The sequence below is a fragment of the Cavia porcellus genome, unplaced genomic scaffold, assembly GCF_034190915.1.
Source record: "Cavia porcellus strain 051 isolate PalLab524CR breed Dunkin Hartley unplaced genomic scaffold, mCavPor4.1 scaffold_1, whole genome shotgun sequence".
Classification (NCBI taxonomy): domain Eukaryota; kingdom Metazoa; phylum Chordata; class Mammalia; order Rodentia; family Caviidae; genus Cavia; species Cavia porcellus.
The window spans coordinates 156,325,165-156,566,366 of record NW_026947484.1 but is presented as its reverse complement, the minus strand read 5'-3'; the positions used below and the strand labels follow the sequence as shown (position 1 = coordinate 156,566,366).

Genomic DNA, 241,202 nt, shown 5'->3' with positions numbered 1-241,202 from the left:
ATAAGAAAAAAGATACCACCCATAATGTATGACAATGCTTTCTTGTTATTTGAAAGTTATATTTATTGGATATACCTTTTAGATACATTTATCCATAGATTTATATCATTCAACTTTTGGTATACACACAAAAGAACAAAAAAAATAAATTGTGGAGGTATTGCAAAGACATATCTGCATTTTTATATGCAGATTCAGGTTCTTCTGAACCACTGTCAACTCAGAAAATGCTACCTATCAGTCCACTCAGTACTGTCTTCTGTGCCATCAAGGTTTTTGGTAAAGATGCCTTTATTTATTTATTTATTTATTTATTTATTTATTTTTGAAGTAGGGTCTCACTATGTAGTTCAAGTTGACCTTGAACTCACTTTATAACCCAGGCTGTCCTGGAACTTTAAGCAATCCTCCTGCCTCAGCCTCCTGAGTGCTGGGATTACAGATATGCACCACTACGCCTGGCTCAAGCTGCCATTCTTTGAAAACTAAGGTGTATTACTTTTTAGAAATTAATTTACTCCAACTGAAAAAGCCTCTTTAGACTTCAATATAAGCTGCATTTTCTGAGTGTGCCTATTTCAGTATTACACAGATTTCTACCAGGCTATAGATACCTAACGCTTACTCTACAGGTTCTGATGCTAATACTTTAGTGTTCAACAAAATCAGTTTCATCTTTACCGTAATTATGTCCCTAAAAACTAGGTGACCTCAATTCATGTTTGGGCGAGGTTTCTGACAAAGTGATGTACTAATGTCACTGAAAAATAATTGGCAATTCATACAGTTTGTTAGATTTAAATGTGTGTGTCTCTGTGTGTTGTTGCTTTCTTTTTTCAAGGTGCTAGGCAGAAATTAAAAATACAGTGCAGCTTAATATTTATTGATGTATTTGCAGTTCTCAGTAAGTATGTATTTATCATTTGTGAAGTGCTCACTATGTTTCACCTAATAATGATTTTTATAATTCCTGCAGAATATATGGATTCTAGTTGGAATTGTGTTTGTTTGATAGATTTGTCAGTGTCCCTTACCTTGAGAGCTGCTATTTGGTGTTTAGTGTCTGTACACACATTACCGTACTTACCTGCAGAGGCAAACACAAGCACAACTATGACCAGGTCCACATAGGAGCAAGGTAGGATTTCACAACTATCGCCGTGCTACTAGTTATTGTAAAACACTATCAGTTATATAACACATTCTTACACAGTTGTTGAGGAGGAAAACAAAATTAAGAAATGTTTTTACCCGAAATGTATATTTTATTAAAAGCCTTTGGGGTAAAAAATGTCAAGTTACAGTTACATTCAATCCCTGCTTGTAGAGCATATTGTAAGGCAGGAAGTATTTTTGATAAGAAATGACTAAATTTTGTGATCATTGCAATTTTTCAGACTTTGATTTAGCCGCTCATAAAGAAACATACTTTTTCCTTCTCTAAATTTTATCATAAGTAAAAGGCCTGAATGTGTAAGCATGTAATTAAATAATTCCTCTTGAGTTGTAATTTTTATTTCATAAAGTTGCAGCATTTAAATAATACATTCGCGTTTATCAAGGACTGCTATTGCTTACAACTGATTGTACTCCATAAACTTATTAGTGAGCTAAAGATTAACAATGAAACAAGAAACACATGAATAAAACTTGAACATTTCATGTCTAAACAAAAAAAGTAAAGAAGTACTCCAAAACTCCCAAGTAAAACACTTTCAGTGGCAAAATTTGATGACAGTAATCGAAAATAATTTTAAAATTTGTGATAATCTATTCATCTGCTTGTAGTTCATACAGCTCATATTATATAAAGACTATCATATTCAACAGTAGAGCCCAAAATAAAATTTAGCCACCAAGAAATAATATATATGAATGTCTTGTATACAGGTATTAAGTATATTACACAAAAGCAGAAATACTCTTCACATGTAACACCCGCTTTACTTGAAAAATGCATAGCCTCATAATTGTGGCACCTCAATCATCCAGCAAAATAAAGCTGAAGAGAAAAAAATTATATTAATATGCTCAAAACTACCTAAAAATTTAGATGTTCTTTTTCTTCATTAAAACCATCTACACCAAAAACCAAACTAGTAAAGAAAAATCCATTAAATGTATTTAGTGTAAGAGAAATGAGTGTCTATCACTGTCATAACTGAAATTTTTGTACTTCTAAAATTTCGCATAAGCAAAGCCAGTTTCTATTAAGGTTGAATAGAGCTGCTATTGTTTCTACTTAATGAAGTTGTGTTAATACTGTATGATTGGAAAGTACCATTCTCATCCTTGCAGAGTTACTATGTGAGACACAATGAACCAAAGTTGCTGTGTGTAAAAGATGATCGTTTTGAGTCAGGTTAAAATTTGGAGTAAAGAAATAATAGAAATAGCTACTTCCTCCATCCAATAGAGATGTTTGGAGGATGAGAGGTGAAGGAGAAGGTGCCTATGTAGTAACTATTCTCACCTGCTATAAAGAGCCTTGATTGTTGGCATTTCTGCCTGAAGATGCTCATCCCCCAGGCATTGTTGCCCAAGCAAGTAGGTGATTGAAACTAACAGAGTCAATGTTCCCTTCTGGGGTCCTTGGACAAATAATTGCTCTTCTTGAAGCTTCTGGCTGCAGGGATTGCTTAGCCATACAAGATATAAATTACAGGTGTTCAGACTGCAATTCATTTCTGACTTCCGCAGACTCCACCTGGTAGCATCATTGCTCAGCTGTCTGTCTAGGATCCTTCAATTGTGCTTCAATTGATTGCTGAAACATCTGAACTCTGTATTCTTTGGGCACTATTTCATGATGTTTTTGACTGATAAGCTTTTGAATGTCCAGCCTTCTTTAAGGGTGTAGGAATCTTTTCTACAACCAACAATGTGTGGCTAAGTAATCTGCACATGTGAATTTCTGTTTTTTATTCAGTTGTGTGCCTTCTTTTCTCCCTATAGAACATTCATATGGTTCAAGTTACTTTTAATTTACTACCTTCTCATAGGAGAGTGTTGCACTGCCCAGGAAGGAATTAAAGCATTTACATCTTGAGGCAAGAATCTTTAAAAACAATTCTGTTGAAATGAAGTAAGTGTTCATTTCATTTGCAGGTTGAGAAATGCTGTAGTGCTCAATGAAGTTTTACATGATTGGTTTCTTTCCTATTATTTTTTGCCTTGGGGTTTGAGAAAGTAAATTATATCCACCAATATGCTGTTCTTTAGAGAAGTTTCAAACATTTTTAGTAAAACCTACATCTAGAAAACTGATCACACACACATACACACACAACAGCTACTGTAATGATCTAGTAAAAGCTTTAAATATACAGATACATTAACTTATTAAGTCACTGTATATCACTGGCTCCATTTTTAACAAAATTTAGTAAGAAAACGTCACTCAATGTAACTAGTTAGATTTAATAGAGCTTCTAGTTGCTATCCAGTCAAATCAAGAGCTGTTTGGAAAATTAGCCTGTGAATGGGCAGAGAAGGAGAAATTTAGCAAAATTCCTTTTTACTTATTACAACCATGGATGCTTTTAATACAGAAGTGTTTGCCATGAACTCCATAATCCAAGTAGCTATTTGGGAAGTTAGCTGTGTTTCTTGTACTTTAATCTAGAATATAAGCATGGTAATTTCCCATAACAAAAATAATAAAGTATGGTTTGCCATATTCCTTAGGAGAAAAGGCTATTTTTGTATATTTCATTGACAGTATTTTTGAAGTTGTCTTTGATACAATATGTACAACATTGAATCATAAATTTGGACTCATATTTGCCCCCTTTGTATCCATCCTACATGAAAAGTTTTTAAATATTTTCATTTGGGGAACTCATATCTTCTTTTTTTCCATCCTGCTGATCTTTACAATCTAGAAAAATAACAGATCATCTGCAAGTTGCTCAAATTAAAAACCTAGAAATCAGAAATGACGTTTCACATTCTTCCTTCCATTTTATCCAATTCTTCAGTGAATGTGACCTAAATTATAACCAAAATCTAATTACATCTCAACTCCCCAGGACCACTACAATTACCTAAACTAATGCAGCAACTTTTTCCAATCATATAATTTCTTCTTATATGTAGTAATAAACTCTCAGGCTTCTATAATTGTACATGAAGGCAAAGTTGTGGAAATAGTACAAAGAGAAAGTATTTTTAAAGATTGGCATTGAGTTGTACTGAGCATTAAGAGGAAAAGTATATTATGGCCATGTCATGCTTGCTTGTTCCACTTGCTCTGTTTTTATGTCTCACATTTCCTTGCTGAAGATTGTGTTGATGATTCATTCTACTATTCTACTTTTTGCTGGGAAGTTTTATGTGGTGAGAGTTTGCAATCACTTTTTCACATTTGGTTTTTTATCCATTTCCATAATTATTATGTGTAATGATATGTTAGCTGGAATTCTGTTTTCCTTTTAAATATAGACAACATTAGGTCAACCTCTAATCTGAATTTGTAGATATCAAAATTTCTTGCAAATGTCTGTGAAACTTAAGGAGACACTGTACCTTCATGCCCATCTTTAGCTGTGAACTTCCATTTCTGGTGAGTTCTTTGGGGTCTTGCTTACCATCTTGCAATTCTAAGTTAAGTGCCATTTTTTTTTATTATGTGAGTCTTACATTTTTCATCTTTCTTGCAACTATTGCATTATTCAGAGGAAAATACTCACACACATTGTGTGTACTGTGTAGAAAATTTTTCTGAATAACTGGGACTACAGAGAAAGCTGGTAAGAGAGAAAAAGTTTTATATCAGAACAATGCAGACATAATTTTGAATAATAGTTGTTCTTAGAAGTTCTTCACCATTCTCATCACTAAGAATTTCTCCACTGACTACTTTATTGTACCCCAAACTATCACTGGCAACTCTTTGTTTCCATTACCTGATTGCCCACTTTACATGTTGTTGGATTATCTATCTTTCAGCACCTGAGTTGTTCCCACTCTTAATAGATTGCACAGTTTTGCAGTCTCAATGCCTTGACGCAAACATTAGACTGCTCACACATCCAGACACATCAGAGTACTCAGCATAACCAAAATCCATTAGAAGATTTTACCCCAATAAAGGAGGAAAATGCAATGAAAAGCTATTCATCATTGATGTTAAGCCACATACCACATTTGCAACCCTTTTCTGGATAATAATATTTGCTGCTTATCATTGGGTAGTAATTCCTGTGGAGATTGAAGGACCTTACGTTGAACCTCAAAGATAATATGAATAGTAACATGAAAAGGGTGTTAGTGTGTTACAACTCTAAAAGCTTATCAACTGAGTTGGATGCAATTTTTGCCTCTGCTGTGATGTACAAATATACTATAAGGCTGTGTCATCTTTGTCTTTGCTGCTGTGATCTCTTACCTTCAGGAAAGCTACAGCTCAAATGTGAAGTAAGTATATTTTTCCAAACTATCATAATTTAATAATAGTACTGTATCCAATCTAACGTGGCAATTTCTTTGTAATGTTACATTCTTATGAACCAGGACATTACTGTAAATTCTTTCTCTATAATGCTCATTAGGAGACAAATATGTTGGTATTTTTCTAGTTAAGCAATGACAACAATAAAAAATCTTTCCTGACTCCATTTTCTTTAGCTATTACTTAATTTCTCCACTGGCTTTATACTAAAATCTGTAAAACAAATTGCCTTTCCTCTCATTCTCATCAACTCAATCCAAGCTTTTAGTCTCTCTTCCAACTCACAGCTCTACTAGATTTGTTCTGAAGATTCCAAGTGTTCTCCATTTTGGTAAATACAGAGCTTGTTTTCATTCACATCACCCTGCCCTTTCAGCAACCTTGTCTTAATTGATTGCCCTCTATTTGACATATATTATTTAGTTGGCTTCAGAACTAAGGGTTGGTTTCATAAAACTAGTCATTTTTTAAAGTCTCTTTAACTGATTCTTAATCATACTCTTTATGTCATTGGAAGGCAGAAAGTGTTAGTGTTTGTATTTGTTTTACATTCATTTCTTATATCCATTCTCAAATTATCTATGTGATATCACTTCTCAAATATGCAATTCTAATTATGAAAATGTAACTCAAAAATGTTAAAAACAGCTCTATAAATAGTGAAAATGAAGTGTTGAAATGTTACTTAATTCACTAACAAGGAAACCTGTAGAAAGAAATTGATTTAATATTGTTCCAGACCTTACAAGGAAGAAAACTTTTATGTGCTGTTACAAAAACTGTGTTCAGTGATACAGTGGATTGTTTTATGAGACAATAAACTCCTTAATACCAAGAGTTTAAGCAAAGTAACTGGTAGGCAATTGGCCAGGAGTTTTGCTAACAAGTCCCTATTTAGTTGAGAAGTAGGATTAGATAATGGCTTCAGATCCTATTTATATAGACAGCTAAGGCAGGCAACGATATTATAGGCAGTTAAAACTAAGCCCTCAAGAGAGCCTGGACAGAGCTAAAACACTTCTCAGTTGTGGCTGGAGACACATCTGTTGGAAATGAAGCTAAAAGATACAGATGAAATGACCAGACCTGTATACATCCTCAAAAGGCAAATGAAACACCAGTTCTGATGAATCCCTAGATAGATATTGGTCACCGACATGGGTGACCAGAAACTCCTGACTCATTATCTCTTAGGAAAAGTCTTTGTTCTTTCCATGCACCCTTGTTCTGTGACTTGTTTTCCCATTGGATCACAATTACCTAAGCAACTTTCCTGTGTCCTTGTTGGTTAATTATAGCAGTAACCCAGGTTGTACCCATCTGAGTACTGCTCTATATAATTTCCCTGTAAAGTGGAGTCCTTGAGGAACTAATTTGGACCCTCTCCTGCCTCTCAGGAGCTATATATATATATATATATATATATATATATATATATCTCAATAAATGTCTTCCAACTCTTAACCTCCATTGCTCATAGATCTAACAGTTTGGGAGTAATAATATTTCTCCAAGTATTACATGTTTGAGGGCTCTGATTTCACTTCTGTAGCACTATTTCCTGGAAAATGGAATCTGGACTGCATTTCAGAGTGTTAAGAATGCAGCGTAGTTCTCAAGGAGTGCCTTTGGCACTACACAAGGATGTCAAGCAGCAGGATTGAGAAGTCAAACTGGAATGCAAACCCCATGACAGACTTCACTGGCTGCTTTCACGAGGGCTGTGGTGCTAACATGACACCAAGTTGAACCTAAATGGCCAGGATTTTCATGGCACATCATTATTTGCTGTAAACACCTAGGGATGAAGTACCTAAGGCAAGATGACTGGGAATGAGAACAATAGCTGAGGTAACAAATCCTTCACAGAAGAAGGATCTGGTTCCTGCATCACAGTGTGCTCCAGAATTACTTTTTTTTTTTCCTTCTTCTTCTTCTTCTCCTCCTCCTCCTCCTCCTCCTCCTCCTCCTCCTCCTCCGCCTCCGCCTCCTCCTCCTCCTCCTCCTCCTCCTCCTCCTCCTCCTCCTCCTCCTCCTCCTCCTCCTCCTTCTTCTTCTTCTTCTTCTTCTTCTTTTTTTCTTTTTATCGATACCGGGGATCGAACTCACGACTGCCTGCTTGCAAGGCAGGTACTTACGCCGCTCTGTGCTCCAGAATTACTACTAATGTTCAACCCATTGTGAAGATTCTTTCTACATGACACTTTTAATAAAACATACATGTTCTAATTTAAGATGAACTATGATGACTTTCAAACTAATTGTATAGTATTGTACATTTTAAGTGGACTTAATCCATAATGAAAGAAGCTATGCTTAATAGATGTGCCAATCAGTAATTTACAGAAACATTTCTGAATGCTGTCACAAATCTACATGATAATCTCTATGGCCAGATTTTACTTTTAACAAACTGAACGAGCTAAAATATTCATAAATTCACATGAAGCCAGATGGCTTTCCACTGAGCATGCATTTGAATGATTTCTGTACGTTACTTATTTCAAGAAGTGCACAAATTATACGATCACCGTAACAGACTTCTAATTCATTTGTTTAAGAAAGCAACCAAAAAATAACAGGTGTCTATTGCTAAATAAATTCTGCATTGAATCTTAATTCCAAGTGTTTCTGAGAATTACATCAAAATCAATACAATTATTTTTATTAGTCTCTAATATATCAAAAGTCTGAAATAAACTCATCAATAAAAGTTGGAAAAGAAGAGGGCTGAGCTTTATCCATATATATATATATATTTTTTTTAATTTGCTTCAGTCTCCACAATTTCAAATGTGTAACACTGAAGCTATTAACCATTTTTATTAAATTGATCCATATTTTGGACAATATATTTTTTCTTTTCAGTGGAAATAATATAAAATTTGAAATGAAAACAATCATTAAAAAATTATCAGATTTTGGGAGACATGAAATGATAATTCATGATTTTTAAAAGTATTTTAATTCATGGAGTTTTCCTTTCATATCTGCTATGTATGTCTTTTAGAATTTCCTCTTATTTGGAAATTCATTTATCATTGACATTGATCTTTTTTTTTCTTCCTTGTTGTTAGTAAGCAGGGTTGTTTTGTAAACCATATCTAAAATCTCCACTTCTGAATTCACTGTGAGTCTGCTTGTGATGCCTGTTTTTCCTCTCATGTTAGCATGCTTTCTGGAGCGTTTGGTTAACTTTGATAGAATCTTGGTCACTGTCCTTGTTAAAATGTCATCTTCAGGTTTCCGGTCACCTAAGGGGATTGTACCCTCCTGCAAGGGCTTTGTATTTGTTGCTATCAGAATAAAGAAAAAGAAAAATGCCACCCCTTGAAAACAACTCAGACAAAATTTCTTTGAGAGTCTCAGGCCTTCCTGCCTCCACAGACTAAGCAGGTAATTCTGTGATGGGCAAATGGCCATCATTTCTTGGGAACTGTTACAGTCTATACATTGTGTCAACTTGGGAAGTCTAGAAGCTTAAGTGAGGGGCAGCTTTGTGTCTGGGGTCTAGAGAACAGGCCATTACTGTTCTAGGATATTGTTCACTTTGTCAGTTTGAATAGGTCAGAAGTTTAATTAAGTGATTCAGCAGGGGGCCAGGGTGCTTAGTTTGTAACATCCTCACCTTGTGCAAGAGGAGGGCAGGTGGATGGTGTGGGTGATACACCCATCCCAGGGAAGCAGCCTGCATACAATGTAAGGCAAATGAGGAGAGACCAGTTTTCACCTTTTGCCTGGACATTGTCTCCCAGCTTCTGACACAGACAGTTACGTTGCCGCCTAGAACTCTTCAGCCTTCATCATAGTCTTCAGCCTTCTGTTATAGATTCTTCAGTGTACCAGCATAGCTTCCTGGGCCTCCCAATATGGACGTGCGCGGGCCACCGCAGTGAGCTCCAGCCCTTGGGCTGGACCCTTCAGCTTCCAGCATGTGGACACCCACTGGATCCTAAGGTCGTGGAGTCTAATGGTTATGAAAACACTGAACTTATTAATGGAAAGAAGAAAGGGAGGAGATAAACACAGAAAATCCACAAACCTTGCAATCAAGGTTAGATAAATTACATGATAGCCCAGCACCTAATACTATATTAGGTACCTACTATAGAAATGATAGATCACATGAAGCATTTTATAAAACAAGTCAGAGAAGAGATAAGCAGACAAGATGTATGTTCAACATGCATTATTTGAAATAGGAAATTAAGATTCCTCCAAAGGACCTCATTTAAAGAGATAACCCCAACTACTGTTATCCCTCCTGACTTCAAATGATCAATATGTATTGCATATTACGTATATATTCAAGACTTTAATAAGTACTAAGGTTAATTCAAAGTTCTTCCAGTGTAAACAATATTAAGATAGTAAAATAAATTACAATAAATTGGATTTTGATGAACAAAAACAGTGTCTCCTCATAAATAATTTCCTAGTTCCTTTTCAATAAATAAAAATTCCACTAGAATCCAGGTGTTATGCATGTTGTGTTTCATGATAGAAATTAAGATTGGGCAAGGTATAATTTTGACTCGTGATAGTTTTACTTAACCATCAGCAGTATATATTGAACTATCTAGGACTGAATCAAAAGAAAACTGGAAAACAGAAACTTCCCAAATGAATCAATACAGTGCAAATGCTACCCAGGGGTTATTTCCTCTGAAACAAAGTTGTGTTAAATTTCAAAACATTAGCATTCACCTGTATATGTTATATGTTCTTTTAAAACGTATACACCTGGGAAATGTCTTTAATTATACATGGATAGTTACCGTTTGACTTTAGAAGAATTTTATTGCTGTTAACATTGAAATAAACATTGTAGGTGGCTTTTTAATGTTGAGGAAACACACCACATATGACACTGTATTGAAAAGCTAAAGAATGTGTTTATGTAGTTAACTACACTACATAATTTTTTCTCTCAAGGTAGAAAAATAATAATATCAACTACCAAAATATGTGTATAAATGCATATTTTAGAGCCATAATCAGACACTATGTAAGACAATACAACAATCTTTAGTTTTTCAGTGAATAAAATCAATGATAAGGTTTTACCTAAGCATAAGTGCAGGGTGATGTGGCAGAGGAAAGTTGCTCCTAGCATGGTGACAAGAAGAAAGCAGAGCTTCTGGCACCGACCTTGGGGAACACGTGCTGCCCTCAGATCTTGGTCTGTGCATCCGTGTGGTTCCTAGGTGACTCCAGCTGCCTGTGAGGAACACCATACTGCCCTGGGACCTTAGCATGTGCCCAGTGGATGCCTAGACCCAGGACATCTACTGGCTCCCAAGGGACACTCCCTACCTCCTGGACCTAATAACTGGTGTTGATCTTCATCTCCAACCTTTCTCCCAGAATCTGGGACTGTAGTGAGTTAACTGTGGTAGTTTGAAGGAAGATTTAGTAACTGTCTCACCTAAACAGAAGATCTCAGCAGGCTCCAGTCAGTGTGGTGAGTATGTCCCTAAAATAGAGGTGTTCAGTGGGTAAATAGGGCAGTAGGAAAGCTCCCTTCAACTAACTGTAAGACCTTGGTGAGTCTGAAAAGAGTGTACGTGACTCCTTCCTACACACACAGAACATCAGACGGTGAGGAGTGTGCCAATGACTCCCTCAACTTGGAAAAAATCAAAGGGCTTATGAGACACACAGGCAAACAATAGGGACATAATAGGGCCTCAGCTGACACAAACACTATAGACAGGGAGATTTGGAGACCTGGAATAACCTGAAGATAAAGTAATAGCAGGAACTAATAGTTGACCTACATCAATACTACTAGGCTTGTCAGCCCAGGAAGAGTATAGGTCTCACCCAACAGGCCCTGCAGTGGGAAGTCAGGTGACTGGCTTATCTCTTCATTGAGGGACCCAGCAATTGGAAAAACATCAAACTTACATTAAGACCCCAAGATACATACTACAAACAGTTGACACTAGCGGGATTGAAGGATCAAATATTAACTTGAAAGGGAAAATTGGGAAAACTAAAAGGCAAAATGAAATCTCAAATATCTAGTCCACCAGGAGCAAGTACAGAAGACACTGATATAGAGGAATTCAAAAGTAACATACTGGAAATCTCTGAGAAGATAGCAAGTGAAATTAAAAAAAAAAAAAAAAAACTCCATGAGGCTATAGAGGAGATAAAATTAGAAGTACTCTCCCATGTAAAGATACAAATAACAACCTTAGTAAAGGAGTTACTGAGCACAGCTAAAGAAGAAATAGAGAAAAAAGTACAGGAGCATGGGAAACTGATTGAAACCTTGAGTGAACAATATATAAAACAAGCAGAAATTATTCCTGGAGGCAAGTATTACTCTCATACCAAAACCAAAGAAAGACCCAACCAAAAAGGAGAACTATAGGCCAATGTCACTAATGAACATTGATGCAAAGATTCTCAATAAAATACTGGCAAATAGAATGCAGCAAATCATCAAGATTTTACATCACGACCAGGAATGCAGGGATGGCTTAACATACACAAATCAATAAATGTAATGCACCACATCAACAAATCCAAAAACAAAAACCACATAGTCATCTCAATAGATGCAGAAAAAGAACATATAAAGAATTGAAAATCATCAAGCCACCTAAGTTCAAAGACCCTCTCCAAAAATGGGCATCTAAGATGAACACACAGTTCTTGGATGAAGGTACACAAATGACAAATAGATACATGAAGAAATGTTCACCATCATTGGTCATTTGAGAAATGCAAATTAAAACGGCATCGAGATTTCTTCTCATTCCAGAAAGAATAGCTGCCATCAAGAAATCAACTGATGACAAATGTTGGCGAGGATGCGGCGGGTGGGGGGGACACTGCTCCACTGTAGGTGGGAGTATATACTGTTGCCGCCACTATGGAAATCAGTATGGAGATTTCTCAGAAGACTAGGATTGGAAGTTCCATTCCATGGATTAGTATCATATCCCCATGATTGCAAAATCCTCGCAAAATCCACACCTGTGAGTACAAGAGCTTTGGTGGGACATCTGGTTTTGTAACAATCTGATAATAGTGTTCTAATAGAATAATACATTAATGCAACAGCAATATTGCACATTTCATCTCATGTGTAATCTCAAAGGACTTGCAACAAGCAAAATTTTGTGTTCTTTATAGCATGGTGCCTCTGTTTAAAGCATTCATTTCCCTTGGTGCACCAAGAACTGAGATTTAATTTTCATATTTTTTGCACTCCTAGAAGTGCTGCTCCACAGGACTTTTATCCTCTTGTAATTATGGTTTTTCTTAGCTTTTCTAAGCTCTCTTGGTTCTGCTCTATTTTTCTTTTTGAAACATTTTCTCTTTCCTGTTCATATTTTCTACCATTGCTGCCACTTTATGTATAATTTCTCTATCATTAGATATTTATTGCTTTGCCTAACTTCACCTCATCAAATTTTAGTCTCAAAAACATTTTTCCAAGATGAAATTTAAATTACTCAGGTCCCATCAGTTTTGTTTAATTTGTTTTACTGTGTAGAGCAATAATAGAGATTTTAATGAACATCATCTTTGTCATTTCTCTGAATCCTCCGAAGTGACATAATGATCTAAATTATGTCCCAGCTATTAATTTATCATATAGTAGAGGTTCCTTTTCTCTAAGATTTTTAAAACTACAGAAGTGGAAAAACCTATTTTAAATCACACCATGTTCAAAATTTCACTTGTAGTCAATTTAACCCTTTAGTTTTCTTAATTTTTGTAGCACAATTTTGGAACCAGTCATTACACTCATGAAAAACTACGACAGAGAATGAGATTCTGAAATTAGGTTACAGGTATGGACTCGATATATTTCTAGTATGCACAACCTGTATCCAAATCTTGTTGGTTTTTAGATTTGTTCTGCTTATTCCAAATGCAAGATTCTCTGAACGATGGATTCTGACTTAGTTGATAATAAGTAGGAGGTGGTAATGTTTGTAAAGGTTCTCAGAAAAGTCTGATTTGTAAATGATTGCTAGGGCATCAAATACTTGGTGCAAATGACTAATGCCAGTGATACTAAATTATAGAAAGTCAATAAAAGATAGGTAAGTATTTGAAGTGGAGATGAAGAGATTATTTTTTTTGGAATTTGAAAATGCTATAGTTTAATCTGCAGAACTGACTGTGAATTCATCCCAATTCACTTCGCCTCTTTTCCAGACCTCAGCAATATTTCCTTTACCAAAGGGATGGATTCCACTCAATTAAGTTGTTTCAATTCAGTTGTTTGTTTCAGCTTGGTTAAATTCAATCTAAAAAACTAAATTTATTTCTGTAATTATCAGGCACTATCCTGGGTTGTACTGAATGCAAAAAATCCCATCCTTCAGGTGGCTCCCAATTAGCAGGACAATTATGATTATCATTCTGACTCTGAGAAGATTTAGGGGAAGATTTCACTAAAATAATGATAGTGATGTTTGTGCAGACTGCTTATTGGCTCTCGATAAAGTGAATACCTGGTCATATGGAAACATTTGATAAAGCTCTTCTGTTTCCTAATATTCAGCGCGTGGGGAAAAAAAAAAAAGACCAGCTGGTGGGATTTCTCCTGAAGTTAGGTAATTGACTTCCCAGTGGTTTGGGGAAATAGGACACTTGAGCAGATCCAGTAGCTTGTGGTTTTCTCTAGCACGAGAGACTGCCTCATTGGGCAATAGGGAAATAGTCACCGAATCAACAAGCACTGGGTCCCCCCAAAATCTACTCATCAAAATTAGCCGGATAAAAGCCACATATCTATGAATACTCAAGACAGCCACATATTATATAATCCCACTTTCTGAAACTTGAAATAATTTGTCTCTCACAGTAAATTAGTTTTTATCTTTACTTTGAGGGACCACAGTGAATCAATAACTAAAACTAAGTACAGTAAGACTAATTACTTTTTTTCTCTCCACCACCTATTTGTTTACTTGTTTGTTTTAGGAATGAGGAACTCCAGGGATGTGGATGTTATTTTCCCAGGAAAAATAATTAGCAATTAATTGAACTGTAATTATGGCACATTGTCACCCTTAGGAAAGGAAAAAGAAAACTAAAATAGTAAGGAATGAGAGCGGTCTAAGTGGTGAAGTTTATTTTATCTGAAACTTCTAATGCCTCAAAGACACAGGTTTTTATTTTTTGTTTTGTTTTGATTTGATTTGTTTTGTTTTTCCGGATTGGAGGCCAGGCTCACTAACTGTACCTTGTTACCAGCAATGATGTATTGCAATCGCCAGTTTGTCTGTCCCTGGCTCTCATGAACTCTATGGAGTCGTTGGTACAGTGCATGCTTAAATGAATAATGAATTAATCAGTGAAGAACTGAATTGATAACTGAAAAAAAATCCTAGCAATTCAGTAAAGAAAGTTTCAGCCAACAACACAGATATTATTCGTGTTCCTGTCGAAATCATATTTTACAATAAATTTCATGCAGACCCACCAACAAAGGAAAGTACTAGAAGGATTTCTTTTTTATGTCTGCCATTATGCTATATTGAAAACAAAGAGAAAAATATTGCTTTTTCATTTCATTTCATTTTCATTTGATAGTATACTATCAAATAGATCCTGAAAATACCTGCTTAAATTTCTATAATAGTCATTTCTTCACATTGAGGTTCATTATAATGTAGTCTTAACTCCTTTTTAAAAAAATGGCTATTACATCAATGGGTGTCCACATTCACGATGACAATTTATAATTCCAACAAATATGGTATAGATATTGTGGTGGAAAAGAAAATAAATTTGTTTCATGCGTAATCTTATTAATGGTACTAAGAAATATATAATTTAAAAGAAAATGAATAATTTTATAAACTTAATAATTAAACATTTTCAGAAGTGGTTTCTTTTAAATGACTTTTCTTATAAGTATTTTAATACTTATTTAAAAAGTGAAATATAAACCAATTAGTAATTCTTGTTTATCTTTATGTCTAAAGCAATGATTTTCATTGTTGTTTGTTAAACAGATGGAGATGTGTAAAAGTCTAGGCTTTTCTAATACTTTGAAAGGCATTAATAATAATCATACAGTAAAATAACCTAGATTTTAACTATGAATGAACTCATACTTCTATATGTGATAAGAATTATTCCTGGCTTATAGATCTGATTTCATCAAATACATGTTCTTTATAATTTCTTTATTGCAGCCATAAAGGTATAAGAGGTGCCAAAGTTAAAGTTTATCTTTTTGTCTTGAAAGCATTCTTTTAAATATTTATTAAGAAACCAGTATAAAATATGAATAGCAGATGCATAAGGGCAGATTGGGATAAATAAATCATATGATCTCAAAATAAAGCAATTCAGAAAGAATGTAAATAGGCACATTGAAGGAGTGTTAGACCAAATTTATTTCTGTGCAGAAATGCCCTGATAAATCAGTTGGGAAGATGAAGGCATTTAATGTTGGATTCTGGCAATTCAATAGAACCTGAAGCTTAGTCAATAAGGAATTATGAAGAAATAAGGCATTTACAAAGTCCACCCTGACATTTTTTGAATGGAAAAAAAAAACAAGTGTGAAAGAAACATAAAATACTATTAATCATATATTCTGTGTTATAGGCCTTTCCTTCTAAGTTATAAACTTTCCTTGAAACACTCAACTGATCTTGCTTGATCAAGGATTACTATTTGGGGAGCTTCACTTATTGTTTCATTTTTTTTTAGTTTTTTTTTTAATTTTTAAAATTAAAATTTTTAAAATTAATAACGTTCTTGTTATAGATGTTGTAAGTACAGAAAAATTAAGTAACAAGGACAGGTTCCATATTTCTTTCCCCTACAACATTTTATTTATTTTTAACATTTTACACTGGTGCAACACACTTGTTTTCATTAATGAACTGATACTAGTACAGTGTAATGTCCTGAAGTCCACAGCTCATGTTACTGTTGTAGGTTCTGCTATTAGAATATCATACTATTCATCCCTTTTTCTGGCAGCTCTATGATTTTGTCTTTTCCAAGACCATAGGCTTCTTTCTTGCAATATGCATTAAAATTTTTCTATGGGGCTGGGGATTTAGCTCAGCGGCATAAGCACCTGCCTTGCAAGCAGGCAGTCGTGAGTTCGATCCCTGGTACCGATAAAAAGGAAAAAGATAAAAAATTTTTTTCTATGAATTCATGATTTAATTGTTCCTTTATTTTAATACTGGGTAATATTCTGCTTTCTGAATAAATGTTTGTTTACCCAGTCATTTATGAAAGGACTGCTTGTTGTTTCCATTTTATCATGAATCACTTTTAGAATATAAGACTGTACTCACAAAGCCAAATCATGTACTGACTCAAGCAAAACCACAAGTAAAAACTGTTACAATTGGAAACAACTTGTTTTTTCTCCTTGTTCCACTTACTACTTTACACTTCCTAGAAACTTCACTTCCTAGAAACTGAAGTCCAAAAAACCTTCAGGGTCGTGAGCATCTCACTAGAAGGGATCTTAAGATAGTGCTTTTTGAAGAGTGCTCCAAGTAACATCCACATAGAAAGAGGGGCATTTGGTAAATTCAGATTCCTGAGTCCTGCTCTTTATCCACTGAATCACAATTTCTGGAGATGAAGTCCAATTCTGTTTCTTTTTCTCTTTTTTTAGTGCAAAGCTTACATGTACTTTGACTCACACTAAAGCTTGAGTAGACAGCCACTTGTAGTCATATTTTTAAAAATGTATGGCATAGCATGAGTTCTGCACTTCCAAAAATCTAGAGTTCGATCTAGATTAGTTGGGAAAGTCACATTAGAAAAATCTAATATTTATAGACATGTACTTAGTAGAGAGAAAATAATATTTCCTAATTCTATGTTTTTTCCTCTAAAATATTTTGGGAAAGAAAATCAGGAGTATCATCCTGGACTGTTTAATTGCTCTAGCCTTTTTGCTCCCTTCTGAAACTGCCCAGAATTATTTTATCCTCTTCAGTGCATAACATAGACTAATACTCTTACTAGGAGCTTATAGCTCTAACTTCATTAAACTAGGAAGTTGTTGCAGTTTAACTGTGGTTAATATTTTAGGTAATTATTGAGGCTCTCATTTTCTGAATCCCTGTGTTGCTAAACAACCATTTTTTTACAATACATTTTTACTGGAGAATTCATGAGTTGTTGATTGGATCTTCAAATTCACAGCAGAAATAATAGCTTCAAAAGCCTAAAGCAGTGCATCAAATTGTGTCCCACACAGAAAGTTGAAAACAAAGGAAGTCAGAGCTGGCTTTTCTTTTGCCTATAAAACTAAGTACATTCGAACATGCACCCTAGTGAAAGATCTGGGATGGACAAATAAAAGTGATCAAGAAAATAGGTGTAGATGTTCTTGGAAAGGTCTTGGAGTCCCTTCTCTTAATCCTGGCCCTCTGGACTCATGGTATAGAAACTCTGGTTTGCTGTAGGGAAACCTGAGACTAGAGAACTAGCTTTTTTTTTTTTTTTTTTTTTTGCAAGCTGTAGTGCTAAGAGACTGTAAATCTCATAGAGAATAAATCCAGAGTAGCATTAAGGAAGTTAGATTTCTGAGCTAATGGGTCAGAAAAGAGCATATTGTGGGAATGCAGTAACTTTCCAAATAGAGGGAATGGGATGTCATACAGTGCCAAGAAATACCTGATAAAACAGAAATGATCTGGCTTTCATAAAATGGAAATTAATAATATACAGACCAAGTGGACCAAATGCTTCTTCAGCAAAGCATACTGCTTTGCTGGCTACTGCTAACTGCGGCAGCCATGTCCTAGTAAGGACAGAGGAGGAGGTTAAAGCAGGCAGGGACAGAGCTGTCTAGGAACCCGAATATCTGTTTTTTGTATTGTTTCAGAGTAGAAATCTATTCCTTAAGAACTTAGATCACTTTTGCTGAAAACAATTAGGTGAGGGATCATCAATTTGTCTAAGCATTTGCACCTAAAACAGAGTTGTAACATTCAGCTGTAGTAAATATAAAATCTATACCTGTTAAAATAAAACCCTATCCTGTTGAGGTGAATGTTAAGGGTTGATATTTGTACTCTCTCAGTGTTATTAGATTATCTAGGAAAAATATGACAGATGATTTCCTTCCTGGGATTAATATATTCTGCATCATACTTTGAAGGTATGTATCTATATCCCTAGATAGATAAATACACACAAAAGAAATGTCCCATGAATAAATGAAAGGTGAATAAAAGAGGAATGTGAAACACATCAATAACAATGTAGAGCTTCAATGCTAGATTCAGATAGCCCCAGAACTGATTTCAGATTCCACTGCCTATTACTACCTCTGGATTTTCTCAGTTGTACTATAGGAATAATGTCTACTTTATGTGGTATGTATAAAGTAACAGTAACAAAATGTATAAGGTGCTAGTTCTTAAACTACTATCAAGCATTTGGCAAATTTCTAATCCTTTTACTATTAATTTTATTGTTATTATTTTGTGCATTGTTAGTTATAAAACTCAGTGTCTTATATTCTTATATATGACCCTTAGGTTCAGAATAATCAACCATAATAAACTAATCATGATCTATGTTGAGAATGTCTTCCTACAAATTTAATTTTGTAGGCAAAATCTACATTTGTGTCTACTAGTTACAAGCCTTAGCATATACATTTCTGTTATTTATTTTTATAGACAAATTCTATCACCAATCACCATTTTCCAACTGCCATTATTTTGCCTGAAAAAGGAATAGGATCCTGAAAAAAGATTTAAGATGCTTCAATATCTTTTTAGTGAATTGCAGATTTCACTGAATCAATTTCTAGAATACTATGTTAAATAAATCACCCATGGACATATGTATGGGTAAGTAATCAACTGATGAAAGCAAATAATTGTATTGAGACATTTATTTTCACACAGCTTTTTAAAACAGATTGATTAGTTCTTTTTATGATTTCACCCTTGAAAGCAAACACTGTTTTGTTCTTTATTGCTGTTGCATGACATTACTTTTGCCAGTTGGCTTATTTTTAGCCAGATTATGAAAGTAGTTTTCTGTTGGACTGTCACTGAGCTTGAACATGAAATCTGGTAACCTGAAGAACTGCTCTGAAGAACAGGAAAAATTTCTAACAAATGGGAAATTATAAATCTAGACAACCCAAACTTGTACTAGTAATACCTTTACTACTTTAACTGTAATATTGTTTGATTATAGTAATATATAAAAAATAACCAATTGGAATATGTGTTAATTTGTATGTGTGTAGGATGTCATATGAAAGTATTGGGAACATTATCTGAGCTCCTTTTCTCTGAAAGATCTTTATAGAAATCAGAACAAAAATATTATTTTAGTATATTGATATGCTGTAGAAAATTTTATAATACTACATTAAAATAATATAATATCTCAGTATCATGTCTTAAGTATCTAATATTTAATGCCTGAACCCTATCTAGCAACTAGAGAATGCTATAATTAAAATGCAATAAAATAAAATGAAATAAGCCAATGTATACTTCTATGTAAATATATTATCCAATATCAAATAGATTCTTAATTACTGCAATTGAATATGATTTCATTTTAATACAAGCATCTGCATTTTAGACTCTCAATCAGTAATTCAAATAAAGTATTGTAAAATCAAGAATAAAAAGCAGAGTTTTGATTACTTGTGTGTTCTGAATTTTGTTTTGTAAAATGCAAATCAATAATCTGTTTTGGTTTTCTAGTTAAGTAGAAAAAGAAAGTGACTCAAAGTTATTACAGTGGAAAAATTTGTGATGTGAGAATCAGAGAAAAAGTATTCAGAGAACTAAGACATATTTGGGTAAGGTTTCATATTTATTACTTATTCACATAGCTATCCTTCATACTCATCTTGTGTCTAGACGTGTCCATATGTGAATGTGTGTGTATATGTGTGAGAATGTATGTACATAAAATCCTTACATACAGTGAGCCACATTCTAAGCTTCAGAATGTCAGGTTTTCTCTCCTTGACCATGCCTATAGTAAACATGTCTCACTTCCTTATATACAAACATTACACCTAAACATATGACTGCATTCTCTCACCATGAAGGTTAAAATCTCTTTTAAATTTAAGACAGCCTTAAAATGGAAACTATTGCTGATCTGAATAATTTTCTCTGGAATGAGATAATTCTTATAACTTGTGCCAGCAACAAGCACCAAAACTTCTCCCCACGTAGGGCAGTGTACTGGGGGTGCTGTCCTTCGGACCATTGCTTTAAGACAAGTTTAACCAACCCTCAGTCTCTTTATATTGCACCTGAGGAAATGAATGTCATCCTGTACCTGAATCATCAAATAGCCACATGTAGCATTAGCTTCAGGCGTCCAGTGGGTTTTACTCCATAATGAGATTAAAAAATAATCTGGGAGCGCGACACAACCTTGGAAGACAAAAATAAATGTTTGGAAAAGAGGGACCATACCTTTATGTACACAAAGAGCCTTAGGGATAAATTGAATCTGACCTTGAGAAAGGAGGTGTGCTTTGGTGTAGCTAGCTAGCTTGCTGCCTGACTGTAGAAAAAATAGAAGGCACATAGGCCAATTTGGCATGGCCACTTTCAGCTTTGTCATTCGTATAATTTAGTAATGGCAAAGACTTCCTTCGGTTTTACTTAGAAAACAACTGTAAACAACGACCAAGTGGCATTATGCTTTAAAAAAGAAATATCAGATATAGGAAGTATATCAGTCTTAAATAACTGTCAAATAAATCACCCATGTATCCTAAACTTTATATGAAATATGATGTAGAATTAATAAGACCTTTACAAGAATCCAATTGATAGTTCAGTAAATAGCTGATTCTCTGCTTTGGCCCAAAATGATAAACTCAGACATTTTTGATGAGATTCAATAGGTATTCTACTTACGCATCATATTCAGGTAGAGGGGAATACCTGAAATTCCTGTGAAGATGTGACCAGGATTTTGTGGGTATATCCTTATATATGTATATATTTGTATATTTCTGGATATATATATATATATATATATATATACTTAATTATAAGCCCTCTAGAACTTATTGATTCAAATAAATTTGCTGAAGGAAATGGGAGTAAGTTGGGATTTTCAACTTCATGAAGTGTAAACCTCATTTAGTTATTATTTTTAATTTAAGAAGTATTGTCAAGGCTCACTTAAACTAGGAAATCTGTTTGGATATTAGGCTTACTAATAGTCTTAAGAGGGACACGTTTTTTTCTCTCTCTCATGCAAGTACCAGCTGCTTTAACAACTCCTACTATAGCTTATTTCTGCTAAATTCAGCAGCAAAGGTGACCTTTTCCTGATTAGTGCTGGAAGCTAAAGGCAGAGTTCAGTGTTAGGGCATTTAAAATCCAGAATTGGTTAAGTGACAGCTGTGCTCAAGCTTCTGTCAAAGAAACATCATATGTAAGATATTACTTAGTCCCTACCCTTATCTTGTTTGGCATATGTTGTTAGTTTTGGGGGATAACAAACTCAGGATAAGATATTGTGATTTGTGCAGATTATACAGTCAGGAAATAATGGATTGTGACTCACAAGACGTACATGACTCCACAGACAAAGCTCTTTTTACTATACCTGCTTCTTGCTGCAGGAATTCACAGTTTGGTCGAGGGGAGACTCATGTATATAAATAACTCTCGCAGAGAACAGGCTATAACAGATGCTAAATGGAAGACAAAATGACTGGGCTTTCAAATACAAAAAGAAGATTTCAGCCCTCAATTATCAATTTTTGTTTGTTTGCTTTTTGAGGCATGGTTTTGTTGTGTAGTTCAAGCTGCTGTTCAACTCCTTACATAGGCCAGGCTGGCCTTTATTTCACAGTGATGCTTCTGCCTCAGCCTCCTGAGCATTGGAATTACAGGTGTGCATCGTCACGACTGGGTGATTTATCAGTGTTTAAATGAATTAAAGATAAAAGGTATCTAGCCAGATGGATTAAGGCAATGGACATTTTATGAGAGGTGAGAAAAACAAGGTCCTATCCAAATTATGTCGAGTGTAACAGCTCTGCCGGTCAGTATAAGGCTTTTGCATTCATACAAATATCAAATTAAGTCCAGATTCTTACATAAACCTGTGTATGCTTAGATATATTTCTTAATCTCTTGAGCCTCACTTGCATTTTTGAAATAAAGTGAATAATAACTGTCTCTCAGGACACTTGCAAATGATGTAAAGTAAGTTCTAATTCAGAGGCCAACAGATCATAGCATTGAATAACTAGAGACTCCTATTATGCTGATTGATAGACTAAGTAAGCACAGCATGAAATAGAGATGACTTACTATGGAGTAGGAATAACAAACTCTAATTTATTAAAACTTAGGAAGTGAGAAGGTTAGATTAAAATGTTTTCATACAAAGAGAATACTTCAAACATTTAAAATATAAAATTCTGTAAGAATTCAAGATGATTCAAAAATCTGAAATACAGCTGTTAGTTGGAATTTGAAGGATTCTTAGACTAGAGTATTAAAAGGCTCATCAAAATGGACATTAAACTTCCAGAAAATAATGTTGGGGGCTTTGCAGAGAGGAAGACTAGCAGCCCGGTGTTGAAGCAGTGAAAGAAGGTACAGAAATTTCCTGTCAGCCAGAAGAAAGTTGATGATGAAGCTCAGGGGAAGGTTACCCACATACCAGTCATGGTTTTGTTTTGTTTTGTTTGTTTTTTGGTACTGGGGTCAAACTCAGGACCTCACACTTGCCAGGTAGGTGCTTGTGCTGCCCAGCTTAATCCCCGGCCTCTATGGTCATGTTTCTCAAATGCAGAGGACCTCCTAGGTTGGCACATCCTGCAGCATTTGCTAAAATTCATGATTCTATGATGCTGGCTTATGTCAAGTGAGTCAAAATCTGTGGTCATAACTTAGAAGAATTGGAATTGTTTGTGTACACACATATCGAGAGAGCAAAGAAACAGACCAAAGTGCAGTACTGTGCTTTGATTCCAGCAGTGCAGGGAACATCATCTGGAAAGAAAGTCAATGGCTTCTAGGGATAAATTCTAGGAGTCTTCTTTTCTTGGAATAAAGTGATGAGTGACCAGAAAGAAAAGAATAGTGTACTGAGAATATCAATTATCTTATTCACTGGTTGCTCCACCAAAATTTCAAGAGTGGTTAGGAAAATGAAACATAATATTGCATGAAAACATATTTTAATATCTAGGATCTCAACAAATATTAAAATTATTTCATTTTTATTCTTTTTATTATTTATCTAATGTAAAGAGAATGTCTATGATAATATTATGCTATATGATATCTAACTAGAGCTTTTCTCTTAAAATGTAGATGGCAAGAAAAATTATGCATATTGCTCAAAACTGTATATTGAACACAAGAAACACAAGTAGAGTGATAAAATTTTTAGATGGGAACCATCTAATAGGATTTTGGTGCAGCTGAAGAGATAAGAAGTATGAAACATAAATGACCTTGATGTTAAGAATGTGGGGAGAGACCCCTTGACCCTCTGGGGTGTGGCATTTTCCCTGAGTCTGGCTTTCTCTCCACCAGACACGTGATGTGGGGACATACATGTAGCTTAGGTTTGGGGTGGTGCGTAAGGGGCATTAGTGATGCACAGGTAGCCCATTGGTATTCATTTTGTGCCACAGGTAAATCCCTAGGGGTGGGAAGATAAGAGATCCTTGGTCCTGCCTCCCAGCTTTTTTCTGGCTACAGTGTCCCATGTGGGGCAAAAACCTTTCATTCCCATCTTCTGATTATTAGGAAAAAGGGTGAAGATTTTCTTTCTTTTATTGCTTCCTGCTGGAAGGGGGGGCACTGTACTGGGGTTTAGGAGAGTCAACGGGATGATGATTGGTGCCCATGTAGAAGCTGGTGTCAGGTGTTTTAAACAGGTGTTTTAGCCAGGACAACTTTATCACCAGTGAATGCCCGTATGTTAGACTGGAAAAAACAAAGAGACAAGGTGTTATGAGGAGGCATGGCACTATCATATTTAAGGATTCAGGTGAGGTAGAAGGAAAGGTGCCTTTGATTTGTATATGTCATTTTATCAGGACCACACTGAAGTAGAATCATTGCCATGGTAAGAATTCTGAAAAATAAGTGTGGGGTTAGGAGGAATGAAGTTATGAGAGGTGACTATTCCCCCATCTGAAAGGGTAAATTTAAGAGGGTAGGTAGGTAAGACTTGTCTCTGGTATGCATGATGTGGGAGTCTTTAGGAAATGTTGAGAGTCTTGCTGTAAAAAGGATAGGAAATTAGGAACCAAACTGGATAACAAAACATGATAGCCTGAGAGTTATGGCTGTCAGGCCTTCATGAAACAGAGACGGTTGGGCAACAGAAGATGAGATGACTACTCAGAATGATCAGATTTAGGGCTGGCAGGGCACCACTTAGCCTGAGTGATGTGAAACCAGGATGGCTGTGTAGCAACTTTGACTGCTGTTGAGGTTGTCAAGAAGACCAGGTATGGGTCGATCTAACTTGGTTGTAGTCCTTGGGATGATTTGCTGTAATAGGACTTTAGTAAGGATATCAGTAGTTTTCCTGGTTGTGGGAACGGCTTTTATGTATCCTGAAAAAGTATAAACAAAGATGAGAAGATAAAACTTATCTGTCAGTCTTGACCAGGGTTGTATCTGAGAAATTGGTGAATAGGAAAGAAAGGAGGTGCTATATATTCCTGAGGAGAGGTTTACTATTGATAACAGGTGTAAGCTGTTCAGGCCTCAGAGTGTCTGGGTCAGTCTGCATAAACACAAAGGAATAAAAAGCATTTTTAGGATTTAGGACTGTAAAGTGAATGGTAGAGGGAAAATCTCGTACCACTGGGTAGATTGGGAAGAAGCAGCCTGGAATCTATGTGGAATAGGCCCTGTCTGTTTTAGGCTGCATAGGTTGGCCATCAATACTCCCTATAGAAACTGAGGACTTAATATAGTGGCATGAAAGCTTACGAAGAACACTATACATGGCCTCTATGTCCACAAATATAGAGAATGTCTTACCTGAGACTTTTAGTGGGACTTGGGACTCTGAGAAGGACACCTTAATGGGGGCTGTTGACCCTGAGCCCTGTCAGTCTTCAGCAGCAAGTTCCTGTCAGTGATGAATCTGGCAGTATTCGCATTTCCTTTGAGGGCTAGAAGTTAGGATGCCTTACCCACTCTCTGGTGGCTAGGACAGTCCAGTAGCCCTGGGGTAAGGTCTCAAAGGAATGCCAGGATGGGGCATGCTCTTGCTCAATGTCCTTCTGCTGCAATGTCCTTCTGAGGCATGGTCCATGGAGGGGGGCTCAGACAGCTCCATTCTGTGTCAGTTTACCTGTCTCAGAACTCCAAGTGTCACTGCTATCTCTGTTGTTGAAAACACGAAAAGTCATATTAAGGTTTCCCTGTGCGGTTTGAGGGCCAAGTTTAGCCTTTTGTTTTGGGATCTGGTTCACAGTAGAAGGAAGGTATCTGTAGAGTTTAATTAAGTATGCAGGAGTCAAATACAATCAACAGGGTATTTATGATTTTAGTAATGGCTGCCCATAAGTTGGACAAGGTCCAGGGAATTTTAGGAACTGACATGTCATTTATGCATATATAAGTATCTCTTTTTTTTTTTTTTTTTTTTTTTTTTTTTTGGTCTTTTTCCTTTTTATCGGTACCGGGTATCAAACTCATGAACGTCTACTTGCTATTCTTTTTTTTTTTTAATTTTATTTAAGGAGAAAAGAAAAAAAACAGTGAAAGGGTACAAGTTATACAGATTTACAGAAGAAAAAAATGAACAGTAGGAAATCACTAGTTAATGGATTACATATTGCCATCTTACAAATAATTGTTCAAGTCACAAGATTAAAGCTTGTAGAGTGGACATTCCAACAATGATACTGCCAACAGTTCTGTTCAATGATCCAATAAAACTCTGTGAAATCATTTTCTATCTTATACACTTAAATATACATGCAGTTATATAGTTTAGAGCACTTTCTTTTCCTCTCTTTTGTACAATGACTATTACACATTTTGGGTTTCATTGCTCCCACGGTTCTTATTGCTTTTTTAGAAGAGAGTAAAACCAAATGTGACATAACAGAACAAAATCGGTCAAGTCAAAAGGGTGGACATAATAGATAATATAAAAACATAATACAAGGTGATCAACAGTGGTTACCATAATGCCTCCCGCTATCTCTAATAGAATTGCCTATATCATTAGTTATAATACAATTGAACAAAACAGTAAAGAACAAAACCAACAAAACCAAAACATTGGAGACATTGTAGGTCTTCAAAAATAGATAAAAGTTAACGAGAATGGGCGTTATAATGAATCTCATTATCTTCACAGCTGATGCCTAAACTTTCGAACCTGATACTATCCAGCAAAACAGAATAGGGGAACATCAGTCAAAAACAAGATGGTGAGAGTAATACAGGGCTTCAAATTGAGATAATAGAATGTCAAAGTGGGTTACTATATTATATCCTGCTATTTTTTCCCTTTAATTAAACGGATAAAAATAAAAAAGTAAATAATGGAGTAGAGATTGAGAAAAAAGAGGGCATAACAGCGAAACAGCGCAGATCAAAACATAACCATTTAAGCAGAATAGTGTTTAACCACCAGATAATTCAGACCCAAAAGTAGTTACCATATTGACTCTTTCCTTGAAGTCCTTGAGTACAACTTCGTATACTGTAGCATTAAGTATATCAAAACAATGTAAAACCATTTAAGAGAATGACAGCATTACAGAGTATTTAGAATCGACTAACAGAAAATGAACAACGGCCTCTGTATAATCTCCTTGTCTTTAAAAGGTTTTTGCTTATACTATCATACATAATAAAATCCAATAAGATACAACCTGTTTAGACCATTGGAGACAGAAGAACAAAAGCTAGATGAGACTTCAAAATAAGATGATACTAAATCAGTATTACCTATTAAGATGTCATTTTCTCCAAAATAGCTGTTCCTATCATCCAATCTTCTCTGTCTCATTTCTGTTGAGCTCTTTTTCTGTCAGTAGCTGTCAGTTTGTCTTCTTCATTTTGTTCTCTGCTCCATTTGTTGTGGCCTCCCCGCCACTATTTCTGGGTTCTTTGTATTTTTCTTTTTTTAGAATATCCTGCAATACTTTCTGTAGAGTTGAATTGGTGGTTGCAAATTCCCCCAGCTCCTCTTTATCCTGGAAGCACCTTGTTTTTCCATCAATTTCCAGGGACAGTTGTGCAGGATATCTCAATCTTGGCTGGAGATTATTATCTTTCAAAGCTTGAATTATTTCCCCCCACGCTCTTCATGATTTGATGGTTTTTGCAGAGAAATCTGCTGTAATTCTGATGGGTGTTCCCTTGTAAGTGGTCTGTTTCTTGTCTCTTACAGCTTTTAATATTCTGTTCTTGTATTGAATTTCTGGAATTTTTATTATTATATGCCTGGGTGTTTCTCTGTTTGGGTTGTAGGTGGCTGGGGTCCTGTATGCCTCATACATCTGAGTATCTTTACCTTTTGCTAAATTAGGAAAATTCTCCTGGATTATTTCTGTGAGTAGCTTTTGTAGTTCACTTGTTTGTGTCCCTACTTCTTCTTTTATGTTCTTAATCCTTAAATTATGGCTCCTCTTATCATCTTCTTGTCTTTGTATTATTGCTGTTTGTTTCTTTGTTATTTTTAAGAAGTTTTTCATTTCATTCTCCCATATTACAAGTCTGCCCTCCAGTTCAGATAGTCTGTCCTTAGTTTCTTTCAAGCTGTTATGCCAGTCTTGGATAGACTTCTTAATTTCTTGATAGTCCCTTTGAACCTGCTTCACGTACTCTATGCTTTCTCTGTTTTCTCCATCAAACAATTCTCCCCTCTTTTTCTGTTCTTCCATTCCACCATCTGTTTTTTCCTGGGTGGTGCTTAGCATTTCTCTAACTATTCTGCATACTTCTAGCTTCAGGTCGTTGATAACTTCATTCCTGAATTGGTCTATGAGGCTCTCTATATGGCGCTTAATGTCTATTGGTGCGGTGTCCGCTATTGCCTGTTTCTCAGATTTGGGGGCCGAGGAGCCTTTCTTGTTGCTGCCTTTTCCCATATTCTCTGTTCCTTATATATATGCAAGTTTACATAGGAGGCCCAGCTTCCCTGCCTGTCAGCCACAGCCTGATCGAATTGCGCTGGCTAGGTGTTCCCGCCCACCGCTGCGCACCAGGGAGTTACGGATGAGGCAGCCTATGCGGGAGTCGCCCCTCTGGGCCACCGTCAGGCTCTGGGATCTGGGTTGGGCTAGCCTACGGAGTCTGCCCGCAGCGTCACGCAGGCCAGGCACTTTTCACCAATCCCGTCCGAGAGGGGAATGTGTGGCTGGAGTCACCACTGCGCCCTGCTCCGGCAGGACTGCCCTAGCCCAGAAAGTCCTCCACTGGAGTCAAACTGTGGTAGAGTGTCAGTTTCTCTCACTCACCTCGCCACAAGTCAGTGCACACCTCCCTGTCCGTCCTGTTTTCGACTCCGTTCGCAGACTCCCGTTCCCAGAGCTTCTGCGCGTCTCTCATGAACGTCTACTTGCAAGGCAGGCACTTATGCTGCTGAGCTAAATCCCCAGCCCAAGTATCTCTTTATGTTATTAAAATGTCTAATGCTATTTGATTTTTGGAGGATGGCCTGTTTTATTAATTTTTACATTTTTATTTAGGATAGAGATCAGCTATGGTGTCATTTAACATTAGTTGACTACAGTTAATTATGGCTCGGTGGAGGGCTGAGGCAAGGCAGCAGGCTAGGAAAGGCGTAAGCCTGGCTTATGCCCCAGTGTTGGTCTTGTTGTTTTGCATCTTGTTTTTATAACCTTTTTTCTTGAAAAGATCTAGTGAGGTTTCCAGCAAAAGAAATCGAAAAGGAATTTATAATTACCTCTTAACTTTAGTTGTTAAACATCTAGAAGATTGATAACCGTGCAGTACAATATAGGCAGTAAGCTTAATATAGAACAGTAAATGGCTATCAACAATGAGCATTTTAACATTTGAACACCGAAGAAATTTGTGAAACATCTCTAAGCATATGTCTGATCTGAAAGAAAACATTTGATATGGCTGGAACACAAGAAAGAGGCAGCAGAAACAATCAAATTTTATATGTGAAAGCATGAATACACCATCAGATCAGCAACAATGAATTGTCTCAGTCATATGAACTTTAGTTGAGGTATCTCACATAAGGCTATGGAGATTCTTGAAGGCTTTAATTGATAAAGAAGGCTGGTAAAATTACCAGGTGGCCACTTCCACATTTATCAGTCAAAGTCTTGTCTATGGTCTTTTTATCCCGGTTTATTTAATTCAAATAAACCTTGATTAAATGATTTGAGAATATAAAAAGAGGCTGGTGTGGATCAAGAAATAGCATCTCTGAGCCACCAAGCTGCCAGTGTTCTGTGTTTGTGCTCAGAGTGGCACTTGTGCTTGGGGGTGGGGGCTGGGACTGCTCAGGAGAGGCATGCAGGGCACAGCTTGCAGGGCAGGGGTGGAACAAGGAGGGTGGGTGGAGCGCCCAGGGTGGGGGCAAAGCCCGCAGGGCAGGTGGGGTGGGGGGGATGTACGCAGAAAGAAGGTGCGGCGTGGCAAGGAACAGCAGGGACAAGGCAAGGGGAGCTGGGGCCAAGCATGGACCTGGGACTGGGAGGGCGCAGGGTGGGCGGAGCACCCAGGGTGGGGGGCAGTGAATGCAGAGTGCTGCGGTGGGGCACGGGGGAAGGCGGAGTGCACAGGGCACGGGTCGCTGGGCTACAGTGTCCCATGTGGGGCAAAAACTTTTCAGAGGATCATTCCTGTGAACCCAAAATTGTTTGTTTTTGCTGACAAATTTATTTTTTAGTAGATAATAATTCAATTCATTAAAACAGATTTCGTACTATGTAATGCACCATTGCTTTGTCAGCTCAATACACAATCCTCTTCACATAGATTTTGCCCATACAATAATAAAGGGCAACTATGATGCAAAACTTAGACCAAAAGAGCTCCATCTTTATCTTGCCTATGCAATTCGCAGAGCTTGGGAGTGAGAGATTGCAATGGGAAAGGAATGGAACAGAATGGAGTAGAATGGAATGGAATGGAACGGAATGGAATGGAATGGAATGCAATGGAATGGAAGGTTTCACAAAGTTGCTTTCACTCATATCTTTAAGCATTTACCGAAATAATAAATGAGAGCTAGAGATGAAAAAGAGGAGGCAAAAGGAGAAGGAAAGGTAAAAATGGTATGTTAGAGCTTCCTCTGATCTTTCTGTGAAGTGTAAAAAGTATAAGACCATGATTTTGGCTGTATCCACTTACAGATCTGTCTCCTCACTAGTATATGTGTTTGCTAAAGGTACCTCTCTGTCTTTAGCCTTGTTTGTGTTCATATTTATATATAGTAACTATTTATATAGTACTTTAAAGGAAAACCTAATAGTAATTTAGTGCCTACCATATATGAGACATGTTGCTAAGAATTTTTATATGACTTCACTCATATAACACTGATGATGTATATGCAAAGTGCTTTAGCATAGTGTTCGGTTCATGGTAAAAACTAAAAAAATATTAGTTAGAAAGCAACCACTATTGTTTATACTAACATAATGCAAAATTAGATATTATAATTGCCATTTTATTCCTGAAAAAAAGAGGCTGGTGAAAGTAAATTCACGTGGACCAAATTATGTAACTTGTGTATTTGAGCTACAGTTGTCTCCATCTTTCTTTGATTTCAAAATAGATGATCTTCCTGATCTTTGTTCTCAGCCTAGGAGGGGAAAAAAGAAATGGATTAGAATTATGTTTCAAAAAAATGTTTATTTTTAATATGCCACTATATTTTTTTATATGTGTGTGTTTGAGAACTTCCTGTGGAGTGGAGGCCAAATATACATTTCAAAAGCAACTAGTCAGGCAAAACCAGTTAAATTTCCATATTTCTAAAAACCATTTACATAGTTCTGCTTACAGGACTTTTAAAAGGCTTACAAATAAATAATTTTACTTCATTATATTTTACTACATAAAATGTTTTTAATCATTTTCCCAATCCTTCGTCAAATGTACTTTTTGTCTGTCTTAATATGAAATTCAACAATATAAGGAGATTTCAGAGCACTAATGATTTTCCAATGCCATCAAAATAGTGTAAAAAGAATCTTTTTCTCAAATTTAATCTATTTTGGCACTGAATACATATAGTTTGATCAATAATGATAATATCACGTTTTGAAATTAAGTTTATTAAGTATACAAAAATGGTCAAAAGAATATTATCATGCATGTGAAAGTACTCGTGGTAGTTAGAGGAAATGAAAACAGTGAAAAAAAGAGAAGATTTCTGATGATCACCTTCCTATTTATCCCCCTTTGCAACTTCCTCTAAGCCCACCTGCGTTCCACCATACTCATCCTCCAAATGAGAACTCTTCTAATGATCTCTTTCAGAACTGTAACCAACTGTGCAATATGGCTAATACAAAATGAGTGCTTCAAAACCATTGCAAGTTGACCTTATTTCAGAAGAGTGGAAAGATACTAAGTATAATACTGAGTAGAGAACTGTCTTCTTATAATTAAAATAGAATGAAAATATTATTTTCCATGTTTGAATATTGTGTTGTTCCAATTACCAATAAACAACAACAACACATCACAAACAACAAAAATACTTCAAATAAAATTCACATTAACCTAGGTCTGTTTCTCTAATTCTTCTCATGGTTGGTGAGGGAGAATTTCCCACTATTATTATCCTGCTGGATTGTCATTGTTTTCCTCCTCTGGCTCCTCTTCAGTCTCTTCCATTTGGGACACCCTCTCTTATCCCTCTCCCTATCCCTATTTTGAAAACAAAACAATATAAAAGTGAAAGTAATATTAATATTTAATAAGGCTCTTATAACAAACAGCAGCTGACAATTATAAAAGTCTTTTGAGTTCACACATATTTAAACCTCACAAAAATCATATATAAAGGTTTATTTTATAACATTTAGATATACTTTCTTGTCTACAATAATTCTCATCCCCACTAACTTCCTGTTGTATGAATGAATAAACGAAAACACTGCAAGTTGTAAATTTACAGATTTGAGTTGGTAGATCATGAACAAATATGTTTCTAGATACTTCTTGTGGAAGGGACATTAACTGGTTTTCTATTGCTTTGTGGGGAAAATCTACAAAGAACTTCATAAGAAGTTTCAACCAGCCACTTGAAATCTAAATAATCAATTTGGAAAACCAGACCATCTAAACAAATCTCTCTTTTTTCTACCTTCATGGCCTTTTCCTGTGTTTCACTGAATGTCTCAATTTCTAAAAAGTATCTTTTCTCTGAATATTTTGTGCAGCAATAAGTTATCTTTTGACCAACTGTTCAAATGATATATTTTAATAAGTTCCTACTGTGGTCATGTCAGATGTCTTCTTGAAAGGATGAGGTCATGAGAAAGAAGTTTAATTGGATCACAAAACTGCACATTTTTCTGGGTAAAAGGTAAAGGATATGAAAATGAGTTCATTATGCTACAAGAAAGAAAGTAACCTTTGGGTACAGAACTACCATTTTTAATCATTAAGGACAGACTTTACTATTAGAGATATATTCATAATAGTGACTTCCCTTTAATTAGGAATTTCATCCATGCCCCAGCAAGTGCTACGAACTCATTAGGATATGTTAAGTTAGTGTATGGCATGGCAGGTGATGAAAAGTGTAAGAGGAAATTAAAGAATAAATTGAGCTTAGGGTATTAAAATACATAAGTGACACTCGATCGGCAGTGAATTTGACACACCGTTATATTAGAAGAAGCAAAAGAAGAGAAAATGAAATTTTCCTCTTAGGAATGATTTCTTTAAAGTCTTGAATATTTTAATTGCATACATCAAAACAGAAACATTTGATTAGAACTCGATGGGAAATAGGGATTCAAATTTAGGGAGTAGCTCTTATTAAAAAAAATTTACATTCTCAGTATTAAAATTAAGCTAAAAAATTATACTATTAAAATCACACTTGACTCCCAAATACAGAAAAAGTCTATTCGCTGTTGATTCATTTTGTTGGTACTGGCAGAACACGCATGAGTCTAAGGAGGATAGAATTCAGAAGAGGAACAAAGGGGATCAGCACTGCTCCATTTTAAACAGCGAGCTCAGGAGGAAGGTATGCTGAGTCGATTACAGATAATCAGATTGCCTTCAGGGTACAGCAAATTGAGAAATAGCTATTGAATAAAAAGCCACCAATTATGTCCTTCATTTTATTTATGTTAAAACAGGCATTCATTCAGTGTTAATTTTTTAATATAGAAATCCCCATTGGTATCTTGTGTGTCTACTTATTGAGCACTTTCTTTGTTTCTTTTTCTTCCTTTTTAAAAACAAATCTTATAGAGTATCAGAGATCATAACTAATGCTACAGACAGTGGCAGTGCTCTATCTACTATATATATTCCTAGGACTATTGCATTTAAAGGAGTCAAGGAATAGTGAATAATTTATATGATACAGATTACTAAAACCAAGCCAAAATGAGCATTGAGAGCAGAACTGGGCCACTAAGTAGTGTCTAGTATCTGAAATGGTGCCTAGATTCCCATTCAGATAAGCAGTATGATTTTAGGACTCCAGGAGGATCAAAACCCTCTAGCAGAGTTCAAGACTCTAGGGGCTACAACATGGGATGCCACTGACTGGTCAGTATTTAGTTTTCAAACAAGGAAGGGGTTGGAGTGGACAAGCAGGAAACTGAACAGACCTTGGTAGTGGTTTAAGGACTTTTCCAAATAATAGGTTACATTTAATTTAGGAGAATTACCTTGTGTTGGTTTAGAAGAAGATGATCTCCCCATTACATTTCACTACAGGAGTGAAAGGCCTGCAGCTCTCTATTTGGTTCATTGGAGTTGGGGCCAGGTATCCTCAGCAGTGACCTTATCTTGTCCTTTGAGGCATTCCTTTGTTCTTGGGTCAGCCATGCACCAGCCATGCCCAGCCCTGCACCTGCATTCAATTTCCAGTTTCAAGGACTCCCAACAGTCTAGTAGATGATGTGTCCAACCTACTGCATAAATCATCGACATTAGGTCATGGAATGAGAGATATTTGAGTCTCCCTTCTCAAGTAAAGTTATTTTTATTTCAGTCTCCTTCTTTGGAATTTTTGATTTTTGTTTTTGGGTAGCTCCAGTGTTGAAAATAATTTTACATTTTATAGTATTTCTGAACTTGTATGACAACACTGTAATTCTGGTTACTGATTCTGAATTATTCACATATGCTAAATGTCCCAATAGCACCCTTTAAAATTCTTTTATTAATACATGTTTTTTTTTCTTTTTCTAATGCATGTTTTCTTTCATGCATTCGTAATCATCTTGGAGAGTGGTACATGTACATATCATCACTTGTTGATTGTTTTTAAAATCCTTTTCCTTTTCCTTCCCTCCCCCCACCTCCTTCTATTTCCCTATCTTTTTTGCTTTATTGTTGATATTATTAGATTATGATACAGCATAGAAGGTTTATATTTATGGAGGTTTTTAGGTTCCTCTTTATGGCATATCCTTTTTGCACTTACATCTCCTTCCCCTCTTCCATGTCCCAAGAACATATTCCCTTAGGTCACTCCCTTTTGCAGTAGATCCATCTCCTTACCCTATGCTACCCATTCTTTATTATTCTCTGGTTGGTTGTTTCTGTTTCTTAAAACTATGTCAAATCAGCAGTAAATATTTCTTAGAAGCTTAAGAATGACTCTGAGCATAGAATATTTATACCTATTAGTCAATTGTGAAAATCAGGAAAATTTCAAGTTATCAAATAAGGAAGTTCAAATTGGTATGAAAACGTGCTAAAATCCTTCCAAAGATGTATCCTTCAAAAAGTTCTGCATTCACAGACGTTTGCAATAGTAGTCATGATTTTACACCACTTATTTACCATGCACTGTAGCAAGTACTTGATTAGTTTCTCACAGGAATGCAATGTCATTATATATAATATTAATTATTTTATAACTGAAGAAATTGAGACTTCCACAGGTTAAATAACTTTCCCAAACTGGAAAATTAGTAGAAAAACTACTTAAAAGGAAGAGTTACAAAAGAATTTGAATTCAAGTCTAACTATAGGAACAATCTTTTAAGAGTTACCTAATCCACTGAAAGTATTAATTTTTACTTTGAAAACACTGAAACATAGTAAGTACTGCTATATCATATTGGAAATAAACATTGAAAACTAACTTCTGGAGAGTCTTGCTACACAGGTGCACCAGAGGTTTCTTTTTTCAATATTTGCCATGAATTTCATATGGTTAGACAATCCTTCCATGGGATGGAAAGAAAAAATAACGTTCCTTGTTTTCATTTTTAGGCTGCAGGTTGTATAGCTTTTATGTTTTCAGAGAGCTCTTTTCCCTCCTCACTACAAGATTTTATTATCTGTCCTGTGATCTTAGTTTGTGTTCATTTAAGGAATAATGGAATAACCAAGAACTGAGTGCCAAAGCAGCCCAGAGCTTCTGAACCACTGTTCATCAGCATCTTCGGTTACAAGTTTTCTTTCCCCTTGGATTTATAAACAGCAGTTGCCTACAAACATTATGCGGAAGATCTAGTCTACCTAGTTTGAGGAGCAGAGTTCAGATCCACAGACTAGCTGTATTATTCAAAGGCATAACCACAGGCCTCTGCAAACTGAGTACTTTTCCATTGTGGGAACCAGAGTGTCCTTTGCTAAGTCCTACCCAGATTGATTTCATCTAAACCACGTATATCACAGGTAGTCCAGAGGATATAGGAACCTGGCTTGGGCAAAGATCACACATGAGGCAGAACCTCATTATTTTGTGACATTATTGTACAAACCATGTAATACAGTGGCTGTGCCCCTTACTGTTAAGCTATTTCTAAGTAGACATTTGAAACAATAGCCTTTCATCAGATATAGTTTGTTGCAATCATTCCTGGAGGTAGGGAAATTGATGATGGAAGTGATAGGTTCACAGATGTCCTACCTTATAACATACTACCAGCATTTGTAAGCACCCTTCCAAAACAAGTCTATGTGTGTTCTTCAATGTGAGCAAGCATCTCTATGAACTTTGCTGTTGGGAAGCTGAACATAGAAGCAGAAAGCACAGGAGAAATATTCCCATATGTATAAAAATAACCACTGAACTTCCAATTGCTAATTAAAAATTTTTACTGAGGTCTTTCAATGTCTCCAGATTTAAAGAATTTCTCTTGTTAGCTGCGCTCTGGAGAATAGCCCTCTTTTTCCTTTTCTATTTTCAAATTCCAATAGCTTTTGATGTTCTTGACGGGGTGCCTTGATGATAATGTTCTGAATTTATAGTACCTTTCAAGTGTCAGTACTTTACAAATGATATGAGTCCTTGGCACACTCACCAAAGACCATGCTATCTCTCTAAAGCTGCTGGAGATCTAAATAGGTAGGAGGCAGCTTGAAATTGACCTGAGAGGCCAAGGATATGATCTCATTTCTACTGAAAAACACCCTGGGAGTACCAAGAACCTGAAGAGGTTGAGAGTGTTAGCTGAACATTCTTTTTAAAAAGCTACCTGTAGCTCTCTAGGGCCCTCCTGGGGCAATGTTCTTTGTTCAGACAAAGGCAAAGAATTCATTAATTCAATCTCTCCTCTTCTCACCTGGGACTGTATCACAGTACCTTTCCAGAGTTTAGACCTTCTTTAGCTATGAAATCTGACCTAGTCAGAGTACAAGAAAACTTTGCTCCAGGCAGAAGTTGTAATACATCTGGGTTATATGCCTTTCTACAATCTCTTTTCAAACACACAAAGTGTTATTCTTTCTTTCTCTCTTTTTCTCTCCCTCTCTTATTTGAAATTTGTTTTCACATATAAAATGCAAAAAATTTTAATGAGACAAATGAACCTATTTTTATATATCTGTGTTTCCTAATTATATATAATTTTTATTCACCAAGTTACCCTGCAAAGTTCAAATTACACAGAGGAAACAGAAACTGCATATGAAAACTCACTCTCTTGAACTTTTAACATCATTTTTTCTCCATTTTAATTGTAAAGGCAGGGGTTTCAAAACTCTTTAGGTACAGCCGAATTCTACAAAAATATTTTTATGATTTTATAGTAACCAAATCTCTTAAATAATTTCAAATGAAAATATGCTAATATACAGATTTTATGATCATCTGTAACATATTTTCACAGCTCTGATGAAACCCTCAGTAAAGTCAACTTAAATTACCTCACTGAAAGTGGACTTCCTCTACTGCATTTATGTTGCCTTTGCAGAAGGCAGTAATTGAAACTTTATACTTTTAAAATTGAAGATGCATATGCATGTGTTTATGGATAATTATGTGCATATGTATACACATGTGATCAGTGAGTTGAGTTAATAGACTCATTTTTCAATTTGTCTTTCCTCCTCCAACCCTAGTAAACCTCACTGGAGCAGTAATTTCCAGGCATATATTCCCATCCTTATAGCTCTGAATTGGTTTCACTGTGCTCCTATTTTAAACTCAGTATTTAGTTTGTTTGAAAATCAATAACCACTTTTCAGAATTGGATTTGCCAGTCAGGTAATAGGTTAAATCAAGAAGCCCTTAAAGAATCCTCTGAAATGTCTTTAAGTAGTTGCTAAACAATAGGCAGCAGGAGTATATGAAAAGTGACAAATGCCAAAGAAAAAACCTAAAAGTGAACATTGGTCAGAATGACAAGAGTTAATTTTGGCTTCCTTCTTATTTTATTTTTTTATGTATCCTTTGCATCTACTACAATGTGTGGGACTTAATAGCTCCTCAATGACTGTATTGGACTGACAAATAAATATTAAGCACTTATTTTGTTAATTCGAACTAAATTCTTTGAACTCAGCTTTAAACAGAATAGCAATGTATGGGTATCCACTACAATTGTATCCCTTAACCACTCCTTACATACTAATTAAACAAATTCTACTAAATAAATTATCTCTCCCTGATGTAAACATGCTGACCCAAAGTTGGCCAAATTTTCCATATTTTCTTGACCTCATCAGATCTATTGCTAGCATCCTGAGAAATCTTGTACAACTGTATTTTGATCTAAAAATTTTCAGTAAGATATTAAAATGAATTCACTCATGATTTTATATATTAAGCACTTACAGTGAGATAACTAAAAACTAACATTAGTACGCTAAAATATGTAGCATTAGTATAAAGTTTTACAAATGTAATGAAAGTGGTCATTTCTAAAATGAAACTGTCAATTAATAGAAAGTTATATACTGATGGTCTGTGAACAACAGCCTAACAGTTATATACATCTGTTCAGTATTTATTTTTAAGTCACAGATGCTACAATTGCTTAGTTCACTTCCAGAGTTTAGCCTTTATTTTTCTCTCTTAAACAAGAAGTCACATATTTGAACCCTTATGTTAGAAGGACTCTGCTCCTTTCCACTGACTAGGGACAGATTTATGGCCTTGCACCTAGCAGTTTACAAGGTGTGAGGCTGCCATTTTGCTTTTGGTGCTAATTCTCACAAGAACTCATATTTAAGTAAATATGATCATTATCAGGAGGTTATGTGTTCGGCTGGTGATTAGCCAGGATTTACAGCAAAGCCATTTGCTTCTCACCACAGAGCTCCTCCCCAGCAAAGTCTGAAGCTACCTTTTTCTCCTGAAAGTTTTTCTTGAAAGCTTCCTGAAGAACTCTTCAGTATCCTTCCTTTATTTCTCCCTTGCCTCAGTTGTTTCTTTTCACGGGGCCTTCGTTCTAACCAAATCTCGGTGTTGGGTCAAAACAATAAACATAAAACTGAATTGGAAGAACCAGGATATTCTGTGTTGGAACTGACCATGGACACTGTCATACATGTAAATTTATATAATTTGTAAATTATCTATTTATTTATTCATACTTTAGAATTAGTATTTATTTATACTTTAGAATTTATTATACTTTATAATTTATTTATACCACATGAATTATATGGAATCAATCTTCTATTTTTTAATCATAACAGTTTACTCTTATTCAGTACTTTTCATGAGTTAAACAGATCAGACTGAATTTAATACACACTATTGCTTGTAGTTATTAAAATAACTTTATGAAATATACATTAGAGATTATTTTACAGAAAAAGAAATGGAAGATTAAATTTAGAAATCTAATAATATTAGAATAAAGATTAGAATCTAATACAGTTGATTTGTAATTCCCAGACTCTCATCTCATTATTACATTGTGTACTTTGTTCTTCTTTAATTTCCTATGAGTCTGTGACAGGGTTTTATTTCACTTTTGTGTGTGCAGGTGTGTCTACGTGACTAGCTGGTTGCATCAGTCTTCCCTGTACCACATTCTTTCCCAATCCCAGTGAGTTTCCCATCATTCTCTTTCTCAGAAAAACCACACTTCCCCATGATTCAAATTCACGTACACTTGTAACTCCTAGTGCAACTACCTCAAACCTGATCTCTCTTCATACCCAATCAGTGCCTACACACTCTGGTTCTGTCTGAATGAGAGCCACAGTAAAGTGGTAAATTGTCTTTAATAACTGCTAATCATTCTGCTAAACTCACATAGAGGCTAAGTTTCATGTAAAAGAAATCCATCTGACACTGCTTTTCTCCCAAAAGTATACGAAGCCAAGGCTTTATGTGGAACTGTGAACTTTGAGTCTGACTGTCAAGGAGATACTTTCTGTATTAGTTCATTTTGCTAAACTCTAGCATAACAGAACACACAGATGTATTCTGAATGGTTTAGTGCTACAGTCTTTAGAGGAAAAATTTCTTCCAACTCTGTTTATCAAAATTAAATTTCTATTTTTAGAGCTCTCTTTGCTCAATTTCTTATGTTTGCTTGTATTTTACAGGAGGGTGCATGCCCTGTAACATTTTCATAGCACATTGAAATGCATGTAGATTCTAATGAAACTAAGCGGGCAAAAAAATCTTAAAAGCATTGACATAATGCCTGATTACTTTGCTTTTTCCTTAAAATATAAAAAAAATTAAATTCGCCATTCCACTTCAAATGCAAACTAATATAAAGCAGCTGTTCATACTGCCAGCGCAATGAACATAGTTGTAACTACTGTCTAGCTTATCACTGCAGTGAGCATCTAATTCATTTTGGACTCTAGTTCCCCTCCCCATAATTTTCTAGTAGGGTTTATTATTTAAAATTTTTAGAACATGTAAGAATTCCATAGGAGTGTTATATATTATCAATCTAGTTTCTCTAATTGTTTACATGCTCTCTCATTTTCATCCCATTTTTTTTTCTGAGTCATTTGAACATAAATTGAAGGCCTTGTTGGTGCTAAGCACTCTAATCTTTAATTCCTAAAACCAAGACAATTCACTTGTATAAGTCTAGTAGAATTATATAAACAGAAGATTTAGCACTTATGTGATACTACTATAATCTAACTTCTAAATTAAAATTTGATCAATTGTACTATAAATAGATTATTTTCTAATCTTGCATTCAATTCAGAGTTCTGCATAATGTTCTTATTTATTTTATTCATTTAACATGAAAAAGAATTTCAGTCTATTTTTTGCTTTCTAGATCTTAATATTTTTAATGCTTAAAAAGCTGACTTTTAAACATTTTTAAAAATAATTGTAATTGAACTGTAGTTTGCTCATAATAGCCAAAATAAATGATGTAAGTCTGATGTATTTTTGTTGGTCACTACTATAGGGAGTCATTGAAGCTGGAGATTGATCACATATGTGGGGTTAAAGCAAGCCCAGCTCTGAAAACACAGAGAGCCCATAACAAGCCACATAAATAAGCTGTCCAGCTCCAAGAAGGCAAAAGGCCCAAGCCAGCCAGGCAAACAAGTTGCTAGGCCACAGGGTTGTGACATTACCCTCCTGAGTGTATAAATAAATGTGCTGCAATGGTTGAGCAGTTCCTTCTCTCCAATCAGGAGAGAGGACTCCACCTGATGCCTGCTTTCATCTCTATTCTTTATTTTCTCATCCTGTCAGTGTCCTTCTCCACAGAAAAATCTAGAACTGGAGCTGGTTGCTACGCACATCGATAGTTCTTTAAACTGTACACCCTATCATGCTATAACCTCATATGACTGAGTCTTTTCAATAATTGCAGTGTCTTTGCTGTCTTTAGCAACAAGGAATCAGATGTTTAGTGTTTTAACACTACTAGGTGCTAGCCCTAAATTTTTTTGTTTCATTTTTGCTCACTGGATCTTTTATAGGGTTTAAATTTTTATCTACATGATAAAATTCACAATTTTAAGTGGGCAGTTGATAACACTTGAAAATGTGTATTGTCATTCACCCATCACCCCAGTCATGCCATGGTATTTCTGTCATCCTTAGAAGTCCCCTCTGCCATTTTGCAGTCAGCTCCTCCCACTTTTCCTTTATCTTTTCCTTTGTTTTGGAAATTATTATTAGTGATCACCTTAAATACCTTATTGTTGTCAACACATGGACAAGATCAGGATTTGTTTCTTTTGAATGCTTTTTTTTTTTTTTTTTTTTTTTTTTTGGTCAGCTTCAAATCAAATAGTCTTACTGCTTCTTCATCTATTAGTTTTTTAGCATGTGTTGACATAAATGGACTGTGTACCACTTCAAGTGGCATTTACTTAGTTTGGTTTGAGTTCTGGTATGCATCTACATTTTTGATGTATATATTTGATCTAGTCACTATTTGATTTTTTTTATTAGAAAAAGTCTACTTTTGTTTTAAACTTGGCCTCTTGCCATATTTATATTCCTCTCTTTTGAATATGGTCCTTACTATGCCTAAGATATGGCTTTGTAGGAACTCATTTGAACTGAAAAACTACTTGACTGAGTCTCTCCATTTTGGTTAACTGGAACCCACAAGTCTCCCAGTACCCATATCAGCACTTACCTTTGAGCTGTAAATTACATGACCTTTCTTAGATTTCACAGTCTCTGTGCCAAAGCTGCCCAACACAAAGGACTGTTGTCAATCTCCATGGAGATGTCGGGAGTCCTCTCTATGAAACTTTTCCTTCTCAGTTACCCCTGAACTGCAAATCATAACCATTTCATATTATCAGAATTACAATCTTCACACTTAGCCCAGTGAGACTGCCCTTTCTTTCATCTTTTGCTGTGTCAGGAGAGTATTCAGGTGGAAACTCAAGGCAATTATGGTTTACTGTGGAACCCACATTGTATCTTTCCCAAAGATCACAGCTCTTTTTTTTTCATGTGCTTTAGTGCCTACAAATACTTGCACCTTATTCTTAGTTCCATTTTGTAGTTCACTTGCCAGTCAAATAGTCCATGCAAGACTTTCTGTTATGCCAATGTATATTTTACATTGCTTCTAAAATGATCTATGTTAGGACAAAAATCCGTTTTGTCTGTATTATGTGAATTGTTTGTTTAAAACATTCTATTTACCCATTGCTGCTATATCAAAATCCAAATTCTTAATAAGAAATTCAAAATCTCTTAATGCATAATTTTACTGAAAACACTTCTCAAACTCTTATTTTCTGGAATTTTCCTTCCCTAATAGTTCTCAATTTAATGTATATGAGAATTGGGTGGTGATATTTAAAATAGATTATTTTCTCTCTTGTCAGTGTAATTTGGCACATGTATGGTATGCTGGAAATCTAAATTTTTAACAAAGAATTTAGGCAAATTTGATGCAAGCAATTTAAAACTACATACTATGGATCAATGTTCAGGTCTTACAACCCATATCAGGATTAGAGAATTAATTTAAACATATCTGTTGGCAGGAGATAGATGTCCCTGATCAAACAGAAGCAAATCCATACTCCCACAGCAAAGGGATAAGGTTGCCTGCAGAGGGAAAGGTGATGCCCTCACACTTTATACCAATGCAAATGCCAAGCCCTTCCAGAAACAGCCTCACAGGCACAGCCAGGAATCCGAGTATCTCCTAGTTCCGTCAAGTTGACATATGAAGTCAACCAGCAAAAGCAAAATGTACTTGTTAAAAAAAATCTAGTTTAATTTGAGTGTTTTTAGGCTACAGTTTTAAGAGTAGTTTTAGATTCATTATTTAAGCCAAGCAGTTTTACACTTCTCTGTTTTTGTAATGTCTTTGGCTAAAATAGTTTCTTTTCTTTTTCTTATACAAAATTATTACTTATTTGAAGCCAAAGTAAATTGAAACGTCTTAAGCCTTCTTGAATTTCCAAAAATATTTTATCATGCTCAATTTTGGTTTTCAAAAACTGCAAGTTTACTTTATCTTTTATTATAATACTTTTATTTGTTTATTTGCATATTTTACATGCTGCTCTGTGAACTTTGAATATTGTACTTTTCTTAATTTTTCAGTTGCAGAACCTATAATGATCAATGAGCACTATTAGAAATTAAATAAGTTGCATGTATACCTTCAAATACTTGAAATTTATTAACATGTATTCATAAGACTGTCAACTTAGAAACTAAAGTATTCATATTCAAATTTTAATTCTGAGACTTATATCTGTGTAGATTATACTTTCTCTCAACCCTTAATTGTCTCATCGGTGAAGTAGAATAAATCAAATTATTTTGTGGGGAATTTAGAGTTTTAAAAAGAATAAACATTTGCAACTTAGCCTAATAAATAGCCTATAGGAAACACAAGTTAAATACACAAAAATTATCATTGAATTTGAATTGAAAAATATTGATTGGAGAGTAAATATATCAGCTGTTGTCACAGGAAAACAACAAGAAATGTGTCATTTCTCCTGGATTATTTCACTATGAAGGGACAGGGTAAGTAATCTTAGTAATACCAAGCAATGGGCTCTATACTTAGATAAACCAATTCTGAGTGAGCTCATGCATAAAATTAACACCAAAATAAATGTATCAGAAATATTATATTTAAACAAAAATCATCCTTATAAACAGCTCAAACAAAATATGCTTTTTGGAAATAAGTCCATGTATCAAATAATTTTTGATAAGACTCAAATGTTTTGATGAATTTATTTCATATATGATTAGAGGCCAAATTTGGCTTTCAAAAAATCAGAGAATATTTGCTACTTCTTGGATTAGTAATTTATATGTGTATTTTCTTCACAGGAATTCTTTAAAGATTCCTGCCAGTTTTGTAAGAGTCAGGATATTTAAAGTTGGGTATTTAAATATATAAATTCAGTGAATTTGGTTTGCATAAACTGTCACGTATCTCCACATACTAAAATTAGAAATTTTTTTTAAAAATTGAGAGGTTACTCTCAGCCCTTCTGTAGGATGACAGATATTTATTTATTATACTTTGAGCAGTGTTAATACCCAGAGTGAGACACAAGCATTCAAGAGGAAAAAAGGATACTTCTATAACTTAGAAGATCTCAAATGAGGATGCAAATGAACAGAAGCCTATCAGGGCATCCAGTTTAATCTGACTCATATCTCTCACCCTATAAGCCACTTAATGGAATTTCTTTTGTGAATTAAAAGCAGCATTTTGATTAGTCAACTTTTTCTTGAGCATTTCAATGCTGAAAGCGTATATTGGCAGGAGATCGTCATTTAATCCATTATGCAATAAGACCTCATTCCAACCATTCAGAAGAAGTCATTTTATGTGTTTGTTACATATGGCAGGAGCATGGTAGGGGAAAAATCTAATGCAAATCTTTATCTGGCTGGCTCTCTAGCTCTAAGAGTTCTCTAGTTCTTTCTCTATAGAGCTCTGCCTATCATTGTATTCTTTCTGATTTCTTTTTTCATTTTTTACAAATATATTTGATTGAAAAGTTGAGACAATTTTTTTCAGCCATCTTAAAATCCAAGATCTAGAGCAAGTGTTTCCCAGCTTCAAACTGCTTGGTTATTTTTCCCAAAGTTCTTCAACCTTGCCACTACTGGGATTTTGGGTGGGATGATGTTTACTGTTGTCGTGGGTGACCATTTTATGTGTTATAAACTGTTTACCAACAGCTCTGTGCTCTTTTCTGTAAGTAGCAGTAGACAGTACCCTTATTCCCAATTACAATAACCAGAACTAGATCTGAGAAGTAAAATCACCTTTGGTTGAGAACCATTGATTTAGAGGAGAGATTAAAAGAGTCATTAACTTAAACTGATTTTTAAAAGTCCGAGTTGCTTTTTAAATATTTGTACAAATAAAATTTCTTGATTAAAAGCTGCATATTTCCCAAATGAGAATTTATGAAGAGAGTAGTAATGTCTTTTGAAGAAGAAGAAAAATAAAACTTCTAAAACGAAAATCTCATTTTGTGCATACTTAACTATCTTCTTTAGTTCATGGTAATTTTTAAATAGTGTTTAATACTGTGTCTCTAAGAAAGTACAAAATATTTATGCTCACAAATTAGAACAATCCTTAAGATGTGTGTATATATATATATTTCACATTTCTTAGTAAGTAAATGTTCCATAATTTCTTTCAAAATTGACATGTCCTATAAGGTGTTAACAGAAAAATACTAATTTATCCTTCAAATTTTACATGATGCCGCACTGTTCCCTGAAAAAAAAAAAAAAAACTTCTCTGTCCTCTGATGTTTGGGTTGAGTGTTTCTCCATGGTACTATTTTTAGTACTTACATATCTCATACTTAAATTATACTGTATCTGCTACTTACACTATACTTTCTTCCTGGGTTAATTATCTTGCTCTAAATTAGCAGTCACAATTGCATGTGTCTTTAGGGGGAAAAAAACAGGCAAAATAAATAAATAAATAAATAAATAAATAAATAAATAAATAAATGAATTAGACAATGTGTCTTATAGTTTTGGAGAATAATACTCAGAGTCCATGTTTTCGATATACAAGAGGACATGCTGGAAGCCACCCTAAGTCCCCTGTCACGTGGAGGGAGCAATCAACTTAGCTCCAGATAATCACTTTTATGTAAGACTGTAGATTAATATTGCCTCAAATTTCAGAGAATCATTAATTATGTGATATTAAATGCTTGTTATTAATCCACATTTTTATTTCTAAATACTCTCTATGATACATCTATTCTGCCTTGTGACCTATTCATCATCTGTGATGGTAACAATAAGTATCATAACTTCAGAATCTGATTTAAATTGCATATTTTTCTGTTCTGGGCCTGGTTGATGTCTGATAATAACTACGTGTTGCACAAAAGGATGAGAGCAGTTAGGAATCTATGGTAACTACAAAGAAGAAAACTGTATTAGACAAGATAATACCCTATTTTAATCATTAGATTGGAAATTAGAAAATTATCAGGCTTTTTAGGTCTACTTTACCGAATTTCTGGGGGCAAAAGTTACAAAACTGGGTCACAAATAAGTGGAGACAGAAAAATGGAAGCAATAAATACTGATTACTTTCCTAAAACAGCCAAGAATTGAGCAGTATCTGGGAGAGGGGCAGGTCATAGGCAGATTTCTGCAACAGCATTGTTAAAACTTTTTAAAGTTATTTGCCCATTTGGCTAACATAAAAATGTATAGTCTGCTTACATGTTCTTCATATTTTAAAATAATAATATATTGACAGTCAAAATAATTAAGGACATAATAACAGTCAGTATTTTTTCAAACACCATGTATGTGCATTCTTTCCATATCTCAGAGATTCTGATGACCTTCTCCCTGAGTAACCACTGTTGCACAAAAAGACTTTAGTAGACTCAAGTAGCATTTGGAACAACCTACCAGGAGCAAGAGATTATAGAAAACCAGGGAACAAAGGAAGGGTCATCAAAGTACAGAGAAAAAAAAAATAGGTCAAATGCAAATTTTGAGTTGTTATTCTGAAAAGAATGTGGGTACTCAGTCCAAGATGTGTACCTCTCTTTATTTTTTTCTGTTTTCAAGATTTCAAGGTAGTTATTTTTATCACAATGAAATCCTTTAAAATTGGTATCTTTTGTAAAAATAAAATCAGAACTTCTTCCATAAGAGTTGAATAGGTCTGCACCTTCCCGGTCGGTTTTTGTTTGTTTTTGCAACTGATGAATAGATCCTTTCATTGAGAATATATATACCACACAAAGCAGCTCTAGTCCATTAAATTTTAATGCCTGGAACTAAATTCAGTCCATTTCCTGCTAAATCCTTATATAGTATCATGTCCTAGAAAGTCATCATATACTTTGAAAATTTTTTAAAAAGTGTTTTTTTCTTTTTCTCAATGAAAACTAACTGTAACAGTCATTATGTTACATAAATTAGATTTACAAAGAAAAAACACCTTGAGTAATCCAATATAAAGTATATATTTATGTATTTCCATTCTCATTCACAAATTTGATTTTTGTCTCCATACCAAGTTCAGTTCTGCTTTCATTGATATGACACACAAGGAAAATTTAGAAGCAGATAGTGTATTTTGCAAAACAATTTATCCTAACTTTGAAATCTCAAAGATGAGGAAATTGAGGTATTTCAGATTCAATATCTCTTTGGCATAATAAATCAAGACATAATGTAAATACTCTTACAGAGGTAAATCAATCTTAGGAGTGACATATTCAAAAAAAGTGTAAACATATCCTGAAAGGCTCTTCAGTTTATAGTCATTTGCATATATAATGTGCTATCTGATCTCTACTACAACTTTCGAGATGTTACAGGCACTATACAACCCTCCAATTTTTATAGGTATGGAGTACATGGCAGAAGCTTAAGCATGTAAAGCAAATAACTGAATCATGTTGAAATAATGTAGTATATTAGGAAAAGCACAGTAGTTACCCAAAGTACAAGATATGGGGATGAAAATTTCTCCAGGCAATAGCACAAACCTTCCTTTTCCATGAACTCAGAGGCACTAATAGTATAACTAACTTGCATATTTTCTCCCTTTTCCCTTCTTCCTTTCCTCTTCCCCCAACCTAATTCCTTCTTCCTTTTTAACAATGTCTTCCCATTTTACAGTATGTTTCACATTTTAGACCTTATTTACTCTTTGAATTTCTTGTACCAGGGTGACTGTTGTACCTCAAAAACGAGACCTCAGAATGTTGTTCAAATCGAGGCAAGATGACCTTGAAGAAAAAGAAACGCTTTATTTTAGCAGGTATCCAGTGATGCAGGGAGAAGTGGAGACTGACAACCTCTGCATGCTGAGATAATGGGGGGCACAGCTTTCATTGGCCAAAACTGCAAAACAGGGTGGTGGTGGTTCACAAAACAGAGTAGGAGTCCAGGGAGTTTTACAAGGGACATTTGGAGCACAGTGATCTCAGAAAACGTGGTGTTGGGCTGCGCTGGGCTGAGGGCTAGGTGAAGAATGTTTCTATGATAAAAGGTGTGGGGAGGTACAAGGCTGGTGGTTGACTTATCTTCATGAGCCCAGCTAAGAAGAAACAAAAAAAAAGGGGATGAACAGCACATACAGAACAGGTACATGGCATGGAGTGATTTGTGGAAAATTACAAGTTATAACAGTGACCATATGATGTTTATATATCATATTGAATTATTTCATTTCATATTTATTTCATTTATGGCTATAGTCTCAAGCTGCATTCATTTACCTACAAAAGTTTCAAGTTTATCCTTCTTTATGGCTGAGAAATACTCGGTTGTATAAAAATACATCTTTTTATATTAATCTCCTATCATCTTATGAAATTTTTTTTCAATGAAATAAAAGTTTGGAGGAGTATTAATTAGAGTGTGTATAGGGCTTGCTAATAAGTGAGTGCTTGGTAGTTAATAAAAACAACAGTTCATACAGGATTAAAAAAAAAGCTGTTTTGAGGAATAAATCTTGCATTATTCATACTACTGAAGTATCACTAAGGTGCTCTAACACTTGAATGCTTAAACTTTCTCACTCATGAAAAGTCCTGCCATGACTGGGTGTAGTTTGAACATCCAAGATGTTGAAACCTTGGTCCCTTGTTGAAAGGTTAAGAGGTGGTAGCACCTTTACAGGTGGTGCCTAGTGGGGAGTTATTACTGGTTCCTCCTCTAGATTGTACTCTGGCTTCCTCACCCACAGTGCAATCTTTCCCTGCGTTGTGATGCTATCTTCTATGAGCTAGGCTGACTCTGGCATTATGTCCTTGGACCATTATGTCCAAGTTAAATAAACTTCTTTTCTTTACAAAATTATAAAGGAAAAAAAAAAGCACAGTGTTTAAAATCAGTAAAAGTAGGTGCAAACTCCAGTTTGGCTCAATTTAAAAGTAGAAACACATTTTATGATATGGAATGCCATTTCAATTCACTAACAGACTCTGAAGACAATTTAAAAACACAAGGGAATTATTTGAAAGTGACACCTTTGAAAGACAGGAAGAGGATGATTGATCAAGAGAGGCTGTCAGACCCCACTGGACACTTGATAAAATCTCTCTGTTGGGAGCTCCAGAGCAAACTTGCTTTGTAGAGGAGTGCTACTCAGGTCTTTTCTGACCTGACTTGATCACTGACAGGCTGCAACTCTTACTAAAAGAGTGATTATGGCTGTCATGCTCAGTGGCTCTTGAAATTGCTGAGGTCAGCTAGCCAGGGATGTCAGTGTCATACCTCTATGGCTTCCACACCTACAGCAATGCTCAGTGTTTCATAAAAAAAAAAAAAAAAATGGAAAATGGGATTACTTAACTTTAGATAGAATGTAATACATTGTATACACAATAACTGATCATAAAAGTTATGTGTCAACTACTGGGCTTAATAAATTGCAGCACTAAGTCAGAGCATGGACCGGGGAGAACCAAGAAGGCCCCTGAGCCCCTGCCTGTATGCCAGCCTTGAGCATGGGCCAGAGAGAACAAGGAAGGTAGCTATGTTCCTACCTGTGAACCAGCTGAAGCGCAAACCAAGGAGAACCTGAAAGAATCCTAAGCCCTGCTTGTGAGACAGCCTAAAAATAGGTAGTCTGAGCAAGTATTTGGAGGACAGCACTGTGCAATATGGTAACTATTGTAGATTTCCTACTGCCTTATCACTGTTTTGTTTCATTTTATTATTATTTTAGTCCCTTTAAAATAAAAAATACATAAAATATTTTAAAACATAAATTGCAGCTATATTTAAATTCATCTTCACAGAATTCCCATGATATTGAACCTTTTACTTTCGTTTTAGAGATACAAACCAACAAGAGGTCAAGAAACAATTGTAGGAAGTGGCCATCAGCTTGGCTTGCTTTACTGTGCCTTTACTGTACTGTAACTAGTCATATGAATAGGTATACTTGTATGTATATATGAAAGTCACAAATACATAATATTATTATATGATAATATTCCAGATTACTATAGTGTTACGTCTTTCCTTTATTTGCAACATTTTCTACTTTGAGATATTCTGGTTATATGTAAGGAGTTATGACACACTATTTCAAATATGTCTATGCAATATTTTTATTGTTTTTATAGATATTATATTCAAAAAGTCACACAGGTTATAGTGAAGTGTTTTGTTTTTTTCCCTCCTCCATAGTGCTAGAGCAGTAGAACACAGAATGATGCGGGTAATTCCATCAGTGAGGGGTTGGAGTCTTGCAGGAGGCCTCACTTGGTGCTGCCCAGATTGAGATGATAGTTTAGTCTGGGTCTAGCTCTGCCAATCGATTGGAAAGTCTTTACATGACAGACACCCTCTTCACTATCCTCTGCTTCCTTATCCTGGGCTTCTAGCATGGCGGCTCAGGTCTCAAGAGGAAGTTTTTCAACAAACTAAAAGGTAGCTCTGTGGTTTTTGTGACCCAGCCTTGGAAGAAACAGTCCACTTGGCTATATTTTATTGATGATATTCCACTGGGATTCAAGAAGGGACATACAAGTCATGTCTTAATGGGAAGAGTGGAAATGGTGCTTGCCATGATGTGAAATCACCAGAACATACTCTGTTTGCCTAGTCCAGACAGAATGAATGTTTAGACAGTGTAAAGACCTGCTTTATTTTTTATTCTGTTAAACACAATTGACACAGTGTTTTTTTGTTTGTTTGTTTGGTTTTGTTTTGTGTTAATGTCTAAAATGGTACTTAGGAATCGGAGATGTCTGACATGGAGGCTCTATCCTGTGGCTTTATTCACAGCATCACAGAGCTAACAAGAGGCAGGCTCTTAGACATAGGTTAAAGCTTTATGGTAAGTACAAGTTTGAAATTGTTTTGACTATGATATGATTCAGCTCTAAGTTTCCTCCAAAGTCTTATGTGTTCAAAAGTGAGGTGTTTGGAAGGTGATGGGGTCACAGGGTGCTATATTCATTCATGGATTCATCTACTGTTGCGGTCACATCTGAATGTGCTCTGAGGAGATCAGCCTGTTTGAGGAGGTGGTTCATGGGGTACATGAAAGGGGAGGATACCTAACTGTCCCTTGCCACTTCTTTCTCTGCTTCCTGTCTGCCATGGATTGAGCAGCCTTCTTCTGCCAACCCCTTCTACCATGCCACTTGTGCCCTGGAGCCAGCAAGTCATGGGATAAAACTTTTGAAACGGTGAAACAAATAAACCTCTCTGCCTTTACATTGCAGTGTCAGATATTTGTCCCATCAGTGAGGAAGCTAAGTAATCCACACTACACAATTTTATCTACTTCAATTCATTTCAGTCTATTTTACCATAAATGCTATTTCTAGAAGGATATAGACTACTTTTTTATATAAGCCTTATTCTTATATACACGGTTGTTCTTCTGTTTAAAAAGTATGAATATTTTATAGATGAATGTGTTACAGAAGGCTTCTGTATCCTACACTTTAGAGTGTTTTTATGCATCTTTCCAAATAATAATTCTGTAAAGATAGCTGGAGAGTGCATAGAGGAAAACCTTCCAGTTTTCCCAGAAAAATATTACCTGTGAAAGTCTTAAGGGCTCACCTTTTTTTTTTAAAGTGTCATTAGGTATTCATCCATTATCATAAATTACAAGAATACATAGAAACTTTATAATGTTCATCATTCAACTAATAATGTCTGTATTTTACATAAAAGACTTTTTCAGTAGGTATGGACTATATTGTTGACTTTAATTTTTTTCCCATTAAAACAAGATATTCTTATAAAGTAGAAATGTTTGGGGACTTGTTTAAATATAGAAATGTACATTATCTGGAGTTCGTTCTTGAGACTATTAAAGAATCAGTGAAATTTCTGTAAGGAGTTAGAAGAGAAACATGGTTTTGGAATCTAGTAGGCCTGGGTGTCTCTAGGAACAACACAAATTATGTAAGGTATGAGACATACTTAAATTCTTGGAAGCCAATTTCACCGTCTGTAAAATAGGAACAATAACACTTTTTACTGATAGGTTATTGATGAATACTACATACGATGATACAGACAAAACTTTCTGAGTGAGACTTGAGCCATAACAACATTTTATAAGTTGTAATGGTTGTTTTGTTATTACTGTCTTTTAGCACCATTTGGTAAAGTAATAGCTCTGTGTTGATAGTATTCAGTAATGTGAAATCGATACCAATCCAAGGTCACAATTGAGAAATTCAGCCAAAGTATGTAACAATAACTCTAACTTTTAACTAAAGCATTTGTACTTTTTCTTGAATCTACAAAGGTTGACTAAGTAGGATAAAAGATAGAGACACGTTGAAAGAATGAATGTGTGTTAATTAGCATTTACCTGGACAATAGATGTTTCATACTTTTCCTCTTTTACGTATAATTTATTTTAATTTGTCCTAACATTGATTGTCACAGGTAGACTATTGATTAACAAATACTTATTTAGTGAAAGAATATCTTTCTACTGATTTAGATGAGTGTTTTGTATGTTAAAAATATAGACCACTTGTGACATTTGTATGTTGTGACCATTTCTACAATTTGTCGCTTCTAATATTGTGCTGTTCAACACTCAATTTGCTCAAATATAGATGGCACATGCTTATAATACATTACTCAGAAGGCTGAAACAAGATGATTGCAAATTTGAGACTAGCACAAGAAGCTAATTGACAGCCTGTTTCAAACTGAAAACAACACCAATAGCAAAAGAGATTAGGGATAGAGTTGAGAGTTCAGTTGTAGAACACTTGTTATTTAGTTTCCAGCACCTATTAGGAAAAAATTCACTTAATGGTTAAAAAGACATTTAATATTTTCTGTATTTAAATTCCTGCACATCTGTATTAGTTAGATTTCCCTGCCTGACATTCATGACATAAAGGAACAAGGATTCACTCTTTTTGTAGAGGTTCAGCCCATGGTTAATTGAGTCGGAAGCAGAAGTGTCACAGTAGTGGGACATGGTAGAGGAAAGTGGTTCAACTTCTGACTGCCAGAAGATGAGAGAAAGAAAGACATCAGAAAGGAATGGGCAAGGGATCAGGGATCATCCTCAAGGTCAGGTCAGCCTGGCCCTCCAGACACACACAGAAATGTGCTTCCCTAATTTCTTAGATGGTTTACAGGTCAATAAGGTTGACTGGATTAACCACTGTATCAGCGGGAAACATATTTAGCAAGGTATCTATCTCAGTCAGTACGCCTGTGTGTATTCCACAGAACTCAAAATTAAACGTTACTGGTGAAGTCAGAGTTAAGTCCTGTAATCTGTTTTCTCCAAAGAAGGAATTCATCCCTAGAAGACTATTGCTAGCTGAATAAATTGGCATTGCTTAATCTCTGATACTGATGGCATTCTGTTTTAGTCCTTTGATTGTTTCCATGGCTAACTAATGAAGGAAAAGGAGTCAAATTGTAGAAAGGAGAAAAACAAAGAGAAACTAGATGATGAAATCAAATTACTATATTGTTTTGAAGTTTCAACTGACGACTCTGTTGAGCCTGGCTTCGGACTCAATTCCTAAGCATACACTTTTAAGAGACAGACAAGAAAGCAGAAAAGAGAGTACAAAAGGGAAATCAGAAATATATGGGTTTAGGAAAGTGAAGACATATGAATTTCAAAAAGAAAGAGATGACTCAACTCTAGAGAGGAGTATGGTGATTGTAAGGAAAGACTTTGGATTTGATAAATAGGAGCTTATGATATGAATCTGAAAAGGTAGTTTTGGGAGATGGTGAGACATAAAACTTTGGGTGGGTGAAGCAGTCATGGTGATATTTATTGCTAACTGAAGACAAGAAAGGAAGGAAAAAAGGAAGGATGGAAGGAAGGAAGAATGGAAGGAAGGAAGGAAGGAAGGAAGGAAGGAAGGAAGGAAATGTGAAAAAGTAAGGAAGGAAAAATGTAAGAAAGGAAGGAAAGAAATAAGGCTGACTTAATAAAGAGTGGTATAAGAAAAGCAAAAGTTCGGGGCTGGGGATTTAGCTCAGCGCATAAGCACCTGCCTTGCAAGCAGGCAATTGTGAGTTCGATTCCTGGTACCGATAAAAAGATAAAAAATAAATAAAAAGCAAGGTTCAACATATAACGGTTGTGCTGAACTCAGCTGAGTGAGACTGGGTATACACCTGACTAAAGTGAGACTTGAGTTTACCCGACTAAAGATTACTACGGAGATGTGATCATCTATAACATTTTGAAATCTTAGAAAATAAAGGCAAAGATAAATATAATATTAACTTGTCATCAGTAGGGGGAAAAGTGTGTTTTAAAAGATGGAGAGAATACAAGTTTTAAGCCAAGAGAGCCAATGAGTAAAGCTGAAAATACAATATCTACTCAACTTTTGTGGTAGGGTAGGTAGGTGAAGTGAAAATTTAACTTTTTTGTTCAAAGCTCTTTACTAAGTTTTTTTTTTTTAATTTAACAACTTGTCTAGCTCTTTATCTTTGGCAACATTAGGAAATCGACTGTTATATTTTTAAATAATGCTTATGTAACTCATTATACATGGCAAATGACTCAACTCCAAAAGACCAAATAATAATAATCTATGTAACTCATAAATGTGACAGAATCTCCTCTGGATATTTTAAATTTTGGCATTTGGTGGATCGATGAACTATGCGTTAAAGAGATTTCAGTTGAATTCTTATTTCACGGAGAAGGCTAAACATTTTGTTCTAATCTAGGGGTTTCCTTAAATACATTACCCTCACATAAACCTCTTGAGTGTGAGTGTTCTGACCTATTAAAATTAGTCAAATTAAGAAAAACACTTGATGCATTATGTTTAGATACCATGAGATTATGAAAAGACTGACCTTCCTGAACTACCATGGATAGACAGGTGAGCTACAGTTTACCCAATACTTGGCTTATACTCTCTTCTCAAAAGGAGCATTTCATCTTAATATTTAAAACAATAAATTAACCTCTTTTCTAGTCAATTTTAGTTGCTGGAGCAAACATTTATTAGATTGATCTACATGTAAGATTGACTTCAGTTGGCCAGAATCTCTGCGAAGTTAGAAATTCCTTGTACTTTTCAAGGTCAAGTGGTAGAGGACTGATGGGCTCTGCACAGCTACATCATTTGGTTCTGCAACTCACCCATCTGCGAGGTCCTCTCCACTGTCTAACGTGCTCTTTTTGCCAGAAGTCACACTTAGGTTTTCCCCGAGCACCTAAACTAGCTGACAGTCAGGAATCAATATATCCTGCTGCATGGTTTTGCAACCTACTGTTAGTGGAAAAGCACCGCTGAAAATGTGTTTCCTGATAGGACAGCACAGAATTGATCACTTCTCTGCTTCACAGTGGTACACTGGCCTCACTGCCCTCCACATTGCTGTCATGGCTGGTCACCTGGAGGTAAGTCATGCTCTTATCACTCATGAAAACAAAGGTTACCTAGCTCTGGGTTCCTCTCAACCCAGAGGAACTTTTTAAATGCTGATTTTTCAGATTTGATGTGTTGGTTTACTTTTGTAGCCGCTGAACAAAGTAATTTTTTGGCAATAAATTTAGCTATATCAGTGTGCTTTGGATAGTTCTGTTCATATTATAAAAATGTAGTCAAACATCAATTTCTATAAAAATGGCCAGATAGGAGGCTTTGTAGCAGTAATTAAAGCATAGGTTTTGGAATCAAGCAGCTCAGTTTTCAAAATTTGCCAGACTAACTTTCTGTCTTCTTCATTTGGGAAACAGTATTAGTGGGAGGGGATTGTGCCAGTTGTAGAACACTTGCTAGCATCTTGAGGCTCTGGGTTGGAGCCTTAGAAACTAGCTGTAGACTTATTCTAATAAGGAATTTGAGCAGTCTGTATAAAGCACTCTGAAAACTGCTTCATACAGGGTAAAGGCTAAATGAAAGATCTCTTACTCATCCCTCATGAAAATGTTTACTGAACACCAGTTATGTCCCAGATGCTCCGATAGTGGGAGGGGTCAGCACACTGGGCCACATCTCTAGTTCTGTGGACTTTCGTTGTGAAGAACAAGACAGCCAATAAAAGAAAATGTTACATAATGTTATATAGCAAATAGCGCTATAAAGCTCTTTACCATGATTTTTAAAAATTTTCATTAAATGAAAAACAGAGAAATGAGAAGTAGCTACTATGTTAAGTAAGCTGAGACTGAAGGTCTCTGAAAGAAGGTGATATTAGAGCAAAGACCATAATGAAATTAAAATGCTAGCCATACAAAAGGAGAGGAGATTATTTTAAGTTTAATAGCACAGTCAAAGGCTCTGAGGCATGAAAACGCTCAATGCATCGAGGCATATGACTGAGCTAGTTAGTGTAATACAGAGCTAGAGTCAGAGTGGTAGAGAAGTCAGGTGGGCGATTGAAAACCAGATCAGAAAGTGTTTCAAAGGTCATGGGAAGGTCTCTGTAAACTCTTTTAACTATAATTATCAAGGGGTTAATTTTACACATACTACTAGAAAATTATTGGTTAATCTTAAAAATCCTAATAAAATAGCTTTTATTGTCAAAGCTGTGATAAATATAAAATCAAAGCTCTTGTAACATAACTGACTTTCAAGAGCCATTGAGAAAAAGAGCTACATCGGGATCCTACTCTTCTACTCAAGATTTTATCATTTTCACACTTTATCAATAGTGGTAACAATGTATAGCTCAGTAATGTAATAAACAAGACATCTTACATCTTCATTATTACAGGCTTTTTTTTTTTTTGCAAGTTGTCATATTGTAAATTAAACTTTGCCTTTTTCACTAACACAAATCGCCACCAACTGTGACAAAATAGCTTCTTCTAAAACCATAAACAAAATCTATAAAATGTGACATATTTCTCTTAAGAGTGTCATTTCAAAGGGCTCTTGCAGTCAATAAATATTAAAATATCATATTGAAAGCAAAACTGTTTCCTTCATGATATTTTTAGTTTTTACTATATCACTTTTATTTCTCAGAAAATAAATCTTCTTGATGCAATTCATTGTGAATATAAGTATTACTCAGGAGAAAAGGGAAAACCCCATTAGTCTTACTTAAATACAACAGTTTTCCCACAAAAAAGAAACAGTTGAGGGCAGCAATAAATTAAATGGAGTAGTAAACATTAAGAAATCTGAGTGAAAGAGTTGGCCACCTAAACACTAAGTTCCTGAAACACCCTTTACCATTTAATGCGGGGGGGGGGGCACTGAAGACTTTTTTCAAAGTCAAATCCTTGTCTTTGTATAATGCTGAGCTGATTACATTTGTAAATGATAGGATTAACAGTGGGGTCAAATGCCAGGTGGTTAAGAAGTTCTCATTATCTCCTCTTCAGATAGCTCTGTTTTCTTGCTTTACAAACCATAGTACAGAATGAAGTATTGTTCTGATTCTAGCAGTCTAAGGACAACTTGACCCGCTGATTTATGAGACTTGGTGAATCTCTAACACTGTATAAAACAGGTTGAGAAGCATTAAGCTTTGGATACATGGTATATAACTAAGGTACTGACCAGGTAATGAATGAAACAGTATCCAAAGCAACTCTCTATGTCATCATGTTCAAAATTTAAAACTTGCTTTCAAAACCATTAATTATGATATATATTCAATATATTAATTGAGTCCGCATAGAGGAAAAATCAGCTCTGGACATGTAGATTTTCTGATGACATCCAATTTTTCCTGTGGAAATAAATGGTTATTAATCAGGCAGTAGTCTCCTCTGATCAGTGCTTTCTCTTCCTGAAATTTAAGCTGCCCACTGTCAACTGTAGTCTGAAAATATTAAATGGAAATCCTTATATATAATTAATTTATAAATTCTATTTTTTTTTTTTTTTTGGTATTGAACTCACAACCTTGCACTTGCCAGGAAGGTGCTCATAACACAGCTAAAACCCTGGCCTCCAATTTATAAATTCTAAATAAATTTTATCAAAATATATTGTTATTTTTCTAGTTTCTCATTTTTCTTATTAATTTCCTGTGCTTAATTTATAAATTAAACTTGATCATAGGTATTTTTAATGTTTTATTGTACCAGTGCTTTATTTATTCAATGAAGAGCTTAAACAAGAAACATCTTTGTAGCTCTGCAAGCTTTTTCCAGAACCTCATAGAACATACATGCTAATAGAGTTATTCTTCAAACGCTCTGGTATCTTTCCAACATCTTTTATTTTAATTTCAAAGGAAAAAAACAATAAAGTGATGGTACAAAATTTCAAAACAAGATTGTAGGAAAGTTAACAATGGTTAGTACGTTGCATATAGTTATCTTCAAAGCAGTTGTTCATATTACAAAACATAGGCATGAAAAATAGATTTTCGATCAAACAATAGCAATTAGTAGTATTACTGTATTAACTTATGTTTATTCATATACACATATATGTGTGTGTATATATATGTATATATATATATATACACACACATATAAAACTAAGTTATATATGTATATAATTTAGTTTTCCTTTTTCCTTCCTTGTTTCTGCTTTCCCCCATCCCAGTTTTTCTTTTCTTTGAACAGTTTCTTCTCATTTCACACTATCTATTGAACATGTTGGATCTTATTTACTCTTTCAGCTCCTTACACGATGGACATACCACAATGCTCACACATGTGAGTCTGATTTATTTCACCTATGAGTGTTATACACAGGAACAGTACATATTCGTGCTATCAGGTATCTCCTGTGGATCTAGGACTGCTCTGTGAAGTATACTGTATAGAAGTTTGGACTTAATGTAAGTTCTGGGAAATTATATCTAGAGAGACAGCATTTGATGCCATAGCAGTAGTTGAAAAGTTGCACCTTGATTACAGTGGACTGCCCAAGAACTGGGCTCTGAAATATCCACAGGGCTTCGTGGTTTTGCTGAATAGATATCTAAAGAGACAAGGATGGATTAGGCAAAGGAGTAAAAGCAAAATTAGGATATTGTAGTATAACAACAATTAAGATAGTTTCCAGAGTGGAAGGATTCTAACAAAAGGTGCAGGGAGGCAGAGTATGGTAGGGTAAAATACACAGACAGCATTTCCTTCCTACCTGAACCAAAAATTCAGGTGCTGCTTCTCCTGCCTGCTTTTCCTGTCCTGGCTGGAAGGGACATTGGCAGTTGGCATGTGGGAGTTCCCTTTCATTATTAGTCCCTCTCTTTTATTGCCCACTTTTCTCTGAGCAACAATAGAGGACTGTAAGCCTGACAGGCTTCTTTGTCTCTACATATCAAACTCAGACCTTCCATTAGCGTCTGGAGTGTTTGTCCTCCCATAATTGTGAATTCTATTAAACAGTTTTATCATAAAATTTACATTGACTAGGCAGCTGTCTCCTTCAATAATAGAACAGAACATGTGCTGCAGATTCCTAGACGTGCTGACTACAATTTTGAGACTCAAATTGGAATTTACTATGCTTTGGGAAGGAGGAAAACCATGGTTGTCTGAGGCTTTAATACTTCTGATTTATCCATCTGTAGTAAATGTGCATATACTGCTTTATCAAAGGGCTGAGATTCATTTATCAATCAAGGAACATACATTAAACCCTCTTCTCCACGTTGGGTCTTGGGGTAGGCATGCGTCATGCTCTGTCTGACATGGAAAATAAAAAAAAAAAGGTGCTCAAATTGGGCGATACTTTTTCTCCTGTGACATAGTTACTGGTAAACTCAGGGATCAGTGAGGAAAATAAGGAAAATGAATGACTAACGTAAGGCTTAAATGAGTAACGTGGGGCATTCAGACAATAAGCAAGTGGTGAGATGAAATTCAACCCCGTCCATCACACTTTCACTCTATAGTTTTGTAAATAAAAAAATAGTTGGTGCCCTGTCAAGTGGCTCTTGTATCTTATTACTGAAACAAGCCTTACACTCACAAGACTTACACACAGAAAAATTTAGGAAACCAAAAAGGTTGATAGGTTACACTGTAACTTCAGGCATTGCTCATATACAATTTAAACATTAACTGATTCAAATATCACTCTAATTGATACTTATGTATAGTGCTGGAATCTATGGAGATAAACTACATACCTGACCTCAGAGACCAGGACATAGCTCAGCGGTACACTCTTGGATGGCAAGGGCAAGGTCACGAGTTTGATTCCTGGTACCAAATAAATAAATAAATAAATAAATGCATGAGTACAGACAATATACGCACAAACGTACATGCACACACACACACACACACACACACACACACACACACACACATATATACGAAGAGTGTATGATACTTTATATTTTATCATGAAACTCTGCAAAAAGTTGTCAGCTGATGTTTTATGCAATAGTTTCTGCAGTTACCAGGAGATAAATCAATTATCTGTATCTGTAGACAACTATTTCACAGCAGCAAACAAAAAGTTTGTAGGAGCCAGATAACACAATATACAGTGCGCAGAGGTCGTAAGGTATTTCATTTTTCACAGAAAGGCATAGTTTCGTATTCACCTTGTGAGAGTATTATTTTCATAGGTAAATTTACTCCATTCTACCTTCTCCAATTTTCAGATTTTAAACATTCATCTAAGTACTACTTCAGAAATGCTTCCTAGTTATTTTGAAATTTATTTCTGATTTCAAGGAAGTGCTATTGATGTTGTTCCAGTTCATTCTTAACTAAATCATCTAAATGTTTCAGTGGAGAGTTTTGTTTACCAGAAAGCTTCTAACTCTACATTCTTTCTTTTAAATGGCTTCAGTTTTTTTCCCCCAGAGACTCAAAGAAGTGAATGCGTAGGATTATAAAATGTAGTTTCTCTCTTATTCTTCTAGAGTTGAGGTGCTCATGAATTTCATGACAAAGGCATGCCAGGTCTGTCACCAATCTTGTGGACCTGCAATGTTAACTTCATTTGAAATCAGAATAGCAAAACTCAGTAACCATTAACACCTGAAGGGATGATGTTGTCCTGAACATGTTAATTGGCCTCATTCAAGATTTTCTTATATTTCTCAGATAACAAAAACTGAAAAACAGAGAAAATAAGTAACTTGTCTGAGACGGCAGACCTAATAATCCGTAGAACCGGGGCTCACATGCTGCCTGTTATCAGAAGCCCCTCTCACACTGTCCTCCCAATTGAAACAACAACCTCTCAACACAGCTTGAAGAAAGTTAAGCCTTGGGCATGGAGGATCTAAGGAAAACATTCTATGTGTTTAGATCCAAACTGAGTCAAAAACCAAGGGCAGTAAGCTATTCCCGTGCTCCCTAGTGTGGATCCCATTCCTGTGGGCTGTTCCTTAGCTCTAATAATTATTTCTGCATTACATTTTTAACAGCGTCATTGCCAGAAAACTTACCACAGTATTCATTCCTTTCAAGTGGAATTCAATGGCTTTAGTATTATAATCTAATTTTAGAAGAATTTTGTCATTTAGAAACTGCATATCTGTTAGTAGTCAGCCCTACCATCCTTACAGCTCTGACCTAAATGACTATTAATTTGCTTGCCATGTCTGCAGCTGTACAGATTCCAGACATTGCATTTTGTGAGAGATTTCTTTTACTTGTGTAATGTTTCCAAGGTTCATCCATGTTCAGCTGGGTTAGTTTATTTCAGAATCATGTTTTAACTACATTTTGTGTTTCAAAGTACTGAAACGTATGTGCTTAATTGCTAATGTAATTACTGTTCTTGTTTTCTACTATTCTTCTATTTTCATGATAAACTGATGTTGGAAGGAAAGTTTGAGATCTTCAGATGGCACCTGTAGTCACGAGCATGTGCCAGTTCGGTTGTCCGGCTAGGAATATTTCTACCCAAGAAAGAAGCTAAGTAGGCCCTCTTCCTTAATTGGCATGCTGTTTTGTACATGGATCCTAGGCAAGGTACCTGCTAAAGATGATCAATCCCTCATTGGATTCTTAGTATACCTTTGTGATCACTTCCTGAGACTCAAGGAAAGATCTTTATATTTAAAATCTGAGTCATTTGTTCATACTCTGCTGCTTTGCTAAGTGAAGTATGATCCATTGACAGCACAATAGGATCAGCAGTGTACTCTGTAGAAAACAGATCCTCAGCTCCTACTCTGACTTACCAAAGACTTAGCAATTTAACATACTTACCAAGTGATTCATATACATATTCAAAAACACAGGTCACCACCCTTGGCATTAGGAAATCTTAGATTCAATTAGATTTATAGAGATAACTTAAGGGGAAGGTTGTGTGTATCAATGAGTAGAAAGAAGAAAGAGGTACCTTTCATTTGCTTTACAATTTTACCTTTGTCTGACATTGATTTGGTTGTTTTAGTAACTATTAAAGCAATACTCAGGGTTCATTCCAGAACCAAGGATCATAATCACTTACTGAATATAGTTCATGCCTTGTATCTGATACGTAGTAGGCACTGTATGCATGTTATCTTCTTTCTGAAGTATAAAGTTTCATATATGAAGAAAATGCTATGAAGCTGCAATAAGTAGAACATCAACATTTAAAAATTGCCTAAGGAGTAAGTTAACATTACTCCAAAGAAGACACACAAGTGGACACAAGGAACAGGAAAAAATATTCATTAATCATTAAGGAAGAATTAATATCATACTCATGTGTATCATAATCAGTAGGCTGTACTATGGTATGTTACTCAACACTGAAAGGTGCCTATAGGTGCTAGCATGGGAATGGGCTTTTAAATGGCATTGGTTACAGAGTGCTTCAATGCAAACAGGAGAGAAGTGGGACTGTCTGCCATTGCACACCCACGAGGGCTCATGTTTCTGTGTGGAACTGGGTAAACAGTTACCTGGATTTCACATGTTGATAATTATTAAGGAAAGAATCTATATATTTTTCTCAGTGTGATTTTATACTTTTACAGTATGTATGCCTATTTTCCTTTACATAAAATGTTTTTATTACCATTTTAAATTAATATTGCATATAGGGAAATTGAGCCTTTTTAAAGTATTTGATCTATAATTAATCTTTTGTATTCCTTCATCCTATGAACTATTTTTATGTTCAAGTTTCTTAATGAATTCTATGAATTAATGAGTCTTTGAGTATTGCAGACTTAGGCTTTGCCATATTTATTACACATTATTGGTTACCTTTTCTTATATTCTAATAAACATTTTCATTTTTATAAAGCCAGAATTGTCAGTTGTTTAGTCTGTGATCTATACTTTGATTAGAGCTCTTATTTTGGTATAGTCTAATTGTTTTGGTTCTTTTAATACACTCAAGATATTAGTTCTAGATATTAGTCTAGATATTGGTTACTTTTCTATCATTATTGAGACAAAATACCTAATACCAAAATTAAGGAAGGAAAGGTTTATTTTGCTCACAGTTTTGTGGAGGTTTCAGTTCATAATCAGATGGTTCCAAAGCAGGGTGGCACAGCACAGGGGCAACAATTCCTGGTGGCAGAAGACAGCAAAAGCAACAAAAGCAGAAGAGGGAATGAGCAAGCCTCTTTTCCTCCTTTATATTCTACATAGATCAACACCACCATTACCATCACTACCACCACCCCATCTTCCTCCACCCCCAGCAAATGTAGCACTCACAAAGTTCCCTTGCCCTCCTCTTGCACAGGATGAGGATGTTTGCAATGTCAGGATTTTGGCTCCCTGCTCAGTTGTTCAGTTAACTTTGTAAACTTCTCAAGTTGACACAATGTATCAACCATAATTGTCATATAACTTGAAATGTAGGGTTGTGATGCTTCCTGTTTTGGTCTTGTGCCCTAGGACTGTTTTTATTATTTTGTGTCTGTTATTGTTACATATGAATTTTAGGGTTGTTTTCTAAAATTCTGTAAGGAGTGTCATTCATATTTTTGTTGGAATTATATTAAATCTGTATGTCAGTCTTTGGACGTATGGCTGTTTTTACTGTATAAATTCTGTCTATCCAGGATGAAAGTGTTTATTTACATTTCTTATGTCTTCTTTAATCTCCTTTTCAGAATACTGCAGTTTTCATCATAAAGGTCTTTCACTTCCTTGGTTATGTTAATACTGAAGTATTTAATTTTTGTGGATGCTGTTGTGAATAGTACTGTTTTCCTAATTTCTTTCTCAATGAGTATATTTTTCATGCTAAGGAATGCTAATGAATTTTGTTTTGATATTGTATCTTGCTACATTGCTAAACTTTGTTATTACTGCTAGGACAACACTGGTGGAAGTTGGGGGGTCTTCAATGTAGAGGATCATGGCTTTTGGAACTAATGATAATTTGAATTCTTCCTTTCCTGTAAATATTACATTTTTTAAATCTTACCTAATTGCTCTATCTAATGTTTTTAAGTACTGTAGGGAACAAGGGTGTTGATAGTGAATATCTTTTTCTGTTTTCCCCATTTAATTTGAGATTGGCAATAGATTTGTTATAAATAGATTTCATTGGATTGATATAATGTTCTTTTATACTTTGCTCTTCAGAGTTTTTGTAATAAATGTATCCTGGATTTTTTTCAAAGGCATTTTCAGCATCTGTTCAGATGATCATATGATTTGTATCCTTGCTTATGCTTATATTACACTGTTAAATTTTCACATGTTAACTAATGCCATTATCCATGTGTTTATGAGGTTAAGCCTGTTTGATTATAATGTATAATCTGTTTTGCTTTTCGTTTGCTGGTATCTAGTTGAATTTAATTTGTATAGTATTGATTTGTTGCTTTCCTTTTGCTGGTATGTAGTTGAAGATTTTTGTGTCTATGTTCACTATAAAGATTGGTCTATACTTCCCTTTTTTTGTTATCTTTTTGTCTGATTTTGAAATTAGGTTAATTCTAACTTTCAGGAAGAACTTTGGCAGTACTACTTTGGTTTCACTTTTAGTGAAGAGTTTGAGGAGTATTAACTTTAGATTTTCCCTTGTAGAAGTCCTTGTAGAGTTCAGTGATGAATTCATTGGAACCTTGATTTTTTTCATAAATGTTTTCTGTTATTGCTGCCTCAATTTCATTGCCTGTTACTAGATTATACAGGGTTTTTAAATCTTGGTTCAGTGTTTGTAATTCATATGTGTCTAGGAATCTAATCATTGCTTATGAATTCTCCATTTTATCAAAGCACTGGTTTTCCAAATACTTTCAATAATCTTTTGGATTTCAGAGATCCATTTTGATTTTACCATTTCCATTTCTAACTGCATTTATCTGGATCTTTCCTGTTTTTCATAAGACTTGAAAAGTTTTCTAGATTTCTTTTTATTCTTTCAAAGAAGTATCTCTCTAATTCATTGCATTGGTCTTTTTTTCTCAATTTCATTGGTCTCCACTCTTATCTCCACCCTTATACTAGCTTTGGACTTGGATTTTTCTTGTTTTTATAGGACCTTTGGAGGCATCATTATGTTATTTATTTGGGCGCCCTCTATTTTTTTTTGGATATGGATGTTCATAGCTGCTAACTTCCCTCTTAGGAATGCTTTTATATCTCTTGTAAGTTCTGGTATGTTGTACTGGCATTATCATTTGATTCTGGGAACTGTCTAATTTCTTCCTCGATTCCTTCTGTGACCCACTGATTATTCAAGATTATGTTATTTAATTTCTCTGCACCAGCCTAATTTCTGTGGTTCATTTTGCTATTGATTTTTAGTGAAGCTATACTTTTACTGTATAATCTCAAATAAGTAAGATGCAATTTAGGAGCACTGCATGTTCTGTGGCTTTCAAAAGTAGTTTTCTAATAAGCAGAAACAAGAACTCTGTGTCCCCCATTACTGAATGTGACCCATATTGAAGAATACTTTTGATTAAAGGTAGAGAGGCAGTCTTTTAGTGTCTAGGCTCTTGGTCTGGAGATTGAGACAAGGTAAAAGACTGTGTCTGGTAATCAGTTATCTTACAGTTTCGGAGGCAATGCTTTAAGCGTGAATCAATGTTAAGGAGTGGTGTAAAAGCATCAGCTTAAATGTCATTTTTTTTTTTTTTTAACTCAAGACTTTTGCCATAGACTGTATTGGGTATAGTAAAACATTAAGTATTGTTTATGGGGTAAGGTAGAAAGACACAAGCAAGAAAAAAATTAGGTACTAATAAAAATTCAAATGAGATGTTCATCAGCTGGATGCCCTGGAAAATGATGAAAGAAACATTATCTGAGAAATTATATTCAATGATTATTGTTAATCAAATCAACTTGAAATCAGACATCCCTTTCTAATCATTGAGTGCATCGAGTTGCTTTGCCTATGTGTATCAACTCATCTCTGTAATAAGTTTGTTACCAATACCCTGGGTCATTAATAGACAGACAGATAGATGATAGATAGATAGATAGATAGATAGATAGATAGATAGATAGATATAACGTTTTGCAATGTGTTGACTAAGCAGAAATAATGTGTATTATATATTTATAGCTGTTTATAAGAATTAACTATATTCTCAAACATCTACACTTAACTTCATGTTTTCCTGTTATATTTTCTACCAGGAACTTGACATTTGAGTTAAGACTCAAGGTTTTTATAGCTTGCTCCAGTGGCATCTTCAGAGTTGCAGAACTTCCAAGTTTCAGGTTTCACAGGAGCAAAAAGTTCTTTCTCTCAATTAGGAAGATGCTAGAAGGTCAGTGTTACCTGCCTGACCACTAAGTACAGTAGTAACAGAGACAGGTGGGAGTTACTTTATCTCAGGTATGATTCAGTCTAGTGTTTAGGGAGTTAATCATCAAATATTTTTAACATTTGATCTTTTCCTATGAACACTGTATGAATTATTCTTATTGATAGCTACCTTTAATGTATCTCCAAAGACTATTTAGAAACTTATTGAGGTTAGAGTTGAGGGAGACAGAGTCTAGAGCTACGTGACTCCTTGCAGCTGCTGCCTTCTCATCCTCCTCACAGCATCTCTTCTGGGATATTCCTCAAGGACCCTTGGCACGTCTGCCTCTTATTTCTTGTTTTTGTACAACTGTGTATCAGACCAGTATAGTTATTATAAGTCAAGGAATTTTTAAGGGAATCAAACAAAGCCTTTCAGTTGTTCTAAGAAGCAATTCACCATAACACCTTGTAGCATCTTTAACCCTGTCACCCAGTAATTTTTTCTGCATACTAAAGCAGATTATAGGCTACTAACTCACTTTACTGAAGGCTGAGCTCCCCAATCATCACTTTGGTTCTCCACATCTAGGAATTCTAGGAATTGGAGAACTATTCACATAATTCCTTTGTGAAAGGTATACATTGAGCTATCCAGGAGAGTTGGGAAAAATTTCAAATTAAGTAGGATAAATGATAATAAATGTCAAACTTTTATCCAGAAATATCAAGGATATTAATGTTCTTAGCATTTACACTGTCAATATCCTCCTAAGCTCACTGGAATAATACCCTGACTCTTATGGTGTGTGCACCAGTCATTTTGTGTGTACTTCATTGTAATAACTCCTAAAAGTCTGTTAGTCTTGATAAGCCTAAAACTCACCTACCAAGGAACTCAGAAGTGATGATGCAGTTTTCTTACATTTGCAGCTGCAAGCCTGAAAAGCTTCATTTTGCAAAGCACACTCTAAATGAACTGCCACCCATCAAAACGTTCTGTGTTTTTGTCATAGTATAGACTCTTTCTTGCTTGTTTCTATCATCTATATTTAAAGCTGAACTAAAAGGGCACTTTTATCAAGCTTCTGAGTTTCTCTACCAGAAGTGTTTCCATTGTCTAAACAACAAGAACATTTTAGCTTTACTTTTCAATTGGTGTGTAACATTGCTTAGCTTATAAGCATGGCTTTATTTGATCATTTTATTACACCTTTTTTAATATAAGAACTGCATGTTAAAAATCTTCATAGTTTTAAGGGGTTCCAGGAATGTGTCTTTGCATGTTAGATTTTTAATAAATGTTTTCTGAGTAACTAAAACTATGATTATTTGACTGTTTCAGAAATTATACAGGATGAGGAAGAAATTATTTCTCATTTCCATAAAGGCAGAAGATATTATAATGATACCTTCAAGACAATAGCTTACAGAATCACAAGCAATTTTCATGAATAGCTCCATACAAATTAGTCTCATAAAAGCTATAAAATAAAAATAAATATCAGTCCATATAAAAAATTAAATGGCATTCAAGATGGCAGAATAGTAGTTTTAGTGTTGTTCTTTCACAGAAATAATAATTTGGGCAACTATTCACACATGCACACATACACATACACTCCTTCACTAGAGCTAAGCATTCTAAAAGAGAGTACAATAATTGAACCAAAAAAAGAAATAAGAAAAATCACATTGAAGAAATTAAGAAGAGCAGTTTTATATGGGAGGGGAAGTTACCCTTTTTGTAAGCCCAGTTAGTGCAGTGTACACAGAGCTACTCTTCCTGATGAAGAGGACAATAAAGAGAGTCCCCAAATTCTCCACAGTCCCAGCACCTGGCCTTCCCAGTAACTCCAAGAATAATGTTAAATTCTGTGGCTCTGGTTCCAGCATTTTCCCATACCAGGCTGCCACTCTATGGACTTGTGGCTTGAGATCTACCCTCATACCAGGCCAGCCCTAAAAGAATGAAGTTTCAGACAAATTCTCTTCTCTAAACCTACTGCTACTCTAGTCCCACTCCACTTCCAGGATGTATGCTGTAAGGCCAAGTTTCATGCTACCTTCACTCATTTGACTTCTAGGCTAAACCCAGAGAGAGGCCAGCTGCTCTGGTCCAACCCTCAAAGCCAACCTTGGCAGCTACTAGTTCTAGACCCTTCTCTCTAGATTAGAAACCAAGCTTGCTCATGTGGACTGCAGGCCTAAACCAACACCAATGGACCAAGATTCAGGCCTGTCTCAAGAACTAGAAACCAGGCTGGCCACATAAAACTAAGGGGGAGATCAGGACAAGTCCATTCAGTCACTGATCTCAGAAGTAGGCCAAGAGGTGTGCCTCTAAAATCACCCAGCGACTCTGTCAGAACCTCTAGACATGTTGACTTGTAAAGAACTTTCCTTGCTAAAGCCAACTTATAAAGAATAGAAGTGGAACTATTTTTGAATGCACAGATGCCAATGTAAGTCCACAAGGATTACAAATGATTAGGAAAACGTAACACTTTCAAAGTAACAAACTAGAACTCTGATAGCTAATAATATGAAGAAATTAAAACCTAAAAACTGCCTGATGAAGAATTCAAAGTGATTACCCTAAATGAGCTCAGTGAACTACAGGAGAAGACAGATGCACAACTTTAAAGTTCATGGAAATAATAAATGATTGCAGTGAGTTATCCAGCAAAGCTCAAAAACCATAAACAAGAACCAGACAGAAATACTGGAGGTAAAGAACACCGTGACTGAAGTAAAATAATTTTACTAAGAGCTTCTACTGCAGGCTTTGTCAAACACAGAAGGAAGAACTGTCAAACTCAAAGTTTATTAGAAATTACCCAGCCAATTGTGGGGAGGAGTAGGGAAATCCATGGGACTTTGGTGCATCACCAAGAAACCAACGTATCCATTGTGGAAGTTCAAAAAGAAACCAAAAAATGAAAAAAAGAAAGAAGGAGGAGGAGGAGGAAAAAAGAAGAAGGAAGAGGAGGAGGAGGAAAGATCATTTAAAGGAGTAATCACAGGAAACTTTAAATCTAAAGAGAATGTACTGAGAAGCCACAAAGCTTAATGAACCCTAAGTTGGTTGCATATGAAGAGATACTGACCATGTCATATTGTAAGCAAATTTTCAAAAGTGAAGGGCAAATAATTTTGAAAGTAGCTTGATGCTGTGGCACAGGCCTGTAATTCCAGCACTCAGGAGATTGAGCCAAGAGTATCGCTATGAGTTTGAGGCCAGGTTGGGCTACATAATCAAGTTCAAGGCCAGTCTGGACTATATAGTGTGACTCTGTTTCAAAAAAGAAAGAAAGAAAGAAAAGAAAAAAGAAAATAAAAGATAAAGATAAAGAAACTTGAAAGCAGCAACAGAAAAGCAACTTAACAAATATAAGGAAAGTCTTACAAGATAGCTTTCTTTTTTCAAAGATTCCAAGAACACACAATGAGACAAAGACAGTCTCTTTAATACAATATTGAAAACGTTGATATTTACATGCAAAAAGGTGAAACTGGAGGCTTACCTCACAATAAATGAAATAATTCAAAATGGATTCAAGACTTAAAGTTAATATCTAAATTTGTAAACTTACTACAATAACCATAGGCAAATACCTTCCTAGTAATATTCTGGGCAGTGATTCTTTGTATTTAACTCCCAAATTATAAGAAACAAAAGCAAAAGTAAATAGAATTGCATCAAATCAAAAAGCTACTACACAGCAAAGGAAACAATCAACAGAATGAAATGACAGCTTACCAAGTGAGAAAAACCATATATTTGACAAGAAGTCAATATTCAAAATACATAAAAAACTCAACAAAAAGCCATCAAATAACCCAATTTAAAAATAAGCAAAGGACCTAAATATACATTGCTTCGAAAATATACATAAATAGAAAATAAGTATAAGAAAAATACTTAATGACACTAATAATCAAGAAAAACAAATCAAAACCAAAAATGGTGACATCACCTCAAATTTATTAGAATAGATAATTGCCAAAAAGATAAATGTGAACAAGTGGTGACAAAGATGTTGAGAAAAGTGGAATTTATACACTGCTCATTGCAATGTAAATTCACACAACCATTATGGAAAATGATATGAAATTCTACCCCAAAATTTAAAGAATAAGATTTCCTTCTGACTCAGCAATCCTGCTTGCAATTATATATCCAAAGGAAGTGAAATCAGTATGTCCAAGAAACCCATGCACCGCCATGTTAATTTCAGTATTATTCACGGCAACCAAGATCTGTAATCAAACTGATTACAGATCAGTAATCAAATTTCCATTAATTAATGGATAAAGAAATTAATTTTATATACATACAGTAAAATATAAAACTAAGGGGGAGATTGGGACAAGCACAAGGATGGAGAAGAAATAATTAAAGTAGGTTATATGCATGATAACCTGACAAAAGTTGAATAACTTGCAAAATCTACTCATCTTCATAATTAATATGTACTAGAAAGTAAGAGGAGAAAAGACAATCATAGGACAAAAGGAAAGGACATTTATTTTTTTAATTAAATTTTACAGATGTAATTACTGCTTCTCTGTATTACCCTGCATGGCCACATCCAAACTCCTTTCTCTTAATTTTCAAAGTTTTTATGATCTTACTCTAGGAAACATAATTCTAGCTTTGCTTATTCATTTAGCAATATGCTTGATGTCATGCCTGGACTTTGGAACAACCTCGAATAAAGTTCAAGCTTCATTGTCTACCAACCAAGTGACCACAGTCTCTTGTGTCACAGTCTCTTGTGTCTCTTAATGTTCACAATGATATAATGTGTCCTCTCTGACTTCCTAGTCCAGCTACCTGACTGACAGGAACTCAGTGAAGAACAAATGAACTAATCTATGTAAAGCAATGCAATGTCTGACACAGATCACCTATGCAGTAACTGTTGACCACTGTTATTTTAACAAGTACATTAAAAATTGAGTTTGATGATGAAAAAATATCCTGTGACTTACAATGGCACAAATGCACCTGGTACTTACTACACTGAATAAAATCAACACGATTCACAAACATAAATATTGTGTGATATCACCCATATATGGGATTTAAAAAGAGTTGAAAACATAGAAACAAAGAATAGAATGGTGGTTAGCAGAGGTTTAGAGTAGAAAAATGGGGAATTTGGGTAAAAGGATAAAAAATTTCAATTATGTATGATGAAATTTATGGAGAAATTTATGCATAAAATACTATGTTACTTAGGTGAAATTTGCTAAAAGAGTAAACCTTAAATATTCTCACCATAAAAAGTTAAATATATAAGGGTCTGGAATACAGCTCAGTGGTGCAGCAACTGCCTGGTAAGTGCAAGGTCCTGAGTTTGATTCCAAGTACCAAAAAAAGGTAAAATATACCAGATGATGAGTCTGAAAATTATATTGACTGTGGTAATAATTTAACAATTTGTGTCTATGTGACATGTTGTACACAAAACATATACATATATATGGGTAATTTTTATTTGTCAATCATATCTTGTAAAAATGGAAAAGTTTTTTTTTTAAATATAGATCAAAATAAAATCACATATAAGAGAATGGCAAAAGACAGATGTGTTTAGGATAAGGGAGTAAGTATGATTGCCTTTCCATCCTCTCTATATGTTGTATTTGAATAGAAAAAAAGAATATGAATTGAAATAATTTATTTTGTTAATTTAATAAAAATGGCCCAAAAGCAGCAAACGTAATCTTTGGATAAAGGAATATAAGAAAAAGTAAACTAGAAAATTACTTTTCACAATCAACCTTGTAGAGCCATTTTAAACTGTTCCAAGTATGGCTATCTGCTGCTTTGATAAAAGTAAAAATATTTAAAAATGGTGACCAAGTTTATCTTTAGACTTTTATGTTGAAAACCTGCTTATTTGCCATTCCTCATTTCTATATGTTCAACAGGTTTGAAATATAAAGGAGGACTTTGTTTAACAATAACATTTGACCCTAATAAAAGAAAGTAGCAAGGTATAAATTTATCCTCCTCTGCAAAATAAGAGGTCCAGCACACCCACGGGAGACATCACCAGTCTTTCAGGTCCGCATGTATCTCCCTGTGACTTGACTGAACTTCTCTAATCTCCATTCCAATCAATAATGTTGTCTCCAATTTAACATGAGAATTGTGCACTCTGGCATAAAATCAGTTAGGGACTCTCAGCCCTGTGCTATCACAGAGAGCTCAGCATTGATAGTTTGTGATCCATTTGTGAACTGTCAAGATAAATAAAGATCTTCAGATTATTTATACCTGCCTCTACCTCATATTTAGAGAATTACTCTCAATCTGCTCTCTCTCCAACTTGAATTTATGTCTTTTACTCTAACAGGTTACCAAACAGAATTCAAAAGTTGCATGTCAACAGCAAGCAAAAGGATTTAGATATACTATTCCAAAGGGATCATCACTTGGCTAAGAAAGGGTACTCCATAAAAAATGTAATTATCAGGGTTCCTTCAAACTCTAGTCATACAGCTCTGAAACTGTAATGATTTATAGTAAAAGACTGGATTTCTGTAGCTATTTAATTTTTTAATTAATTGCTTAATATTTTTATATACATCCCCAGAAAAGTAGAAATCTCTTGAACATCAAGCCAGTTTAAACAATCTATAAGTATCTATCCTATGTGACAAAATACATTAGGCACGGAGTTACAGGAATAGATAGGGGACTTTTTAAGAATTCATTTCTTTTTGTTGTTTTACATTTCATCTTGCAAGACATGCAGACTGAATTTTCACTGGATCTTAGAGAATAGTTGGAATTTTTTTTAGGTTATTAGTTTACTGAGCCTTTAAAATTTTTCTCTGAAGTCATCATAGGTTTTCCCTCTTTGAGACAGTTTCTTCTCTATTTCTTTGTTTTTTTCTTTTTTTTTTAAATTTTATTTAAGGAGAAAAAGAGAAAAAAAACAGAAAAAGAGTACAAGTTATACAGAAAAAAAAACAGTAGGAAATCACTAATGGATTACATATTGTCATCTTAGACATATTTGTTCAAGTTACAAAATTAAAGCATATAAAGTGGACATTCAAACAGTGAGACTGCAAACAGTTGTGTTCAATGATCCAACAAAACTCAATAATATCATTGTCTATCTTATACACTTAAATATACATGCAGTTATATCATTTAGAGCACTTTCTTTTCCTCTCTTTTGTACAATGACTATTACACATTTTGGGTTTTATTGCTCCCACAGGTCTTATTACTTTTTTTTGGAAGAGAGTAAAACCAAATGTGACATAACAGAACAGAGTCAGTTAAATCAAAAGGGTGGACATAATAGATAATGTAAAAACATAATACAAGGTGATCAACAGTGGTTACCATAATGCCTCCCGCTATCTCAAATAGAATTGCCTATATCATCAGTTATAATAAAATTGAACAAAACAGTAAAGAATGAAACCAACAAAACCAAAACATTGGAGACATTACAGGTCTTCAAAAGTATATAATAGTCAGCCAGAATGGGCGTCATAATGAATCCCACTATCTTCACAGCTGTTGCCTAAACTTTCAAACCTGGTACTATCAAGCAAAACAGAATAGAGGTACATCAGTCAAAACAAGATGGTGAGAGCAATACAGGGCTTCAAATCAAGTTAATAGAAAATCAAAGTGGGTTACTATAATATATCCTGCTTTTTAAAATTTATTTTTCCTTTAATTAAAAGGATAAAAATAAAAAAGTAAATAATAAAATGGAGATTGAGATAAAAGAGGGCACAACAACTAAACAGTGTAGATCAAAACATAACCATTTAAGCAAGATAGTATTTCTAATACCTAATGTACGTTTTGGACCTTATTACTCATTCAGCTTCTCACACTATTGAGACAATATGATGTTTACACACGTCAGTCTGATTTATTTCACTTATGAGCATGGTCTCACTTTGCATTCATAATGATTAAAGGAAAAAATATATATGTATAAACATGATAGTTAATATCTATTAGCGAGTATCTTTTAGTTCATTGAAAAGAAAGGTTTGTGCTAATATTGTTTGGACAATATTTCAAGCCTATGTCTTATACTCTGAACAACTATTATAACAATACACAAAGAGTTAGTTATTGTTACTTTCCTACTAGCCTGTTCTGAAACTCTATTTTATTGCTATTTTTAGTTTTTTCTCTTTAAATTTCTCTAAATTTGCATAATATTTTAATTGAACAAAAGGCAGTATAGGTATATGCATAATGAATTTACCTTTAAAGTACTGCTCTCAAAATTGTGATGAATACTTTTTGAAATTTAGATCTTAAATTTTTACAACTCTTTCTAGCTGGCAACACTGTCTTGTGGTTTATTTTATGGAAATAAGAGATTTGTTAATGGGGATGATCATGAAAAATAAATAAATAAAAATCTAAATGCTCATTTTTGTAAAGTTGATTAAACAACACAAAGATACAATGAGATACAATGTCATAAAATATGTCACTGTTTTGACATAAAAAAGCAACTTATAAGGAATTTGTGAAACAGATGTTATTTAAACTTTATTGTTACACTGAAGTTTATTTCTTTTTTTAGTTTGTCTTATTACCAGAATGAATAAATTTTCTAAAATATTTAGATATAATAACTGACTACAAGTGACACCCAATTATTTTTACCTGAGGGCAACTCCTATTTATATTTTGCTTAATACTTTTAGTTTTTTATATGTACTTTTTCTCAAAAGTAGGATGACAATAAATACTTCAGTTGTACCATCCTTTTCTTATTCAATAATATTTTACTCAGCTTTCATGTGTGAAGCACATTCTTATGGATGATTTAATTGAAAAAGCATCACACATACAGAAGATACACTTATTTTATTCCTGTATGTGAGAGAGAACCTAAAAAAATAACTGAGGTGGATACATACCAGCCTCCAATGTATGGAGGAGCTCCATGTAACCTAGGTTTATGTCTGTCTTCTTCACTTAAAGAAATTATCTGCCTCAATGTCTCTGTTATTCTCTCTTGTCTCTAATTTATCTTTACAAGTCCTTTACTTTCCCCACTACTAAGTGTATGTGTTTCTCTGTATAACTACATGTTGTTTCTGTTCTTGTACATTATCACTGAAATCAAATATGTATTCTTTTTTTTTTCTCTCTCTCTTTTATCGGTACCAGGGATCGAACTCATGACTGCCTGCTTGCAAGGCAGGCGCTTATGCGGCTGAGCTAAATCCCCAGCCCCAAATATGTATTCTTGACTTGTTATTGTTTATTGTGATTTGTTTGTGACTGACTGCTTACGTAGTTGAACATTTTCCACATATCACTTTTGCAGTTTCCTCTTTTCATGAAATGTCTTCTGTTTTCCAATTGAATTTTTCTACTGAATTAGTTAATATTAGTTGATTATAGGGCTTTAATATATTAAGGAGAAATAATAGTCAATATGTGGTTATATGGTGTTTTTCATGTTCTGGGAGAACTATTTTAATTTACAAAGGGAACGTGCTTCGATTATTACTAGTTTCATTTTAAATAAATTTGGAAACTGAGTCACAGAAAGGTTAGTTGCATGATACTCAAAGTGATAATAAGTGACATAGATTCAATGGGTTTTGGCATTACTGAAACTCTAACCTCTTAGAACAAAGTAGAAGCTTTTCTTTTTCCTATTCCCTGAGAAATTTTATCAGACAGGTATTATTTCCTCCCTAAATATTAAGTGATAATGATGAATTTATGCAGCATGCAAGTTTTCTTTGTGGGAAGGCTTTACACTGTGGTTTTTATTTCCTCAGTAGATGTGGGGGAGAGTGGTTCGGAGGATGAACGTAGGCATCCCTGGCTGGCGGGCACACTCTCTCCATCTCTCCTCCTCTGAGCTTTGCAGCATCATTCTCATCCTCTGAATTTTCCCGGGTGGAAGGATTCAGAGCATAACAAACAGGAAAAAACGAACTCGTGTTTTAGGCAGTTGTTATTTCACCCAAATCTGCAAACGTAATGAAATGAGTTTGTTTACAGTTTTAATCTCTTTACTCTCCCCAGGTTCTGTAGAATGCTCCTTTTTCTGTATGGTTTTCTTTTTTGTTATAATATTGCTTATTTGTGCCTTCTCAATATTTTTTCTTAGTCCCCTTGGCGGATGTATGAGAATTTTACTTACAGTTTTAAAAGTGTTTTTTCTGTATTATGTATGTTTTCAAGTTCACTGTTTTCTGCTATTTACTGTGTACTTTTTACTTTAGATGAGGAGGATGTAACTTGTCATTTTTTCCCCAAAGTTTTGGAAATGAGTAAGTGGCTTGTTGCTTTTTCAACTTGTTTTCCTCTAAAAATCTGCATGTAATCCTGTAGTTTTTCCTCCAAACATAGCGTTCATGGTCTATTTTTCATAAATATCCAGTCTTTCACTTCACAGTATTTTCTACTTTTCATCATGATTTCTTCTTTGTCTCAGGAATCACTTACTTTTTTACACCCTGGTTTTCAAACGTTTGGGAAGTTTCCCGGAATTTTTTCTATATTGATTTCTAGCATAATACCAGTGTGATCAGAAATTACCGTTTATGTATGGCAACCTTTTGAATTGCACTGAGGCTTGCCTTATGTCTTAGCATATGGTCAGTTTGGGCAAATGTTCTCTTCACCTTGAAACGTGTGTGCATTCTTTAGTTGCTCTTGTTTTCAATTAGGTAATTTTTGTCAATCACATTTTTTAGATTGTCACTAAGCTTACTCTTTTGAATATTTGTTCTGTCAGTTAATAGAACAGTAATACAGCTTAAGCATTCTAGCCTACCTACTGATAAACGTGTTTTTATTTTTGTCAATAATTACTTACATATTTTGAGACTATTTAGTGAGGTAATGTTGCTTAGAATTGCTTTATCTTTTACATGGAATAAATTTTAAAAATGCACATTCCTCTATCGTTAGTGATCCTCCTTGCTTTAATGATACCCGGGTCACTATACTAATCTTCATTTTGTAGTATTTGCTTTCTTTTCTGTAGAACCTTTTATTCCTAAAATTTGAGTATTTTTATAAAGTATATCTTTTGTAAACAGTAGCTCATTTTAATTTTCATGCAGATTAATAATACTTAATCTGTTTATACTTGATTTAATGGATATATTTACATTTAAATATAATGCCTTATAATTTGATTTTTTGTTTCATGTAGTTTCTTTTTTTCATCTTCTGATTGGAATAATTTTATTATCTCCTGAGTGATTCCTTAAATTTACATTCTTTGTTCATTAAAAATCTCACATAAATTATTAAAATATAATTAAATCTGCTACTTTCCCAACACTAAAAGAACTTTTGCACATTTTACTAAGTCTCTCATTTTTAATTTTGTCATAATTTAATTATTGATATATTATTACAAAATCTTTTTATAAAAAAGCTACAAGTCATTATTATTTTTGAGGCAATGAATATTTATTTAACTTCAAATATACAGTTATCTTTTTCTTAACTATTTATTTTATCCTGTATATCTGTGAATCTCTGGAATCATTTTACTTTTATGTGAAGAATTTTCTTTGATATATTCATCAATATTACTTTTAGTCCATATCTGTTGGAGATACATTCTTTCTTCTTGCACATTGGAAAAAAATATTTTTCACTAATTTTGAAGAGCATTTTTACTGGTTATTCAGTGCTAGTTGGACAGGAGTTTTGTTATGTTTTCAGACACTATTTTATTTTCTTGTAGATTCTGTTGTTTATGTCACTCAATAAATCATTAATTTTATTCATCCTTTGATGATAATGTATCTTTAACAAAATGTATCTTTAAAACTTTTGTTGGTTTTGTCAGTTTTATTTTGTTGTTCCTACAGAAGATTTTCTTTGTTTGGGATACTTCAAATTGTTAACATTAGCTGAATGTGTCTTGCTGTGTTTCATCAGTTTGTAAGAATGCTGAGAGACTGTCAACGCAAATATTGTCTTCTGATCTTTTCCTTCTTCTCTCAACACTTGAATTACAAAACCGCTAGAATACTGTGGTACCAGTATCTTTTCTGTATGTTCTCTCTATTTCATTGTTGGTCAATACTGTCCAATAGAAATTTCTCAGATCACGGACACTGCACTGGTCCAGTTGGTAGAGCCTTTTCATTCTCTCCGAATGTGCAGGTTAAGCTCAAGTGTAGCTAGTGTGCTGTGGAATGAATGCTATGTTCCCTAGCAGCACTTGAACCCCTAATCTCCGATATGGCAGTGTTTAGAGACTGGATATCTAGGAGCTAACTCTATACTCATTGTGAGATTTGATCCCTTTCAGAAGAGATAGGAGGTGGCTCTCTGTCTGTCTCTGTCTGTTGCTGGCTCTGTCTCTGTCCCCACCCCTGTCCCCCTTTTATTTGTCATTTGATAAAACCATGAAAAAGACTTTCACCAAACCCAGACCTTGCCAGCACCTTAATCTTGTACTTCTTAGCCTCCACTGTGTGTATCAATCATATTTTTTTATATCTGTTCATCTGTGGGTGAATACTTACATCATTTCAGTATATTACAGATCGTGAATAATTTTGCAATGAACATGGTGGAAAAGTTATCATTTTCAGTATATTACTGTCATGGTTTATGTTTGTGTCCCCCAGGCCTCATGAGTTTGCATTGTTCATTTGTGATGGTTCATTGTATAGTGCTTGGATTGATGGTGTCAGTGGTCCACCCACATAGGGGTGGAGCCAGGATGTGATGTAATGGCAGGAAGAAGGTATGTTTTTCTCTTTGCTGGTTTGAGTTTGCTGCTGGTGGCCGCCATGAACTGTAGCCCAGTCATGCCTGCCTGTCTTGGAGCCAACTGAGTGTGGACTGAAACCTCCAAAAACTGTAAGAAATAAACCTTTCCTTTCCCAACTTTGGGCTTCAGGTATTTTGTCTCAGCGACGAGCATAAAGTAACTAAGACAATTACTTAAATTCACTTTGTCTTGGGTTTGCTCCTAGCATATTGGGATTGTCATATCTCTTGTAATATGCCTTGGTGCCACAAGAGTTTGTGTTTTAATAAATAAGTTAGAAGCTGCATGGAATCTTATGACCTAGCTTTGAAAGTCATATAGCATCACTTCCGCTGAATTCTGTTAGCTAAAACCATCATAAGCTCACCCATTTTCATTAACTCTACTTCTTAATGAGTAAGCATCAAAGAAGTTGCCACTGTGTTTTAAGCCTCCATAGTCTGTTATTTGGGAATATATGTATTTTTTTTATCAGTACCGGGGATGGAACTCACAACTGCCTGCTTGCAAGGCAGGCACTTATGCCCCTGAGCTAAATCCCCAGCCCCTGGGAATATATTATTAACCTGGATTGATAAGCAAAATATATCAATGCCTTCCAAATTACATCCAGAAACCTCATTCTATTATTATATCATGCATATATTCCAGGATCTTATCAAATCAATCAGACTCAAGTGAGTGTGAGGCATCTTGAGTTTGCTTCCTCCGTTATGAGTTGTTTCAATTTGATCCTTTTTAAACTAATGACACAAGTTACCAGCCACCTACATTCTTGGGGTACCTGGTGGAAAAGGTGTATGTGATAAGAACAGGCATTCTTACTTGAAAGGTAGAAAATTGAGACATACAGCCAGTGACCTGACCTTGCTACTCTAAAGACTCGAATGCACCTTCTAGTCTAGGACAAATAGTAATGGATGACTGCAATGAGTTATCAGATCTCTTAGTAACTTTTCCAAGGGTTGCTTATGAATTCGGAAGTAAAACACTAAATATGTCTGAAAGTGTCTGTGTATGTTTAAGTACATATATTTGTAGAACAACAAATCTCCAAAACAAAACAAAGAAACAAACAAAAAAACTGGAGGATCTACATTAGTGCTAAAGCCTTGGATTGAATGCGCAGTAGGAGCCTCTCAAATTATCATGCTATTCTTTGTGCTAATTTTTAGATCATTCAATTTCGGAAGTTAGATTATCTGAATTTTATAGATACCATAAATCAAGAATAAATCTGGTTTGAGGGATCTGGCTAAGTCATCATATTGCAATTTCTTCTGCTTTTAAATGCTCAGTGCAAAGGGGATTGAGAAATGGAGGGAAAAAAGTAGGTGGGAAGAGGATTACAAAAAGAACAAGCTGGGTTATATGCATGTATCTACTCTGAAAGAGCAATCTAATCTAAATTTCACGTACAGCAAACACGGACTCATAAAAGAACTCCTGATTATATAATTTTATGCTTTTCAAGTTTAGGATGAAATACGGAGGCGTAGTTCTCACTTGTACAGAACACATTTCCCTGCCCCTTATGTGAAAGACACCAGAAAACATTATCTAAGATCAATTACTAATTGATATCTCATTGCTAATTAGTACCCATTAAATGTTTTAGTTGTTTTAATTCTGAAGGAATCAGAAACTGTCCGTCTTGTCTTGGTTTATAAAAGAGCATCAATGTCTCTAACAGGGCCATAAATAACATAGCAATTGACAGATTTATTTTTGATCTCTGTTTAATTTCAGCTTGTTTTGGAATATAGGAAAAGTGGTGAAAGAAAACTGACAGCTTTGAAGAGATATATGATCTGAAACGCTGTCCTACATCACTCATTGTGAATTAAGACTTGATGTTATTCTTCCTGAATTACACCAGAGGTGGAAAGAGACAGAGTGAGGTCCTGCACTTCAGAAAGGAAAAAAACAGCAATAAAAAGCCTCATGAATCATTGATTTCATGAAACATGTCACATTATTTGCCAACACAAGTGGTGTAGTCTCTCACTGAGCTGTGCTGACTGATGCAGGCGATGTGTTTGGCGGCCTGTGGTAGCCAGCTTTTGCATCTTTATGACAAAATGTTGAGGTTTATTTTTACTTAGATAATTAATAAATATATATCAATAAAATCCTCTTCATCTTGTTGCTTTGGTGTCAGCTCAGTATTGTACAAACTTACATATGAAATAAGTAGCCCCTAGTGATTTTTAAGTACTTTTTGTCAGAGTAGATTTCCTTAGTAACAGTATATTGTTGAACAAACTGCTGTGAAGTAAAATATAAAAAACGATTAAGCTTCCTGTCTATGATAACAGCTTTTACGGAGTGTTTCATTGAGTGTTATCAGTATAGCAGGTATTCTCTAAGAAGTTTACATTGATTATCTCTTTATTTTCTCAAAATAAGTACACAAGATTTGTGGTATCATTATCCTCATTTTATAGTTGAGGAGATGAACTCACCCTATTCAAGGTGGAGGAAATGACTTAAATCAGAGAGGCCAGGCACGTCGTGGTGTAGATAGAGTCACCCTAGCAACATTTCGTGACTGGATCTTGAGATTTAACTTAAAGGGGTGTGGAGAAATAATCCTAGAGATGCAGGCAGTAGTTCTTCTAGGAGAGACTCTTCTGTCTTCTTATAGTGTCAAAAGTCAACATTTGTTAGAGTATTTTAACTGAAAATTGAATTGTGGAACATTATAAATGTGTCGAGTTAAAATAAATACATGAAATACAAATTCAAATTTCATTTCTTTTCCTTCACATTCAAAATGTCGTACAACCTTTCTATGTATTTACTTCCATTTTGAACTTTCTCTTTTCATTGTAAAACTATTTTGCCTTCTGAGGAGTATGAACTGTAGGCAGCACACTGAGCATCTTGGGGACATTGTAGGAATCATAAATATTCTTGAAAAGATTTTTACTTTTATACCAGAAGTGTATTGGGTCTAGATCATGAGTCACAAGACTTGTTTTTGTGTGACAAATTGACTTTAACAGACCAAGATCTATATCTCACAGAAGCATGTAATTCAGTGTATTTAAATCACTATATCGAAATCTCTGCTTTCAAAGGATACTTTAAACACCTATGTCACTCTAATCAATCAGCGTTAGTCACTATTCCTGAGTGAAACTCTCTGAGTGGAATCATGGAATTCTCCTTCCAGTATTAGAGCTGAGATGAGAAGCACACAGATGTTCTGTCAGAGGGCAAAGTGGAAGTCAGCACAAAGTGTGAAGAAGAACATAAAACGCTAAGATTTCATGCCCAAAGCTTTGGTGCTATAAGCTTAGTGAACGCTATTCTCCCACAAAAAGTTGGCATATGACTGAACATGATTATTTACATTTCTGTCATAGTTTGTAGCTAGCATACCAATGGCTTCTTTGTGTTTGGTTCAGAGACAGTTATGAGGTAGTATAATCTACCAGTTAAAAATGTAGTTTCTTGGCCTGGAGTAGTGGCACACACCTGTAATCCCAGCACACAGAGGGCTGAAGGGGGAGGACTGTTTTGAGTTCCAGGCCAGTCTTCACCTCACAGTGAGACCCTGTCTCAAAACAAACAAACCAGCAAACAAAAGAGTGTAGCTGTACTCTGGAGGTAAACAAATGTAGGTCTAAATCCCAGCTTTACTGTTTTCTATCAGCTGGTTTGGTGTGGAGGTAATGTAATTGCTTTATCTCTAACTCTAATCTTTTTATCTCGCATAGGAAACATACTAACAGGATTTGCTCTTTATATTTTGTGAGGGATAAACGTATTTTGTCTTGTTTTATTTTGTTTTACTGTTTTTTTGAGACAGGGTCTCATTTTATAGTAAAGCCTGGTCTTGAAGTCACTATGATCCCCAGGCTGTTCATAAACTGATAGCAGCAATCCTTCTGCCTCAACTTCTAAAGTATTGGGATTATTGATGTGTGCCGTTACACATGCTTATGGAGGATAAATGTAACCAAAGACCCTGGCATTGTGTTCTATGGGTTCTGTTCCCCCTATTAAGCATAAACATGTCAAAACAGTATCTATATGTATGTATATTTATATCTATTCTATATGTATATCTATATAGATATGGACATCTATATACTACATGTACATATTTATCTCTTATCTGTGTTAGGAAAAATGATATAGAAAATCAGGAGGAAAGTAGACAATTCTTGAAAAGGTAAGAGCAGAAAAGAGATTGATAGCAGCACTCATATTAAAAAGTCACATAAAGGACATAATAGCAGGAGGATTGAAATTCATAGATAAATCATAAGCCACCACCAGAGACTCAAATGGAGAAGACTGACCCACTGGGTCCTAGGAAATGAAGCCTCTGGACAGCTGTTGGGTGACAAAGCAGCTCCCCCAAATCTGTGCCCTTTACTTTTTCCTGGATAGTCACAAAAATTGTATTTCCTCGTCTTACAGTAGGTTTGGTCTGATGACTGAATACTCAATGAAAGAAAAGTGTACAACTTCCAAATATGGGCCTGCAAAAGACCTACACTTGTTTTCCATGCACTTTTCCTGCTTGTTTCACTGGAATAAAGCCAGTTCTCTAAGAAACCTCGAAAATCATGAGCATTCCTGAGCCTTCTAAATGACCATATGGAGAAGGCTACAGAACAAACCTTGTACGTACTGACTATTGGTAGATGAGCGAGAAATGTTACTTCTACTGCATTTGAGACAACAAATTCGTGAGACTGCTTATTATAGCAACTAGTGCTACCCTAATAAAGTTACTAATTATATTGGTATCATAATAAGATATTCAAAAGTAACAGTAAATTATAGTCAGACAGTAGTCTGATATCCATTCTCATGAGTCTTTTATAAGAAGAGGGGCCATGAGAAAAGGAATTCCAGATCAAAAGAAGGTGAGGACTATTGCTGAATTGTATTTAAATAAGATTATCAAGTTACACATTGCTGCCTAGGCAGGATGAGAGTAAGTACTGTCCAAGAGTCACATTAAAGTATAACCAGCACCTTCAAAGCATACTGTAGAACTCACTGAAAGTCAACTCACACAGACACTGAGGATCAGGATTCTTTTCAGAACATACTATAGGGTGGTCACCTGTGAAGGAAGGGGAGAAAGCAGGACTGAGCTGGGGAGAAGCTGCCTTGTGATGCAGTCTTGCCAAAAGCTCGGACCATCCCATGGAGATCTCTGAGCTTGGTATAGCCCTGGAGACTTTTGCAACTTGCTAGGAGGGGGCTGCACAAAATCTAGTCATTGAGTCCTGTCTTTTTCCTGGAAAAGTCACATCACTTTGGCAAGGTAGAGGCCAGGCAGTCCCCAGAGAGGGCAGACATGGGAGTTTTGCTATCAGCTGGTAGTCCTGCAGTGTTCTTACACCTTGGGAAATATACTCATCACATACTGCAAAGGCCACTTTTCTAAGGTAATAAACTCCCACATTTAGTTGGTTATCTGGTGAAAAAAGGAAAAATGAGAACTCACTAAAATTATACATCATAGTTCACTAGTTATATTAATTTAGCATTGGCATACTTGTTCTTTAAATGTAAATCCTCGGATATTGTTTTGTTGCTTATAAACTTCTAATGGATAAGCTATGGTGCATTGTTTTAGTTTTTTTTTTTTTTTTAATAAAGTAAAAACCTAAAGATCCATGCTAAACAATCTGACTACACAATCTTGGTACATATTTTCTAAATTTGTCTTCTACAATTATCTAATTAAGCATAATTTTAGAGAACTGTTTATTTCTACCTACATTAGTTTTCATTAACGTATATAAATCACACAAATAGACTAGTAAGTCTAACTAGCATTTTCAAAACATGCAAAATTAGAAGAAAAATGATACATCCTCCCACATTTCTTTGGGAAGGAACATGACACAGACACTTATGAGCCCCAAATAAGAGGAAGAATTCTAGAAATCTGTCTACTCCCTGAAAATATGCATCCATGTAAGATACAAACCAGTCTGTGTTGTGCTATCTAAGCAGTGTGTCCTTTCAGAGTTAGGTAAGTGAGCTTCTGCTGGGGCGTTTACTGTAGTGAGCCCAGCTTGCTTCTAAGGAGCTTGTCAAAGGTTTATAGCTTCAAGGGAAGTCCTTTCCTTCCTGATTGGCCCACAGGGGTTTGCATGTATCCTTGGTGAATTTCATAACATAGCATTCTTATTCACTTCCTTTCTTCATGGTATTCACATGGTGAGTAACCATGTGCAGTAACTCCTGCCACCTTCCTGTGCAGTCCTCTTGGTGCTTACAGAGAGACTAAGGCTAAACTTGAGACACCTTTAAGGTCCTTTGGTTCCCAGTGAAATATTTCTTCTTTTCAGGAGAAAGAATTCAACTTGTAGATTAACTTATTCTCAGATACATGCATTTTAAAATATTTTTACCATTATTCTCCAGGTGAAAAGCATTGCCTCTGAACTATATTTAGCAATATGCTAAACTTAGAGCCGTTTAACATTTGAAAATCCTGTTTTTAGTCATTATTCTTTACAAATGCGGAGCAATTTAGGAGTTACAGTGGGTTGTGCTATGACTCCATTCTCATAAGCAGGCCTGTACATTTAGAACTTGTAGGCTTCTAGGTGTTGGGGAAAAAAATCTGTCATATACAATGGAGGTTTTTAAAAATTATTATCACTTAATCAGTTGCCTCCTTATTGAAAAAGTCATTAGTCCAATTATAGTATATTAGTCCTCTTGGTTCTAGTGAACTAGGCTAAAATATATTATACCTTTTTCCCCCTCACAAATAGCTAGAAATATATTAGCACAAAATAATCCAATACCTGAAACATGACCTAAGTAGGCACAAACCTGTCTTCCCACAGGAAACTCTTTGGGCATATTTTCTCAATGTATCAAGAACAGCTCATAGTTTTAAGTGTAATTAGGAAATGTCTATTATCTGAACAAAATGTGAGGTCTTCTTGCTCCGACATTTTATCACCTACGCGGGAGTGAGTCCTTGCCACAGATCTGAGAAAGAACTTTTGTTCTTTTTCTTTGAGCATTATAAAGCTGTTTACAATGAAAAATGCCATGGTGCATAAAGACCTTTGCTAAATAACTCACATCATATATTTTATGTAGGTTTCTCTTATGAACGAATTTGCAAACTTTGCAGGATTCTGGCCTAATCGTGAGTAATTAAATATAAACTCTGAATCCTTGGATCAGCCATCTCTGACCTTATAAAATTAACAGCCTTTAAAGTTGACACACTGTGTGATTTCTGTTGTGTACTGAATGTATTTAGAGTCTCTGAGTTCCTTGTTTCCTCTCTGTTTTAAAAGATGAATACCTTCTCTTTGGTACCTGATCTTATACTTTTTTTTTGTTGAGAGTTACATATTCATTTATTTTTTTTTAAATTGATGAAGCATATGATCATAGAAAGTCAAAAGAAAAGTGCAGAGAAAATGTAACTCCTCTCTCTTGGAGATTGTTAAAAATAATACCATGATTATTGATCACTTGTGAAATTCAGTATCTTGAAAAATCTGCCAGTGGCTGGAAGTTCTGTCAGCTTCACAGTGATCCTCCTTTGGGAGACACATCTAACAGTAGAGAGCATGAATTGTTTGGATCCATGACAATGCATTTCTAGAAGACACAGGGTATGTCACAACATGTGTGCATGGAACTGCATCAAAGATAAGGACAAGTAAAACAGAAAAAAAAAAAAAAAAAGAAAGAAAGAAGTTTCTTCTAATGAGGTTTATGACTGTCCTGGCTGTTGTAGTCTTACTGGAAGCTAGTGAAGTTTTGCACATTTTAAATCCAAATAGACATGACAGAGAAAAGAATTAAGATATTTAATGAGGAAAGATTAGAATAAGATGTTTATTCCTGACTATTCTGAGCTGTATGCTAAGTGGCAAAATTTCCAAGCTAACCTTCATGAAATGGTTCCTGGGCTATTTCTTTCTTCATCACCGTCTTGATAGAGTAGAGAAGAGACCAGATATCTGCATATTGAGAGGGAGGAAGGAACATTTGTGAAGGATTTCATTTAATCAAATCTTTCATGAATTATTATGCCATCTCATTTAATCCTGACACGATTTTATTGAAGACAAAACTGAGCTCAAAGAGATTAGCTGATTAATACCAAATCATATATCTATTAAGTTTCTGATTCAAAAACCCTAAAAATGTCTCTTCAAAGACTGACTTTTTAACAAAAGTCCTCTGTTCTCCAAGACAGGGGAGCTTTGGTAACATTGTCTCAGGGTAGCTAACAAAAGGAAGTCCTTGTTTGTTTGTTTTTTTCTGTCCAGTTTCCCTTAGCATCTGTACGGATACCAAATCTTTGCAGTGCTTTCTGTAAAAAGGCATGGTTATTGCCTTATTCTCCTAGACTTTAATCAACTTTAGAAAGAATTCCTAATAGAGTAGAGTGCTACATAAATAGCTGTACTATACTGCTTATGGAATAATAACAATGGAAAGAAAAAGTATGCATGCTTGGCAAAAATGCAGTTTTTTAAAAAAATGTTTTCTATACTGTGGTTGAATTTGAGGATGTTGAACTCACAACTTTCAAAATTTTAAATTTGACTTTTAAAAGATTTATTCATGACTTCTCACTGTTAAATATTTTGAGTATTATATTTTTTCTATCTTTTTAACTATGCTCCTGGTGAAGACTTCAAATATTAAATTGAGTATTTTTCTGAGAAACTAGGGGGAAAAAACAAGCCTACCCCCCAAAAAAACTTGTTTTTTAAAACTCTTTAGATAAGAATAATTGATTCTGATTAGTACTGAAAGCATTTTTATACTTAGTATCAAAGAAAATTTTATTAAGATGTTTACAACAAAGGAAATGTCTTTCTTTGCATTTGTTTTGATCTCATTTGTTTTTATGTCATTTGTTTCAGCTGCTGTCGAGGGACTTCAAGACTTATCACACTAACTACTACTACTTCTTTATTCAGAAAATTTTACATTATTTTTCTACTGAAAGACTAGACAAGTCAGTTTACTTCTTGTCTGGACTAGCCACATCCTTTCAAGCAGAACCCCTTGTTAAAAATCAAAGTAGTTTCATGACAGTGAGAGCAGAGCATCAAACTAATCACAGGGTCATTCTCCTCATGAGGATCTATGCCAAGGTCTAGGTCTCACACCATGACGTTTCATGAAAAAGTCTAAACATTTTTTTAGCCAAAAATTACTAAAATCACAAAGAGCATTCAAAAATGTGTGTATATGTGTGCATATATGTGTATAAATCTTTTTTTAAAATTTTACTTTAAAGGAAATAAAACCAAACAAAACACAGTAAAGCGAATTAGAACACAACAATACAAGTGATACAGGACATCAATAATACTTGTATGGTTATTTTTTCCTTACTTTGATTAAAATTTTTGTAAATAACAGTGTTTATTTGAATAATAGTGGTAAGTCAGCACCATTTGGCTGACGGGCAGGAGAACACGAAGCCAACAAGAAGCTAAGTTCCCCTGTGAGTGGGTGCCATGCACTGGCTGCTAGGGGCAGAACCAGACGCCAGCCCCTTCTGGTGTGCAGGCTGGGAAACAAGAAAAAACCAATGCCCTCCATCCTTTGTAAGTAATTACTGACCCAGAAAATTACAGGCCATGTTGATATCTAGTGAGGCAAAATACAAGTTAATGCTTGTAGTGTTTAGTGTTTCACTGACTTGCAGGTCTAGAGCCAGTAGTGTGACCATCTATTCAGAGGATAACAATATGCAGTGTACCAACTATGAGGATCTCCTGAAGGTGGTAGCCGCGGTCGATTTCCTATTATCTTGCGTTGAAGTTCTGTGTCATTTTGATTGTTTTGTTGGGTTGGGTTTCATTCTGTTTTGTCTTGTTTGATTTTATGATATCCAATGAGATGGACAACTATTTCAAAGATAACAAGATATGGTAGCTATTTTAGATAGAATATTTTCTTGTTTTGAAGTCCTTTATTACATTCACTGTTTTGATTTTATTGGTTCTATTCTGTTCTGTCTTGTTTGATTTTTACTATGTCTAAAGTTAGGGTCAGCTATTTTGAAGACAACAAGAGGCATTATGTAACAATTGTTGATATCCTATCATCTTTTTTTGAAGTTATGTATATGTTACACTGTTTTGTTTTGTTTGATTTGTGCTGTTTTATTTTGCTTCGTTTTATTCTCTTTAAAATTAAAATTCCAATAAATAAATAAAAGTGATAAAACTCCATAAGTTTTTTTTTTAATTTAAAGAAATAAAGGGAAAAAATAAAATTGAAAAACAGGTAGAATAATACAGAATTTAAAAATAACATTAAGAAATTGCCAGTTGATACATTACATTTTGTCATCTGAGAAATAGTTGTTCAAGTTACAAAATCAAAGCATAAAATGTGGACAGACGCTCAAACATTGGCAGTGTAAGTTTTGTTTGTTTGTTTATTTATTTGTTTTGCTAGATCTTGAAACAATGACTTGGATTATTCATAGTTTATCGTTGAAAATTAGACCAAAGGGAGTAAAACAGTTTGAAAATTCGTTTTAAGTTTCTAAGTTGCCATTTGTATCAACATGAAATGATCACACATAAATTCTACTAAACCTCCATGAATTGTGACCAAATTATAAGCATATTGAAATACATTCCTGAAATTCATGACTGAAAAACAAACTCAACTAACTGCACCCTGGGATATGAGTGATGCTAGTCATTTAGTATTTGATTTGTATATGAATTGTTCTAGGATTTGCTTAATAATGAGAATTTGTCAAATAGTAAAAGAAAATGCATATCATCAATTTATACATCAAGACACTTACAGGAGAAAAAGTAATCAGAAAACAGTGAAAATCCATTACTAATCTAACTTACATTCTATTCCTAAAAATGGTGTTTAAAACTGTTTCACACTTTCAGCCCAGTGAAAGTCTCCTAGAGAATGACTAGTACATTTAATGCATGTTTCAAATGTATGAACTATTGCCAAATAATAAAATGATCATTGTATATTCCAGGCAACCAATTAATGGATTCCTTTGCACAATAAAGTGCCAGAAAGCTTTTAACATGGACTAAAACTAGATCTGGTATATTCTGTAGGTCTGGTTCTCTGTGTTTATGAAAAATAAAATTAAAATTGAGTCTTCATTTTTTTCTCTTTTAATTGGATTTGTAAAAAATAACAAGCTGGCTTGCCCCATTATTATTGCTTTCCTAGAGGCAATTCTGAGGCTATGATTATAAATAAACTTCTATTATCAAGTTTTATTTCCCAAAAGACAGGGGGAAAAAAATTCATCACTGATTCTCCCTTGTGTGAATTTCATAGTTTCTGGCAATGTGTAAACCTTAAGAGTTCACGTTCCCCATTTAGACTTTATAAAACTTATCTTGGCTTTTTAGAAGTTTTCTTTTGTGTTCTACAGATTTTTCTTCAAGGAAATTTATATCATAGGTGATATAAGAATTGACGAGGGAATAGCAAATCAAGTCAGTAAACATTTACTGAGCACATACACAGACATGGAAGAGTCGAGATAAAAATGGAAATAAGTATAAAATACAGCTTTAAATGTCATCTAGAAGCTTGTAATCCATTAAATAAAAAGTTGTAACAGTAATATACATTTAGTTTTTCTTTCATTTAATTATTAAACATGTATCAATTGAACCCCCAAAAGATTCTAAAGATCTGTGTTCTACATTATTAATGTAATAGTGAGCACAATTTTATGCACTTCCCAGCTTCACAGAGCCTAAAGTCTAGTGCAAAAGGCAGGCAATCAGATCATCAAATGAGTGAATTCTTCCCTTTTGTAAAGCCTATGCGGAAGGTGACCATGGTGCAGCATGTGAAAGGAGGTCACTTGGTCTCCTTTCTTCTGCCTTTTCTCCTTTAACCTGTTCTGACCTGGTAGCCAGGGTGACATTTAATGTTCAGAGCAGAAGTATGCATTGCCTCCCTAATTTTAATCCCCATTCTTTTCTTATTTATTCCTTTCAACTGTAAGTTCTTCAAATATGCCATGCACACTGCAACCTCATGAGTGTTCACATTGCTTTTCTCAGCACCTCGACTGCTCCCCAGGCAATGATTGCACTTTCTTACCTTCCTAAGGCCTGGTTGTGTATAGGTCTCCCAATGGTGTCTTCCAGGATTGTACTACCTTAAACTGAAACATAATCTCACGTTCTCTCTAATCTCTTCTCTCATCATTTTCCTTTATCATTGATTATGATAATACTGTATATCGTTCATTTACTTTGTTTTGCTGTTTTTTGTCCCTGCTAAAATATAAACTCCAACAAGACAGACTGCTATGTGTTTCCTTTCTGTTATTTTCAGTGCTAGCATGGAGCCATAGGTCATAGGACAGAAGCACCATTAGTATTTGCTTGAGAGAATGTCAGGGAGATTGAAAGAGAATCTCTGGGGGTTCAACAACTTGGTTTAGAACTCAACTACCTAATAGCTATTCATCACATAAAGAGGAAGAAATAAGAGTGATAGCAGTAACCAATAGCAATGGTTAACTTTAGTGTTTACTATGTTAAGTGGCTTGTGTTTATTAAATCTTTTTTTTTTTCATTTTCTTTTTTGTCTTTTTCATTTTTATCGGTACCAGAGATCGAACTCACGGCTGCCTGCTTGCAAGGCAGGCGCTTATGCCGCTGAGCTAAATCCCCAGCCCCTATGTTTATTAAATCTTAAGCCTTTAACCAACCATATCAAATAGCTATAATTATTATAGTCACTTTCCAGAAAAGCTGAGACCTAGACTGAGCTTTCTAAAAGAGACGATAATGTATGTAAAAACTTTCTAAACAGAATACCCTGAGGAGATATCGAAAGAGGCCACATGATTGGAGCTGAGATACCTGGGAATGTGGGGGCCCAGATAACCAGGTGACTATGGTAGAGAAGTCACACTATTCTGATTCTTTAATATACTTCATGGTTGTCATTCAGGAGTAATTACTTAAATCTCCTCATACTCTCAAGAGTTCTCTGAGTTAGATGACAAAATTAACAAATCCTGCCTCTCTTTGCAACTAAAGTGTAAGTGTTAAGAAGTAGTGATGTGATCAAGTCCCCTTCTTAGAAAACAACTCTGCCTGCGGGATAAAAAATAAACTGAATAGGTGTGAATGTGCACAGAGAGCTTTGCTAGGAGACGGTGATCTGTAGTGTTTGTCTGGCTATAGGTTATAGCAATAAAGATGAGACAAGAATAGATTTGCAAAACATGAAGATGGTCAAATCAATTAATGTGAAAATGGGTTACACACTATGAGGTGTGTAGCAAAAGATAGTGCCACAATAACTCCTAGGTTTCTGATTTGAGCAATTGAATAAAGGATTTTCAGCTCATTATGAAAGGGAATCATGGAAGAAGACCATGCATGTGTATGTATGCAGAATGGGGGACTGAAGATGTGAGTATCAGTGAGTGTGAAAATTTAAAATGGTAGTTGCATGATAAATTATTAATGAAGTATCTAGTCTATGAATAGTGTTCCTGTATCAGTTCTGTTGCAATGAAAATGTCTGTGTATTTCCTTGTATTTACATATGCTTTTATTGCTCTTGCGCAAAATGAGTAGAATAAGTAGATAATGTGATAGATTTATGTATAATTTATCAAGAAATTGACAAAGTATTTCCAAAGTGATTTTACATTCCCATGAACAGTGCATAAGAGTTAAGTTTATCCACTTCCTCATTAACACTTGGTATGTTCAGTCTTCAGTTTAACCTTCTTCAGAGGTCTTCAATGGCATTTCATTGTGGTGTCAATTTGTGTTTCCGTAATGACCAGTGAATTCACCATCTTTTCTTCTGCTTACTTGCCTTCTGTATAGCTTCTTTGCTTATCTCTAATGGAGTATCTGTTTAAATATTTTGATAACAATATTTTGATTAAAGTATTTTATTTCATTCTTGTGTTAAGAAGATATATTTGCTGATTCTAAATGAATGGACTTTTCTTTTAGTATTTTAAAGCAATTATCACACTATCTTCTCATTTGCATTATTTATGACAAGGATTTTGCTAGCATTATTTTTCCCCTTGAGAATATGTGCTTATTTTAATTACTTAAAAGATTTTGTTTTTATTAACAAACGTGGGCAACTTGATGATGACATGGTGGTGCTGTATGTTTTTCTTATGTCACTTGTTCAGGACTTTTTGAAATCCTTTCATCAATGTATTTATATTGTTTATATACTTTGGAAAAACTGGCAATCTTATTTCTCTGTTTTTTCTATCTCCTCTCTAATTATATTGATATTAACAGTTTTAGTGTTGCCCACACTTTTAGTAAGATGCTTTATTTTTAAAATTTCTCTTTTCTCACTACATTATATTTTATGTGGTATATATTGCTATATTTTTAAGTTTAGTAATATTTCTTTCTATAGTGTGTAATATACTGTCAATTCAATATAATATACTTTTAAATATTTCATTTCAAGAAATCTGATTCTGGTCTTTATCATATTTTTATACATTACTTAACTTTCTAAGCATATATAAAATAGTCTTAGTAACGGTTTTATTATCTTGTTTAAAATTTCTAACATTTACATTGGTTCTGGGTAAGATTTCATTGATGATCTTTTCTCTTCATTGTAAGTCATTTTTCTTGCTTCTTGTAGACTTTGCAAATCTTATGTTGTTGCTGTTTTCTAATCTCTATAACTTTTCACCTATAAATATTTTTAAATCACTCTCTGTGCTCACTTCTGCTGAGTTACAGTGAACTTTTATGAAAGTCATTTCATCCCTGTAGGTCTAGATTTAAAAATTCCTCTGGTGGCAGTGAAGCAGTACTTAGTATAGAGTTAATTACCTATAAGTATCTTTTGAGTACTTCACCCAGTGCTCCATGAATCATAAAATTTTCAGTTCCTGGTCGTGGGATTTGCATTATCCCTGGACATGTTTGAACACTGAGTATGTCACCGTTAATCCATTGTATAGGTCTTTCCCAGGTAGTTTTCTCACACATGCACAGGCTGATCATTGCTCAGGGGTATCACTCATAGAATCCTCTGCTTATCTCTGAAGTGTGAATTTCTTATTCCTGGCACTGTATTGTGAACTGATGCCAGCTTAGGGTTCTCTATACTCTTAACTATGACTTCTCAACTGGGAAAACTTTCAGGGTCCATTTGCCTTTCCTACTGCTGTATCATGGCCTGGAAACTCATGACAACAAACTTGGGCAATTGTAAAGCTTATTGTTTGTTTCTGTCTCTTGTGGTTGTTTTCCTCCATTGCCCAATGATCCACTTAATGTGTTAAAATTATTTAATATACTTTGCCTATTTGGGGACTGATTTAAGTAAGCATAATCTAGACCTGTTACTCCATACTGACTTCAAGAGGAAGTGTCTATGGAACATGTTTGAAATGCAGATTTGTGGAATATAAAGATGAGGCAGGGTATCTGTAATGAATTATTTGAATAACCTCTTGGTAACCATGAGGTTATCAAGAAATTTAATCCCTTATTATTCTAGTCTGTTTTGTTGCATCTGAATACTGAAAACTGAATTTATTTTAAAAATATAAATTTATTTTAGCTCATGGTTCTAGGTGCTGGGATGTCTAATACCAAGGGGCTGGCACCTGATAAGGGATATCTTGCTGCTGCTGCTCCCTGACATAATGGTGGGTATCACATGGCAATGCAAAGCTAACTAACTTGGTTCCATCTTCCTCTTCTTCTAGAGCCATTATTTGTATGATAGGAGCCCAAACCGTATGACCACATGTTACCCTAATTATGGTTTTAAAACACTATGCCTCATGGCATTATAACTTTGGAGAGTAAGCTTGCAACACAGGAATTACAGGGAAAATACCCAAACCACACTACTTGTGTAAATAATTAGTTTAATGATCTAGAGATCTAAAAAGATTTCAGAAGAGTTATCTTTGAATCTTTGAACTATCTTTTAAGAAATGATAGATTTTGGCAGTCCACATGCTCTGTTGTAGGCACCAGTGGTCCATCAAGTGTATTTGATTGATCTTTCTTTATCTACTTAGAAAATTCCTACTTCAGCCTTGGGTTTATAACCCTTCTTTTGCTTTCTCTGTCTTCCCCAGAGGGAATTCAGAACTTACATATTCTTTTGTTACTGTATCCCATATATAAAATGCATAAATACCTTGAATCATGATCTTTTTTTTTGTTTCTTCTACTAACCTTATAATGTTTTTGAACAATCAACTTGCCTTTCATCCCCTAACCAATGCTTAGAATACCAATGTGTTCAAAATATTTGCTAATTTGAGCTAATGTTTCTCTTTAATATTTGTAAGTATGAAACAGGCAAGAATTTCAATGTAAATGTCAGTGCTGACTTATACATTTTCCATAATGGCTTGAGAAGCAAAGTAGTGTGTGGTCCATCTATTGCTACCTTAAAAATTGCAAAACTTTGTGGCTTTTGAAAAGTTTATTGTCTTGCAGGTTTTGTAGGTCAAGGGTATTAGGGTGTCTAACCAGTGTCCTCTGACTTAGGGGCTATGAGCATCTCAGAGAGTGCTAGAGAGAGAACCCACTTCCTTGACTACTCTTGTGAATGTGGGCCAGCTTGGCCTCCTCTCTGGCTGCTTTCTTGGGTGCCAATGCTCCCATGTGGTCCTAACCATAGGATAGTTCACAGTGAACATCTGACTTGCTTTAGGGCAGGCAAGGGACAGTTCAAGAAGGTGCAAGTAAGTTGAAATCACAATGATTTTTTTCATCTAATGTGATATTCCATAATCTTTACCACAATTTAGTCACTGAAAATGAGTCATGTCAAGCAATACTCAAAGAACTACTTTGCCTCAGGGACAGCCTATATCACTTATATTTCATCAAAGACACTAAAAATACACAAAGACATGGATTGATGGGGAAACTGTGTTATGTCTAAAAGACATGGAGTCCCCACCCCAGGAAATTTAGCATGATATCCTCCTTTTGACCCCATCTTTGCCTCGGTTCGAGGAAGGCCAAGTAAATAGGTATGATGGTAATTATATTCTTCAAAAACAACTGTTTCTGTGGAATAATCATTTCCGAATCCACTGTCTGGGTTTCTAGGCTTCCAGTAGTTCCCTGGAGGTAACACAATGAACACCAAAGGTTTACTGGGCTCCTGGCTCTACCACCAGTTGCCATCCAAGCCAATTATGGCACAATTCTTATTTGGAGTCCTGAGTTAATTGAATAAAAGTTTTAAAACTATTTGAAATTTAAAAAACCTAGAATCCTAGATTTTTGTTTTGTTTTTGTTTTTGTTCTTTGGGTGTAGCAGTATAACACAGCACAATGTTTAAACACGTGAACTCCGGATGGCATCAAGTTTGCCGGTTTGTTTGCATCTACATTATACCATGTAATGAGATACAGATGCCTGGGGTTGAATTCCAGTTATGTGTTGTCTTTTTGTGTTTCTAAAACCAGGAATACTCAGACAGATTGATACTGTGCTTCTTTCTACTCTCATTAAAGTCTTTTTTTATTTTAAAGAGAATAAAACAAAAGAGAACAGAGCAAAGCAAATCAGAACAAAACAATGCAAGCAACACAGCATTTCACAAGACAACCAAATATCAACAGTAGCTACTGTAATGTCTCTTTTCTTTGAAATAGTTCAACATTCCAATATGTCCACATTTATTTGATTTTTATCATGGTTTAACATGAACAATGGAATGGTTATTACATTCACCACCATCACACCTATTGTTTTCAGTGCTGATAGGTCTTTGACTAAAAGACATCAACTCTATATTGTAATAAACTCCTTGATTTGATTTAATTGATTTTTATACCTGTAACATCAATATATAATCAGTTGTCTCATAATCAGTTAAAACATTTTTGTAACTGTAGATGTACAGTTTCATTGTGCCACTTATTCTAAGGTTTTTGCAAACCAATATTTTCAATTTTCTAGTTAAATTAAGAACCTGCAGGGTATAAGTGATTACTCACACCTGTTGTCCTGAAGTGACTTAAAGTAATATCTCACAGCTCATCAATTTTCTAGTTTTAGTTAGTAAAGAAACTCCAACAGAAGAACACTAAATATTTCCAACATGTACTTGTAATGGTACTAACCCTTCAACCTGAGACTTCCTTGTTCATGTTAAGTTTTGTTTTTGTTTTAGGCTCCCACTGCTACAAATGTATTAACCATTGATCTCTCTCTCTCTCTCTCTCTCTCTCTCTCTCTCTGTCTCTCTCTCTCTCTCTCTGTCTCTGTCTCTGTCTCTGTCTCTCTCTTTCTCTTTCTCTCTCGACAGAGTGAAAGAAGTCTTCTTAACTTTATCTAAGGGGCAAAATCTGTATATGTTCCTTCTTATGTTCTACTAATTGATACCAATTTGTCTTTTGGATGTAATTTTGAAGCTAAATTTTTAAGTGAAGGCAAATCACTTTTGTTTTGAAAATACTATAGCAAATGAGCTTCATTTGAGAAAATAGAGGAACAGGTGCCTTGGGTTGGGGAAAGAAAGGCATGAGAAAACTGGTTGTTAGGTAGCACTTAAATTCCTCTGCTCTAGGGTGCTGAGGAGGTGTGCAGTAGAGAATGCCATGTCATTGGGAGGGAGTCTAATTGGGACTCCAATTTCCAAGCCTCAACTATTGCTATATAGTGAAAACTGTGGGGTCTGTGGCAAGCTCTTTAAGTAAATCTCAAAAGAAAAAAATGCAGTTTTTGAAATGCATAGAATATTATGTGTTCCTCGCAGTAAACAGGGAAAACCTGAGTTCTGAGCCAGGGATTTTAAAATAAAACCTTCACATAAGAAAATGATGAGGACAGTATGCATGTGGGGAATCCACACAGCAGGATGACGATGAACTGGGAGGTTCAGGAAAGTTTGCCCCTCTTGTTTTAAAAACAAATATCTGTCCTTCAGGCTGTCTTGATGGGCATACCTTTGGTCTGTTCTTCCCCATTAGATGATTCATTTCTTTCCTTTTCTAGTTCCTTTCTTCCCACAGTATAGCCATAAAAGCCTTGTCTTACTTTAGTGTAATTATACTATTTCTGTTTCAGTTACTATTCCTATAAATGGTACCACTGCAGTCTTCAGTCTTGTATTCATCCTGCTTCTTTTCACTGTCCCCATCCTCTTGATTTTCTTATATTCTCATCATTTCCTGAGATGCATTGTTAAGTTTAAATAATAAAAAGAGTTTTTTTAATACACATAAAGTGTGTGTTTGTATGCATGTGTGTGTATGTGTGTGTGTGAGTGTGTGTGTGTGTATGTGTGTGTAAGCTTTATTTTCACAACTTAAAAATATGGAGCTTCTCTTTAATTTCTTTGACAATATTATTTGTGGAGTTATTCACTGAATAATTTTAAAGACAAATTTAATTTTAACCTGAGATAACAAGAGAGAGATCTAGAAGAGCAGCTCATTTCTGTGACAGCCTGATGAAACTATTTTCTAGTAGATTTTGTACTCAAGTACTTAATTAGAGCTATGTCAGGTAAAAAAAAAAGCTATTACAAAAACATTCAGCCAGTGTGATAAGTGAGAAACTCTGTAACTACGTGATATAGATAGTTCTAACCTAATGTAACAAATGTCATAACATGACTATATATATACTTTTGAATATATACTTTTTTATTTTGAAGAGAATAAGACCAAACAAAACGAAACAGAATAGAACCAATCAAAACAAAACAGTGAACGTGATACAGTACTTCAAAACAAGACAATAGGAAATCAACAATAGCTACCATAATGCCTCTTGTTATCTTCAAAGTATCTGCCTATACCATCAGATATAATAAAATCAAAGAAAACAAAATAGAATAAAATCATTCAAAACAAAACAACAAAAGCAATATAGGGCTTCAAAACAAGATAATAGGAAATCAGCAATGGCTACCATAATATATTTTGTTATCTTTGAAATAGGCATCTATACCACCCGGTAAAATAAAATCAAACAAAACAAAACAGGATAAATGGAATAAGCCTTCCATACAAATGGCCAAGCCACAACTGGTTGCTTAATTGAAAATGGACTTGATTTTTGTTCATTAGTATGGAAATGTGAGAATCATGTTGAAATATTAAAGGAGTGGTCATCTCAATGGAAACATCTCATGCTGCTGGATAAGAGCATGACAAATTCCATGAGCAATTGTAAGAAACCAGGTAAGGCAAGAAATTCCCTGGAGACACACCACCATAGGTGAATTTCATGAAATGGACAGTTTTATTTCCACTCTAATCTGTCATTATGGGCATCTTTTTTCATGATCATCATATCTTGATAATTCATCTTTATTTTTTTCCACCCTATTCCTCCCCTGTGCTGTCATAATGCGTCTACTGTCTTAATATTTCTAAAATCCATCTCGTGTCTCCAGGCCACTACTACTACCTCAGCTCATTTTACAGTCTCCACACGAGAGTGGCTGTAATCTCCAACCAGCTGCCTATCGGGGTCCAGATATTTGGTCATAGGTGTCAACAGTGCTCCTTTTATGTGATACTTCTATATCTTAGCAGATAGTTTAGTGCCTAAGTGTCTGGACCATGCCCTGTGTTTCTTTCAAAGGAAAATTGTTCATATCTGCAGGTCTTACTGTGACTCTTATCTGACCTATGTCCAGTTTATTTTAACCAAAATAGCTGCACATATATTGTAAAACCAAATATTGAGTTCAGTCATCCAAGTATTATAATTCTTTTTTCTAATTTTACTGACATTCCAAAAGGTTATATTTGTAATCCCATTGAAATGTCATTGGATCCTAGCAAGATAATTCCAATCTACTACCAACCAATGCAACCCACGATGAGAGTAAAAACACCAAGACATATTCCAAGTTAAGGGCAGCCAAGGGGTGCTAAGTCTAATCCCCATAAGGACATATGGACAAAGGCCTTGATCCTAGGCCTCTCCCAGCATTTATTATCTTGTGAAGAAGGGGAGTGGCTCAAGGATGAGTGATAGTCAGGATGGTGAGAATTACATGAGTACCTTGAGCTGGCTGGCCAGGTGCAAGACGGGCATCTCTGTAAATTGCAGAAATAAAGATATGCAGAAGGATGAATTTACATAATCCAATTAAAGTAGCAATGGAATTTTGGGGGGGGGGTTACAAAGAGAAGGAAATACTCTAGCCAGCTTTTTACATATCAGTATAAGGAAATATGTCTCCAAATAATCAAAATCATAGTAATTGTTTTGGATTCAAAGGGAATCACTGGAGTTGTCCTTCACACTCATACTGGTAAAAAAAAAAAAAAAAAAATATATATATATATATATATATATTAATTTCAATTTCTTGGTCCTATGGAACATAGAGGGGGAAACTAAGAAGAGAAACACACAAAATACCAGAATCAATAACTTACCTACAGACCCAAGAGAAGATGGACAGTATGTTCCACAGGACTGATGGCAGCCATTTGGGATACACATGCTTGACCAGGAAGTGAGGATGGCTGACCAAAGCATACACTGGGAGCCAGGGTGTTACTCCAGCAACACTTTCATTGGGAAAATTCTCACTCTAGTTTTTGAAGCCAGCAGGGCTGGTTGTGGAGCCATGCTGTTACTGAGAGATGGTCACCGGCACATACCTGCTGCTTAGATTATGTGGGGTGCAAGTAGCAAAGAGCAGATTCAAATGGTTTTATCTACCTGTTCTGTAGGAAAAATATCACTAGAAGGCGGGTATATCTGGAAGGCAGCTGGGTCAACCTCACTGAGGGACTGGCCATCAGAGAATTAGAAACTGTGTCAAAGGTGAATACAGCACGCTTAGTGTGGTAAAGTTTGACTTACATCTGAAATCAACTCGAAGGCCACATAAAGTTATAAGGATTCACTGCAGGTCAAAGAGCATGCACTAGAATGGATAATTAGCAGAGCTCTGATGTCATTGTTGGGGTAAGTTTCCAGAGTGATGTGATCTAAAGCCAGATTGTAGTGGGGAGGGAGTGGATAGGGGTGAGGCAATGTGACTGACAACTCCTAAGAGAAGATGGGAAAGTTTAGGAAAGCGAGCAATAGTTCAAAGGGATGATGACTGAAAACTGGTTATCAAATGTTGGGATTGGAAATAACTGGAAAAATATCAAATCAAATTCAACTTCTATATTGATACCTTTGGCGTTATTTCAGAAGGATGAAGTATAGGCTTTGGGAAACATATTTTTAGTAAAAGACAAAAGATGTATTCGATCTGAAGAGAAACCAGAGTATAAAAGCTGCTCTTTTTCTTTTTGGAAATGAAAGGGTTTAAATGATCCTACCTCAGTGTTGTCCTGATAAAATGACATGTCTAAATCAAAGACACCTTTCCTTCTACCTCACCTGGGTCCTTAAATATGACAGTGCCATGTCTCCTCATAACATCTTGTCTCTTTGTTTTTTCAGTCTAACTTACGTACATTCACCAGTGAAGTTGTCCTGACTAAAACACCTGACACCAGCTTCTACCTGGGCATCAACCATCATCCCGTCAACTCCCCTAGACCCCAGTACAGCGCCCTCAGCCAGCAGGAAGTAAAGAGAAAAATCTTCGCCCCTTTTTATAATAATCATAAGACGGGATATGAAAGGGTTTTGGCCCAGGCCGGATACTGTAGCCGGTAAAGCCAGAAAGCTCCTATCTCCCCCACCCTTAGGAATTACCTCTGGCGCCAAACTAAGACCAATGGGCTACCTGTGCATCCCTAATGCCCCTTAGGTTCCACCCCAGGCCGAGGCTACTTATGTGCCTCACTCCACATGTTCCACGGAGAGATCACCGGCCCTGGGGTAGAGATGCCATGGCCCAGGGGGTAGGGGGTGTCACTCCCCGCATTCCCAAAATAAAGGTTATTTATATTTCATACTTCTTATCTTTTCAGCCGCTGCCGGTCCTCCTCCTCCCCCCACAGTTCTATCAGGAAAGATTGTTAATTATAGGTTTTCCTTTAAATAGAAATAAATATCATCACAATGTAAGTTCATTATCCTTCTCTCCCTTCTACTTTTCTTTGTGTGTCTCTTATCTGAATAAAAAGTTAGATACAAGACTGCCAAAGTGAATACTGTGGCTTTAAACTATACAATTTACAGAAAGTGTTGTTAGAAGTGTGAATTTGAACAAGACTCCAAGAAAAAATAAGAAATGAAACACCATCTAAGTAAAGAAAAGTTTAATTTCAATGTGTGTGTATTTATTGCAAGTTTCCTAGGTGAAAAATGCAATATTTGATTTTGGCAATTTCAACTGAGATTGATAGTAATTATATTTCTTCTAGAATTTGCTTCATCCTACTTTGTCTTCCACAAGGCATTTATCTCCTCTCTATAATCATAATTTCTGTCTCATTTCTTCCCAGACTTCCCTGAGATAAAAGATAAAAGGAACCAACTCAAATAAATTAGAAACTGTTTAGCAAACACAAACAGTAAGGGCTTTTGTTAATTTTAGAATCTTTGTGATTCTGAATGACTGGCTAGCAGGATTAACTTCTGGTACCTCAGGTGAAAATTTCTTTTACCGGAAGTTAAAACTTTCATTTCTTGTTGAGACAACTTTAGAACACAAAATATCTTACAATTGTATTTAGTAGTGTTTTTTCTACAGTTATAATTAATGGAAAGACCATGTTGGGAGGATAATACAGACATTCTAAAACAGAAGTGATCAATATAATTAAATATTTTCAGGTTTTCATGGAGAACATGCTTGATCATAACACTAAGTAGGTAGCAGGCAGAGAGAGAGAGAGAGAGAGAGAGAGAGAGAGAGAGAGAGAGAGAGAGAGGAAGCCGTGTAGCAAGAAAAAGCAGAATATGAAAGTGAGTGTTAACAACCTTGAGACTGAAGGAGATTCACTTAGTTTCAGAAGTCAACTGGTAAGTAAAAATATCTGCAAAGGGCAATTCTTTTCGTGACTGCATTACTATCCAAATGAAGAACTTTGTTCTATTTTCTGTGCTTTTAAAACAACCACCCAGTGGAAAGCACTGTGTAATACATATCCTTCTTGCAGTGAAAGGTATTGTTTCCAGTTTATATTTAAATCTCTGTTCATTAATAATGATGTATATGTCAGTCACACAAATCTGTGTATGATATTGTTCATACCCTTCTTGTATTTAAAGCATGTGTTGATATCTTTTCTGTGATAAGACTTGTTCCTACATCACAATTTCCGTAGTAGTTTTATACTGCAGTTCAAGGAAAAAACCAAGACCATATAACGTCTCAAACATTTTGAAACAGTAGAATGTATACACTGTAATGAACTTAATGAGATAATGTATCTATGATTCCAGTCACTATTCCTGGCATGGAGAAAGCTCGTAAAGATCACCAAAGGTTAATTTGAAATAAATGCTCAATAGTTTGTTGAATTGAATTATTTAAAGTTTCTCTCATAGAATGGAGTCTTAGTTATTTGTTTAAATTCTCTTATGCTCAATGATAGACATATCTGTCTCATCTTCAACTTACTAGAAGTATAGTCCTTTCCAATTCTTTGATGACTGTGAATATCGCATGTCTATCATAGCTGTGAGTAAAGTGGATTCGTTCTGTGACTTCTTAGGGAATCCTGTAGAAGAAATAGTGTGAAGCTGATAACAAACTTTTCTCACAGTAGGGGAAACATGACTGAAATGACTCAACGGATATGGCTTTCAATCTAAAATGTCATACGAGTACACTTCTGTTAGCCTGCAGAGCAAAAGAATTTATAGATCAAATATACCATAGTGTCATAATGATAATGGGAGTTACTGCTCCATACTGACTCCAAAAACACAATAATGAATAAAAGCATTGTATTTATATAAGATCAGATGTTTCCAATTCACAATGCTCTCAATGGTTAAGTATTTCTTGAAATTTAAAATAAACTCTAAAAATTCTACAGTTCAATAATGATTCTGTGTAGTTTCATTAAAACTTACACTTGACAGTTTCTCAGAAGACCAACACTTCATAATTAACGAATATTCAGCCAAAAGGTTGACCTTCTGAGTAACTGGGTAAGTGCAAACTTAGGAGGAAAAAAATTACTTTTGACTATTTATCGAAGCCTCAGCTTCATTATCTTTTAGGACAGTGCCTGAAAAATTTTCTCTATATGTTAACATTTAGGAATCCTTTTCACAGTAAAAATCCATGCTATCTATTTTATTCTGTGCCATATTTAAAAGAAGAGAAATTTAAAAAGCTTCATCTACCTTGATCGTTAGTGACCTCTTTTCAAGCTTCCCGAAACTGAATTCCCACATGTGTGAAGCCTCAGATACCAGACGATTGATCAAAATGGTTCTGGCATTCATTTTCAAGCTGCATCTATAGAGTCTAGAGACTAGTGGCTTTCTTTTGTTTTGGAATGAGTCAGTTGGTTCATAATTTAAAGGTTTGTATTAATGAGACCCTCCCACAGAACAGCCTGATGGAACAAACTTTAAAATTAAACAGGCCTGCATTTAAATTCCAGTTACTCCTCTTGCTAGCTGATTGACCACAAATATGTTACCCTGCCCACCCAAGACTTGGTTCCTTCACCTTTAGAGTGGGAGAGAGGTACCTATCTCTGTATGTTTTGGCATTGTACAAGAGAGACACGTACTGCTGATACACTCAGTCCAGTGTCTAATACTTAATTTCTTTCTGTAAGTATTAATTATAGTCATTTCAACTTTTACTAAGAAAACAAGCTCACTGTATATACTACATACAATTTATTATTAATCTTCCATATCTAAATATAAGTAGACTGGTTGTTTAGAGAATGTACTGGGCCCTGAATAAAAGCTTATATTTTTGGACCTACTAATAATTTTAGATGTTACAAAACAATTCCTATTTCTTTTGGTAGGACAATTAAAGTTAATTCTATTCCTGTCCTACTGATTGAGTAATTATGAGAATAAGCATGTAACATAGCAGTGTTAGCCTATATATATGTAGTTAATATTTAGAGATTGATAGTAAATATTAATATTAGTAAATGCGTTCATATTTAGTAGATGAGGAAGTGTGGTAAAGAAGTGAGAAAGCTATTTCAAACCATGGAAAAGTGCTCAAATAATACTTAAGGTGAGAAACTTGAGACTCACTTCCCTGGTGATAGTCACTTGCCCTATAGCATTAAGAAACTGTCTGATCCCTCTGATTCTCAATTTCTTCCGCTTTAAAATGTAGAGCAGGGGATCATGCTTCTGGTCTTGCTCTAGTTTGGAAAGCTATCATTCATACGAGTATGGAAAATTGACTCAGGAAGTTAGTTCTTCACAGAAACAGAAAGTCCCCTGAGTTCGTACATCACATCTTCCTCTCTTCTCCAACAGACTTTTGAAAGATTTCTCAAATGTATAATATTCGCCACCTGAAGAATAGTGCATTAGGGAAGCCCTCATTGAATATGAACACACACGCAGAAAACTATCCAATCTTTGTACAGGAAAAAGGGACTTAATGATAAGTGCTTTGGTGAAGAAACTTGGAGAGGTGACACATTTATTGTGAGGGATAGCAGAATATGCCACTGGAGAATATGCCACTTAGGCGTACTGCATAATGTTTGTGAAAGAAAATTGAGAAGAGACAGATATGAGAAAATGCTCTGAGCCAATATTGATCAAGAGAAGAATGGAAATTTGTAAAAGTGTCCCTCTTCCCTTCGCTACCAAGAATTGATAGAGGTTAATCATCCACCAGAGACAACCAGGGGCCCTTACCAACCCAGAGAAGCCCCATGGGAATTACATAACAAACTAGGAAAACTAATCCTTGTTGCTCATTAATTTTTTATATTTATTCACTGTCCCACAGGTTGATCCCTTCACAGCTCAGAATCCTTTTTGTTCATCTTTTTACTTTTCTATTTAACTCGCTGAACTTTTTAAAGATGCTGTATAAGCACAAGTCACAACCACTACTTTGAGTTACTTATTACTGATATATATGAGTATAATATTCATGTTAATATATTTTCTCCTATTCATCTGTCTTTGCTAAGCTACTTTTTAGGGCTTAGACAGTAAACTTAAAATAGGTAAGAGAAAAATTCTTTTCTTCTCCCTAAAATTGCTAGCCTATGGCTTTCTATGAAGACAGCTAGCCAACAGTTCCCAGTAGTGTATGCCACTTACTAGCTCCTTTCTTTGTGCACTCAACAAACATTTCTTTATTAGTATCTGCATGTAACATGCTACAGTGCTATATAAAGATGATCTATTCTATACTTGTCTTCAATTTGCTCTTTATTAAGGATAAGAGATGTGTACAAATAGAAAAATATTCTAAATGGCACCAATGAAATCTGTATGAGATTTTTGCAGAAGATTTAATTTAAGCCAAGAAAATGGCAATAAAGGGAGGCAAACAAGAAATTTTGGAGGCAGTGACATTTTAACAAAGGCTAAAATATTTTTATTTCAACAAAGGAAATTTCTGTAGTGAACGTATTATATACACAGCCACAAATGAATAGGAAACTGGATGCTGATCCGCCTACAGATTTGGGAAATACATTTAAAAGTATACCATCAGATTGAGGAGCCTTAGATGTCTTACAAAGGGTCTTCGTCCCCATAGATTTAAGCAAGATATTGGAAGTTTTGGGGAAGGAAGATGGAATAAATTTGTGTTTTAAGATGGAATTTCTGATTAAGAGTTATACACGGTGGTGCATAAAATAAACTTTGATGAGCAGATGACCCAAATGAGGCTCCTAACCAAGGTATTTTCCTTGGCCAGGCTGCTGTTACTCCAACATGGAGGAAATGTCAATGCTCAGGACACTGTTCAGTTCCACTCCATTGCACATGGCAATGTATAACAGGCCCAGTTAAATCTGATAGCAAGGCCTGAAGCCTTAGGGACCGCTCGAGTGTGCTAGGCTTTTTCTTGAATTCTTATCTTCAAAGAAAGATATTTAAAATATTATTTGTTTTGCAATATTTCCACCAGCTCTAGTTTTGGGGACCCTTATACACCATATAAACATTGTAACTGACAGACTATCAGTGTCGAAAGAAGGGAATAGAATACATTGGTAAGCATGCAGTCATGGAATCAGGCAACCAGAATTTGAAGAACTCCTACCTAGCTTTATGATTATGTATAGATTATATAAACTCTCTGATCTCTCTATTTCTGCACCTTTCAGGAATGCTATTGTGATGGGATATAAGTCAAATGTTTGGGCAATGCTTAATATATGTCACTGCAATAATACTACTCACAAACTCAACAAAACAAACCACAAAGAGCCTTCCTGCAGCTCTCTGACCAAAGGTACTGTTTAGAACCTTTATTTTTCTCTTTGTTACAGTCATGGGATGTTGTAGGCTGATTGCTCTGAAATAGATTTACATTCTAATTTCTGGAAGTTGTGAATGTCACTTTCATAGATGCTATGCAAATGTGATCAAGTTAAATATTTTGAGATTGGGAGATTTTCTGAGATTATATGTTAGAGCTGATGATATTCAACAGTCCTTATATGAGAAATGGGAAATGTGATGACAGAAAAGGGCTACAAGCTAAGAAACACGGGGAATTTGTACAAATGAAATAAAGGAATAGAAGGTTCCAAAAGAAACACAATATTTCATTATCATATTGTTTACTAATTTTGCCACAGTTCTGAAATGATCTGTTACATGCCCCTTCTTACCAAATGTTACATACAAGGTTCAGGTCAGATAGCATGCAAGAGACAGAGAGCTAATAAGTAAAAGAGCTAGAATATGTACTCAAATCTTTCCAAGACTAAAGCCCAGTTCATTCAGTTGTGCTAAAGCACTCTTTCTGATTTCTATTCAGTCACTGAAACAAATCATAGAATCCAGCCAGTTTGCTCAAGTGGCAACATCAGAATCAAATGTGTTTTAACTCCAAACTTCATTGATTTTTAACTTTCAAATATTGAAAGTCTACATTTTTCTTTACCACTTTTGAACATTGCTTTTGAGTTATTCTTAGTAAACTGGAAAGAACTAAATAAAATACAAATATAAATGAAGTTGAATAAGCAAAGATCACGCATCTTTGGCCATCCCATTTTCATTCTTCTCAATTTCATCTTCCTCAGGTAATTCAGTTTTGGAGAAATACGCTTTTAACTTCCTGGTTGTCCTAAGAATTCCAATATTCTTTTGTGCCTGCGCTGTTCTCATCCATGTGCCTTTTTTGCTCGGTTTTCAGGCATAGGCTGGGTGTCTCAGACCAGAGGAGCATGGTCTAAGCTAGGAGTGGTTACTCATTTCACTGATGGGCTTCTCAGAGTACACGGGAGGCCTGGGCACTGGAAATGGATTTGACAGTTTGAAGTCCAAAAGTGCAAGTGACGGAAAAATTCCCCACTTCTCTGACTTCAGGCATAGACAAAGACAATGAACGCAGCTTGTAGAATCATCTTCTTTGGTAATTAACCTCACAACCCAGCAAAAAATGAATCAGAGCCTCTACTCATGATGGGTGGAAACTAAATTTGTTTACTTTCCCTGCAAACACAGTCACAGTCCTACCAAATTATGCTAACATATGGATGGCCCTTTTATGATAAGGACCTCACTTTCTGTGTGGGAAGGCAGCACATAAATAATTTATGGAGGCTATTGTCACTTGCTAAAATATGCTGACAAGTAAAATGGTACATTCGCTATATAAATGTGCCTAATGTGCCATGTTCTTTGCCTTTTGTTTATTTACTTATTTTTAAGTGGAAGAATAGGTGTGCGCACCAATAGCAATGTTTTCTAGGTGTATAAAATCATGCTTAATAGACAGTCGATTTTAGGGACAGTTCAAATCTGTCCATTATAAAGTTATATAATCAGATTTTATAGAGCATGTGTAAGTGGAAATGTTTGCTTAGGAGAGCAAGGTTCTTGAGACTAAACTTCCACCATTCTGAGTCTCATGAATTAAATTTTGACCTATCCATTAACCGACAAAGTAATGAAATGCATATGCTGCTTGTAGAACCTAGAATTGAGTGCTAAGCACTTTTCTGAGTGCTTTATATGGAATGACTTCTTTGATTCCTAGTATATTGCTATGCATTTGCATGGTTATCATTTCCACTTGTGAGGTTTCGGGGTGTTAATTTGTTCAAGGTGACATAGTTAATAAACAGAAGCCTGATTCTGCCTGCTTCTAGAATTCTTGCTCTTAACTTTCTACATTCAGTAGGAAATTGATCATCTTCACTGTAACCCGTCTGGGTAATGCTTTGCCTAGAATTTCTATAAATACCTGTCATTGTAACCTGTCGTGTTCTTGAGAAGTTCCTAACCAATACATGTTTATTTGTTGATTGAAATGTCAACATAGTTCTACTGCTTGAATTCATTTTTGTGTTGACACTTCAGTGGCCAGGACAATTGAGGGGCCTTCCTTACCTGTTATTTTAATGACACACATATTGCAAGTCACCTCAATATCACTGAGGTGATGCTTGAAATTTTCAGGGGATGTAATGAGGTTTAGAGAAACAATTGGTTAAGTACCTAACTACACATGTAAATGACTCAGTGGAATCTCATTAATTATATAAAACAACCCTAGAAAGGCAGGGCTGAATGCTTTAACACTTCACGCCCTCTGTCCTTTTGGACAGGAGCCGCTAGCCAGCTGGGGGAAATGCAGACCTACTGTGACTATCTCTTCTTCATGCATTCAAAAGAAGGATGCAGATCTCCAGTATAAAGACAATCAGCACCGGCCCGTGCATGGAGCTGCAGCGCACATCAAGAACCAGATAAGCTGTCCATGGTTCTGGCTAGATTGAAAAAGATTATTCAAGAGAATTATTTATGTACAACAATGACCTATGTTATAGAATTGACAAGATTTGATATCAAAGAAAATAAATGGCACGCATAGGTTTTCAAAGCAGAAAACTATAGAGATTTTTCTTTTTTAACTCTTTCAATATATTGTCAGAATTGGTTTACTCCTCAGAATAATTATGAAACAGAAATAGTAAATAATAATATCTCAGTTTATGAAAGTATAAAAACACTTAGAGAACATGTTCTGTATGTTATACTCTTTCACTAAATTAGCTCATTTGATTTGCATGATATCCTCTGAGTTGTCTTATTAGTCTTTTATCTAATGATGACACTTAGATTGAGATTAGCTGGCCAGTTTTCTTAAGGTTACACAGCTAATACAAATCAGATTATTAATTTCAGGAGTTTCTCACTTTGGACCTCAATTCAATCCTATACCAGGCTGCTTCTCAATTGAAACTAGGTTCAATTCCTAGTAGTGAGGAAAGAAATTCTTAAGTATAATAGTGTTGGCAGCAGGTATCAACGGTTGCTGAGACAAAACTCTCCTTCTGTTACCACTCCATGCCACATACTTTTCCTTTGTGCGTATCTGTGGTTTTATTCCATCATTCAGCCTTTTCTTAGAAGTTACGTTTAAGAAAGACATTCCTAGTCTCTGTCCAGTGTTTTAGATTTTAATCGGACCAAGCCACTCAGAGTAAACATTTCCCCTTGCACAGGCATTGAACTAGAAAGTTGCAAATTTCCTGATCTAAGCCAAAGTGATATGAGAGATGGATCCTGAAGAGGATTTTAGGAATAAATAGCTAGGTTTATAAAAAGACGTCCTGTTTTACCAAAGGTAGATTTAACGCAGTCAGCTCTATTCTGGGGACTTTGTTTTGTTGTTTCACTGTCTTGCTACCATTTGGGAAGTTATCCAATTTGTTAAGCATGGCAAAATAGAATGATGGGAGGTAGCTACATTCTCACTGTTACTAAGCAGTCTATAGTCTATCCTAAACTTGCAATTGGAATTTCTGTTTTTTTTTTTTTTTTTCCATGGCAGTTGCACTAAAGTTTTCTATTGATTTAAGGGTGGAAAGAACCTAAGAGAATGTCCTAATGATATATATTCTCTACTGCCAGAAGCTTTGTATTATTGTTTTTACATTTTGACATTAATTTAAAATAAATGGATCCTTTAGGTAATCCACTCCTTTGGAGACTTGGTGCCAATGTGAATGTAAGTGGCAAAGTTGGAGATAGGCCTCTCCATCTGGCACCTGCAAAAGGGTTTTTTAAACATTGCAAAACTCCCGCTGGAAGACCAGAGTAGAGCAGATGGTAAGAGTGTGTTTACAAGACCTTTGCTATTTGTGTGTGTGTGTGTGTGTTATTTTCTTTACTTACTAGAGAATAACCTTGAAATTGACTAATCCTACTTTCATGTACTCATTTGTTCCACAATTACCATTTTAAAATATATTCATTAAGCCTACATGAGGGTCTTTCTTTACTCAATTCAGCTCAATTCTCATAGCAAGTTAAAGGAGTTTTAGTAGGGGAATTTGTCCCACTGCTATTATGCATTGGTCATTTTTAATTGAGGTATAATTTCTATGCATACTTATATTTTAAGTATGCACCTGGATAAAGATTTACTTATCAAAGTTACCCAGATCAAAATACAGAACATTTCATCCTCTGGAATGCTCCTATATTTCTTTATCTCATTAAATATCCTTTTCCATCAATGATAATCAATATTCTGGCTTCTATAGATTAGTTTTGTCTGTTCTTCAAATTCATATGATTTTGTGACTGATTTTTTTGCTCAACAGCTTAACTCTGGTGCACCTATATTATGGCTTCAATCACAGTTTGCGTTGTATATTGCTGAAAATTGCCTGGGTATGCCACAATCTGTGTGTCAGCCTTCCTCCTTGTATGTATATTAAGGTTTCTAGTGTTCCTGGGTGTGGTGATGCATCTTGTCATCCCAAAACTCTGGGAGACTGAGGCAGGATGATTACAAGTTTGAGCTCCACCAGGGAAATTTAGCAACTTACTGAGATCCTGTCTCAAAACCAAAAATAATAATAATAATAATAATAATAATAATAATAATTAAAAAATAAAATATTTGAAGGAGTTGGGGGTGTATCAATATGAAGGCTCTGTCTTCAGTCTCCTGTATTTGCAAAAAATAAAAATAAAAATAAATTTCTAGTATTTTGCTACTAAAAATACAGTTATCAACATCATTCATATCTGAGTCCCCTGTGAACATGTGCATTTATCTCCCTTGAGTACATGTATAAAAATAGAACTGCCAGACCAAAAGCCATGCATATACAGGAGCTGCAGGAAGTTTCAGGTATTATCCAAAGAGTCTGTACTGTTTTTTAGCTTTTCAGCAGTGTATCTGAGTTCTAGTTCCTTCTCACAGCCTTCCTCTAATTTGATACTAGATTAGTATAATTTTAATGGAGAATAATTTGAGTATGGTAAGTATGGAGGCAAAAAAGCTTCAGAACACTTAGAAGAACTTGAGACACCATTACTAGAATAGATTTTCTATTCCCTTTGCATTTTTACAGTTATAAAATGAATTTTAGAAATTTGATTAAAAGTATAGTCCTAGAGAATTATTCTTCCTCACAAACTTTATTTTTCTGACACAGATTCACTGAGGGTACAATCTTGTCATTAAATTCTCTCAGGCATATCCAACCTTCTTCCCGTGACCCTCTAGAGACCTAATTAAGAGCCCAGCTTTAAGAGATGCTGGCCTTTGCAAGAGGAATGATACACATTTCCAAAATGACATCGTCCTCAAACCTGTAGAAATGCCAGCTCCTTAGTCCAAAATTCAGATTAATATTTAGTTAATAAAAAATTACTATATTCGTCTACTCATAAGAATTGCACCAGTGCTGCTAAAGAAGACTGAGGCAAAGGACGAGGGTGATTTCCATTTTCAGTGTCAGAGAGAGAAATCACTCTGCAAAATCTGAAGGCATAGTTTGCATTGTTTTTTATAAGTCAATGTGAAATAACTCAAGCATCTACTCTCCAGCACTGTCATAAACAATGTGCTGTAAACACAGAGGAATGCTGCTCCCTTGACCTTATCTAAGCAGTCTCTTTTGTTCTCTTAGTTTACAATAGGCAGAGGGACACCTGTGTGAATGCTGAACACATAACTGTGTCTTTGAAAAGGCCTCACTCTTCCAAGGGGTCAAGAACTGCATCACTTTTTCCTTTTATTATCAACGCCAACCTCAGTGTTTTATTCTTCTGCACAACTCCAAAGCTCAGTAATGTCAAAATGAGTGCCATTTATGATCAGCATATATCCAGGATCAAAGAACTCTTCTGCAAAAGGCATTAAAGTGTGTACTACACCTGTACTTCCCTTACAGATCAGCATCATGCGATATAACTTTTAATATTTTCTTTCTGACTCACACAAGTACTACATGCCTCCTATTCAATTACTTAAAAAAGCAAGAGACCGCATGATTCAGACTTTCAAGTATTTTTATTTCTTTCTAATACACACTTGATACTGTAAGTGCATTTTTGCACTTCAAACAATGGGAAAAAATAAATAGTAAGATCTACAACGCTGATGGACACAATACAAGGCATATTATCAGTTATTTCACTTAATCCCAAAGTGCGGCTAAGCCTCAAGATGATTTATTTTAAATCTAGATTTTGCCTGTGGTAAATGGACATAAGAAGAAGATTAAATGTATCACCCCCCAAAGCAGCACAATTTGAAATCTGGTATTTATAGGTGTATCCATGGTAACAGATGCCACAAATGAGAATAAATTCAGGTTGCAAAATTGTCCCAAATGTGATTCTAAAAGCACACTCTTCAGTTCAGCATGTTTAAAAATGTGACCTATTCTGGAAGGTATGTTTTAATTTCAGTCTACTTCCTTGTCTCTCTCAGGGCAATGATAAAGGAGAAATGCAATACCTAATGAATAAATTTTAAAAGACCAAAATATTGCTGGGCTGCTTTAAAAAATGCTGATATAGTCTTCAAAACTGATCATCTAAATGAAGTTGTAAACAGAAAAATCTTGTATTGAAAACTTACTAATTCTTGTCATTTCAATGAAAAATGCTATAATTCTTTTAAACAGCAGTCCTTTAACATGAAACATGCTATTACAGAAATCCACAAAAACCTTGCTAGCACACTCCCAGTAGATGAGTGGTTTTGTTATTACTATTGTTTTCATTTTTTTTCTTCAACCTTGTTGGGGTCTTACATGTTTTTAAAGTTCATTTAAAGCCAGATTGTGGTGGTACATGCTTGTAATTCCAGCACTTGGGAGGCTGAGGCAGGTGGTTTGCTATGAGTTCTAGGCCACCCAGGCTGCAAAGTGATTTCAAACCCGGTCTCAATTGCATAGCGAGACCCTGTCTCAAAAAAGAAAACCCAAACAAACAAATAAACAAACAAAAATAAAATTCATTTAAGACACATTTGGAATTTATTTTAAAAAGCCTCTCGGATTTGCAGACATTGCTGTTTTAATCTGGAAATTTTTATCTTGAAGTTCAAAATCAGAAATGAAGAAAAAGAAGCTTTTGTGTTTCTACTCATTCAAGAAATTCTTTTAGAAGACACTACTGAACATATATTCTCTTCAAGAGGAAGACAGAAACTAAATATTTTTCTAAGCTTATTTGAGTATGTTCTTTTGTTTGAAGGTGTCCTTTAAGTCTCTTGATAGGATATTGTCAGAGTACATAGAATATCATTCATACATTCATAACCATTGAAGTAAAGTACAATGATATTTGTCTATTTAATCTTTGTTAATGGCTCAAAAATCATAAATAGACAATTAACGCAAAACACAGAACCTCTTGTTTCTGACCCCTGATTTATCCAACTTCGTTTCTTCAGTTCGTAGTTACATCTCCTTTGATAGGAAGAAATTCTGAAGCCCTGCAGGTAATCCACCAAGTAGATAACCTACCTTGAGGTTTATTGATTGTATTGAAGACCAAGAATGTTAGCGGGACTGGGGATGAGCAAAAGCAAATTATTAATTAACAGAAGGTTGAAGTACATTCTGCCCCACAATTTCTCTCCTGGCTCTTCATGAGCCCCTCCGAGTCCCCTCGATGCACTGCATACAGACTGTGCTCAGGCATTGACCCATGCCATTGACTGTTGCTGGCTTCCAACAAGAGGTGAACAAAGGAAAATATCATAAAAAGTAAGAAAATCAAAAGAACCAGAAACGTTCTTCTGAAAGAAAGGTGCTTTTCTGAGCTATTCATTAATAAAAAAAGATTCAAAGATTTTTCAATAACAGCCTCAGGAGGAAATGTTCAGGGACTTTGTTGAAGATTTCCCTTTGGCGTAAGATCTTGCAGAACAAAAAAAAAAAAAAAAAAAAGAGAGAGAGAGAGAGAGAGAGAGAGAGAGAGAGAGAGAGAGAGAGAGAAAAGTCAGTAAATATCACAGCCACAAGGTCTAAATCAATGTCTGTTAATCGTTACATGATGATTAGACAAGTAGTAGTAATAAATTATGTATAATTTTAAGTTCTTTTTCTTCCTGTTATTATTTTTGAAAGAAAAAAATTCTTTTTTTTTTTCTCTTGGTTCTTTGGGCTCTACAAAGTAATCCAATAATAAGTAAACTTTGACAAAGAAATAGCTAGAAAACAGTAATGCAAGAATTTTATTGTTAAAATATTTGTATGAAGCCAGGTTCCAGGCTGAATAATTGTTTATTTATTATTACTTCAGTGCTGTAATCATTGACTAGCTAAACTGTAAGTTATTCAATGGTATGAACACTGAGCATATACAGTTTATTGGTCTTTGTTTTATCACTTATACATTTTTATCTTGCAATGAGATACATTGTATTTTGGGGTTGGAGATTTTATGCAGTTTTGGTGGGTCTCTAATTACAGAGGATCCAGTAGATGTTTCTTCTGTTGATTAGGATCCTATTTTACTGGGCAATTTTAGATGCAAGCCATTTGCATGTTTTTGAAGTTACAGATACCTTAATTGCATAATAGGCATTTAACAAACTTCTAAGAAGGAAAATAATAAATATTTAACTTTATTAAATATATCTAGGTGACAGATGCTAGGTGCCTTATCATCATGGGGCCCCTAAATATCTAAGCATCTTGCAACAATGATGTTCCTATACCCATCATTTCTGATAAGACGTTGCCACCTTTAAAGCCAGCATAGTGGTGACACATACTAATCATCTGATACTGAGGAACCAGAGTACCTCAGTCACTTGATTCTCAAAAATCAGAAACTAACTCTTGACAATTTAAACACAGAAGGAAAATGTTTAAGCCTATGGTCTCTAGGTGCATCCATTTACTTATAAAGGTCTCAAGTTGATCCTTCTTTATGGCTGAGCAAAATGAAATAAATCAGACACGTGCAAATATGTCATTGTTTTTCCAGTGTGAGAAGATGAAAGTGTGACTAGGAACCAAATGTATAATAGATATTGGGAAACAGGAAAGAAAGATTCAAATGGGAAGGGGTATTGGGGGGAGAGGGAGGGAACAGAAGGAAAAGGAAAATAAATGAAAACTCAAATGGAAGTAAAGCTTTTGTAAATAAGAAGGGAAAGAGGCAGAAGGAAGGAGAGAGGAATGGGGGAAAATAATAATCTGCTTGTGTTCCATATGATGGGTGTGATCATTATTATGCCCAAACTATATCAATAAACTTTACAATTAAAAACAGGAATATGCTAAAGGCTATCAAGTAGCACCCAGAATCTTCGCAGCAGCAAGATAGAAAGCCAGATTTAAATACTCACAGAGACAAACAACACCCAGAGTCATGACCCCAACAGGTATTTTGAAGACACAAAGCCAGCCCTGCAAGGCACCTATGAATTTTATGCTTCAGGAACCAACAGTATATGACAGTGACTTTGTGATGGGAATTGCAACAATTGGAAACCAAATGACACTACTGCCACCACTACCACATGACTAGGTTGGGTTACACCCTGGTTTTGGTTAGTGGTGTTTGATCATCTACAAATACCATTGATGCCGCAGTGTTTTGATTGGAGATGACAAATATCCAAAGCAAGGCACTGTTGAGAGCAAAAGAATTATTACAGGATAACACGTTCTAGACGGTCACCACCTGCCATTCTTTTGTCCTAATGGCAAAAGAGTCTTGGAAAACAAATTTTCTGCTTCTGTGATACAACACGATCTTGGCTTCTCACTAGCACCTGCAGTGCAGAGTATGCCCCAGATTACCGTTAGAGGTCAAGTGCGGTGATATAAACAGAAGAACAACTACCTGATACCTGAGGAAACAACTGAATTTTAAAGAATCTGTTGAAGGCAACACGATTCATGAGGTTAGCCTTCTCTAACACATTTTTTCCCCTCTGTATCATGTAGTACATTGTTGAAATGTTCATCAGAACCTCCTCCATAGTGCTGAAAATACACAGACACTCCCAGGTTACTGGGAGTAACCATCACCTCCTCAATTAAAATCTCTGGGTTCAGTGCTTTCATCAGGATCTGAAATTCTTAACACTGCATCGGAGGAAAATAATTAACTTGAAAGGGGGTACTTATGGAAATAAGGCTGCAACTATCTTTTGAAAAGTTATTGATTTTCTGAATTACCCGGCAAGGTAGATTGGATTGTATGAATTCCACTGAACTTATGGATCTAAAAGAGAGCTTATTTTATGTAAAAATAGGCAGTAGAGCAGAATTACAACTTTTTAAATTGGTTGCCCATAGTTTCCTCTATTATCATCACTAATGGCCTATTTCCAAGAGTCTTTTAGGCATTTATGAAAAGTTCATGACACTATAGACATGACAGTTGAAAACACTGGGTTCCAGATAATGTATCTTTTGCTTTCTTTCAGATGATAGTGAACGCTCAGGATAAGGAGCTTTGGCCATCACAAGCTAGAGAAGTATCTGCTCCACAGTGACTTGGACGTTCAGCCTCATGTTGTTAATCTCTATGGAGACACTCCTTTGCACCTGTGAGTACTACATAAAGCTCCGCAGGCCCTGCAGCTAAGCCTTACATGCCCTCTTAGCAAAGTGTTTTCTTTAAATCTAGAGCAAGCTACAATGGCAAATTTGAAGTCGCTAAGGAGATTGTTCAAATAACTGGAGCAGAGTTTGACTAAAGAAACTATCTTTAGCTTTTCACAGGTGTGTATATATATATATATATATGTATATTTATGTGTACTAGCCACTAAACTCAGCTGACATGCTACAGCCCCTCAAGTTGTATACACAAAGCAAAAACAAACAGTGGCAGATGTTGCAATCAGGGAGCAATAGCAGAGGTAGCGCAGGGGACATGGAGCTCAGGCTAGCTGCATGGACAGAAAAGGTAGAGTCAGATGCTGCAGTCAGCACAACAGATGGGGCTGTAGCCAGATGCTGTGTTCCTGGCTGCCAACACAAAGACAGGGCTGATGTTGCCAAGGCAACTGAGGTATCCACATCTGTAAGCCTATCGCCTCTATTCCTCCTCGCTTTGTGGAAAGCTGCCAGAAGAGGCTGTGCCCATAATCTTCCTAGGAGAAGAATCTCATTAACAGAATTCATCAGCATTAAATGTGACTCATATTTTTTTCTTTCCTACTTAAAGCTTACTTGCAAATGTGTCCACCTATCTACGACATCCATCTGTTGGGCTACAAACACCTAGTGAAGATGACCATTGTGATAGCTGAGAAGTGGGAGCTCTTTTCTAGGAACCTATTAGAGTCCTTTACAGTGTGCCTGCAAAAGCACCCTGAAAGTTCAGCCGAGATTGGGAAAGTCGAAACCAAAGGAAAAAGATTAAAAGAGAAAACATTCCTAATAACTACAACTCAGAGCCACAGCACTCCCTAGCTGTCCAAAGGAAGGTGAATGATTTATAAAAGTTAGAGCCTACATGCTTACTGGATCACTATTTTATTATAAAGATAAAAGCATAGTAATTTTGATTTAGTAAATCTTGAAGGCAACATCATTTACTTACATATTACATATTTCATAACTGGTTTGCAAGCTTTGGAAGATATTTGTGATTCAATTGTTTATATATTTGTGTTGCAACGGTAAATAAACAGAATCGAGGACACCCATTTCTTCAGACTAAAGTGAGCTTCCACATCAAGCATGAACCTATCAAATTTCATTTGATGTTACACTTTTTTCTTAAATCAACCAAAGGAAAGTGACAAAAGGAAGTTAAATCCCATTAGCTATATCCACTATCTCACTGAATCCTCACAAAAAAAACCCATAATGTTGGGGAAAACTGAATTCTTCCTTATGGCTAGAAAATAATGTAGTAAACTCTAAGTCATATTCTTTGTATATATCTTGATGTTCTCATACCTAAATATTTTGCTTCTTTCCACATATTTGGTGACATAACAGATTCAAGGACTCTTCAGATCATACTCTCAGTAAAGGCATCAGCGGGATCTGTCCCTGGCAGAACTGATATGTACGCTCGCTGGTATTCTCCCTCCTGGCAGGTCCTGCCTGTTGTGGCTGCCACCTCAGGCTAGCCTTCAAATCATTTTGCTACTCCATGCACATGAACTGGAACCAACTGTGCTCACAAGGTGACTGTCACCTCCAGAAAGTTGTCTATATGATATTTGTGAAGTGACTTAAAAGTATAACCCTGGCTATTTTATTTTCTACAGGGCTGTGGCTGCAAGGAATAACAGAGTCTTATTTTCATATACATAAATATACATATAGCCACATGTACCTGTGTAAACACACATACAGGTATATATTCAGAACTCATCATTTCTATATGTAGTCACTTAGAAAAGAAACAATGAAACAATTCAGTGAATGGATTATTAGCTGGGTAGGTTACAGGCCATATTTTTCATGAAAAAGTTGATGTTGATATGATACATTGCACTGACAGAGTGGTTTTTCAGTCACTCAGTTACTCAGAAAAGATCTATTAGGGATGAACCTGCTTTATGTTAATGTTGGCAAAAACATTAAGAAAACAGAATTCCCTTACTTCTATTGTAGAGTAGGAAGGTGAACTGAGGTGACCCTTACCAGACACAGTATAACAAGGGCCATAAAACTGAACTGAAAAAGAAGCAGATTGGAAATGACTACTGTCTTTAATTCATGAGAAGATTTCAGAGAGCAAGAGGTCAAGTGTGTGAGAGCTGAGTGGCAGTTCATTACAGACAAATAAGAAATAGTAAGACCCGGTGAATGATCTCTTGGAATCAAGTTTCTGCACCTTTCCTGTACCATAGCCAAGGGGGGCCCTGCAGTAGCCAACTTCTCTAGTCACCCAAATACCTCACAGCTCTCTGGAGTTTCGAAGTAAAGTATTGTTACTATACTAGTTGTAGCAAAAGCAGAAGTATGAAAGAAACAGCAGGAAAAAAGAAATTTATGAGAACAGTCAAAAAAATATCCATTATCTGTTAAGAAGTATGATTTACTTCCCTTATGGAAAATCTTTTTAAATTTAAGCTTATTTTCAATAAATATGAGAAATCAAAACTTTAATTAGTTTCAACAAATCTAGTTTAAAATTTATCTCTAAATACTTTATTTCCTTTGGGTCCCAAAATATGTTGATCCTTCCTTCCAACTGAAAAGATCCAGTAATGAAACTCTTCTACAGATTGTAATGTGACCCCACACACATTAACCCACTTGACATTTTAGCAGACACAATATAACAATGTAACAAATAGGGAAGGTATTACCTATCATTAGGTTCTACAGGTGTTAAAACTATAACTTGACAGTTCAGAGAACATGCTCAAGGTCCTCAGGCTACAGTGTGGAAAAGCTCTGGATTTTGAACCCACAAACAGTACTCCCTTAGTAAAATGATAGCTCAGGGAGCCTTCAAGAAAGTCTTTAGAGAAACAGTAGATAGTTTGTATAGGGAATAATTTTATACTTTGGTTTAAATTTGAGAAAAAAATCTCTCAATACTCATTTGATCATCCTGCAGAGTACTTCCTAGGTTAAAGAAGACCTAATATGACAGAAAACACTTGGTAAAAATACTAGAAATTTGACACAACTGTTAAAATCTTCAGGATTTTATCACTGTGTATTCACATTTTATTTAACACCTGTTTTAGAAGGTGATGGAACCTAGGGCATTTGGCCTGAATTATATATCTGGGCATTTTGTGTGTTTGTTTGTTTTTGAATTTGAAGCGGGATCTCAGTAAGTCACTAAGTTGTCACCTTGGTGGACTCAAATCTGTCAACTTCTTACCTCAGCCTCCAAAGTGATAGGATTATAGCTGTATATCTCTATGTTCAATTTTACTTAGCTTTTGGGACTTCATTTGTTTGTTTTCCATTACTTCCTTTTCTCCACCCCTTTTCCCCTCCCTTCTGTGTCTTTTTGCTCTTTTGTATAAACATCAGCATCTAGAGTAGCTGGAATGAAAGCTATATTAGTTTCCAAGTCTGTCATAGCAAAACACCAGAGGCTGGGCTGCTTACAAAATAAACATTTATTCTCTCACATTTCTGGAGTGTACAAAGTTCAAGATGTGGGTAAATCTGACTTGCTCTGATGTCTTGCTCTTTGGTCTGATGATGGCCACCTTCTCGCTGTGGCTTCACAAGGCCACCCCTCTTGTGTGTCAGGGATACTGTCTTGACTTACAAGGGCAGCAATGTCATTGGATTTAGACTTCAACCTACTGGTCCCACTTTAACTTAATCACCTCTTTATGGACAGTACCCCTGGATGCAGTCATATTCTTAAGTTAGTGGAGTTTAACCTTCAACACATGAATTTGGGAGGACACACAGAACAGTCCATAGCAAAGGACTATGAGTCTTTATTTTTATTCTTTTACAGTGCTTGTGACTACAGCAAACACACTGATCTGGTTAAATTTCTTGGTCAGAATGTGGTAAATACCAATCACCCAGGAAGCGGTGGGCACACATGGGTGAGAGGGTGGTGAAAAGATCACTGGCTCCTGATGCTTGTCAATGTTCAAGAGCTTTGATGTGCCAAGAAAAAAAATTAAGGATTTTGAGAGTGTTCAACCTGATTTATCAGATTTTTTTTTAATCAGTCACGATCTCACGCTTGCCAGGCAGGAATTGTGCCTCTGAACTATATCCCTGACTCAAGAAGTTCTTTATAAACTAACATCATATAGAATGATGGTGAATGATGATAACATAGTGTGGAGTTTGGGGGGTCAGTTTCAGTGTTCTGTTAAATATTTACCATCAGTGCACCCTCTTATGGCCTAGACTGGGGCGAACTGAATGTGCGACCCTGCTGTTGATTTGGTTATTAAGAAAAATTCTGCTTGGCACTTTTTTCTTGTGTAAAAATTCTAGCATTTGTGCTTGGTAATTACTGGAAGTGGTGAAATCCTAGAAATTTTTATATAAGATTAAAATAGAATACTTCATTTGCTTAAGATACTATCTTATTGTCTCAATTAAAAATAATTCACTATCAATTTGATATTAATCATTGCTTTCCATCTCTGGAAACTACACTGGTATATGGTTCTGATGAAAATCAAAGTGTGGTTTTCTTGTTTCATCCCTTTACTGTGGTTCTATTTTAGGATTACACTCTGTTTGCTACTGTGGCCACATTCACCTGGCTCGATTCCTACTGGATAATGGAGCTGATGTGAATCTGCTTGCTTGTGATCTCAGCAGGTCTAGGGGCAAAAAAATGAGCAGACATGTTTGATGTGGTCTTATGAAAAAGGTAAAGTTTTAATCATTGCATTTCTATAGTGACACATTGAACTATGTGCAAAGATTATGTCAATGCATGAATAATTCCTTTGCTTGTGTGATTCATACACTCCCACTTCCTCTGTAGATTGTATATGAATCTCTGAAGCTTTAGATCAAAGACTTCAAGAGACCATCATTAGGAAAGCAGCTCTGGGGCTAGTGAGCAGAAGGCAGTCTCAGTATCGGCACATTGAGAAGGGACTGAATGGACTATTGTGTATCAAGGTACTAGAGAGCCAAACTTCTGATAGGTGATGGTAGTAGAGCAGAGTTAGATTGTCACTAACTCTCTGAAAGGAGAATTTAGTGTGGAGTATTTGTTTATCAGGAAAATGACAATCATTATGCTAAAAAAAATGGTAAGGGATCCAAGATTAGTGCTTAAGTGTGGATACGTTGGGCTCAGAGTGGTGAGTACTCCGGCTCTGCTGTGAAGATACCCAGGGTTAAATCAAGCTGTGTTCTTGGACCTTGTGCAAGTTACTGAGTCTGGCTGAGTTCTTGCCTCTCCATCTGACAAGCACAGTTAACAACAGCTTCTACTTCACAAGACTGTAGCTTAGGAGAGGTAATACGTGCAAATTGCTTAGATCAGTGGCTGGCATAAAAAATCCTACTTATTAACTGGTATTTTAGTCTTGATAGCTAGCAGTGGTAGTAGTATTAGGTCAGAAATAAAGATGACTGGTAGCAAATTCTTCATTTCAAGAAAGAGTACTGCAGAAATTCTCAGGATAAACGGCATCTTTGTCATTGGTATTGTGTTGTATTGTGCTTCCTGGGTGAGATCAACATACATACTTCTAAGTTTAGGTTATTTTTTTCAGGGGACCAGGAACACTATATATTGCCACTGAAATTATAAACATATAACTGAATGTTACCCTGCATCAAACTTTTCAGAGTTATTTTCATTGTTATGTTAACTTTTGACCACTACTCTGCTTTTTGGAAGTTTATGTAAAGAAATATATCTCTCTTTCTTGATACTAGAAACCTAAAATGTCACACTGAAAAATATAGCAGGTAAACTGAAAGATTTCTCAGGCTATCAAGTTGATCTAAAATGTTTCTGCCTGAGTTTAATAAATGGAAGTGGGCAGCTCGTATAATTATAGAGAGAGGAGAAGGAAAAACATACAGCTCAGAAAAGTGCTGGTGAAAAATACTGGGAACTATTTTAATAAAGATGAGCAAACAGACATGGTATAGCAGATCAGAATTACAGACAGGTTTATGATATATTTTTACTTTTTTACTTGGGTGTTATATAGATGCAAAGTCACACACTTTTGCACATAACTATAAGACTCAGTGAATTTTTACAAATTAAAGCCACCCCCTACCCAGATGATAAAAGTGTATAGAACCATTTAGTAGGAGTCTTACTTATATTGTCATCCAAACTGTCTGCCTAAGGAAGGTTCTAATTGCTTTTATTTCTTTCCGTCCTTTATGTCAAGTGAATACTATGGAAGGTATCATTTTGTGGCTGGTTTTTTTGGTCAGCAATTTGTGAGACCATCTGAAGTAAGTTGTATGCCATTCATTCTTATTGCTGCATAGTGCAATTTTGTTTTGTGTTTGCTACAGTAGATCAAAATTTATGCATTCTATCCATAGGAACTTGGAAAGTTTTCAGCTGGACAATTCCAATTTGAAACTTGCACAATTAGTTAATTTTCAAATTGTTAAGAATACTATAGGAATATTTACATGCCCGCTTCTCTTTCGATGGACACCTGAATGCATTTCTGTTAAATATAATCGTCTTCTACTTTGCATCACAATAATTCTAAGTAGCTCTATATTTTAATTATCAGTTGGAAGAAAATCTCAAATATCCTGGAGCTTTGGCAGGCTCCAAATTCTTCTTACTCAACACATTGCATTTATCTGGGAGATTCTCGGACAGCATCCCTGAGAAATGTGAGTTTCAGAGTCAGACTGTTTGCGAAGCTTTAGCCTTCCGGAAGGCAGCTCAGAAGTTGCTGTTGCAGCTCTCTCTTCACAGGGGTTGACATTGTTTGTTTTTAGCTGATGGAGAGTGATAGTTGAAAACTAGTTTTCTTTACTTTCTTGTGGAATTCCACATTTTAAAGCAATGAATCATTGTACCAAGTCCCTAAGGTTTCTTCTTAAAAAACAACAAAAATCTTTTACTTTATAGGAGTTGCCCACTGATCTTTTCAACATATGCAGTATTTGTCACCTTTGTTTGTTCAACTCCTGTGCTGGGAATTAGTGTTGAATTGCATTATTATTATGCATGTTAACAAACTGAATGTTAGTACTCAGGAGACAGATGGATATTTTGCATATGTTCTGGGGCCGAGCAAGTCAAACTGGGAAAATTATATTCTTGCAATTTTTTCTCGCTAGAGAAATGCCACACTGTTTTCATGTGTGAAGACAGAACTGAAATGGCCTTGTTGATGCTGTCAACACCATGCAATGTCCGTGTTCTTTGAATTAAAAAAATGCCATTCTTTTCTTGCGGAGAGGGAGTTACCAAATTAATAAACATGGCTTAGTAAAATGTTTCTTAAATAATTTGGAAATGAAGCTGAGAAAGCACTAAAGTTCTCCTTAGAGTTCTCTCTTTATATAATGGAGATGTTTGAGAGATAGTGCCACTGTGGTTTATCGGCTACCTTAGCCCACCTCAAGAAGCAGCTAGAGGGAAGATGCAGGACCAGAGTCTATGTGAAAGCAGCACTTTGGGCCTGCTTAGTTCGAGTAGCTCATCTTTGTCTGCCCTCTTTAACAGGAAACTGAGGAGCCTTCTCAGCGTGTATCTCTGAGCAAGCCTCAGAGACTTCTACCTGTGGCTAACCTTCTTTCTGCTGTTCTGAGTTTGCACATCCAGGAGGGCTCTGGAGTTCTGCAAAAGTTTTCTTCTTACTTTTAGAACAATTTCAAAAAAGAGTTTGCCCACCAACACTTTCTATTTACATAGCCCTTTTAGCCTAAGGTGGTCAAAACCAATCTTGAAAATAGTTTTCCTAGTGACCTTGATACTACACAGAAGCCTACTGGTTAAGCTTCAATATTTCTCCGCTAGACTTCTTAGCACTCCAATTTTACAGTATTTAGAGTTTTTCTCCTCCCTTCTCTCGTTTTTTACTATTCCATTTGAGAGTGTAGCGATAGCTGTCTCACTCACTTGGATTTGTTCTGCCCTTTCCCTGGGGTACAAAGGACTTGTATGAATCAATTTAAATTGGCCAGAAGAAATAGCCAGCAGCCTGCTTATGTTCAAATCCTCTGCCCTAATCACCAGTATGGAAAACCCATTGAAAAGACCTACACGTAATCTTACATCCATTGCATTAAAGATGAAACTGCCGAATTGAAAAGATCTCAGCCAATTAGAATTGAACACAGAGCTCAATAGTGTGTCTGGCAGTTAGATTTGAAAAGGCTGCCTTTGACAAAGAAAAGTGCTCTTTATGTCAGGCTGTTTAGGGTCAGAAAATAACCCAAACTAGAAAGAGAACTCAAAAATTCCCATTTGCTTCAGTTCTGCCACCAGTTAAAGTAATTTCCAGAGGCTTCTATCCCAATATCTAATTATCCAGAATACAGTATTTGTATACAGCAGAAGAGCTCTAATTCATAGTGACAAGGAGCTGGAGTCAGAGAATTAGTGAGTAAGTGAGCAAAAACAATAAAAATCAGGCTCCTGTGCCATGATATATGCCTTGTTTATTTCTTTTGACAAGTGTAGTATGCTGTGAATTATTTATAGTAAACGTACTATAGTGTATTCTCTAAAAGTAATGAAATCGTGCAGTCATGAGTTCCTACAGATTTTAGCCAGTAAACGGTAATACTAGGTGAAGGTGAGGGAAGAATAGAAAAAGTAGTTTCATCAAATTATTGATAAACTTTCACTAATGGATCATAAATTTCCATGTTAATCTTTTATCTATTTGGAGTTCAGTTAATCATAGTGAACCTAGTTAAGTGTGTCCAACAGAATTGGAAATGAGGTATGGAAAGGGTTAAACAAAATATGTAAATGGTATGTCAAATCCATGCAGGACTTTTTTTGGTACAATGAATTACCTCTCTATGTATTAAATGCAAATGAAAATAGTAACCCTCCTTAGAATGGGAACAATTTTTATTGTTCCAGTGTAAGGAAGATAACTTGCGAATTTTTGCACTATAATAGCTACAAGAATCTTTATGCTTAGAATGGATAGTAGAAGATAATTTACATACATTAAGAAGTTATTTTGCATGCATTTATATTTTAATTGTCAAATTAACCCTGGAACTTGGTATTACATTTCTACTATGAAGACTTCCAGGTTTAAAACTGTTGGATCTCACCTGCCAAGCAAAAGCAGGCAGCAGACTTCCATCCTGCTGCAGAGCCAAAGCTTTCTTTACTACCACACTCTAGAGTCAGAGAGATCTAAGCCAAATTTTCATTCTTATTACTTAACAACTGTGAGCAACTTACTAATCCTCTCTGTCCTCACCCCTTGTTTTAAAATGAGGAAATTAATAACCACTTTACACAGTTCTGATGATAATTAAAGATAAGAGGTAAATGCTTAGAACATAACAGATTCTCAACAAAAACAGTGAATAGCTATTATTGTTAAGTGCTGAACAAAGGTTCATTGATGTGTGCATAACTCCCAAATCCCATGATCTGTCTAATGTATAGTATCCTTTAGCATACAATAAGAAGTAATGATCTATCAGGATGGTGGCATTCTCTATGAGCCAATTAATGAAGACTTTATACTCCTGCCAAATACCACTGGACAAAATCGACAAACAGAGAAGCAAACAGGAGTGTGGTTTTGCTATACCCCTACTTTTTTTTTTTTTTTTTTGTACCAGGGATCAAACTCATGACCTCGTGCTTACTAGGCAGGTGCTTATGCCGCTGAGCTAAATCTCCAGTCCCTAGCTTCCTATTTTTTGCTTATGTCTCAAGTTATGGTATTGATTTTAAAAGCCAAAGACTGAAGCAAAATCATGAAGATTTTGAAAATTGCTATTCAAAATATGAAAGTAATTCAGGAGCACCATTCTAATATTTGTAGATGCCTGCAAAATGTGAAATAATATTTTAAAATTTCTGTATTTTAAAATTGCAGGGCTTTCACTACAGCAGAGTTTTTCCTCACAAAGAGTTTCAGATCACTTTACCAAATGGCTCCTAGATTCCCTTACATAGATATCTAAGAAATGTGTACGTCTCAGAATTTATCTTAACATTCTTTTGTCCTGATTAGTTTGTTTCTCCTATCCTTTATTCGAGTATCATTTAACAGCATTCTCATTCACTTTACATCTAATTTATAAATCTGAAACAATACTGGACTACCTTTCTTCTCTTACCTTCTCCCACAGCAACACACACACACACACACACACACACACACACACACAACACACACACACACACAACACATCCATATGCAGTCAGTCAAAAGGTTTATTTTGCTTTGTAAGTAAATTTAGAATCCATCTTTTCTTATTTATTTTCAGTCCAATTATTTTAATTCAATACCTTATCATCTTTCCCCTGCTCCATTTTAGTAGCCTGATAGCTATGATTTTGTTTAATGGGTTGGTGGTTTTAGTCTTCAGCACCTTTTGCATTTCTTTTTCCACACAGTCTGAGAGATGCATTCGAGGTGCAAATAAGGCTGTATCATCTCCCATCTTAAAATCCTTCATGACACATTATCGCCTGGGAGAAAAATGCCAGCTCGTTGCAGCACACAAGGACGACCTCACGCAGAGTCCCTGTCTCACCGGGGTGGCCCTACCTGACACAGCCATCCTCACTGCACTGTGTCCCCAGCCTTCCCACAGTGGGGGCTCTGTGTCATGCTCATTCTAGACATTAACTCAGCAATCTCTGCAAATAACCCTGTCGGGCAGTGTCCTTAGCTGTGATGATAATAAAGCTCCTTCATCCCATGATCCATCTTCGCAAGTCTTTTCTTATACAGTCTTCTATATCTCTGCACTCTGCTCCTTCCGGTCCCACTCTTTAAATTCCTCTTTCTGCTTAGCCTTCAAGACCGAGTATACTACGGACCCTCTTCCCTGACATCCCAGTTTAACATGCAAATTCTTCCTTATGCTCTACTGCATGACGTGTACATCTTTATCTCTGTGTTTATCATTTTATCCTGAAACACCCTTTCCCCATCAAATTGTAAGCTTATTGTGAACAGGCATTTGGCTTATTAATCCTTGTCTTTCAGAAATTTGAATTCTATAGATGACTCCTAACGGATGCTCAATATTTACTTGTTGAAATAAAATAAAAAGAAAGCAGAGAGTTTAGATATAATGTGCTATTCGCTATTCTACTAAATGACATCCGGTGATTTAATGTTCTCCAGAATACTAATTGACGCTATTCTACTGCCTATGTGGTTATGTCTATGAATATCATAAGTTTATTATTAATTTCACAATGTTGGTCTTCAAAGAAATGGACAAAAGATTTTAAAGAATGTTTTAAAACCCGTATTTTTATACATTGGCATAGTGTCTCCCTGGCCTTAGGAAGTTTATACTTTTAGTTGAACAGGCAGGACAAAAGTGAAAAAATAAACAGAAAATACAAAATAGCAAGTGCTACTGATAAAGCAAAAAGGAAATATAGTGCTGAGTGAAAAACTGAAGAACACTATCTAAGATAAAGTATTCATGGAAAATGTGAGTGGAGAAGGCCCCTCACAGATGTGTGGTCAATATTTTTTAAAGCAAAGTAAAACAGAATAAGAAGAAGACAGAAAGAAGAACAGTGAAATAATTTATTTGTGCAGTCTTGGCAAAAGCATACTACTTGTTGATATGTCCAGGTGAAATACTGGTAGCACTCTGCTTTGGGTTTGGTAATTAAAGAGTAGGGACAATGGATCAAAGGGGACATGAGTTCCCTCTTTGTAGTGTAAAATTATGAGGCCTTTCAGATTGAAGTCAGAAAAACATGTGGCGAACCAGGGGTTCTTCTGGTTTTCATCTAACTGTTAGTGCGGGGAGGCAAGGTCAGAACTGGCAGCATGATGATACCAGAGAAGGGCGAACAGTGGAAGTCACTTGCCGACCTCCCTGTTCAGTGCTGCTGGAAAGTGAGTGTTTAGCATGATAGAAAGGGAAGATGTTAAAATATCTAGCAAAGTCTCATCTGTATCATTGCTGTAAAAGTTTTCTTTTTTCAATTGGGTATAAAGCAAGGTCCATGCTGTGCCTTCAATGACTTTGGCACGTGGGACATAGGAGGTGAATAAAATGCCTTGGCTGTCAGACCTCCCAAAGTCACAAAATCAATGAGACGATGTTAGTACCAGTGTCATCTCTCTTTAATCTCTTGATCTGTTTCTTGTAATGATGCTCATAGCAAGGGACGAGCATTAGTTTTCATTATTTCTAAGCTGAAATGAGGAAGACGGAAGAAACTTCACAGAGAAATAAAAACTGTACTTCTTAAACAACTGTGAAACCTTTGCTGGGTACATGATCATCATAGAGATACTAAACTGTGTTTATTATATCTTTTGGAGGTACTTGTGACCTTAAAAACTCAGATTTTGAGGTAACTCCAAGTTGGAAGTAAAAGGTTTGAAAGGGAAATACAACAAATGTAAGCAGTGAAGGAACACAAGATGACAAATTAAAGGAAGGCGTGAATCTGAGGAACACACATAGGGGAGCAAGAAATGAAAGAGACTTCCAGCTGGCAGAGCAATCACATTTGCCAAAACCTTCAGGTGCTCTAGTGAATAATACTCTGAAAGTGCAAATCATTATGATAACTGCATTAGGCTAATAACATAGCAACCTCTTACTTGGGTAAAATACTTGGATGTAGATAGCACGTTTTTAGACATAGGAAAACATTTTATTTAATTAGCGGAAGTTTGATTATCTTTGGGCATGTTCCATTAGTAAGCCTTGGTTATCTGAGTGTCTCCTTTATCAGGAATTTGGCTTAACAAGTCCATTTATTGAGTTCCATCAAAGCACTTTCCTGCTTAACTCCTTGTGGCCAAGGGTAGGGAATCTGGGCTTGGTGATTTTCAGGTGGTTTTGCACTTCTTTTGGTGGCTTGTCAGAGCAGCTCTAGTGAGGAAACATTTCCCATATATGGGTGCTTTTGCACACAGTTAGCAGGAGGTGGAAAATCAGGCTGTGGTGCCTTGCAGAGCTGAAGGGGCCCCTTGGCATTTCCCTGGCAACCTCTCTCTTATCATCAGCCAGAACCCAGGCACTCATTAGGCTCCTGATGAAAAGCATCCCAAAGAAAATGCCAGCAAGCTGTGCCACTGTGCTGGCAAGAAATTAAAACTGCTCAGAGCAATTGGAGCCCAGAGAGCCTCTGCTAAGAAAGGTAACATTGAGGCTCTGACGGCCAAGTCATAAGGCCTTCAGGACTCAGGAGGCAGCTTTCTGCCTGGCTGAGAAAATCACAGGGCTCCCTCCTCAGTCAGCCAGAGTTAATTCCCAGGCAGGGCTGAGACAGGCAGGGAGGTGGACTCCGAGATAAACTTTGTTGTACTTGCATAACTGCTAAGCATTTGGGTGTTTTCTTTGCCCTGAAGAAACCACTTCTGGAAAATTCTGAAATAAGACAAAGTTTTTCTTTCATTTCATTTATCTTTTGCTACAGGGAATCGACCTTCAGACCTCATGCTTGCCAGCCAGGTGCTGTGCTGCTGAGTTATATCCTCTGCCCAAAGTTTTATTTTAATGTTTTGTATTTTGTGGTTTATTTTTCTGGCTCAAGCAACAACAATAACAAGAAAAACAAAGATTCCAAATCCACTATAGGTGGAATTATTGTCGAGCGGGACACAGGTGAAAGGATAGCTTAATTCCAAAGAGTGTTTTTGTTGTTATTGTTGTCGTTGTTAATCTCACTACTTTTATGCTTACTACTTTTATGGCCATCAGACAAGGAAGAGGAATTGCTCATTAAAAGCACCACCCACACATAATCAAGGGACAAGAATATCTTCATCCAGCTGAGTGCGGTAGACAAGTGACATTCCCTCTAAGAAAGATGTCAGAGATCTGTCCCCTGGCACTCGTGGATATACTACCTTACATAGCAAAGATGGAAGGTTGCTAAACAGCTGACCCCTTAGAGAGGTTATTCTGGATTATCCTCCTGAGCTTCCTAAAGTGACAGAGGTCCTTGATGTGAAAAGTGGCAGAGATAGAGGTCATAGTCATATGAAGAGGACTCAGCAAGCATTGCTTGCTTTCAAGCTTAGGGGAGTGCTACATGCCTGGAAATATACCCAGGGAGTGAGCATGGTAACTAAAAGATGGAAAAGGTAAAGAATTGGGCTCCCAAAAGGAACACAACCATGATGTCACTATGATTATAGCCTAGAGAGAGTCATGTTAGTATTCTGACCTTCAGAACTATAAGATAATAAACTTTAATTTTTTTAAGTCACTAAGTTTGTGATAATTAAGAAAAACAGCAATGGAAAATGAATTCACTGATATTGAGATGAATTATCTGAAATTCTAAAGAAGGAGATTGCAAGTTCGTTTATAATTCTTGAGGCAAAAATATAAGGCAAGAAGGCAGTGAGATGATTCCAAAGGTGGATTTACATGTTAGAAGTATAAGGCGCGTTATATATGTTATTTTCCACATCATTAATCTTCCAAGGATCTACCATCCTTTTAATCTATAGATGGATTTTTTTTAGAAAGTAAAACAAATCATATCTTTTCCTAGTTAAGTGCTCCAGTAGTAAAAAGCTCCAATAGTTCCCCATCTGACTTACAGTAAAATCCAACCTCCTCATCCTAACCTTTAATGCTCAACATCACTAGTATCCAAAGTATGGGCTGCCGGCCAGCGTTCCCAGGGGTCTTGTTAGCAAGGGGATGCCCAAGCCCTCCTATACACCGGTTCCATCGGACTCTCTGGGGATGGGCTCAGGAATCTGTGCTTTGTCTTGTGTCCCCAGTGATGCTTATTCACACGGAAGAGTCTGAGAAGCACTGTTGCATGTGCTGTACACTTACTTACATCTGCAGCCACATTGTGCCCCAGACCCTTGTTTGCCATTCTCCAGTCACAGTGGCCTTCTGTCTCACTTACCCTGGAATTTTACAGCATCTATGAGCTCTGTGTATTTGCTTCTCCCCTTAGAAGTCTGTCTGTCATTCAGATCTTGAGGTTTCCTGAATTGTGGGTACACAACAATCCAAAGAAAAAGTGCCAATGGGACTGGTCCCTATTATCCTACCATAACCTATGCCAACAAAATGAGAAAAAGAGAGATGACTCAGTTATGAATAGAAAGCTAAAGGTGATTCTTGGACTTGGATGCCTAGTTTAATTATTACTTATGAAGTGCATAGTTGATATGTAAGTTTTGTTAAAATTTGATCAACTGTAATGACAGAGCTATATATTTCTTAAATAATCTGGTATTGGGATTTTTGAACCTTTTAGTTGTCTTAAATACGATGAGGTAGCTTTGCTATCTCATGAACTCGTCTAAACTTTTCATTTGATTTATACCTGATAAGCAAGCACCACTGCTAGCATATCCCCTGTACTTTAGTGTGATATACTAAAGCGGTATTAATCTTCGTGATTAATAAGCACTTCTGCTTTTTCTAAGGGTTACCATTTGTACAAAGGTACCATTGCAATTCATGCTTTTCTTGGTAAAGTCACAAAGCTGGGTTTTCTTTTTATAACTTAACTTCAGTAGGTATTTTTATCATGAATGCATAACAGTATTAAAATTTAATGCTATTGAAAATCAATGATTTACTCAGGGGGACATTTAGCATTTTTAGGAAAAAGAAAAAAAATAAGTCCCTACTGCAATTAGCCTCTAAATGGTGATGGTATTATATAAGCGAAATGTACTTCTTAGTCATATAACACCCCAGGAGGGGCATTTCTGGTCAGTTAAGAGCTTTTTGCAGCCCCTAAGAATACTGGGAAACCTACAGCATGTGTGCCACAGTGGGCTGTTAGCATCACTGAGAGCTCTAAAAGGTTTGCCATCACTGCCATGGGGCCACAGAATGTTTTGCTTTCAGCCAGTAGACGGGAGACTACAGAAGTTTCCCCTGTCTCCTAAAGCCCAGGTGGGAAAATGGTATTATCTATGTTTATATTCTCTTTGGAAAGTATGCTGCAAAGTCACAATCGGATGCAAGGTAGTAGTGAAATGGGGTTCATGAATGGGTAGCCTTTCTCAGGAATCAAATCACCCCGTGAAAGAAGAGTAGGATTGTCCATGAGCAGCCAGCTGTTTCCACCGCAGGGACTCCTGTAACTCATCTCAGTGCCATGTCACACAGGAATTGTCAACCAAAGGTAATACTTGCAGCATGTGTCTCTACTTCTTAATGTATGGACTTTTCACACTTTTAATTATGCATTTGCTATGTATACTGTTATAAATTTTGGTATTTATTTAGAAATCGTCATTGTTCACATTCTTATAATTACTTGTTCAACTCTGTTGCAAATTTCTCAAGTGTAAGGCCATTTCCTAGGTTCACTGTATCAACAGTGCCTACCGTTGGTGGCTGTGTAAATATTTCATATACAGTTAAATCTTAATAAATTATTTTGGATAAATGAATGAAAGTACTAAATTTCTGGTGCAGTATATGATCTCTTAAGATATATCCTCTATGATAAACCAATTCCAGTTACTTTTTGGACTGGAATTGTTGAATAAATCAAGCCAAAATTAAGATTCTTTGTTGTTTTGTCTTTTTGTCAGGGATGTAATACCACTGTTACACTCTTGAAGCTTTAGGAGAGCTCTCAGGATGAATGCCCTGTAGTGAGTATCAGCCTGGAGGAGGTACCCACTGGTATGTTCACTTTTCATGGCTGTGATGCACTGTGCCTACAGGTGATCTGTGTTGTTGTTTTTATCATTCTAGAGCTAGGGATTAGGACATCGCTATGCCACACTGAGCTTTTTTTTTTTTTTTTTATGGGTACCAGGAATCGGACTCACGACTGTGCGCTTGCAAAGCAGGCGCTTATGCCGCTGAGCTAAATCCCAGCCCCTACTGGGCTCATTTTCTAACCTCAAGAAGCCTTCCCTTAAACTATTTTCTACCTCCCCAATCAGTAATCCTTCAAGTTTTACATCCCCTGTTCAGGGAGTGCACAAGGCTGGGCAAGGCCTGGGTAAGCTTAGAACACTCATTTTCCATTTCAGTAACCTATCAGGGCAGGACAGAAATATTCAGATCAAGACACAAATTACATCTTATGTAATTTGGATTTTTCTTCATTCTTATTTAAAGCAGTTTTTAAATAAACATTTGGGCAGTTTCAATAGCTTGAGAAAAATTTGGGCATTATACTACAGTTTTCCTTGGTCTTATTATATATATATATATATATTATATATATATTTGTATGTATATATACATACAAATATATACAGTTTATATACTATATATATATACAGTTTACATACTGTGAATATATATACAGTTTATATATACTGTATATATACAGAAAACTATACATATATGATGTTCAATGTTTAAATAAAAAATAATTGCTATATTGAATTCTATTATATAATTTGATTTCTGGAAAGCTCCTGTGTGTCTGTTCAATCCCTTTGAGGAGGATTAAAAGCATGACAAAAGGTACTTATTAGTGGAAGAGTTGTTACATTTTATTAAGATAATTTTGTCTAAATGTGATAACTTTCTAGCCTGTTTTATATATTACAAATGACCGCTATCTTATAAACATAATTAATATTACTTACTGACTATGCTGATAATTAGCAGTATCTTTTATGACCTTTTGGTTCACAAAGATATAGTTGTGAAAATTTCAAATGAGAAAGATCAAATTTTTATAACTGTTTTAGAGCTTTATATTTTACTAGAATATTCATTAGAAATATTAGTATTTTAGAGGAATTGGAAATGGATTTGCTTGGAAAAGTATTTGAAGCAAGTCGTTTTCTCAAAAAAACACTGTGAATAAATAATATTTTGTGAATTTTTAAAAATGTAACACTGTATGTTGAAATTAAATACCACTCGACCAGGAAAGTATAAAATAAGATTTTAAGTTTATATTTCACTACCTGGAATTTGAAATTTTTAAAGACTATTTTGTATGTGTACTCAGGATGACTTAAATGATTGTTTCCTGGCATCTCATTGGCATTCCACAGAGGTTCAGTTTGTCAATATTTGACTTAGCCCATTGATACCGGCTAAGGGACTGATCAGATAAGAGCCCTTATCGCCATGTCTACAACTGTGCTGCAGGTCTGGTGTCATACACACCGGTTAATGATCAGATCAGGAGTAAAACCGTAGCCCTGATAACAAAGGGTGAGCACCTGAGACAGAAGATAAACATGCTTTTAATGCAGGGGACAAGGATCCTTCGCGATAAGGTTTTAGTGTCCCCAAGTAGTCAATTGCAGTAAGAAAATTAAGTGTCACCAGGGAATCATGATTTTGGTTAAGTGTATATGTTTGTGTGTTTTCATCTGCATGTGTACTTTCTATGATAAAACAAAGTGAAAATTTATGTTTGCAGAGAAGGCAGGTGTTCTCTTAAGGGCTGGATTGCCTTTACATTTTCATCTTCAGCTGTCAGAAAAGGAGTTTCATGAGATTATCAGCTCAGGTGACCTAAAACACCATAGGTCTGTTTTAGTTTCGTGCTCTCAAGATCATATGTGTGCTGATATTAATAGTTTTAGGTTCTTTTGGGAATGTATATAAAGGATGATGCAGAAATAAGGTAGTTGCCATAAAGCTGTAAGCAAGCATACTGAAAACATTAGCATCCAGGTGGAGCTGTGACCTTTGAGAAGCAAACATGTGGCTGACCCTTTGTTTGCAATCATCTGTTGATGGGAGTTTCCTGTTGCTGCCATTTCCAGTTACTGATCAAGGTCACACCTACTGCTCTAGGTCAGCTGTGGGTTTATGTGAGAGGTGTCCACCCTCTGCCAGCTCAGTCATTCCTGTGCAATTCAGTCTGTGGGTGCTTGCTTAAACGATTCAGCCAGTTTGCCACTATCACTCAGTATATCTCAGGAGGTTCTCTGCTCACCCTTCTTCATGAGTAGAAGAGGTGCGAACTCTTGCACTGACATACCCTTGGAATCACCTTGACGCCTTCTTTGAGGCTTTCTGATTGGATAAGCCTTTACCTTCATAACCCTCTGAGAGTCAGGGAATGTGGTATCTTAAATATGGCCAAGAATTTATGCCTAATTATTTTATGTAAAGCAATGAAAATGCTTTCTTGATTTTAGAACAGTAAGCCCTTTGAAGATAAATTAATGAGCTTGAAATTGGCAACTAAAGCTTATAATATTTAGGCTAAATTGGACACCCCAATATCACAGAAGTATGTAGGGCCAGTATGAAATAATTATCAAGAGGCAGAGTGTTTATTTATTTATTGATGCTGGGAATCAAACTTATGACCTCATGCTTGCCAGGCAGGTACTGTGTTGCTGAGCCATAGCCTGGACTAGAGCATTTATAAAATTTAAAAAGGAATAGTCTTACATGAGCCTAATTTGAATTTATTTCCTACATCTAGGTTTACAATAACTAGAATGTGATTTCCTTCAGTAGTTGAACTAGATTCCACTTTACATCATTAAAGAGAACTTATATGTAATTCTAAGTAAATTCAAAAAGTAGATATAATAGTTTAAGCAAAAGATATATCAAAGTTAACCTATAGTTAAGCATTTTCTGATGTATGAAGTCTCTGTTCTCAGATCTGTTGGATTTTTACCTTAACTTCAACAAAGAGAACTCAGGATGAAATTGCACAGATTAAAAAAAATAATCACATGAAACCTTTGATTGCTTTAAAATATATGGTATTAATTTTAACCATTTCATCTCCATTAAATCTATTTTTACTCTCTAGTGTTCTTGATTTGCAGTCTAAGTTAAGTAGATGTTGCCAAAGGTATAGAGTACCTTCACGACTCAGTCCAGGCAATTATACACCATGATTTGAACATTATTTTCTTCTAAATAATGAACTTATAGTTATATAACTGACTGGGAATCTCAGATTCAACCAGGAAACATTTTAGATTTATTGCACACACTGTTTTATTCCCCACTCTTTCGGTAGCGGAATAGGCCACCATAAACCTAAGTGATAGAAAATTTTGCCTTTAGATCTTTACAGAAGTAGAAAACTATATAACCATTTCTTAGAGCTCTTCCAAACCCATGAAAAAGAGATAGCTGTAAAATTCACCAGCTAAGTACACTCAGTGTTTCTACCAATGACCAACAAGTGGTCCCATAAACGTATAATGGAGCTAAGTGAAGCTGTGGCCTCTTTGAAACAAAGCGATGTATTACTTACATGTTACAGTGATGCTAATGTAAACAAACTTACTGTATCAATCTGTGGCTGCTTATTTCATAAGTCAGATTGGTCTTCATAAACAACTTACATGACTTTTTCATGATGGTTAACAAGGTTCCTAGAGACCTTGTAAATAGTACTTCATATAAACCTCAGAATTCTGTAACAGTACTGTTATGGCTTAAGTGGCCCCCCAACACCCCATGCAGTCATGGATGTGGCTGAGTCTAGCATTTGTGATGTGTTGGTTGTCTAACACTGGCATTGGTGGTGTGACTGCTACACCTACCAAAGGGTGGAGTTGGCAAACAACATAGGGGAGGGAAGGAGGTGTGCTTTCCCCCTTTTGCCCTTATCCCCATTTCCCCCTTTTGCCCTTTTGCTCTTGCTATTTTGGTCATACTGATATGAACGGCTACCTCTCAGCTACACCACCCTGCCTTGGAACCAGCTAAGTATGAACTGAAACCTCCAAAAGCTGTAAGCTAAATAATCCTTTCCTTGCTTCATTTGGGCATCCAGTATTTTGTCTCAAGAACAAGAAGAAAGTAACCAAGACAAGTACATATTAATGGACTTATTCTATTCAGTCATTTGCTCAACAGCTATCTGGATATCTTCTGTGTTTAAAGCTTTACACCTGACACCATAGTGTAACTACGTACAAGAAGCAGAGAAACACACTTACCTAAATATTTGTATTGTATAAAATGTTAGAAAAGAGATGTCAGAAAAGAGAGTGAAACTTTCTATACATTTTAGGAAGAATATTAATTACTTCTGAAAAGCTGAGAGACAAATTCATGGAAAAGGTCATATATTAGCTTAATCTTGAATGACGTAAAAATTCAGGAGAGCATCTAGGCTTCAGGAATGCCTTAATAAAAGCAATAGAGATTAGAAAGTTAAAAGCATCTACTGGAATAATGAATAACGACATTTTAATGTACAAAATACATTTAATAAATCAGATTTTTGGGTAGGAACTATAGAAAATAGAATAAAAACAGAGATTCATGTGTGCTGGGCTAAGTTTGCATACTTTGAATGCTAGAGGAGACACTGAGGATGTTTGAGCAGGAAATCACAATTCTGAAGCTTCATTACGGAAAGATTAATCTAGTGACTCATAAAAGACCAACTTGAATGGAAAAAATCAAGAACCTGGTGAGGCAGCTGTTGCTGGAGACTAGATGAGAAGTAATTAAAAGCAGAATTTCCCACTAGTGGCAGGCATAAATGAGAGAAAATCAGACACAGGAGCGGTAAAATCTTAAGTACTGGATAAATAATAAGGGACTCAGTCTACGATGTTTAGTGATTTTTAAGTAAAAGTCATTTCAGTATCACCTATTAGCTTTTCCACTTTAACTCTCTTCTCAAAACAAATATTTATGTTGATAAATATATTTCTGTTTGAAGTTTAATAATAATATATAGATGGTAAAGAAGCATAATACAACCTTATAATTTTAAATTTGAGGATTATTACTTTGCCATCCCAGCCAACTCTGCATGTCACATTGAAGCAAATGAGAGATCATTGCCATTTCATCTCTCTGTCCTTCTTTATTTGTGGAGTGACTATAGGTATATCCTGTTGTCCTCTTATTTCAAGTTGTTAACATCATTCATGCAACAAAATCCAGAACGCGAAGGTGGATTAAAAGTAAAAATAGGATATTTATTATGAAATAGATACAGGTTTATATTTACCATTTTTGCTATCTCTAGTCTAACCTGAATTCTAAAATTGCACCAAAAATTCTTAAGACATGGGTGCCTTCAATATATAGAGTCTGAACTGCTGAATCTGCTGTATTCAGTGTGAACTATTTTTTTAAATACTCTTTAATCAGATAACAATGTTAGACATTCAGTTTTTCAGATGAGTGCAAGCACAACAATATATATGGCTCAAAAAGCATGGGTCCTACCCCCAGAGAGCTTCCTGTAATCTAGACGGGTATACAGGTTGTATATCCAGGGAAAAACTACATTTCCACTTTAGGTAGAGAATGATTAAAGGCCAAAATGATTAAATAGCAACTTTCAAAGGATTTCATGTAAGTAAAAGATCAAAGTGGAGTGGAATGCTTCCTGGAGGATACAGAGCTAAATCTAGACTTTGAAGAATGGGCGTGAATCTTTCCTCATTCTTTTCACAACACATTAACCCTCGCTTTTCCACTGTTCTTCGAAAGTCTCACGGATGCTTTCATGTTAGAGTATAAGAATCTCCAGCACTCATCTGTCTCTGTACTGACACCATCTCTTGACATTTTTGGTTCTCCCATGTTTCACAAAGGCAAGGCTTCAAGATCAAAGCTCTGCCCTCATCTGTCCTTTCCGTAGCTGAGTGTACTGCCCACAGAACATGCTTCATCAGTGTATGTTTAGCACAATCAAATCATTGGGAAGCTCCCAGGAATGTCAGTCTAGGAAACACTGGCCCGGCTGGTGCAAGCATGGGTCATGGTGTGTGGAGTCTGACAAATTTACCTAGCACCTTGAATAATTCTAAAGAAAAGGGGCTATGGGGGGGGGCATTGATCAGCCCTCAGAAAGGGGACACTTCTGTCTTTGAGTCTAGAGTTGTTAAATTACATGAGTAAAAGGAAAGAACCTTACTTTCCTCCCTGGAAAGCACAACTTCTCTGAGGCTTATTACTGTACAGTTCTAAAAGTTAATTTTTGCCTTTAGTGTATCCTAGGAGAAGTTCAAGGGTGAGTAAGGAAGCAGTTCCTTCAGTGATCAAGAGACTAATGATAATATCTACCATCTACTTAGCACTAGCAGAGTGAAAGGAGTCCTGCTAAGATTCATTTAATCTAACTATAACTCTGTGCTAGACTTATTATCTCCATTTTACAGGAAAATACAGATTTGAAGGGCAAACTCTTACCGTGCCTTTTCACACTGTATTAAGCTATTACAACAACAAAACTTGGACCAAAGAGAGATGTGGAAGAGGAAGGAGGCTGTTAGTCTTGGATGGGCTCCAATAACAGTTACCAAACTTGATCTCTATTCTTCTATCGTTAGGAGGCTCAATTCCAAGCCTTTCTCATCGCATCTCATGCTTCTGTGTGCTGCTTTATTTCTCCTTCCAAACCCCATGTTGTGCTGGTGAGGAGCAGAACATGTAGATGTGATTTATTTGACCCAGAGTTGAAATGTTTTTAAAATGTAGCTTCAAGCAGAAATGCACTAATTTACTGTGTACCCTATCACCTACCAACCTGCACCTAGCCCAATTTATGCACTCATGTTGTGATCCTTGAACTTAGAAATCATGGTTTACAGCTGTAGTCTTTTAAAACTTTTTAACTTACTACCAGAAATTGCCTTCATTTTCTTGGGCAAATACATTTTCCGAATTGTTTGACATTGAACGGAAACATCACTGCAAGTACATAGGGATCAAGTGGATCTCTCTGGATGAGCCCATAGTGTCTCCTTAACAGCTCCATAACAAATGAAGCAGCGTCCTCTCCTTTACAAAGCAGCCATGATACTCCAGTGAGAGACAGACAGGAAAACCCAGTGTAAGCTGTGAAGCAGTACACAAAGGTCAGTTTAGCATTCTGCACCCCTCATTTGTTCTGTAATATGGCAGCAAGTTGGAAAAGATTCCACAATATCCTGATGCACACAAGTACTTGGTTTTATAAAACACAGCTAATTAGTTAGATCTGAGGAGTCACTGCTTATCTTTTAGTGTATTTTGGTCAATATAAAGAAAAATAATTAGAAATAATTTAAAAAACAACAAGCGTTACAAAGATGAATGGCAGATAATTAAAATAACAAATCTTATCCAGGGCTAGAAGAATCTTAATTTTTAAGATGGCATTCAGCTAAATTAGTGAATATTTTAAGAAATATCCAAGAAAAAATACTGATAGAAAATATTAATAGTTTTTAGGTTGACATATCCACTTGCCATTCAATTGAATATAAAATATAAAACCATGCACTTAGAAAAACACAACAATCAAGCAAAATAACGTATTTATTGCTTTTCCAATTACTTATTAGGTACATTGTAGTTACTGGTTTGTATAAGATTATACTGTCTTACCCTCAGCCACTCCTTTCACTTGTAATTTTTCTAATAAATGATTATATGGGAAGAACTTGGCACCTACTGGCAAAAACCATTTTGAAAAGACTTTAGATACCCACATACAGACCAATGAGCTGATTATATTACAGTATTTACTGATATCCTGCAAAAGAAGCCATTGAAATATCTGTGAACTCCTTGATAGTACTGTTTTTGTGATTCTGTAGTGTAAAACTAGTCACCACAGGGGCCTTTAAAGTTTTGCAATTATTTTTGTTCATTTTCATTTTAAATGTAAATAAGTTAATATAAAATAGTTCTTGAATGTTCCATAAGTTCCAGGATCTATACTATCTATCCTCTGAGATATAGGTCAGAATAACATACTATATTTTCCTGATCATATGATTATATGGGGGCCTTATTTAAGAAAAAGTAGATTCAAAAACCTCATTCTTTGAATGAATTGATTCAGAATATCTTAGGTTGGGATTGAGAATCTATAATTTTAAAACAAGATTGCCAAGTAATGTTTATCATCAAGCAAAAAGAAGATATGATTTGGACAGTAGTTCTCAGTTCTGACTACACAGAGTCTCCAACAGAGCTAACAAAAACTCTTCATGTTGGTTAAATCAGAATTTGTAGACCTGAGACTTGGACATCATGTTTTGAGAGAAACCACTTGAGGTGATTCCATAAGGTAGCTATGCCTGAGAATCGTCGTCTTGTCTGAGCTAATTAGTCATTTCAGCCATTTTCCACAGAATTCTATCCTTCTATGGTACAAGACTGGAGTGAAATTATTGAGGAATCAAATAACATTGTAATTCTAAATGTTCTGAAAATCACTGTCTTAAGTGAAATATAGTCACTCATTCATCCATCCATTAATGCAGAAGTCAGAGATGTGTAGCTCATTGTATGTATGACACAGAGGAGTCTCAATAATCATGTTTCCCTGCAAGTCATGAAATCAATATTAAGTGTTTTCGATCCCAGAGTACTCTTGGTTTTTGAAAAATTTTGTCTGTTGAGAATACCTGACCTGAAATTCAGACTACTCCAAAATTCAAAACACCTTGAGCTCAGGTCCACATAGCAGATTTTACACCATTTCAGACATGGAATTTCTGGATTAGAGATGGTCAACTTGTAATAAATAGGTACCCATAGCCAGAGAAAGAGACATAGAAACACATACACATGTATTATACATCAAGGCATATGAATACAAACTGGCACATTTCCATATTTTTGTTGGGCTTCCAATTTTTTGAAACTAAACTTCTAAGGGAATTAAATGCCATAGAAAGTGGGTTGAGGGATGCTTTTCAATTTTCTCCAGACATGGGAAAAACTACTACCACTTGGGATATACAGAAGTTAATTCATTGTGTACAATGGGATGTCTTAAATATTAGTACCCCAGAGCTTCAGCACTGCCTATAACTCCACAATTATAATCTTCATATATTCAAATGAATATTTTTACAAGAGGTCAGTTGCAATCACTGTCACTACTGCTTGAGTAATGTTGGAGGCAGTCCCTACATGAGATGGCTGAAAATGAGTCTTTAATACATGACTTCCAGCATCTATAATGAGACAAAAATATATTGTGCATGAGATGTCTTAGGGGCCAGACACTAGATTGGCATCCCTTTCTTGCAGTCACATCTCTTGGCTAGAGCTTAGTCATAGGAATACTCCTGACTTTATGGGATGCTGAGAACCATAAGCTAGATGTGTACTCAAAAGAGTTAGAAATTAGTTTTGGCAGGCAGCCAGCACAATATGCCATATGGGCCCTTATTACATTGGAGATAGCAGGTAGCAGGTTTGGGATAATGGTAATCAAGAAGACTGGTCTAATGTTGCATGAATCACTGCACTAGAGTTGTATTTATTATTTGCATACTAAATAGTTTTTAGTTTATAAACACATCTTCACAATTTATGAAATAATATAATTAATTGAGAAATGTAGTGAAAACTACTTAATGAGGCATATAATATATGAATTACTATCAAAATAAGTCTTTTTCATTTTTGTTAGTAAAGTTAAATGTAGCAAAATCATTTTAAGAGTATGAGAATAGTGTCCTTGAATCAAATTATGGTTCAAGAAGAAAAAATTAGGTACCTATATTTGATATAATAGTAACATGAATGTGTTGTATACATTCAAAACCCAAATTTACAACACACTCACATACAGTTTTCTTGCATTAAAACACAAACAGCCTATAATCATTATATTCAGGAAGCCTTGTTTTACCACATCCGGAAGAAAGAATTTCCTAAGTAGTTAGTGCTAGAAATTATTCCTGCAAAAGAGCTTCAAGTGTTAATATTCAATCATAATTTCCATCTCCAAGTCTGACATGCTCTGTGTCCATTTGAAGTCAGTCTGTTTGTCCGTAGCTCAAGGAATATCCAGAAGAAGTGAGTATCCTCTGAGTCTCAAGTTTCTTCCATTATTAAAGCAAAGTGCCATCAAACTCAGGCTGATTTTCTCCCAGTTCATTCACTCCTGCCTCCTCACTTAATTCTCAGTTTGAGGATCATCTGTGTTCTAAACTTTCATAGCACTTGCAGTTTAGTTAAGTTTGTTTTTCCTAGTCTAGCATTCTACTATTCTGTGGTCCTGAGTTGTTCTTTTTGTATCCTGGCAGAAATGGCTAAAATTTCCTCCCAGGGGCAGTTAAAATGTTCTTCCTTTATCAGCTACTTCCATTAGATCATCTCATTTAATTTTGGCTACATTCACTAATTCTAAAATTAGTGTGCTTACTTAACACCTCATTAAGTAAATTCCCTTAGACACATACTCCCTTTAAATTAAAATAGTTGTATTTAAATCAAGGAAAAAACTCTTTGACTTCTCCCACATTATCATATTGCTTGCACAAACCTGGTCAAATCCCTTCTCTTTGGTGGAGGCTTCCATTATAATCATTTCCCTGGGTGGATTCCTGAATCTCAGCTCATGGAGGTGAGTTCCAAGAAACTATGTAATGTAGAAACACTCAACAAGATTTTGTGTGAGTTCAAATAAATATATGTGTACAAAAGAATCCAGAGCGCTGGAAATCAGAAACAATTTGGCCAAAAATAGAAATTCTCTGGTGCCAAGATCCATTTTCATTTGATGTAAAAATCCAGTGTTTTTTTGCAATGAAAGAGTCACTGCTGCTTCTTTCCTTAATATGTCAGAGTCATAACACTAAGAATTCCACCTGAGTCCAACAGTGCTTTCCCTCTCACTGTGTCCCTTTCCTTGCTCGGGCTGGATGCACAGGTGCAGAAGTGACTGCCCTGGTGAGCCCCATCTGAGACTTTTCCAGTGTTTCCTTTGATTGGTGAGGAACTCACTGGCCTATGACTTACTGGTGTCACTGGTTCTTTCCAGTGTCACTTTCCAATCTTTGGAGATACGACCTGTATAAAGCTGGCTTTTGAAAATGTCAGCAAAACCTTTCTCTAGCTTGTCCTCATTTCTTTCTGCTCTCATTTCTTGGGGCAGGCACCCTGATCACCCTCTTGGTACCTTGTTAATTTCCTGAACAGTTCACCTTCCAATAATAACATTAATGCAGGCTTGTAGCACCTGTGCCTTCTTTCTCCATCATTTTCAACCCTGTCTCACTGAGATTCATTTAAGTTGTACATTCTCAAGATTCTGAAGTTTCAGTGCAACTTGGGTAGGGACCCAGAGTCAGAATTGCTAGCTAATAAGTAAGAAATGGTCTTAAGAGGTGGATATTTCTTTCCTGCAGATGAAATCTCTTGTACCTAGCTATAAATTGAATTTGGCCCAGGAAAACACACAGACAATTGTAAACAGTCTTGCTTCTTTGAATATTTTCTATTTCTAAATCTCTATCAGCCTTCAGAGAATGCAACATTCCAAAAAGTATTTGTTTTCTCTGACTTGAATCGTAGCATGGGTATACCTGGGGATCTGTGTTGGTAGAAATCCACACTACTGAATGGTCAGAGAAGAAATGAGTCAAGAGCACAGATCTGAAGCCACTTTCACACTAGAACCCCAACCCTGCCATATATTACTTGATTCTTGGGAAATTTGCTTAACATACCACTTATGGTAATAATTATACCTGCCTTATTGTATTTAAATGAGACAATACAATTCTTTTCCTTTATTGTCCTAAAAGAATATTCTACTGGTTTATACTTTTGGATGTCCAGCTTAATTTACTGAACTAAATCTTGCTAAGGGACTGTCTTTCCGTTTGAATCTACTGTCACAGCTTTGCTTATAGTATCCTTCCAGGATAGACTTATCAAAATGTGGGAGGTAACTGGATTGTTTGTAGATTTTTTTTTCTGTGATACAGGACAGGAGAATTCAAAACATGTAACTGCCTTTCTAGAAACTTCTCAACCCTGCACAGTTTGAACATGTACCAGAGACTCAGCATCCAGTAGATAGAATCAGAGCTGAAACAGAAGCTAAATAAAATGTAGCAAAGAGTTAGCAAAGTTATTTGATTATTCAAAATCCTTAGTGATTCTTCAATACTTTCATTCATAAAACTTAAGCATGCAGGTTTTTTTTTTTTTTTTTTTTGCACTAAGGAGACTGGGATAGGGGAAAGGAAAGAAGGAAGAAAAGATTATGTGTGTGTGTGTGTGTGTGTGTGTGTGTGTGTGTGTGTGTATACATGCCTGTATGTATATATAAGATAGATAACTATATTACTGATCTCTGTTGGTTCATCCAACTGAACAGTTCATGCTTTCATTGTTTGGTCATTTGATCATTTTTTTTGGTGCCTAAAACTTGTAACCTGCACAACTACTTCTAAGATAATAATATACAACACATTAATTAGTGTTAATTTCTCATTTTTGAAATTCTGCATCATTTCTATTTTTTCTGTTTTGCTTTTAAAATAAAATATATTTATTTTCAATATTAAATAAATAATGTCAAAAAAACTTAAGCCTGCAATATAAACAGCAGTTCTTCAATTATTCAGCAGTCTTTTGGTGACAGATACAATGGTAAAGAAGGGGAAGTATGTACAGAAACACCTTCTAGATCTCAAAACTTTAAATGGGGAGACCTTATTTTTACAGTGGGTGTGTGAGGTATCTCTGTGGCCGGTCTCTCTCCTTCCCTCTGTCCACTTAGCTCACTCCGCAACTCAACCAGCACTATAGGAAGCAGGGGGGAATGTTTTTTCAAGAGTTACACTGAAAAGACTGCTTCCTGACTTCCCTCCAAAATAAGAGTAAAGGAAGAGTTTCTCCCATTCCTCCTTCTTGAGTGCCACGCCACAATCGCTGTGTTTCACTTCTCTCCCTCTTCTTTCTATGTCACCATGGTTATGCTATTCTATTCTTATTTTGTGACCCAGATTCCTCATTTGCAAAATGGAGATAATGATGTCCATGTCCGCACACTTACAGAAGATACTTTTGTGATCAAGCGTGGTCCCAGGCCAACCATAAATAAAGGACTTTAGAGAAAGAGTCTGCCAAAGAAATTTGTATAAAATTAATATTAATCACATTCAGCAGAAGAGCCAGAGTCTCAGACGACAATTAACTTTGCGTACCAGCTGCAGAGTCAGTACTATTTACAGAGTCGTCTGGATTATCTGTTTCCAATTGACAGTGAAAGCTTTTGTGGTGACTAAATGGTGCAGGAAACAACATACTCCATTTCTGAAAAGCTCAATCTTGCCTTGGCCAGTGTGAAGAAAAGAGCTGTACATACGCCTCACGAATGATTAGAATCCTAATCTTGGGGCGGGGGAGGAGATGGCCTTTGTGTTCATTACATTTCAAGCCTTGAACGTGAAAAGCGGTATTCTGGACACTAAGTCCTCATCTAATGGTTTTAACACCGATGAAAAGCGTGCGGACTGCCACAGATGAAAGAGCCGCTGGACACTGACGAACTCTGCCTTCTTTTCACCTGGGAGGGAAATTCCCTTTCTCTAAATTCTTAAAAATATCAGTCGGTTTTCATTAAATCTATTCAGAGTGAAGGGTCAAGGATCTTGAGTGATCTTTTTCTTTGGGAATGGAACACATTTTAATAGACTTTCTCCTGTCTATGGTCTGGGAAGATTTTGCCTCACATGGGCTCCTGAATTGCTGAGAATTGTAAGGAGAAGATAGATTTTAGACTTCTTTTAATTCCTTCTCTTTCATTTCTTTTTTTCTCATTCCGTACAAAGAATAAAAAAGATATTCCATGTCATTGGCTTTGGAGACAAGGGTAGCCTTCCTGGAAGACACTGAGCTCTGTAGGCATCCCAAAGTTCTTATTTGTTTGTTTGCTTGCTTCCTAAAGATGAAGAGGAAAACCATTATTTACCAAATTTGTTCTTCAGCACTGCAAGCAGTAGAGAGAAAACAGGAACTGTGTTGTTTTAATATTTGGCTTTCTAATTTGAACTCCACTATAACCTCTATCTGAAAAAATATATTTAGGGTACTTTTTTGTGTGTGGTGCTGGATATTTTTAATAGTGTGTATTTGTGTTACCTACTTTTTACATTCCCAGTGGGGAGTTGTAACATGTATGTAACACATCTTAATTCCTTTTTATACCCCTTTCCCTTCCTTCTTTCCCTCTCTTGGTCCCCTTCCCACGTAAGAAACATTTATCTTCCTACTTCCTATCATCTAACTTTTATTTTCTTCTTTTTTCCAAAATAATTTTGGATTTCTCGAATAAGAAGAACCAGACAATATTTCAGTTTGTGTCTCTGATTTATTTCACTATGGTCTCAAAGTCCATCCGTTTTCCATGTTGTCCTGCCTCCCTCCTTTCTACCCCAGTGCTTCCTCCAGGAAGCTCTCCCACATGTCTGCCCTTTCTTATCTCAGAAAAGCCCATTCCAATTGCTCTTGCACTGGAGCTTACTCCCCCAGTACACACTAAGCTGATCAGTGCAAGAGCTGTGAATTTTGAAACAGTTAATTCTTAAGAGTTAGTCACGTGTTTGGCCCCTAAAACAAAACAAAAAGTTAAAAAATATAAGAATAATATCTATTAATGTACCTTTGGGCCGGACAATGAATGTGATGTTTTCCAGGTTTTATCTAATGAAAGCCTCATAACTCTATATAGTAGCATTTATAAATAGGTAATGACAAAAAGGCTTAAAGAGACAAATCACTAAATGACTCAGCTGGTTAATGACAGGTGTGTTGTTTTACATATTGTCATAGAGTAGAAGTTTAGGGATAACAGTCATTGACATCCACAAAACAGAAACACTCAGACCAAATAAGAACGCAATGTACAAGGATGTCTTATGAAAGGAACCTTACTTTATTGAATTCATAGCAAAAATCAGAAAGTAGCTCTCACTTAGTATGGAATAGTTCTTCTGCGTTTAATAGATGAAACTTGTCTTTTGCTCAGGTAGGACTAACACTCCCAAGTGACTAGCCTGGTTGCTTTATATATAAATAATTATTCCATGCAAATTACTAAAGCCTATCAAAACATGAGACAACAATCAGTTCTTGGCTCTGATTCTCTTAACTTACTCATGTGAAAAGTTAAACAAACTTTTTGTAATATAGACATGACCTGAGACTATCTAATGATTCACAAGAAAAATACAAATGCCTGGAATTCTGGTGATATTTAGTCAGTACTGACCATGTAGATTTGAACCAATGCTTACTTTTTAAAAATCAATTGATTTCCTTTTCTCACAGGCAACATTTTTATCTTCTAACCTGCAGCATTTCTATGCCTGACTGGAATATTTTTGCATTTGATTAATGTTTTCATTTGACTTTCAATGAGGTCTCAAAGCAGTGTGGCTTGTCACAGTCAAATTATTTAAATATTCCTCTGAAAAGGAATATGGGAACTAAAATCAGGTTCATGTGAACCTGAAAAAAACAGTGGCAACATTTCTTGAAATTATTATATTTTTATGTTTAAATTAATCATTTCAAAATTTTATTTTATGTTGATGCTCAGTGTCTTAAATACAGTGATTGTCGAATGCCTTAGTGGAAAAGTTTTAATTTTTCCTGACCAGGAATTACACCTTTCTTTTCTCAATGAGAATTTGTATTCCTCCTTTAAATATTCTTTGTGCTTTCAACAGCACAAATAATATGCCTTCTGCTTATAGTAATACAAATTTGCTTTGGTTTCTTTAATACAAATACCCAAGCCATCATTTTTATTTCTAGGTTAACCTTTACAATTGATTAGAGTTATCTCAATTATTGATTTATGTATAGTCAGCATTTTCTGTCTTCTTTCAACTTAAGTCATGCGAAAGAAAGCATATGTAAATGGATGCATACTGCATTTTTCTTTCAATATCCTTTTCTTCAGTGCTGGGGATAGAACTTGGAATATTCACGTTAAGGAATTCAACTACTGAGCTATAACACAAGTGTGTGTATGTATACATGTACATAGGGCTGAGAGGAGGGAACTGCACCAAACAAATTCTTTCTGCACAACAGAAATATTTTGTGTTTTGAGATCATAGTTGCAATTGCAATATACATTTCTTATAAAATCCATCAAATTACAATTTTCTAAAATACACCAAATGCTTCTCTCTCACACGGATAAGTTAATCATTCTAATACATCTAGTAAATATATAAAAACAAAATTCTTAAAAGGAGGGGTGAAAAGAAAAATGAATGGACACATTTCTAATCATGAATAAAAGGTATTCGTCCTTAATAAAACCTTAAAGAGAAACAATCATTTGCTAAATAATCTCACTGAGGATATCAGAACCAATTCCAGCTAAAGTAGAAGAATCAACACAACTGAATTGGAAGAAGATAGATTTGCTCAGATGCCATCAATGAAAACAAATCTGTACCACACTAATGTCAAGACAGATCTCTGCAAATGTTATCATTCAGTCAAAGCCTGTAGACACTGACAGGAAAGGAGATGAGAGATCTTCTTAAAGATAGCATTTGCCTTCTGTCCATTCCTGAAGATTCTAGTCTGATTCCAAGGATGTTCAATACCAGCTTCTTCTATTCTTAGCCAAACATGAAAGACATTGTACAACAAAGCAGTCTCAGAGTATTTACACAACACCCAAAAACACTGATTAAATACATTATATTCACATATGCATATTTACTGAAAATCAGTGAACCCAGAAGCATTCAGTTTATTAAAAGCAATGTATTGCTAGATATACAGCATTAAAATATGAGACAGGTAGAAGCTGCTAGAAAATCTCTTTCCTTTTATAAAATGTCGACTGTGAAAGAGTGTATCTATGAGAACTAAAATGTATAATGCTACGACATAGAAAATATTAGCTTCTAATCGAGATCATGAAAGCCAGATTATAGAAACAGCATCACTCATGTAAAAAAGATAAACTCAGACTTCCCTAAAAATTACAACTGTGAGACATTCTCACATAGTCCTAACAAATAAAAATATATACATCAAATAGCTAAGCAGTGAAAATATTTTTATTTGCATTATAATCAAAGGTAAATTTAGCCCAAATTCAGATAACTGAATTGGACAATTCAAACGTAGTTAACAGAAGCAAATTTGTAATGAGAGTATTAAAGCTTCAAAAATAACACCCTAATTATAATAAACTGAAGCTTCTTTTTTTAAAATTTATTTTTAATAAGAAAAGAACAGAAAAAAGAGTAGAAATAATATGGAATTTCAAAAAATAAGAAAATAATAGTATATTACATATTGTTATCTTAGAAGTAGTTGTTCAAGTTACAAAATCTATGCTTATAAACGAACAATCAAACAATGACAGCACAAACTATTCTTTTTGATGAACTAACATAGAATTAGTAGTATGATTATCTATATTGCACATTAAAACCCACACACAGCTATATGTGTATACATACAAGTTTTCCTTTCCTTTTGAGCAGTTTCTTCACTTTCATTATTATAATATCTATTGCACATTTTGGGTCTTATTATTCTTTCATATTATTATTATTATTTATACTAGGGAGATCATATGATATTTACAAATATGACTGATTTATTTCACCTATGAGTATAGCTTCAAGTTGCCTTCATTTATCTCTAAAACCCTCAAGATCATTTTTATTTATAGTTGAGTCATATTTCATTGCATAAAAATGTCACCTCTTTCATACATTCTGCAGTTGATGGGCATTTTGGTTGTTTCCAAGATTTACCTATTACAAATTGTGCTACTGTAAACATGGGTGTACATATATTGCGTGACATGACATTTTCTGTTTTTCTGAGAAAATACCCATGAGGGGAATAGCTGGACTGAGTGGGACCTCCAATACTAGTTTTTTGAGGAATCTCCATACTGATTTCCACAGTGACCACATCAACCTATACTCCAACCAACAGTGGAGAAGTGTTCCTTTTTCCCTACAGCCCTGCCAACATCTGTTATTGGTTGATTTCTTGATGACAGCTATTCTTTCTGGAGTGAGATGGAATCTCAATGTTGTTTTAATTTGCACTTCTCAAATGACCAGTGAGGGTGAGCATTTCATGTACTTATTTCTCTTTTGTATATCTTCATCTGAGAAATGCATATTCATCTCAGATGCCCATTTTGGGGATACTTCTTTGAATTTGGGGTCTTGATATTTTTTAATTCTTTATATGTTGTGGATGTAAGTCTTTTGTATGAGGCATTGCTAGCTATAATTCTTTCCCATTCTGTGAGTTTTCTTTCTGCATAGTTGGAGATTTCTTTTGAAATGCAAAAACATTTTAATAAAATGAGATCCCACTTGACCCTTTGAAGTACTTCCTGTGCAGATTTCATTTTGTTCATGAACTCTTTGCCTTCCCCTATGTCTTCGAGATTTCTGCTCACATTGTCTTCCAGTAGATTTAGTGTTTCTATTTTAATATTTAGATCTTTGATCAATTTTGACTCTAGTTTAGTGCATGGTGATAGACATGACTTTAGTTTCAGTCTTCAGCAGGTGGAAAGAAATTTTCCCATCACCATTTATTGAAGAGGTGATCCTTCTTCAGTGAGCATGTTTAGCCCCTTTATCAAATATAAGGTGGCTGGGTGTCTTTGTAGTTGTGTTTGCATCTTCTAATATATTCCATTGCTCTTCAGGTCTATTTCTTTGTCAGTATCATGCTGATTTTATCACTGCAGCTTTGCAGTATAATTTCAAATCAGGGGTTGAGTTACTTCCTGCCTTGTTTTGTTGTTGAGAATTGCCATTGCTATTCAAGGTCTCTCCTGCTTAGAAAATGTATTTAGGAATGTTTTCTCTAGATCTGTGAGGTATACTAATGGTATTTTGATTGGGATTGCATTAAATCTGTATAATAGTTTGGGGAATATGGTCATTTTCACAATGTTGGTTCTTCCTAACCAAGAACAAGGGATATCCTTCCATTTTCTAACATCCTCTTAAATCTCCTTTTTCTCAGTAGTATAACTTTCAGCATGTAGTTCTTTTACATTCTTTGTTGATTCCTAAGTATTTCATTTTTGTGAATGCTATTGTGAAAGGTATTATTTCCATAATTTCTCTCTCAGTGAATTTGTTGTTTATGTATAGGAATGCTATTGATTTTTGAGAGCTGACTTTGTATCCAGCTGTGCTGCTGAATTTATTACTTCTAGTAGTCTTTTGATGGAGTTTTTAGGATCTTCTATGTAGAGTACCATATCATCTTCAAATAGTGATAATTTAGCTTCTTTCTTTCCTATCCTTTTTTTACTTTTCTCTCTTGCCCAATTGCTCTGGCTGTTTCTAGGACTATATTGAATAAGAGGGGTGATGGTAGACAATCTTGTCTTGTTTCTGATTTTAGAGTGAAAGCTTTGATTTGTGTCCATTAAGTGTAAGCTGGCTGTTTAGCTTGTTAGAGATGGCCTTTATCATATTGAGGTATATACCATCTATTCCAAATTTCCATAGGGTTTTTACGATGAACAAGTGTTGGACTTTACCAAGAGCTTTTTCTGTATCTATTGAGATGATCATGTGATTTTTGTCTTTGACTCCCTTGATGTGGTATATTACATTTATTGATTTGCACATGTTAAACAATACCTGCATTCCTGGAATAAATCCCTCTTGTTCATGATGCATAATTTTCTTGATGATTGATGCATTCTATTTGCCAGTATTTTATTGAGAATCTTTGCATCAGAGTTCATTAGGGATATTGGCCTAAAGTTCTCCTTTTTGTTTGGGTCTTTCTCTGATTTTGATCTCAAATAATACTTTCCTCCAGGAATGAGTAAGGAAGATTGCTTCCCTTTCAATTTTATTGAAGAGTTTGAGGAGGATTGGCATTAAATCTTCTCTAAATTTCTTGTATAATTCACCTATGAATCCATCAGAACCTGGGCTTTTCTTTATCGGTAAGTTTTTAATCATGTTTTCAATTCCAGTAGCTGATATTGAGTTATTGAAGTTGTTGTATCTTTGAGTCAGCTTTGGTAATAAATACATTTCTAGAAATCTGTTCATTTCCTCTGTGTTTTCTACCCTTTGTGAATAAAGATTTTCAAAGTAGATATTCATGATCTTCTGAATTTCCTAGGTTCTGTAGTAGTTTCCTTCTTTTCAGTCCTTATTGCATCAATTTGAGGTTTTTCTGTTTCTGTTTGTCTTTTTTATTTTATTTTATCTTTTTGAGACATGGTCTCTCTATGCAGTTCAGGCTGGCCTTGAGCTCACTTTGTAGCCTAGGCTAGTCTTGAACTCACAATGATTCTCCTGCCTTAGCTTTCCAAATGCTGGGATTACAGATGTGAGCCACCACGCCCAACTTCTTTGTTTCTCTTCAAAAAGTTGGCTAGAGGTTTATCAATTTTGTTTATTCTTTCAAAGAAACAACCTTTCAATTAATTAATTAGTTCTTTGTATTGTTTTCTTAGTCTTGATTGCATCAGTTTCTGCTCTCATCTTTATAATTTCCTCTTTTCTGAGCTTTGAGTTTTATTGCTCTTCTTTTTCTAGAAGCTTGAGGTGCAGCATAAGCTGTTTATTTGTGCTTGTGCTGCTTTCTTGATACCATAATTTATTGCTATATATTTACCTCTTAGGACCATTTCATTGTGTCCAGCAGGTTTTGGTATGTTGTATCTACATTTTCATTGAATTGGAGGTATTGCTTAAGTTCTTTAATTTCACCTGTAACCCATTGATTGTTCACGAGGTTGGTATTTAATTTCCACGTATTTATGCAGGTTTTGCAATTTCTTTTGCCATTGACTTCTAATTTCAGTGCACTATGGTCAGATAAAATTCATGGGATAATTTAAATCCTTTTAAATTTACTGAATAATGTTCTATGGCCTAATATATGGTCTATTTTGGAAAATATCCCATGCATAGCTGAGAAGAATGTGTATTCTGAAGTGATTGGGTTGAACATTCTGTAAAAGTCTACTAAGTCCATTTGTTCACAAGTTTGACTGAGTTCTGTTATTTCTTTGCTGACTTTTTGTCTAGTTGTTCTATCTCTTTGGAATATGGGGATTAAGGTCTGTAATACAACTGTGTTGTTGATTTTTTGATTTTTCATGTCTATTAGTATTTGTCTTATATAGGTGAGTGCCCCTAAATTTTGTGTATCTGTGTATATGATTGTTAGCTCTTCCTCTTGAATTATTCCCCTGATAAGTATGTAATGACCTTCTTTATCTATTTTTATCATTTTTGGTTTGAAGTTCACATTGTCTGCAAACAGAATAGCTACTCCTGCTTTTTTCTGGGTTCCTGTTGCATGGAATATTGTTTTCCATCCTTTGGCTTTTCATCTATGAGTTTTCTTTTGAGTCAGATATATTTCTTGTGTGCAGCATATTGTGGGATCCTGCTTCTTGATCCATTCTGTCAGCCTATTTCTTTTAATAGGTGAATTGAGATCATTTACATTGATGGATGTAACTGATATGTAATGGCTCAACTTTGTCATGTTAATTTCCAGTTGTTGGTTTTCTGTTTTTCCTTCTTGTTTAATTGCTTACCCTGTCTGGTGGTTTCTTTCTGTTGTTCTTCTGGGAATTGTAGTCATTTTTATCTCTCTCTAATATATCTTTCAGTACTCTTTCTAAGGTTGGTTTGGTAGACATGAAGTTTTTCAATTGTCCTTTATCATGGAAGTATCTTATTTCTCCGTTAAATTTCAAAGAGTTTTGCAGGGTGCATCAATCTGTGTTGAAAGTTGTTCTCTTTCAGAGTTTGAAGTACTTCACTCCAAGCTCATCTTAACTTGAGAGTTTGTGTTGAAAAGTCTTCCATGATTCTCATGAGGTTTTCTTGATAAGCGAGTTGTGTCTTGTCTCTTAACAGCTTTTAGTATTCTGTTTTTATGCTGTATGTCTAGGATATTAATTGTTATATGTCTGGGTGTAGACTTATTTTGGTTATGACTTGTTGGTGTTCTATATGCCTCAATTATCTGTATATTAGATACTTTCCCCATGTTTGGGAAACTTTCCACTATTCCTTCTATGATTAGTTTTTTTATGTCATCTGCATTGACTCCTGCATCTTCATCGATGCCTATCAATCTTATATTGTTTCTCTTTGCATCATCTTGAAGCCGTTGAATTGTCATTTCCTGCTACCTCATTATTTTTAAAAGTTCTTTCCTTTCATGATCACTAGCTTTGATCCCATCCTCAAGATCTGAAATTCTGTCCTCATCTTCATTCAAGCGGTTTTGCCAGCTTTCAATAGAATTTTTTATTTCTTGAATATCTCTTTGAATTTGTTTCATGCATTCTAATTGTTTTCTGAATTGTTCATTCAAGGCTTCCATCATTTTCTCATGCTGTGTACTTTCTTTTAATCTATGTCTTCTCTCACTATGCTGAGCAGCTCCTTTATCAAGGTTGTGATTTCTTTCTTCACATGAGAAATTATTTCTAATCTAATTTACTCTATAGCACCATGTACTTGTTACTTTGACTTTGTGCATATTATCTTTTCAGAAATTTCAGGTATGACATTTAATGTCCTTTCAATGTCTGATGTTCTTGTTCCTGGTGGACTGGATGTCTGAGATTACATTTTGCTTTTTCGTTTTGTTATTTTAACCTCTTAGGCTAATATTTGGTCTTTCAATCCCACTAGTCTCAACTGTCACTAGTGTGTATCTTAGGATATTACTGTGTGGCTGATATTTGTCCAATTGCCAGGTCCCACACTGAAGGGGAGGGCCAGCCACTTGAATTCCTCCTGCAAGACCTGTTAGGTGAGTGCTATATTCTTCCTGGTCTGACCAGCCTAGGAGTATTGATGTAAGTCAACCCTTAGTTTCTGATGTTATTATGGCTTCAGGTTATTGGAGGCTTCCAGATCTACCTGGCTATAGTGTTCATCTCAGCTAAGACCCTACTGTATCATTGTGTGTCTCATAGCCCTTTTGTTTTCTCTGGGTTGGGGGAGACCTTATCAGCATTCTTCTCCACCCACCTCATATTCTCTGTATGAAAGAAGGACTCACCCATACTCTTGCCAGGCTCACTAAAGTCCTACAGCTGAAGGGGGTGACTTTGCTACTGCTCTTGTTTACCCATTGAGGTCTTCTATTTGAGAAGAAAAGTCACCACACTGTTGGAAGCCTGCTGAGATCTTCTGTGTGGATAAGGGGTTGCTCCCATCAGCCCAGCAAGTCTTCCATCAGTCTCCCATCAGCCCAGCAAGCTTCTGCAGGTGATGAAAGGGGTCACTGATTGTCAGTGGACTGCTGTGGTCTTTTGTAGGGGAGAAGGATGACCTACAATCCATCCACATCTGTCCCAGGTCCAGAGGGTGGAAGAGAAGGGGCCGTTGATGATCAGTGGCCATGCCATGTCTGGAGGAGTGACGAGAAAGGACAACCAATGATCCCATGACTGGCTGTGGTCTGGGGGATGGGCAGGAGGGGCAGCTGATGATTTGTGGCTGCCTAGGTTCAGGGTGGATGAGGAGGAGACATAGATGGTCATCTGCAGCCATCTCAGGTCCAGGGAGGTGAGGAGGAGAGGCAGCCCATGATCCTACAACTGTCCTCCATCTAGAGGGTGAGGAGGAGGGGCAACAGATGACCTGCAGCTGTTCCAGGTTCAGGGGGCAAAGAGGAGGGACAGCCTATGATCCCATGACTGCCACCCCTGAAACTTCCTTTGATGAGCATGACTCAGAAAGGCGTACCTCAGAAGGGATACATTTGGGTAGTGGTTTATTTATTTTGTTATTCTCAGCTGACTATTATGTGACTTTATGTGTTGTCAGTTCAAGGAAGGTATAACCAGTTCAGAGAATCAGGATTTTTAAAAAAATTTTTATTTTAAAGAGATAAAAACAGGAAAATCAAGAAGCAAACAAAATCCAGCAGCAACAACAAAAGCAAAATGACAACAACAATGATAAGAACAGTATCAGTATAGAATTTAAAACTAAGATGATAGAAATTTAACAATGGTTTTTATACTGCATATTATATTCAAAATAGTTTCTCAGTTTACCAGATATAGGCATGCAAAATTGATGAAATAAAATTTCCCTTTAAGCAGTTTTTTCCTTTTCACTATATCTAATGTATCTTTTGAATTTTATTTATTCTTTCAGTTTCTTGCACTATCGAGACAATACACTGTTTACACATGCAAGTTTGATTTATTTCACTCATGAGTATGGTTTCTAGTTGCATCCATTTACATAGTCAATTGTTCTTTGTGGCTGAGTAGTATCCCATTGTATACAAATACCTCATCATTTTTTATCCATTCCTCAGTTGATAGGCATTTGGGTTGTTTCCAAGATCTAGCTATTACAAATTGTGCAGCTATAAACATGGATGCATATATGTCACTAAAGAATGATGTTTTCAGTTCTTCTGGGAAAATACCCAAGAGATGAATAGCTGAATTGAATGAAATATCTAATCCTAGTTTTTTGAGAAATCTCCACACTGATTTCCACAGAAGTTCTACAAGTTTACACTCCTACAACAATAGAGAGGTGTTCCTTTTTCCCCACCGCCCTGCCACCATTTGTTATTGGTTGATGTCTTGATGTTAGCCTTTCTGGCTGGAAGAGATGATGTCTCAGTGTTGTTTTAATTTGCATTTCTTGAATGACCAATGAAGTTGAACATTTTTTCCATAAATTTATTTGCCATTTCTATTTCTTCATCCGAGAACTGTGTATTCATCTCAGATGCCCATTTTTTGGTTGTATCTTTGAATTTGTGGGTCCTGATTTTTTCAATGCTTTATACAGACAAATGACTTTGGCTAGACAGAAGTCATTTGTCTGAGGAACAGTTGGCAAAAGGCTTTTCCCAATCCATGGGTTTTCTTTTGGCTCTGTTGGTGATTTCTTTCAAAGCACAAAAACTTTTTAATAAGATGACATCCCAGTTGTTGACTCTTTGAAGTACTTCCCATGCAATTTGTTTTTTTGTTCATGAGCTCTCTGCCTACTTCTACATCTTCAAGATATCTACTTACGTTGCTTGCCAGTATATTTGGTATTTCTGCCTTAATATTTAGATCTTTGATCAATTTTGACTTTAGTGAATGGTGATAGGCATGAGTCTACTTTAAGCCTCTGACATGTAGAAAACCAGTTTTTCCAACACAACTCTTATTAAAGAGGGTTTCTTTCAATGAACATGTTTGGCCCCTTGGTCAAAGATTAAGTGGCTGAGTGTGTTTGTGGTTGTGTTTGTGTCTTCTATTTTGTTCCACTGATCCTCAGGTCTATTTTTTTTTTTTTGCCAGTACCATCTGATTTTATTATAGTTACTTTGTAGTATGATGTCAAGTCTCAGAATTGTGATGTCTATTGCCTTGCATCTTTGTTGCTCAGGATTGCCTTTGCTTTTCTAGGTCTCTTCTGTTCCAGATGAATTTTAGGAATGTTTTCTCTAGATCTGTGAGGTATGATAAAGGTATTTAAATTGGAATTGCATTAAATAGAACAGTTTCAGGAGTAGGGCCATTTTCACAATATTGGTTCTTCCCAACCAAGAGCAAGGGATATCTTTCCGTTTTATAATACCCTCTTCAATCTCCTTTATTACAGAAGCATACTTTTCAGCATATAGGTCTTTTACATTCTTTGATAAGTTGATCCTAAGTATTTTTATTTCACAGCTTGAAACATTTCATTCCAAGCTCTTCTGCCTTGAGAGTTTGTACTGCGATCATTATCATGATGGGCTTTCCTTTTGGGGTGTCTGTTTCTTTTATTTAACAACTCTTTGCTGAATTTCTAGGATCTTGATTATTATCTCTCTGGGTGTAGATTTACTTTGGCTATTGCTCCTTAGGGGAGAACCAGAATTTTATTGGAAATGTTTAACTTTCTATAGGCAGGATATGCATAATGCATTATTTGCATGCATTCTTCAAATTTGATCAATACACTTAATGGAAAATTTTTACTCCAAAACAAACCACTGGAGTTATCTGGCTCCAAAATTTACCTTTGTTTTACTTGTCTCAGTAATTGTTGATTACAAACACTACCTTACACGTGTTTTTCATTTAGCTTCACACTTTTCAGAAAATTTTAAGGGAAAGCATGTGAGTTTTAATATGTAAAGCAGTCTATGGTGACAACTAAAGTAACATATTGTAGATCAAAGGAAAAATTCAAGGAAATAAAAAATCAAGTAAGTTAAAAGTTCTTATTGTAATCATCTGATTAGTAAGTGCTGTGAAAGACATGATTTGGTTAATGCAAAAGTACACAAATTTATATAAAAAAGGTTGATTTAGAGGCTGATTTATTGTTAGGATTTGTGAAGAAAGTACCATCAGGATTTTTCAAATTGAAATATTTCTCTCAAAAGCTGTGCTTTTCTTGCCTATACAAGCTTTTAGCACCATTTTCTTATATCGACTATTGTCATGAGTTTTGCCCAACAATACAAGAACTGAGAATGATGGTGGAAGTGTTAAAGACAGTGGTAGACTACAAGAAATTTAAAGTAAAATAAAAGGTAACCTGTAACCTGTTCCAAGTCATGGAAGAAAGACTATCAACTTTGAAGTCAGAGAGACTAACATACAATTCTAGTACTGTCATAATCTAACGCTGCAGTGGTTGGCCAGTTTTTTCTAAATATCAGTTTCTTTACTTATAAATTAGGAATTACATCTAACTCATAAAGTTTATTTTTAAAAGTTCTCAGTGTGTAGCATAGTAGATACTCAGCAAGTGTTAGTTCTTGCTCTTCTTACTTTTAAATAGTTGTGGAAATAACTTATTTTCTTGTAAATTTTTCAGGTTCCAACTCATCTTTTCTTCAAATAAGATTTTCAAAAAACATCTCTAAACAAGAATACTTAGTAATTCTTTCTATCTTCCATTGTTTCACTTAATATTCTTCCTCCCAATCATCAAACTGTGGTTATTTAACTCCACTAACTATCCTGAGGAGGAGAAAGGGGAGTAAAAATAGAGTGAAATGTATAGAAGTGATAGCTGTGTAGAGAATAAATACAATAATCAACTTCCCTCTCCACTTCTGCAGCACTGGATTTTGCCTTAACTCAGCTATCTGAGATATGGTAAAGTAAGACAGAAGCATTGGTCATTAATTGACAGATGAATAACCAAGAATTACACTATTGTACTCTGAATAGTTTTTAACTTAGCAATGAGACATGGTTCTCATGTTTGGATGTTTTCAGGGCTCTGACACAGAGCCCTGTTTTATTATTTTGTTTGACGCCTTGAAAATAACTCTATTATGGCTTGGAATTAGATGTCCTCTAAAGCCTAATGTGGTTGTAGGGGGGGACTTTTTGGAGGTGACTGGAGTTAGGGTGTGTAATGCTGTGATCAGGGTTATGATTTTGGGATTGATTCATGATACAACTCTAAGCTTCATGGTGCCCCACTTTGGATGGGAGAGCTATCCACCCTAAGGGCGGGTAAGCTGGATAAGTTATGAGGTATAGAAGTAGAGTTGGTTGTCACTTATTATTTGTTGTTTTTGCTATCTTCTGCCCGTCATGAGCTGTTTCTTCTCTGTGATGACCCTCATGTTATCCCACTTACACTTGGAGCCAGCCAATTATGAATTGAAATCTCTAAAAACTGTGAGTCAAAATAAACCTTTCAGTTTCAGTGTCAAGTATTTTGTTTCATCAACAAGAAAAGTTAAGTAAGACAAAATCTTCAAACCACAGAATCCCATTCTAAACTCCCTCACTGTCTTGAGGACCTACTCCCAGGAAGTTCCACTTATTTCCAGGATTCAAATGAGATAATAACTGAGAAGTCCAGGAGAACACGGGACCTGCTGTTTGTTTTTCATTAACTTTATTGATAAAGTTTAAATATACATAATGACCACATTTGTCATGGAAAATTTGTACCCATATATGATATAATTTGATTGTTTTTTTCCTACCTCCCTCCACCCTTATTCCTTTCCTTATTTACAAGAACTTTGTTTCTATTTTTTTTCCTTTTTTTCTCATTTTTTGCCTTCCTTCATTTCCCCCTCTCCCTTCCCTACTTCTCCTTCCCATTTGAATATTTTATTCGAATTTCACTATATCTATTATACATTTTGGCTTTGATTTACATTTACAATTTCTCACATCAGCAAGAACATGTGCTATTTACATGGCTCTTCTGATGTTGTGGGATGGAACACTGTAGACATCTACTAAATCCATCTGTTCACAGATTTGGTTCAGTTCTGATATTTCTTTTTTGATTTTTTTGTCAAAAAATGTATCTTCTTGTAACAGTTGAGTATTAATATCCCCCATTATGATTGTGGTAATGCTTATTTGATTTTTCATGACCGTTAGTATTTGTTTTGTATAGCTGAATGCACTTTTATTTAGTGCATATGTATTTATGACTGTCATCTCTTCTTGGAATTTTCCCTTAACAAGTACGTAGTGACCTCTTTATCTCTTTTTATCAGTCTTGGCTTAAACTCACATTATCTGCAAATTGAATAGCTACCTCTGCTTTTTGCTGGGTTCCTGTCATGTGGAATGTTTTTTCCATCCTTTGACTTTCAGTCTATGAATTCTTTTTTGCAGTAAATGTTCCTTGTATACATCATATTGTTAGATCTTATCTCTTCATGCATTCTGCCAATCTATTTCTTTTGATTGGTGAATCTAAACCATTTACAATGAGGGTTATAACTTATATGCATTGGTTTATTCTTGTCAAATTATTTTACTGCTATTGGTTGCCTTTCTTTCCCCTCTGGTTTAATCACTTACCATACCTATTGGCTTCATTTTATTTGGTGTTCTTAGAATTGTGGTCTGCGTTATATCTTTCTAGAATATCTTTCAGAACTCTTTGTAGAGATGGTTTTGAGGTTATGAATTTCTCCAGTTTTTCCTTGTCATGGAAGTATTTTATTTCTCTATTAATTCTGACAGATGATTTTGCAGAGTATATCAATTTGAGTTGGATGTTGTTTTCTTTCAGGACTTGGAATACTTCATTCCTTCCTCTCTTTGATTTAAAGTTTTATCTTGAGAAGTCTGCTGTGATTCTGATGGGCTTTCCTTTATAGGTGATTTGTTTCTTTTCTCTAACAGCTTTATTGTACTGTTCTTGAATTTTGATTATTTTATGCCTTGGTGTAGATTCAGTTTGCTTATGAGTAATTGGAGTTCTATAAGCCTCATTTATCTGTATGTTGAATTCTTTTTCCCTGTTTGGAATGTTTTCTGCGATTACTTCTGTGAACAGGTTTTCCATTTGAGTTTTACTGATTCCTCCTTTTTTGTTGATTTCAATCAAACTTACGTTGTTCTTTGCATCATCAGGCAGCTATTGGATTGCTTTTTCATGATCCTTTGCTATTTTTAAGAGGTCTTTCTTTTTGTGATTGCTAACCACAATCCTATCCTCTAGGCCTGGTAGTCTGTCTTCATTTTTTGTTCTGTCAGTTTTATAAACTTTCAGTGGAATTTTTAATCTCTGGGATATCTGTTTGAATCTGATTTGTGCATTCTGTTTCTTTCCTATGTTGAGCATTCACAGTTTCCATCATTTTCTTATGCTCTTTTATTTTTTTAAATCTTTGCTTACCCTAGATTTTTTTGGAAAATACTGCATTATGACATTATGGTCATCATATCTTTTTTTTTTAACCTGAGAGATTAGTTATTCTCTAGTTTCCTCTCTAGTCTTATACATCTTTCTCTAGTTTTTATTTTTTTAACTTTTGCTGCTATCATTGCAGAAAAGTCTGATGAGTGGTTTCTGATTTCCTCTGTGTCATTGTCTCTTGGATTTGTCCTGGGTGGGCTGGAGGGATTGCATTTTGCTTCTGTGTCTTATAATTTTCTATTTTTTCAATTTTGTTTTATTTTCTGTGTTGATGCTTGTAAATTTCTTACACTAACTAGCTTTATCATTAATATCAACATTTCTCTGGGAAATATCTGTTCCTAAGAGAAGTTTACTAGGTGTAGGTGATTTCTGGTTTTTATAGCTGTTACAAGATTCTACCTTCCCAGTTAATTAAGAATGAGATGTTTCTATTTGACTCAGCACTCGGTACTTTGGTACTTGGCTATGGTGATAGTTATTACCTCTGAAAATCAGAGTATTTTTATGCAAAACAAAACAACTGATTACAACAGGTATCATATCTTGGGTAACTTAGTACAGTAACAGTTGCATCAAGAATAACCTAGAAACTGACAAACTGAGGTAATTATTACTTTGGTATCTTTATCCATAAGAGCAATTTCTATGGTTGTACAGTAAAATCCAACATAACCCAGAACTTGTATGCAGTGAGTTTCCCCTGAGTGGCATGATTTTACTGTGCTGGGAAAATTTAAGAAGGATGGAGAATAAAACAGAGATGTAATTGAAGAGGAATACAGTAGAAGAAAGATTGGAAGACAAAGTTTGATCACACAAACTTTGAAGAATTAAAAAAGAAGGCAGAAGAAAGAGGATGAAGGAGGAAGTAAAAGGTTATTGAAATGGACCAAAACAACTAGAGACAGTGTTCACTTACATGAAAATATCTTAAATTCAAGATATATTACTGAGAAAAAAAATAAGATGAATAGAACAGAGTAAAAATAAAGATGACAACCTAAAAAAGGAAAAGAATAGGTTGTGTGTCTCTGGGTCCCATTCACATTCTCTGTGGCTCCCTCAGATTGAGATTTTCCAGTTCCCATACACTTGGCTCCACCTGCTCCTTGCAGAGCCTTCTCTAGTCCACCCCCACTGCCACGTGTCTGTCCTCTCTGTCACTTGTTGCAGGGTGGGGTGTGGTAGGGTGCTAAGAGCTGACTCTCTGCTCCTCCTGCCACTTTCCTGTCACTTTCAGGGACAGTGGGTCCCACTTTGATCTCCTCTGCCATGGTGGGAGTGCCAGCCTCCCACTCATTGCTGTGCTGCTGGGAAAGGTCACTTAAATTCTCTCAAGCAACTGGTTGCAGGGTAGTAGGGCCTGTGCTCTTCTACTCACTACCTTCCCCGCTGCTGCCACCAGAACATTGCCCCGCATGCTGTGGTCCTGAGCCTTAGGACCCTGTTTCTGCCACCTCTTTGGGCATAGCTTAAGGCTGCTGGATCTAATTGGACCTCCTTTCCCACTGGGGTGTGCCTGGGTTGTTTAAATCCTAGCATCTGTGTCCCTATCTCAAGCCACTGGTCACAGGACAGGAAGGGTTGAGGGCTGCCTGCACTGGGGTCCCTAACTTTGTTGTTACTAGGGATTCTAGTCAATCACTAGACAAAAACCAAAACAAAACAAAGCACCAAAAACAAAAACTTACTGCCTTTTGGGGAAGGAGCTGCGCTGACAAAATTTGTTGCCAGGCTGCTGTGTCCTCTATGTGGAGAAAGGCAAAAGAAGCAAGGGACCTTGTATTGACCACACTTTGGCCATCCATTAGTTTCTTGGAGACTTCAGAGTGTGCTGATCCGTGCTTAGCACACAGGCAGCAGTGCAGTGAGCAGCTATGCAGGCTGGATCACCATTTTTATACAGTTGTATGTCTATGTTTTCTTTGATCTACAAGACTTTTATTTCATATTGATTTTGGATGGATGTCCCTCACTTTCCTCCAGTTACCTGTTTTTGATGGATTTTGTCTGAATAGCTCTGACATGCCCCCTCCTTTATTCAGGTGTATAGAACCCAAAACCCAGGAGTTACTATTCTTGCCAATAATTTTGTTTCCAGCCAATACAAAACATTATCCCAGAAGTACTCAAACCATTAACATTAATTGATTCCACAGGGAAAGTATGTCCTTCCTCGTAATTAGTAAGACAGTGGATCACAGATGGTAATAAACATACGATAATTTTCAACACTAAAATTATGGCTTGGTGTAGGATCATTTGCCATAGTTTCAGAGAAGGAGAGTATGGTAGTAAGGCCAAAATTAACATGGGTTTGTACTCAGGCAGTAGCAATGAGAATGCAAAGGAATATAAGAGTTATTGATTTATGGTAGACATGAAGTCGACTGGATCTCATAACTGATCCACAATGAGAATGAGAAGAAAGATTTGAAAGATTAAGATTTTAGCCAAGGAGCTAAGGAAAGGGTTATGCATACATTAGGATTCACATGAAGATTCTGAAACTGATGTCAACAATTTTATAATTGAAATGTTAGTGAATAGTCATTTTTATTTTGCAGAAAATTGTAAGGGTTACTTGGAAATTTCTGGACTGTTACCTTCCTTTGGAAGCATGCTCTGAACCATTGGTCTTGTTAGGGCAGGTTAAGTGCTTCCCTTCAGTGCTTCTATGGCACTGACTTCAATCTCAGCACTTAATTTCATTTTCTGGAACTGCCTTTTTCATGCTGTCATGATTGGACTGTAGAATTGGCAAGGGCAGAGAACTTAACCATTGTGATTACCTTTGTGACACTAAGCATGGAGCAGGATAAAGATATATGGTCAAAATCCTTTGATGTCTTTGGGAATGTCAGACATCTAGATGAACATTTAAAAACAGTATAGTTATGGCTATGGAATTTATAAAGGTTACTCTTTTTCAGAATCTGGTTAAAATCTTCATTGAGGTAAGAGTTGAAATGCTTAGGGGAAAATCACACAGATAAAGTGTAAAGCGAATAATTTTAGAAAGGAAAAGATGTCAGGAACCTCAAAAACTCCAGGACACCTCGGAAGAAAATGATGACACTAAAGACCCTTGAAAGACGGTGGACAGTGAAAAATTCTGGCAGAACAAAAGTAGAGGACACTTACTATTCTTTCAGAGCAAGATGAGTTTAAGAAGAATGTATACAAACTTTCTAAATGATTCCTATAAACCGCTGAATTATATAATTCAGTGTTTTCCTAAGGTTTTTCTTTGGGTTTCTCGTTAAGTGAGATATGGTATGGAAAAGACTCTCAGATAAAAGGAGATTGGGTAAGGCTCAGTATTAATACGCATTTTTAAAGATTCAGAAAATACACTGGAAATTCTATAGCAATTGTTTAATGTCAGTGAAACATTTCACCAATTTTTTGACAGCTTCCAACTTGCCTACTTGCATACCAGAGAAAATATTCTGTGGAATTTATTTAGAGATCTACTGCTTTGATTGGGTGACAAGAAGCAGGTTTTCCTTCTCTAATTATTAAAGGTGTGCTAGTGGATATTGTCTGTCAATAATCCTAAAATCCTCGCAATTTAGATGACGCTTTGGAAGTGATATACTCTTCAGGTTCCATCCCAGTGCATCTTGCAGTAGCAGTAATATAATCTGCTGGCATCCTTTATTGTAGCGACACTTACTGTATACCAGACACTGTTCTCGCTGCTGAAGATGTGTGATTAAACAAGAAGACAAAAGTCTTTCGTCTCATGAAGCACACAAGGCAAAAGTGGGGTAGGAGGAGCCAGACAATGAAATAAATAATGCAGTCATTAAAATGCTATAAAATGATCAGAGGGAAGGAACTGATTCTAACTATTGGCTATAGAAGGCTTCTCTGAGAAAGCGATATTTGGCTCAAATCTATATAATATGAGGAGTGCCAGAGTCATAAAAGTGTGGGTGGGAGATGATTCCAGGGAAATAATAAATCACCCAGTGAAAAGTGCCTAAGTAAGAATGAAAAATGACAAGAATGATGGATAAGTGTGTTCAAAACAGGGAGAGTATTTTGAGGGGGATTAATAGTAATATGTCTTACTGTAGTAATTTTTATTTAACTACACAGCATATATTTTCATCACTGTGTGGTGTGTGTGTGTGTGTGTGTGTGTGTGTGTGTGTGTGTGTGTGTAGAAAGAAGATCAGACTAACTGATGCATACTGGATCCTGAAGGAGGCATAGATAGAACACAGAAAGGAAGTTTAGCAAAAGCTAGTTAATTTATGGTCTTATGGGCAATTTTGTAGTAGAAACCTTTCTTTAAACAGGATAGTAAGCAACATAGATATTTAAAGAAGAATGAAATATGATGTCTTTTTATTCATTCAACATATATTTATTCAGTATATGCTTTTTGCCAATGTAGACATTTCAATTACCAAATGGATCCTGACTCTATAAAAAATATATTTACCAAATAGATATTGACTCTGTAGAGTATATTTTATATATTGATATTTTAACAAAGAATGTTCTGAATGTATTGTAGAGAATAGATTAATATTACAAAATTGTGAAGGGCTGGGTATCCATGTTAAAGATTACAGTGAACTGATCTAGATCGATGGTGGTAGGGAAGAAGAAAAATCAATAAAGTTTTTTTCAGATAGAGTCTACCAGGTTGCTGAAGGACACATAAGTAGATGAATGAGAGGGAACTTTCCAGACACTGATGACATATTTCTGCTATCAATTAGGAAACAGAGCTTTGGAAACCAGAACCAGGAGATCTTTTGTGGTCATTTTTAATAGAAGTCACCTGTTAGATATTTAAGAAGAAGCAACTGTAAATGCAAATCTAGAGCTTTTAAAGTGATTATAAACTGCGATGTCAGCTTAAGGGTCTCGGCAAACAGATGGTGTGGAGTAGATAAGATCATTTGTGGAGACAGGAAAGATGAAGAGGCTCTAAGAGAGGGTCTGTGTGTTACCAAAGAAGACTGAGAAGGCCTCCAAAGACATAGAAAGGAAGCAGGGGAGGGAGGGTTCCAATGAATAAGGAGTGTCCCAGTGTGGTGACTATCACAGAGAATTCAAAGACAATGAGGGCAAAGTGGTGACCACTGCACTTGTCAAGATTCTAGTCATTGGGTGGATACCTTGGCAGGAGTAGTTTCTATCAAGTGGGAAAGATCTATCATAACAAATGTTACCAGTCCACAGTGCCTATCAGCTTCCAACTAATGCTTCCCCTATATCACCTTTAATTATAATTAATTTATGAATTAATTTTCAAGAAACTGAGGTACAGGACATCACATGATCTGCTTCATGATCTACTGACAGAGCTAGAATCTGAACGCAGCCTGCCTGACATTAGCATCTGATTTTTTACGGTATCTCTGCAACCCAATATCTTTGCAGCACAATTAAAGGAAGGGGAGACAGAAAATAGCAAACAGAAAATTTTCGAGAAGTTTTAAAGCCATAATAAACTAAGAAAGTGGCTTCTTAGAGGAGGCGACAGGTCAGCAAGAGATTTTTGATGGGAGCTACTATAGCGCGTGCACACCGTGGAATAACATGGTACAGAGGAAACTTTGATGGCTCAGGATAGAAGGATCTAATTATGTCAGCGACGCCCTTGCACTTGGTATGGGCCTGGAAGAGGTAGGGCTGAATTCCAACAAATTACTCAAACCCTGTAAGTGACAGAAGTGGGATTTAAATTCCCCATCGGGGCTGCGGATTAGTGCTCAGGTCACTAGACCGTGCTTTCTCACCACCGGTCTACTCTACTGAAAGACCTCTGCTCCCAGGGTCCACCAGGAGCCTCTACTGCTTTAGATACAGAAGCCCCTGATTCAATTTCTTGCTGGAATGGATTCTTCACAAATATGGATAATCCTCCATTTCATGTTTACTCACTTGGTTGACTTGCTGTTTTCCACGCTTCCCACAACAGACTGTGCAGTTTCTATTTTCTGAGACATTCGAATAAATGTGAGTCGATATTATGACCGAGTACCTCCTGAAATGAGTAATTTTCCCCCTTTATCACTTTTGAAACAAATGGATGAATTGCAAAGGAGCTACACTAATGAAATGTTTAATTTGAGGTTTCAATTTTGCAAATGTTAGGAAGCATAATTAAGGTTCAGACAATACGTAAGTGCGTTCTGGAATGCAAAATAAACTATTTTTTCATCTGGCATTTTGGGAACGTTTTCTGCTTAAACCCAAACATTTTGCAGATGTCTTATGTTCCACAAGCACTCCAGGTACTGTTAAGGGACAGGGGACACAGTCCTTATGGTAGTGACAAATAAATAATGAGTACAGCTCTCACTGTAACAATTAGCAGGAAACAGAGTGCTAGGCACTGTGTGCTGGTTTTATATGTCTTTTGTTCTCCTAATGAAAGGCAACTTTCGTCCATTTCATTCTGGTGTCTCATATCATTAAAAGAGTGGAGAAAGAAAGGAATAAGTAGGTTAGATAGAGATATAGGCAGGTGATCAAGGCTTCTGGACAAAGTGGAGGTCACAGAAAGTATTTGAAAGCTTAAGTAAAAACATCAAATAATTTGCAAGCATTTTCTCTGAATCATGATACCATTTAATTTTTCAATGAAATAAAAGTAATTTATACCAAGCAAACCTGGTGCACCCATAACATGAAAGAGGGAAATTGCTGAAAATATCCCTATTTTAGATGGTGAAAGAAAGGATACTTAATTTACCAGAAATGATTATTTCTTTAGCACAGTGATGAGATCCACTTTTCTCAGCATCGTTTATTGAAGAGACTGTCTTTCCTCCAATGTGCTGTTGGTTCGTTTGTGGAGAATCTGTTGGCTCTGGACACAGGTTTTTATTCTGATCTCTATTCTGTTCCATTGGTCCATGTGTATGTTTTTAAGTCAATATCATGGTATTTTGATTACTGTGGCTCTGTGGTTGTGTTGAAATCAAGAGTTGTGTCTTATAAAATTTCTAATGGGTGTATGGAAGGTTGCTAATGTTGACATTGTATACTACTACTTTATTAAATTCATTTATCCATTCTGATAGTCTTTAGATGAAGTCCTTAGGTTTTTCTACGTAGAGAACAATATCCTCTGCAAAGAGGAATCATTTGTGACACCCCTTCCTATTTATATAATTTTTGGTCTTGATTCTATTATTGTGAACATCCTTGTCTTGTTCCTGATCTTAGAGGAAATGTGTTTAGCTTTCCTCCACTCAATATGATGTTGACTGTGGGGTTTCACATGTAGATTTTTTGCTTTTTTGCACAGCTTTTCTGGAGAGCACTGTGGAAGTTTCTCAGAAAAAAAGTAGATCTGCCATATGCTTCAACTGGCCCACTTCTTACTCTTTAATCAGAGGGAGACCTAAAGGCTATGAAATAAGCATACCAGGGGAACCTCTTGCTTGTGTTTATCACAACACTGTTCATGATAGCTAAGCTGCAGGACCTGCCTAGGGTCCATTAACAATGAAAGTATAAAAATGTGTTATACACACACAATGAAACATTTTCAGCCAATGTGATTGAGTGTATTTGGCACTTAATCTAAAGTGATGCAGGAGAGATAAGAAGGAGACAAAGTAGGAATAGGCCTTTAATGAGGACATGGGAGAGTTTTATAGGAATTCAGTGGCTCTTAGAACAAAGAAGTGGCACTACTTTTATCAGTTTGGGCTGAGTAGGAGTTTTGGAGGTGGGAAAATGACATATTAACTGCTGATTTGAAGGAGCATCTGCCTGTGCAAAACAGGAGACAGATTTACTGGGACCTGAGGGTGGAGGCTTGCTGGGGGGTGGAGTCTTCAGATCTGAGAGAGCCAGCACATGTGCAGAAAGGAGGTGGGAGGTTTATCTCTGAAATGAGAACACAGAAGTTACTCTTGGAGAAAGAAGTTGTTTCTCTGGATCTGGTACCAAGTTGGGCAGATGTCATATTACAGATAGCTAAGGCCAAGGCTAGCAGAACCTATCACAATGTAATCCTGTAATTTTCAGGAAAAAAAATGTCAAAACAAGAGGTCATTATGTTAAGTGCAATAAATCAATCACAAAATGAAAGTACTGAGTAGTGTCTCCTCTCCTCTCTTTCTCTCTTCCTCACTCCTCTTTTTCATTCTCCTTCTTTTCTTTCCTATCTGGAAGCTTAAAAAGAAGCCAATCTAAAACTATATTGTGGAGTGGGGGGTGTTGAATTTGATCGATGGACACTGTCTGTATGTATGGAAAGATCACCCTGAACCCCATTAATATGCAAAATATATGGGAAAACACAAATTTCCAAAAAAAGTCAATAAATATATGCTCCAGTGAATATGACTATAGATTCACAGCTGCACTAGATATTTGAAATCAGTGGTGGCACATATTTTGAATATGACAGTGCCTCTTGGTATTAAAATGTAACCTGGCCCCAAAGGAAACTATGGTACTTTCAGAATTCATTTAGTAAAAGAATGAACAACCACACTAGCCTAAATTCAGTATGATTTACAAACAATTTTTCTGTATTTTATTCATCAATATAATATTTCATATATTTGATAAACAGCAGTATGCATATAGGCTTATGGCTTATATATGTTTAACATGGAATTTATACAAAATCATAATTTAACTTCAGATGGCTAAAGCATACTGGATAAATTTTTAAATTGCAAATGACAGAAAACTGAAACTTGTTGAAGCATAACACAAAATAATTTTCACTTGTGTTACATAAAAATTCAGAAATAGATGTCATTTAAACATGGCTAGACTTAGGATTTAAAATCATGTAATCAAAATATGTTCTCCCTCCATCTCTAAGCCTTTTTTCTTATGAGTTTTATTAGTGTTGAATTTCTTCTTACTCTCCACGTTGAAGCTGTTCTTGCACAGAAAGAGGTCCTCTGTTACCATCATATGCCCTAGAATTGTGTATCTTTGGCATGATTGCCATAACTTTGGCTTAATCAGTGTTTCTACAGGAATCATCCTAGAGATAGGTAAGTGTGATTTCTCATTAGCCAAGCAATTCAGGAACCACTCCAGGAATCCTAGGTCTGCATTGTCTTGGCTACTTTTCTCATTGCTGGGACAAAATACCCAACACCCAAATGAAGGAAGAAAAGATTCACTTAGCTCACTATTTGGGGAGGCTTCAGTCCATAATCAGGTGGCTCTAAAGCAGGGTGGCATGGCATAGGGGCAACACTTCAAGGCAGCAGCCAGAGTAAAAAGCGAAAACAAACCTCTTCCTCCCTTATACTGTACACAGGGCACTCCTGCTCCTTCAGGGTAGGTGTAGCACTCACAAAATCTCCCTGCTATCCTTTGCCCAAGAGGAAGATATTTATAAAGTAAGAACTCTGGCTCCCTGCTGAGTCTCTCAGTTAAACTTCTGAACTTCTCAAGTTGACACAGTGTATCAACCATAACAGCAGGAACCTGACCAACTACAAGTGAAGAAAGAGGCCTCTAAGAAAATCTCATTCAGTGTGAGTGTATACTGAACTAACAAAAGTATCAATTTTGCAACTGTGAAGTCCTCACACAGGAACTCCAGTGCCATGGAACTTACCTGGCTCTAGCTGAACATCATTGCTGAAAAAACAATACAATGAAAAACATGTGTCCTTACCTTATATTTTGGCTTTCATTTGCTTATTCACTTATTTGGGAAGAATTAATTATGTTCTGTAATTTGCTTTATATTAGAGGTTCCAAGTCAATTAAGACATAGTTATTATTTAATGAGCTCTAAACCTAGTAAAAAGGCAATATTGCCTATTAATAATCCAAATGTTGCAAAAGTACAGAGGAAAATATAATTCACTTCATACAAAGAATGGGAAACTCTTCATGGGCATAGTAACACCTGAGCTAAGGTTTGAAAGAGAATTTCTGGCCAGTATTTTTTAAAAAGTCAGATATAAATGACTGGAATATGACAACTTACTGTCATGCTGAATTTGGAGATTTTCACTCATACCCCTGTTTGAGTTAAGGGAAGAAGGTACGTAAGGATTAGAAGGGAAAACTCAGTGCTAAGAAATACCACAGGGAGAAGCACCACTAGGGTGGGCAAAGCCAAGAATTAAAGCTGTAATCTCCAGATTTAGAAGAAAAGTCCTACACAACATTCTAGGTCACTGTTTGATCACGTACTCTTTTCAGAGCTATATAGCAGGAGATAAATCAGTTAAACAAATTATCACCTTTTGGTGGAAGAGGGAGCAAAGGGAGGAAAGCAAGCTTACTGAATGAAGTGTACAGCAAAACCATTTTAATCTCTTGGCTTATAAGGAGAGAAGAAAAGGAAACGTCAGGCAGTTTTAAGTGATTATTTTGCAATCAAAGAGGCAACTGACCTTGTTAGCACTTAGAAGTGGAAGGTCAGGAATATTGGAAAGTTTTAAACTCTCAGATTCAAGAGTCACTGTTTCATTGTTTAAAGTGAAAAATGATGGTCAGTCTACTCCTAAAAATCTGTGTTCAGGTAGCTATTCTGTACTGGCAGAGGGTTTAAATAAGTGAGCGTAGCATTGCATATAAACATAGCTTTAAAAGAGACAGAGAAAGATGTCTGCATTGATCAACTTTTTGTCTCTGTGACCAATACCTAACCTGTACAACTTAGAGGAAGAATTTGTTGTTAAGCTCACAGTGACAGAAGTTTCCATCCATGGTTGGCTGACTCTGAGGCTGAAGCATCACTGTGGATGATGTAGAGGAGCAAAGATAAAAACCTTCGCCATGCCTTTCCTAACTTTTTCCTTTCCTCTCCTCTCCTTTCTTTTCCTTTCCTTTCCGTTCCGTTCCACACCATTCCGTTTCTTTTCTTTTCTTTCTTGGTGCCAGGAATCAAACTCAGGACCTTGTGCTTGCCAGCTGGACACTGTATCACTGAGCTATACAATGTCTTTTTACAAAATTAGTTGAATCCATATGAACATACACAATTAATGTAGTGTTTGCAATACTTTTTTAAGTAATAGCAACCCTAAGATGGTTCATTGTGATGAGCTAAAAATAAGATTTTTAAAATTTATTCACAGCAGAAAGAAATAACTTTTCAAAATTTTATTTACTGCTTTTGATACTTAGCTATATAATTCAGCCCACTGTCATTGACAAGCGGTATTGAATCTTTAATAACACTATCAGTGAAAGTCACATGCCTGTCTATATTTTCTAACTAAAAGGGAAACATGTGTATAGCTTACTATCATTTGGTAACTTAGACTCTTCAGTTACAAAGAAGCTAAATAATCCATATACATGTGAACAGTATAGAAAAATCATTTAATGAGTTACAGAGGGAAGTATTTTCAAAGTACTGTGCTAATTTTGCCAGAGAGGCAATTTCTCAAATATAATTCACTCATATGAAGGTTAAGAGAGATAATAACAGACTAAAACACAGGAAATAACAAAAGAAATAAGATGTCAAATGTGATCAGATCCATCTTTGCCATTCCAAGCTTTAGATCACTGGTAATATTTTCATCTAGACAGGAGCTCAATAAAAGGAAAGAACCCAGTTTCATAGGAATAATACAATGCTTTTATTTGTAATATAGAAATTGATCAAGTTAAAGTAATCTGAAAGTTCCCGTCATTCATACTTTAGTTTACTTTTTTGATTTTTAACAATTATAGTTTTTTCCTTTAAACAGAATTATCAAAGAGGCAGCATGTGTTTGTGCACACCTGGAATCATAGCCTCAGCAGGCTGAGGCAGGAGGATCACCTTGAGTTCAAGGCCAGCTTGGCCACATAGTGAGTTCAAAGCTAGCCTGAGCTACAAAGCAAGACTTCGTCTTGAGAAAAAAATAAAAAAGAATCACCCAAGTGAAAACACCACTGAGTCAACGTATCTGACTTCTCTCATCTATGAATTTTGGAAGTAATTTTATGTCTTTAAATAGACTTTTACTCAACAAAATAATTTGTATCATTCTTTCATAGGGAGGTTTTATCTGTAATTACCAAAGAAAGGAATTCTCAAGACACATTCTCTTTTCTGTGATTTTAACTTGTCAACATAGTTTCAGATTCAGTTTGCATTTTTTTTGAATTTTCTTATTTCTGAAATAACATTTGTTTCTCTTCTCTTTGGCTTTATCACCAATCCTTGAACATCTGATTACTAACTTAATTAGACATCATACCTAAAGTACTAGTCAATAGGCATTTGATCCATAAATTCAACTAATGACAAATTATCAGAGAGGAATAACACTTTGCTGACTGGAGGTACCAAAATATCAACATGAAAAATGAAAATACGTCAGCATCTTTGTTTATACAATGCCAAATATTGTATTTGGGGGAACTCCTAGGTAATTGATTGGATTTTCATACTTATATGAATTTGGCACCACATGTCAGTCCCATGGAAACTGTGCTCCTTGTTAAGAGTTCTTGTACACAGTTAATGAGAAACCTTGTCGGAAGACTTGGCTGGAGTCCATGCTAATCACATTACCATGGATAATGAAGAGTAAGCTGAGTGTTTGTGTCTGGAGTTCTGTTTCTCATGCTTCATTTGACCTACGTCTTGGCTTCATTACCACCATTTGAGGAAGGAACAGAAGTTTCTTTGGTCTTCTTTCTATGTTATTTGTTTACTAATGTTTCTCGGTCAAGAGCCTGGCCCCCACCCTGATAAAATTCTGTTTGAGCAAAGTTGATAATTTCATACTTTAGATTTGCATGAATATAAATTGCAATATGGAAATGCATCTCATCTAGGAATTATAGATAAAGTACACCAAAATCACCTGGAAAGCTTTCAAGAAATCTGAGTTCTTACGCTCTTCTGTCTCTTGTATCATCATAGGTATGAGAATCTGAATTTCTCTCATACACATATTTGTTTAGAACAGTCACTGTAGAATAAACCAAATGATGTAGTATGCTTCTCTGTTCGTCAAAGTCAGTTGAACATTAATCTGAAATTTTTACATTTAAACATTGAGTTTCTGCTCACATAATCACCTTCACATTCATATTGTTGCATTAGTTTTTTTCTTGCTTTGAAATATATTACCACAATTTTTTTCTTTTTTTATTTTATTTAAAAGGAAAAAGAGAAAAAACAAAACAAAACAAAGCAGTGTAAGGGTACAAGTAATACAGAACTACAAAAAAAAAAAAAAAAACAGTAAGAAATCACCAGTTAATAGATTACACATTATCATCTTAGAGATAGTTGCTCAAGTCACAGTATCAAAGCATACAAAGTGAACATTCAAACAGTGAGACTGCAAACAGTTGTGTTCAATGATCCAACCAAAAACATTAATATGGTCAGCTATTTAACACACCTAAACACACTTGCAGTTGTATCCCTTAGAGCACTTTCTTTCCCTCTCCTTTTTACAACAAAATTTACACATTTTGGGTTTTATTACTCCTTAGTTCTTATTACTTTTTTTTTGGAAGAGAATAAAGTCAAATATGGCAAAACAAAGCTGTCAGTCAAAACCAAGGATAGACATAGTACATGATGTAAGAACAGAGTACAAGGTTATCAACAATGGTTACCATAATGTCTCTTGTTTCTTTAAAAAGAATTGTCTATCTCATTAGGTATTATAAAGTTGAACAAAACAGTAGAGAACAAGACCAATAAAACTTAAACATTGTAAACATTACAGGACTTCAAAGGAGACAATAGTCATACCAGAATGGGCATCTTAGTGAATCTTATTGCCTTCAAAGTAGTTGCCTGTACCCCCAAACTTGATACTATCATACAGAATGGAACAGAGTCTAATCAGTCAAAACAAGAGAGTGGGAGTATTACAGGACTTCAAAACAAGTTAATAGGAAATAAAAAAGTTACTATAATATATCCTGCTAATTTTTTAAATTTTTCCCCTTAATTATAATAAAAAATAACTAAATAATTTTTAATGAATAAGGGAGAGATTGTGATAAAAGAGGACATAACAACATAACAATACAGGTCAAAGTATGACTGTTTCAGCAACCTAGTGCTTCACCACCAAATAACCCGATTTAATAGTAGTTACCATAGTGTCTGTCTTTTTCTTTGAAATATTTGAATATAACTTCATATACTATAGCTTCAAATATTTCCATATCAAGAAGCCCAGAATAAAGCCTTTCCAATTAATAAGTGAAAACTTTATAAGGCTTCAAGGCCACATAATGGGGAATCATGATTACCACATACTTTTATATATTTGAATCGTTACTTACATTAGGGAAACTATTCAATATTCACACATGTGAGATTGATTTATTTCACTTATGAGTATGGTCTCAAGCTGCGCCCATTTATTGATAAATATCTCATTGTGATCCTTCTTTATAGCTGACTAATACTCCATTGTATAGAAATACCACAACTTTTCTATCCATTCCTCAGTTGATGGACACCTGGGTTGTTTCCAAGATCTGGCTATTAACAAATTGTGCTATTATAAACATAGGTGCACATATATCACTGTGGTATGATGCTTTCAGTTCTTCTGGGAATATGCCTAGAAGTGGAATGGCTGGAATAAATGGGACTTCCAATCCCAGCTTTTTGAGAAATCTCCAGACTGACCTCGACAGTGGTTGTACCAGTCTACACTCCCACCAACAGTGTAGGAGAGTTCCTTTTTCCCCACAGCCTCTCCAGCATTTGTTGTTGTTGGTTTTCTTGATCCTGGCCATTCTTTCAGGAGTGAGATGGTATCTCAGTGTGGTTTTAATTTGCATTTCTCTAATGACCAATGATGATGAACATTTTTTCATGTATTTATTTGCCATTTGTATTTCTTCATCTGAGAAGTGCGTATTCATCTCAGATGCCCATTTTTGGATTGGATCTTTGAATTTTGGGGGTCTGAGTTTTTTTAATTCTTTATGTTTTAGACAAGAGTCCCTTGTCTGAGAGAGAGTTCATTAAAATCTTTTCCCAGTTTTTGGGTTTTCTTTTCACTATGCTGGAGATTTCTTTTGACATGCAGAAACTTTTTAATAAGAAGTGGTCCCAGTTATTGATTCTGGGAAGTATTTCCCATGCAGTTTGAGTCCTGTTCATGAATTCTCTACCTACTCCTATGTCTTCAAGGTTTCTACCCAATTTGACTTAGATTTAGTGTTTCTGTTTTAATATTCAAATCTTTGACCCATTTAGATTTTAATTTAGTACATGGTGATAGAGATGGGTCTACCTTTAGTTTTCGGCAAATGGAAAGCTAGTTTTTCCAGCACCATTTATTAAAGAGACTGTCATTCTTCCAGTGAACCTGCTTGGCTCCTTTATCAAAGATAAGGTGGTCGGGTATGTTTGTAGCTGTTGTTGTATCTTCTAATCTATTCCATTGATCTTACCACAATTTTAACAGCTTTAAACAATATGAATTATTTATTACTTTGCTCTTATAACAAATCTGGACCAATTGAGCTCTTCTTGGGAGCCCTAGGAGGCCTTGATTTCCAAATTCATTCAGGTTGGTGGCAGAATCCATTTCTGTGGCTGTGAGACTGTAGTCCCATGCTCTTGATGGATGCTGAAGATTCCTCAGAAGTCTTGGTGTTAAAGAAGTGGTCCACAGGATGGAAGGGCTTGGATGTAGATCCTTTAATGGTTTCTAGTGTGAGTTTGTTAGATCACTGGGGCTGTGCTCAAGAGGAGTAGAGGGACCCCTCTTGCCCTCTCTCCCTGCTCTTATTGGGAATGTGAGCACTTGTGCTGATATATCCTCCCCCTGCCTCTACTGGCTGTTGCTTTCACCATGGCTGAGCAAATGTAGGACCAACACCTTTGAATCTCCAAAATGGTGAACTAAATAAAGCTTTTCTCTTTGTAAATTAGCTTCCTTTGGTTATTCCATTATAGTACAGGGATCTGACTAATGGATCTCTGTTTCCTTGCTGGCCCTGATTTTCACTAGAGCTGTTACCAGTTCTTGCACGTGGGCTCCTGATCTCAGAGCTAACAAAGTGCTCAGAAACCTTCTCATGTTTGCAAGCTTTGACTTTTTTGCTACAAATTTTCTACAGTTGTTTGAGAAAGCTCTGTGTTTTTAGGAGCTTTGGTGATTACACTGAGTCCTCTGAGATTATCCAGAATAATCTTCTAGTTTAAAGTCTGTGCCCTAAATGCTGTCTATAAAGACTTTCATTTGTGTATTTAAAATATTTTTTGTTATATACAAGTAAAATATTCACAGATATCACTGGGGAGCTGTTCTGCCTTCCCAATTCATCTTAAGGCTTTTGTGTGCTAAAATAAACAGAAATCACAGCGAAGTTTTAATGGCTTACTCCTTCTACCACTGTCATTGTGGAATTTCTCAGTTTCTGCCTTAGCACAACACAAACTCTAGAAACAGCTTATCTTAGACTATTTAAAGACTTTTTCTGGTCTTCTTTCTCCTTCTCCCCTTTTATGTCAGTCCATTTATCAGAGCTGGGGTCTTTGCTCTCTGTGAAAATGCAGTTTTATCAAAGCTTCCCAGTAAAATAAATTAGTTGTCAGTATGATCTTGTTTTCCACTAAGGAACACACAAGACTGGCACACATATTTGAGACCATGATGTCCCTTGGAAGCCAGAGTTTGTGGGAAAATCAGTTAAGATTGTTCTCTAATTTTTCTCATGTCATCTCCACTGATAGTATCACATGATAAATAATTCAACTATAGATAATGAGGTTAATATATACTAAAAGTCTTCAGGGCTTATAAGACAGGGAAATTGCTATTTACTCTAAACTCCTTGGAATATGTAATTCTATAAAATCAGTTATTATACATTTTATGCTTCTCTGCTTTTTATCAGAAATCTCTGTGACAGTAGACACACAGAGCCATGATTCTGATATCTGTCATATAAAGGAAATATTATGAGAGTTAGCTGCAGAATATTTTTAAAAGCATTAAGTTTTATAAAATTGTGTTTAGGGAATTATTTTTAGGTCACATGATTACAGATTTGTATTTGGCATAACTACATGTGTTACTGTTGTTTTGCTTTATCTAGAAAAACACATAAGTAGAATTCAGGCTTGAGTTTTTCTGTCTTTCCCAAGCTTACACACTTTTTTTTTTTTCATTTTAAAGTATGTGGATAGTCATGTGCTATTTTCTTTCTGTGTTAGAGAAAAAAATGGAAGCATAGACCAAAATTCATAGTAATTTAGAATAATTCAGCAAGGAAAAAAGCCTCTTCTGTTTTTATAGATCTTTTTGACTGATTTTTTTAATTTTAATTTCTAAAAGAAGAAGAAGAAGAAGAAGAAGAAGAAGAAGAAGAAGAAGAAGAAGAAGAAGAAGAAGAAGAAGAAGAAGAAGAAGAAGAAGAAGAAGAAGTGGAAGAAGGTTTTCTTTGTAAGCCCAGACTCTGTGGTGTCAGAGACTGGAAGAATATTTAAGATCTCCAGCTGGTAAAAATACTATTCCTGCAATAAAATAGTGCTACGCTCTGTAGAGACTGTCATAGGACTCAGTCAAGGAGGATGCCATTTGATACATAATAGCTTCTAGGTCTGGCTTTTAGTGCAAAGGAGACAGTTGGTCTGTAACCTCTGCCTCCTTTCTGAATTATAAATTGTGCAGCAAGGTGCAAAACAGAACTTCTTCTTAGGTCTCAGCACAAGATGACGCAGGTTCTGCCTTCTGAAGATCTCCCACAAGACAATATGGGGAGATACTCTATGATGCCCACATAAAAATAAAGATAGGGTTTTAGCAGTATAGTATAACAGCCACCAATTTTTCCTGCAGGTCCTGAAGGCAAAATCCCAGGTTATCACCAGTTTTTCCTCTCTCAGTTCCATCAAGTCACACATTTTCAACCTTTGCAATGGTAAATCTGACCTACTACAGCAGCCGCTGCTTACCACAGCCCCTTACAATAATCCTTTTCCTCTTAGAAACCCCCAATCCCCCCAAAATGCTCCTAAACCATGTGATAGAGGGATGCTTTTCTCTATCATCACATGTACACTAGACAGGTATGAGAGACCCCTGGAAAATGCTCAGCCTTGCTTCCTCCCACAAAATTCTATAGGTTGTGTGTGGAAACATGAATTCCAAGGTGCTAATTTTCAAGTAGGGATAGGCTTCTGTGTGAAGTGCTGGCTCTATGATGAGCCTTAGTGATCACTAAGGCTCCTTTACCTCTACTACTGGACTAGACCAGGCCACTGTATGTTATTCAGTTTTTCTTTTTCTGTAATACAAATTAATATTTCTGCCTTCACAATCGTCCTCTGAATAATAAGTGCAGATATATTTCTAAATTGCCTTTTATCTTGCCTCTTATAAAATAAATGTTAGCTTTTTTCCTGCTATTCTTTCTTGATCTCTTTTGTGTTTGTGTCCTGTTTTTTCACCCTTGCTTTCTCTGTAGGCAATCTAAGTGTACGTGACTCATTTCCTCCTTCCATAAATCAAGTTCCAAGTTGATCATCAGTTACTCAAGTTAGTCACGAGTCATAGGCCCAGAATGTTAAACTCTTTTTCAGAGTGTAATGTTCTTTAATTTAAAGAAAAAATTGCTAATTCTAATCCAAATATAAACATACTGTTGTATTTTTTAAGTGCTTCAGGATAAATTTAATTTAACATTTGCCTTGATGATTTGATATCTAAGTTTTATGTAAGATCTTTTATGTTATTGGACCTCTTTTTTTAAAAAAAAATCTATTTAATCTCACCACATATACTTGTGTAGAAGACTTCATTCAAGAGAAATAACACTCATCAAATGCCCTGAATAGGCAGAAAAACAAAGGTCTTTTACCCATATTAGCTACTCCAGCACGTAGCATTATGCTGATCTTGCAATTTGGGATTTATAAGTATATTATTCATTACTCATTTAATCTTCTTAGCAGCTCTTTAAGATATTTGGGAAAGGGGCTGGTGATTTAGCTCAGCGGCATAAGCACCTGCCTTGCAAGCGCACAGTTGTGAGTTTGATCCCTGTACAAAAAAAAAAAAAAAAAAAAAACATGGTAAGATACCTGGAAAAGAAGCTTTTATCCTTGATTTGCACAGTGAAAATTGAGGCCAGAGGAGTCAGGTTGATTTCCCAGGGTCAGGTGGGTACGAGGAATATACTATTGGTCAGTATTCAAGCTTGACGAAAGATAGAGCCTGGCTCCTCACCACTATGATGTGAACCTATCCAAATCTCCTTGCTAAATGTGCAGCTCTGTTTGCTTTAATCCATGTTGCCACTGTATCTTCATTATTTTTTAAATAGGCATAGGAGCTCTTTACTGGTTTGCTGTGGTTTGAAGCTCAGAACATGACCTTTCAACCAGATACTGTGACAAGCAAACTACCTATTTCATATTCCTGATTGTATTTGTGCATAAATTATAGTGCAGCTTACATTTTTAAAATTGTTATTTCATTAACATTTTGATAGCTTAACAACATCACTGTGAAAGCCAGTGGCAGAGGTTATACCAAGATTCCAACTAGTTTAATGACTATTAGAAACGCTAAGAAACAAAGTCTAAAGAAATACTTAAACCCGTGACTTGTAAATATGCTATGAATGTAGTTGAACAAGAGCAATTTATAATATGAATTAGAGAACAATTTGTTTAGAATAATTCTTGACTGATAAATACAAAAATGAAATGCTACATGGCTAATTAATTCAGATAAAGTATATAACACCCAGGATCCTAATCTCAGTTAAGGCAGTTCTTTGTAGTTTCAGATTTCTATTACAGAAACTCAAATAAAAATATGAAATAACTAGAAACTTTCAATTTCTTACTTTAAAAATAGTGATCCTATATCTTCCCAGCGAGGTTACTTTCCCTGAAATCACACTGCTAGTTAATGGTAAACAGAGAGGCGCACTCATGTAATCTGTCTGTGACTCTTAAACTAGCATTTTCCTCCTAACTGCAGGACCCTTTGTCATGGTTGTCAAAAACACAAGAAAAATAAATGTGTATCTCATGGGAAATAGAAAACCATACTTAATTTTTAATAAAATAGGAAAGTTCTCATTTTATTTGCTTTTTACCATTCATCTGAAGTTATCCTGCCATTCTTTTGCCAACTTGGTTTCAAACTTTGTCTAGTCTTTCCTGAAGTGCTCACCAGATGCAAAATGAGCAAAGAAAAACTAGAATGAATTTGGCATCTAAGAAGTGTATTTTAAAAAAAGAAAGAAAAGAAAAGCCTGGCATTCCTTCTCACATACAGTAGTATAATAGCCAAGATGATGAGATAACTGTCTGAAGCCAGTAGAGATTTTGAATTGAGATTTATTCTGTGCAGACCTAACTACGCTCTTATAACTTTCTCCAAATCAGTAGTGTCTTATGAGTGATCACAGCCTGAGACTGGCTTTGAACGATCTCACCCAGAATTTCAAACAGAACGATTTCTTTCAGTGCTCCCTCATGTCCTGTGGCGATTAAGAGCTTGTTGAAAAGAAAAGGTTTCTCTCCTTGACAGATGGCGGGTTATTGTGGAAGGTATTTTTTTTGTCTTTGTGTAGTTGTACCTTAAATTGTACATTGCATGCTAACTTTCAGGACTGGGAGAGTACTAATGGCCTTCCGTGTTTCAATTTCATACCATAAAATTGAAGTTGCTGGCAAAATGCATAGCATCGCTAACTATCAGCTTCTGGGCTTTTTACGATCTCTTAGGTTTTTATATTTGAAGATTTTTCAATAAAAGATAATAGTGTGACCGTTCCATTAGATAATAAGCATAGCCGTAAGGCTCCTGAACAGGTAAGTTTCTATTTAAATGCTAATTATTATCATTATAAACCATTTGGGAAGCAACTAAGTGTGAATTCCCTGAGATAAAACCTTTCTATCTAAAAAGAAGGGAAAATAATTGTGGACAAATTTTGTTGACTCTTGTAGGTATCAACCTTGAGGTAGAATCCTCAATTAGAAAATTTCTTGGTACAAATGTAGTCAAGAGGAGTCTAATGGGTAGATCAAATAGGTAGCAAAGTGTAAGATATGTTCGAGAAAAGATATATTCTCAGCATAGGCACAAGCTCGCCTCTTGTCCAGAAATAATAGTCTTAAAACCTGGGACTTCTATGTGAAATTCTAATTCATCTTTTTCATTAAACCTTCCTTGATTGAATTTTTACTTCTTTCACTGAGGAAAGAGAAATGTGGATAAAAATAATGACTTCTCTGTAAAAGTTAATAAATAGAAGCATATAACTACTCAAAAGAAAGAAGAGAAGAGCATAAGAGATACCAATAAACAAGATTTAACAACAAAATATCAGGGGAGTGAGCATTCGAGAAGAAGAAGAAATAGAGAACGTAGATTTGAATCTCTCTTTGAAAGGTAGGCAAAATCATACACATACAGAACATAGAGAATGGGGCAGAAGGATATTCCAAAATGAGAGAGACAGAAAAGTTAAAAAGTTCTATTTTGTTCATATCTAAATACCCCTTGAATGTACTTTTTTTTTTTTTTTCTAATTAGTACCAGGGATCGAACTCACGACCGCCTGCTCGCAAGGCAGGTGCTTATGTCGCTGAGCTAAATCCCCAGCCCCTAATGTACTTTTATTAATGGGTGGCAGTTCACTTGGTTGATTTACAAAATTCAACAATAACACAGGTAATGAAGCCAGAGGGGCTGATGTCACCCTCAATCTTCTTCAATTGGCTGTCTGTGAGCATTTCAGTGTTCAGTGCTCAGCGTTCCCTGTCTTTAAAGAATCATCTTAAAAAGAATCATGGATTCTTTTTTCTCTACGTATCCCAATAAGTTTCTCTCTGTGTGTATGTCTCTCCTCTCTCTCTCTCTCTCTCTCTCTCACACACACACACAGAAGTTGGAGACACTGTTTCTGCATTGTTTCCTTCCCCTGCTTCCTATGCTATGCTCACCAGTCAGAATGGATACCTGCATGTTTTTTGCAAGGTGATCCCACTACTTTTTGAATTCTGTTATTTTTTCTTCTCTTTCTGTGTCTTTCTTTTTCTTTTTCTTTCTTTATTTGTCTGTCTTTCTGTCTTTCTTTTTCTTGCTTTCTTTGACCTCAGATCTTTATTGTGGACAGTCTTCACTTCTGAGATCTAAATCTAAACACCTATTTGACATTTTGTTTCAACTGTGTGAAAGGTATCTTCAATTCAAAGTACTGAGTACCAAGCCTGTAATCACAGCACTCCTCCCAGGTGTCTGTAGAAACAGTAAGCCACTCACGTGGTGAGTACACCAGGAATCTTCGTTATCCTGCATTAGCTTTCTTTCTTACTCCCATAGTTAATAATACCAAGGCTTTGACCTTGACTCACGCAGAGCCTTTAAATTTGCCCCGCTACCCTCTATCCAACTGCCACCCCTAATTCAGGTGACAATGCCTCTTCCTCTCTCTTGGTGGCCAAAATGACCTCTAATCGTTCTCTCCAAACGTTGCTTCCCTCACATGTAATCATTACTCTACTTTGTATCCAGTGCAACTTTTCCAAAATCTGCAACCAGTTCCATGACACTGTAGACTGTTACACTGTTCCTTATCCCTCACCCCAGTGAGTCAGGCCTGCTGGATATCCATTCCTTTGCCTCATTTGTTGTTAACCTGCCTCAGAGCTCAGACAGGTGACTAACTCAGTTTGGCCAAAGAAATAACAGCAAAAATGACACAAACTGAGATTTGCTACTACTTCTTCACTAGGATTTGTTCCCTGGAATTCTGTTGCCATATGAAGAAAGCCAAGATGGGATTAGGGAGGAGACGATCAATGTGGACAGTGAGAGAAGCTGTTGAACATTTATGGTACTCAGAGTCCCTAGGAAATATTATCTGACCTTGACTCACTAACAAGAAGCCACATAGTTTATAATGTTTTTGGTCACACACACTCTCTGTGTTGTACATAAATGTGAGTTCTCAGATCCAGCAAGAAAACATAGACAACTCAGGAAAAAATGGTCAAGATAGACAGAAAAACAACCTGATACAGCTGTTGTAATAGTGATGCCAGGTCAACAATGCCACCTTGATGAGCTGACAGGTCAGCAACACATTCATCCATCCATCTATGCATCTATTCTTTCATATGGTAGCTATTTATTTAAACGCTTATTAAATGTTTAACCTGTGCCATGGTCCCATGCAATCAGAGAAAGAAACAAGATAGGTTCTTCTTAAAAGGACATTTAAATAGCTATTTAAATATTGTTTACGTTTTTAGTTGTCTGAAATCTGGGGCAAAGTCCACATAGTGTTTTTATTATGCATCCAGTAATTGTACTATTCAGTGTTACTTCCTAAAAATGCTCAGAAAAAAAGGCACAGAGAAAAATATGCCAAGTTAAAGTAATATATAGATTTCAGTGAGATCAGTTAAAATCAATAAAAGCTGTGTGATTGCAGTTGATTTAAATTTGTGATACATAAAATGCTGGATTTCTCAACAGAGTATATCTTGTGATTGGCTATTTGCTGTCTGATTGTGGAATGGAAATATTCTAGAACTTTATGCCTCATCAAAATCCACTAAAAAATTAATGGGTCATCACATGCATAGAAAGTAATGATTTTATAATTGATCTGTTGTACTTGTTAGTATTGTAGCAACTCAATTAATCACATTTTTAAAGTCCTTCCAAATTAATACTTGAGAATATTTTGACCATATATAACATCCTATGTTGGTTATTTTACAATTTTGATTATACAATAAGAAATATAGAGCTGAGGATTTAGCTCAGTAACATAAGTGCCTGCCTTGCAAGTGCGCAGTCATGAGTTCGATCCCCAGTACAATATATATATATTTTATATATAAATATATATATTTATATATATTTATTAAATATATATATATATATAGTTAATTTCCTCCAAAATTTTTATTTTGACATTGTGACAAAAAAGTCTAATAGCATTTAACTAAAAGGTAAGATCTACCTGGAATTTTATTTGAAAAATAATGATAGGAAAATAGACATCAAACTCCCTGGCTCACATACTAATCTTAGCTTTCTGATTATATCTTGAGTTGTTAGTCTGCTTGTGAACCAAGCAACGGGCTGATAACTTTTGAGTGGTGCACTGGTTATGATGGAGGTCAGTTTAAGACTGGACTAGGGCTCTCCCCGGAAATGGGTGAGCTCACTTCCAGGCGTATCTGCGTGGGTCATGGGTATACCTTGGGTCTTTGTCTGGTTCTATACCCCAATCTTTAGGATCGCTTCATCTTCTGCTACCTTGTTATGATGAACTAAGCATCTCACTCTACCACATCTTTCTCCCATAATGTCTCTGCCTGAGAGCCAAGGAACCATGGACTGAATCCCCTTAGAGTATGAGCCAAATTAGATTTCTGCTCATTTAAGGTGCAGATGTTGGGTGTTAGAGAAATCTGATACAAGTGATGAATGCATTTTATATTGGTCTGCTTCTGTTACCATGCTGAAATGTCCATTTTTACACACCTGCATGTTAGCATATAAAAATTAGACTTAGTTTAAAATATTGTTTGCAAAACATCATTTACTTCTTATAGGCAGATATTATATTGATACAAAGATCTAAGCTGAACAATATGAGTTTAGTTATGTTGTCACACTATATATACTCTGATTGCAGAAATATATATCTTGATGATTGCTAAATTAATTACTCAAAACATTTATGTATTTTGTTTTTAGCATCCTTGAATTCACTGCTTTTGAGCTATCTATATATATATATATATATATATATATATATATATATATGTAATCTGATTTCATTTTTTAAGAAATATTTTTAGGAAAATCTTTGTCAGTCAGGATTGGCCCATAAGAAAATCACTAATGTCATAATAATTAATTAAGTCTTACTAATTTTTGCCTATTATATTTTTTTCACATTACTATCTACTTTTTAAAAAATTCTTTTGCTCTACTATTTATGGATCATGGGCTCTTCCCACAGGACTACATTATTTTATTTATTTATTAAATTATTTTATTTTGAGACAGGATTTCACTAACTTACCCAGGCAAAACTCAAACTTAAGTTCCTCCTGCCTCAGCCTCCAGGTGCTGAAATGATCTTTTTATATTTCTTTGCTTTTTCCTTTTTTATTTTTAATGTCTTTTGAATACAGACAACTTTGCTTTTCTTTTCCCAGTGACTTGAATGGTGTACTTTCTATGCTTCATTCTAGTTTTTGGTGGTCTTTATATATACATATATATATATATATATATATATATATGTTTCACATTATTCTAGATGGTAGAAGAAGAAACAAGAGTCCCAGATTTCGGGCAAGCAATGGCTATTGCTGGTAACAGTCATTGTGATTTGTCTTCCTGAAGAAAATTTGCTTTCCATAATTAGCAGAAGTTTGTAGCCAGAAAGAAACCTCCAAAAAAATAATAATGAGGAAAGGGGAGGGTCTTCTGTAGGGTGGCCTGGTCTCGGGCTACCTTCAAAGTTGCAGTTTTCAGATCTCTAGAGCAGATCATACATGCGAAGCAGACTTGTTGCACAGCAGTATTTCTGGTTTTTGAGGATCCAAGTGTGGTACCTGACTGGAGAGAGGAATTCTCCCTGCTTTGACATGAAGCATAGCACAGCGTGGGAATCCAAAGACCAAAGGAATTTTTTAAAAAAGGTGTCAATATTTCAGCTAATGAATCTGCAAGGGCCTCTGGTGATAAACACCTGAATGTCACGATGGCCCTGTCAGAGAGGGTTTAGTAATGATGGGCAGTCATGAGGGAGCTGAGGCAGGAGAAGCGGACCTGGCACAAACATGGAAAAGGATTTACTAGTGTGAGTGATGTAGATTTGGGTGCCTAGACATGATGAGTGTGGATGTTTCTGGGAAACTGATGCTCATAGGTGTGACTGTCCGAAGACAGCTTTTATAGTCAGACCTAAAAGGCATGTGGTGTCTTGCTGTCTCCTGCTTAAAAGCCAGAACTTCAATACGTTTTTATTTCATTTTGTTCCTTAATTTTTCTAGTAGCTTGAAATTAGCTATGTGGGTTTTAATTAATCATATTTTCTTATTTTACATTAAGTATCCTCTCATCCAAGAATAACTTTTGTTCTTACAAATTAGTTACGTTATATTCATCATAGTCATTGGACAAAAACATATGGCTGATAGTAATGTTCTATGGAATTCTTTTTAACTGTACTTCCTTCCTGTCTTCTTAGTACTTTCTAGTTATTTCTTTCAGAGTATGTCATTTTAGGAGCCCATATCATTTGCGTAGGTCAAGCTTTTGAATACCTGATAATTTTCTCCCATTACTTTTAATAAACAAAGACCTGACCGGTATATCTCCAATCTTTATCCTCTCTAAAATAGAGACTTAGATAGCTAAGTACTTACAGGTCATCACTACTCGAGATTTTAAAAGATGTCTCGAAATGTATTATTTAATATAACTGGGCCAAAGAGACATTTCATGGGCATCATAATGGCATTGTGATTGTGTAGGAAAATATTCTTGTTCTTAGGATGTACGTGATGCACTATTAGGCACTGCAACAACTTTGTAAATAAAATGTTCAGATCTTTGGGGGAAGCAAAATTATGCTTGTTGCTGTTCCTTTTGATCTATGTTCAAGCCAGGAACACATGTTGCTTTGGGTCAGTCTCCGTATATGGTGGATGTACCCACACTGGCACAGCCTACAAGAGACAAGATCCACTAAAAGCTGGCTCCAGTTCAAGTTCTTCCCACTGGCCTCACCAAAACTTTTTAGAAATGTGCTGCCTTCCAATTTCTTCTACACCAGATCTTTTCCATTCTCCTCCATGCATGGGAGTCTCAAGAATCTTTTAGCTTTTTCCTGCTCTCCAGTATCAATCAGCTTCTATTACTGTAACAAAGATCTGAGATAAAGCAGCTTATAGAAAACTTTATTTTAACCCACAATTTTGGAGATCCTTGCCAAGCATACTGCTTTTAAGCCTATGGTGGGAGAGAGAGAGACAGAGAGAGAGAGAGAGAGAGAGAGAGAGACAGATCTGACTTGGTCATACTACCAAAGCAATATAGGAGACATGTTACATAGGGCTTATGAGAGCCTTTGAATATTTCCCCACCTATGGATTTCCCTGAGCAGTGGCTGTGATTCCCAGATCCTAGCAGCTATTTTAGACCATGAAACAGGCACCAGAGAAAATCAAGCAACAAGAAAAGAGTGTGAATTTTATATGCACGTATCATAGCAGTCCTACGACCTTCCTCCAGATCTCTAGAACATAAGAGACAAATAAACTCTTTTCCAGTTTAAGACATCATTGTTTAGTGCAAATAACATTATTCAGGCAGCAAAACTTACTTCTTTTTTCTTTGTGGCAATATATTTTAGAGTTCTGAGTACTGACATTAATCTTCAATAGGTTATTGAAAGTGATACTGAATTCCAAAAGTATTTTCAGAAAAATTTTATCATAGTCCAATGCGAATTATCTATTTTTATTTGAATGTTAAATGTTATAAAAGCAGCAATTTTGTAAAGCAAAGAACATTCCTTCTAGCCTAAAATTATAAGGGAAATTTCTGGCATTCACAGTTCAACCTAATCTTGCACTAAAACTAAAGACTTGATTTCCAGCCTCTCCTTCCAAAACAAAATTCTCACTTGTCTATTCTTTTAGGGAATTAAATTGTACAAAAAATGACCACAAAGGCCCATTTGTTTAATGTAGTGTCTTTCTTAGATGCATACAGGCTCTTTAGAATGTTGTATAACTGATTGTTGCTACTTGGCAGGTGGGGTTAGTCTGAAGGGACATTTGGATGCCTTCTCCTAGATCTTCCTTGTTTCTTTTCTTGCTCTTTTTCCAAGTATTATTAAGTTACCAGGAGATTATTTTTCTACCCAGTCTGTCCACATGAGATTCCTGTAGATGCCATAATAAATTATCACATACTTCGTGGCTTCAAACACCAGTAATTTATTCTCTCACAGTGCGAGCAGCTAGCTCCAAACTTTAAGGCATCAGCAGACTTGCCAGTCTCCAAGAGAAAATTTGCCACATCCTCCCTTCAGCATCTGGTCATTCTCAGTCCCATCACTCCAACCTGGCTCCGTCTTCAGATCACCTTCTGTGTGTCTGTCTCATCTATTTCTTATCAGAATACTTGTCATTGGGGTGAGAACTCACTGAGATAATGGAAAATCATCACATCTTGGAGTTAAATTAATTGCATAAGTAAAGACCTTTCATCAAAATAATATAATATGAATGGGATCTGGAAATCAGAAGATAGATTTGGGGCTGACAGTCAACGTAGTACCCTTTCACACTTCAGTCAAGGTGCTTCTTTTAGAAGACCAGCAAGTCACCAACTTGTGCTGTTACCTACTGCGTTTAAATGTATATGTTTTTAAAGTATTTGAAAATAGACATTTTAAATTTCACATAATCCATCTTGTGCACCTAATTGCTCAAACCAAAGAAAGAAAAGAATAGCATAAGGTTCTAGAAAGACCGCCGAGGAAGATGCTGGAAATGTAGATTCTTTCTTGTTCACTTTGCTTTTGAGGATGAGCACAGGTCTTGAAAAACACTTCAAAGAGGTTTTCTGGCCAGTCATGCTTTGCCAAGTTCTCATAGCTTTCTGAAAGCTTTCAAAATTATCAAATACCTACACACATCTCCCGCATGATTATTTTATCAGGAAAGACACTGCAAGCAGCATCACAGCCTTTAGAATTCTTTATCATGTCACAAGGCAGCTGCATTCGAACTGCAGTGTCTCCACTCAAGCCACCACAAGCAACACGGGCATTAAAATGAAATGTTCTGCAGATGCCCTGTGTTAGCAAGAGCTGTAATAAGTGTCAGACAGAACATTATCACATCGTAGTGCTTTCAGATTGGGAATTTGTCTTTTATCGATCTTTGAAAGTGCATTTATTTGACCAGATTTACATGCTACTTTAAAAGGAAAAGAATGTGGTTTGTTCTTACCTATACTATGAGGAATGTTAATTAGTTTTGCTGTTTCTCCTTTTTATCTCTAATCATAGTCAGCATCAGCTACTTCTTTGTTTCTATGTGGAAGAGCTGTGCTGAGATTTTCTTAAGCATTTCTATAAAGCTTAAAGGCACTTCTGGATGCTTGACACTTCCCTTGACAGTGTCAGCATGGAAAGTGTTTTCTGAATGATCAGAGCACAAGGTACAGAACAATAACTTCACCAACCTCTGATCCCTGATGTTCACAGACATAATAAAGATAATTCATGCTATTAAGGTGCTTGGAGCCAAATGCGGTAGGTGGGGAGGTGAGACAGTCCACGTAAGTGAAAAATAATTTCATTTACGTAGTGCTTGGCAAATTTTGGAAGTCTTGCAGATTTACTCTCAATATCCACAATAACCTGACAAGATAGCTCTTAGAGATAGGAAAACTCAGGCCACATATGGAGAGATAAGCACCAAAGGTAAAATAATTTTTTGCTATCAGTTCTGGACTAGAGTCTAATCCTTTTTTTTTTTTTTTTTTTTTAGTCCACTATCCTTTCTAGTACACTGTAGTATGAATAAGAGCCATAATTGCTTAGACTAGAGAGAAAAATGATTGTAAAATGAAGAAATTAGCAGGCTTCACAAGAGAAGTGGCTTGGTCTGATTGCTAAGGACCAGAGGACTGATATCACCTGGAGAACTGGCAGGATAAAGACAGGAAGAGGCAAGCGCTGTGCTTTCTCAGGCATCTCCTACCATCAGCACTCTTACAGGGAAGGCCTTCATAATCACCAGCTCTGCTTATCAACGTTCAGAAAATTTCTATCTGAGTTGGCTACGACCTGAAAAATTAAGACTTACATGAACCTCAGGAAAGAAACAAAGACTTCCACTGCTTTGCTTGTGTTTATTCAGTATAATCTTTTCTCCTTGTGTTATGGCTTGTGTTTAGATTACCCCCAAAGCCTCATGTCGTCACAGGTGGGGGTTTTTCTGGAGGTGGTTGGGCCTAGAGTGTGCGATGCTGGAATTGATTCATGCAATGTCAGGATCAAGGGCACCAGGATGAAGTGTGTGAGTGGTCCCACCATAAGTAGATAACATGAATGGATAACATGATAGAAGAGACAGAAAGATCTGTGGTCATCTCTTGCTTGCTTTGCTACCTTCTGTCCACTATGTACTGTTTCTCCTTGGCAATGTCTGTCTGCCATGCCACCTGTCTTGGAGCCAGCAGACTGAACTGAAATCTTTACAAACTATAAGCCAAATAAAGCTTTTCTTCCTTAACTTTGGGTGGCAGGTATGTTATCTCATCAATGATGAAACTAACCAAGACATCCTACTATTTGAAATATCTTTAAAAAGAGCTTATTTAAATTGGAAGGGTGAATCACCCTTCTGGGATATATAGTTCCCTAACGATCTTGGAACCATGAAGAATTAACACATCTTCTAGAAGATTTAGTGCCTTTAAATTTTTACCTAAGGTTATTTACTCTGGCTATTTAAGTTTATTGCATACAGTCTCCTTTGCATGTCATACAGTGTAAGGACATTTGTGTTTCTTGTCATTCCATGAGGAGTATGTCATGTGTTTGTTTGGCTTGAAATCCTTGGTCTGTCTTAGGAGAAACCAATTAACTTTCTTTCCAATTCTGACATTTCCTTTCCACTATTTATCCCTTACTTGAGAGAATAGTATGAATCAGGTTTTCATTAGATGAATTTTTATAGCTATTACTTCATTCACTCTTTAGTATAAACTCACAAATGCTAAGGGAGAGAAATTTGAAATGCACTAAATTAATTTCTTACCCAATCACTGTTAGCTGAAAGGCAGAGCTGACATTTGAACCCAAATGCTTCAATCCCCAACCTCAAATCCATTCTATATTCCACAGAGCTCTTACTAAACTTACTTCCTGAGCTAAGGGCCTCTTCAATTGCCATCTCCTGTATACCAGGCATTCTTATTAAGGTCCTTTTTGTCTCCTTAACGATAGAGTGTATATGGGGAGTCCTTATAATCTATTGTTTCTGTTATTATATAGTTAAACAGAAGTGTCTTACACGTGTTAAAACTAAAAGAGAAATCCTAAGAAGAAAGAAAGCAAAAATTCCACCAAATTCTTTAGGAATAACATATTCTGCAGTGGTGATAAATGCAGAATATGAAGCATCCACAACATGCTTGATAACCTTAGACATCTTTAGAATACTTATCATTTGTTACTTTCACAGTGCATGCAAAATGTAGCTGTTGGGTTGTTTGAAATCACTGGGTATATTTTGGTTTTGTTTCCGCAGGTAGATATGTGAGTATCTGTGGTACTATAAATAATTTTTAAATAACAATCAAAAGGAAAGAAAGTGCTCAAAAGGACAAAACTAGGGAAAGGAAAAAAAGATGAAAGGAAACGATAATATGTATGTTGGTAACCATATATAAATTATGTATTTATATGTACCCTAGATATATAACTATACTACTAATCTATCTTAGTTCATTAAAAAGAACAGTTTGTGTTATCATTGTTTGACTGAGCCTTTTTGTATCTAGATATTGTAACCTGAACAACTAGAACAATGTGCAATATAATAACTAGTATTCTCTTTTTTTTTTCTTTATTGAAATTCTGTATCATTTTTATCCTGTTTTAATTTTTCTAAAAAACAAAGAAAAAACATCATGAAAGATGCACATGGTCGTGCTGATTAGTCACACGTCACCTTTTCTTTTAGCGCATCCTCATTTGATTTTCTAAATATCACCGAAGTAATTAACTTTCTTACCTCAGCCTGGCTCCTCCTTCAGGTCCCATAGGTCCCCTCACCTCTGCTCTCTCTGCCCTCACTTTCTCTCCCTCTCCTGTGCACACCACATTTTCCTTCATTTGAGGAAAAAGAAAAAAAATTCTTGATGCCTTTTCTCCTTAAGGCATATTTTAAATGTCCCTTGTTAGAATTCCTTCATTAAACTTATGGCCTTCACTATTTTAATACTCTTCTTTCTTCTATTGAAAACATTGTTCAAAACAAATATTCCCAAATTAATACAATGGATTAGAAATATGAGCTGAGTGCCTAATATAACATTACTGAAACCATTTTATGTGACCCCATAAAGCATGTGTGAAGAAAAATAAATGGATTTGGAAGCCAACTAAATGTGAATTATAATCATAAGTCTGACACTTTTACCAAATGTGTGGCCTTAAGAAAATTATTTTAAGCTTCTCGGCCTCTATTCTTTACTTGTCAGGATGAAATATTATGACTACTATGTAAAGGCTACTGTGGAGTCTAAATAAATTGAAGAATTCAAAGTTCCTCAATAAGTTACGTTCAGGAAGTTATTTCACCTTTCTATGATTTAGTTTCTTCATATTTAAATGATATAATTATGCATATCTTATTGAGTTGTGCCACAATTAAATTAGTTAAAATCTCTTGTTTATAACTATATCTGGCACAGTTGTGTGTGTGTGTGTGTGTGTGTGTGTGTGTGTGTGTGAGTGTGTGTGTATGTGTGTGGTATGTGTGTGATTGTCTTAATTACTTATTTTCTTTTCAAAGACAAAATACCTGATGCCCAAAATTAAAAAGAAAAACTTTATTTGGTTCAAAGTTTGTGGAAGTTTTAGTCCATAATCAGCTGATTCCAAGGCAGGATGATGTGGCAGAGTGGCAACAGTTTATGACAGCAGAAGACAGCAAAAGCAACAAGAAAAAAAATAGAGGAGCAGACCTCTTTTCTTCCCTTATAGTGCATGCAGGCTCCCCATTCTAGGTTGAATGTAGCACTCACAACCTCAACCCTAGCACTAGACAACTGCAAACTCTAGATTCAGCCATCACCAAAAAGCCAGCTGCCCTACCTCAATGACTGTATGAGGCTTTGGGAGGCGTTCAGAAGCAAACAATAGCCTTATGCCCTTGGCCCCCTAATGACTCATGTACATCTCTTTATGCAAAAGTCATTTATTCCATCTCTGAGTTACCAAATTCCTAACAGTTTTAGCATTGCTGAAAAGTCAAAGTTTCAAGTCTCTAAGATGTAAGCCAAACTCTCAGCTGTGAGTCACTCTACAAATGAAAAGAAAACTAAACATTTCCAACATTTAATGGCATGATAAAAATATTTTCATTTTAAAAGTTACAAACAGAGGGGATACAAAGGATTGGAACCAGAGCAAATCTAAAATCCAGCAGGGCAAACATTAAATCCTATAGTTTTATGTGTAGCATCCAAGGCAATCTGTGGCAAGTTATGAGCTCCAAAGGGATAAGGTGTATCTACCCCTGTGGCACTTCTGGTGGTTATAGCTCCCATATTTTCTTTCTTAGGTCCACTTTGCCCCCTCCTTGCAGCTTTTCTTGTATGATCCACATTTTTTACTTCTTCAAACTTTTGGAGTTTTTAATGCACCTTCAGCTTTACTCTCACAGCTTTATACATTGCCCTCTCAGGAGCACACTGCCTGGCCTCTCATGTCTTTTGAAATGTAGATGGAAGCTTCTTAAACCCAAACTCTTGCATTTTGTATGCACCTAAAACCAGTATCACATGGATGATGCCAAAATCTGCAGCCAGTAGAAACAGTAGCCAAGCTTTTCTCTGTTGGCTGTAGGGCTGATGTGCCTGGATCACTTGACACTCTGAATCTAATTTTGAGAAACAAATTCTCTACATTGCCACCATTCTGGAATCTGGTGCTTTGTGGCTTTCTCCTTCAAGCAAAGTTTTTATTTTTGTAATTTTGAGTCTGTAAAAGGTGGAATCTTCATGATATTTGTGACACCCTCAGGTCACCTTTTTTTTTTTTTTTTTTTTTTTTTTTTTTTTTTGCAGTCGACATTTCCTCTAGTCTATTTTTGTAGTCTACAAATTGACTGATTTCTTTTTGACCAAACACAGTGTTTTAAATAATTTTGTTGGGCTTTCTGCTTTTGATTCTCAAAATAAAAATGGCTAAAATCTCCCAACAGTAGCCAGTATCACTGCCTCAACCTTTGACTGCCTTGATTTATTTTGTGAGATTAATTAGTCCACCACTATTAATCTCAATCTTGTGCAGTCTCTGAACATGAGCAAAATGTAGACAAACTTTTTGCCAGGCCATAACTCACATCACATTGTCTAGAGTCTAACAGCCAGTGTAGTCTTTCTTTCCAGCAGAAACATCCCAAGCCCGGTCTTTCCCAGTAGAATTTTTATCAGCCTTTTGGTCTTTTGAACTCTGACTAAGATGTCCCAGATAGAACAGCCTAAGGCATTCCAGCGCTACTTTTTAACTGGTATCTTGAAACTTTCTAATCTCTTCCCATGAGCTATGCTCAAAGGCTTTTGAACCGATGATTAAATATAGTCACAGCAATGACTCCACTGCTGGTACCAAATTTTTTCTTAGTTACTTTTTTCTCATTGCTGTCACAAAATACTTGATGTCCAAAATTAAGGAAGGAAAGGTTTATTTAGCTCACAGTTGGTAGAGGCTTTAGTCTATAATCATCTGGCTCCATGGGAGGGTGGAATGGCAGAGGGGCAACAGTTTAGGGCTGAAGAAGACAGAAAAAATGACAAGTCCAAAAAAAAAGGAACGATCTTCTTTTCTTCCCTTATACTGTATTCAGGCTAGTGGCTCTAGGGTAAGTGTAGCACTCACAGCCCCAATCCCAGCATTAGACAATGAACCAATCAAAAACTCTAGATTCAGCTGCCTCCCAAAAGCCCACCTCCATGATTTCATCAAGCTTTGGGGGGACATCCAGACATAAACCAGAACGATAAATATGTTATTTATTATTGTTTTTGCTGTTGTCACTTTGTTAGTACTTAAAACCATGTCTACCACTGGAGGTGACATAGTATTTTTTTTCTACAAATGAGATATTTTTTTTAAATCTTAAGTTATGGACTTACAAAGAGAGAATATGTGCTTGCTATTGAATTTAATAATGTCTAGTGAATATAATGGGCAGATTAGAATGTGCTATATACACAGAACTTATAAGGACATTGAGTTAGTTACCATCACTGCAACTAAATATCCTGAATAAACATTTAAATAGATGAAAAATTTATTTTTGCTCATGATTCCAAAGTTTTTACTCTGTGATTGCTTAGCCTGGTTGTTTTTGGTCTTGTGATGAGACATTGGGAAGCATGAGGCAAGGGAAATCTGATCACCTCATTGTGGCCAGAAAGCAAACAGAGAAGAAGGGGCTGACACAAAATAAACCCTCAAGGGCATGCCCTCAGAAACTCATTTCTACCAACCGGATTGCCTCTAAAATTTTTCCCACTTCCCAGAGCACTATCAGCTAGGCAGCACTCCTGCAATACATGAGTCTTTGGGGGTGGTGCAAGACTGCAACCATAACAGTCATGGTGACATTTTATGAGAACATTTAAGAAGAAGGAAGCAAGCATGGTCTGGTTTTTATCTGAGTAACTTGACTCCAGGCAATTTCCTACACTAAAAAAATAGAAACTAGCTTTAGTCAAGAAGGAGGGTTCCACAGGATTCCACAGGACAAAAGAATAAAATACCCCATTTAGAAACATAGAGTTTACATCAGAAAGGTTTATTGGACAACAGTAGAAAAATAAATGAGTTGAAAACGGAATGGTCAGGGGGGCTAAAAACCCTTTAAAATACTAATTGTAAAAAGAATAAGAGAATAAGAAGGGATTATGCTGAAAAAAACCAAGATATTATGTCAGTAGCTGTATTGATTATTCACAACCATAATGTTTCTTGAACTGTTTTATTTGCCAGATTTTAGGGGGTGAAGCATACAGTATGATTTAGGAATGGCTTTAACCTACGTGAGGGAAACAGGGACTATATATTAAAAAGGAAAAAAAGCTACAAGAATTGAGAATATATGCAAGTTATAAAAATGTGGGACTGAAAATAGTGTTCTATGCATTCAATCTTGGAGCTATTGATCTAAGCTAGAATATTTGGGCAAAAAGCAAGCCATCCCTGAGTTTGTTCTTCAAACAAAGCTAAGAATTAGTTGTCAGGAAGGGCATGAGGGAAGAATACAGCCAGTGTGCACAGAGTTTTAGGCAGAACGACCTGGTTCATGCTTGATAGTCCGTGATTGCAGGGCAGAGTGAGGAGTGTTTAGTTCATTCATTCCTAATGTTCACTGCAATGGTGAGTTTATGGAAAAGCCATGTTCTGCACAATAGCCAGCTATGTAGCAGAAACCAAAGAAATATTACTCAAATATTTGTTGGAGAAAATAGAATAAATTAAAGTAAGAATTTTCCTGGAATGTAACTGAAAAGGCAAAATTTAAGGTGTTAAGTTTCAGAGATTCTGAGTCACATATTTGGATATTTATAGAAAATATGAAACAATTTATTCTGAGTAACTACGAATTTCAATTTGTCTTTAGGACAAATTGCTACTGTATGCAACCTGTCCACCAATACCCTACGCTGTCTAATACTTTCTTTCTCTTCACTCTTCAAGAGTCAAGAATAATTTGAGTTCAGTAAGAATTTATGGGTTATTAATAATTTCCTGGCTCATGGTTCATGTTTATGGGGCCTTAAAACTTATTGAGAACAAGTCCCTGAACACTGACATGGAAAAAAAAATAACCGAGCAGGATCCTAAAAAACAGAGAAATTTATTTACAGTAAAAGTTGGAAGTGAATTCAAACTTGGAGAACACAGTGTAAACAAAAGGAAGGACAGAAGTGAGAAGGAGCCAGGAGTATTCTGAGGATGGTCTCATAGCATGGATAAAAAGAGCTAGAATAACCCTAAACTGTCATGGTTGATAACTCATATTCCTGTGACTAATACTTCTACCCACACAGACAGACTCTTTCATGTCTGGAGAAAAGAATCAGCAGCACCTTTTCTCAGCAAATGAAGAGACACAGAATGTGGTTCAGTCAGTTTTTTAAAAATATGTTTGCTTGTTTCTTTTGAAATTTCAGTGACCTTGATGGAAAGTATGAGGGACTAAGTACATTTTTAACCTGCACTTTTGCAGGGACATGGTGTTTTGTGTCTCCGTTCACTAAGGAGAGGATAGAGATACCTTAGTCAAAGCTGTAGGTTCAGATTAATCCAGTAGGTAAGCAGTTTTCTTTCCTGAAGTACCTACTAATCCTTGCTTCCCAAAGAGTCACACACAAATTCCCCTGAAGCCAGACTTTTAAACACACTTATTTGTGGCTCTGTCTGGGAGGTTGGAGGCACTCTGCAGAGGTCAAGCTCTGCAGGAGCAGAGCCTCTGCTTGTCAGAGATAGAGCCGCCTGCTCACTGGCGTTCTTAAGAGTTTCTTGCCCAAGTCGAAGCCTACTCTTCTTACTACAGAAAACCCTGTGTTTTTTTTTTTTTCTCTCTCTTGCATGAGTCTAGATGAAAAACCCTGTTTGTTTTTAAAGCCCAGTTCTCCTCCCTGCTGTTACTTTTAAGCTCATGGTATGTACACATACTTCAGGATCTTTAACAGGATACTTGGAGCACAAAAAGTCAAACTCCTAAAGTCTCTTCCTCTTTACTTATCTGTCATCTATTTCTATTATTCTATTCCCCCCATTTTCCTGTTATATGTTGGAATCAATATTAATATGCAGAGGCAGAGAGCCAGCATAGATCTTTTACACCTGAGTACTAAGTAGATGCTTGAAAGATCCCCGGCCCATTGTCAAGGAGTTAATTTTAAGTCTGGGTTCTTAGGTATAGGAAAGAAGACTTTTGGGACAAATGAGTATTCTGAAGTTGCCTGCTGCAGCACCCGTGTCTTCACCCTACGCATGGGCTGGAGACCTGTTTGGATCCCCACAGCAAATAGGCAAATAATGCGTCAGGAAAAGAGCAGTTACTACTCAAGAGATCCTTTAGGTGGCCTTGGAAAAAACAAAGCTCTTCAAATTTTTACTTCATAGAGTAAGAGATAATCTATCTTTAATATCTCTTTCAACTCTAAAATATTGCTTGCTTTATCTGCCCTTCAGGTCTCCCAAATTTCTGCTGCATAGACTTTGACACTATTTCCATGTCTCTTTTTGATATCATTTCCCTGCCTCTTTTCTCTCTTTATTCTGAACAGTTGTATTCTCCCCTCACCTAAAAAAGTTCAATGCATCGCCAAGGTTACATAGACAGAGATTTACTTATATTCAGTATTTTCATAGCTGAGTATTCATAAATGTAATGAGAGTTGTGTTGAAGAAATAGGGAAAGGGTAAAATTTGATTTGGTTCTGTAAAACTTCTTTGATTCTTTTGGTATGATAAGTTAATTTTGATAATCAACTAGCTAATTTTTAACTTTATGTAAATGGATATCACATATCTTTTGGTATTTCCTTCATTTTTTCAGTTTTGCCTATGTGCTCTGTGGGAAAATGTTTCTCCTATGCTCTTTCCCTATGACCTCCAAATCTAGGTTTCACAGTCAAGCAGGGTCCAAAGTCTCTGCTCATTCATGGTCCCGATGCAACAGAAAAAGTAAACAAAGTAACACTGAATAAAACCCTGTGAACAAAATAAGATATCCTTCCTCCTTTTCTCAATTTGAAGTTAAAATAATTTATATATGATTAATGCATATCTGTCATCTCCCCTGACACTGCTTTGGATTGTACTTCAGCATTCAAAACTATTCCGTTTGGTTTTTGTGCACCTAACATTCCTCATAAATTTGTGCTCCATTGAGAGGAATAAGAACCAATCACACATGAAAATGTGTTCTGATTCTTGGCTGCTTACTCTGAAATCTCACAATAGCATATGTTTTTGCTTAGGTTTATTTAGTCATTACCACTTTCTCACTTGCATCTCACGGGCTGTGCAAACACGAAGTGAAGAGTATGAATTTTTTTTTTCACATTACCCTCAATAAATGGATTTAACCACAGCACAAATCTTATAATCTGCCTCTTCAATCCCACTGGCAAGAGGACAAATCCAGTGGCTTTAGAAGTAAGCTTTCAAATATGTTCCTGCAGACCGAAGTTTGTTTTAGAAAAAGTCAAGGCTCTGCAATCCTTTGCATTTATTGGAGTTCTCTGTTGCCATGGTTTCCGAGAGTTCACAGAAATTAGGGTTTAGGTGTTTAGAAGTTCATGATATGAGGCTTTGGTAAAGTGCTCCTCTCTTACCTAGATTATGTTCAATCTGTATACTGCTGATCCTGGATGCATTTGGAGGCTGTGATGCTATCAGTATGACTGTGCTCGTGCAAGCCTCTTCCACAGAACAAAAGGCAGACAGGAGTTTTCCCAACCCAAGCTACATAAAGCCAAACTGGGGTCAGTTTCTAGCATTTCTATGAAGCAAAGACACAATTCTAATTTTTATTAAGGATGTCACTTTATAGGCCTTAATACAGAGTGCAAAGCTGGAGTTTTCTGGCCTTTGACAAGGAGGAGATGCCCTGGTGAAATAAAATTTAACCAACAGACTTCCAGAGGCTTCGAGAACCTTGAAAAGAGCAACAGCATAAAATGTGTTTTGGATATGGAGTGGGTTATTTTGAACTACAAGGAACATACATTCTCAGAATGTAGGAAGAGGTTTAATCTGGTTATAAAGCAAAGTATATAATTTCAGATGCTATCAAAAAGTTCTTATCACATTTCTACAATCACCCCAGACTGTGAGGGAGCCTCCAGTAGCTCCTGAGGGTCCAGTTGCATGAATAGAATGTGGGAAGAGAAGCCATCAGTTTCATCTGGTAAGCACAGATGTGTTTCTCTGCTACCCTTGGGCTCAAATCCAGAGACTCCAGCAATAATGCCTCATGAAGGTGGTAACTTTCAGAGCAATAATTATTACTATATATAAGAAGCAAGGAAGGGGGAGGTGGGTGAGACAGAGAGAGAGAGATAGAGAGAGAGAGAGATCAAAAGCACAAAAAGACCCAAAAGAGAATATATAATAATATACCTCTGACCACTGGAAGTTGACCTAGGTGACTCTGAAATATTTTACATTTACTAGGAAAGAGTACAAAGCTCCAAAATATGGATCTATGCATTGCACCTACTTTTATGGTCTAGTTGGCACCCTGCATTTTATTTAAAAAGCACCAGCAGCTGTTCAGGATATGGAGATGCCATACTGGGCATCCCAATGAATTCAGCAGTGGCAAAGGTTCAGTAGAGAACAAAGCAACTGGCTGGGCTGAAGGTCACTAAGGTGGGACTCCCCAGTGAGAGGTCTGCAGAAGGAAGAGAGTCCTGAGCCATCATGTAGCTCTGCAGGCAAAAATGTGGCAGCCGGCAGATCCAGGACTCCTCAGCTTCGGGTCTGAGTGATTGCTTGTCAGGCAGATGTGTTTGTAAACTAATGACTTTCACAGTGTGATGAGATTGAAAATGAAGCCTAATTGCTTCCACTGATTTAACCCTTGGAATGCTTCCAGGCATGCCGATAGCCATGTGTCTTTAATCATGTGAGTTAATCACCTTCAGGGACACATCAGAAAACAGTGGCTTACACCAAGTGTCTGAAGCATTGCTGTTGTGCTATTAAGCTGACACTTTTGGGACTGTCCTTTCTTCAAATAAGGAGACTGAGAGGTTGGATGCGGTGCCTTCAAACTAGTGTTTATTAGTAGCAACTGACACAGGCAATTACATGGCTCCATAATTGTGAAAAAAGAGTTAATATTTATGGATTTTTAATGACTTAAAAACTCCTACTGGTAGCGGAGTGAGAGAAGCAAGTCACCTTGATCCTTCTAAGGCCACCATGAACTCCAGTCCATCTAGCTCTGGAAGAAAAATCAAAATTGGAAAATGGTCTAATAATCAGGCCAGTCTGATTAATAGTGACAATTAGTATTGGACTACAGTGCATAACCAACTGATTATGAATCATCTGAGCACTTTAGGTAAATTTTCAATACAGGCAATTAAAATGAAAAGACTCATGATCCTTACATAATGACTTCATTAAATTAATTCAGTTCTGAGGCTAGAAAAGAATTTCCTTTCTAGAAAGTAACCAGCAGAATTTAACTTCCACTCACTTTTGGTTAAAAGGAAACTCAAGAAAACACCTGAAAGTTTTGACACTGACACTTCCACACGCAGTACATTGCAAGCAGTGTATTCTTTTCTGAAAGTGAGCTGCGGTACTGAGGAAGAAAGACCCCAAGCTCAGAGGATGTATCCTAGTCACCTGCCTTACTTGTGTGAAGTAAATCTTGCCCTGAGTTGTGTTTTTTATTCTGCTAAGTTGCATGCATTGTTTAGGTTCAAAGAACTTTACTTTGGTGTGATATGTGAGGAGTAGAGACTTCAAAGGGATAAATATTTCTGTCACACAAACAACTGGCTCAATCAAAGCATCAATAGCTTTACAAAGTTAGACAATTGGAATGAAAGGGAAGAAATTCTCTAGGGCTAACAAACAAAAATAGTCTCTGACAAAATCAGTTTTTATGATAACTTTGAGGGAGGAAGTCAATTTTCTTACATCACTCAGTACCTACTATATACACAGCCTTGGAGTTTACGAAGTGTATGTTCTACAAGTACTCTCTAAGCTAGGTCTTATGCACACTAACAATAGCCAGTATTTCTTTAGCAGTTGAGAAATTACAAAATTCCATCCATTGCCTCTTAATTTCTTTTATTCCTCTCAAAATTTTTAAAGGAAAAAAGAAGCCTTAGAAAGTTCAAATATTATAATCTGTCCCAATATTGCAGGATTAGGTAAGAGCTGGTTGTCAGCAGACACTGAGCCCTGTTCTCTGACTCTGGGCTCTTGTTCTATGTACTATCCCTCCTCCTTCTCCTTTCTTCCCCACTAGTTCTTCTACGTGGTTAATGATTTTTTTCATAGTTAATTTTACATTCACCATGTTCTTTCCTTGATCTTTCAAAGAGAAAGTCTCTTTAAAGTCTACACTATGCATGGTTATATTTATTCCTTTGAGTGTGCATTTGCTTCTCCTAATCAGAGTGCAGTCCATGCACTGCAGGTCCAAGCACAGGACCTTCCTCCAAAGCGGAGGGTGTAACTGTGTCAGTGATTGACCTCACACTGGAGCCCATGTCCCGCCTCCTGAGGCCAAGGAATCAAGACAAATAAGAAACAAGCCAGGAGAAGAGTTCCGTAACAATAAAACACAGGGATTTGTCCAAATCCCTGCCTTGGTAAACACCTGTCTAGCTTATCATTTCTCCTAAAAACATGATGACCAAATGCACCCATAGAGCAAGATTGACCTAGCATACACTTGTTAACAAAGCAAGTTACTTCCCCACTTAAACTCCTCTTGACAAAATAAAATTACGAAGTAGCCAGCAAGATAGACTAATGGATTCACACTCAAATGAAATATCAGAGTTGAATCCAGAAATGTAAAATACATTACTTGAAGAATAAAAGACTTGTTGGCCTTTGTCTACCAAACTTGCTTCTATATGGAGAGCACTCCTTAATACCATATTACTTAAAGAGGCTTCTCTTTAGAATGCATGAATGTATGCATGTGTCTGTATACAGCTTATGTGTGTACACGTTTGTGTTTCACAGAGCATGTTCGCCATATTTTTTCCTTCCTTTAAATGAACTTGTCTTTTTTATCTTTTGCCTTTTACTTTACTTTTACACCTTGCTTCCAGATGGGATTTGGGCTGAAGTGCATGCAATTCAGCCAATTACTAGCAAGGTTGCATATCTGTCAAACTCCAATCAAAAGAGCTTACAGGGCTGTTTCCACCAAATGACATCTTGTGCATGAAGACTCTCTGCCCTATCATATATAACTGGAGACTGTCTCTCCCCAGATATTGTGGAAAAGTTAGCAGATAAGGTTGAATTTCACAAGTGATCTTTTGGAGGAAAAGAAGTTTAAGAATTCCCTTCACCCTTCTTTTATTTGTCTTCTGATGCTGAAAACCATCTTCCCAGCCCAAATGACACAGATATGATATCAGAACCTCCAAATATAAAGTAATAGAGATATTATAACTCTCAATCTGTTAGAAATCCACATTTGTGTTCACTAAAAGCCAAAGAATGAATTCTGTCAACAATGGAGGTTAAAGAAATATTTATTGAGGGATAGGAAGCTCTTGTCTGGGAGGGAAAGGAGGGAACACATGCAAAATGGGCTTCCCAGAACCCCTCAGTGTAAGTTTTATACAGCACAAACCCAAGGGTACAATGAAGGTTATAGCTGTGACCAAAAAATAAGATAATAAGTATAGCCGCTTAGGTAATACTGATCTAATGGGGAGGTAAGCAAGGTAGAGAGCGGGCGTGAGAAGAACAAAGCATTTCTCAGATGACAGGGGATCTAGGGTCTTGGTTGCCACTGAGGTGACTGATGCCTACCTACTTTATTAGGCCAAATGTTACCACTTATTTCACCCCTTCAGGAGTGTGTAGCTTTGGTCCTTTTGTTATTATCCTGAGGCCTGACCTCCAACTGATGTCCCTCCTGATACAATTGTGGTATGTTTTCACTTTTGTCTCCACCCTCTGGAAGGCCTGCCTCTACCTACCTGCCTATAATATTTCTGCCTCATTTAGCTGTCTGTAATGCTAACGCCTGTGTGCCTGGCTCACTCCCCACGCACGTTTCGAGTTCCCTGATTACAGCCACTAAGCTCCATTCCCCTGCTATTCCCTGTAGAACCTGTACCACATCAGCAGGCTCCAAATGGGGAGCAAGTTTAGTCTTTGTCTGCTGTCTCGTCATGGTGCCCAAATATGTCAGACTTATTTCCATTTAGCCTGCTAATTTTGGACTCTCCCTAATACGGAAGCACTGAAAACAGATCTTTATGGGGCTAACTGATAGGCCTTTATTCATCCGACCAGAATTTCTGGAGTTTTTGTTTTCTGATGGCAGCACTTGTGGCTGCTCCTTGGGATCTGATTGATGTGGGAGTAAGCTTTTCCTAAAATGGAATCTTCTGGAGACTCAAATTTGAATGCAGGTTCTAATCGAAAATTACCAGCTAAACAACAGCCATCTGATGTAACTTCTGAGCTTCAATTATCTGTATGCAAAACAGGCCTGCTAACGCTAAACACAGCCACTCACTGGAAATTGGAAAAGTGTTAGGAGAACCAGTCCCAGCCCATGGGAATATCTGAGTCCAAATTTACCTCCTTCTGTCTGTGTTGTGCCCATCTCTGTTAGTGTCTCATGTTCGCATGATCCTCAGTCTTCCCAAACATTCAGTCTATGGCATTGTTCAGTAATAAACTCTTGAACTCATCACTAGTAATGATTGCACTGTTGTCCTAAACGCCAGTCCTAATACTGACTTTGCTGACCCTTTGCATGGCCTCTCTGGCTCCAGAGACTGACTCAGAAGAGGCTGCCACTGAGTTCTCGGTGCTATCCCTGATTCACACAGGTTCTGCTGGCTTCACACCTATCCATTGCCTTCCATTTTCTTTGCACCAGACAGACAGTGTGGCTTTGCACTAACTGGAAAAAAACAAATGATTCTTGGAAGAAATTATAAAGTTGATTTTTATGATTTGTGAGTAGGTAGCAAAGAAATGGGAAAACCCAGATGGCTATCTTGAAGTGAAAGGGAAATTTCATTTTATTCTACACTTCCTAATGTGTTTGCATTCTGCATGTCACTTCATTGCATGCTTGTTGACTTTTAGCCACATTTACCTCTGCACCTACATTGTCCTGTATTTCTCAAGTATTCACCTTGAAGGTGCTCTGGGGATGGTGAGTTGTGTAGTTATTAATCCCCTGGGTCTCATCTTGCCAAGCATAGCTTTGATTTTATCAAGTCCCATAGCCTCTCAAGGCAATCACAGTCATTTTCATAAAAATTCCCAAGCTTTCCAGTAAGACAGCTCTTTCTAATTAAATGCATTATTGCTTTGTAGTTGAAAACTCAAAATTAGAATTTCAAAGATGACCTGTGGGGGTTTTTGTTGTTGTTGTTGTTCATTATTAAGCCCTATAAAGTTTGTGCCATGATTTCTTACCCAAATTGTGATGGGTTCGTTCTGTTTTCTATTTTCTTATCTAGCTCTCCACTTCAGCCCTGCGATACCTAGACTCGAAAGCAATTCTTGAACACCAGTTTCTCTGCTTTTATAGCACTAAAAGCTACACCAGCACATTGTTACTCCCTACAGCAAGACCAGAATTTATCTGTGGCTTTCAAATTTTCTCACACTCTATCATTTCCATCAAGCTATCCCCCAATAATTTCAGCTTGTGTTCTCCAGTGCAGTAAGGATACACTTACACTGCCTCTTAACACACACACACACACACACACACACACACACACACACAACTCTTGACCTTTGCCAAGCTCTTTCTCCAGGAATTCTTTTCTCCTTTGTCTTTTCCTGCTTCACGTCTTCCTCAATGCAAGATCTGCTTATGTCTTTCACCACTATATCCTTCTGTATGGGAAATTTCCTTACATATGACAAAGCTTCAGCATCTATTTGTAGACTGGATAACTGACTGCCCTTCAAAGCCCACCTGAAAGCTAATCCCTTTTTTAACCTATGCTATTTTCTTTGAAAACATTCATGTCTGTTTTCACTAGCAGATTATAAATTTCTTGAAGATGGAATCCATAACTTCTATGAGTTTGCATCTCCCAGAGATCTAAGATAACATGAAGAAAGTAAATATCATGCATTGGGAGAAAGTGCACAGGTATGATTCATAAAATATATATTCATTGATCACCTACTATTTGCCAGGGACCGCTCTAACATTTGAGATGATAACCTAGATGAACTGAACTCTAAATCCACACTGACACTGCCTACATAACCTCTGTTGATACATTTAAATTCTCTGACAGTTGGACTCGTCTAGGAACAAAGAGAGTTAAATTGGGTTAGTCCTAATGCTTTTTCCAGTTCAATATTCTCTGAATTTTAAATATTTATTTATAGATAGACGCTCATTAAGCACTTAATGTTGCAGTAATATAATCTTTACTCTTCCAAACCCTGATTAGTGCCTAAAATAGTAGGGTCTATTTTTAGTTTGTTTTTATGTATTTATTTGTTCAAATGTTTATTGAATACTCCACTATGAGAAATAGTATAATAAAATGTAAATGGTGTAACAATGAAGGAAGCACAAAGCCTGTACCCTGAGATATCCTTCCTCTCACACCACAATATACTGCCTGGCCCAGAGACCAAATTTACTTACATTTCCTTTACAGAAGAATAAATTTTCCATGAACACCCCAACTCTAGCTAGCTGGTAAAATCAATCTTTGCAATGCATATAATACTTATATTGGAAGAAATTTAAGCAAACAAAAGATTAAATAAGTAAACCCTGGAAGTACAATTTATTGAGTGTCTGTCTAGAGCTATAGTTTTGAAGGATTGCCCCAGTGGCCATGATACTAGGAAAAGGGCCTCTTAAACAGAAGTTTGGTTAGCTTTCCTTGGTTTTAACTGGAGTAGCTCCATTGGCAAAACTGTTTTATGCTGTTAAAGATACTTTGATGGATTCTCTTCCAGACAACTTCCCAGAAGTAACAATAAGATGATAGATGATTAACATAGAATTTTAATGTGTGTAGTGAAGTTATTCTTGAATAGCTTTTAATGCTTGTGCCAGGTATAGCAATCACTAAACCCCAAAAGGCCAAAATATGGTCGAATTGGTTGAACATAATGGCTCAGGATTTAGGCACACTTTTCTTTTTGTGTTAGGACTTTCAGAGAATTCCTGGCCCAATAGATTTCTTGATAATGACAATTTCATTCTCATCATACTTATTAATTTGTGGTTTATAGTTAAAAATAGCATCCTGGAGATTCCTGTTTTGACATTCTCAAATACTTACAGTCTATGCTATTTCAAGAAAAGTGACTGAACACATTTAAGATTTTCAGTCGTTGAAAAGCAGTTAATTTTATAGTCCTAAGATAAAATTCATTAACAATTCAAGACAAATTTTACAGTGACATTCTTATAAACCTCAAGTTGGTGTCGGAAAATCATTTAGTATTGTTTTGGACTTACAGAGTGTTAAAAAAGAATAATATTTTCCAAACTTTAGTAATGCAGCAAAATAATTAATGATTGATGAATACTATGCAATTTACACAAAAAGAACCCGAAGTAGCCTGTGTGCACTAGTAGAAATCTTCTGCTGCCCTCCTGCTAGTGACATGACTCACTTACAAGCCAAATGTGAAATGGACATCAAAGTTATTCAGTGAGAGGATTCCAAGATGATTCTTCATCCCCAGAGGCTTGTCTGGAAGATTCCACTAATGTGGGCTGGATGACCTGTTCATAGACTTTCCTACCATTGGTGTGTTTCCTGACAAGGGCCCTCTTCTCTTTCACACTGTAGAGATATATACATGAAAAGAATTTATGTTATCAAAAGGGTAACCACAGTCAAGCTAATTAGTACAGCCATCCACATCACATCCTTTGTCATCTTTCTGTCCTGTAATGAGAACATTTAAGATGCATTGTGACACTATCCCTAATCTTACTGACTTTTGGGTTGGAGGAGAGTATTGAAGATCTTTATGTATTTTCTTCCTCAAAACCTTAAAAGTAGTTAACTGGCATTATTTAACAAGCCAAGCATCTCATTCAGTTGTCTTGAAATCATGGCTAGAATGTTACATCCAAGAGAGTTTTCCTGACGTCCCCTTCCTAGAGAGATCTTGTCTGTGCTTGGGGCTCCGAGACCTGGCTCTCTGCCCTAACTCTGATGTGCTTGTGATGCTCTTACTCTTTGTCTAAAGCCATACTCCTATCAGCCTGTGCCTCAGGGACCTGAGATCATAGGAAGCAGGGAGAAGCATCCCACTCAGATGGAAAGGGAATCAAGAGATGGAGGGAGTGGTAAAGAAAGAGGAAAGAGAAAATGAATGAAGACATGTAATGTACAGGTGCCAGCTCCCCACAAGGGTGTAAGCATTGCATACTGTTAACATAGACTAACAAAAAACACATAAAAATAATCTTCAGTTAATGAGTCTTTCAAACAAGTTAAGATGGTTTACTACAATAGGAATTCTGCATACTTCCCGACTTTCTGTCACATTTTGTGAATTAGCAAAACTAGGAAAATAGAGTTAGTCTTTTGCGAACATTTAGTCTCTAGGTAAATAAATGATGACTATTATACTTTTCATCAGGAGTCAACTGAATTAAGAAATAGTGAAACTTGCTCCAAATGTAGTTGTTTTTTCCAATCATAATACTGTCCTTTGAGAGGATGGTCGTGATGTGATGGCTGATTTTGAAGGCGAGATTTCCAGCAATCCTATGCTAAATGATGTCACTTTCGGTCTTCATTCCTGCTTGGAGCCTGATACTGCACAATAATCTGAAAATCAATTTCACACCAAGCTTTGAAACACATAGATCATTTGCTTTTAGTTTTTCCTGTTTAGTATCCTTAGCCAAGAGAAAGGAATTGAGTATTGGACTGAGACAGAGACTTCATGAAGTTTTAGAATTTTGGCTGTGATTTTTGACCTTGATTTTGAAATGTGGTTTTTTGACGCCAATGTATTTTTTTTTTTCATGTCTTTCAGAATCAAGATTTCTCATGACAAAGCAACCTGGGGTTTGCTGCTGTTTTGTTATTATATTTACAAAACAATTAAAATGTGCAAGCTCAGCATGAAGGAAGCTAGAAGAAAGCCCTTAACCAGGAGGGGTGTCTTTGTCTCAGTAGCAGGATGACATTTTATGGCTATATTTTCAGTAAACTTCCAAAACAATTCTTTCTAGGATTTGCTAGAGAAATAGGTAAGATGGATTTGGAAAAAGGTGTAGATAAAATAACACGAAGAATGCTTCAGATGTCACCAAAGAACACATTGGCAGGCAAGGACAACTGTTTTTCATATTTAGAGAACTATATTAAGTAACAGAGTTAACATTTAATGGGTTACTAACTCTAAAATTAATGGCTTACCCCTTCTATTAACTATTCGTGGTTCTCTGTTTTAAGACATGGTACAGCCAAGCATCAATGTTTAAGCAAAACGTAAATTATAACATCGAAGGCAAGGATAATTGTTCTCGAAATGCTTGCAATTACATGCATTATCTGCCCTCTCCTTCGTTCTCCTCAACCTCTCTCCTCAAAATAAGTAGACTTCTCTTTAGGAACTACCTGCTATGCGTAATTAGCACACTTGGAATGATTTTGCATACTTCCCTCTACTGTTTCCACTTATACTTTACTTAATGACATTTTTCTGGTGTTGTTCTTTTTCTTTCAGCTTTAAGATTCATTCTCTGTCTCTCTCTCTTTCTGTCTTTGTCTCTCTCTCTGTCTCTGTCTCTCTGTTCTCTCTCTTCTCTCTCTCTCTCTCTCTCTCTCTCTCTCTCTCTCTCTCTCTCTCTCTCCTTTTCTCTTTCCCTCTAACTTTTCAGCTGGAAACTTGAGAGCCTCATCGTTTCTTCTGGACAATTGCAGTAGGATTCCCAACCCCAATTCTGTCTTCCAGATCATTCTGGCTACATTTGCTAGGTGTTGCTGTTCTGTTTCTCTCCTGTTATACTCCTCAATCATGCAACACTGCCAACAGGCTGAAATTCAAATTCCATAGCCTAGAAATTTTCTGCCCCCACGCCCCACCCAGACTAATCTCAGGGGCCCTCTGGAATCTCCTTTGCCATCACAATTTGTTTCTGGCCTCCTTTGTCCCAGCACAAAAGCCACGCCCATTCCCAATATGCCATGCACTGTCATGTCTCTGTGACTGCAGTGTGGTGCCTGCCTGGATAGTCCTTCTCTGCGCTCTGCCTGGATAAAGGTGATTTGTCCTGTAAGGTGTGGGCTGATCTTGCCAATGTTGAAGACATTTCCTTCTATAAACTGCCCCCTACCTTTCCTCTCTGTGCTTTCATACCATTTTGCCCTATTTGTACTCTTATTCACGCAACAAACACTTATGGAGGGACTACCATGTGTCAGAAATTGTCTTGAGGGCTGAAAATGCAAAAAGTTTTTAAAAATATAGTTCTTGAGCTCAAGAAACTCATTTTCTAATGAGAAAAAAATAAAAAGAAACAGATAGACATAAAGCATTGTGGAAATTTACCAATGAAAGTATCACCCTCATCATGAGAACTAGGTGTGACCAACAGGAGCTAAGCAGGGGACAGAGAGAAAGGGCTAGGTGCAGAGAATGCCTGGAGCAAAGCCACGGTGTGGTTGAGATAGCAGAATGAGGGAGAGAAATAGTTTGGCTTTATTGATATAAACAGAATTGCTTCTCGGCCTTTTGGCTAAGATCAAGTTTGGTATATAGAGAAGAGAGAGAAAGGGAAGAGAGAGAGAGAAAGAGAGAGAAACTGAGGCAGAGATGAATAGGGAGCCATGCTGTGTTGTGAGAACATTGGTGGATGCTGATTTCTCTAATGCAGTAGTCAATTTTCCATTGCTACAGCAAACTCTGTGAGTCTGGGCACTCCATAAAGACGTGGTCTATTTAAGCCCCATTTTTGGAGACTGAGAGTCCAAACTGCCTGATTCCAGTTCTGGCAAGGGTTCTGCTTGCTGTGCACATGGGTGGGGTGGCATCATGGTGGGATCCTGGTGTGAAGGGGACAAGGCAAACAGCCAGAGAAGGGATGAGCCGGTCTTGCTATTTAGGTAACAACCTCTCCCGCAGGGAGCATCTGGGATTCCAGGAGAAGTGCAGTGACCGTTTTCACTTAGGTAGGCAGCAGGCTCACGACCTCATCACTGTGTGCCAATTCTGCCTCTCCCAGATTCACCACCTCCCAACATCATCATCATCATCCTGAGTTGCCAAGCTTCCAACATGCGACCCTCTGGGGGACCCCAAACAAACCCAAACCCTGGACTCAACTAGATTCCACTCATCTGTTCAAATAATATTGATGGGGCACCCACTAGATGCCAAACATTCTTCCAGGAACTGGGGGTGCTGCAGTGTTTAAACTTAAATTTTCCTTCCTCTGGAGCTAACGTGACACTGGAAGGATATAGATGCTGCACAAATTAACAAAATAAATATTAAGTGGTAATGAGTGTTATGAAGGAAAAAAGAAACCAGAGTACATGAGTGAGAGTGTGAGATGCCATTGAGGAGGGGAGAGAGAAGTAACATTGACTGAGACCTGACTGGTGCCCACTGATTGACGTGGGGCTGAGGTGGGGGTGGTGGATACCACACATGGAGAGGACAGTTGGTGCAAAGACCCTCATGCAGGAGGATTTCTGTGCATTCATAGCTAGAAGGGCTTAGTGTGTGCAGTGTGTAAAAAGCAGTGGGAGAGGAGATCAGGAAAGTAGCAGAATCCACAAACCTCACCTAGGAGCCAGAAAATTGAGTCAGCTGAGTCAGTGGGGTTCAGCCCTGGCTACACATTAAAATCAGTGTAAATACTTCTGAAAAAAAAAGCATAATTCCCAAATCCAAGCCCTAGAAATTATTATTTTAGTGGCCCAAGGCTTTATCTCCACTACCTTTGTATTTTTTTTCCTAGTTCCACTAAGGAATTCTGAAACATAGCCTTCAGAGACTCCCTGACTAAATAAACTTTTGTTGAGAGGAATTAAATTGAATTTCACCAACAACAAGTTACATTAATCCTTTTATCCTAGCAACATAGTCTTTAAGCACAGCACTACTTGGGATTTGTTTTGGAGGCTGTTTTTATTCCTTACTAGTTATGCGGCCTCGTTTAAGTTCTCTAACTATTCTATGGCTCTCTCCATGGGGGGAAAATGGGTATACTTTCCGCCTGCTCCGCTGATGCAGTGTTGTGACACAAGGCATAATCTGCTATATAAATGCAGCCTATTTGGAATGTGAAAGCTCATGTGGGAGAATTGCACAGGAGCAACATAATCAGAATAAAGATATTCCTGGAAAGCTGTAATTATGCATGATTTCAAACTAAGGTAGACATTTCAAAAGAATTAACAGCAGCCAGCGTTCTACCCAGGGCTTCAGGAAGAGTAATAATAGAATGCTGGGTTCCTTCAGGAGACACAGGTATTTAGCAAAATGAGCTGATACGGACTCGTGGAGCTTTAGAGCTAGAAGAGCCTGATTCATCTATTTTGCCTTTGAGGAATATGAAGTCCAGGAAGAATGGAGGAGCTGGGCAGATCTGCCCAGTCAAAAGGACAGCCAGACCTAGAATTTTCATCTCCTAACTCCCACACTAGTGTCTGTGATCTAAACTACAGTTCTACAAAATGGATGCATTTGCATTCCAAGATGGAAACTTATTTTTTAACTGAAAAACATACATTGAAAATGAAGTTTCAATAATGTCATTCAACAAATGAAGTTATAATATTCCATGGAGAATCTTGTAGCATTTTATTGGCTTGTTTTCTGGGATATTGCATAAGAAGAATCTAAAAATAGCACATCCAGAAAAAAAAATGGAAGTAGGATAAACTTGATCCTACCAATAAGAGATCTACTTTGTAGGAAAATTCTGGGTCTTCTCTTAATGGCTCTTTCACTCCTCCACTGTAAGTACTCAGTGATCTAATGTAGTGACTCCCTGAATTACAACTTGAAGACCTAAAAAGGACTGGTGCCTCACTGGGGGGCTAATCCACTCTAAGTCATAGGGTTTACCCTAAGTTGTAGGGTTTCTGAATGAATCTATGGTTCACTATTGCAAACCTGTATGGCATCCAGAAAAGGAGCTCATAAACTAAAAGGGAGAAAAAATAAAAATATGGAAATATTGCTCTTTTGAAAATCACTTTATAAGGCAGTTACTTGATGGTTAATATTGATTTTTTGAAGAATTATGAATTTTATGGTCCTTTAATGGTTAAAAAGCCCATTGAGTAATTGAACAGTCACAATAAGCACACGACACACAAGTGCACACACAAGAAACATAGTATGCACATGTGTACACACTAGAAACACACTTTGCAACTGTAAACACACCAGAAACCCACTATGTATCTGTGAACACAGCAGAAACGCTATACACATGTACACACACAAGAAACATGCTGTGCACCGTGCACACACCCGAAGCATGCAATGTACACATGAACACATAGGGATCAAGCTATGTGTACACAAGCATGCACCAACTGCACCCCTTGAGGACAGCATGGATGCGGTCAATGCTGGTCTCTGGAGAGCTTCAGGAACTTCTAAGGAGTCTGCCTGAGGAGAGCACCACTCTGGGGAAATCTCTCATCCCTGATCAAAGAACCCCTGTGATTGTTCTTGGTGCAAAACTTCAGCTGGGCGACCCTGAGGTGTTCACACAGTGAAAGGCCAATGTCTTCAGCTGTACTCTGTGCCTAGGGGATATGGCCACCAGCAAGATTCCCTTCGCCCATCTCACACCAGGCAGGTTTGCTGCACCAAAGAGCCTGTTTTTCCCCCAAAACGGTTATTCCCAGTGGGATAACAGGAGAGGAGGTAAGCAAACGAGCTTAAATTGTTCCAATATGTGTGGTCCTGAAAACTAGACACAGGCACTCAAAAATGTGGGAATAGTTTCCTAAATTGTACATACTTACCTGTTTTCCGAAAAGCAAGCAGGTAACTGTAGCCATATCGCATATGGGCACAAACACTGTAAACAATGCTGTATTTTCTGATGTTAGATCTTAGAAATATTTTAATGTGCATATGGGGATGAAAAAGTAACAACACAAAGGAAACCTATAATTTCATATTATGTACATGGTCACATTAAAAAAGTTGGGCTTTATGAAAGACCTTGACCTTCATTGATGTTATACCTTACAGTCTGTTCAGATGTAGAAATCACAGGAGGGAGGTTTGAATAATTTAGGTTCCAGGTAACTTTATTTTCACCTGTCTTTTGATTTTATTTGTGCTGTTTTCAAATCCTGTCAACTAAACTGGATTCTCCATAAGGACTTGTTATCCCTGGAACCTTACATGCTTCAAAGCAGCTACCAAGCTAAATTATAAGTAATCTAGTAAGGGATCATATTGTAAGCTCTTATTGGTCCCCTTCTAACAAAAAGATATAATAAAAATGGATAATAGTTCAATAATTCATTTTATGTAAAAATCTTAGCTGGAACCTTAACCTATGTACTGGTTCTCATGTATGGAGGAAAGACTCACACCTCATACTCTTTTCCCATTGTATTTTCGCCATCATCCAGCAGAGTGCTTTTCATGAACTGCATTCTCTGAGCACAGTTCATTGGAGGCACTGAGGATGTAATTGCCCTGACCTTTCTCTATATGATTTTCAATGTCTTAAATGGTTCATCTTAAACCTTGTTCTAGTGTACACGTGAAGACTTTACTTGCTGATCAATGTGGCCATTTGTCAGAGGCTGTCTCTCTGCCTCTTAGAGTTTGCATTTTGATAAGATTGTTGACTGTGCAAAAACCACTTATAATCTCTCTGTGGCATCTTTTCATGGGAGATGCATCTCCTTTCTTCTTATTCCCTGTGTCAGTCCACTCACCTGCTCAGCTGATTTTATTTTTTAATATATCATGGCATTATCTGCAATTACCATCATCCATGATCTTCCTAGATCAAGTCAATGTCTTTCATTTAAATTGCTACAATGGTCTTTTTTAAAAAATTCACAGTTATTTAAGTAAGAAAGTTGCCCTCATAGTTTAGTAGTTTAATGAGTTGTAGTAAATATATATACTTATGTAACCAAAACTGAATTCAAGATGTTAATTTGTGGAGGGTACCGGGACTCAAACTCAGGACCTTGTGCTTGCCAGGTGGGCACTTGTGCCACTAAGGTACATCCCCAGTCCAAGATATTGAGTAGTTCCATCACTCCATAACATTCTATGGTGATTCTGAAGTCAATTGACTTCTTGAAACTTATTTTATTCTCAACTCTGCTTTCCAAATGTCTCAAATATATGTATCTCAAATGTATGTCTGACTTTCATCTTTGCTGTATTTTTTTTAAATTTTATATAAAGAACACTTCACAGTATTTTACAATGTTGTCATCTTCAGTTTTGGTCACCATCAATTTTTTCATCAACCCAGCTTTCTCATAATTCCAATTTAATCATATGGACTCCCTAACTTAATGTTTTTTTTCTTTTCTCCTAAGACACAAAAAACATTTCTTGAAATGCTGTGTAAAAATGGACAACAAAAATAGAAAAATGACTTAGTCGTTAGTGAAATGCAAATCAGAACACCACCGGAATATCACCTGACTGCAATTAGCAAAAATAAAAGCAATAACAAATGGTGATAAAGATGTGGAGAAGAAATTCATATATACCCTGGTAAGAATGTAAATTCATACAGCTATTATTGGGACTGGCATGAAAATTCTTCAAAAACCTAAAACAAAATCCATTGTGCAATCCAGCAACCCCACTTCTGGGTAAATATCCAAAAGGAATAAAACAGATACCTGAACTCCCATGTTTATTACACTATCCACAACAGTGAAAATATGGAACCAGCCTAGATGCTCATCAAAAAATGAATTGTATATACATATTATAAATAAAATCCTGTCATTTACAGTGAGACAGATGGGCCCAAAGACATGATGCTAAATGAAATAAGGTAAACATAAGAAGATGGGCGCTTTGTGTTCTTTATCTTGTCTGTGGAAGCTTTAGAAAGTCAATATGAATATAGAATAGTGATTACTGAGGCCAAAGGAGGAGGATATAAAGAAAGTTCAGATAATGAGAACCAAAACATAGCTGGATAGAAGAAGCAAGATCTGGAATTCCTTAACACATCAGATATCTATAGTCCATAATCACCTAATTTATGCACTCAATGAAGATCTACAAAGAGGAGCTCAGGGTCTCCAAACAGTGCATGATAAGCGGGAAATACGTGTTACCCTGATTCAAACAGTTAGTATGGATAATTCACACCGGTTAATAAAAACAAAGTAAGATAAAGTAAACCAAGCTATCAGCCTCTCGTGGCTGTACTCTTGCTTTCCTCCTGAGCTCTGCTTCTTGCCACACCCATCCTGACACCAGCTCCCCACCACAGGGACTGATCTCACTTCCTTTGCTTGCTGCCTCCGATCTCCACGCCTTGAACACATGAGCCCCTTGATCAGAAACACTCTTCCACACTTTTTTGTCACACTAACTCCAATTTACTTTCAGCTCTTACCTTACCTTAAATATGGTTTCTTCTTTAAAAATTCTTCTTCAATTGTCTAGAATCAAATGAGGCACAACTTCCTATGGATCCCAAATCTCTATCATAATACCTATCATGTTTTTTTCACACATTTTTGTAATTTTCTCTACTTTATTATGCTTTGCTAATTCTAAAATAATTGTCTTAAGAAGATAAAGATCCCCTTCTCTTCATTTGCCTTTCCCCCCACTCCAAATACTCTTTTTAGAGAAGAATGTTATTTAATAAAAAGAGAGAGGTCTTGCCTAAGAATAACTCATTTTTAGTATTCCAGATATTAAAATTTATAGTACTTTATTGGAAAGAGAATTTGTTTATGATAGATGCTGGATTTATAAAATTTGGACAGTGACCATGCATCAAGAAATGAGACTGCTAATATCATTGTGGTGGTTAGGCAATCTAGCATATGTTCAGCAATAAATTATGTGAAGCATCAGATTCAATATAAGCTACATATTAGCCATTTACAATGAGCAACAAATCCATGACTACAGTGTGGGACAGCATTATCAATTATGGTAGTAGCAGCATTACACAGGGCTCATCCTTCTGGATTTAACAGCATGCTACCCTCTGGGAGAATGATAAAAATAGAATGCCAATATTAGCATAGACTCCTACACAAGTGCAAGTATATGCTCAAAAGAACTTGAAGTTCGGGTATCTTTTCAATAGCACGTATTCAAATTAACCTTTTAATCTCCACTTTAAAAAGGACTGAAAAATCCTCACATTCCCCAACGCATGGGTCATAAAATAAAGGCCTTCAAGATCTATAGCAAGTATTCAAATGGTCAAAACACAAAATATCATGAGTAGGAAGTCAAATGCCCTGGCTCAGGGGAACAGGTCCTGCCCAGCTGAATCCAGATGGCACTGAGTGAGGATGTAGGCATGCCTGGTTGCTCTTGCTTTCCAACTGCTTTCTGTTTGCTTCTTTGGAAACCTAAAGAATTTTTAATGTTGGAAATTAATTTAATTAAAGAAAAAAATTTTTAGGCTAACATTATATTTGGCATAATACATAAGAGCATGAGTCTTGTGATTTGATACAAGTGACTACTTAACCATACCTGAGTTTATTTTTTAAAACTTACTAGAAATCAATGTACCTCAAAGAATTGGAAGAATGTTTCTGAAAGCATTTAACAGATGTTCAGTGTTATTATGTTCAAGTGCTTCTCATGGCTGGAACCATACTACAGTAAGAGCAAAGCAAAGACAATTTCTCAGGTCCTCAAAACACTCGCAGGGCAGCGGAGAAAGAAAAGTACTATCAGTAGAGTGAGCTCAGCTAGAGAGATATGTAGAGGGCCAAGAGTGCTCCCTGGTTGGACTTACTGCCGAGATTGAAAGCAGGAAAAAAGACATCAAAGAAAGACTCTTAGGGTAGATGATACCTGAACTGGACCTTATAAAGATGACTACTCATTAAGTAGTTAAACAGTGGGGTGGTGGGGAAGGTGTTCCAGTAAAAAGCAGAATCAGCAAGGTCCATAGGCATGAGAAATTCATAAATAATTCAAGACGGATGAATCAGAGAATACAAAGGCATCAGTTGCAAGACACATACTGTAAATACGTAAATATGCAAAGCTGGAGCCAAGTGTTGAAAGTACTCCACAGAAACAGCACTATGATGGTTCACCTCTGTTGTGTCAGGTTGTATGGTATGAGAGCTCCCCAGATGATTGCTGAGAGATGCTACTGTTGTATCTGGGTGGGTCATAGAACTTAGCAGGCTTATTCCTTGGTATTTTTCCTCTTCTCTGCTTCCATGAACTAACAGCTTTGCTCTGCAGTGCTCTTCCACAACAGTTTCTGTTTTGTGGTCACTGACCATGTACTGAATCCCAGAAACCATGAGCCAAATTAAATTTCTCCCCTAAGTTGCCAGTGCTGGTATTGTGTTCTAGCAATAAGAAAGATGTCTAACTGACTAACATTTGAGTCAATAAGAGACACACACACACCTAGACTTTATTATATAAATTGTCTTATATGATTATGAAATCCAAAAAGCCTCACAAATATTTCACAGTGTGCCATCTACAAACTGCAGAACCAAGAAAAGCAGTGGTGTGATTCAGTCTGAGGCCAAAGGCCATGAACCTGGAGGGCTCTTGGTATATGCTCCAGACTGTGAAGGGTCAAGAACTGATTCTGGTTCTAAGAGCAAGAGAAATAAATGCCCTAGCTCCAGAACAAAAGCTGAGCCATTTGCATTTCCACCAGCTTGCACTCTGTTTATTGGGATCTTCAATAAAATGGCTGATGGGGCTAGGTATTTAGCTCAGTGGCATAAGCACCTGCCTCGCTAGAGCACAGTCGTGAGTTTGATCCCCAGTATCAAATACATAAATAAATAAATAAAAGATGATGCCTGCCCAAACTGATGACAATGGATGTTCTTTATTCAATCTGGTTATTCAAACATTAGTTTCTTAAGACATACTCTGACAGATATGCCAAGAAATGACATTTCCTCCGGTTCTCTGTTATCACATGAGCCAGTTAAATTAACATGAATTAGCCATCATAGGCTTTGAATATATCAATAATAGGAGATATTGTAGAAATATAAGAGGAGATGTAATACACCTCCATTATTATTTTTAAATGTTTATTATACAGCAAAGACAGGACTGGAGAATTTCAAAATCAGAGGCAAGGGGATCAGGTCTTCTTGCCGAAATGTCTAAGACTTTACATGGAGCAGTAGCTTTGGAAGAGAAAAGAGAGTTTGGTTTGGAGAAATTTGAATAGGATTTCTCAGTAGATTGTGGTGGGCGCACAGGGGAGAACAATGAATCAAGGGTGAATTCCAGGCTTCCGACTTAGCCAATAGCATGATGATGGATACAGGAAAAGGAACAGATTTGTGGAGGAAACAAAAAAGATTGGAAAGGAAAGGAGCCAACGTGGAAAGCCAAGCAGAGCGAGAAGAACCAAGCAGGATGAAAACAGAGCGGGGACAACCTGGCAAGCGAGAGTTGTCCCGGCTACATTTCAGAGAAACAAATCAACACCTGCTTCCCAGATTGTATTTCTCTCCAGGCTTGTCTCCTCTGATACATCACAAAAACTAAAGAGGAAAACTGGGATGAGTTAATCTATTAATATGTATTGTATCCAACCCTCTTCCCACTTCTATGGCTCATTTTCAAATCATATTTGAAATTTTAAAAATAAAAAGCATTTTGTTTTCCTTTTGCTTTTCTGTGTGATGCCAGCTGGTTCACGAAGAGACCCAACTTGGTGTCCTGGGATTCCTTAATGCCAAGCTTTAACTAAGTCTCAGAGGTGGCAGAAAATTAAAAGCATCTGCCAATTTATTATAGCCAGGTTTTGGTGAGACTTCACGTTGAGACTTTAATTTGGAGCCGTGAACTGAAAGTCCAGGAGCCAAACATGACTTGCAGACTGACTTCCTTGGTTTCACATTTTTTAAATGAATTATGAAGAACACTTGGAGACACCGTTATTTTGCAAGGCTTGTATTTGTAGCCATCTAGGTTTTCTGTACTGCCTTGTGGTTTCCTCCATGTGTGCTTAGGGTCCAAAGCATCCAGAATATAATGATTTCAGAAGGTGTAAACACATTGGTGATGTGGACGAGTGGGAGGAAAACAGAAGTAAAGTAAGTCTCCTTTGTATTATGCTAATCTATATCCTTCTATCCCTGAAAAGAGCCAAGCCAGCCCGTCACTGCACAGAGCACTGGAAAGATTAAATCGGTTCAATAAATGGTGATATTTCTGTGAATATAGCTGATATTAACATCCTGATACTTCATTACACTGACAAAGATTGCAATGAGAATAGACAATGGTGCAAATTAATCTGTTCTTCTGACAGTACGTAATGAAAATGGGATGTGGTTTTAAAAATTAAGCAATTCCTAGTACAATCTCAAGATTGCAATCTTGTGTCTCACTGAGATGCTGTACACTGGTGATACATCATTGAAAAGTGTCGGTTTAACAAAGACTGTGTCCTAGCTCTTGCTGGGCTGGTAGAGCATGTTTGCTTATTTCACCCCAGCCTGGCTCGTTAGAAACAATGGAGTTAAATCAATCATGTTTTTTAACCACACACACTCAACATTGCAAAAAGCCCTCTGGCAATCATGTCTTGGTCAATATTTGCTAATAAAATATCTCACTTTATCACCCTCATTTCTCTTTAAGATGAGTGCCTACATTTAATTTTACCAAGTTCTTTAGGATTCCAAATCTAGTGCCGATATACCCATACCCAGTGGAAAGATAACTAGGTTCATCGTGGCCCGTTACATGCTTATGCTCCCCACAGTGCGGAGGCTGATGAGAGATGAGAGAGTTGGTAGCCTCCAAACTTACACTAACTCAATGTGAAATTTTACTTGATATTCACTCCCTGATATGCATACAAAAAACCCAAGGTATCTTATATGGTGTGGTCTAAATATAACAGAAAGCATAGAACCGTGTTGCTTAGATCTACTTTTCTAGGTTCAAACTGAAAGAGTATAGTACAGCTCTACAGTTGTAGACTCAAACAACAGCAGCAAAAACATAGCTACAGTGGGTATTGAGAGCAGCAGCTCTCCGTGTACCAGTTGGTCCTGGTGGGAACCTGTCATTAGGGTTCTTTTAAGACATGATCAGTGTCCTATGCTGGTGGACTTGAGGCTTATCTATATGACCCCTTCCTCAGAAGCCTAAGCTTACCACAAAGGCACTGTGTCTTTCCTGCTGCTTCTCACATCTAGAAATTCTTAATAAGGCAAGTAGGCTTAATTAGGACCTCCCAGAAAGTTCACAGCACAGACAGACTAGGAAACAGTCTTAAACGTTCCTGCTAAGAGCATTTCCTAATACGTCATACAGTTTACATGTATCGAAGCCCCTCACCAAATGGTTTGAACAAAAGACATTGTTGGCTAAATTTGCCACTAGCTCTCTATAGTTTACATGATTGTTGTAATTTAATATTAGATGAAGCGTTGTATTTATTCTCCAATGATTCTTGATGGTTAGCCACCCTGCTCTGTTCTAAAAACATAAAAGTGAGTAAGATATTGGCAGGAACCCATTGTTTTCATTCATTCAGTAAGGACAGCAATATGTTTATTATTTTCTGGTGATGTAATAATGCTTATTTATTCATGAATGTGACTCTTGAATCTTATTCACTGCCAGTTACTAGGTGAAGCCCACAACAATCAATCATGAAAAATCACAGCCCATAACCACAATGAGTTTATGATCTACACGCAGAGCCAAGTGAGTAGACAAGCACCTAAGTGTGGTGTAGGAGATGGTACTAAAGCATCAAGTGCTTCGGGAGTACGCGGGGAGAGTTTCTGGCAAGTTCTAGAAGACCGAGAAGGGAGATGGCGAACCTGGAACACGTATGCTGCTATGGGTACGTGGAGCCCTCTCTGAGGTGACGTCACAAGTTGGGCGAGTTGTGTTACCTAAAGAAAAACCCAAGAGCTCAGGTTTAATTGCAGTGTTACCACTGTACAATAAGTCAGTGGGTTTAGGGTGGCCGTCTCTAAAAGTCTGGATATCGCTGACCTAAAAGGAAAGATGCCATGAAGGACAGATGTCACAGAGGAAAAGAGAGGAGGGAAGAGAATGCCAGGCAAAGGGGATCCTGTCTCAGAATTGACATTCGAACCATAAAAAGTGTGAAAAATCCAGGCATTCATTTATTGATTATCCATTCATTTACAAAATTGTACAGAAAAGATTAATACATTAGACATTTCCTTAGCCTATTATCATGTAGATGGGATTTTCAGTACATTTTGATATGTAAGTAGACAAAAGCTGTTACATATTATATTGGATGCTTATTCTGGAACTCACTGGAATATCTTTTTTTCCAGAGGCAACACTGATAATCTTCATTCAAATTATCTTCCCTTGATAAAGTACTGATAAGTAAGGAATAAATTGAATCCACAAATTGTTCCCATGGTTATGTAGATCCTTGTCACAAAGTTATATTTAACTCTGGTCTCATCATTCAGGATGAGAAAGTTGTGCTGTCCAATGTTAAACCACTAACCATGGCTATTTATATGTATATTATTGAAATTAAACAAATTAAAATTGCTTCTCTGTCATACGACCCACATTTTTCAGGGCTTAAATCTTTATGCCAGCATATTGAACAATGCAGAATGCTTTCATCAATGTAGAAAGCTCTATCACACAATTTTATTTTAGCAGCTATTATGTTTTAATAAATTATAATTATCAGGGCACTGTTGAAGAAATAATAATTGCTCAATAAAGAGCAGTTACTTTAAAGTAGTTTTATCCTCTTTTAGTGGCAAAGTTTGTTTTGTGAAAGAAGATACCAATATTTACATAAATCATGTAATGTATTTTATAATAATCAAGCTGAATGAGCTGACAGGCCCATCCCTGAGTCTCTGATATCTGTTAATGTGGTATAACCACCCAGGGGTGAGAAATTTCAGTCCCATAGCCTCTCACATTGTATTGCCCGCTCTCTGGTGGAGATGGTAATGAGTAGTAACACTGCCAAGAATGAGTAAAACGAATGGGAGGAAAAAATGCCAACACTTTTCAGAATCTATTCTGAATAATGAATTAAATTTCATTCATGTCTGATTTTCTGAACACAGCACCAAGAAGCAAACAAGTAATTCCATACACTTGACAGCAGAATCTAAGAGCTTCAAAGGGAGGTGATGGGGATCTATCTGGGTGTGAGTTTGACACATTTTAAGAACAGTCACTCTTGACACATTAAGAAACCTATAATCAGTTTAGATGTCTTCTCTCCACCGGTTCACATGCACCAGCTTAATAGTATCTAAACAGTCATAACGGAGTAGACTAGAGTGAGCTCAGTGGTCACCAAGCATTAGTTCATTTGACTCTTTATTGAGTTATCTAACTCTAGAAGGAATTAAAAATAGTCATGGAGTAACCAATGAAAGGAGGGCAGCATAACTAAGTTGTATGACACAGACACTTTTGATAAGTAAAAGCACAATCAAAATAATGAGTGGATATATTTGCCTCTCAAATTAGTATAATATTTTTCTAGTGCAGATAGCATAAGAACTTTCTCACACAATTGCTGTTGAGAGTATAAACTAAAACAACCATTTGGAAAATATCTTATCAGTATACATAAAGTCCATAAAGTATACACACTCTCCAATACACTGCTTTCATCTCTCAGTATATCAGGAGTGTATTAGTTCTTAAAGGGATAAATTCATATTGGAAAAGATATTCTTTGAAATATTTGAAACAACTTAAAATCGGGAAATGATTAAGCAAATCACAGTAAATGCAGAGTCATTAAAATATGTTAACAGAGTTTCAATAACATGGAAAAATGCTTAATTGCTTAAATTAATGCCTTCATTTAGAGAAAAGGAACTACATACGTGTATATCAACATAAGCTTAATTTTATAAAACATATTACAAATTTGCAAGTATTTTCAATGGTTTCTTCTAAGATAAAGTTGTATTCACTCTCAAAGTTAATTTCTCAATTGGAAAAATTATGTAGTCATTCAAAATAATCTATAAACCAAAATGTGTTAAGTTACACTGTCCATTATTTCATCAGATCTCCTGAAAGTAGATGGATAAACAGAATTGAGTAGAAGTGAATTTTGATAGGAGAGTAGTGGATTATATCTCAGAACTCATTAAGATACAAACAGATGCTGATGACACCGCCATCTACAAGACAGAAAGCAGAAACATCTTGCAACTTGATCCTCCCACTGGTGCACAATAATTTTTCTGAGTAATAAACAGGGCATCACGTGCTGTTTACAAAGAACTTTCATTGTGATATGTGCTGAAAAAGATTGAACTTTGGAACAAAAGGTTACACCAATTATTAGCTATATTTAGAATGATTATAAATTAAAAATACTAGATGCCCACACACACACATAATAATAATAATAATACCTACTTTGCATAGCTGTTAAGAGGATTCTATCCTGATGTCTAATATAGAATATATTCCACAAAAGTAGCTATATGCCTGGTTTTTAAAAGGGCATAGAAATCATTGGTTGCAGACAGAAAAGTATTGATCAAACAGGAATTGACAATGAAATACCAAGAAACAAAACATAGTGATGCAGAGTTTAAAGTGAGAAATGTTCAGAAATCTATGTATGCAGTATTATTAGGTAATTCAGTTCATGAGTAAGTAGTGTTAGCTGAAATAATAGATTTGAAGTTGTGTGTGTTCTCTAGCCTTGGATTTAATGACACTGCAGTTTCACCCAGTCCAGCTTTCAATTTTGAATTCCTGTAACATTATGCATGTTCCTTACACTTCAGACAACCTAAACGACTTGGGTCCTGTTTTCTGTTTTTCTCCTTTATAAAACACCTCTGCTCATTATTGAATCAACAGCCAAATGAATGATTATGAAGTTCATCTTTGAGTATGAGACTATCTGCTATTCAGGAGAAATGATAGCCTAGAGTTTTTTGGAATCTTAGTCAATATGATACAGATTGACTGTGATGACTTTCTTATGCGTGCATATGCTTCTTGAAATAAATATAAAAATCTTGAAACTGACATGACAGCTTGGTTTTTAGCAGTGGCAGCAGCAGATGTGGCTTACTACCACATCAGGCTTCCCATTGGTGGTCCCATCCCTAAGCCCATATCATCTCTGGTAATGCAAGATTGGAACGCATGTCTTGAAAAGAGTAGTTTTTATTTCCTCTTAGAAAATGTGTTGCGACTCACTTCCGGGAGAACATGGCAGACAGATAGCAGCAGCTATGAAGGCTCTCTGAAAGACCCAGCTTAGAATCCAGGAATGGTGCGGAGTGAGGAATCCTAAGCAAGAGCAGATATACCCTGGTGACTCAAGAACGAACTGAGAGAAACCAACTGGGAATGCAATCCTGGTGCTATAACAGGAACAGATAAAACCTCAATGCAGAAGCTGGAGCCCACGCTATTGGAAGCTGCGATTTGGGTTAACTGCCACCGCTGCTGTGTCTGAATTGGCTCAGCAGGGAGAGAGACACGTGAAAGCTCTGAGAATGGGAATCGATGAATGGAGTTGAGAGCAGGACAGGTGGGGAGCCGTGCATCGACCTGCGGTGAGTGAGGGAAACTGGGACTCTTCCACGATCTAGAAGGCTCCAACAGAGGACATTCTGGGACCGGGCAGACTTGCTGGAACAGGGCGCTGTAGTGACTTCAGTCACATATCACCCTCTCAAGCAGGATTGGTGAGCGGTGCCTAGCCTACGTGACACTGCTGGCTGAGACCCAGTAGGCTAGCACAACCCTGGTCCCAGCACCTGGATGTGCACCCTAGCAGTGAAGCCTTGGGTAGGTTGACCTGGAGGGGCGAGCCCAGCATAGGCTGCCTGGTCCGTAACTCCCTGGTGCGTTGCGGGGGGGGGGGCGGAAACACCTAGCCGGCGCAATTCAAACAGACTGTGGCCAACAGGGAAGGAAGCTAGGCCTCCTATATATGCTTATATATAAGGAACAAAGAATATGGGAAGAGGGAGCAACAAGAAAGGCTCCTCGGCCCCCATTCTTGAGAAACAGGCAATAGCAGACACGACACCAATAGACACAAAGCACTATCTCCAGAGCCTCATAGATGAGTTCAGGAATGAAGTTATTAATGACCTGAAGCAAGACATAAGCAGAATAGTTAGAGAAATGCTAAGCACCACCCAAGAAAAAACAGATGGTGGAATGGAAGAACAGAAAAAAAGGGGAGAATTGTTTGATGGAGAAAATAGAGAAAACATAGAATACGTGAAGCAGGTTCAAAGAGATTACCAGGAAACTAAAAATTCTATTGAAAACTGGCATAATAGCTTGAAAGAAACTAAGGATAAATTATCTGAACTGGAGGGCAGATTTGTAATGTGGGAGCATGAATGAAAAACTTCTTAAAAATAACAAAGAAACAAACAACAATAATACAAAAACTAGAAGATGATAAGAGGATCTATAACTTGAGAATTAAGAGCATAAAAGAAGAGGTAGGGACACAAACAAATGAACTGCAAAAGCTACTCACAGAAATAATCCAGGAGAATGTTGCTAATTTAGCAAAAGGTAAAGATACTCAGATGTATGAAGCATACAGGGCCCCAGCCACCTATAACCCAAACATAGCTACACCCAGGCATATAATAATCAAAATACCAGAAATCCAATATAAGAACAGAATATTAAAAGCCGTCAGAGACAAGAAACAGATCACTTACAAGGGAACACCCATCAGAATTACAGCAGACTCCTCGGCACAAACCATCAAATCACAAAGAGCATGGGGGGAAATAATCCAAGCTTTGAAAGATAATAACCTCCAGCCAAGATTGATATATCCTGCACAACTATCCCTGGAAATTGATGGAAAAACAAGGTGCTTCCAGGATAAAGAGGAACTAGGGGAATATGCAACCACCAATTCCACTCTACAGAGAATTCCGCAGGATATTCTAAAAAAGAAAAATATGAAGAATCCAGAAATAGTGGCAGAGAGGCCTCAATGAATGGAGCAGAAAACAAAATGAAGAAGACAAAGTGACAACTAATGACAAAAAAAGAGCTCAACAGAAATGAGGCAGAGAAGATTGGATGATAAGAACAGCTATTTTGGAGAAAATGACATCATAATAGGTAATGCTGATTTAATATCATCTTGTTTTGAAGTCCCATTAAGCTTTTGTTCTTCTGTCTCCATAGGTCTTAACATGTTGTATCTTATTGGATTTTATTATATGTGATAGTATAAACAAAAACTTTTACAGACAAGGAGATTATACAGAAACCATTGTTCATTTTCTGTTAGTTGATTCTAAATACCCTGTAATACTGTCATTCTCTTGAATAGTTTTACCTTGTTTTGATATATTTGATGCTACAGTATATGAAGTTATACTCAAAGATTTCAAGGAAAGAGACAATATGGTAACTACTTTTATGTTGGGATTATCTTGTGGTGAAACACTATCTTGCTTGAATGGTTATGTTTTGATCTGCGCTGTTTTGCTGTTATGCCCTCTTTTATCTCAATCTCCATTTTATTATTTACTTTTTTATTTTTATCCTTTTAATTAAGGGAAAATAAATTTAAAAATAGCAGGATATATTATAGTAACCCACTTTGATTTTCTGTTAACTTGATTTGAAGCTCTGCATTGCTCTCACCATCTTGTTTTGACTGATGTTCCTCTATTCTGTTTCCCTTGATAGCTCCAGGTTTGAAAGTTTAGGCAACAGCTGTGAAGGTAGTGGGATTCATTATGACACCCATTCTGGTTGACTATTACCTACTTTTGAAGACCTGTAATGTCACCAATGTTTTGGTTTTGTTGGTTTCGTTCTTTACTGTTTTGTTCAATTTTATTATAACTGATGATATAGGCAATTCTATTTGAGATAGCAGGAGGCATTATGGTAACCACTGTTGATCACCTTGTATTATGATTTTACATTATCTGCTATGTCCACCCTTTTGATTTGACCGACTCTGTTCTGTTATGTCACATCTGGTTTTACTCTCTTCCAAAAAAGTAATAAGAACTGTGGGAGTAATAAAACCCAAAATGTGTAATAGTCATTGTACAAAAGAGAGGAAAAGAAAGTGCTCTAAATGATATAACTGCATGTATATTTAAGTGTATAAGACAGACAATGATATTACTGAGTTTTGTTGGATCATTGAACAGAACTGTTTGGTCTCATTGTTTGAATGTCCACTATATAAGCTTTAATTTTGTAACTTGAACAAATATTTCTAAGATGACAATATGTAATCCATTAACTAGTGATTTCCTATTGTTTATTTTTTTTCTGAAATTCTGTATAACGTGTACCCTTTTTCTGTTTTTTTTTTCTTTTTCTCCTTAAATAAAATTAAAAAAAAAAAAAAAAGAAAATGTGTTGCGATCCAAATCTGCCACAAACACTGTAACTCTGAAGCGTACTTTCAGTGTGAGTTTTAAGATTTGCCTTCTGTTCTTCAGTCTCCAATTACCTTAAGAATTGTGAGTAGCTCCTGTCTCTGCTGCTGCTTTCTGTGACTTTGAAATGTTCCTCACAACTTATGAGGAAAAGAGAGACCAGAGCATGACAAGGACTCATGGTCTCACATCAGCTGCAATTTTGTTAACTACACTGGAGTCACACTGAAATCATTTTCTAAGGGAAGAAATTGGGCAAAAGAAGGATTTGTACTGGGTTTCAGCATGGGCAGGACTTCAGACCGAGATTCTAGAGGTCTTGGTGGCACCCGGTCAAGCAGGAGTCAACTGTCCCCGTCCCCTTCTAAGGGGACCCCGTTCCTCTTCCAAGTCTGTGTGTGACTGACTGTGTGACATTGTGGTTAACTGCATAGACTCTGAGTACGGATGGAGAGATGTGTTATGGGAGAAGTGAATAAATAAGTAAATTAGTCTGTGTAAACAACAAAAAGAACATTCAAGAGAGTCATATCTGAGAGAGCAGAGGAGGAGTGGTCATATAACACCATGATGAAATCTCAGACCATCTGTCTCCTAGACCTGATGTTTACGTGTATCAGACTACCTGGTGTCCACTGTGTTCCCCAAAAGTGTCCGAAGAGATGCCGCAACTTGTGTTGGGATCGCGGTGCATGCCAGTGTCTAAGCATCTGTCAGCCTCTTGTTCTTGTTGATGGAGGCCCTCGTGTTTTGAAATCCATTCATCAGCTCCTCTGAGTGCAGCACTGGTTTGCCTTTTTCACATTGGAGACCCTCATCTCTAAAGGCCTTGTGAGTAAAATTCAAGGCTTCCTAGTTATCATCGTCCTCTTCTTAGGTATCCTTGCTACTGATCCTTCCTAGATGCTTTGTCCTTCTTCAGCAAGGCAGTGGATAAAGTGAGACTGCTATTATTTCAATAAAGGATCTCAGTAAGGAGAAGTCAAATGCTCCAGATCTTTGAAAAGAGAAAACACATTCTCTTTCCTTAAATACAAAGCCTAGACTAACTCCACTTGTGTACACAGAATGAGAAATGAGGATCCTTACAGGACACGGACTGAGTATCTCAGAAGATAACCTCTTCCTCTAACCGTTCAGTTGGAAATATCATGTATTTATTTGTTTAGAATCTTGTCACCACTTAAACATTCATTCCATAAAAGCAGATTCTTTATTTTATTCATTACTATAACCCTACTGTTTACAACTATCCCTAGTGGATGCTAAAAAATATTTGTTGAAAAAATAAATTAATATCACTACCTTGGGTCCCACATCTTCATTTTGATGTACAGAAAATTTTATCTTGAGCTGGGCGTGGTGTGCACACCTATACTCTCAGCACTCTGGAGGCTGAGGCAGGAAGAAAGTTGTGATTTTGAGACCATCCTGGGCTACAAAGTGAATTCAAGGTCAGCCTGAACTTCACAGCAAGACCTTGTCTCAAAAAGTCCCCCCAAAATTTTATATTGAAAGTTAAAATAATGTAGGAAACCATTTCCTTACATTTCCAAATGAATTTCAGATGTATTTTCTGAGGATAAATAGGCTTATTCTTTACTCCAGAATTTCCTTTTCTCTAGGAAATGAGAACAGTGCAAGAGTTTAACATCGAGTAAGAGTAAAGAAAATCTCTTGTGCTTTTATTAACTGCTTATAGGTAAGAAACATGAAAGAGTTTTAATATGGAGGTAAAAGCAAATTATTGTCTAAAAAGCAAGTTCTAAAAGCATTTTGGAGATGGTATGTGTGCCCCAAATGAATACAAATGAGAAAGAAAAACTAAAATAGAGTATATATATATATATATATATATATATATAATATATATAACATATATATATAATATATATAACATATATATATGTTAGAAAATGTATAATATATGATTATATACATATATGCACACACATATATGTTTCAAGATCAATTGCTCAGTGGAAAAGTTGTATTGCTAACCACTGAAATTTACCAGCACAGAATCTGAGAAACCTCTAGCAATGAGGTTTAGGGAGGGGAGGGAGATGGGGAAAAAGCATATGGAGAAAGCAGTCTTCGGCTGACAGTGTCTGGGCTTCTCAGTCAGTTGGGTCAGCCTGAGCTTAGTAGCCATTCTAGGATATGAAGTTCAGCTGCTGCTGTGGTCATCACATTCCCCAAAATACTCTTCATCGTGTTAGTAGGCTAAGGGATGACAAAAAATGGAACCATGAGCTATTTGTTCTTTTCTTCAACAAACAATTTATTGAATTCCTCCCATATGCTGTCCAAAGCTAGGGACTGGGGATTCAGTGGAGATGTATTCTTCATGGATCTTCAAGTTTAGTAATCATATGGAGATTAATTGAATAAACATATGACTGATTTTATAGCTAGAAGCCAAGATTAAAGGCAACAAGATTTTAGGAGAATATACACTAGGGAGGACCAGCAATTTGAGAGACAGAGATAGAATAGGCTAGAGAAGTCTTTCCAGAAGCAATCTGAGATCAAAAGCCATAAATAGGAGGATGCTGAATGAAAGATTTGTAAGAGTAAAACTCTATGCAAAAAGAACCCCTGCAATTTTTTGGGGAGAAAAGAAAAAAGAGGGCTTAGCAGTAGTTGAGCAGAAGGGTTAAATCCCTATGCCAGGCCTCATTTGAAACAGGACTGTCTTCAATCTAAGACACTAACATCGTGCTCTGTTGTTCACCGTTGTGTAAGGTATCGACTTGACAATGATTTTTCGTATCTACCTTTTCCTCTCTCCTTGCATATGAAGCAATTCTCCCTTGGTGTCTTCTGAGTTGAGACTCAAACATGTCATATGGGGATGGCTATGATCATAATGTTATCTGCGTATATGAACCTGCCACATAGAAACCCAATATTTTGTAACATAAATAGGCTCTAATAAAAATATTTTCAAGACTTCAACATAGCACATAGAGGACAGTGAGAATCCCAGCATATTGCAGATGAGAAAAAGTTGTTGACAAACAGTGGGAAATGAGAAAAATTCCTGATAGATATTATCAGATACTAGAAAGTCCTGGAAACCAGAGTAAGAAATTCAGACAAGAAATTATACAAAATTTCATGTTTGTCTCTAAAGCAGTGAAAAAATATGATGAAAATAATTTCTGGAAAATTTATTTAAGGTTGATATGGAAAACGTATCAAATATCAAATACATGTATGTGTATTAAACAATTACACATTATTTAATTATAGTAGTTACTGTAAGCGAAAAGTGCTGAGTTACCTTCTAAGGTCCACTGCGTTAGCTAAGCCTTGCATCTTAGTAGTCCAGATGACCCTGCATGATCTACTGAATGAAAATCTCTGAGAGGGAGCAGAGACTGTGCATTTCAGCAAGCATACTATTACTTTGTGTGCAATAAAAATAGAGAGCTAGTGGGTTCAAACTAGAGCAAAACATACTAATGTCAGATCGCTAGCTGGACTGCTCTACAGTAATCCATTTGCATATAACACAGGCTACATTGGCTACCATGGAGATCCAGGGGCAAAGGTAAACCTGAGAACTGTTTCAAAGGCAGCATCCTAGGGAGGTAAAAGACTGGATTTGAAAAACAAAAAAGAGCAAAATGTCCAGGAGAACTGTCACTGCTGCATTCTGAGAGTCAGCTAGTGAACAGGAGGAAATATCAGGCCTCTGCATCACAGGGATATTGTTGGCTGGGAAGAGAAAGAACAAAGCTAAGAACTGGAGTGAAAAATAAAAATAGGAAAAGGAGAAGGGAAGATAGCTATAGGAAAGAAAGTAGCCCGATCTGCAGAGCGGAGGGAGCTGTCAATTAGACTAAACTCATCATGCAAGAAGTTGGCATAGAAGCGTTTCTCTCCTGAAAGGTGCTTATCAGAATGAAGTAGGACCAGGAGAGCAGACAGATGGCATAAGAGGTAAGCTCAGGCAGACAGGCCGAGGAAAACTAGTGGGGGCGGGAGTGGAAGTGGAAAGCCAGAGAGTTCTGAACCTCAGTGAGCAAAGAGAAAAAAGATTCAAGACTTTTAAACTGCGAAAATTATGTGGTTCGCTGGTAATTCTAAAAAGGAAGGGGAAAGGAAGATAGGTGAGATACCTTGGCAATATTTTTCATGTGCATTTTTCTAGCAATCTTTTGTGCTTTATAAAACCAAATGTAAATATAGTTACAGAGAGATAGATAGGAGGCTGAAGAGAAAGTTTGTTTTCTTTCTGACCTTTTCCCTCAACAAGGGAACTCTACTGTAAAAGCATGCTTGAAACATTTTATGAGGGCATCTATATAAAAATTGCTTGAGTATACACACATTTTCCAAATAAATGGAACTTTTAATGAAAGATATTTATTCTCCTATTGCTTCTAAATAAAATATTTACAAACACATTTAATTCCTGTGGACAAGAGGACTACTCACATCAAAGAAGAGTAGCATGCTGAACTTGAGAGATCAGACTTTGAAAGCTGCATGCCAGTGGACTATTTAGCTTTCAAACATCTTAAATTAATAACAATTGGCAATAAAGCTCTTTAAAATTCCTTTTGTTCAGGATCCATTGTGTTGATCTCCCTGTTTTGTCTAAAATGAATGAAGCTGAGATCTCCACCTAGAGGATTTATAGGATTTTGCAGATTTTACAAAAATAACCTGTATCCCTGGAAATCAAATTCTCCCTCTCCTTCTCTCTCCCTTTCTCTTTTTCCCTGAGAAATAAATGGCTTTAAGAATTTATAATTAAAATCTAGGATAATTATCAACAGAACACTTGCAAATAGATGAATATACCAACATTACTACCTAGACTAGAATTAACAAACAAGGCTGAATTTTTATTTTTGTACAATAATCCAGGAACAGATATAAATATATACAATATATAATCAAATATAAAGACAAAATTATGTGTGTAAAAAGCAATATTATAATTCTATTAGTTGAGAAATGCATAGCAATTTCCATAAAATAAACATCAAATTTAAATCTACTTAAATCGTTTTTTCATATTTAATCCTTTATTTCTTTGAGCACTTCCCTCATTCATTTTAAATGTTTCCAGCACTAGACACAACTTTTTTCTCATTTTCTCACACCTTCAAGTAGTACATTCTGTTAATTGCATCAAATATATCCTATGGCCCTCTCTTTGATTTTGGTGAATTTCTTTTTTATTGGTAATGAAAAATTACTGAGAATTTGTTCTTCAAAATAATGCATTTAAAACTTACATAAAGACTACACAGTGTCTGTCCTTTTTGAAGGGAGTTAAGTAGAAAGTGATTATTCGAGTTATTTTATTCACTGGGTTCTGCTGCTAAAGGTGATGTATTAGCATATTCAGCAGATGGTGGATAGAGTTCAGGTCTAGGAAAAGAATTTTCAGCTTCATTTATTTTGTTAGGAATCAGAGATACCTCATTTTATGCCCTGAAATGAATGTCTTTTATTTGTCATGTGTCTTCATTATCATTGTACCATCTCTATGTGCACAGTTATCCTTAGCTGGTTGAATATTTTAAGTTTCTTTCAAATCATGCATATTACTATTAGTATCAGGGCACGTTCCACTATGAAGTAGTCCATTTCTGGCTTCATGGAAACTTGCAATACTCAAATCTTCAAGTGTAGCTGCTTCCTCAACAGGGCTTAAATCACATAATACAGGCTCCTCACATTTTTTATTTTCCCCAGTTTGCTGGTTTTCTTTTGTGTTGTCTTTCGGGGTTATTTGTGTGGTCCAAATTAATGTACTAGAATTTGTCTTGCCTTCATCAAGTATATTTTCTTCTTCTCTTTCTATTATTTTTGTCTCTAGGTCTTCAGTATCATCCTCTCTGGGCAATGTATTTGGTTTGTCAATGTCTTTTTCACTACTACTGATTAGATGCCAGGTGGCTTGACCACCAAAAGGAGAAGTACCTATTTCCTTGGGAAGTTCTATGGTATTTTGATATGGAATAGAATCTGTCATAATAGATGGTAGATTGTTCTTGAACTGTGTCTTGGAAATGAGCGGAGAATCATAAATTTTTGTGAGAGGCAGACTGGTTCCTACATCAGTCCCTTTCTGATCCACCATAGAACTTTCCAAAAGTGGATACGATACTTTGGACTTTGTCATTGATGATTTTGTTTCATTTTCTACTTGTTTATAGTCAGAGTTTTGTTCTTTATGTTGTAAAATTTGATTTTGATCCAAAGAATGCTCTTCAGTGTAGGTGTCAGTCTTGTACACACCCAGTATTTGTGTTTGGCTTCCTGAGGACAGAGAAGAATGGTTTAGGTTTAGCTCACTGGCTTTTGATTTGTTTTGTTCTACCTGTGCAGTGGGCTCCATTGCCCTGTTGCCACCAATCCCACTGGAAGGTTGAGATGATAAAGTGTGATTTCTTGCATTTTCCAAAGTATTTGATAAGTAACCAGGAGCTTCCTGTTGAAGCTGAGTTACTCCTTTGCGTGGCTCAGTTGAGAACTGAGAGTGTGAGAGGCTGTCCTCAGCGTCTCCAGTTGCAGGCTGGTGCAAGATGGGCACCTGTACATCAGGAAAAAGACCAGGTGGGTGGTAGTCGTGCCTTACGGAGCTCTGGTTGCCTGCAGACATCTTAGTACCGAGAGGAGGGGCACTTCTACTGTTTCTCCTATAAGATGGGGTTTGCTTTGAAGCATGTTTGCAAAGCAGCCTTTTTGAAGTGAGTTTAACACAGTTGCTACTCTCTGGCTGTTGAAGGAAATCTGCAGAAGACACAAGGTTTGCTTTAGTTTTTTTCTCAGAGGTTTTAGGTAATTTTTTAGGAGGTACTGACACTTGTTTATGTTTCATCGGGAATTCTGGTAAGGAGTTTTCTGGATGGACTCTAACTTTTCTAAAAGGGTGTGAACTTAATTTTAACCTTAAACTTTGTCCTTTGGTTTTGCCTTTGAGATCTGATTGCTTGATTCTCTTCTTTTTCAGAACTTGTGAATCAGAAAGCCATTTTCCTCCTTTGTTTCTGTGCCCATAGCTGCTACATTTTTTGAGATCCAACTTGATGAGTTGGTTACTATGACTTTCCTGTGGTTGCCAGTGGGTTGATGTTTTGGGCATTATAACCAACTTCTTTTGTCCTACTAAATCAGGATCATAGAGATTAATCTTCTTTGGGGGATATGTTTTCTTGACTTTTGTTGATAACTTCGATAACTCTATGTTATCATCATTCTTAAGGAACTTTTCTATAGCACTATTAATTTGGCTTTGTTCTTTTTCACACTTGGAGGGTTTACTACAATTTAGTTTCATTTCTTTCCTATAATCTTGAAATTGATCAAAAAGTACATATTTACAGGAAAGGCCATTGTTTGGTTGAACATACTGAGTCTTGTTCTGTTTTAAGAGTCTATAAGCATCATCGTATTTTGATCTATATTTGTATAAGGTCTTTTGTATATGGTGTTCCTCGTCCTCAGAAGGCTTGGATGTTGAGCTTGTAATAAAATGTCTCTGCCTGTGAGGTTGTAAGCCATTGTCTTCTTTTTCTATTGGAGGCTGCCACGATTCATTTGTTAGGTGCTTTTCAAGACTTTCTCTTGCCAAAGCTGAAGCGGATATTGCATATCTTCTTCTAAATGTGTCACTGCCGATATCTGAAGAACAGGTACAGGAATTTAGCACTGGGAAGAGTTCTATTACCCCAAGCAACAAATGCTTAGGAACCTTATGAAAAAAAAAAAAAAAACAGTTTGGATTATGGCAGTTCTTAAATACTTGCTAATTTTTAGCCCATCCATGAAAGATGTTTGGCAGTTTGTTGCTGTGTTTACAATGACACAGTCTATGACCACATACATTCCAGTCAGCTGCAATGCTGACTTAAAAGTTATAGAATTAGAAATATAAATATTATTTATAGCTGTACACCTTACCTTAGCTGTTGGCTGGGATAACCTTAAAGGTAAATAATATCTGAGTCTTTAATCAAATGACACAGAAGTTTCTTTACATTCATT

At 36.1% G+C, this 241,202-nt stretch overlaps 2 protein-coding genes across 2 annotated transcripts in view; one reads left to right on the top strand and one right to left on the bottom strand.

The window, feature by feature from the left end:
• Positions 1 to 34,078: 34,078 nt before the first annotated feature.
• On the top strand, positions 34,079 to 233,892 carry Tnni3k (TNNI3 interacting kinase). Its single transcript, XM_023561266.2, is given in 29 exon segments — positions 34,079 to 34,161; positions 37,686 to 37,775; positions 38,839 to 38,974; positions 56,008 to 56,096; positions 67,140 to 67,273; positions 112,025 to 112,119; positions 112,121 to 112,163; positions 113,981 to 114,206; positions 118,771 to 118,875; positions 118,956 to 119,009; positions 119,011 to 119,050; positions 122,707 to 122,819; positions 123,461 to 123,561; positions 123,564 to 123,611; positions 123,750 to 123,868; positions 129,291 to 129,489; positions 130,667 to 130,764; positions 136,252 to 136,303; positions 137,220 to 137,309; positions 137,386 to 137,451; positions 137,581 to 137,607; positions 137,610 to 137,687; positions 137,690 to 137,762; positions 138,579 to 138,602; positions 138,604 to 138,672; positions 213,286 to 213,412; positions 218,346 to 218,421; positions 229,836 to 229,949; positions 233,807 to 233,892. Coding segments are annotated over 29 exon segments (2,655 nt in total).
• A 4,618-nt stretch (positions 233,893 to 238,510) lies between these two features.
• The window catches only part of Lrrc53 (leucine rich repeat containing 53), a 14,117-nt gene continuing 11,425 nt past the window's right edge, over positions 238,511 to 241,202 (bottom strand). The window contains 2 exon segments of the mRNA XM_005007991.1: positions 238,511 to 238,665; positions 238,668 to 240,839. Of these exon segments, the coding sequence (XP_005008048.1) occupies positions 238,511 to 238,665; positions 238,668 to 240,839 (2,327 nt within the window).